The sequence below is a fragment of the Budorcas taxicolor genome, chromosome 5, assembly GCF_023091745.1.
Source record: "Budorcas taxicolor isolate Tak-1 chromosome 5, Takin1.1, whole genome shotgun sequence".
Taxonomy (NCBI): domain Eukaryota; kingdom Metazoa; phylum Chordata; class Mammalia; order Artiodactyla; family Bovidae; genus Budorcas; species Budorcas taxicolor.
The window spans coordinates 17,086,204-17,374,561 of record NC_068914.1 but is presented as its reverse complement, the minus strand read 5'-3'; the positions used below and the strand labels follow the sequence as shown (position 1 = coordinate 17,374,561).

General features: G+C 40.6%; 2 protein-coding genes, 1 non-coding gene and 1 pseudogene across 6 annotated transcripts; all 4 read right to left on the bottom strand.

Moving 5' to 3' along the window:
* Window positions 1-21,767: 21,767 nt before the first annotated feature.
* DNAJB12 (DnaJ heat shock protein family (Hsp40) member B12) lies at window positions 21,768-40,209 on the bottom strand. 3 transcript variants are annotated; one of them, XM_052639473.1, is made up of 9 exons: window positions 40,003-40,209; window positions 32,372-32,552; window positions 30,862-31,007; window positions 28,852-29,037; window positions 28,651-28,730; window positions 27,460-27,569; window positions 25,327-25,499; window positions 24,639-24,790; window positions 21,768-23,604 (listed from the first exon to the last, which is right to left on the bottom strand). In XM_052639473.1, the coding sequence occupies exons 1-8, from the start codon at window positions 40,133-40,135 to the stop codon at window positions 24,669-24,671; spliced, it is 1,131 nt and encodes a 376-aa protein (XP_052495433.1). In that variant the 5' UTR covers window positions 40,136-40,209; the 3' UTR covers window positions 21,768-23,604; window positions 24,639-24,668. The 3 variants fall into 3 exon arrangements, with proteins under 3 accessions (XP_052495433.1, XP_052495432.1, XP_052495431.1); XM_052639472.1 differs by having other exon boundaries at window positions 24,693-24,790; XM_052639471.1 differs by lacking the exon at window positions 21,768-23,604 and adding an exon at window positions 23,613-24,182 and having other exon boundaries at window positions 24,693-24,790.
* A 16,380-nt stretch (window positions 40,210-56,589) lies between these two features.
* MICU1 (mitochondrial calcium uptake 1) lies at window positions 56,590-280,426 on the bottom strand. 2 transcript variants are annotated; one of them, XM_052639466.1, is made up of 13 exons: window positions 280,311-280,421; window positions 260,701-260,868; window positions 239,979-240,140; window positions 239,366-239,540; window positions 231,052-231,214; window positions 216,187-216,230; window positions 183,505-183,619; window positions 146,990-147,072; window positions 142,183-142,380; window positions 97,982-98,119; window positions 80,423-80,531; window positions 58,530-58,619; window positions 56,590-57,575 (listed from the first exon to the last, which is right to left on the bottom strand). In XM_052639466.1, the coding sequence occupies exons 3-13, from the start codon at window positions 240,137-240,139 to the stop codon at window positions 57,415-57,417; spliced, it is 1,437 nt and encodes a 478-aa protein (XP_052495426.1). In that variant the 5' UTR covers window position 240,140; window positions 260,701-260,868; window positions 280,311-280,421; the 3' UTR covers window positions 56,590-57,414. The 2 variants fall into 2 exon arrangements, with proteins under 2 accessions (XP_052495426.1, XP_052495427.1); XM_052639467.1 differs by lacking the exon at window positions 260,701-260,868 and having other exon boundaries at window positions 280,311-280,426.
* TRNAA-CGC (transfer RNA alanine (anticodon CGC)) lies at window positions 69,556-69,628 on the bottom strand. Its single transcript has one exon. It is a non-coding gene; the product is annotated as a tRNA-Ala (tRNA).
* Window positions 211,937-212,570, bottom strand: LOC128047328 (selenoprotein H-like; annotated as a pseudogene).
* Window positions 280,427-288,358: the final 7,932 nt, after the last annotated feature.

The window sequence follows — 288,358 nt, the reverse complement described above, 5'->3', positions numbered from 1 at the left end:
GACAGACCTGCAATGACCACACAGTGTGATAAATGCTGCAGGCAGAACATGGACAGAACAATAAAGGGCTCACAAGAGAAGGGGTGCCTGAACCTGCCCAGCAAAGCCAGGGGTGACCTCTCAGAGGCCACAAGACATGTATGTAGGCCTTTGCCAGGCAGACGAGCAAAGGAAGGGAGTGCCAGGCAGAGGGAAGAGCATCTGCAAAGACCCAAGAGGCCTGCCGAACCTGGCACATCAGAGGAACTACAAGTCAAGAGGGAGACTGCAGCAGGACCTAGTCCGTGGAGTGAACATGCAGGACAAGACTGTATGCCCTGCAGTTGGGTGTTTCAATCTCTTTATGAGCCAGCAGGCACCCACATTTGCTTTGCTCCAAATGGTAGATTCGTAGACCCCTTAGAACCACTTCTGAAAATCCCACTTTGAGAAATGTTGGATTAGAAGCTAAAACCACTGTCAACTATGGCTACAGGCCAACAACATGGATGAAATTCACAGGGTGAGAGGAAGAGGTCAGGGTCAAGAAAGAGTCATCCTATATGACCCACTTATATCAAGTTCAGAGAAGTCAGGATAGTGGTTACCTCTGGGGGATGTAGAAGACCTTAAGGAGGGTGTCCAGAGGGCAGTAATAATATTGTGATTCTTGATCTGAGGGTTGATTTCACAGATGTGTTCTTTGTGAAAATTCATCCAGCTCTATACTTAAGCTTTGTATATTCTTCTGTATGTAGCTTCCGCTTAAAAAAAAAGTTAACTGCTTTCCATAAACATCAGTGCAAATGTAGACATTAAAACTTTTTGATTCCACAATCGGCTATGAGCCAGGCATCCAGATGACATAGAATATGTTTATATTCATTTTTTATATTACTCCCGAATGAAAACACAAACTCTCACAGAGAGCGCTCAAACTCCAGAGAACTCGTCTACAGAGCCCAGGCTTTGAGGAACCCCAGCTCAAGAGGAAGCATAACAGTGCTCAGTTCTAGGTTTAGGGGATGGAAGATAAATGAGGGGCCTGGAGCTTCTTCCAAAACCTCTGGAGAGGTGGGTCTCCCTGGCTTGGCTGTGAGCTCCTGAAAGGCAGGGGCCTCTTTTGCTCACTCTGTGTCCCTGGTGCTCAGAGAGGGACCTGGCACACAGTGGGTCTCAGAGGACCTTTTCTGCCAGGGCCTCTTTGACCAGCCCCACGTGGAGTGTGGAAGAGGAGATCTGTTTGGGAAGCTGTGGTTTCCCAGTCACTGGCTGAGTTCCACACCACAAGCTCGCAACCATGGGTGGGCGATGCTGCAGCAGGGATTCCAGGGTGGGGTTGGTATTGTTCAATTCTCCCCGGAGGGGAGAGCTGCATGCAGAGAGGGCTCTGAGCTCTTGGGGATCATGATTATGGGCAGGAAATCCCAACCCTGCCTGCCCACCAGCCTTGCTGGAATTGGTAACAACCCAGCTCTGGGGAAGACAAACTGTTCCAGAACCAGAGAGGGCTGTATCTGTGGGCAGGATGCTTAACAGCCGCTCAACAGGTGTCTCCTCCAGTCCCGGGGGACTTCCCTCCCTGGCTCAGCCTCTCTTGCCCACTCTGAAGAACCAACCTTCCCCTCCCACATCCCGTCTGTCTCCACTCAGCTGGCATTTTCCAAACCACCTTTACAATTTCTGCCCTAACCCTGTGCTACCCAGAGCATCGTTTACTTAATAGTTTTCTTTAAAACCATGTTCAGTTGTTGTCTTAACTTGCCCTTGTTAAATATTTGTGAAATCCTGGATTTGATGTTCCAGGTTTTTTTCTAACACACATTAAATTTTCATTTAAAATATCACCTAAAACTACCCTGTGTACCTTCACAATGGAAACGATTTTATACAATGGTTCAGCCAGGATGGTGGTTATTATTATTAATAATAATGATTATAGCCTCACGTTAGCAGCACGCTGTATGCCTCTTCCCCACATTTGCATTCAGTCTCATTCAGTCCTCCCGGTTCCTACACCATGCACACCATTGACCCCGTTTTACAGGTGAGGAAACTAAAGCTCAAACAATAGTAGCGATTTGCTTAGGGTCACACAGACAGAACTTTGGTCCTGATTCAAGGCTCTAGGGCTCCCGACCTAGGAGGAGGCAGGGAAGCAAGAGGCATTTTCCTGTCTCCAGGCAGACTCACAAGAGCCATAGGATGGCACCCCATGGCGGAGAGAGTTTGGGTTAGACATGAGGAAGGACTTCCTGGCTAGAAATGTTTAGGCACGAGAATGATTGGCCGAGGACGGAAGCTGGGAGTCCTCAAAACAAGATAAAGGCCCAACTGGGATCATGCCAGTGCTGCCTAGAGGCAGGAGAATGGACTGAATGACCTCTCCAAGCCTCATCCAAGCCCAAAGATTGGGTGCACCCTGCCATCAAGGCAGCCTTCCTTGCCGTTTCCCCAAAGTGTCTATTAGACACAGCAAGGCATGTGGAGGCTCCCACTTAAAGGAACTGGGAACCTCTCATCTTGGCCCTGCCCCATGAAGGAGTGTCAGGAACAGCAGGCCAGGGTGGCAAGGCACTATTAGCTCACCCTCTTCCCTTCCCACCACTCTGGCAGCTCCCGGAGCTCATCTCCGAGGTCTGGAGTCGAAGGCCTGGCTGCCCTCGGAACCACTGGGGCTGCTGGGCCACCCTTGGGCCACCTGAGCCAGGGAACCTGCATTTCTTCCATTCTATCCAGGGGATCCTTTTCAAAACTCCCTGATCTGAAAAGTTAGACACATACTGACTTAAGGTGTTGCCTCTCCAATAATGAATTGTCGGTTTTTTTAAAGTCAAAGTATTTATTTCTCAAAACAAAGTGGGTATTATCTTCCTTTCTAATTAGACAAATAATATATGCCCAGTGATTTGAAAACAGTATAAAAATGAATGCAAAATTACCCACATTTCTAGCATCTAGAAAACAGTGGCCTTTGCCAGGCAGAAGAGAAAGGGAAGGGAGTCCCAGGCAGAGGGCACAGGATCTGTATAGACTAAGAGGCCGGGCGAGCCTGGTACATCAGGGGAACTACAAGGCAGGAGGGAGACTGCGGCAGGACCTAGGCTGTGGCATGAATGCCCTGGAGAACAGTGCATGCCCTGCAGGTGGGTATTTCAATCCCTTTATGAACCAGCAGGCACCCCAACTGTAGCCATAAGATCCCTGAGGGCAGCTATTGGAGCTTCAGGGGTCTTCATAGCCCCTGGGTTTTGCCCAGTTCAGTGCCGCACACAGAGCAGATGGTTAGGGTCCATCCACATGGCGAGGCCTTTGTGTGAGGCCCTGACAACAGGAGAGGTCGGAGTTCTGAAGGAGGCAGCTCTAAGGCCCTCTGGGAAGTTTGGAAGGCATCCAGGAGGAGGTGAGGAATACCTAGGGTCGCGGAGATAGCACATAGTTCAGCTAATGGAGAGGGGGCAGGTGAACGGGGCATGCTGATGGGAGGACCTGCCCAGGGAGTGATGGGGTGTGGGCTGAGCCCCAGGAAGTCTTGCATGCGGTGACTCCCAGGCTGATGCTGGCAGGCTTACACCAGCATCTGCCAGGAGGTGAGGGTGAGATTCAGGTGCTCCAATTACAGTCATCACCCGGGATGGTCTTGGGGGTGACCCCTTTTCCAAGAAGCTGACTTTTGAGGAATTCGCTTGGCCATGGAAATCATGACATGTTTCCACTGGCCTCAGCTGTTGATTAAACCTCCATCCGTGCAACTACCAACCCAGGAAGAAGCCTCTCTTCCTCACAGCGTGTTCCCCGCTCCTGTTTTTCATGTTTATGGGCAGGTGGTTTGTAGAGGGATCTGCACCCAGTGAGGTCAGCTGAGAAAACAAGAGCGCCATCCTGCTGCCCCTCATTCTAGGAGCTGCAGGCTTGGGCCACCGTCACCCCCGGGCACACACCCCCTCCTCCTGCCTTCACCCGCCCCTGGTGCTTCTCCTCTGTCCTGCTTGCCCTGCAGCCTTGTGCCTGCCCAAACTGTTGTTTATCAACACAGACCAGAAAGTTCCGCTGCCAGCAGAAACACACTTGGCGATGGCGCTGCCACCCCACACCCTGCCGTCAACACACTCCCACGTGCTGCTGGCCACCGTCAAAGCTGCGCTCTCACGCTCATTCTCACCCCCTCCTGCCAACACAGCTGCTCCCCGCTGCTTGGAATCGGGCTCACACACGCATTCGCTGAGGGTTTTTCTCCTGTGTACTCAAGGCTCACACTTGTGAACAAAGCCAGCATACACTCTGCCCCCTGACCTAGGGTGTCAGTCTCGTCACTTGCAACTGTGTGACCGTGGGCAATGGACTTAACATCTCTGGGCATCTGACGCCTCATCTGTAGAATGGGGATAATAATCACCTTCTAGGTGTTTTCCAAAGGCTCAGGGGGAGCTGGGCGAGAGAGCAGGCATCCAGGAAGTGCTAGATCAGCGGGAGCTCTGATGCTGGTGCTGTCGTGTGTCCTCTTTGGAGTCTGGCCACTGGTTTTCCTTTCCCACGCCTGACTGCCGGCCTCATCTCGTGGTCACACCTTCCTGGCCCTGTGACCTCAAGTGAGGCACATCACCTATCTGCTTCTCATGTCCCCAGCTGGTGAAATGGGTTTAATAACTGCCTGGCTGGGCCCAGAGGAATGCTGTGAGGGGCACAGGAACTGGTCACTGTTGGGCTTCAGAAGCCCATTAGTCCTGGCCACAGCTGCAGGGTGTTGTGGGCGAATGGGATTGGAAGGGGGCAACAGCCACACATGGGCATTTTCAACCTCCTGCCATCTCCCACTCATCCCCTCCTCAACCCTCAAGCTGAGGCAGTGTTTCTATTTTGGCTCTGCCATGGGGCTGCAGTCCACCCAAAGAGGCCACGGTGGCCCATCTCTGCAGCACCTGGGGCCTTGCTGAGTTGCCTGCCTAACCCCCTCCCCACCCACTCCTTCCTTAAGGCACAGCGGTTCTTCCCAGCAGGATCACTGCAGCGCTGAGCCCTCCAGCGTACCCATCTCCTCCTGCTCTCTTGCTCGCCCTAAGGCCAAGGGTCCCCGGTCTTCTCCCCGAGTTCCCCTCCACCCTACCATCTTCTCCAGGACTCTGTCTTTCCTTCTCCTTGGCTAGAGAACCTGCTCTAGATTTTTCTATTCTGGGGAACAGGGGTATGCAGAGGGATAGAAAACAAATGTGATTTAAGAACTGAGATAAATCTGGGCTGAGCAGGAGGGTGTGCGTAATGGAGAAGGAGGCTCTGCAGTGGGTGGAGCGGCAATTCAGGCCAGGTGGGTGAGCTGGGCTTCTCCCCACGCGGCAGCACCATACCTTCCTGCCTCTTGATGCAAACAGGTGAACTTGCTGGAGGGCAGATCCTGGCCTGGTCCTTGCTCAAAGGTTGTGGCTTCTCCATTTGACTGTGAGAGACTCTCAAGCTCTGGCCACCACTGGGAGGCCACTGGAGATCCATTGGCTCAGGGGAACCATGGTAACCAGGCTGCCTCTGTCATTTGGGGCACTGGAAAGAACACAAATGGAAACCCATATACTACATGTATCGATATCCAACATGTGTAAGTCAAGCTAAGAAGCTGTCAAAACATTATACCTTCAGAATGACCTGGAAAGCCAAGTTTGAATTTAGATTTCCTGGATTCTTCAGAGTCCCTCCAGAACACAAGGAGGGACAGGAGAGAGCTGGGCAGGTTGGTAACCACTGTGCAAGTGGGGCTCTAGAGCAGTTGGCTGATTTGGCAAAAACATAAACTATGTTTCAATCCACTCAGTACCTTCTGTTTTTTACTTCCTCCCAGGCCACTGTGGCCAAAAGAGCTAGAAGGCAGTAGGCACAGTGGTGGTTATTACCTTCATTCAAATCCCAGGGCTGCCAAAACCGAGGCTCAATTAATCTTTTTAGTCTTTTTGAGGCTCAATTTCCCCATTTGTAAAATGGGACTAATGATACCTCCCTGATAAAGTTATTGTAATTAATAAAAGAGATAAGCCTTGTAAAGCCCTTAGGATGGTCCTGGAACATAATAATTGCTCACTAAGCTGTGAGCTATTATAATTTCTCCACATATGTGCAATGATAGTATCAGAGCAGGAAGCAGTCTGCCTGTCTCTTTATTGCGCACATGATGAAATAGGTCACTCAGCTAAGCAGAAGCAGATATGGAACTAGGGTTTCCAACTTTCCCACAGTCTTGGGTTTTTCCCTAGCTAAAAATAAAAAAATGGTGGCCCAATAACGTGAATGTCTTTAATTCAGTGCATACTTTAAAAACGGTTAATATAGCAAATTTTATGGTATGTTCATTTTGCTACTGTGTTAGTTGATTAGGGCTGCCATAACAAATAATCGCAAACTAGGTGGCCTAAACAACAGAGATGTACTGTCTCACAGTTTTGGAGGCTAGAAATCTGAAATAAACTTCTCAGTAATGCTGACACCCGAAGGCTCTGAAGAAGAATCTAGTCCCTGCTTCACTCCTAGCTTCTGATGGTTTGCAGGCAAGCTCTGGCATTCCTTGGCTTGGAGAAGCAGCCCTCCCATCTCTGCTTTATCTTGACAAGTTGTTCTCTCTGTGTATACGTGGCTCTCTTCGTGTGCCCAAATTTCCCCTTTTTATAAGGGCACCAGTCAGATTGGATCGAATCCACACTGTTGACCTCATCTTAACTAAAGACATCTGCAATGATCCTATTCTTGAATAAGTTCACATTCTGAGGTACTGAGGATGAAGACTTCAACATAGGAGTTTTGTGGGGGACAATTCAGCCCATAAAAACCACAGTGAAAAATTATGGCTACCCTGCACGCAGTATCAGACTGCAGGCAGGGGAAAAACACCTCTGGTGATGTTTCAGGGCTGTGCTCCCAGCAAGTCTTCAAAATGTGTTTCCTGATTTGTGTTAAATCTGGTGCCAATAAGCTAAAAGGGCTGAAATCTCCCATTTTCCACAATGAGTCCTCCACTGGCCATGAACTAAAAGGATTTTTAACGACCAGTACTGTTTCCAGACAAGTACTTAATAAACTTTTTAAAAATAACTGGTTCTCTTTGGTTGGCTCAACTCTGCAATCCTGGATGCCATCTTGTTTCTACTATTTCTGTCCTCAGAGAAGAGGTAAAATTCAGCTAGAGCAGGCAGAATTACACACTGTCTTGTTTTGCACGTGGATAGCTTATTTTATTTAAATTTTTTCCCTTTAAGATTTTAGGGAGAAAGTCTTCACACAAATAGAAATCCTGCAAGAATGGCACAATAGACACCTACGTACCTTCCACTTAAATGCAATGATTATTAACCTTTTGCAGGATTTGCTTTATCTGTAGCAAGTTTTTTTAGTGAACCACTTGAAAAGAAGTTGCTGGCATCATGATATTTTAGCCCCAAATATTTAGCCATGAATTTCCTAGGAATGAGGGCTTCCCTGGTAGCTCAGCTGGTATAGAATCTGCCTGCAATGCAGGAGACACCAGTTTGATTCCTGGGTTGGGAAGATCTGGGGGAGAAGGGATAGGCTACCCACTCAAGTATTCCTGGGCTTCCCTGGTGGTTCAGAGGGTAAAGAATCCACCTGCAATGTGGGTAGACCTGGGTTCAGTCCCTGGGTTGGGAGGATCCCCTGGAGAAGGGAACAGCTACCCGCTCCAGTATTCTTGCCTGGAGGATTCCATGGACAGAGGAGCCTGGCGGGCTACAGTCCATGGGGTCGCAAGCAGGACATGACTGAGCCATTTTAACTTTCCCTAGGAACAGACTGTTTTCCTATATAAGCACACTGAGAAAACCAATTGTTCCATAGTATCATCTCGTATCCAGTCCATACTCAAATTTGACAAGGCTGATTTTTCAAAAATTCTGAATCTGATGAATTTCAAATCTGTGAAGTTTAGGGTCTTGACAGTATGAGCGGTGTAATGGGAAATTTTGGAGCTCTTGAAAATTAACCTAGTATCTAGAACTCTGACCCATACCACACTGACGTTCCCTTTCTTCATTTCCTTTCTCTAGTGAGCCAGCTCTCTGAAAGCCCAAATGCACGCTTGGGGTGGGGTGCTCCTGGAATTCCTTTTATTCTAAGACTGAGATTAATTCTAAGACTTACTCTTAGCCTTAGGAGCACCTGAAAGAAGGCCTCCTGGCTTGGGGGCCTGCTACACTTGCCTGGGAGGCCCCTAGAGGGAGTCGCAAAGACTGGATTGGGGGTGCAGGGCCGCAGGCTCCACCAGACCTTGACTGAGGTGGAGACTCCCAGACTTAGCACCACCCTCTCCGAAGCTGGCCAGGTGCCAGCCCACCGTGGTTGCCAGCGCTGCCATTGTCACAGCCTCTTTCTGGGAATTTCCAGACAGCGGCCTAGAGGATCATCCTGGCCTCCAGAAAGGTGACCGCAAATTAACAGTGAAAGAAGAAAAAGAGGAAAATTCGGCAATGAACTTCTCTGAGTTTGCAGGGGACAGTCCTCTTCCCCTTATCTGCAAATCCAGGGTTCAGGATTAAACCTTTGGTTTTATTTATTTATTTATTTTATCTTTTTAAACCTTTGGTTTTAAAAACTGTTTCATAACTAGGAACAGCATTAATCAGTAGAACCGTGCAAATAAAAAGGGGGCCAACAAAGATGGAGGGTGTGGGGAATGGCTGGTTTGTGATTCAGACCCGCCTCCCCCTCCAACCCCCAGGCTTGTTTGAGCTTGGCTGCAAGTTTCAGCCAATGTATTTCTGGATGGGACAGGAGCCAGGGGTCAGATAAAGTTCCAACATATTTTGCAGCAGGCCTGACACTTTGCCCAGTGCTCTGGGCCTGTGACAGCTGCCAGGATGGTGCGTTGGGAAAGTCAGGCCAGATGGAGCTGGTTTAAATGGGTCTGAGGGAACAGGCAGTTGACTCACCAGACGACTCAGCAACACCCAGCACAATAATACCACCATTGAACGAACAGTACTTCCTGGGCCACCAGAGGTCCTGCACGCCATTCCTGGGATATCACTAGCAGCCACCATGCTAATCCCCCCAGCCCACTCCCGGCATCCCATTCCCATCTTATTATCTTTAGTAAAACAAGTAAACGCTGAACACACCAAGCACCTGACACGCATTATCTAACTTAATCCTAACAACAGCTCAGTGAAATAGGTATTGTTATTACCCCCAGACAGACAGTTTGTTTTTGTGTAAGACAGCTTACACAAATAGCAAAAGATACACCTGCAGGTATGAGGCCCATTTTAAACACTTCCCAGGCATTGCCTAATTTAGTGGGGAAACCGAGGCGCAGGAGGCAATGCCATTTGTCCCGGGTCACAGGGTTGGTAGGTGTGACCAGGAAACCACTGGGAACTAGGGCAGTCCAGATGGAGGGCCCACGCCTGCACCACCCCGTGACTGTCCAGATGGGAAACCTTTTCTAAGTAAGACAGGCAAGGGGAAGAGAGACTGGGTTGAGATCCGAAACAAAGTGAAGGCGAAGGTCTGCGCTCTTTTCCGTTTCCTGACAAGCATAATGAGCGGCACCCGTGGGAATAGAAACGCAGACATCTGACCCTGAGCCCTTGGCCGCTCTTCCTTCCTCTCCCCTGGCCCCGTTAGTCTGGACTGTGTGGTCTCAGGCCTCATGGGACAGTCACTGTGGGACAGAGGCAAGTGGGCAGGCTGCAGGGGGCCTTCTGTTTTCACCGAGCTGCATCTCACCCCTCTCAACTCTGAGGCGCCCAGTGGACAGTGAGGGGCTGCCCTGTGCACCTCCCACAGCCGAAGCTGACTGTCTCAAATCTGCAGTTGAGCCGGCTGGGTCCAGACCTGCACAGAGGCCAGGCTTCCCGTCACATTGTGGAACTCTTCTGATAGCCCAAGGCCACCTGCAGCAATGTCACCTGGCGGGTAGAGATAGTCTGCTCTTTGTCCTCAGCAGCTCTGCTTTCACCTGCACATGGACAAACTCACGCACCCAGGGGAGCTGCTGTCCCCTGTCCCAGCTGCCTGCACGCACTCAGTGGCTTCTGGATGGACTCCGAGGAAGGAACACCAAGGCCTTGCTTTGGAGCACCTGCCTACACACTCCAAGGCAGCTCCTCCAACACAAAGGCAGCATCAGAAGGGTTCTCAGAGGAGATGATGTCTAAGCAAAGTACTACATAGAAAATAAACCGTGACAATGTCTGCATCCTGCTCCTTGGGTATTTCGGTTGGTGTATGCTGTTGACTTTCTTATGTTGACAGACATATCCGTGCCTTTATCTATATACATGCTCCTGACATTTTAAAAATGTCATGCTCTGACATTTTTAATTAGAAAGGAACTGACTTCCTTTCTTTACTTCTCGAGACACCAGGAACATTTTTCCACGTGGGTTTATCTCCATCTAATGGCTGCCTAGTATCCCACCATGCCATCATTTACAACAGCAATCCCCTACTGATGGACATGTAGGTTGTTCTCAGTGTTTTTGCTAATCAATCATCCACCCTTTCTTCCTTCACACAAATATTTATTAACCCCTGACTATGTGCCAGGCATCTTGGTAAATGCTGGATATACAGAGATGAAGAAAGGGTACACGGTCTCCCAATCATAGATCTTTCAGTCCAGTGGAGAGACAAACTTCTAATCCCAAGGTGCAATAAGAGCTGAGGAGGGAAGGAGGCTCTGAAGGGACTATCAGAGCCAGAGCCCCCGCTTTCCTGGACACTGGGGAAGGCCTCTCTGGGGTGGTGACATTTCAGCGGACATCTATGCCAGGAGCCAGTCATTTGAGGAGCGTAGGGAAGAGCATTCTGGCAGAGGGGACAGCATGAACAGGACAGAATCGTATGAGCACCATGTGTGGGGTCTGTTTGGGGAAGTCTGAGACTCCCCCTAAGGCTACAGTGTAGGGGTGAGGTTGGGGGTGAGGCTAGATAGGCTGGGTGGAACTCAGGTGAGAAAGCCTTGATACCAAGCCAAGGAACTTGGACTTGATTCTCTCAACAGAGCCTCTCAACATGTCACTGAGTCTAGACAGAATACTGCCGGCTCCTGCCTAAAAGACACAGGAGAATATTAATGTTCAGGAGGAAATCTCTGCTTTAAATGGAAGGTTCGTTTTCCTGCTAGAAGTTCAAAGTCTGTCCTGAGCTTTAGGGCCAAGCACGTTACCTTATTACTGAGTTCCCCAGAAATGTGACCCAGAGAGATCAAGGATTTGCCCAAGAGAAACAGCAAACTCACCGCCAAAGGCAAAACCTAAAGCCCCAACAGCCAGCTTTCGGCTCCTGCACTAAAGCCCGCCCCCTTTCACCTGGGCATTCTTTCTGGCAGCCACTCAAAACAGGAAGCGGGTGAGGAAATGCATTTTCAGAATTTGTGGAACACCCACGAGTGTCAAGCACTGTGCCTGGCCTGGGAGGTACAGGCCTGTGAGGCCAGCCTGGAGGGTGCTCACAGCCCCGAAGACAGCATGAGTCCCCAGTCATCCTCACTCCAGAAATCCTCCCTGCCCCGCCTCCCCCCGAAAAGTTGCTGAAAAATCATGCGTAACAAAGTGGCCAGGGGTTTCCTGCTTTGGTAAGCTGGTTTACTCAATTTCCCTCATTTGTCCACCCGGCCCAGACGGAGCAAAGGGCAGCCATCAAAGGTGTCTGGGTCGAGGCTCCGGCAGCCGGGTGAATGGGCCGCTGGGGACTCAGTCTGGTCTGGGCCGGGGGCGGGGGAGGGACAAGGCCGGGGGCAGCCGGTGCCAGGGGCGTGCTGTGCGCCACGCGTGCTGGAGGGCGCGAGCCGCCGCGGTCGGATGAGGCAGTCGCGGGGAACGTGCGGCTGGGCCCGTCAGGGGCTGCGGCTGGGAAGTGGGAGGGGAGGGAGCCGGCGGGACCGCCCGCAGCAGTTCAGCCCTCTCCCCGCGCCGCTGCTCTCCCAGCCACCTGTGCTGGGCTCCAGGGCGGGCGCGTCGGCTTCTGGCTCGGCCCAGCACGGGTGGGCACGCGCAGGCGCACCGCCCGGAAAGGCTTGTCCGGATCCCCCTGGCCTCCAGGGCGCCCTGGCCCTTTATACCCCGGGCGATTGGCGTTCTGTTCTTCGCAGGTCCTTCCACGCCCCCCGCACTGTGCTGACAGACACATGAGTTCCTGTTACGAACGCGCAGACACGCCTGGGCAGCTCCACGTGGGCGTCACGCGCGCGGAGGCCCCTCTGCCTCTGTATTTGGAGAGCTGTTCTAAATCAGCCCTAGATTTGTTGTCCGGTACTTGCTGGAACAAGCGCTGTGTCTTTGGGGAGGTTGCTTAACCTCTCTGAGCCTCAGGTAAGCCATCTGTCCAATGGAGATGATGATAGTATTAATACATACCAACCTCACTGGCTTGTAGTAAGAATTAAATAAGACAGTGCCTGTAAAGTGTTAAGACCCAGTGGTCATTAGAAGTCACCCAATAAAGGATAACCCTGATGATTTTTATAGAGGAGAAAACTGGGCTACAAGCCCTACCTGGCTGGGCTCAGGGAGTCTGTAACAGGAGCAAGACTGGGTGTCTGGGTTTTGTCTGTTTTATTTCCTTTATCAGATTCATCCTTTCTGCAGTATCACTCATCTCTTCACCCAGGGCTTGCAACACAGCACACATTTCTTGATATTTGTGCCCACTCAACAGCATTAAAAACGGAAGGCGTGGCACCCCGGGTGCTGCCAGCTCCACCAGTGGCCTCCTGGCCTGGACTGCTGCCAGCTCTGGCCCCTGACACACTGGAGTTAAGTCACTTCCTGCCTCAGTCTCTCCATCTGTACTGTAGGGATAAGAGGCCTCCTCTCTCCCTTCTCCTGGGACCGGCAGAGGATGACTCAGATAACGGTGGGGAAAGCCCACAGAAACAGAAAAGAGGCTCTTTCTGGAGCTGGGGGCCCACTGAGTGATGCAAGCTTTGGGCTTTACGTGCAATCCAGCAAGAGGGAACAGGGATGATTCTGGGAAAGTGTGAAGAGCCTGAGAGAGCAGAGGCATTCCTGCCCCTTGCCCTTTAAAATCAGACAGCTGGGGTGCAGGGACAGAGCCTCAGTCTAGAAGTCTGAGGGGCCAACACTGGGCGCAGACTCTGCCTCCCCCAGGTCTGTGGCCACCAAAGGCTCATGGTCCCTTTGATCTGTCTGCCTTTTCTGTCAAGTGGGAGCTGTGATATTTCCCTCACGGGGCTGTTGTGAGGAGTATGAGAGGTAACCCCGAGAGAGGGCAGAGTACATTCTGTGTTTCTAGGTGGGAGCTCAGGGTGAGGGAGTTGAGACAGAAGGCAGCCCCTAAAGGCTTGGCACAGTCTAGTCACCCCAGGCTAGTGTCCAAGGGCCCCTTCCCCCAAAAGTCAGAGAGTCACAGACCCAACTCCAGACATAGCAGACCTCCACTTACAGCCCATGAAGTACAGGAAGTTTGGACTCAAGAGTGGGTCCAAACATGGTCTCTGCCACATACTACCTGTGTGATGTGAGGCAAGTTACTGTCTTTGGGCCTCCATTTTTCCACATGTAACATGGGGATAATAATTCCTGCTGTATGAGGCTGTTTTGAGGACAAGAGAAAATGAGGGGGACTTCCCTCATGGTCCAGTGGTTAAGAATCTGCCTTCCAATGCAGGGGACGTGGGTTCCATCTCTGGCTGGGGAACTAAGATCCCACATGCTGCGGGGCAGCTAAGGCCCCCCATCCACAACCACTGAGCCTGCGCACTCTGGAGGCCTGGAGACACAGAGACACCCGAGCGTCTGCAATGAAGACCCCATACACCGCAACTAAGACTCGACACAGCCAAACAAATCAATTTTTTTTTTTTTTTAAAGAAAATGAGGTAACTATGAAGTGTTCATACTAGTGGCTATTGCTGTTGTTGTAAAATGCAGTTTTACGCCACTGCTCATCTTAACCTGTTACAAGTAGGGCCAGGTAGATTATTATCCTCTTGGGTCTTTAAGTTACAAATGTGTACTGAAACCTGTAGTGCCTTTTTGTTTTCTTCAGTTGGTAGCCTCACACCATGAGCTTTAATGGAAACAGGTCTGTTTGCTTGGAGACTCTATAAGGCAATATTGTATTTGACATGTGAGGAAGACCTTATATGTCATCCATTATACAAATGAGAAAATTGAGACAGGGAGAGGTCAAGTAACTTGTCTCAGGTCCTGTGGGTAGAAAATGATTGGCCAGGATTTAAGCTGAGGCCTGCCTGACTCCAGATCGTCCCACCGCTCAGGGCCCTCCCTGCCTCTTGTGTTCTGCTCTGGGTATTGTGCTGCCCTTTCCTGAGGGGCCCTCTTAAAGTGTCCCCAAGGCCAAGGACAGTCATGATTACTGTTCGCTTCCTTGTTTCCCAGGGTGTGGCTCAAGCACACAGTGGGTCCTCAGTCTGTGCTGCTGACCAGGGAAATAGAGTCTCACTTAGCAGGGGGATGAGTCCTCTTAGAGGGAAGTGACTCACAGGCCAGCTGAGTGTGCAGGCTGTGTCTGTGCGTCTGCGTGTGTGTCTCTGTGTGTGGGTAGGGGTGGGGCGTGAACCGGGTTCTGCAGAGATGATGTGGAGGGAAATCCAGGCTGGTGATCCCGTCCCTGCCGTCCCTGCCGAGTCACAGACTCACCCTCCTCTTTCCGGGCCCTGTCTGCTTGAGGCCTCTGTACCGGCTCCCACTCTACCCCAATGCTACTTGTGCCTCAGCCCTCCAGATGCCTCCTCCACACCTCAGCACCCTACACTGAGCCTGGGGAGGGGTGGGGGGGCGCCCTTCTCCTCGGCCTGATGCAGGCAGCTGGCTGAGGTCACAGCTGGTGTCAGCTCTGGTGAGAAGCTGGCTCCTCCCTTGCCCAAGGAGAAGCTCTTTGGGTATCTCCAAGGCTGGGCCCTACTATTTTTAGATACTATCCCCTCCTTTCCCCTCCCAGCCTCATACCAGCTAGGGGAGGAAATGACTCACCTCAAGCCCAGACAGGTAGAAGCTGTCTCAGTGAGCCCCAGGCAGCCCTGCCTGCCTCCAGCCCTAGGGCTCCCCCACCTGGGGTCATCCGGAGTGACTTGCCTCCCAGCCTGAAGATCAAGCTGAGTTGAGATCAAGGCCCAGGATCCCACTAGGCTTTCTGTGGGCTCCCTCTGCTATTTCTCTCACAGGGCCTAGAGTAGGCTGCCCCCAGTAGGTTGTAGACTCTCTGCTCACCTTAGCAGACTCTGGGCTTTAACTCTACTCTGGGCCTGGGCTAGGCCCCAGCCGAGTCTGAGGGGGCCAGTCAGATTGAGTGGACTGACCACTCACTGGCCTCAGTGGGGATCAGGGGAATAGAAAGAAGGAAGACCCTGTTCAATGGAGAGAGGGGAGGGCATGAAGACCCTAGGTATGTGTATGCTGAGTAGGGTGACCAGTTGTCCCAGCTTGCCCAGGTATGAGGAACTTCCTGGGGACTTTAAATGCCAACCAGGAGAGTTCTGGGTAAGCTGAGATGGTTGGTTGCCCTGGCACTGAAATGTGGGCTGTATCTTAGGGAAAGGGCAGGTGTCAGGAGCTTGTTTGGATGTCCTGGCCTAGTCCCACCCAGTCATGGCTGAAGGACCAAGTTCTTGGCCCAAGCCTGCTCTGCAGTCAAGAGACCATAAACAGAAGTTCACCTCCTGGGGAGGGACTGGGCCCGGGCTGTGTGAAAGGCTGGTAGCTCTCTGTGGACTGAGACACCCGGGAAGCCCCTGGTCGGGGCAACTCTCCTTGCTAAAGCCAGTGGGGGCAAGGTTGGGCCAGTCAGCACAGGGTTAGGTGCAGTGAGAGCAGAGCCCGTGTTGTGGGGAGGAGGAAGAGCAGAGGAAACACATTGAAAAGAGCAGGAAATAGTGATGAGAGGACAGCTCTGACATCAGGGAGGCTCGGTTCCAGGCCCACTTACTGCTGGTGCCTCAGTGCACTTAACTGTAAAATGGGCAGAGGGGCGCCTGTCTGCCTGCCTCAGTTACTTGCAGTGAGGACTGTGAGACAGTGCCTGGAGAAGCGGGTGGGTGGCTGGAAAGCAGGGGCTGAGGTGGTTGATTAGTTGGAGAGGGCTTGGAGGGGGCTGACCGCCCGCAGAGCTCTCAGCTGGTCAGAGAAGCGGGCAGCGGAGGCCTTGCCCTTCTCTCCATCCCAGGTCAGCATCTGCTCAACAAGGCTCCTGGCCCTGAGGCCTCACCTCGGGGTCATGTCAAAGTTGCTGTGGCCGAGGCCCAGACCTTCATGGCAGCACCCCGCTTTGCCTTTGTCCTCCTCATCCTCGGGGTGTTGGCTCTTTTTTCGCAGACCAGTGGTGAGAAGCCTGGGCAGCAGCTCTGACCCGACTGTGATGGGCAGCCTTAGACAAACCACTTCTCTTTTCTGGGCCTCAGTTTCCTCACTGGTGAAACTGTGGGGTTAGATGAGGTCTCTGGTTTTTCAATATTCATTTTTCTAGTGGAATCTCTTTTCCAGTCAAAGTTCCAAATGCACTCACTAAACAAAAGGGAACTGTTTTGTTTAGTGGGCAATTGAAATGCCCGGTGGTCCCCTCTACCCCATCCCCTGCCCCCACAGGGGCCCAAGGGCTCAGGCAGACACAGTATGAGGCCCTTTTTTGGGGTGCCTGCCCTCTCCAACACTATTTGTGCCTTGAGGGCAAGGGTGTCCTTGTTGTCCTCCCCAGGCAGCCCGGAGTTAGACCCCAAGCCCAGCACCTGGCACCTTCTTCTAAATTCTCTAACTCCCAGTTCCTGTTGACACTGATGTCTGTCTCAGCCCTTGTTGCGGAGTTCATTGTGGCCACAGGCCCCTTGTCCTGTCTCAGGAAAGTTAAGGACCAAAACCAGCACCACAGCTAACCTTGTGGGGCACTTCCAGGCTTGTAGAGAACTTCCACGTACCTCATCTTATGTGCCCAGTCCGCAGGACAGGCCTGAGATTCCCGTGTGACAGGGATCCGGCTTCAAGATCCCCCCACCTGTGGGTCAGAGCTGGGCACCTCGCCAGGAGCCCTGGTCCTTTCCTGGAGCTGCAGTCTGGGGTACCTGGCCAGAGCCCAGGATAGGCCCGAGCTCTCCCTAGCTCATCCCGGGATGCTGGCACCTGCAGGCACCAACAACAGAGAGGAGGTAGGAATCGATGAGGAAGGCTGGAAAGAGGGGGAACTTGCTTCCTCATCTTGGGGGTCATTGTTCCCAGCTTACCAACAGGCAGGGATATTCCCGCCCCACACATCACCTTCCCCAGTGAGGGGTGGGAAGGGGGAGGGAGCATGGGAGGAGGGGGGAGGCCAGGACCTTAGAAGCTGGGCTGCACAAATGGGTACGGAGGATGCCAGAGACCAGGCAGCTGACCCAGGGTCACCCGAGGGCCCATGAGAGGCCCCCGCCGGCACTGACATCAGCAGTGCCCTGGGACGTGCGGTCCTCATGCCGGCTCCTCTGGCTCTCACGGCAGCAGGCGTGGGGAGGGCCCTGAGCGGAGTCAACAGTTCCTCGGATTGTGTCACTGCCTCTGCCTGCCAGCTCTGGAGCTAATAACACAAACACATGTAGGTCATACAACTCCATCCCGTGGCCTGGATCCTGCCCCGCTGCGTGAACCCCAGGCTCAGGTCCTGGGGTGAGGCTGGGTCTGGAAGGGGCCCGAACCCCTGGGTTGGCCTGTTTGTACAAGCCCACCCCGGTCAGGCTACATGGTTCACAGAGGTCGACATCAAGGACTTAGCCGGTGTGGTCTGTGGAATGATGATAACTGTCACAAAAATGTTTAAATGATACAAATGAAAAGTGCTTCTTTATGTATAAGTTTACAATTATAACAAAAAAATTTTAAATGATACAAATGAAATTTGATACAAATGTCCTTCACAGCTGAGGCGTGAAACCTGATCTCTGGACTTTGTGCCCAGTGCTTCAGTGCTGAGGAGGGACCAGGGGGAGACTGAGGCCCACACAGTCCCAAGAGGAGCGGCCCCAAGCCCCTTCCCCGGAATACCATGGAAACCGTTGCTGCCCATGTGGCGCCGTGGGAGGTGGTCTGACGCACGGGGTCCAGGGTGCCATCCTCAGCACCCGGGGCCCTGGGCTGGTGGCCGGCAGGTAGCAAAGCCTGCCAGCCGTGACCCTGAGGCCTGTGGCCAGGGCCGAGGCAGCCAGGGACAGAACCGGGTCTGAGTCCAGGAGTGGGTAGTGCCACCTGGCAGAGGCCTGAGCGCCAGAGAACACATCCTCTTCCACCCATTAGGGGTGGGACACTTCAGACAGCCGTCAGAGGTGCCCTTGAGCATGAGCACTGCTTATGATTCTCACTGTAGCCCCTGGCCCAGCCATCCTCCCGCAAGGACAGGAGACGCGGTGGGCATCTGAGCAGGACTCTGCTCCCCTTAGGAGGTGGGGAAAAGGGAAAGGCCTCACTCAGTGCTTATCTCATAGCAGGCTGGGTCACACATCTTATCTGTCCAGCTGGATGCTGGCCCTCCCTGGAGCCCTGTCAGCTCTGGCAGAAGTGTCCCTGGTCCTGCAAGAGGGCTTATGGCTGCAAAGCTACCTGGAGGGTCACCCTGGGCAGGGCTGGGGGGAATATCACAGAGGGACAGCTATGAGTGGCCATCAGAGAGGTGCCGTGGTGTTGGGGGTGCCCCTTTGTGCCTCGGCAGTGTTCACGGATGCCTCGCTGTGCCCAGGCCGGGGGCCGCAGCACTGAACACATGGACAGGCCCCAGACAGGCCCGTGCCTCTCCAGGCTGTGAAACCTCCTTCCGAGAACTACATGAGCTCCTCCAGTGAGACGGCAGGGCAGGCCCAGGCTGTGCAAACACGGGCAGGCCTCCTGGGGGAGGAGGATGGCGGAGGCTCAGGGAGGCTGCAGGCAGAAGGAGCAGGGTGGCGGGTCAGGGAAGGGTGGGTGGTAGGGGCTGCACCAGGGAGCAAGGTCAGAGAGGAGGTCACCTGGAGATAGGAGGAGGACCTCACTCCACTTTTCCGGCCTCCACTTCCCTGCTCTGTATCGAGCCCGTCAGCATCCTCCTGCGCTGTTTGGGTGCCTGTCTCTCGGGCCCCTTCACTGTGTCCATCAGAAAAACGGCAACCACCCATGCGGTCAGGTAGTGGGGCTGCTGACCAGAATCCTGAATTCCTTAAGCCTGACCTCTTGGCCTTACCAGTACCAGCTCCACTGTGGAACTGCGCCCCATCATCCCCAAGGAAAAGCCCAGCCAAAGACAGAGCTAAGAAAGGCAGCCAGGTTCCCCCTGGGACTTTATTTAGACTAATGTGAGGGACACAATAAACAAAGTCAGACTGCCCACTCTCCTCCAGAGCAAAGTCCTGACTCCCGGACTATCGGAGGACTACCTGGACGTGGGGGTCGTGAAGACGCCCGTCACACCCCTGGTCCTGTCTGGGCCCTGAAACTTTATTTCCTGCCCAAACAGCTGCGGGGCTGTTGGAAGTAACAGGAAGCCTGGGCTCTGTGCCTGGTGAAACATCCCTCCATGAGGGTCAGGGGTGGGGTAGGGGGTAGAGGGCAGGGATAGGGCGATGGTGTGAATGCCACAGCATAGGCTTCCAAGTTTGCCAACCTCTCTCCCAACTCCCCTGTCCCCCGTCCTGTACAACTGGCCTCACAAGGCTGCCTCCCTGAGGGCAGGGCCAGCAGCAACAAAGGCTCAGACATGCTTGGTGAATCCCTGAGTGAACGGGACAGCCAGGATTCTGGCGGTGCAGGGGCTCTTGTTCATTCATTCCTGGTGAAGGTCTTTCTCTGCCCAAGGCCCCTGGGTCTGACTGGGTGAGCTGACAGCTATAGACCGGGGACCTGGTGCATGCACTGTTCCCTCCTATACCTTCCGAGGGCTCTGCCCGCCTGTCCCCTCCAGCCAGAGTGCCTGCCCACCCGAAGCCCTGCCCACGCCCACCTCCTTCACAGATGCCGCTCTTTACTGCGAGCTGCTCACCCCGCCACACTCCCAGCTTTGTTGTCAGTCTGCTTACTGGGGTCTGCTGAATGCTGGGCTCACCCACCCGGCCGGAAGTTCTTCCAGGGCAGCCCCAGGCTTAGTCACCTTTGTGGTTTCGTGTCTGGAGTGGGATTTGACTCCAGTTGGTGCTTGGTGAATCTTCCTCGACTGACGACAGATAACACAGAGACCTTTCTGTGTACCTGTTTTGTTTTTTTTTTAATATGTATGGGATAACTTTTACTCCTCGCAGTAACCCACTGAGGTAGGTGGTTTTTTTATCTGCATTTTGAAGATGAGGCCACTGAGACAGAGGGAGGTTAAGTGACATGCCCAAGGCCACCCAACCAGTACATGCAGCTGGGCTGTGGGGTCCACACCGACACCTGACGGATCTGCTGTCTTGCCTCTGGAGTGTGGGGCCAGCTCAGGGAAGCTGCCCGCACAGCAGGTGGACACCTTTGTCGTTGCTGGGAGAGAGTAGGTGTGCACAGCTCGAGGGCAGCCTGTCCCCAGCCCTAGACCCTCAGATTAAGTCTCATTTCCCTTAGCGTGGCCTTTCCCCGTTCCCACCCTTCTGAACTCAGGGCTCCTGCCACTCTACTTGGTGTGAGTGGGTCTGACCCTTCAAGGACTGATTGTTTTGCTACATAAACCCCAAATACATGCACAGCTTCACAGACTCTTGGGGGACAAACTTCCCTGCCTCAGGGTCTCAGTTTCCCACTCTGGGAAATGGGCTGACTGGCTCAGACCACATGGTGTGACATTTGGTAAAGACTGAGCTCACATTGTGTCAACAGTCTATTCATCCAAATCTGTGCACCTCTCAACAGCCAGGTGACTCTGCCCAGGAACTCTGGGTGGGGATGAGGCTATAGTCAGGCTGGGGTGTGTGCTCCTTGCCCCTTGGGGCAAGTCTAGAACGGGGAGATAAGCCGGCTGATCCCGGGAGCTTGCACGGACTCGGGGCCCTGTTGTGCCACCTGACAGTGGGTGGGGACACTTGTCAAAGGCTCTTCTTTGTAGCAAACAGTCAGACAGAGTCTGTCCCGCCCCTTTTGGCTCACAGAACTGCACACTGAGGGCAGAGGGACTTGAGGGGGGTTGAATGGGGGCGGCTGGCAACGCCCCTGCCAACTGCAGCCAACAAGTGGTGGCTCGCAGACCGGGCGCGGGCCGGTGACCCAGGTGGGGGCAGCCAATGAGCACCCGGGCTGCCGTGGCACCACTGGGCAGCCTGCCTGTCTTTGGCTGGAGCTGCGGCAGGAGGGGCCTCAGGCCACCAGTCAGGACTGCGGGCCCTGTCTCTGGGAGGCCCCGGGCAGATCTGCCGCTCCATTCACGGAGGCTGCCACATTTTTAACTTTTCCATGGGGGAGGAGGGTGGGCTGTGGGGACGGTGTGGCAGGGATGGCTGGGAAGACTGTGCACCCAGAGATGGAAAGAAACTGCGAGAACTTTTCTCTTGTTCTGGATCCAGGGTGGGCTGGAGCTCCAGGCTGGGGAGAAGGGAGGTTTGAATCTGCTGTGTTCACCATAGGCCTGATAGTCAGAGGGGTAAGACCAAGGGGAGGCCCAGGTTGTGCACCCTGGATTAGTGCCAGGGACCCCCCCTGGGTCCTGGCCTAACTGAGCTGCTTACCCTTTGTTGCGATGGAAATCAGCCCTGGAACAACACTTGTGACTGAAGTGGCTGTCAGCTGGGGTGAGGGGACGTTCCGACTAGCCACCAAACTCCTCGTGGTCTTGGCAGGACAGTGTCAGCAGCAACAGGTGCTTGTACCCCCCTTCTACCCTCCGAGCTTGGGCCCCTTGCTCAACACAGACCCACCAATCACATAATAAACATGTATTTATAGATATACAATTTCAGAATTCTAATTCAAGAAATACAGCTTCTCAGGGGATCCATCAGGATCTATGTTCTTATTGCACATGGCTCAGCCTGTCTAGGGACATCTACCGAGACCAGAGGGTTGGGGTGGTCGGGGCAGAGCACCGGGGCCACCGCAGGCAGGGCGCTCTCATCCGCATCCAGTTCTGAGCATCTCTCTGGGCTGGGGCGGCCGCTTCATCACAGGGCAGGACCTTGTTTAAAAACCATATTTGACATCTCTTAACCAAGCTTCCTTTCCCAGCAAGAATCCTACTTGTTGGGAGACTTTTAAAAAAAGAGCCAAGAGAAGCTCTGGGAGGGTGGTGACCCCCCTCCTGGCTGGCAGCTTGGTTTGGGGTAGTAAGGCTTCGGAGGATGGCAGGCTCAATTGACACACCCACCACGAGAGGAAAATTTGGGGAAAATGGTAATTCCAAAAGGCCCCGTATACACTGTGGGAATAAATAAAACCTCCCTCCCTTCCCCTGGCAGCAAGTGCTGTTTTGAGAAAAATCCTCATTTGAAGGTGACGATAAGAAAACCTTCTGGTTCATGCTTTGTCCAAAGTGCAAGAGAAGGCCGGGTGGCATCATGTCCTTGGAGAGTAGACAGAGGTGCCCATGGTCATGGACTTTCTTCAGGATTTGGCTGCTGCCTCAGGGTCCTGGGTGCCACCTGGTTGACTCTTGGAAAAAAAGCCTTCTGAAGCCTTGGTCCATGACTTAGGAAAAACCAGTAGCAACAGTGGGGCTGTGCCTGGGGGCACCTATAAGGCAAAACTCACGTAGGGACTAAGTGGGGAGGTGGTCGGGCAGAACCTGATTCCCCTCTCCAATCCTGCTGTTCTTGGTGGTAGGGGGAAGGGGGCTCCTGGACGCCAGGACTAAGTGCCCACCTGAGCTGACCAAACTTATGGTGGGTGGGCTCATCCCCCTGGGCCACCTGGGGCCTCTACCATGACACAATACTGACCTGGCACCTGGCCCTAGGGGCACCTTCTTTTCCCCATGGCCTGTTCCCCTCCAGTTTAATCATAACGTTGGCAGCCTTCCAAATTCTCTACAGATTTATGCTATCATGATTACTGCTGCCATCAAAAACAGGCTGGGCTTGAGGGCAACGTTAGAAGCTGTGACCCAACTTTCCTTCTGCTGTCAGCTATGGCTAATGTCTAGCCTTTGAAGGACCAGGCTCCCTTCCCCAAACAGGCCTCATTTTCTAAATCAGGCAAGAAATCAACTCAACAACCTAACCAAATCCCTGCATAGTTTCAAAAAGTAGACTCTCTCTCTATATATCTTTATATGTGCTATTTACATATAAATAGATATATACATATACACGCATCTATAAATTACATTCTATGGAGAGTTCTATTTCCTCTTCCTCTTTATCCTTGGCCAACACTGATTGCTTCCACTGAGGTGACTGGTGGTGGCTCCTGGGAGGGGGGAGGAAAGGCAGTTGGGCGCCCCCTCCCCCAGCCCTTCCCACAGACATTTGCTGCAAGTTTTACATTCTACTTTCGTTGCCATGGTTTCTGTATCCTAGGAGAGAGCTGACGTGGAGGTGGAGCCCGAGCGTTTGCCAGCCCTGGGAGGAAGGGAAGCAGCCCCGTGGCAGGTTTTCCTGTCTGTCCTAAGAGCTTTCTGCATTTACTGGGTGAGAGAGAGGGCAGTTGTGCAGCGTTCGGCCTCCAATTCCATTTTAATTTTTTTTTCTTTTTTTGTCTTTCCTTAAGTGTATAGTCCGTCACCTTGGCTCAGTGCATGTCACCAAAAATTCTCCAGGGATTTCATAGTCTGGGGAGGAGAGTGGTAACAGTTAGCCCGGCAGTTATGTGTCCCGGAGCCTGGAGCTTAGCCCCCACCGACAAGCCAAGTCCTAGGCCCTGCAGTCTGTTCCTCTCTCCCAGCGGCATCAGCGAATGGCCTCAGAGCAGAGCCTGCAGCTGAGGGGACACAGGCAGAAGAGGCAGTGGGCAGAGCACCAGCTGAAAAGGAACCTTGACCAGCTCTGCCCACACTCCTCTGGGCCTGGTCCAAGCTGTCCCCTCCAGCAAATGCTGGGAACAGAGCCTGCTGTACCAGGGGGAAAGGTGGGAGGGTGGCGCGGTGGAGCCTGCTACCACCACCTGTAATTTTTCCTCCCATTCCTCTGTGCTGAGGGCTCTCTGTCCACTGGACCCTGAACTCGTGACCTTCTGTTCCCTTCCTCAGACCACAGGTGAGATGCATGGGCGGTCAGATGCCTGCAGCTGCCAGGTGAAGAGCTGCTCAGAGTGCTTCCGATCCAGCCAGACTAGCACCAGTCTGGGGGCAGGGCCTCTCCTGCCCCCAGCCTGTCGGCTCCCTCCCACGAGCACCACATTTCTTCCTGCCTGGAAGGACAGGGGAAGAGGAAGGGCTGTCCGCTCACCCATCCCCACGTGGTTCATCCTGGTGTCTGCTGGGGAATGTCGGGGGGCTACTGACTGACCAGTAATACCAGGCGGCCTAGATGCCAGGGCACAGGTAACAGTCTGTAACACTTGGGAAAGGGCCCTGGGGGACCACATGGCTGGAGTAGACCAAGTGAGCCCTGGGCACCCCTCAGTTCTGGAGCCAGGGGGCAGGGTAGCGTGGCATGGAGGCACCCTGGAGGGCTGACACAGACTTCAGTTTCCCCACTCACCCCAGGGCACTCCCAACTCTGCAGGCTGGGGTCAGGCTGAGGACAGGGAAACTGCACCGCGCGATCACTGGGCGCCCTCCCTCCCTCCTCATACCCTCCTCTGCCTCATGACCAAGACCAGAGCTGCCAGGAGTTGCCAGGCAGAGAAGGCCCTGGCTCATACTTGGACCTCGGCGGCACGGCTGGCCCAGGACTATCCATGCAGGGAGGCCTGCACCTCTGACAGTCGGCTGCAGCTTGGGGTTCCCATCTTCTGTGCTTTGTTGTACAGGTCTGTGTCACCAAAGTAGCGGGCCCGGTACAGCAAGCCTTCCTCTGCAAAGCAATGGGACAAGTTGGGGTGTGCTTCTAAGGCTGCTACGATGTCAGCGTGGTCTGTGCTGGAGGGGAAGGGCAGTTACGGGCCCAGGGACAGGGGCAGAATCCCTTTAGGGTAGACTCCCGCTGGGGAGCAGGATAGAGGCCCCTTTTGATACAGCACAGGTGAGGCCAGCCAAGGTGAGGACCTGTCATCCTCGGCAGACTGCCCCAGGGCCCCACAGATAGATCCAGATGTCCAATCAGCGAGTGGCCAGGAGATTTGCCCCAGTTTCTCTCTACATAGTTACCTATGGCAGCCAAACAACAGGCTGATTGCAGTGATTTATAGGAAGCTGGAAGAAATCCCCAGGTGGCCCCTGGCTCCTAGCCCCAGGGAAACACAGGGGTGGTAGGTGGCTTTCGGCTGGGCCATGGCTGGCGCAGGGCAGGGCCAGGCGCTCGGCCCACAGATCACGGGGGAGCAGTGCCGCCTTCTTCCAAGCTCTCAGGCTTTGTGCACCCCCCCCCAACACAAACACACACAAACTTACTTTGCTGCTTCTCCTTCCAACAGTTGTTTCGAAGATTGGCAATATAATCGTCTTCCACATTCCGTTCAACCATTTTGAGGCTGGAGCCTGTGTACTCCTCAGAGAACGTGTCTGCCACATAGTAGACGACGTTCAGGTGGTCAGTGACTCGCTTGTGGACGTGGCCCACCGACCTGGCCAGAAACAGACCAAGCGCAAAGTGGGAGTGGGTCCACAGACCCAAGGTATCGCTAGGGATGACTGGGGCCCCCAACAGAAGGTGCCACACAGGTCACGGGGTAGGGGCTAGAGCAGGAGCTCCCTGCTGCTCTAGAGAAAAGAAAGAGGCTCCCTCCTGTATGAGTGGCCCAGACCACGGCAAGGTGTGCCTCCAGCTCTCTGCTTACCACACTGCTGCCTGGGGCCTCTGGGGAGCAGCCCCTCTCTGGGAGGACCTGGTCAGGGAAGCAGGGAACCCAGGGTGAGTGCAGGTTCCACCTGTGATGAGTTGTGTGACCTGAGCTCCCCGTGCTTCCATTCCCTTGTTCATCCCCTAAGCCAATCCTTGCTGAAGGCCTGCCCTCCTATCCAGGGGCTCCCAGTCCAGAGTGGAGAGGCTTAGGAACAAAATGACAGGAAGGATTCTAAGGCGCTGTATCCTTCCACCTCTCGGAATCTTCTAGCTCCAACTGCAGGCTCTGCAGGCTCAGGGCTTCCCAGGTGGCCCTAGTGGTAAAGAATCTGCCTGCCAATGCAGGAGACATAAGAGATGCAGGTTCAATCCTTCGGTCAGAAAGATCCCCTGGACGAGGAAATGGCAACCCACTCCAGTATTCTTGCTTGGAGAATCCCATGGAGAGAGGGGCCTGGCAGGCTATAGTCCATGGGGTTACAGAGTCAGACGTGACTGAAGTGACTTAGCATACATCCGTGCAGGCTCAGGGAAGAGCCTCTTATGTGCTGATAGGAGTCAGTGGTTTGGTGAGGACAGCTTCTGTCTGCCCATTCCTGCCTCTCAGCTCTCTAGCTACAGAGAAAAAGGATGGCATCAGGCCACAGAGAGCCTGTGCTGGCTGGTGTGGGTCCAGTGGACCGACTCTGCCCCCTGCTGGCTCAGAGGGATCCTGCTAGGCTCCCAGGCTAGGCCCGGCCGCTAGGTGGGAGCACTGGGCTTCTAGCTCTATATCAGATACTTGTTCAGGTGCTAGAAATAAATGAGGGCAGCTGATGCCTTAAAAGGGCAAATAACTTGCCCAAGTTCACCATCGTGGTTGAGACCGTATATTCATTTGACAAATGTTAGCAAGCATTTCTCGGAGAAGGCAATGGCACCCCACTCCAGTACTCTTGCCTGGAAAATCCCATGGACGGCGGAGCCTGGAAGGCTGCAGTCCATGGGGTCGGTAAGGGTCGGACATGACTGAGCGACTTCACTTTCACTTTCATGCATTGGAGAAGGAAATGGCAACCCACTCCAGTGCTCTTGCCTGGAGAATCCCAGGGACAGGGGAGCCTGTGGGCTGCCGTCTCTGGGGTCACAAAGAGTCGGACACGACTGAAGCGACTTAGCAGCAGCAGCAGCAGCAGCAAGCATTTCTAACGAGCCTGGCATTTTATGTGTATAACTCATTTAATTATCACAAGCAGATATTCCCATTTTGTAGGTGAGGAAACAAAGGCTCAGAGAAGTTACATAACTAGTCCAGGGTCACAGAGCTGCTTAGTTAGTAGAGGAGCTGGGATTCAAAGTGACCCTTGCTCTGACTCTAGAGCCTCTGTTCTTCTCATGGTCTCAGGGCCCTCAAGCGGAATGGAAGAACAGAGGTTCCTGTTTCGAGGCCAGCAGTAAGATGGGGAGAGTGTCATGAAACCTGTGAAACCACACGCAAAACGGTGTGCACGCGCAGCGTTCTAGGGAAAAGAGCCGCAGGTTTCACTGCGTTTTCTTAGGGGACTATGATCCTAAAAAAGATCAAGCACCTCAGCTTAACAAGGTCTGTTTTCTTGATTCTAAGCAGCTTCTGCAATTTGATCAGGCACCTGCTGGAAGAGGATGGGAAGGAAGGCCCCTGGTCGGGGCTAAGACTCCAAAGCTCCCGCCCCACCCCACCGTGTACCCACGACCCTGGACTCACCCCAGCGGCAGGTACTCACGGTCTTAGGCTCAGACTGTAGGGTGGACTGGACACCATGAGCTGGCTGAGAGCTGACACGAGGATCAGGATGAGGATGGGCATCAGCTGGACAAACACCCCCAGCCCACCCTGGAGGGAAGAGCCAATGGTCACCCAGGCTGAACCTGGTGGGGCGAAACGCTGGCAGCAAGCGCCAGAGTGGGGCCCAGGTGGTGGGAGCCTGTGCAGACAGGCCTCGATGCCTCTCTCCCCCAGTCCCTCCCATGGGCCCCCAAATACAGAAACCCCTCTACCTGCCAGTTTCCCCAAATAAAAACAAAGCAGCAACTGGGGTTAAACACTGGGGTGGGAGGTGGGTATACGTATTTACTTGTGAGAGAATACAAAAAAAGACGAGCAGAAGTGTCTGCCTTCAGAGGAATGGGAGGCAGGGCTTGAAGGAGGCCTTCTCTATATCTGCCTTTCTGAATTCTGAACCCTATGACTGTATTACCAATTTAAAAGTTGCCAGTTGAGAAATTATAAAATAAATTTGTTCAGTGTGTGATAATTTGTGATTTTAAAAAACTTCTGTATGTTAAATACACACAAAATAAAAGTTTAAAAAATGAATAAACAAAAACAGAAGGCCACATTATCTATCAGAGCAAAAGAGAACCCTCTGCCTGGTATAATTTTAAATATTCTGCAACTGTCCACAGTATTTTAATCTTAGCTAACTGCTTTAATTTCAGTCAGCCACCTGTTCTTATAATCTGTGGCACTCAAAGGATGTTTGATGCATTGTCTTGTTACAGCTCTTGTATACATTTTTAAAGAATACTGAAGAGAAGCAAGAAGACCCACCCTTATGTTGTCATCCTTCACAATTCTCTTGTGAAGTTTAACCTTCCATTGCTTGGTAAAATATCATTTTACCTTAAGAACATATAGACCTCACGAAGGCCGTTAACACTGGAACCTGCCTGGAAGTAGGGAGGTTTCTGCATTCCATTTCCCAGCAGAGGCCATCACACCCAACTCCCGCTGTGGGTGCTGTGGAGTGTGGCTCCCTCTGGTGTCCTTTAGTGGAATGGCAATGGGGGGACCGAGTTAGCTCCCCAGCTGAGATGTGGGGTACTGCTGTCACAGGATAGCAAGGTACTCCCCACTCCAGGCCTCACCCCCTTGGGTGAGGCACTCTCCCCGTGCCCATCCCTTCCTCACTCACATCACCCTGGTTCTCCCTGCGGTCCTGCCTTTGATGGTACGTGTAGCGCATGCGGCCATTGCTGTAGACGTGGACGTTACCTGGGGGTCAGAGGGACTGAGTCAGGAGCAGGGCTGCTGGGAAGGGGAGCGAGGCTGGCATCCCATCTCCCACCATCACCACCAGGGAGGCCTGGACGTGGGGGAGAGCAGGGAAACTTACTAGATGGAAAGCCACCACCAAAAAACATGTTAAAGAGGTCTTCCGGGGAGATGTCGGCCTCAAAGCCGCGGTGGAAGTCCGCATGCCCGTGGCCGTGCCGGGCGGCCTGGCCCTTGTCATCACCGAACTGGTCATACTGCTTCCTTTTCTCTGGGTTGCTAAGTACCGCATATGCTGTGCCGATGGCTAGAAGCAAGAGAGGGGCAGAAAGGTGAGGCCCAAGGATGCTGGGGGGCAGGCCCCTGGTGGCCAAGCGCTCACTTCCTTCAGGTGTTCAAGTGGTGCTCTAGGGTGCGGAGGGTGGGGTGGGAGCAGGGGTGCTGGAACACCTCTGAATGAATCGGGGCAGCCTGGACTGGGTGGGGTCCTCACTCTCCACCACACGATGATGGCCCACTTTTTTCTATCGATCGGGTCCTTTATGGGCATTCCCCTACTTACTGCTAAGAGCTCATCTCCGTTTTACCAATGAGAAAACGGAGGCTCAGGGGGGTTAGGTGTAAGCTCACACAGGTCTGAGGCTGCAGAGCCAGGATCAAACCCAGGTGAGTCTCGCTTCAGGTCTGCTCTCTGACTTTATGAAAACCACCAAAATACCTCCTCCTCATTCCTTTCTCCTGGGGTGTCTGGTGGGATGGGGCATCCGTTCTGGAGGGTATGTAATCTTCAAGTCACCACAGCACAACACAAGGGCGAACAAACCCGAGACGGGCTATTGTAAACCGGAGAGCAGGAACTGCCAGGAGGGGCCAGGCCCCCAGGCACTAGAGACTCCACTGCTGGCGGTGTGGCCGGGGCGAGCCTTCTCTTCGCTGGGGTCCAGGTCCCAGCTGCGGTTCCTCGGACCGGCCCCCATTAGAGCTCCTGGGGGTGGGGAAGCCTGTGCCTGGAAGGCCCCAGCTCTGAGCCCTCCTAAGTCTCTCCTCCTCCTCCAGCGGCCCACACCCTCAAGGCAGCAGGTCAAAGCTGCCTCTGCTTCATGGCGTGCAACCCTTGAGAATGAGAATGCCCCTCCTCCTTCCACTGTGACAGGGCCCCGAGGCCAGGGCTGGAGAAACGTTAACCCCAGCCACCTTGCCTCCTCATTCCTTTCTCCTTCTGCCCCGGGGTTGGCGGACAGGCAGTGGGGGAAGATGCCTGCAGACTGCCCCACTGGGCACCAACCCTGAGCAGCCTGGATGGAGCACCTGGGGTGGCCCCGAGAGAGGCACACGGGGTCTTGGGGGTCTGTTCTGTGTGGGCTCCCCACCTGGCGATGGTCATAGCCCTGGTACAGCACAGCACCCTGCCTGGGCCGGAGAAGGGGGCTAGCCACCACACCCCAGAGGGAGGTGAGCCTAAGACCATGATGGTCCTGTGGAGGACAGACATGTGTGAGAGAAGAGAAGGGATGTCTGTGGAACTGCAGGCCTAGCAACTCAGCACTGGCACAGAGCCGGCCTGTGTGCCTGATGTGTTCAATGAAAATATCGATTAAAGGGCAGCTTATGTTTTCAGCCAGAACTGAAGCCCCCTCCCCAGAAATAACAGGCCCTGAGTCCAGAAAGACTGCCATGTCCCCTATTGGAGGTGAGCGCTTGTGCGTGGTGTGTGCGTGGGGGTGTGGGGGTGTGTGTGTAGAGATGGGTGGGTTGGCTGCGGCTGCTGGTCTGAGGAGGCCACCCAGCTTCTCAGAACAGGGAAACAATTTTCAAGCTCCCAGGATATGGAAGTGACACAGGTGGGTCAGGAGGCCTCCTTCAGCCCCTCAATCAGCATGGGACCTTGGCAAAGGCACTGGTTCTCAGCTCCAGCGCTGTAACTCCGGGGAGGGAGGGGGAAGGAGAGAGAGGAGCAGTGCCAACTGCACTCTGAGACTGTGGGGTGGAGGCGACCACAGGGCCTTCTTCCCAAAAGCACCTCCTGAGCTGGGAGGACTTGGGTCCAAGGCAGCTTCCAGGAAAAGCCCCTCCTTCCCTCCCAAGGATAGGAGATCAGAACACCCAAACACAGGAACCTGGGTCAGCTTACCTTTGAAAGCTTCAGTGGCGCCAGGTGCATGGTTCTTGTCGGGGTGGAATTTGAGGGCTAGTTTGCGGTAGGCCTTCTTCAGGTCCTCATCTGAGGCCCCTCTGCTCACCCCCAGGATCTCGTAGTAATCTTTACACTGCTTGACCCTGGAGGAGGAGGGAGTAGAATCTGGCGAGGGAGCTCTCGTGGGCCCAGGCTGGGAAGGGAGGTGGCTGATGAAAGAGCAGTGTGGGCGCTCAGCTCTGAACAGGCTGGGGGACCAGCAGGACAGACCCAGCGGAGACAGCAAGAATATATTTAGGATTTAAGAGGGGGCAGCTGCTGTTTCTGCTAGGCCAGGAACCATTTCCCTGAGCTAACAACAGCACCCTTGCTGCAGGCACCTAGGAAGGACTGTCAGTCAGGGGCCTCTGCCCAAGGGCAGGTATGCCCCGGGTTGGGCAGCTCTGCCATCCTGGCAATCCGAAGCTGAGGGGCAAACAGGCCAGATGTGGAAGGTGTCTGTCCACCCATCATAGGGCTCTGAAGAGACGCTGTTTCTCTGCCTCTAATTTTTACTCCTGGGGTCCCTGGAGACTCCCTGATTCTCGGCCCACAGTCGGTCTCTCTGTCTTTCTAGTGCTTATTTTTATTCGGCTGCGCTGGGTCTCAGGCACAGCATTTGAACTCCTACTTGCAGTATGTTGGGTCCAGTTCTCTGATCAGGGGTCGAACCTGGGCCCCAGTATTGGGAGCGTGGAGTCTTAGCCACAGGACCACCAGGAAAATTCCCATCACCAGTTCCTATTGCCTACAACCCATGGGCTTGTCTGGTCAAAGTCCTGTCTGGTCAGAAAGATGTCAATTCAGCAAATACTTTTATGGGAAACTATCATCACACTGGGTCACACACAGGCCTGAAGCTTGACAACATCTTCACTAGCAGCCAGGACCATGGGGGAGTGACCGCAGAGGGACTCCCAAGGCTAGCTGGTGGGGAGGCCTCTGGAGAAATGTGAGCAGGAGTATCCAATCCTGAGCAGCCGTGGCTGGGTTGTCTCGGCCTGGTGTGAGCTGCTCTGTGCTGAGCCTGCCCAAGCCTTGGAGGGATAACGCCCCCTGTCTCCACCCTACCCCGCACAGGCTCTGATCTGAAAGGGTCTTTGTTGGGGGCAGGAGTGTGGGTTGGGGGAGTATCTGGAGGGGAGAGCAGGCCTCATCTCTGACAAATGGGGCTGTGTAAGAGGCCCGGGATCTGCCGGCCTGTGGCTGAGGAGGCCGGCAGCATCAGCGGTTTCCAGCCTTTGCTGTGGGCTGCAGGGGGAGCAGGGGACAGCAGGGCCCCAAGGCCCACACTAGACTCCAGGCCCTCATGGGAAATAGGAGAGGGCCTTGTGAGCCCGGCTTCTGAGCATCCTCCAGCCTCAAGGTCCTCCCAAGTGAGGTGGACGATGGGCGGCAGGAAGCCTTCTCTAGATGTGAAAACGTCCCAAGCCCCAGGCTCTGGCCCTCCCCCTGCCCAGTCCTCTACCTTTTCACGGCTGCTACTTGCTCAGCGGTGTAGCCTTTGGTGCTCTCTCCTCCTCCCGCCTCACCGTTGGCTGAGGGCGCGTTGGCCCCAGCTGCTTTCCTGTGGGTCGCGTGAGTTGCCTCTGTGGGTTGGGGATGGTCGCCGGCAGGCTGTGGTTTCTGGTTGAGGGACTCGATCAGGGCTGTGCAAAAAGCAAGACAACTGTTCAGGGTTCCTGCTCCAGCAACGGCTGAGGGCCTGCCTGGCCCTGGGAGATCCCAGGACCCCTGCACCCCGCCCACTCTTCTTCCCAACATAGCTTGATCTTTTCCTGACTTGGGCCTGAGGGGCTAAGGGGCTAATCACTTGCTCTCTGAGGAGCCACAGTTCTGAGGGTAAACCCAGCACAGAAATAAACTATTAATCTTTTAGGTTTTTAAAATCCCAAAGTAATGTGTGTAACAGCCACCCTCTGTTGAGTGCCAAGATGGGCAAAGTGCTCTGTAAGGGGGCTCCACTTGGCAGGACCATCAGAGTCAGCAGGGACTGGGAGGAAGGCCTCCTCCCGCTCAGCTGTGGAGAGGACAGGGAGCAGTGATGCTGCCCCAGGGGGCAGGGGTGTGTGGGGCTCAGGACACACATCTGCTGTGCTCATGGCTTGCTACTGTTTACCTTCTTCAAACGGCTGGCCACGCCCAATGTCCTGCTTCAGGGTTCACAGTCTGTACAGGGCATTAGCGGTCATGCTCAGAGAGGCTCACAGATATCCAAACACAAGTCCTTGGTGCCTTTTGATTCAATGAGGAAAGGCCCATGTCTCTGGGAGGAGTCCCCTGTGCCCACTCATTACAGGCCCAAAGCCAGCTCTGAGCCCCTGAGTCATGTCTGGGGAACAGCACCCTGGGAATCCAGGCATCTGGGCCACTGCAGGGACCCAGGACCCCTCCGTGCAGAGGAGGGGCAGCAGTGCAGCCTGGCTGGTCCCCAACTTCCTTCAAATATGCCAGGTGTTTGCTGGGCTCCAGGCACTACGATGCATGTGGGCCTGGAGGAGGCCCAGAGCTGGGCTCCAGGGAGCCGAGCACTGGGGCTCGAGTGGCCCACTGTATCCTGAGCCCCAGCCACCGCTGCGCTACTTGAACACTTGCATGTTCTGAGTCAGAAGCTGGGAGATACAAACACAGAGGCTGACAGGTGAGCTGGCCCTGCATGAGGGGGTGGAGGGACTCCTGCAGCAAAGCCCAAGAGGGTGCTCGGAGGGAAGCCACAGAGGTGAGCGCTCAGCGTGAGTCAGCAGCCTGGACACGGAGCTCTGCATGTATTCGCTCATTTAATCTTTTTTTAAAAATTAATGATTTATTTTTTGGCTGCGCCGGGTCTTCGTTGCTGCACGCAAGCTTTCTCCAGTTGCAGGGGGGGGGGCTCCTCCCTAGCTGTGGTGCTCGGGCTTCTCATTGCGGTGGCTTCTCTTGTTGCGGAGCACAGGCTCTAGACACGCAGGCTGCAGTAGCTGCAGCACCGGGCTCAGGAGCCGTGGCGCGCCGGCTCTAGGGCGGGGGCTCAGCAGCTGTGGCGCCTGGGCTTAGCTGCTCTGCAGCATGTGGGATCTGCCTCAGCCAGGGATGAAACCTCTGTCCCCCGCACTGGTAGGCAGATTCCTATCTACTGCGCCACCAGGGAAGTCCTCGCCCGTTTAATCTTGACAGTGGCCTCGGAGCTGGGTCTCATCACTCTCATCCCTGTTATAAGGGGGGAGCTGTGTTTGATCACCTTGCCCATGGCTACCCAAGGTGAGTGGCAGCAATCGAGTTCCAGGATGTCCAGCTCCGGAAACCATGCTCTTGACTACTCTGCCATCCCAGACCACATGAGCCTGGCAGGAGAAGCCCCTTCCAGCCATGTTGTTCTGAGAAAGAAGTGCATTCCCAAAGACCCAGGCTTCGAATCTCAGTTCAGCCTAACACTCCGACCTCTGGCGGATTGGTGAAACTTCTCTAAATTTCGGTTTCCTCACAGTGTGTGTGTGAGCGTGTGTGCTCAGCCGCGTCCAACTCTCTTGACCACATGACCCCACCGCCAGTCTCCTCTGGCTCCTCTGCCCATGGAATTTTCCAGGCAAGAATAGTGGAGTGGGTTGGCATGTCCTCCTGCAGGGGATCTCCCCACGCAGTAGATGAGGATAAAATGAGACGTGGAACTAGCTGGCACAGACACTGACATACAGTAAAAGTTCAAAATGAGGAGCTGCTGATACTGTGACCTGGGCTGATGAGCTGGCTGGCCAGGGAGGTGAGGTGACTGAGGTGGGGGGTGGGCAGGGCACTCCACATCTTGGGGAGCCAAAGTCTCAGCACCCAGTAGGCTCTGGACTCAGCTATAACCATGAGATGTCAAGCCATCCCAGGCTCCAGTTTTATGCTGGGTACCAAGGAAATGGCAAAAGTAGAAACCAACAAAGTGATTCTGATCAAGACAGGACTGTCACTCCCAGACCCTGAATGCCAAACCCTCTCAGTGGCCCGTCCTCTCTTCTCCCAGCTGGTTTCCTAAGGCTTTTAAAGAGGTTGTTTATTTTGATTTCTCTGGAAGCCTCAGGGGTCCAGGCTGATGCCCTCAGGAAAATATGACTGGCCATTCAGTTACTGTAGATACACAGCAGCATCAGCCAGGAAGTGGGATGGACTCTCTCTGGTACCTTTCAGGGAAGATTCTGGAAGATTTTTTAGACAGTTATGTGGAATCAGCCCTTCTAATTTCCCTACACTGCACAAAGACAACGCAAAGGGGAACGAATGTGCTCTGGGTCACACAGAAGATTGCTGTTTGAGGTGGCAATTCAAGATTTCTGGGTGCTAACAATTAAGACTTTCTTGTGGCCAGGACAACCCCTCCACCAGCCCCTGGATATGACTGCCCCATGCTGTCTCACTGTTACACCCATCACAGCACAGCGCCTGGGAAGCAAAATCACAGAATAGTGGGCAACAGAATAGCTTAATGTGGTGATGGAGTTAGACAGACAGGGTTGGGTTCAAATCCCAACTCTGCCCCTTCTCAGAAAAGCTGGCAGACAGAAAGAAGGGAAACTGGAGGAAGAGGCCAAAGCTGGGTTGGGAGGAAGAGCCACTGAGGTGGAGGTGAGACCATCTGTACAGACAAAGCTACTAGAGGAGACCCCTCCTCAAACCCAGACTGGAGATCAGACTGCCTGCTTCAAACCTGGCCCTGCTGCTCGACAGCGGTGTTTCCTTGGACAAGTCAACTTAGCTTCTCCATGTGAACCTGGGTCTCCCGCAAGACAGCTGAAACAGTAAATGAATGAATGCCTCCAAAGCACTGAGCACCGCCTCCAGCAAACACTGTGTCACCGCGAACACATCCTCTCCAGGCTCTCTAGGTACCTGCAGTGCTCAAAGTAGTCAGGAGATGGAGGTCAGATTAGAGGAAGAGCCTGGGAGCGGGGCTGCACAGTCTGGATCCTTTGCTAATTAGCCACGTGGCCTTGTTAAGTTACCTAATTCCTCAGTGAAGACACAGTCCCTGCCCTCACAGGGTTGTTCAGGAGGGTAAAGAAGATTCAACAAAACAAGATAAATGGAAGGACTGAGTGCACAACGGGGTACATAAAGGCTGACCAACTTGAACAGACAGCTCCACATTCTGGACCGTGCCAGTCTTAAAACACCCCTCACTCCCAGACCCTGAATGCCAAACCCTCTCAGTGGCCTGTCCTCTCTTCTCCCAGCTAAAACAGTAAATGAGTGAGCTGGCATGTGCTGGCCTCCCTGACTGAGCCTGAACCCCAGAGCCGGCACCACCCAGAACCTTGGGCAGCCTCTGCATGGACCTGGAGTCTGGGACTTCCTGACATCTCTTGGTTACAACTCAGTCCACAGCCTGCTGAGTGTTGAGACTTTACCTTCTGAAGCCCTGGCGCCTCCCAGCCCCCGACCTTGGGTCCCCTAACCTCCCTGGCCAGCCTGCTCCCGGGGCTAGCCAGTTCATGAGCCCAGATCAGGACATTAGCGGCTATTCATTTTGAACCTCGTCAGTCTGTGCCAGGTGCTTCACAGAAGCTGAGGCAGCCGAGCTGTCCTCCATGGCTAACCTTCACTCTGGATGCTGGAAACACACAGGCCTGTAGATGTTCTTAACAGCTCCCAGGAAAACGCAGTGCCTTCCACCACTGTCGCTAAGCCCAAGGCGAAGCCACTGCTTACCAGGCTGCAGGACTGGATATAAACTCTCAGAAAGGGACCGACTGACTCTATTCCCCTGCCCTGTGACTCTTTACCTCAGGGCCCCACCCCTGCTCCAGAGCACATCAGTCCAGCCCCTGGTGCCTCCCCATCCCACCTCCTGCAGCAGAGTTTCAAGTCCTCTTGGACCCTTTCACTGTGAGGTCCTTGGACCCTTCAAGATTTCTCTGAGCCTCCTCTCACTCCTAACCTTTCCCTGTCTGTCCTTCCACGTCTCCAAGACCAATCCTCCTCTGATGCTCTTGATTCTCTGCCTTTCATTTCTTGACTTGCCCTTTTCCCATGTGGCCTCTGCAGCAACTGACAGGGCTGCTCACCAGCTCCTTGACACAGGGCTCCATGGCTACCTGGCCGCTGCTCCCTCCCGGGACTGCCTCTTCTGCTGTTGCTCCATCTCACCTCTTGCTTCCTGTCTCTCCCCATTGGCTACGGGCAGATGTGGCAATGACTGTGCCTGCAGTAACCTCTGCTACACGTTCACACTTTCCCACAGTGACCTCAGCCAGGCACGACTCCAGTGAGCTCCATCCAACTGATGACGAGACTCTCAGCTGGAACTGGGAGCTCTTTCCTGAGCTCCAACCTGACAGCTTATTTGGAACATCCCACCAGCACCTTGCACTCTGCCCATCTCTGCCCACCCATGTTCTTTAGCTTGGTTTCTTCCTGATCACATAGGGTTGGATTCTGAGTCCCCATTTCTCCTCAGTATCCTTCTTACAGAAGCCTCAGCACCTCTCCTCCAGTGAATTTATTCTGATCCATGCTGCCTTACCTTAGGCCTTTGTAACTCCTAACCCACGCCACGCAATTGCCTCCCAACTGATTTCTGCCTTGACTCTCTCTTCCCACTCAATAACCCTATATGTTGTTTTAAGATCAGTACCCTATTTTCCACCTGCTATCAAAAACTTCAGTCATTTTTCCACTAACTACAGAATAAAGTGAAAATATCCTGGTATGGCAGGAAAGGATTCCCCCAGTCTGGTCCCATCCTATTTTCAACCATAGTCCCTTCCACACTCAAATTACCACCTCCACGGCCTCCACATCTTGTTACACTCAGTCTCTTCCCCACATCTCTTACAACTTCCAGCCTCTATATCTTTCCCCCCACATGCCTTTCTCAAGCCCCTTACTCTCCTCTGAAGTGCAGTTAAAATGAGGCCTCTTATCCTACTACCTGAAGCCTTCTCTCACTGTGATCTAGCATCATTTTCACATCCCTGTCATGAGACTACTTATAATTTACTCTCCATGCTTCCTATCCCCAAGACTCCCCTCCACCTCGTGAAGGGCAGGGACTGAATTTTTCACATTCACCCAGAGGTTCTCAGCATCTAACACTGGGTTTCATTTCTGTTTAATCACAGCTCTCGTTTTACAGTTTGCAATATCATCTTTTCTGTAACTGTCTCCTTCACTAGATGTTAGCTCCTTAACGTGAATGATCACATCTTACCAATCCTTCTATAACCACTTAGCACCAAGCAGAGACTCGGCAAACAAAAACAAAGAAGTCTTTGCATTAAATGAGTATGTGGAATGAGTTCAAACTTTAAACATCGAGTGCAGACAACTACCTAGTATTTTTTAACCAAGGTTTCCCTATCTCAAGCCTAAACCACCCCTACATCCTTGTCAGCTCAGTGCAGGGCTGCAAATGGCACAAGGTAAAGTTTATAGAGAGCTGAGAGGCATCTACCCTTTCCAGAATAATATGAATGTGACACATATGCAGCAGGTCACGCCTCTGTCTGAGCAGATTCCAGTACTTGTGGCCCAGGAAGGATACCATCCAAGCACTTGAAGTGTACCAGGGGGCCCTGGTAACAGAAGAGTTCCACAGGCCATGCTGTTACCATCCATTCTTGGCTGCCTGTTTCTGAACCTCCAGAAGTACTAGAGTCAGTCTGGGAGCTGCCCTCGTTCCCCCTTATACAGAGCGCCCTCCTACAGAGTGTGATTTCACAGAAAAGTTCCTTGAGCAGGTTACCTCAGGAGCTGTGGGAAATAGAGACTGAAACTCTCTCTAAAGCAAACAGGCCAAACCTGCAGAGTCAGGAGGGAGAGAAACTCAGGCATTCTAGACTGCCTCTTCCACCACTACTCCCCTTTCTCAGTTTCATAATGTGGGCATGAAGGGTTAGAAAGCTAACTGCTGCTGTTCAGTTTCATTTTATTCCTTAGCAAACATGTAAAGCCTCACAAAACGTTCCAGTTTCTAGCTGTGTAACCTTGGACAAGTCCCTAGCCTCTGAGGTATTTGCTTATCTACAGAACAAAGATAATGATCTGGTCTGCCTCCCTGACAGGGCAGGTTCAAGAGAAAAAATGTACTGAAAGAGCTGTCTAAAGTGAAAAGCCCTTTTGGGTATGATTGTTATTCACATTATCTGTGCCAGCCCTCCAATTTTCCAGTTGAGGAAACCCAAGCTCAGAAAGATCACAGCGTAGCCGTTAGGATGAAAACTCCCGTCTTCTGAGTACCTGCTGTCGGCCAGTTTACTTAGTGGTAATTGCAGGTACAAACTCTGTATTTTTAATGAACTACCTCTTTCTCTCCTCCAGCGTGTGAAGAAAAACCCCGAAGACGTAGGTTAAAGAAAAAAAAGAAAGGCTTCCTGGATAGAGTGAGTAGTACAGACAGCCTCACTGTCCCCTCTCTGGTTTGGAAACAGTCCAGGGCTGCCTAGCAGCCTGGTGCTGTCCAGCCGCTCATACGGCCGCCCACTGACGGACTCTCGGGCGCGAGGGTAGGTGGGAGTGGTGGAGGCCATCGCTCTGAATCTCGCAAGCGGGAGAAGAGGCTCCAGGAGGGAGTGAGGGGGTGTGTGGAATGGGAAAAAGGCAGGCTCTAGTCTGGTGAGGGTGGTCCTTGACCCTAGCCCGGAGACATGCCAGGGAGTGAACATACGGAGATGACTTTTCAGGCCGTCCGAAGGTCAGAAGTCCTCTTTCTTTCTCTAGAACTTATTTCTTCCTTCAGAGGAGTTATGTTTATTTTCCTAAACTATAATATTTCCCAGGCCGGCAATGGCCCTGGGCCACCGAATGGCCCCTTGGGAAAAGTAGTTCGATTTCGCTTCCATATAAGTTCCTTTCGCCCCATCTGTCAGAGCCTCTCATTCTTGGGAACTCCAAATCTCAGAGGGTTCCGCAAGCACCTGGAAAGCTAAAGCCACCGTTGCCCCTGTCACCAAGTGTCCAGTATCCCGGAGAGGGGTGGGAGCCAAAGACTACACCTCCCGAAGGCCACCGCGCGTCTCAGTGCGCAGGCGTAGCCGCGCCTCGCCACCCCTCCCCCTCCTCCAACTGCTCCCGTCGGTCCGTTCCCGTATTCCCCCCATCAGTTCTAATGTCCCCTCAGCGTCTCCGGCATCCTACACTCACAGCGAACTCGCGGCGTCGGGTACAGCCGCTGCGCCTTCTCCAGGAAGCGGAGCGCTCGGTCCGGCTGGTTGCTCTGGATGGCCTTAAGGGCGATGCTAATACAGCGCTCGGCTTCATCCTTGTTGGATTCCATGGCGGAACCAGAGCGCGGAACCAGGGAGGGGGAGGCCGGGCGAGCGAAGGGCTGCGCCAGCAGCCGGCGCGTCTAGGGGCAGGCGGTCGCAGGGTGATGACATAAACCCTCCGCCCCTCCTTCCCTGGGGTTTGAGTGAGGGCGGAAGCGCTACCGTATGTCTTCTAAGAGCGGGAAGTCTGAGAGAGGCCCTAATGGTGTAAGCTCACGTTCCAAGCGGTCATATGCCGAGGTCTTAAAGTTGTATGGAGAAGGCAATGGCACCCCACTCCAGTACCCTTGCCTGGAAAATCCCATGGACGGAGGAGCGTGGTAGGCTACAGTCCGTGGGGTCACAAAGAGTCGGACACGACTGAGTGACTTCACTTCACTAAAGTTTTGTATGTTCGCAAGTTCTTGGTAGTAACTCTATGCATTTGAGACGAAGGTTTCTTATTTAGTCATTCGACAGATATTTGGGTACCCGCTATTTGCCAGGTTAGATATATAGTAGAAAACAAAAGTCCCTGCCCTCATGAGCCTACATTCTAGTGTGTGTAGTGGGGATGGGGAGATGTCAGATAAAGAGATAGACTCAAATAGTGACAAATGCTAAGAAGGAAAAAAAAAGATAAAGAAGTAAAGGGATTGAGAGTGGATGGTGCTATTTTAAATAACCTGATAGGAGAAAGCTTTCAGAAGCTGTAATTTTAATAGAAATCTGAATTCAGGAGAGAGAGCAGATAATTCAGATGTGACTACTGGAAGAAAGGTGGTCCAGGCAGAAGGAAGAGCAAATACAAAGACTCTGAAAGGAGAATTTTCTTGATGAATTATTACAGATCAACAAGGAGCATATAGAATTCCACTGTACTGTGGAATCCAGTTCTGTCAGATTTTCACATATCTGATCAATCCAGGGAAAGCAGTCTTACTAATGTTACTAATGACCTGCATTGGCAAATCCATCAGTCATTTCTCAGTCCTTCTATTATGTGGCCTCCCCAGCGAGATTTGGTAAGAGTCTTACCACAGATAAGGGTTAGGAGGCTACTACTATAATCCATAAATGCTGGGCTGGATGAAGCACAAGCTGGAATCAAGTTGCTGGGAGAAATATCAAATAACCTCAGATATGCAGATGATACCACCCTTGTGGCAGAAAGTGAAGAACTAAAGAGCCTCTTGATGAAAGTGAAAGAAGAGATTGAAAAAGTTGGCTTAAAGCTCAACATTTAGAAAACAAATATCATGGCATCCAGTCCCATCACTTCATGGCAAATAGATGGAGAAACAGTGGAAACAGTGGCTGACTTTATTTTCTTGGGCTCCAAAATCACTGCAGATGGTGACTGCAGCCATGAAATTAAAAGACGCTTACTCCTTGGAAGAAAAGCTATGACCAACCTAGACAGCATATTAAAAAGCAGAGACATTACTTTGCCAACAAAGGTCCATCTAGCCAAGGCTATGGTTTTTCCAGTAGTCATGTATGGATGTGAGAGTTGGACTGTGAAGAAAGCTGAGCGCCGAAGAATTGATGCTTTTGAACTGTGGTGTTGGAGAAGACTCTTGAGAGTTCCTTGGACTGCAAGGAGATGCAACCAGTCCATCCTAAAGGAAATCAGTCCTTAATGTTCATTGGAAGGACTGATGTTGAAGCTGCAACTCCAATACTTTGGTCACCTGATACAAAGAGCTGACTCATTTGGAAAGACCCTGATGCTGGGAAAGATTGGGTGAGAGGAGAAAGGGACGACAGAGGATGAGATGGTTGGATGGCATCACTGACTTGATGGACATGAGTTTGAGTAAGCTCTGGGAGTTGGTGATGGACAGGGAGGCCTGGCGTGCTGAGATTCATGGGGTGGCAAAGAGTTGGACATGACTGAGTGACTGAACTGAACTGAACTATAATCCAGGTGAGAATTAATAGTATCTTGGGATAAAGGCGGTGGTGGAGGTGGTGAGAAGCAGTCAAATTCTGGATATATTTTGAAGGCAATCAAAATTATTTTTCTAATGGACTGGATTTGGAATGTGAGAGAGAGAAAGAAGTCAAGGATGATTCCAAGATTTTGCCCTGAGTATGTGGGAGAACTGTTTCCGTTTACTGAAACTGGGAGAAGTTCATGAGAGGAGCAGTTTGGTAGGAGGAATATTAGGTGTCTGATTTAGGGTGGTTTAAGTTTGTGATGTCTTTTGGAGTCAGGTGGAGATGTAGAATAGAGATTTGTATATAGGTAGGGTTTAGGGATGAAGATGGGACTGGAAATATAGTTTTGGAAGTTATCAACGTACGTAAATTGTAACGGGGGGAAAGCAGCAGGACACAACTTTTGAAAGAATGACATAGCCCAAGGACACAACATAAACTGACTAGAATCAAATGGGACCAAAGATGGTAGACAAGACTAGACCTTGATCCTGAATCAGCAAGTGAAATGACACACCCAGAGGTGCCATGACAGTTCCAAGTCACTAAGACCAAGGAGTGGGCGGTGGCCCAAATCCAGGAAGTCTCTGCCCCATCCCCAAAATAGTTGGAATAGTCCTCCCACTCATTAGCATATGAAATTACCCAGCCTATAAAAACGAACTATGCCACGTTTCACAGCCACTGGATTCACCCTCTGTGATGGCCCAGACTCTGTGGAGTGTGCTTCTCTCTGTTTCTGAATAAATCCACTTCTTACCTATCACTTTGTCTCTCACTGAATTCTTTCTGCAATGAGACATCAAGAACCTGAGCTTCATTATGACCTGAAACCAGGTACTGTGAGTTTTGGCTGGGTTCGGGTCCCAGTCATGTGGGTTTGAGTCCCAATCTGAGGTAAATGGTTTCAAAATGACATTTAAAGTTTCAAAACTAGGTAGACAAAGACATATAAATAGTATTTAAAGCCATGGAACTATGACGACCCTGTATGCAAGACAGCAAAAAAGACACAGATGTGTATAAAATAAATAAATAAATAAATAAAGCCATGGAACTAAATGCACCTAGAAAGTGACAGTAGAGAGGGTAGAGCCCTTTACCAGGCCCGTATGCAGACGTCTGGAAGAGAAGAGAAGTAACTCATAAGGTAAAATTACTTTCTTTTAACAAAAGTTTCAAGGGGGAGGGGGATGCCAAATTCCAGCAAACCATGTAGGAGACCAATCACTGTGAGGACTGTGAAATGACCAGCGGATTTTACAAGGTGGAGGTTGAGGGTGACCTTGACCTTCCTGCTGTCAGTGGATGGTAGTGGTAAAAGGTCTGACAGGAATGAATTTAGGGAGGGAGAGTGAGGAAGAAATGGATGAAGAATGGGAATGTAAGGAAGAATATGGAGAAGTTTTGGCCATACCTTTGGCATGAAGGATCTCAGTTCCCTAGCCAGTGACTGAACTCAGGCCCCCAGCAGACTTAACCATTGGACCACTAGGGAAGTCCTGGTTTTGGTTTTTAAGATGGGATATATTATAGCATTTTGTGATAGGAATTATTTAACTGTCAAGAAATTTCGGTAAAAGGAAAGAGGAGACAACAAGAATAGACAGAGGCAGTGGACTGTGGGGCATGGCGACTGCATGGCTTTAGACAGTGACATGGATGACATTGATTTTCAGGAGGGAGGCAGTATGGTCAGGTATACTGCAGGCCAGCTGGCAGATCTGGAAGTGGGAACACAAGGAAGTTCTTTTCAGATAGCTTTTATTTTCTCAATGTAATAAGAAGCAAGGTTGTGGCCTCATTGGCTACATGTTCACCCTTGGAAATTTCTTCACATCCAACCTTCCTTTCCATTCTCATTGTTTACTTCCCCATGAAGACTCTAAGCTGGCCAGTACGGAGTATCCTGGTGGTGAAGAAATCAGCCTCTCCTTAATAATGAAACAGGAGGGAAGGGGGCAGGGCACAACATTTAAAAGAATAACATAGTTAGAATATGTGACATAAAGTGATTAGAACCAAATAGGCCCATGATGGACAAATGGACTTCCATTAGTCCTTGAGTCTCAGTATATGCTCACTGTAGCTCACCAGCAAGAGAAATGACACACCCACAGGTGCCCTGATGGTTCCAAGACCAAAAAGTGGGTGGTGGCCCAATTCCTGGAAATCTCCACCCCTTCCCCATAATAGTTGGAATAATCCTCCCACTCATTAGCCTATGAAATTACCCAGCCCATAAAGCTAACCACACCACATTTGAAGGCTGCTCTTGCCTTCTGAGATGGCCCACCCTCTAAACACAGAGTGTGTTTCTCTCTCAGTAAATCCACTTATTACCTATCACTTTGTCTCTCACTGAATTCTTTCTGTGATGAGACATCAAGAACCTGAACTTCATTAGGTCGAGAAACCAGATGTGTGATCTCAATTGCAGCACTGTGGGTTTTGGCCTGGCCACATGGGTTAGTCCCAAGCTGGGTTTTGGCTAGGTTCAAATCCTGGCACATGGGTTCAAGTCCCAATCTGAGGTGAAGGGTTTCAATAAGACAGCCCTACACTTAGAGTCCCTTGGACAGCAGGGAGATCAAACCAGTCCATCCTAAGGGAAATCAACCCTGAATATTCATTGGAAGGACTGATGCTGAAGCTACAACTCCAATACTTTGGCCACCTGATGTGAAGAGCTGACTCATTGGAAAAGATCCTGATGCTGGGAAAGATTGAGGGCAGGAGGAGAAGGAGATGACAGAGGATGAGATGATTGGATGGTACCACGAATTCAATGGACATGAGTTCGAGCAAACTCGGAGATGGTGAAGGACAGGGAAGCCTGGCGTACTGAGTTCATGGGGTCACAAAAAGTCAAACACGACTGAGCAACTCAACAACAACAACACACTTAGAGAGCAGATTCAATTCTTGGGTTAGGAAGATCTCCTGGAGGAGGGCATGGCAACCAACTCCAGTATTCTTGCCTGGAGAATTCCATGGACAGAGGAACATGGCAGGTACAGTTCACAGGGTTGAAAAGAGTCAGACACAACTTAAATGACTCAGCACGCACACATGCACACGTAGAGAAAGTGAAGGTCTCCACAAATTGTTAGGTCCTTCAAATGTGTTAAAGGATAAACACTAGGACACCTATCAAATAGCCTCTCTGAGGTTTGTTGACCCAGGACTGCTAGGTAGTCCCCTCTCCTGCTACGTATGTCTTCCATTTCCTGAGTGTTATGAGGTACCCCCTCCTTGGGCTGACAACAGGCACTTCATTTTGTGAAGAGGATGCTCGTGTGTAAAAGGTGACCTGTAATTTATTGTGTTAAGGAACTGGACTTTGATTGCTCAGCTGCTGCTGCTGCTGCTAAGTTGCTTCAGTCGTGTCCAACTCTGTGCGACCCCATAGACAGCAGCCCACCAGGCTTCACCGTCCCTGGGATTCTCCAGGTAAGAAACTGGAGTGGGTTGCCATTTCCTTCTCCAGTGCATGAAAGTGAAGTAAAAGTGAAGTCACTCGGTCATGTCCGACTCTTTGCAACCCCATGGACTGCAGCCTACCAGGCTCCTTCATCAATGTGATTTTCCAGGCAAGAGTACTGGAGTGGGGTGCCATTGCCTTCTCCGGATTGCTCAGCTATTGGCTGGTAAACCTGCCTCTTCTTTCCCACGAGGCAAATCAGTTTTGAGTTCATAGTAATAATTTGGCTTGGTTGGCAGGGTCTGGAGTAGTATGGATCTGAAGAGGTAGGCCGGGTGGGAGTCTGTGTGTGGCAGGACATTTTCCTGCCTTATTTCACAGAACTGTTTCAATTCAGAAAGGCTGTATTGTTTCAGAAGGGATTATAAATTGAGCCTGAATGCTGGTCTACCCAACCTCTATGTAATCACTGTCTCTGTTTCCTAAAAATCCCAAACCAGGTGTCATGTTTTTGTGCAGAAGCACTTTGACTTTCTACAGTTCTTTCCCAGTTCAAAGGCCAGGAAGAGAGCCACATTTTTGCTCAGTTTATGTTAAATATTATGGCCCTTGGTTTATAGATGTTGTTTAAAAATGGAACTGATATTCAGGCTGACTTGAAATTAGTTTTTCCTTGATAGTTCTTGAAATCAAGATGTCATGATGATGATCTAAGGAAAAAATTAGAAATTTTATCCTGATTAGCTGAATCATGGTATGGATGGGAGGATGAGGTCTGAAAAGAGATATAATATCCTTAATTGCCTCCACAGATATCCAGGTGAAGTCACTGCGGAAATGAATCTCCCATTGAATCTCAGCTTCTCATTTTGCTCCCAGAGCTGAAACAGCCCTTGTATTAGGTGACCACCAGCCTCCAGATTTCTTGGAGGATACCAAGAATTCAGTCTGACCTTAACATGCTTTGATCTCCCATGGTTCCCTCCTCATCTCTCTTCAGATACATCTCACCCCACCTCTATCCATCTGCTGGTCCTCCTTAAATATCTCTTGCGTGCGCATGCTAAGTTGCTTCAGTCGTGTCTCTTTGTGGCTCCATGGACGTAGCCTGCCAGGCTCCTCTGTCCATGGGATTTCCCAGGCATGAATACTGGAGTTGGTTGCCATTTCCTTCTCCAGTAGATCTTCCCGACCCAGGGGTCTAACCCACATCTCTTATGTCTCCTGCACTGGCAGAAGAGTTCTTTCTTTCTTTCTTTATTTTTAAAAAATTTTTATTTTTACTTGATTTTACTTTACAATACTGTATTGGTTTTGCCATACATTGACATGAATCCACCACGAGTGTACATGTGATCCCAAACATGAACCCCCCTCCCACCTCCCAGGAGAGTTCTTTATAACTAATGCCACCTGTCCAAATCTAACTAGTTCTTCAGGACTAAGCTTAAACTCTATCTCCTCTGTGGAGAGATAGAATTAATTTAAGTCAGATGTTTGGGATTCCCTGGTGGTCCAGTGTCTAAGACTCCGAGCCCCCAATGTAGGGGACCCGGGTTGGATCCCTGGTTGGGGAACTAGATCCCACATGCCACCACTGAGAGTTCACATGCTGCAACTAAGACCCGACGCAGTTCCCAAAACAACATCAGCAGACAGAAAGGCAGATGTTTATCCTGAAAGCCAGGCACTCTAGAGTTTCAGGGATTCAGAGATGCACTGTGAATAAAGGACACAACCCGGCATCAGGGAGGCTGCAGTCTAGTAAGGGAGGTATTGCTTGCCCAGGTGGCACAGTAGTAAAGAATCTGCCTGCCAATGCGAGAGACGTGGGTTTGATCCTGGATTGGAAAGATCCCCTGGAGAAGGAAACGGCAACCCACTCCAGGATTCTTGCCTGGAAAATTCCATGGACAGAGAAGACTGGAGGGCTACAGTCCATGGAGTTGCGAAGAGTCAGACACGGCTGAATGACTGATCTTGCACATATGCAAGGGAGGTGTTAAAAGAATTAGAGGACAGTGTGGTAAGCACGACAGTAGGGTTGGGTGTAAACTTGAAGAGGCGCAGAAGAGGGAGTTGTTACTTGTGTGTGTAGAAGGGGAAAGCTGTCCTCAGGGAGATGACATCGGAGGCCGAGGCTGAGAAAGGGCTGACTCTCCAAGAGCTCTCCTTGCGTTGAATTCCCATAACACTTAAACCTGACCCCTCCATGGAAACCTGGCTTGACTGCCTTGCACAGTTGTTGCTCTTCACTTGTGAGTCTGATTACATCCTGTCTCATACTAAAGCGGGATGGAGATCTTGCCCTCATACTCTCCATGGTCAGATCACTAGCCTGATACCAAATAGGGGCTCAATACATATTTGTTAAATGAACAGAATGACAGGTTTTTCTGTTCCCAAACACTTGATCCAGAGTTTGCCTGAGCAAGCCGGGGTAAATTCCTTCCTAAGGCTTCAGGAAGAAGTGCCAAGTCAGTGGAATGTCCCCTGTTTCCTGTCCTTTGCTCTTTTGCTCTGACTCCCCAGTGTCCCCTGCTGCCTCCAAATGTGACCCACCAAGGCCTCCCTTTCGGAGAGTTCTAGGCTCCAAAATGTCTCTGAAGAATCTCCCCTTTATTGATAAATGATGAAATGCAGCTGTGTGAATGGTTGAGCATAAGGCTTTCCAATGTATGCTTTTAAGATATGAGTTTGATTTTGGAAACGTGAATATTCACCTATTAAAAATATATAGAGGGAAACCTAAACCTTGCTTTGAAGATGATGTAAAATTCACCTGAGTGTGAATGACTGATGAATTTTCAATCTGAGCTTTAACAAACTATTTGTTGGGTGAACACAAGAAGATTTCCCTATAGCATCTCTGGATCTCCACTTCAGGCATTTGCTCTTTCTCCCTAGAGAAGGAGGAGACCTCACAACTATGGACAGCCAGAGGCTGGAGGATAAGGGCACTTGAAGCCCTTTCTACCATACATGTCTGCTTCAAGGACATCCTACCAAGCATGGGTTCTTTTGATTCAAACTCCTTTCGATGGCCTCTATTCCCAGCTTCTATTGGGCAAGAGATGGAGCTGGTTAAGACACTGATTCAGACTTCATGTGTTCGTGGTTAGTTGGTCTTGAAATTGGGAGAACCCAGGTGGTTAGCAGATTCCCTAGACTCCCTTCCTGGGTCCACACATATCTGTCTATCTACTAGGTATTTCTACTGGGATCTGTCTCAGGCATCTCATCATATCAAAAAATTGCCTCATCATTCTCCACCCAAACCTGGCTCTCTTGGCCTCCCAACCCTCCTGAAGATCACTATCACATATGCAGTTACACAAACAAATCTGGGTTTCAGGCTGAGTTATTTCCTCTCCCTCACCATCCTCTGATTTGAACACCTCATCCTCACACCTCACCTCAGGTGTGATTGAAACATCTTTCAAATCTCCAAATCTGTGAGGAACTCTCCAACTCTGCAGCCATTCCCCTAATCCAGGCTTCCAGCATCTGTTAACTGGATTATTATAGCAGTCTCCAACCTGGATCCTGCTCCAATCCATCTGTAGCCTTGTAGGCAAAGTCATCATTCCAAAATGCAAAGCTCATTATGTCATCTTCCTGCTTAAAACCCTTCAGTGGCTCCTACGTGGCATTAAGACAGAAGTCCAAACTCCTATTGCGGTCCTATAGAACTTGGTTCTATTTTTCTTTTCATCCTTATATAAAGCCATCTGGCCTTGGTATTTTTTGTTCCAAGATTTTAAACTACTGATTCAATTTACTATTGTACTGTTCAGTCACTAGAAGGTGAAGGTGAAGTTGCTCAGTTGTGTCCGACTCTTTGCGACCCCGTGGACTGTAACCTACTAGGCTTCTCTGTCCATGGGATTCTCCAGGTAAGAATACTGGAGTGGGTTGCCATTTCCTTCTCCAGGGGATCTTCCCGACCCAGGGATCGAACCCGGGTCTCCCACATTGGAGGCAGACGCTTTAACCTCAGTCGCTAAGTCGTGTTCAACTCTTTGTGATCCCACGGACTGCCGCACTCCAGGCTTCCTTGCCCTTCACTATCTCTCAGAGTTTGCTCAAATTCGTGTCCATTGAGTTGGTGATGCTATCAATTTACTATAGCTTAGTCTATTCCAAGTTTGATCTGTGGGTTGGGAAGATCCCCTGGAGAAGCAAATGGCAACCCACTCCAGTATTTTTGCCTGAAGAATTCCATGGACAGAGGAGCCTGGAGAGCTATAGTCCATGGAGTCACGAAGAGTCAGACATGACTGACTAACACTTTCACTTTCATAGTCTATTCAGATTTTTATTTTTTTATTGTGTCTAGGAAGTTATATTTCCTAGGCAACTATTCATTTCAGATTTATTGGCATAAGTTGTCCATAGTATTATTTTTAAAACTGTGATAGTATCTAGTTATATACATTTGAAAATTCTTAAAATTTATTTTATCTGTTTGTTATTTTTTTGTCTGGGTTTTAATCTGTTGTTCTTCTCCCAACTTTTTGAGGCAGATGCCTAGCTTATTAATTGTCAGCCCATCTTCTGTAAATAAGTATGGAAGTTGTTAAGATGTTTCTAACTTTCCCTTTAACTGTGTCTGACAAGTTTTCATATGTAGTATTTTCATTATCATATTCAATTCTAACTTTAAAAAAATTTCCATCATGATGTTTTCTATAACCTATTAGTTGTCTATAAGTGTGTTTCAAAATGCCCAACTATATTTCTTATCTTTTTTGTGAATGACCACCAATCTTAATCCTTGGGTCACAAAATCACTCCCAGTCTGTACTTCCTGGATACATCTTAGAACTTCCATCCCCAGAGACATGCTTTTTGGCCTTTGGACTTTTACACACTTTGTTCCCTCTGCCCAGACACTCCTCCTCCTTGCTTTATTAACTCCTTCTCAATGGTCCCAAAGAAGGGCGATGCCAAACAATCTTCAAATTACCACACAATTGCACTCATTTCACATGCTGGTAAGGTCATGCTCAAAATCCTCCAAATTAGGCTTCAAAAGTACATGAACCAAGAACTTCCAGACATACAAATTGGATTTAGAAAGGCAGAGGAACCAGAGATCAAATTGCCAACATCTCTTGGATCACATAAAAAGCAAGAGAATTCCAGATAAATATCTATTTCTGCTTCATTGACTACGCTAAAGCCTTTGACTGTGTGGATCACAACAAACTGTGGAAAATTCTTAAAGACATGGGAATACCAGATCATTACCTGCCTCCTGAGAAACCTGTATGCAGGTCATGAAGCAATAGTTAGAACCAGACACGGAACAATGGACTGGTTCAAAATTGGAAAAGGAATATGTCTAGCCTGTATATTGTCACCCTGCTTATTTAACTTCTATGCACAATACATCATGTGAAATGCTTGACCAGATGAAGCACAACCTGGAATCAAGATTGCCGGGAGAAATACCAATAATCTCAGATATACAGATGACACCACCCTTATGGCAGAAAGCAAAGAGGAACTAAAGAGCCTCTTGATGAAGGTGAAAAAGGAGAGTGAAAAAGCTGTCTTAAGACTCAACATTCAAAAAACTAAGATCATGGCATCTGGTCCCATCACTTCATGGCAAACAGATGGGGAAACAATGGAAACAGTGATGGACTTTATTTTCTTGGGCTCCAGAATCACTGTGGATGGTGCCTGTAGCCATGAAATTAAAAGACGCTTGCTCCTTGGAAGAGGAGCTATGACAAACCTAGACAGCATGTTAAAAAGGAGAGACATCATTTTGCTGACAAAGTTCTGTTTAGTCCAAGCTATGGTTTTTCCAGTGGTCATGTATGGATGTGAGTGTCAGATCATCAAGAAGGCTGAGTGCCAAACAGCTGATGCTTTTGGACTGTGGTGCTGAAGACTCTTGAGAGTCCCTTGGACTGCAAGGAGACCAAACCAGTCAATCCTAAGGGAAATCAACCCTGAGTATTCACTGGAAGGACTGACTCTGAAGCTGAAGCTCCAATACTCTGGCCCCCTGATGTGAAGAGTTGATTCATTGGAAAAGACCCTGATGCTAGAAAATATTGAAGGCAGGAGAAGAGGACAGCAGAGGACAAGATGGTTGGATGGCATCACCGACTTGATGGGCATGAATTTGAGCAAGGTCCGGGAGATAGAGAAGATCAGAGAAGCCTGGCATGCTGCAGTCCATTGGTCTGAAGAGTCAGACAGGACTGAGCAACTGAATAATAACAACAACTCAACCATCAGGTCTCATATTTTCTTTCTTTTTTTTTTTTCATATTTTCTTAATTAAAAAAAAAATTCTCTGCACATCTGACTTGAAATTCCAATCTGGATTAGATAGCCTTCTGCTTTTGTAAGTGCTATCACACAGCTTACATTTAACCTACTGCTTGTTGTTGTTGTTTTTTTTTCCCTCACTTTGAATTTCCTTCTGCAAACTCCTTGAAGACTCTGCTCAGTGCCCGGCCACATGACTCTTACCCTCTCACCTGCTGGTAATTCCTATTCTGGAGCCACAGAGAACGATACATGGCTGCTTCCCTTCTCTCAGGAGTATCATCATATCCACCGCATCTTTTTTTTATGGTTATGGTCCATCACTGGCTGTTCATCCAGCTCCAGCCCACGCCACCCAGGTCCCTGGGAGGCCTGTTCTCCAGAGCAGGACTGGGGCCAGGCTGGACTCCGGCTGATTCCCCTACCCTGCTCCAGCTCAGTGACTCCCTTGCACTGAGCCTTCTTGCCAGCAGGTGGCACCCAAAGCCTGAAAGCTGAACTACTCTGTCCCACGTTGTTTTTCTGAGCTGCTTATTGGGACACATTACCTGGCTTGGGCTGTGCTTGGGCTTGGAGAGGATGCTCTGGCCTGTGGACCTGGCTCCTGGCTCCCATGCTGCTGTCCTTTCCTCCTGATCTAGTAGCAGTCATTGCCTGGACTTCCCCTTTGCCTCATAGTCTGATTCAGTGTGTACATTCCAATCAGACGTAAAACTAGGTAGTTCAGTTCAGTTCAGTCGCTCAGTCGTCTCCGACTCTGCAACCCCATGAATCACAGCACACCAGGCCTCCCTGTCCATCACGAACTCTCGGAGTTCACCCAAACTCACGTCCATCAAGTCGGTGATGCCATCCAGCCATCTCATCCTCTGTCGTCCCCTTCTCCTCCTGCCCCCAATCCCTCCCAGCATCAGGGTCTTTTCCAATGAGTCAACTCTTCGCATGAGGTGGCCAAAGTATTGGAGTTTCAGCTTCAGCATCAGTCCTTTCAATGAACACCCATGACTGATCTCCTTTAGGATGGACTGGTTGGATCTCCTTGCAGTCCAAGGGACTCTCAAGAGTCTTCTCCAACACCACAGTTCAAAAGCATCAATTCTTTGATGCTCAGCTTTCTTCACAGTCCAACTCTCGCATCCATGCATGACCACTGGAAAAACCATAGCCTGACTAGACTGACCTTTGTTGGCAAAGTAATGTCTCTGCTTTTCAATATGCTATCTAGGTTGGTCATAACTTTCCCTTCTAAGGAGTAAGCGTCTTTTAAATTCATGGCTGCAATCACCATCTGCAGTGATTTTGGAGCCCCCAAAAATAAAGTCTGACACTGTTTCCCCTGTTTCCCCATCTATTTCCCATGAAGTGATGGGACCAGATGCCATGATCTTAGTTTTCTGAATGTTGAGATTAAGCCAACATTTTCACTCTCCTCTGTCACTTTCATCAAGAGGCTTTTTAGTTCCTCTTCACTTTCTGCCATAAGAGTGGTGTCATCTGCATACCTGAGGTTATTGATACGTCTCCCAGCAATCTTGATTCCAGCTTGTGCTTCTTCCAGCCCAGCATTTCTCATGATGTACTCTGCATATAAGTTAAATAAGCAGGGTGACAATATACAGCCTTGACGTACTCCTTTTCCTATTTGGAAACAGTCTGTTGTTCCATGTCCACTTCTAATTGTTGCTTCCTGACCTGCATAGGCACTTATGCTAATAAAATGATCATTTTTGAATATCATGTATGTTCTTATGCTCTTTCCTTACTAACCGTCTCTCCACATTCTCCCTGCTTCCTCTTAGATAATCTAGGAAACCTATCTGAGCCCATCAAGGAAGCCCAGCAGCTTGGCTCCCCTCTTAGTTTCTTTTCCTGTGTCCAAAGCCTAAGGGCTAGAACTGCAGTTATCATTTTTTCTTTTAAATATTGTAACAAAAAATTTTTTTTTGGCTGTGATGGGTGTTTGTTGCTGTGTGAAGGATTACCTCTAGCTGCAAGTGGGGCTACTCTTTGTTGTGGTGCATGGGCTTCTCACTGCAGTGGCTTCTCTTGTTGTGGAGCACAGGCTCTAGGGGCACGGGCTTCAGCAGTTGAAGCTCACAGTCTCAATAGCTGCAGCTCGTGCGCCCTAGAGCACTGGGTCAGTAATTGTGATGCTCAGGCTTAGCTGCTCTTCCTGGACCAGGATCGAATCTTCCTGGACCAGGGATCGAACCCATGTCTCCTGCACTGGCAGGTGGATTCTTACCCACTATACCACCAGGGAAATCCTATTTTTTTTTTTTTTTAAAGTAGAGAACAAAAAGTAGACAACTTTTGTTTGTATGTGTGTTTAGGAGTGTTACTGACCTGGAGAAGGAAATGGCAACCCACTCCAGTATTCTTGCCTGGAGAATCCCAGGGACAGAGGAGCCTGGTGGGCTGCCATCTATGGGGTCACATGGAGTCAGACAAGACTGAAGCGACTTAGCAGCAGTAGCAGCTGACCTGGGTCCCTGAATTCTTTAACAGAAATTGATGAGGCCAGATAAGGAATTCGGGCGAGGCTATATTGGGACTTAGACTAGCACAAAAGGGCAAGAACAGGTAACAAGTGCCCTTGCTCAGCAGCTCTCCCGTGGAGGGCAGGCTGGTTCCTTCAATGGGGTGAGAACAGGAGCAGATTCACAGCTGGGGCTGGAGGGTGGGTTCGGTGTTCTGCCCATTCCCTTGAAGGTGCCAAGGGATCGTGAGCAGTACCCTGCTTTTGCTCCTGGCACCTAAGTGGCAGTTGGTCTGTAGCTTTATATCTTATTGTCCATAACTGCACTGATTGAGGCAGGCATGCTGTTATTTTTAATCCCGTGTAGTTTCTCTGCATTCTGTTGCTCAAGGAGATGTTTGTCCAGCTGCAAGTGCAAGCACTCTGGGAAAGGGTCCCAGACTCGTCTCTCAGGAGGAATTTCCTGAGGCACTGCTAGTATCACCTCTACATTGTCTGAGAAATATTTTAAAATTAGCTTTTGGTGGTGGACAGTTCCTTTGATCACGTCACTGCTTTGGGTCTGAACTTGGTGGGTGACAATCTCACAAAAATTACATCAAATTACAGCAGTGTTTTTATAGGTGGGCAAGTGATCCTTGGGAGGTAATGGAGGGGCTACTAATCTTGTCTGGAAGAGGGTCAACAAAGGGACAGTTTGATGTGACCCTTGATGGCAGAGGGGAAGGTTATCCTGTCTAGGTAGAAAAACAATGGGAATAAAAGGAGAACCACAAATCAGCCTTCTGTATTCCCAAACTCTGCCTGTTAAAATCCCCTCAGCCTACTCATAGGCATCTTTGGTGAAAGCCTCCCTTGGGTACCAAGGAATACGTACCCCAAGAAAGCACAGACTGGAAGATACTGGCAAACTCCTTTGAGAGATAATCTGGTCTCTTCTGGGTGCCTTAGCTTGTGCCTCTCACCTGCACATTTGCCCTGCTGTGCCCACGTGTGGCTCTCCCGTCTTTTTGACCGCCGGTATCTCCTCTGCTTCCTCAGACTCTCCTAGGAGCTAATGGGAGTTCAGCTGGAATTTCAGCTACCTGTGCTCTTGACGCCGGGTCTCAAGATGTTGTGGGTGAGATCCTTACCCTGTCCTACTATGCTCTGGTTTTCAGCTTCGTGAACGCAGGCCAGTTGGCAGGTCTCTCCTTGGGAGGGAATGAATGCCCCACAAAGGCTGTGAATGGGACTCTTCTTTCAGGCTGGAGAGACAAGGACTGGGGAAGAGAGTGATTTGGGGACCATGGGACAAATTTAAGAAAAAGCTCATATTTTGCTGATCCTCAGCCCTGGGACAATGAGCAAGACAAAGGCTACACTTGGGTGCCAAGAATACTTACCCCAAGAAAGCACAGACTGGAAGACACTGGCAAATTCCTTTGAGAGATAATCTAATCTGCTCCCAGCAAAGATCTTAGGACTAGAGTTATTAAACCACTCTGGAGAAAATGCTGGGGTTGACACTGTCCACAAGTGCAGACCCACATCTCTGCTCTTCTCTTGCTGATAAACACTCCCTACCAACTTTTAGGATTCGAATGAAGCACTGGGCTTTTGGTATTGTGGTTCTATTACACTGGCAGCTAGACCCTATCCTGCCAGGGAGCATTACCTGGAGGTTCTGGAGGTTGGAGGTACTCTGGAGAAGAGCTGAGGGAGAGGTTTCTGGACATGGAAGAAACCTCTAAGCCCATTAAGCTCAACCCTATCTGTCATTTTATAGTTGAGAAAACAGATGGGAAATTGCTTGCTTGCTTAAGGTCACACTGAGTTAGTGGCAGAGCTAAATCCATAGAAAACACTGGTTGCTATGGATTTTTCTTTTCCCTGTTTTTGGGCCATGCTGCAAGGCTTGTGGGATTTTATTAATAGTTCCCTGACCATGGATTGAACTGGGGCCCTTAGCATGGGAATGTGGAGTCCTAACCCTTGGACCACCAGGGAATTCCCAGTTGCTATAGTGCTTAACACTGACATCTGCCGTAACCAGATGATGTCTCATATCCCCCCACCCCCCACCACCTGTATCTTATTTCCTTATCGTGGGGCATGAGTGATTATGGACCACCTAACGTGGTCCAGGATGAAATGCTATCCAAACCATGTTGAAAAATGCCACCACTAAGCTTCAGACCCTCACTTTTTGCTTATGCCTGAAGTGTCCCTCTCAACAGGAAGAACCAGATTCTGGTAGAAAGAAAATAGGTCTGTCGCTAGCAGGATCTCAAAGCCAGCAGAGAAGTGAAATGGAAAGGGCCCTGGAGGATCCTAAAATAAAGGACACAGGAGCCTTTGTGTGTGGGGGTTGTTTATTGCAAACTGTTGTTATTAAAGTGGTATTTTACAAGTGTTCTTAAGACAGGACAGACAGGCTCTGAGCTGGGCCTCGGCTCCAGAGGCACACACCCGGAGGGGAAATGGCACTTGCAGGGAACGTGAGCTCAACGGCTGTTCACTTCATAAGCACAGTCATGCTGGAGTCTTCTCAGGAAGCCTGAGAGGAAAAGAAGGGAGTGGGGACAGCCATGAAGCAGCTGCTTTAAATTCCTAATCTCGCTCCATCCCCACTGTGCACAGGGCCTTCTGGGGCAGGCCTCAGAGCCACCCTGGGGACTGACACAAATCCATCCTTGGGCCCAGGCTTCCTGCCAACTCGGGGGGTCTCGGTCATCCTTGTTATCACTCATCACTGATTTACTTTTTCTGTCAGAGATTTCCCAAATTTGTAGCTTAAAAACACCAGCAGGAGGAGAAGCAAGGAATGTTCTTGTTAATATAAATCCACAGCAAGATGGCTTGAGAACTGGGTGTTTCCCACGGTTGGCAGGTATGTGGACAGTTGCCTGCATTCTTTATCCATAGATGCTTGAATGCACAGTAGTTTTGAACATGCAAAGGGTCTGCACTTTTAGGACTTGCTCGTGTTTTTGGGAACCTCTAGAGAGACTCACTGGATCAGAATCAGCCTAGCAGAATGTGGGGACAGGGGAGACTTGGATCCTAAGATCATTCCCAGGAGAAAGGGAGCACTACTTCCAGAAGTAGCAGCAGGGAGGCTGTGCCAAGGCTCTGCCCAAGGGTCCAGGTGCCTGGTGTGGAGAGGTGGCTCCTTGCGCAGTTTTGGGTTACTGTTTGGGCAAAGAGAAGTCCCAGGCAGTCTCCTGTGCACATTTCCACATGGCCTGCATGAGGCGGGTGAAGCCCATGTCTTTGGGCTTCTCTAAGCCTCTCATCAGCCGTTGCTTCATGATAGAAACAAACTCCTTATTGCTCAGCTCTCCATTGCCTAGAAGAAGAGGCAAACACAACAGGGATAAGTGAAGGCCTTGGAACAAAGATGAGAAAATTTCACTGTCACATCGTGTCAGTTTCAAAGCCTAGCACTCTCTCACGGCCAAATTCAATTCTCTTGGCTAAAAGTGAACTGATTTGTGCCTTCCTTGATGTTTTCGACTGCAACTCAGTGATGATTCAGTGTAGTGTGACAGAAGTTGAATGAGACTATATTATATGTCAGGTCCTGTGCTATGCTAGGTATTGAGAATAAAGAGATAAAAATGACTTTGTCCCTTGAAATACCATCAGATCGTGGGAGAGACAAGTACATTATTTAAGTATTATGGTAGATGTCATAATGGGGTAAACAGAGGATGCTATGGGGCACAGAGGAAGAATGTCTAACTCAGGATGGGCAGGGTACAATTACAGATCAGTAAAGACTTCCTGGAGGTGACTCTTCAGTTGACTCCCAAATGATGAGCAGGAATTGGCCACACACAGGGGAGTGAGATGGGGGAGGCATTTCAGCGGTGGTGGTAGCATAAGCAAAGGCACCGGCAGGAAGCAGTCCAGCTGCTGGAGAACCACATGGGTGAGGTATTGGGGGACACACAGAGGTACAGGTGGGGCCAGGAAACCAATGAGGGAGGCAGGGAGACAGGTCCCTAAGGAGCCTGTATTCTCCTTAAAGGGTTTGTACTTTATCTTCAGGGCGGGAAAGGACTGGAAGAAGGGAGGAAGATGCAGTTAGATTTTCATCTTGGATGGATTTCTCTGGCTGGATGATGACGGTGATGGCCTGGAGGGTGGCACAGCTGGAGTATGGGAGCCAGTTCGGAAGCTGCTGTGACAGTCTAGGCTGGTACACTGGAGCTATCTGCAAGGCTCCATCAGAAACAGTGTCTACGTCAAGGGCAGTAAAGCTCAGTCTTCCTGCCGGACTCCAGAGGGCCCCACTTACCATCGCAATCAAAAAGCGCAAACACCACATCACACACGTGATCTGAGAGTTCCACTTTGGCCACCGTCCGGGCCACCTGCTGCATGGTCACTGAAAGAAGAAAGATGTTGAGTTAGCCCAGCAGAGGGACTTTTGTTTTGCTTTTTCTGAATGAAAGGATAAAAATATTCCATCACAGTAAAAAATTTTCAGATGTATTTGTGATCATTCAGTTTTTAATCCATAACCACCCTTCCTTTTCACTTCAGGTTCCATTTTTTTCTATTGCTGCCACACTTTAGGAGGTATATATAATTAAGTAAGAATGCCTGGTAACAATTCATAGGGAAAGTAGATAAGAGGTTACCAACAGCTGGGAAGTTAGTGGTTAATGGATACAGATTTATCATTTGGGGTGATGGAGAATTTTTGGAATAGTAGTGATGGTTGTATAACATTGTGAATGTAATGAATGCCACTGACATACTTAAAAAATGGCTTAAATGGCAGCTTTTGTTATATATATTTTACCATAATAAAAATTTTAAAAGTTAAAATCCACATAATATTTAAGAATGGAATTCTAAGTCTCCAGCATATAGTGGTGGCTTTTCTAATAACTTATTACCAGAAGAGTGCCTTGCAAAAAAGTAAAGAATAGCTGATATTATCATAGTTTCCATCTTGGCATTTCCCTCCCACTGGAAAGAACACAGTAACAAACAGTCAAAGAAATAATGAGGCAGCCAAAGGATGGGGAGACGAGAAACAAGGAGGCTAGTTTGACTGCACTGAGGCTTCGCCACCAGTTGCTGATGAACAGCAGAAATGCACAGCTGGGCTCCTGCCCCTCCTCCTGACAGGTTTTCCATCACCCACTTTGTTTTTTCCAACTGTGCCCCTTGAGAGAAGCAGTGGCCCCCATCTCGCTAGATCAGAATACAGTGTTTTTTTTTTTTCCCCCAGACTTCATCAGAAAATCTCCTCTCCTGCCGTTTTCCCTTTCTCTGACATTTACTGTTAAACACTAGCAATCATGTGAAAATTGGGTTCTCACGAAAAACAAGCCAGGAAGGAGATTAAGCGATTTCCCCTGCCTTCTCTGTCATTTATCCTCCTGATCTAGCTACATCTAGAAATTATGTTATTGCTTATAGACACACTCTTAAGTGAGGTAAAACTCAGAGGAAAGAAGAAGATGAATTTCTATTCATGAATCAACTAGCAACGAAGTGTTTGTATCTATAAACCTCAGTCGCTAAGTCCTGTCTGATTCTTTGTGACCCCAAGGATTGTAGCCTGCCAGGCTCCTCTGTCCACTGCCGCTTCCAGAAGCAATGTAAACTTTTTAAAGTCAGTGTGTTTTCTCTGCTTTTTTCACTCCTATAATTTCAGTTCTTTCTTGTCATTTTTTTCTTTGCATTTGATCTCTCGTTTTACCTCTATGGCCTCCATGCATTCCCCACAGTGCTCTCAAGGTCAGCTGATACAAATGCCAGAGCAAGGCAGAGGAGCAAGGTGACGCAGGAGGAAAACTGTGCTTGCAGTCATAAGACCTGCGCTCTAGTCTTGGCTCCACCAACTTGCTCGTGTGACCCTGATGGAGTTATGTGATCTCTTTGGATACAGTTTCTCATATCCAAAAGAGGAGATGCCACAAGATAACTGCTAAGGCGGCTTAGTGGTGCAAAGAGTGGCTCACTGGCGTTTTCCAGAATCTGAGGGTGACGGACAGGAGTGGAGGTACACAGAAATAGCTGAGGATCTTGTGTGGTGAAGGACAGAAGAAAGGTATAACGGCCACAAGCTGGGCTGTGTCTCAGTGTCCACAGGCTCTGGCTGGAGGGGACTAGGCTGCTCACAGGGCGTGAAGAGCCAGAATCCTCCTCTTGTGGCTTTAGGTTACCGCTCATACTGCACTTCCTCCCAGGACATGAGTCAGCATGAAAGAGGAATCAACATCCCTTGGAACTACAAGACTTAAGCAGACTCCTGTGTGGATGTTCATGAGATGTAGTTAAGTGCTGCCAGGGGAGATGGGGCCTCTACCAGACTGTGGAAGTTTTAGGGTTTAGAAACTTCTCCTGGTAAGTCTAGACACTTTATTCTCTCAGTTGGCTCAGGAAGAACCAATTCCTGCTAACTAAATGGCCTGGGGAAGGAAGAGAAAGCAGAAGGCCAATTTACAAGGAAAACAGTTAACTGTTAAGAGAACTAAAGGGATAACAGCTGGTCATTATACTTCTCAGTAGGAAAATCTACTAAGGAAACTCAATCCACCTCAGAAGTTTGCTCAGTGAAAAGAGAATAAGATCAGAAGACCCTGGGTGCTTTCAAATTGTGGTCACTTACCAGAATACCCTAGGCAGCCACAGAAATGTGTCCTGAGAAGTGGTGCAAAACCTGTTCTATATTAGATAAATACGGACACTTTATGTTAACCGTTCCTTTCTCTGCCAATGTTTGTTAACCATGCCCTTTTCACATCAATACCACACCTGTTTTAACTGATAACTACACCTCTTTTTCTCTCAGTTCCATTCTCTCAGGGCACACTGCCCATCATCAATTCTTGATGCTCCCAGTGCCCATCCTATTCCCTATGAAGAGGGATCTTATCCTCTAAATAAACCATTAAATAAATACTATTCAATGTCAGTGAGAGCTCTTGGCTTTTTCGGGTGAAAAGCTCACTGAAGTGTTATTAAGTGGTTTCAGAACAGGGACTTCTCGAATTCTACAGGTGAGAATGCCTCATTACAAAGGCCATCTCTTAACAGAACAGTTACAGAATATGTTTCACCTCATATGGAGAGGGCTCTGATGCCATCTGTACTACAGGAGGAAAACCAGGGCTGCTGAGGTATTCAAACCACTGGGATGTTACCAGCCAGCAAAGGGCCTGGCTGGGGTGCCCTTTCACTGTCTGAGATCCTCACACAGGCCCCCAGGGTGTGAATCAGAGCAGTGGAGGAAATGAACATTAAACTAGCTGGTGAGCTCCAGCCAAGAGTACTGGGGACAAGTAGGATGACAGACTACAAGCCAAGTGCTTGACAGCTGGTCCTGAGAGCTGGCTCATTCAGATTTGCTTCCACATCTCTGAACCAAAGTCATAATTAAATCACAGCAAGAACAATCCCCCACCACTTCTGCCCAGACCTCAGGTTCTCCATGCAGGCCAGTTGCTGGTACTGGAATGTGGGGCTCGCCTATTCAATGATGCTAACTGATGGATGGTTGGGATTCTAATCTGAAAAATGTCCCTATGGAGCATGAAATCCCCCTGGAGAAGGCCTAGGTTTCCAAGACCTATCTATTCCTTTGGTACAAATCTGCTCCAGCTGCCTGAACAATAGATAGGCATGAGACTGGGTGATTTCTACTAGATTGGGATGGGGAGGAATTTGCAGAAGCAGGCTCACTGGCACTCAAAAATGTGTTAACCATCTGGCTCTTTGAAAAGTCCAAGCAGAATCTGAGATGTGCCAGGTCCCCAGTTTACTCTCTGGCATAGTCCATGACTGGACAATTCAGCAGCACAAAGAAATACATACTGAGTTTGTGTGACTATGTCAGATGCTATATTATATAAAACTATCTATTCACAACAGTACTCGAACAGAGGAAAAGAGAGTTCTGAAGGGATAAGAGCCCAAATATCCATTTGGAATCAGAGAATCTTAGAACTGGAAGAGACCTCAGAGGAAAGATAAAATGCAAAGAATTTGAATGACTTGCTCAGGGCCACAAAGCTAGTTGGTAGCAGGGCTGTGTCTAGAATCTAGGTCTCCTGACTTTCAGCCCATGCTCTTTTTCCTATACACACTGGGCTCACTCCATCCCTTATACGGACAGTGGATCCCCCCATGAATCTGTCACTCTATTTTTTTGGTGGGGGGAGGGCATGCCATGCAACTTGTGGGCTCTTAGTTCCCTGGCTAGCAACTGAATCTGTGTCCTCAGCAGTGAAAGTGTGGAGTCTTAACCATGGGACCACCAGGGAATTCCCTGAAATCTCTCATTGTAAGTTAAGAGAAAGGACTCAGGTGGAAGAAAAGCCAAAATATGAATTACTCCTCGCTAGTGGGCAGGGATGAATAACTGAATAATAACTAGGGGTTGTGAGGAGCCAGCACTGTAGTCTGACCACAGATCTGATGTCCTGTGTGATGGAAGACATCAGTATTCCCTTGGAACATATACTGACAATTTTAAGGACAACTCAGAAGGTTTACTAAAATGCAACCCAATGAAAAGCGTATGAAATAAAGGTGGCCCTGGGAGTTCTGCCTGTGATGCATAAATTGAGCTCTGCACAGTGTGACCCAATTAGGAGCTGCCTGTCTCTTCCTAATGCAAAGGTGTTTGGAAAAGTGATACGCCAAGTTGGGTCGACAGTCTCTAGCTGTGTGGCCATGTGATGATGCCTGTCTTCCTGGACCGTAATAGAGAAAATCAAAAGCTGGCTTGTGACAGCCAAGGTTAAGTGAGGGAGACATTTCTGCTTCAGCTCTGAAAAGGCTTATGCTGTAGAGGTCTTAGTTTCTTAAGTCCATCCCTAAATGGCTTCGGGGAAGGTGGGGACAGGGGGAAGGATTTTCCTTTAAAGAGCACTTGTCCTTTCTTTTGCATCTTCTTCCAGAATACTTTGGCTAATACAACACACACATGTCAACCTGACTGAAAGGGGTGGGGGTGGGAAGGAAAGGACAACATTTAGGATAACAAGCAATTTCAGGAGCCAAGAGTAATGCAGTATACTAATAATGAAAATGATAACACTCTGTGTTATGCACAGAGCTTCTGTGCCACAGGCAGGTTGACCAGCTCTGTGTGCTCAGGCCGTCCACCTGTCAGAGGTGATGCTGGTGATCCTGGCTCTTAAATACTGCTATATGCCAGAAAAAAAAAAAACTGTGGCCAGGTTTTCTGAACCTCAGAGCATCATTCCAGATGACTGTTTCAATGGGCTTCCATGCTTAACCTAGTAAAACTAGTTGACAGTAAGGTTTATTGCCATTGTCCAGTATTGTATCTGGGGTCATTAAAAATGCTCATCACATTTGTCCACAAGAGGCAACCATTTCTACCAGCACCATTAGGCAGTGATTTCAGGTGCCACATTCAGAAGGCAACCACAGTTCAGTGGGGGAAACCATACATACCATTAAGATTGTGAAACATATAGGAGAATTATCAGACATATTAACAGACACACATGGGTTACAGTGGAAAAGCTTGTATTTGGTTAGAGGTACATTTTGGATCCTCATTCTAAAGGATTAAAGAGACAGACTGCTCCAGATATGGCATGTAAAGCAGTAAGTAGTAGGTGGTGGAGGAATCAGTTTGAATAAGTACTGGAAGCAGGAAAGGAAGCTAATGCCTGACTAGACAGCTTGAACAGAGGTGCAGGTGGGGATGAGAGCATTAGGCTAGATTTGCCATCAGGACAGACTGGCAAGGGGCCAGTCAAGTCTCCTTGCAGGGAAACCTTTATAACACAGCAGTCTTATCTCGAGACCAATTTACCATTTTACCAAAATTTACCATATTTGCTTTTCCCTCTTTGACTCTTTTAAATTTTCATTATTTTTTATTTTAAAAAGTTATTTTTCATTATATAATACATTTAGCTATTTGAAATTCAGATGGTACAAAAGGGTTGAAGTCTCCCTCTCAAAGTTATGTCCCATCCCCCTCCAGATGTTGTCCACAGGCAATGAACATCTCCAGTTTCCCTAGAAATATTTTATAGATATAAAATCAAATATTTATTCACTTCTTCCCACAAAATGATTTAAATATATGGTTTTGCTTGACTATTTAACAACATGTCCAAGAAATAATTCCATTCCAATACATAAACAATTCCTTTTTGACAGCTGCACAGCATTCCACCAAGAGCATGTGTCATTATTTAGATAACCACTTCTTTATATTATTCTAACATCAATTTTACCAGGGTTCAATCCCTGGTTTGGGAAGATCCCCTGGAGAAGGAAATGGCAATCCACTCCAGTACTATTGCCTGGAAAATCCCATGGACAGAGGAGCCTGGTAGGGTACAGTCCATGGGGTCACAAAGAGTCGAACACGACTGAGCGACTTCACTTTCACTTTCAACCTCAATTTTGGAAGTGGCTTTTATGTTTGCTTTGCAAATTACTTCCTTGGCTATAGTTGTTAGCCTCAAGAGAGTCTGAATCTCTGATAACTAAAGTCGAAAGCAACTGAGATATTTAAGTTCAGCTTGCTGAAATGATGCAAAAAGCTAAATACTCTTCATCTTAACACATGTCTTATCAAAATTTCAGAGGTACACCTGTGGCTGATTCATGTCAATGTATGGCAAAACCAATACAGTATTGTAAAGCAGAATAAAGTAAAAATAAAAATTAAAAAACAAAAACAAAAACTTCAGAGGTCTCTAAGGGCAGTAGCCCCTGAAGCCCTTGCAAAGAAGTGCTTGCATTAAATACTAACCTCTGTACTTCCCCAGTTCGTATAATTTCTTTCTGATCATTTTCATCACAGGATGTAATGCTGGCTGATATTCTTGTCTCTTTAAGTCGGTGTTTTGGTGGTTTATCTTACCCTCTTTCCTCTCTCCTTCAATGGTAATCATGAGTCCCTGAAGCAGCTCTCTTTCTCCTTGGGGCACTTACAAATAATTTCACTAAATCACAACATATTCAAAGCAGCAGAGTTAAGCCAGAATCAATCTTTAGAACTGCTAAGTGACTTTAAATTTTGGGGAAAATAAATTAGTTCTCTGCAGAGAGAGAAAGTGCCTCATAAAGCAAACCTTTCAGAATTTGAGCTTCTGTGCCTACAGTATGAATACTTTTGTTTTAAAAATTGATGGCTTTGTCTTAAATGAATGGAATCCTGGCAAGCACTCTCCTTCACACATAAACGTTCTTACAAAACGAAATAATGAACTGAAGCACAGGAGCCTGCCTCCCACAAACTTTAAAAGAATTTATAGGGAGTTTCCTAGAGGTCCAGTGGTTAAGACTGTGCGTCCACTGCAGGGGGCACAGGTTCAATCCTTGGTTAGGGAACTAATATCCTGCATGCTTGGCAGCATGGCCAATAAATAAATAAATAATAAAAATACAAGAATTTACAAAATAGGAGCTTTTTTCCCATAACCTCTTCTCCACACATCTTTATGACATTACCATTTCCTGCCTTTATGCTACAGCTGTCTGGGGATGCTCTCCTATACATTCTTGCTGTAAACTTTCCCCCATTTTTGTCTTCTCATAAAAGCTGTGAGTCACCTATAGAATTCTCTAGACCCTTCTAGTGGCAGTGAGTGCTGTGTACCTAACCGAACAGTGGTATGGAAGTGAATGAACTGGAATCTCTGGTCTCAGTTTTGTATCGCACAAGCTGTGATTTGAGCAAGCCATTTTCCTTCAAGCGTAATTGAAGAAGTTAAAAACAAGGTAGTGGGGGTTTAAGTAAAATGATTTCTAAGCTCCCTTTTAGCCCTAACATTTTATGACTGACATGTTAACATCTTTTTAGATAACATGGCTTAGATCAATTAAAATGTGCATATCTTCAGAAGTCCTCAAAGAATTTAACTGGTAATTTCTGGAATTACAGCCGGTATGGTGGGTAGAATTTTGAGATGGTCCCCAAGATCCCCACACCCTGTAAAACCTCCTCTCCTTGAATGTGGGCAAGACCTGTGAATAGGACGTGATACCACTCTCATGATTAGGTTACTTTATATGGACAAGGTAATGGGATAGTCATTCTCATGATTACAATTATGTAAGAACCCATCTCGCACACTGAGGAAAGAGATTCTCCTGCTGGCTTTGAAGAAGTGAGCTGCCATACTGTAAGAGGGCCACACGGCAAGGAACTGCGGTGGCCTGCTGAGAGTGATAGCCAGTATGAAAAAGGAACCTCAGTCCTACAACCAAAAGGAGCTGAATTCTGCCAAGAACCCAAATAAGCTTGGAGGACGACTGTCTGTGAACTCCAGATGAGAAAGCAGTCCTACTGATGCCTTGATTTCTATCTTGTTAAAGACTTTGAGCAGAGAACCCAGTTACACTGTGCCTGGACTCTCTGACTTATGAAAACTAGTATGATAAATAGGTGGTATTTTAAGCTGCAAACTTGTTGTAATTTGTTGTAAGCAAGAAAGTAGGGAAGGTATTTATGGTTGGGAATGTCCTTTAGAGATTCCTCAAATCATACTTTATATAAAGCTATGCTCATTCTAGGTACATTTTATGGAACTGTCACTTTTCTGCAACTACTATACCAAGCTTCATAAATTAGCTCTTATCAAGGCACTAGCCAAGATCTAATTAAATTTTAAATTTCTTAACAAGTAAATAAAACTGCCACCATTCTTTTGGGAATTCAACAGCCTTGCTCTGATTTCAAATGTATTTGATAATTATAAGTCAGTTCATTTTCACAGATTTGGATACAGCTTTAGGCTACAACATGTTTCTTAAAACATTACTACATTCAGTAAAAAGCTGATTTAGTTATAGAATTTCAAATCTGGAAGAATGCTTGGCGATATTTAGTATAACATCTAACTTGAGGTCAGAGGAATTGTGACTTGCCCATGTGTCAAGGAAATTAATGACAAGGGAAGGTGTCATACTCCTCTTGTCCTCTCCCTCACCCTAGGTTTTTATTAGAGAATTATACCATCCTTTTCAGGATCTGATCAGGTTAAGAATTAATTCACTCATTTATTCAACATTAATTAAATATCTACTGCATATAAGTAATTATTCTAGGCTCAGAGCAGGACACAAAGATGTGGAAAACATGGTTTTTGTCCTCAAGAATTTACAGTCTAGTAGACGATTACCCTTTGATTGCTACAGATACTAGAGATATTAATAGGGCACAGATAGTCCTAGAAGCAGGGCTTCCCTGGTGGCTCAGATGGTAAAGAATCTGTCTGCAATGCAGGAGACCCAGGTTTGATCCCTGGGTCCTGAAGATCCCCTGGAGAAGGGAATGGCTACCCACTCTAGTATTGTTGCCTGGAGAATTCCATGGACAGAGGAACCTATGGGTTACAGTCCATGGGGTCACAAAGAGTCAGACATGACTGAGTGACACACACACACACACACACACACACACACACACACACACACACAGAGTCCTAGGAACAGAGAAGTTAAATAATGAAAATTGGAGATACTAAGGGAACATTTTATGCAAAGATGGGCACAATAAAGGACAGAAACAGCAAGGACCTAAGAGAAGCAGAAGAGATTAAAAGGAGGTGGCAAGAATATACAAAAGGTATATTCTTCTGTGTATTCTTGACTACACAAAAAAGGTCTTAATGACCCAGATAACCATGATATAGTCACTCACCTAAAAACAGAAATCCTGGAATGTGAAGTTAAGTGGACCTGAGGAAGCATTACTATGAACAAACCTAGTGGAGGTGATAGAATTCTAGCTGAGCTATTTAAAATCCTGAAAGATGATGCAGTTAAAGTGCTGTACTCAATATGCCAGCAAATTTGCAAAACTCAGCAGCAGACCCAGGACTGGAAACGTCAGTTTTCATTCCAATCCCAAAGAATGTTTAAACTGTCGTACAATTATGCTCATTTCACATGTTAGCAAGGTAATGTTCAAAATCCTACAAGTTAGATTTCAGCAGTACGTTAACCAAGAACTTCCAGATGTACAAGCTAGATTTAGAAAAGGCAGAGGAACCAGAGATCAAACTGCCAACATCCGTTGAATCGTAGAAAAAGCAAAGGAATTTCAGAAAAACATCTACTTCTGCTTCATTGACTACGCTAAAGCCTTTGACTGTGTGGCTTACAACAAACTGGAAAATTCTTAAAGAGACAGGAATACTAAGCCACCTTACCTGTCTCCTGAGAAACCTGTATGCAGGTCAAGAAGCAACACATAGAATCGGACATGAAACAGCAGACTGGTTCCAAATTGGGAAAGGAGTATGTCAAGGGTGTATACTTCACCCTGCTTATTTAAGTTTGCAGAGTACATCATGCAAAATGCCAGGCTGGATGAATCACAAGCTTGAATCAAGATTGCCAGGAGAAATATCAACAATCTCAGATAGGCAGATGATACCACTGTAATGGAAGAGAGTGAAGAGGAACAAAGAGCCTCTTGATAAGGGTGAAAGAGAACAGTGAAAAAGCTAGCTTAAAATTCAACATTAAAAAAACTAAGATCATGGCATCTGGTCCCATCCGTTCATGGCAAAGAGATGGGGAAAAAGTGAAAACAATGACAGATTTTATTTTCTTGGGCTCCAAAGTTACTGAGAATGGTGACCACAGCCATGAAATTAAAAGACGCTTGCTCCTTGGAAGAAAAGCTGTGGCAAACCTAGACATCGGATTAAAAAGCAAAGACATCACTTTGCCAACAAAGGTGTCTATAGTCAAATCTATGGTTTTTCCAGTAGTCATGAATGGATGTGAGAGTTGGACCATAAAGAAGGCTGAGTGCTGAAGAATGACTGCTGGAGAAGACTCTTGAGAGTCCCTTGGACAGCAAGGAGATCAAACCATTCAATCCTAAAGGAAATCAGTCCTGAATATTCATTGGAAGGACAGATGCTGAAGCTGAAGCGCTAATACTTTGGCCACCTGATGTGAAGAGCTGACTCCCTGGAAAAAACTTCAATGCTGGGAAACACTGAAGGCAGGAGAAGAAGGGGACAGCAGAGGATGAGATGACTGGATGGCATCACTGACTCAATGGACATAGGTTTGAGCAAACTCTGGGAGATACTGAAGGACGGGGAAAACTGGCGTGCTGAAGTCAATGGGGTTGCAAAGAGTTGCACACGACAGTGAATAAACAGTGAAAAACAATGCCTTCTGAAAGCAATAATCCCAGGAATTTTTAGATGAATGATGAATTTTAGGAGAAACTAAAAGCTCCAATCTTCCTCATTAAAAAAAAAGCAACATACAGCTTCTTTTTTCCTTTTTTTCTTATTTTTATTTGGCTGCACTGGGTCTTAGTTGCAGTATGTGGGATCTAATTCCCTGACCAGGGGTCAAACCTGGGCCCCCTGCATTGCGAGTGCAGAGTCTTAGCCACTGGACCACCAGAGAAGTCACAACAACTTCTAAATTAATACAAATTTCAAAAAGTGGCTGAAAAAAGCAGTAGATACTACTTTCCAAGAGGACAAACAGTAAGCCATATCAGGGTCTAGGGTGATATTTTAAAAAATAACTTTGCCAAATTGCCATATCCGGAGAGGATGTTTCTAATCTATTAGCTCCTTAATGAACTGAAGATAAGATAAACAGACAGAGGAAAGTCAGTATTTTGGGGTTGAAAACAGAACAGGCGGCTGTCTATAGTCATAATTTCAATCTAGTATAATAATACAGGATTCAGTTCAGTTCAGCTCAGTTGCTCAGTCGTGTCCAACTCTTTGGGACCCCATGGACTGCAGCACGCAGGCTTTCCCGTCCATCACCAACTCCTGAAGCTTGCTCAAACTCACGTCCATGAAGTCGGTGATACTATCCAACCATCTCATCATCTGCTGTCCCCTTCTCCTCCTGCCTTCAATCTTTCCCAGCATCAGGGTCTTTTTAAATGAGTCAGTTCTTCATATCAGGTGGCCAAAATATTGGAGTTTCAGCTTCAGCATCAGTCCTTCCAGTGAATATTCAGGACTGATTTCCTTTAGGATAGACTGGTTGGATCTCCTTGCAGTCCAACGGACTCTCAAGAGTCTTCACCAACACCACAGTTCAAAAGCATCAATTCTTTGCCACTCAGCTTTCTTTATAAATGAGAGCAATTGTGTGGTAATTTGAACATTCTCTGGCATTGCCTTTCTTTGGGATTGGAATGAAAACTGATCTTTTCCAGTCCTGTGGCCACTGCTGAGTTTTCCAAATTTGCTGGCATATTGAGTGCAGCAATTTAACAGCATCATCTTTTAGAATTTGAAATAGCTCAGCTGGAATTCCATCACCTCCACCAGCTTTGTTTATAGTGATGCTTCCTAAGGTCCACTTGACTTTGCATTCCAAGATGTCTGGCTCTAGGTGAGTGATCATACCATCATGATTATCTAGGTCACAAAGATCTTTTTTGTATAGTTCTTCTGTGTATCCTTGCCACCTCTTCTTAATATCTTCAGCTTCTGTTAGGTCCATACCGTTTCTGTCCTTTATTGTGCTCATCTTAGCATGAAATGTTCCCTTGGTATCTCTAATTTTCTTGCAGAGATCTCCAGTCTTTCCCATAATATTGTTTTCCTCTACTTCTTTGCATTGATCACTGAGGAAGGTTTTCTTATCTCTCCGTGTTATTCTTTGGAACTCTGCATTCAAATAGTTTATCTTTCCTTTTCTCCTTTGCCTTTCGCTTCTCTTCTTTTCATAGCTATTTGTAAGGTCTCCTCAGACAACCATTTTGCCTTTTTTGCATTTCTTTTTCTTGGGGATGGTCTTGTTCACTGCCTCCTGTACAATGTCACGAACCTCCATCCATAGTTCTTCAGGCACTCTGTCTATCGGATCTAATCCCTTAATCTATTTCTCACTTCCACTGTATAATTGTAAGGCATTAGATTTAGGTCATACCTGAATGGTCTAGTGGTTTTCCCTACTTTCTTCAATATAGGATTATCTCACTTGATTCTCTCAATGGCATGAGGCAAGGAGTCTATATCACCATTCTACAGATTAGGAAACTGAGGTTTTGAAAGCTTCAGTGACACAAAGCTAGTGAGTTCGAAGACACAAAGCTAGTGAGTTACAGCGATTCAAAATCAGGTTTGAGTTTAAAACCAGAATTTATGCTGGCAGACAAACTTCTTGAATATATTTAACTTTCAATAAATGCTAGATGTTGGAAGTGTCTCTGAAAGTATAATAAAACATTGCCACACCCGCAAGTAGAGGTGATAAGGAACACCTGGATCGTTAGAAGTTCAGATGTCCACATCTGTATATCCTGTAATTTGATGTCCAGAAATGACAGCTTGGTATAGATATATGTATCTTCTGTTCTGTGGGAGCCTTCAAAGGGGTACCAACTTTCCTTGCTAGATGACCATATTTAAGTAATTGCAGGCTTTTGTGTATTGGTTTTTTCACCGAAGAGTAATATGGTCAGAAAAGTGAAGAACATAGATGTGTCTACTGAGATGTTCCTTTGTGGGCATAAGAAGCTACATTAGACAATTCCAAGAATCTGTGTCACTGCAGAGTATGCACTACAGATGTCAGAGTGTGTCTGAGCTGGAAAACATGGTTCTGAACAGAAGAGACAACTGTAGGGGGAGAAACGTCCTATTCCATATTTAACAGAAGGGCACTGACTCCAAAACATCAAAAGGACTCTATTCCCACCCAAGAATGGTCACCTCTTAACCAAAGGGAACTAGGAGGAAACAACCTAGTGCCTGTCCTCCCTACGCTACTGAGAACCAGAGTTCAGAATGGTGAACCTGCCTTGTCTCCTCCTGGATTACATTTCAGCAAAAAATTTTAAATCCCAGAAGTGTTTTGGGGTATAGAGACAACATGATGGTATGGAAAGAATACAGGCTTTGGGATCAGAGAGCCCTGAGGTTGAATTCTGGCTCTCCTTATTAGCTGAGTAAGCAAGGGTAAGGTGCTTCATTTTATATTTCCTTTTCCATAAAACGGGATAATACTACCTTTCAGTAAAAATACTTGGGGTTGCAGAAAGCACCTTGTAGGAGTTACGCAGCAGGTTTTACTATTTATTTTCCTGACTTGTCAGGTAATTAGGTAAAGTGTACATATAGAATGACTATACAGAATTGAGGGCAACTATGTCATAAATTATGATTTTCAATTTAAGTCGGCCTGGGCTGGAGCATGACTACTAAACGTCATGGACTGTATTTGTGCCACTGTTTCCTGTATCATAGTTCAAAGTACACAGGAGATACAACTGGACCTACAAGTTTCCCAAATCTCTAATATTCTAAGGTGTTTTATAATGGGGCTTTTCACCACCTGGAAACCTTTTATTCTCTTGGCAGAAATAAGAACACTCTAAGTCATACAGGCCATAGCTCATTCTAGAGCTCCAATTCAAATAATTTCTCACTTTTCCATCATAGGATGCCGTGGAGAAGGAGTCATGTTCAATTTTCCATTACCTTCTTCAGCAGACTAGGTAAATCATTCAGACAGCCCTTGAGAGGTTATACATCTAATTTTATGCCCAATATGTGTATGAATAAGCAATAGAACCAAATCTTCTTAAGTGCGAAACAAGAGATGACCCATAGTAGAAACATACTATTAGTTCATGTAGAAAGGTTGTTTCTCCAGATGGTCAGATTCACCAAAGACATCTCATTCTTGCCTGCCAGTTGTCTTTTCACACAGGCCAAGGGGAACTAAAGAAATAGCCTCAACAAAATTTGCCATTTTCATTCTAGAGGGATTAGATCACATTGTAATGTAAATCTGGAACTGCCACCTGCCTAGGTTCTCCAACTGTTCCGAGGAACATTAGCTCTGTGAGTTGTTAAAAGACATTTTAGGGCAAGTCAAGTTTGGGAATTTTATCACTCTCTTGGAGATTAATAATGAACATTAGCATATTAAAAAGTTGGCAGGAGTAGTGCCGCAGGAAGAATTTCTGTATAACTTGGCATTTTACAAACTTATTTGAACCATGGAACACTTTTTTGGGGTTTTGTTTTAAACCCACAGAACCATTAACATATTGCAGTATATAATGTTCTTCACAATGCTGTTTGGGAAATTCTGTGCTAAATTATGTCTAAAGACAGGTTTGCAAGCTCTAAAATAGCCAAGGAAGAGACAGTGCCAGGGCCTCTAAAAGGTGCCAATTTCTGAAGGTCCTAACCTTTTAGGAAAAAATGAAGACAGCTGAGACTGAGAATAGCAGGCAGACAAAGGTACTCATATGTCCACCCAAAGGTACTCTTCCCCCACCTCCCATAGAGGTCAGAGGCTCTAACTAGCACCTATCACAACTTGAACAACTTGTATCCTCTTCTTTCTCCCCTGATGATAGATTGTGAGCTTCTTAAGAGCAGAACCCTGTGCCAGCACAGTGCCTATGCTGCTAGCTGAATGAATCTATGAACCATGCTAAATCTGGTTATATCATCAACCTCATAATGCAAGCAGCAGGCATTTACTCAACATTCACTGCATGATAGGCACAAGGTTAAGTGTTATATGTAGATTTATCCTCAGAACAATCCTGTGAGGTGGATATAGTTGTCCTGATTTTAAAAACACAGAAACTAAATTCAGAAACTGCCCAAAGCTACTCGGCTAGTCAGGCTTCCCAGGTGGCTCAGTGGTAAAGAATACACCTGCCAATGCAGGAGATGCAGGAAATGTGGGTTCAATCCCTGGTTGGGAAGCTCCCCTGGAGGAGGAAAGGGCAACCCACTCCAGTATTCTTGCCTGGAAAGTCCCATGGACAGAGGAGCCTGGAGGGCTACAGTCCATGGGGTCACAAAAAGTTGTATGTGACTAAGCACGCACATACACTAAACTAGTCAAAGATGGAGCCAAGATTCAAATCCAGGCTTGTGCTGTTCAACACTGTATTTTTCTTCCTCTCTTCTAAGATGTATCTCAGCAGTGAAATCTCATGATTCTGTGGAAGCAGAATTGGTATAGAACTCAAATCCATGGAAAAATCACCAGTCTGACTATCAGGCTAAGGAAGGTTTAAAAGGGGAGAGTGCAAGGAGAGCCTGTAAAAGACAGGCACATCTGGCGGAGGGAAGAAACTTGGAATGGTTGCCAAGCGCATGCTAGTCTTTCCATGTGCAATGTATGTCAAGTCTAAAACACAGGGCTTACAGAAGACAGTGAATTCACGACATGAGTTTGTTCTCTGGGTCTACTGTCAAAGGTGAGGGGTTACTGGCTTGAGATCCTATGTCTTGTTCACATCTATCAAGATATTCAGTCATTCACCTATTAATTGATCAAATATTTACAGAATGTCTACTGTATCTTAGCTATTGTCCTAGGCACAGGAAACATATCCAGGAACAAGACAGATAAGCATTTTAGTAAACAGGGACAGATAATAAACACACACATAAATATACAAGAAAATACCAGGTAGTGATAAATGCTATGATACAGGCTGATGGAGCTACCTAGGAAGTGATTTATGACACCTCAGTTACAAGAGCCAAACACACTGAGGTCCCAGGAAAGAGCACTTGAGGTGAAGAACAGCCAGAACAAGGGCTTTCAGGTGGGAATGAACTTCGTATATCTAGAAAATAAAAGAAGGACATGCAGAGTGGAGAGAACTGGTAAGAAAGTGATATCTGTTACACTCGAGAGTATGTAAGAGCCACGCCACATGGAGCCCTCTAAGTCCAGGTAGAGAGACTAGAAGTAGAGTGGGCTAGATGGAGAAACAAAGTCAGATTTGGGATTTCTGGAAGTAGAGACATAGATTCACTGAAAAAACAAATATGCAGATGAATGAGTATGGAATCAAGGATAATGCTTACTTTTGTTTGTTTACTTCAGTTAAGTGTTTACTGAAAGCCTACTATCGATGTACAAAACATCACAGATAGTAATCTCTACTCTACTGATTACCTGTATTTGTGAAAATTCAAGCCCATGTCCATAATTTATGCATAGGAATTGATGATAAGAGTCAGAATATTTTAGGTTAAAAATTACAAAAGCTATAGATAATGTAGTTAGTTTTATATAACTTTTACTGAGTAGTCAGGGAAGGGGCTCTTTGAAGAAACAGAAGTTAGCCAGGGAAAGAAAGACCATAATTAGGTTTCTTTAAAAAATTCAGTTTTAGGGACTCGCCTGGTGGTCCAGTGGCTGACTCTGAGCTCTCAATGCTGAGACCCTGGGTTTGATCCCTGGTTGGGGAACTAGATTCTACATGCCACAACTAAGACCCTGAACAGCCAAATAAATTTTAAAAAATTCAGTTTTAAATAGACAATACAAATATTCTCATAGTAAATTAAATTCATTTTTTGTTTCTACTTTTGCTTTACTTTGTGGACTGCATATGAGTGATATTTAGTTCTTGGTTGCTATAGTGAGTTGAATGTTGGCCCAAGAGATATGTCTGCATCTTAGGCCCTGGAACTTATGAATGTGACTTTGTTTGGAAGAAGGGTCTTTGCAGACGTCATTAAGAATCCTGAGATGATCCAGGTGGGCCCTAAGTCCAATGACAGGTGTTCTTACAAGAGACAGACAGAAGACAGGCAAACAGGGAGAAGTGGGTAGGGAGGCCATGTGAAGAGAGAAGCATGACTGGAGTTATGGAGCCACAAGCCAAGGAGTGACTAAGCCACCAGAGGCTGGAAGAGGCAAGGGAGGACTTTTCCCTAGAGCCTTCAGAGGGAATATGGCCCTGCCAACACCTTAATTTCAAATTTGTGGCCTTCAGAGCTGTGAAATAAATTTCTGTTGTTTCAGATCACCGTGTTTGTGGTAATTTGTTATGGCAGCCCTAGGAAATGAATATGCTTGGCTTTTCCCTCTTACTTCGCATGAATCTAGGCCAGTTTCCCCTAGATATCTATCTTTTACACTCAGGGAATCCAAAGTTATACAGATGAAACAAACTAAGAAGTCAAAATAAATGCCAAACATCATCTATCTCAAAGCCAAACATATTTCTGGATATCAGATATGACTATATAATTTGTACTGCTGCCTCTGTTAGCAAGGATAATGAGGCGTGAGCTCTATGGAGAGACTAAACATTGCAGGAAATGGTCTGAAGTTATTTGAAAGAAACACTATCCTTTTTTTTAAACCACTAGGTTACACTTTCCTTTGCTATCATTACCCTGAATCATTCTGTTTTGTGCATCCTATAATTTTAACACAGATAGTGATTCATCCTATATAATTGTTCCTGAGAGCAATCTATGATCTTTAGTTAGACTTCTCAAAAAAAGGTATGCAAATATAAAGATGAGCCTATTTATTTTATTTAATAATAAGCGATGACTTCAAATCTTTTATGTTGGACTTACAGATGCTGTCAGATCTGTTCTGTGAAACAAAGCAATATAACCAAAGGTATTCTACAGAAATGACCCTGTGGTATTATACAAATACATGCATAACCTCCCGGAGAAGGCAATGGCACCCCACTCCAGTACTCTTGCCTGGAAAATCCCATAGATGGAGGAGCCTGGTGGGCTGCAGTCCATGGGGTTGCTAAGAGCCGGATACGACTGAGCGACTTCACTTTTACTTTTCACTTTCATGCATTGGAGAAGGAAATGGCAACCCACTCCAGTGTTCTTGCCTGGAGAATCCCAGGGACAGGGCAGCCTGGTGGGCTGCCGTCTATGGGATTGCACAGAGTCAGACACGACTGCAGTGACTTAGCAGCAGCATGCATAAGCTCCATGATTTAATTAATTTTTTCCAAAGGTTTTCACAAAGTTCAGAAGAGGGATTATTTTAAACAAACAAAGTTATATAAGTAAACAAGCAAGGAGATGAATATTCTTTTGAAAAGTTACGTGGATCAAGAAACTGAAATAAAAGGCATCCCTGTTGGAAAGGAAGAAGTAAAACGATTTCTATTTGCAGGCTGCATGATCTTATATTGGAAAATCTTAAGAAAACCACCAAAAAGTGTTGAATAAGCAATACTGTGTTTATAAAACCCAATCAATGCTTTGGAGAAATTTAAAAATCACAAATTGCAGTACTCAATGGTGAAATAAAAACATTGTCAGATAAATCAAAAACTAAGAGAATCACTGCCAGCATATATGTACTATAAAGAATGATAAAGGAAGTTTTTCAAACTGATAGTGACATCAGATAAAAATTTAGATATTCAGGAACAAATGAAAAACACTCAAATTGGTAAGTATGAGTAAATGTGGCTAAGTACAAAATTTTTTTGTTAATTTACTAAAAGTATAATTGTTGAAAACAAAAATCCTAACATTATATAATAATGATTATAACATCTATGGAGGAAATATAACATGGCAACAATAGCATAAAAGATACGGGGTGACAGTAAATGGAACTATATGAAAGCAAGGTTCTTACAATTAACCTGAAGTGGTACAATATTAACTTTAAGTAAAACATGAAAAATGACAATTTCTAGAGAAATCACTAAAATATACAATGCAAAAAGGTAGAGCTAAAAGGTCACCAGACCCAACTCTATGTCTAGAAGAGATGAAAGGTTTAACACAAAAAGAATAGAGGAGGACAAACCACGCAAAGAATAACTACCTAAAGATTTGTGCTGTGCTTAGTCACTCAGTTGTGTCCGACTCTTTGCGACCCCATGGACTGCAGCCTGCCAGGCTCCTCTGTCCATGGGGATTCTCCAGGCAAGAATACTAGAGAGGGTTGCCATGCCCTCCTTCAGGAAATTTTCTCACCCCAGGGATCGAACCCAGGTCTCCTGCATTGCAGGCGGATTCTTTATTGTCTGAGCTACCAGGGAAGCCCAAGAATACTGCAGTGGGTAGCCTATCCCTTCTCTCGGGGATCTTCCCGATCCGGAAATTGAACTGGGGTCTCCAGCATTGCAGGCAGATTCTTTACCAGCTGAGCTACCAGGGAAGCCCACCCAAAGAGCTAGAGTAATTAAATCAATACCAGACAAAATAGACTTCAAGAAAAGGTATATTACTAAACATAAAGGGGGAATACTTCATATTGATAAAATGGCTAATTCATCAGGAAAACACAATAATCATAATCATTAAATATGTATGTACTTAATACTAGAACTCAAAATTCATGAAATAAAGACTGACACCATTTAAAGGGAAAAACAGACAAATTCACACATCATATTTAGAGATTTTAACATTTCAGTCTTACAAAGAGCAACTAGACAAAAAAATCAGGACATATAAGATCTGAACACTATCAACCCACTTTGACCTGACATTTTTGTAACGTTACATTCAAAAGAATGCACATTCTTTTCCCATGTATATGAAACATTCATAAAAAAAAAAACTGACCAAATTCTGGGTCATAAAACAAGTTCTCAGCCCATTTTAATGAACTGAAATTTTATACAGTGTGTATTCTGACCACAATAGAATTAAATTAGAAATAAAAAACAAGAGTATATCTAGAAAAATAAAATATTTGGAAATGAAAAACAACCTATCTTGTACAGGAGACACAAGGGGCTCAGGTCTGATTTCTGGGTTGGGAAGATCCCCTGGACTAAGAAATGGCACCCTATCCAGTATTCTTGCCTGGAAAATTCCATGGGCAGAGGAGTCTGGAGGGCTACCACCCATGGGGCCGCAAAGAGTAGGACACAAATGAGCAGTCAAGCACAAAGGTTTATTAGGATGAGAAAGTAATGATCAAAAAAAATTGATAAATTAAACTTTATTAAAAAGAAGAATTTCCACTACTCAAAAGACCTCATGAAAAAGTGAACAGGCAAGCTGAGACTAGGAAACTATTCACAAAATATATATATCTGATATAGGATTTATATTAGAACATAACAAGAACTTCCACAATTCAATAAGACAAGCAACTTATAAAAATGGGCAAAAGATCTGAACAGACACTTCACCAAAGAAGGTATCTGAATGATGAGAACACAAAAAGCTGCTCAATAGCAGAGGTCATCAGGGAAGTACAAATTAAAAATACAACGAGACACTTTAATGTACATTCCAGAATCACAAAAATAAAAGATACATTGTGGAAAAGTGTCTGAAAGTTTTTTTTTTTTTAATAAAAGAAATACTCACCTTTCTCTGTACTCAGCAATATACTCCTAGGTATTTATCCGAGAAAAATGACAATATGTATCCTCAAAAAGATTAACACAAGAATGTTCATAGTGGCTTGATTCAAGATAGCCAATAACTGGCAACAGCTAAGGTGCCCAACAGAAGAAAGGATAAACAAATTTTGGAATAGTCACACAATAGATTACTATTCATAAAAAAGGAACAAAACAAACTACTGTATGCGTAACAACGTGGGTGGATCTCAAACACAGGCTGAGAGAAACTGAGTGTTCATGGTACAATTCCGTTTGTATGAAGTTCTAGAACAAACAAAATTAATCTACGGTGCAAAAATATACAGAATTAAGGTTGCCTCTTGATAACTAGGGGCAGAAATTAACTGCAAAAGGGCACAAGGGAACTGTAAACAACTACTGAACTATTCATGCTGAAGTACTTAGGAGTGACGTACACTTATGTCTCTAACGAACCATCAAAAAAAATGAGGAACTGATAAACAGACACAGATATCAGAGAAATATAGCAAAATGTTAACTGAGCTGGACATATGGATGTTCTCTGAATAATTAAACTACTGTGTATGTTTGAAGTTTTTCATAATATTGGGAAAAACTGCTTGCAATTGCTCTGCTCGCTCCCATTGCCTATACAAACTGGAACTGAAGTTGTATGAAGTAAGCCAGTGGAGGTGCTATTCTCAGACTCATGATTTTATCTTTAAAGAAAAACACAAAAACTAACATGAAAAAGAAACCAAACTATTCCTTCCTAACAAAGAATGAATTAAAATGAACAGCAACTTTAGCTTCACATTTTGTATGTCGTGACTCTGGCTCTGGTAAGAGAACTTCCAAATTCATGCATTCGTCCTCAGCTTAGATGCGTTTCTAAGACTAATCATTTAAAGATGGGCATCTGCCTTGACTATAGTGTTTAGCTCAAGAAAATGTATTTGTTGAACTTGGCCTCTCAGGGTGAAATGCAAGGCCCATTCAATGTCAACAAAACAAAGCAAATCAAAAACAATGTCAAGAAAAATTCACATATTTCTGTTAAGGAAGGGTAGTCACCTAATGGATTACAGATTCACTGTTTATAGCTTCAAAAAAACACTTTTGGGTTTCATTACCTTTATCAAGAGACGCCCCAGCCATATGGTAAAAGCTCAATGCAGTGTCTACATCATTAATATTCTTTAGGAAAGTAAAGAAGTTCTCCACTTCCTGAAATGTCAGCCCCTGAAAGAAGAAAAACAGTAAGGTAAGGCAGGAACCTGTGCAAAAAGCAGCATAAAATGCAGAAGACGAGGCAGTTACTCATGCCTATAAATCAGAAATTTATGCTATGTCTGGAACAGAGACTCAACAAATTACTCAAGAAATGTCAAATTTACAAACAACAGGGGAACAAAACGTTGGAATTTTACCCTAAGAAAGGCATGCTAGCTAATTGCTTTCCCCTCATATGTAAAATCTGACATGAAGCTGTTTAGTGATGGGTGGATATCTTTAATCAAAATATTTCTAACTATATCCTCCAATTAGCCACAGTATCTGTTGTGACACTCTCTAAATGAGCTGTAGCCACTTGATTTGTTATACATCTTAACAAGTAAGACCCATTAGGACTTTCATTTTAATAATCTACTCAATAGGGCAGTCAAGCTTTTTTGAGGCTTAAGCTAATTAAAGAATCATCAAAGTCAGTGATATACATGGGAATAGTTTCAGGATTTACCAGAACCCAAGCAACTGGGAAAGTTGTTCATTATACCAATTTAAAAGCTACTAACGAAGCAATGAAGCAATTGGCCATGTAACTTTAATTTGATGAAATTTCTGTGAATGAGGAAATTCTTTTCAAAAGCTAGTCAAAGATTTGCTGATCTTTAATTCTACCTTTTATGATGGCTCAAGAGAGTAGTTGGATAAAGAGAGATTAGAGGAAGGAAGATCTGTCCTACTTGCCTGCTTCCCATTTCTCACACATCATGCTGGGATGGAAATGAATACAATTCCAAAGAAGTGAGTAACACTGGAAAGACACTGAGGTTAATGCATTGTAATGAAGCATAAGGTCCTTAATGGACTGCAGATGTTGACAGGCTTCTAACCAGTACTGCTCCTCTTCCGATTTCCATTTCCCCAAACCACAGAGCCTGGGCTTCCCAGGTGGCACAGTGGTAAAGAATCTACTTGTCAGGAGACGTAGGAGACATGGGTTCTATCCCTGGGTTGGGAAGATCCCCTGGAGTAGGAAAAGGCAACCCGCCCTAGTATTCTTGCCTGGAAAATTCCTTGGGCAGAGGAGCCAGGTGGGCTACAGTCCATGGAGTTGCACAGAGTTGGACATGACTAAGCATGCACGCAAACTACAGAGCCTAGGAATTTATATCTGTAACTCAGTAAAAAGGAAAACTTAATATAGACTACAGTATACCAGGAAACTGGCCAATGGTATCTTTATCAATCTAACTAAGAGCTAAAATACTGTATGATTATGTCATATAATCTTCTTAGTTTTCCCCCTTCAGTTCAGTTCAGTTCAGTCGCTCAGTCGTGTCCAACTCCTTGTGACAACATGGACAGCAGCACGCCAGGCCTCCTTGTCCATCACCAACTCCCAGAGCTTGCTCAAACTCGAGTCCAAAGAGTTGGTGATGCCATCCAACCATCTCATCATCTGTCATCCCCTTCTCCTCCTGCCTTCAATATTTCCCAGCATCAGGGTCTTTACTAAGAAGTCAGTTTTTCACATCAGGTGCCCAAAGTATTGGAGCTTCAGCTTCAGCATCAATTCTTCCAATGAGCACCCGGGACTGATTTCCTTAAGGACGGACTGGTTGGATCTCCTTGCAGTCCAGCAGACTCTCAAGAGTCTTCTCCAACACCACAGTTCAAAAGCATCAATTCTTTGGCACTCGGCTTTCTTTTATGGTCCAACTCTCACATCCATACATGACTACTGGAAAAACCACAGCTTTGACTAGACAGACGTTTGTTGGCAAAGTAATGTCTCTGCTGTCTAGGTCATAGCTTTTCTTCCAAGGAGCAAGCCTTTTAATTTCATGGCTGCAGTCACCTCTTTTGGGGCCCAAGAAAATAGTCTCACTGTTTCCACTGCTTCCCTATCTATTTGCCATGAAGTAATGGGACCAGATGCCATGATCTTAGTTTTTTGAATGCTAAGTTTTAAGCCAGTTTTTTCACTCTTCTCTTTCACTTTCATCAAGAGGCTCTTTAGTTCCTTTTCGCTTTCTGCCATAAGAGTGGTGTCATCTGCATATCTGAGGTTATTGATATTCTGCTGGCAATCTTGATTCCAGTTTGTGCTTCATCCAGCCTGGCATTTTGCATGATGCCACAAGGTGATAATATACAGCTCTGATGTACTCCTTTCCCAATATGGAACCAGTCCATTGTTTCATGTCTGGTTCTAACTGTTGCTTCTTGACCTGCATACAGATTTTTCAGGAGGCAGGTAAGGTGGTCTGGTAGTTCTATTTTTTTTAAAGAATTTTCCAGTTTGTTGTGATCCACATAGTCAAAGGCTTTGGCATAGTCAGTGAAGCAGAAGTAGATGTTTTTCTGGAACTCTCTTGCTTTTTCTATGATCCAACAAATGTTGGCAATTTGATCTCTGGTTCCTCTGCTTTTTCTAAAACCAGCTTGAACATCTTAAGTTCTTGGTTCATATACTGTTGAAGCCTAGCATGGAGAATTTTGAGCATTATTTTGCTAGCGTGTGAAATGAGTGTAATTGTGCAGTAGTTTGAACATTCTTTGGCACTGCCTTTCTTTGGGATAGGAATGTAAACTGACCTTTTCCAGTCCTGTGGCCACTTCTGCGTTTTCCAAATTTGCTGGCATATTGAGTGTAGCACTTTAAAGCATCATCTTTTAGGATCTGAAATAGCTCAGTTGGGATTCATCACCTCCACTAGCTTTGTTTGTAGTGATGCTTCTAAGGCCCACTTGACTTTGCACTCCAGGATGTCTGGTTCTATGTGAGTGATCACACCATCATGGTTATCTGAGTCATGAAGATCTTTTTTGTATAGTTCTTCTGTGTATTCTTGCCACCTCTTCTTAATATTTTCAGCTTCTGTTAGGTCCATACTGTTTCTGTCCTTTATTGTGCCCATCTTTGCAAGAAATATTCCCTTGGTTTTTCCCCTTAGAATCACAGAATTTAAACATTTAAAAACTATGGAATATGAGGATCAAATAGAAAGGTGTGTAAAACATAAACATACAAATGAACAAACTCTGTAAAATGAAATTTTACACCCATAAAAACTCAATTCAGGTCAAGAAGCAGATTAGTCAGCATCCCAGGAGCCTCCCTCCCCGTCCCCAACAATGGCCCTTTACAGTCATGAGCCTCTTCTCCGTGATAAAAACCATTCTGAATTTTAGGAGATTCATTTCCTTGCCTTTCATAAAAAATAGCTTTTCTATCTATTTATGCATCCTTTAACATATGTTTAAGGAGTTTAAGTATATCTTTTGAATTTTATAGATGGAACCATGCAGCATGTATTCTATTATATATGGTTTCTGGCTTTAAAATATACATATATATTTGGCTGCACCACGTGGCATGTAGGATCCCAGTTCCCTGAGCAGGGATTGAACCTGCATTCCCTGCACTAGAAGCATGGAGGCAAGCAATGGACTGCCAGGGAAGTCTCCGGCTTCTGTCTTTAACATTTTTTAATATTTTTGTGTATGTCTGTAGTTTATTCACTTTTATTGCTGAAAGTATTCCACTGTGTGACTATTCTATTTGGGCTATTTCCAGTTTTTGGAAATTATGAACAGTGGTCTGTCTTATTTAAAAATTCATTCAAACATTTATGGAGCACCTAGTATGTACCAAGTTCCATAACTTTTGGTGGTGAACTGGAAGGCCTATATTAAATAATTTCCTCTCAACTTGAAGCCATTCTCATGGCCTTGACTTAGAGCACCCAGAGGTAAAGTTCATTCCTTGTAAAAATGCTACAATATGCTAACTAATTTAAGTACTAGGCTATAACATAATACGAGGAGAATTCCACTGGATCAGAAGCACAGGTTTTACATCATCTGCTTATGAATGGATACACTAATACCATCTTCTCTTTCCATCAAAAGACATTAATGGAAGAGTATTCAGTCTTTAAAAGGAAAAAAGTTCTGATACATGCTACAAAGACAAACTCTGAACACACTATGTCAAGGGAAATAATACAAATTACAAAAAATACAAAGGACAAATACTGTATGATTCCACTTATATTAATTACCTAGAGTAGTTAAATTCCTAGAGACAGGAAGTAGAATGGTGGTTTCCAGGAGTTGGGAGGGGGATAATGAGGAATTATTGTTTAATGGTATGGAGTTTCAGTTTGGGAAGATGAAAAAAGTTCTGGAGATGAATGATGGTTTTGGTTGCACAGCAGTATGAATGTACTTAGTACTATTAAACCATTTAAAAATGGTTAAAATGGTAAATTTTGTTCTATATTTTTAATGGTAAATTTAAAAAAAGACATGCTAAAGCTTTTCTCCTTTTTAAATTTTACATATGGATTTCCACAGGGTAGGGGAGCATTGGCGTCTGAGTTTATGAAAGGATTTTTAAGGCTAAAAGGTTAACATAAATTCCTAAAACTGAAAGGGCAACCTCTAATGTGTGTTAGTTAATTTACTGTGAAACATTAAAGATGACAGTGCTTACATTGAGAATTATTAGAGGACAGAAAAATCTAAATTGAGTGACTATTCATTTGATGACAGACAAACAGTGGAATATAAATCATATTAAGCCATTATTAAATAAAAATATGCAACATTTTTCCTTTTACTACATAAATATAATTAAAATTTTTATTGAGCACTTACTAACCACTTAGCACTCTACTAGGAACAGTGAGGAAAATAAAATTGCTTTGGATATGGGTCTTGGTCTTATAGAGCTTAAAATTTTGATAGGCCTCCTTAAAGAAAAGGTAATGCTATTCACAAAATTATTATTTCTTAGTAACTATCTCAGTAAAAAGTCCAAAGATTTATTAGAATAAAGCTAGAATAAGAGTGCAACATGAAGTTTGTGGATAGAAAGTGCAAAGACAGGCTTTTTGAAAGTTGAGTTGCTTGGACTTAGAAGGCTATAGCTTAAGTACAATCTTTTGTTGGGTGACCTGAACTGCAGATATAGTAGTCAAAAGGAAATACCCTTCTCTTAGGCTTGGCATCAAATGGATTTTTAAAAATATATACTATGGGGAAATAGAAGAAGCAGGAGTTATTTTATTCTGTGACCAGATTTTCAACAAACCAACTGAAAGAACTTACATGACTGGACTAAAAAAAAATATATAAAATTAATAGTACTCTGAGACTCTAAATAGAAGTATTTCTTTATGTTGTTTTAAAATGAATTTAACATTAGAGAAGTTGTTAAACAAGCAGACAGAATTGTCTTTCAAAACTAAAAGCAACTGATAAAATGTTCAGAAAAAAACCAGAAAATCTTTATGACCTTGGGTAAGGCAGAGTTCTTAGATATGACACCAAAAACACAATCCATAAACAGAAAAAATTTTGATATATTAGATTTTATGAAGGTTAAAAATTTTGTGCTTAAAAATACTGAGAAAGACAAATCACAGACTGGGAAAAATATTTTAAAATCATATATCTGCTAAAGCATTTATATCCAGAATTATATAAAGAACTCTTTTTTTTTAATTACAACATCATGATTTATTAAAGCACAGCATTCTGTACAACAAAGGGCCTTAACAGTTGTCTATTCTCAGTCAAACTTCTCTATAAGTTAGTTTCTCTTAATAAAAAACATGTTATACTTTAAATTAGTAATTTAACTGACGCGGAAGTTACCATAATACCTATTTTAACATTGAACAAATCTAACCTCCTATTGGACATTAATGTAAAATCCTGACATAGAATTTGATTTAAAACTTCTCAAGATAAATTCATTAAAGCAGGTTCCCTGTGAAAATATGTAAGAATGAAAGCTAGCATAATAGCAGGTGCAGTCTTTACATTTTATTAACCATAGAAGATACTTTTTATAAAGAGTCTAATAGAGACATTAACTGTGCAAAAGCTGATGAGATTTACAGTCTTAAATATAAGCACCAACACAGAAAGGATATTGTGTCAGTTCAGTTCAGTTCAGTTCAGTCGCTGTCGTGTCCGACTCTTTGCGACCCCATGAATCGCAGCACACCAGGCCTCCCTGTCCATCACCAACTCCCGGAGTTCACCCAAACTCACGTCCATTGAGTTGGTGATGCCATCCAGCCATCTCATCCTCTGTCTTCCCCTTCTCCTCCCGCCCCTAATCCCTCCCAGCATCAGAGTCTTTTCCAATGAGTCAACTCTTTGCATGAGGTGGCCAAAGTATTGGAGTTTCAGCTTTAGCATCAGTCCTTCCAAAGAACACTCAGGACTGATTTCCTTTAGAATGGACTGGTTGCATCTCCTTGCAGTCCAAGGGACTCTCAAGAGTCTTCTCCAACACCACAGTTCAAAAGCATCAATTCTTCGATGCTCAGCTTTCTTCACAGTCCAAATCTCACATCCATACATGACCACTGGGAAAACCATAGCCTTGACTAGATGGACCTTTGTTGGCAAAGTAATGTCTCTGCTTTTGAATATGCCATTTAGGTTGGTCATAATTTTCCTTCTAAGGAGTAAGCATCTTTTAATTTCATGGTTGCAATCACCATCTGCAGTGATTTTGGAGCCCAAAAAAATAAAGTCTGTTTCCACTGTTTCCCCATCTATTTCCCATGAAGTGATGGGACCAGATACCATGATCTTAGTTTTCTGAATGTTGAGCTTTAAGCCAGCTTTTTCACTCTCCTCTTTCACTTTCATCAAGAGGCTTTTTATTTCCTCTTCACTTTCTGCCATAAGGGTGGTGTCATCTGCATATCTAAAAGTCCATTAATTCTACACTTAAAAGGATCATTTCTTTATGTAAGGATAATCTCATTTATGAATTACACACGATATATAGTTTATGATCCATCTACACTATGCTTGTAACTGCATGCTGCTGCTGCTAAGTCACTTGAGTCGTGTCCGACTCTGTGCGACCCCATGGACTGCAGCCTACCAGGCTCCTCCATCCATGGGATTTTCCAGGCAAGAGTACCTGAGTGGGTTGCCATTGCCTTCTCCTCAGAATTATATAAAGAACTCTTACAACTCAATAATGAGATAATAATAACCCAATTAAAGAAAAGATCTAAACAGACATCTTCCAAACAAGATATATGAATGGCTAAAGAGTACATGAAACAATGCTTCAGACCATCATTCATTAGAGAAATGCAAACTAAAATCACAATGAGATATCACTACATATCTATTAGGATGACTAATCAAAAAGACAGATAATAACAACTTTTAGTGAGGATATGGAAAAAATGAATTCATACATTGCTGTGGAATGTAACTTTGGAAAACAGTATGGCAAACTTCTCAAAAAGGACGTTTCACAAAATTTTACTATATGACCCAGCTAGCCACTCCTAGGAATCTCCTTAAGAGATATAAAAACGTAGATGCACATCCAAGATTTGTATGTAAATGTTTCTACCAGCCTCAATTTGGAAACAATTCAAATGTTTATCAACTGGTGATGGCAGAAACAAGATATAAATATCTATACAGTGGAATATTATTTACTATTCAGTAATAAAAAGTTATAAACTATTAGTATATAGTTTATACTGAATAGTAAACAGTGTTTCTGAATAGTAAATAGTATTCCATTGTATGGACAGTAAACAGTCTTCCATTGCATAGTAAAGCAGAGACATTACTTTGCCAACAAACGTCCGTCTAGTCAAAGCTGTGACGTTTCCAGCAGTCATGTATAGATGTGAGAGTTGGACCATAAAGAAGGCTGAGTGCTGAAGAATTGATGCTTTTGAACTATGATGTTGGAGAAGACTCTTTAAAGTCCCATGGATTGCAAGGAGGTCAAACCAGTCAATCCTAAATCCTGAATATTTACTGGACGGACTGATACTGAAGCTGAAGCTCCAATACTTTGGCCACCTGATGCAAAGAGCTGACTCAATGGAAAAGACCCTGATGCTGGGGAAGACTGAAAGCAGGAGAAGGGGATGATGGAGGAAAAGATGGTTGGATGGCATCACCAACTCAATGGAGATGAGTTTGGGGAGATGGTGAAGGACAGGGAAACCTGGTGTACTGCAGCTCATAGGGTCGCAAAGAGTTGGACATGGCCGAAGAATTGATGCTTTTGAACTGTGGTATTGGAGAAGACTCTTGAGAGTCCCTTGGACTACAAGGAGATCCAACCAGTCCATTCTGCAGGAGATCAGCCCTGGGATTTCTTTGGAGGGAATGATGCTGAAGCTGAAACTCCAGTACTTTGGCCACCTCATGAGAAGAGTTGACTCACTGGAAAAAGACTCTGATGCTGGGAGGGATTGGGGGCAGGAGGAGAAGGGGACAACCCAGGATGAGATGGCTGGATGGCATCACGGACTCGATGGACGCAAGTCTGAGTGAACTCCGGGAGTTGGTGATGGACAGGGAGGCCTCGCGTGCTGCGATTCATGGGGTCGCAAAGAGTCGGACACGACTGAGCGACTGAACTGAACTGAACTGAGTGACTGAACAACAATTCCACTGTATGGACAGTAAATAGTATTCTATTGTATGTATGAATAAACCTAAAAATATTAGTAAAAGAAGCCAGACACAAGACTTCAGTATTATATGAATGCATTTATATGAAATTTCCAGAAAAGGCAAGTCTATAGAAACAAAAGGAAGATTTATGGTTGTGTGGGACTAGGGTGGAAATGGGTATTAACTATAAACTAGCATGAGGGCTCTTTTTTCGGGTGATGGAAATCTTCTAAAATTAGATATTGCAGTAATGACTGCAAATTTACTAAATTTGCTAAAAATCATTGATGGGTGTCACTTTACAAAAAATCATTCATGGATGAATTGTATACTTAATTTACATATGCTGCTAAGTCACTTCAGTTGTGTCCGACTCTGTGCAACCCCATAGACGGCAGCCCACCAGGCTCCCCCATCCCTGGGATTCTCTAGGCAAGAACAGTGGGTTGCCATTTCCTTCTCCAATGCATGAAAGTGAAAAGAAAGTGAAGTCACTCAGTTGTGTCCGACTCCTAGCGACCCCATGGACTGCAGCCAACCAGGCTCCTCCGTCCATGGGATTTTCCAGGCAAGAGTACTGGAGTGGGTGGCCATTGCCAATTACACCTCAATAAAACTTAGGGCAGTTATAGTAGAATGAGAAGAGAAGGAAGGAAAATTTGGCTTCCTCTGGAGTCAGCTGTAAATTTAGTATCTCATATTGAGAGGTCATGAGTGGTACAGACACACTGTAATGATGATTCTCTTGTGTTGTCTTTTAACTGGTCATAGTAAATCCATCTGCCAATAATCAACCCAACTGCCTGAGTTCCCTCTATGGCCCATTAAAAAAAAGGAACAGTCTCCTTCCTTCTTTCTTATATGCTATGCTTCTCACCAATCTATTATCTGCTCAATTTTTCTGCAAATTTTAAAATTTAGTTTTAAAAAACATTTACATTATTTTTATACTGGGTAATATATGTTGTACAGTACAAAGTAATTCTTCCTCTACCCTTGTCATCTAGTCTCCCACCCTCCATGTGGTCACTGTCAACAAGTGGGTACCCTTTCAGAGGTGTTACTATGCTTGTCTTGCTTCAACAAAGCATCATCTCATTGCAAAGCCCAGAGGTTTCTTCAACTGGTTGCTGCCTGGCAGTAGGGGGAAGTTACACCATTCCTATTAGTTACATTCTTTAAGAATCTAAATGTCCTGAAACATCACTTTTCTTTCTATGTTCCTTCCTACTGTTGACAAAATATCAGTGACACCCAGTGTCAACTGGAAACCCCCAAACTTCTTAGTGTAGTATACAAGGTCTTCTACAACCTGGTTTCATAATTTACCTTTCTAGCTATCTCACTAAGAGATAGGCTACAGTCTAGTAACATTGTTTTTCTTGTTTACTCCAAACTCTTCTGCTTATTCAAATCATAGAGAACAGTGACAATAAACAGATTCATTAGTAGGGCGATTATGGACTCTGGAATGAGATAGCCTGGCTCTGAATCCTAATGCCACCTCTTAAGATACTGTGTGTTCTCAGACAAATAACGAAGGTTCAGAAAAAGCATTTTTCATCTCAAAAATGGGGATCCTACCCACCAAGCAGGACGTAATAATTAGGGAGAAGACATAAATGTCTTGTACATAAAAAGTACTCAGTAAACCACTAGACCATTCAGGTATGACCTAAATCAAATCCCTTATGATTATACAGTGGAAGTGAGAGATAGATTAAGGAATCAGATCTGATAGACAGAGTGCCTGATGAACTACGGACGGAAGTTTGTGACACTGTACAGGAGACAGAAAGCAAGACCAACCCCATGGAAAAGAAATGCAAAAAAGCAAAATGGCTGTCTGAGGAGGCCTTACAAATATCTGTGAAAAGAAGAGAAGTGAAAAGCAAAGATATACCCATTTGAATGCAGAGTTTCAGAGAATAGCAAGGAGAAACAAGAAAGCCTTCCTCAGTGATCAGTGCGAAAAAACAGGAAAATAATAGAATGGGAAAGACTAGACATCTCTTCAAGAAAATCAGAAATACCAAGGGAACATTTCATGCAAAGATGGGCGCAATAAAAGACAGAAATGGTACAGACCTAACAGAAGCAGAAGATATTAAGAAGAGGTGGCAAGAATACACAGAAGAACTGTACAAAAAAGATCTTCATGAACCAGATAATCATGATGATGTGATCACTCACCTAGAGCCAGACATCTTGGAATGTGAAGTCAAGTGGGCCTTAGAAAGCATCACTATGAACAAAGCTAGTGGAGGTGATGGAATTCCAGTTGAGCTATTTCAAATCCTGAAAGATGATGCTGTGAAAGTGCTGCACTCAATATGCCAGCAAATTTGGAAAACTCAGCAGTGGCCACAGGACTGGAAAAGGTCAGTTTTCATTCCAATCCCAAAGAAAGGCAATGCCAAAGAATGCTCAAACTATTCCACAACTGTACTCATCTCACACGTTAGCAAAGTAGTGCTCAAAATTCTCCAAGCCAGACTTCAGCAATACGTAAACTGTGAACTCCCTGATGTTCAAGCTGGTTTTAGAAAAGGCAGAGGAACCAGAGATCAAATTGCCAACATCTGCTGGATCATGGAAAAAGCAAGAGAGTTTCAGAAAAACATCTATTTCTGCCTTATTGACTATGCCAAAGCCTTTGACTGTGTGGATCACAATAAACTGTGGAAAATTCTGAAAGAAGTGAGAATAACAGACCACCTGACCTGCCTCTTGAGAAATCTGTATGCAGGTCAGGAAGCAACAGTTAGAACTGGACATGGAACAACAGACTGGTTTCAAATAAGAAAAGGAGTACATCAAGGCTGTATACTGTCACCCTGCTTATTTAACTTATATGCAGAGTACATCATGAGAAATGCTGCGTCGGATAAAGCACAAGCTGGAATCAAAGTTGTTGGGAGAAATATCAATAACCTCAGATATACAGCTGACACTACCCTTATGGCAGAAAGTGAAGAAGAACTAAAGAGCCTCTTGATGAAAGCGAAAGAAGAGAGTGAAAAAGTTGGCTTAAAGCTCAACATTCAGAAAACTAAGATCATGACATCTGGTCCCATCACTTCATGGCAAACAGATGGGGAAACAGTGGAAACAGTGGCTGACCTTAATTTTTTGGGCTCCAAAATCACTGCAGATGGTGACTGCAGCCATGAAATTAAAAGACGCTTACTCCTTGGAAGGAAAGTTATGACCAACCTAGAGAGCATATTAAAAAGCAGACATTACTTTGTCAACAAAGGTCTGCCTAGTCAAGGCTATGGTTTTTCCATTAATCATGTATGGATGTGAGAGTTGCACTATAAAGAAAGCTGAGTGCCGAAGAATTGCTTTTGAACTATGGTGTTCGAGAGACTCTTGAGAGTCCCTTGGACTGCAAGGAGATCCAACCAGTCCATCCTAAAGGAAATCAGTCCTGCGTGTTCATTGGAAGGACTGATGTTGAAGCTGAAACTCCAATACTCTGGCCACCTGATTCGAAGAGCTGACTTATTTGAAAAGACCCCGATGCTGGGAAAGACTGAGGGCAGGCAGAGAAGGGGATGACAGTGAATGAGATGGTTGGATGGCATCACCGACTCAATGGACTTGAGTTTGGCTGGACTCTGGGAGCTGGTGATGGACAGGGAGGCCTGCCATGCTGCAGTCCATGGGGTCACAGAGCTGGACACGACTGAGTCACTAAACTGAACCTAACTGGAACAATAGGTCAAAGTCCAGAATAAGCTGTCAGGCTCATTCTAAAAACTAGTAGTAATGAATTTACTCAGTTATGCTCTGAAATATATTCTCTTCTCTGGTATGTATAGGGTCTTGAGGGATAGGAAGTAGGGAAAAGGCTGGCCACATCTTGAATGCTATACTACATAGTGGTTTTGGTGGACACCCAATAATTGGGGTTGCTGCTGTAGCTGCTAAGTCGCTTCAGTCGTGTCCGACTCTGTGCAACCCTATAGATGGCAGCCCACCAGGCTCCCCCTTCCCTGGGATTCTCCAGGCAAGAACACTGGAGTTGGTTGCCATTTCCCTCTCCAATGCAGGAAAGGGGAAAGTGAAAGTGAAGTTGCTCAGTTGTGTCCAACCCTCAGTGACCCCATGGACTGCAGCCCACCAGGCTCCTCTATCCATGGGATTTTCCAGGCAAGAGTACTGGAGTGGGGTGCCATTGCCTTCTCTGAGTTTCTCAAAGGTTCTGGGATCAATGTTTCTAGAATCTGACATTTTATGAAGACCACAATGTGGGTTCAACTCTCAAGTATCTGAGAGAACATGTGAACAGAAGAGACCACATGAATATTATCCACAGAAAACAAGAAAAGTAAATAACCTAATAGGTTTATTGTGTCTTTATGAGGGTACATACTATACATTCATCAATGCATCTGATAAACAACTGCCTGTGAGACATCATACAGAGGATGGCAAAGATGAGCAGGACAGTGCTTTTAAGAGGCTCAAAGTTGAGTGAGTTGTATTATAATTATTTATTATGTCTTCCTCCACTATGAGAACAGACAGCTGGTTTTGCTCATTGTTGTATTCCCAGTATTTAGAAGAGTGCCCGGTACATGGGTGCTCAATAAATATTGATATGAAATTAGATAGTTCTTTGCATAGATATATGTTTTATTAGACTGTTACAGACTACATATTTCTTGAGGATAGGTTATGGCTTTATCTTTTATCCTACAGTACCTAGTTTTGAATATAGCAATGTCTGCCACTGAACTGTAACTTTCAATTCATTCTTGAGTGGATTTGCTAAATTATTAAAGCTTGTGGCATCTGCACTCTTAACCACAGAGAATCAACACTGTGAATTACACCTATGAAGTCTCAGGAAAGTCTCTTTCCTTTAATGAGGAGAAGATGGTAATTTTAAGGATGGAAAGTTTAAAAAAATTTTAAGTTGAGTCACATTTGACCTAGAAAAAAAAGACAGTGAAGGGAATGGGGAAACTCTGATAGAGGTTAGGGACTAATCTTGAAAACAAAGCCAAAACAAAACATGTTTTCCATAAAACAAAAAAAGAAAGAAAGAAAAGAAAAATCTGCCTTTGTTAAATAAGAAACATGGTGGTTACTCAGCATGAACAGAGCCATTTTTCTGGGCATGGCAGGCTCCCCAATTCCTCCAGCTATTACTCAGGGACAGAACTAGAGACACTGATGAAGCAGACTTCCAGTCCAGTGGCTGGCAAGCTTCACTGCACATTAGAATCACCTGGGTAGATTTTTAAGCACTACTGATGCCTGGACCCACCCACTGAGCTTCTGATTTAGTTGATTTGAAGAGGGTCTCAACATTTCTGAAAAGTTCCCCCAAGTGAGCCTACTGGAAAACCAGGTCCAGAGGACTGCGTTAGAGGAAGAGTATGGTTAGGAAAAACGGAATTTTGTTAGAGAAGGGACAAGATCTGTAATAGGAAGCCTCAGATTTTAGTCCAGATTGTGGGCAGATCATTAATTTCTCTTCTTCTCTGTCTCTATAATCTCAAAGGCAAAATGAGATCTAGCAAAGCTGTTACAAACACAAAAAAGAAAAATGGCTGTGAAGCACTGCATGGTCACTAATATGCAAATATTTATTTAATACCACCACTAGGACCTTCAATCTTTTAGTTCTGGTTTGAAATTTTGTACAGAACCCCACACAGAAAGTGACTAACATGTGCCAAGTGAAAACTTACATTTTCATGTTAACAAATCCAGAGTGGAATAAAGGAAGCAATTAGGAAGCATAGTCATTCCCCTATAATGGGAAATGGTCCCAGAGAGATGGACTGGTAACCTTAGGAGGAAAAGCCCTTCATTAACTGTCATTTTAGTTAATTGCTATGTTCACAAATTATTTAACCAACATGAGAGTACAATCAATCTCCATCTCCTTGCTAAAGCAGGCTAGAAATTCTGGGCCAGAAATAATTTAGCACCCCAGATTTTTATCACCTGAAAAAATTTGTCTTTTCACTTCAGGGCTTTTCTGCAAGGTCTTTGGGTCCTAAATTAACTCCTGCCAAAGCTAGAATACTTTATTTCTTCAAGGGAGATGTCTCCAACACCCAATTTATTGCTTTAAAATATAAATTCATATCAAAACATGAATTAACCTATCATGATAGATAATGTTGTTTAGTTGCCAAGTGGTGTCCGACTGTTTTGCAACCCCATGGACTGTAGCCCACAAGGATCCTCTGGTCCATGGGATTTTTCAGGCAAGAATACTAAAGTGGATTGCCATTTCCTTCTCCAGGGGATCTTTCTGACCCAGGGACAAAACCTGTGTCTCCTGCACTGGCAGGCTGATTCTTCACCACTGAGACACTTGGGGAGTGATAGAAAATTATTTTAAGGTCAAATCAATGCCAGGACCAAAACTTTAAAAATAAGTTTGGTCGGGGATCTCCATGGTGGTTCAGTGGTTAGGACTCCATGCTTCCAATGCAGGGATGGGGGTGGGGCGTTGCAGGTTCAATCCCTGGTTGGGGTGTATGTTGTGTGGTGCAGCCAAAACATTAAAAAAGGGTCAGATCAACAAAAAGGTGCATTCCCTACAAAATTCACCTAGATATTTGTGATCAACTTTCTGAAATTATAACTTCCAATAGACATGAGCTGTGTACTAGGTAATATAGCAGTTCTCTTTAGGAGAGAAGCATTGTCCTCTGTCACTTTCTGTTAAGGAGTCTTCCTTCATAGCCAAGAGAACACCTTCAGACCGGCTGGACTGCTCAGAGAAGCTGACACTTTCTCTCAGAATCCAGCCTGCTCTCAGTTGCAGTCCACAGCCTGTTCAGAGGTCCTTTCAGCTTTTCAACACCCAAGGTACGGAGGAAAAACTCTAGCTGATAAGAACTGCTTTCCACCAAAGCAGTTGGTTGATGCTATTCAAGCAAGATTTCCTGCACAAATACTAACAAAACGGAAATAAGCCCAGGCAATTCTATGTCTTACTGAGTCTTTAAAGTTTAGAGCCTGCATAGAGGACAAGGGTCTCAGTTTATGAGGCCAGTTAAGTGATCTATCCAACGTCCACAAAAACTTCTGAGGCAGGACTTGAAGTCAAGTCTTCTACCTCCGTGTCTATTTTATCACCCTACCTTAGCAATCCCTCATGGAACATGTTTAATGTTAGGTCAATTTTCCAGGCACGGCTAAGTGGTAATTGTTGTCATGTGGAAAGGGTATTGGGCTGAAAATGAGATCTGGGGTCTAGCCCTTGCATTGCTGTGTGTGTTTGTGTATGTGTGTCTCTCTGTGTGTGTACATGATCTTTAAAAGATCTGGCCTCTTTACTAGTTTTTGGTTCAGTTTGTTCATCCCACTGCCTAGAAAACCCCAGACACTGACTCAGTTCTACCATCTGCTTCTTCCTGTACCAGGTACAGCTCTGAAGGCTCTCACAGAGCAGTGTTGACTAGTGTCACCACAAACCCATGGTCCCAATCTCAATGCTGCTCAAAAAAGACCCACTCATCTCCTCCTGAAATCTCTAATCATCGTAGTCTCAGCCTTTTGCTTCTAGGCTTGCTCCTTTCCAAACTATTCTTCATAAAGCATCCAGAGTTGTCTCTTTAAACATACACACAACCATGCTATTTCCCTGCTCACAACTCTTTAATAGCTTCTCTTTGCACTGTGAATAAAACCCAAACTCATTCCACGCCTACAAGGTCTTGCAGGTTCTTGCCCTCATCTTCCTCTCAGATCTCATCTCAGGCCATGCTCCTCTTTGTTAGTATTCATCAACCACAATAATCCCCGTTTAGCTCCCTACACATGCCAGATTTCATCTTTCCTGCTTGTTATGGACTGAATGTTTGCACCCTCTCACCCCTGAAACTTAATACACTGAAGCCTTAACCCCCACTGTGGCTGTATTAGGAGACAGGCCTCTAAAACAATAATTAAGGTTAAATGAGGTCACAATGCTGGGGCCCCAATCAGATAGGATTAGTGTCCTTATAAGAAGACACATTACAGAGCATGTTCTCTCTCTGTATAAACACTAAGGAAAGGTAATGTGAAGACAGAGCAAGAAGGTGGCTGTCTACAGGACAGGAAGAAAGCTTTCATGAGAAACCCAATTTGCTGACACATTGATAACGGACTTCTAACCTCCAGAACAGTGAGAAAACAAATTTCTGTTTTTTAAGCCACCCCGTCTATAGTATTTTGCTATAGGAGCCCAAGCAGAGTTAATATACTACTGCCTCAGAGTTTTAAACATATGCTATTTCCTTCTTTCCAGAACCTCCCTCTTCCTTCTTCCTTCCTTTTTTTCAACTTCCTCACTTCCAATTGGACCACTGTAATAAAACAACTCTCCCAAAGGCCACCATTTCACCAAAACCAATGGGTATTTATCATTTTATTTTACTGGACCCTCTCTTTCCCATGGGACACTGTAGATCCCTTAGTTTTTGAACCCTCTTCTTCCCTGGCTTTGATTTCAATACTTTCTCTAGGTACTCCTCTAACCATTACCTCAAGATTTCATTCTGGAACTGCTTAAATGTTAGTGTTCCACTTGATCTTGCCCTTGGCTCATGGTTCTATAATGTTCTTCTTGGATAACTTCATCAATCTTCATGATTTTAATTCTAATAGTGTGTTGATGATTCCCAAACCCAGCTCAGTCCTCTAAAATAGATTTGAATATTCAACTGCTGGTTAACCATCTCTACTTGGGTAGTCCACAGGCACTTTAAACTCAAGATATCTACAAGTGATCTCTATATCTCCCCATCAGTCTCTCTCTTTCAATTCACTATTTCAGTTCATGGTCACATTGTGATCTGAACAAAAAAACCTAGGGTCATTTGAGGCTATTCCTTCTTCTTCAAAACTGCTTTTTTTTTTTCCAAGTGCCAGAACTAAATTAGTCATAATTAGTCACTAGTTCACTCTCATTATGTTAGTACCTTTGCAGTAACAATATGCTCTCATGGTTTCCTCTAGGCAAAGATACCTACCTTTCCCTCTTTGAAGTGCTTCTTGAGCTGCTTCTGCATGGCAGTCAGCTTCTTGGACTGCACTCCACTGTAAGCCAGCAGCATGCCACCAAACTGCCTCTCAGTGATTCTCCCATCCACAGGATCATGGCGTTCAAACTGGAAAGTGAACAGAAAGAGTGTTCACGGGGTCAAATGGAAACTATTTTGAAATGGGATGTGGAATGATCAACTGTTGGATTCTGAGAACACCTGGTGGCTGGGATCATATTTTGAACTATAATTCTCACCAAGATTTAAAAAGATTAGAAACAGAATATTTGAGTTTATATTCCAGATCTGCCGCTAAGTTACCCAACTACTCTAGGAGTCAATCTTCTCACCAATAAAACAGCTGCTATAACATCTCCTATATCTTCTAGATCAGGAACTTCCCTGTGAGAATAAAAACAATGCCAGAACTCCATTCAAATTCATTAGTAATATTATTAGTAATAAGTGCTCTCTGGATCATCCACATCTCTGTTACTCAGAGAAAACTTAAAAGTTAATTATTATAAATTTGATCAATTGTACATACCAGTTCCTTGATCTGTACTTAGTATTGTTATACAGACCTCTAAAGACTTTAAAGAAGAGCAATGTGTTTTCCAGTTTTCCCCCAAATGGTAATCAAATGTTAGACCATCAATAGAGCTTGAAAAAAAAATGTATAGAGCATATGATGCCTCAATTAGACATGCATACTTATCACAAAGCTACAAAAAATCATTAAGCATATTTAAATATGCAGATAGAAAGGCTAAGCCCAAAAAAACTTCAAGCTAATCTAAGTAATATCAGAAAACTAAGATTGTCATTTAAAAATAGAAAGAAGTTATCTCAATACCAGCTGCAGTGTTAATGATATATATAAATGCCTAAATAATAAAATGGTTAAAATGGGCCTAGAAACCAATTAGAAAGCAACATGATTTCAACACGGTAAAATTTCCCCATGGTTTTATTGGAAAATAACAGTTACAAAGAAACTTTCACATTCCTACATGATAGGGCAAAATCTTATTCTCCTAAGAGAGTTATATATAGACATAAGACACAGCTAAGTAAGATCAAGTCAACAAACATTTCCTGAATGTCTACTAGCTATCTAGCACTGTTAGGCACTGTAGGGTACAGGGAAGAAGATTCAGTTTCTGTCCTTAGGAACTTTACCATCTAGTAACAAGATAAGGTTTACATGTAAGATATAAAATAAGGAAGTATATAGTTAAGGGTGAAAGTCTCTCTCAGTTTTTATTTCCTTGCTTAGTTTAGTAAATTGATATACACTTTGTCTCCTCATTGGTCAGACTATGTCAGTGAGCAAGACACACTAATTACATTTGAACAACAGTAATCATTTGCTGTTAGTATACTATGAACCAGGTACTTCACTCATACAGTCTTTCATTTAATTGCTGTAACAATCCTATGGAGTAGATATTATCAGCTCCATTTTACAGTTGAGAAAACTGAGGTAGATGAAGTTAGAGCTGGGAGTCATATGTGGCTCTGTCTGGAACCACAGACTGTTATCTCAATAACATACTATTTCCTCCTTCTAAACACTAGTACATATTTATCCTATAGGATAGCAATATGTTGTTTTGGATAAACTTATAAAGCAAGGGTGCTTAGTCATATTTGAGTGAGAAGCAAAACTCTTTCCACAGAAATCAGCATCATCAATACTAAGCAAAAGCCTCGGTTTTAACTCAACTACTCAGTATTTCATGTTGGCCACATCATCACTTCCACAGAGCTGATTAATTTTTGACAATACCAAAAGTTTTCAGGACTTAATTTAAGTTTGATTTATGATTCAGTTAGCCACCCTGAAACAAAAATGGAGGACTGATAAAATTTTTTTAAATGAACATACTTTCTGCAATGTTTAAATCAGATTTTCAGTGACATGTGACACCCAGGCCAAACTGGGCTTCTTCAAGGCATGTGAAACAAAGCTGCCATTCCTGTTCTCCTAGGCTTCTACTATTTAGTGCATTCATTTTATCTTTATCTGGGAGATTTCACAGTTGTAGAGAAATCCCATACATTTGAATTAGAGGAGTTAAGTTTTATCCCCCAAGATAGATTCAAGGTTGCAATGTCTCTTTTTACAGTGTTGGCAGCAGCAGCAGTGTGCTCAGGCTTATGAAAGCCTGCATTCATCTGCTCTCCACAGGGGTATAAACCTCACCTCTGCCACGTCTCAAAACAGTAAAAATAATTTCCAGTGGAGATCCCCAAGTAACAATTCCAGTGCTCAAATTAGCATTTTTACCAATGTTCTTTGAAAACACAGACTTGTCTTTTTCTATCATTATTATTATTGTTAATATTTTGATGTGGTTGGAACATGAAAGGGCGTGAAAGTGAAAGTGTCTGACTCTTTGCAACACCATGGACTGTTGCCTGCCAGGCTCCTCTATCCATGGAATTCTACAGGCCAGAAAACTGGAGTGGGTAGTTTTTCCCCTCTCCAGTTCCCAACCCAGGGATCGAACCCAGGTGTCCCACACTGCAGGCAGATTCTGTACTGTCTGAGCCACCAGGGAAGCCTAAGAACTATAAAACTCAGATCCAAGCAGTATAGCCCACTTCAAAGTTCACTACCTTCTCTATAATTAAGATTTGGAGCAGCACTAAAGACCTACTAGGCCAGAGAGCTTCAAGGGTAGTTTCTCAAGGACCTGAATTAGGGCTACATTTTCCAGGGCAATAGCTTGACATCATGTGACACCACATGAATATAATCCCCAAGGTCATGAGAGGGTCTTTGGGGAAAGATAGATTATTACAAAATTATCACAGTGTAGAAAGCTTCTAATTATACATCTGGAGGCAATTCAAATGACTGGCTTGTATTTTATTTACCAGATATCGACAAAGCCTCTTAAGTTCCACTTCAGTAGGACAATTAAGAAATTCCATTCTATTTGATCCTGTGGCACAGAATACGTATGTTCTAGGGTACCACCCACAATTTTCACTGCTCCTTCAGACTGTATTAACAAAGCTACAGTAATAGAAATAGTATGGTACTGGCATGATACCAGACATAAAGATGAGTGGAACAAAAGAGCCCAGAAATAAACTCACACACCCTGGGGTTAACTAATATGACACGGGGATAAGAAAACACCATGGAGAAAAGGCTATTCCTTCAATAAGTGGTGCTGGGAAAACTGGAAAGACGTAGAAAACAATGAGATTAGAACATTCCCTCCTATCATATATAAAACATTCCACATATAAAAACAAACTCAAGATGGTTTAAAGATCTAAACATAAAACTCCCAGAAAAAAACAGTTTGACATAAATTGTAGCAGTATTTTCTTGGATCAGTCTTCTAAGACAAGAAATAACATAAAAAGATAAACATAAAAAGAAATAACATTAAAATGAAGTAAAAAAGAAATAACCTAAAAAAATAAACAAATGGGACCTAATTAAACTTAAAAGTTTTTGCTCTGCAAAGGAACCATCGACAAAAAGACAACCTATGGGATGGAAGAAAATATTTGTAAATGATGAGAAGGGGTTAATATCCAAAATATACAAAGAGCCTATACAAATCAGTATCAAAAAAATCCAATCAGAAAATGGGCAGAAGACCTGAATAGACATTTTTCCAAAGAAGAAACACAGATGGCTAACATGCACATGAAAAGATACTCTATATCATTAATTAATAAAGAAATGTATAAATCAAAACCACAATGAGGTATCAAGTCACACCTGTCAGATTGTCTATCATCAAAAAGTTTACAAATAAATGGTGGAGAAGGTATGGAGAAAAGGGAACTCTCTTCCTATACTGCTGGTGCAAATGTACATTGGTGCAGGCTATTGAGGTCCTTTAATGGACCGGAACCCGGTGGTCCAGAGTCGAGATAAGAAAGTAAAGGAGAGAGAAAGAGGCCGACATTCCTTGGTTTATGCAGAAAACCAATAAAGCTCCTGACATGGGGCTTGCGCTGTTCATGAAGGCACCGAGTGCCTTCTCGAGAGGGTCTCAGAAGCCTGGGCAGGAAAGTGAGCACAGCAGGCTTCTGCGCTCCAGAGAAATAGCCTGAGAGAGAGAGAGAGAGAGGGGCACGGGGACCCAAGCTCTGATGGAGCAAAGGTATTTTATTCAACATGTGTGAGTATTTATACTGTCTTACAAGGTAGCTATTTTCAGCAGAGATAAAATCAAAACTTACAAGTTATCAAGGAAACATGGGGTCATCCATATTAGAGAGAGAGGGTAGTAAATAATCACTTTTACTCTATAGGTCATAAAAAAATGAAAACACTAATTCAAAAGACACATGCACCCCAATGTTCATACCAGCACTATTTACAATAACCAAGACATGGAAGGAACTCAAGTGCCATCAACAGATGATGGAATTAAGAAGATGCAGTATATATATAAATATATATATATGCAATGGGATACTACTCAGCCATAAAAAGAATGAAATACAGTCATTTACAGTAATATGGGTGAATCTAGAGAACATTATGTGTAGTGAAATAAGTCAGAGAAGGACAAATACTATTATCACTTACATGTGGAATCTAAAAATAGTACAAATGAATGTATATATACAACAGACACAGACTCAAAGATACAGAAAGTAAACTTATGATTATCAAAGGGGAGATGAAAGGAGAGACAGACAAACTAGGGGTATGGACCTAATAGACACAAACTACTATATACAAAATGTTAAGCAATAAGGATATATTGTAGAACATAAGAAATTTTATCTATTATCTTATAGTAATCTATAATGGCGTATAATCTGCAAAAATACTGAATCACTATGCTGTACACCTGTAATGAACACAATATTGTAAACTGACTATACTTCAATAAAACAAACAAAAAAATTCTAATCTGTTGGATCCTGTGGCACAGAACATGTACGATCAAGCACACTACCCACCATTTGCATGGCTTCCGAGTCTAGGAATAGAGCTGAACAGCCTAGCATTTTCTCTTCTGTGCCACTGCCACTTTGTCAAATGGATACAAGCTGTTGGCTTCCTGTTGTTCCCCAGGGGGCTGCAGGGCAGAGAAACAGGGGATGGAGAAGAGGAGCCAAAAAACTGTCTGCAAGATTTTCCATCGGTTTCTGACCACACTGTGCCTCTCACTCCCATCCTTGCCCCTTGTTGAGAGAAAGAACAGTTCTGTGGAAGGACAGATGGTATGTGTGTGTATACACACACACACACACACACACACACACACACACACACACACACACACACACACACACACATAGAGAGAGAGATGAAATGATTTAAGGAAGAAGGGAAGCTAGGAAGAAAACATGTACTATGAACAAAGGCCAAAATAAGATTAGAAAATTTTAAAAGAAAAAAGAAATCAGTATCTGCAAGTGGGTCTTGATTTATTAAAGCCTTTTGAGGTTAATATATTTCAACAAATATAAAATTATTCTCTATCACAAAATTACATTTCAGGAGACTCTGTCTACCCCTCAGAGTAAATCCTGCCCTTTTACAAGTATAGGCTTTTCCTAGCTTCTGAACTGTACAATTCAAGTAATGCATAGTAATCTCAAGCCAGTGAGCTGAATACCTCTATGTTTTCCCATCTGACAGTATTTGGATTTTGAGATGTGAATTATGTCACTGCTGCTACTACTAGGAGTCTCAGAAAAACTGTTTTGGAAAAATGATTTCAGGCCAAGTTCTCTACTGCAAACCACCCAGCGAACATGACATGTTTAAATATGAAATCTATGTTTCTACAATTGGTAAGTGACATTAGAAAGCCCCAGGTCAAATTACCTTAATCTTAAGGTATGAATTTTCTTAATCTTTAAATACAAGATGCATCTTCATTGTCAATAATTAATATGACTGTCTTTTGGCTAAGGAGGAAGGCCTATAATTTGAAGGCAACATGATTCAGTGCCCTGAGCAAGGGCCAAAACAATCCATTGGCATCTAGGGCCATGAGATTATAGATTACCAAATTTTTAACTTGCTAGACTCTTCTACTTCAAATCCAAGGATTCTTTCCATTTAAAAGTGGTTTTAAAGAAAATTCATGCTGGTGAGCAAATCAAGTGACTAAAAGACATGAGTACCAATCACACAGTTAGATCAGGAAAAGATTAACTTTATAGTCTGATAGTCAAAGTTAAGAAAATAACAAGACTAATGCATGAACTTAAAATAGGATAATAAAAATCAGGATGTATTTGACTAAAGGTGTTGGAGAAAAATATTTTAGATCTGGAACAAAGGAATTCAAGGTTTGATAAGTTTTGGTTTCATTCCATGCAAAGTAATATATTTAAATGACTAGGAATATAGATTTTAGAATCAGCTGCCTGGGTCTGAATTTCAGCTTGAACCCATACTTACTGCTGTGACTTACTTTCTCTAAGAATTTAACTTCTCACCAAAAAAAAAAAAAAAGGAGATAATATTCACAACCTCAAAGTGTTATAAGGATTAATTGGGATAATGTGTGTGGAGAAATTAGTACAGAGTTTGGTGCATAGTTTGAATTCCAATAAATGTAGCAATTAATATTCTTATCACCATATCACTTCTCAGGAAAGTGCCTCAATTGATTATTCTCTTTTTTTTAAAATATAAATTTATTTATTTTAATTGGAGGTTAATTACTTTACAATATTGTATTGGTTTTGCCATACATCAACATGAATCCACCACAGGATTATTCTCTTCTTAATAAGTGTTAACTAAGTTCAGTTTACTAGGTCTCACTTCTCTTTTCATAACTGCTTTCGCCCCGTCTCTGTTTACAGACTACTACTTTCATATTTGAAAAGCAGAAAAAGTGAATGTAACAAATATCATTTGTTATACAACATAATAGAATAATTCCTAGATTAAACTACCTAGAGGAGGCTGAAGCAGAACAGCTTAATAAGACCTGTATCCTGGCCATATATTACTAGACAGAAAACTTTCATAAAGGAGGTGCACAATAAATATTTAGTAAGTGAACAGAGGTAGAACACTAGAAAATTAATTCACAGCACAGTGTCCTACTGTTGACAGTATTTCCTATCTGAGGCAAGGATTACCTCTCCATTTCTCCCTTAACCCCTACTTCCACAATATTGATTTCTACAAGAATATGCTTGAGAATGTCATTAAATATGACTAGTCAGTAATATATTTGAGTGCTTACTAATGTTCCAGGTGCTGTCCTAAGAACTTACCTTATGTAATCCTCACAATGTTATATAACAGGTATTATTTTTATTGTTTTATTTTATAGACATGGACACACAAGCAGAGAGAAGTTAAATAACTTGCTCATACAGTTAATCTGGTGAGAAATTTCTCTTTCAGCTCAATCAAAACAGTTGATGTGCTTTCTTATCTTAAAGGCATCAACAATCATATTTCCTTTCTTACCCTGGTTACGGAAAGCTTAGTCAAGTTTGTGACTTACCTCTAACAAGAACAGGAGTTTACAACTTATGTTTTTCATATAATCTTACTCCTGGCTTTCTCTTAACCTTCTTCCATTTTTTAACTTTCATTTCTCAGCAAATTTTATTTTATTTTTGTTTCACTGAATATATTCTTTAGGGCTTTATTAAACCCTTTTTTGAACAAAGCAGGGTATAAAAAAGTGGTGTTGGGCATCTCTGCTATTTCAGTTTTTGGTTATAATAAATATCACCACTGGGATCAAGTTTTTCTGTATTTTTCATCATTATTTTTGCACTGATCTCTAGAAATCAATTATGAAATAAACATCTATAGGCTCTTTTAATTTTTGACTATGAAATATTTGATATATACAAATAATACACATGATAGACAAGTCATGAAGCATAATAATTAAAAAACTTCCATGAATTTACCACTAATCTGAGAGGAAGCATTAGCACAAATAGTTGAAGTTCATCTCTCTGCCTCCCCTAAGAGGTAACATCATTGGACTTCAGTTTTTACTGCCTTGCTATCTTTGTTTAGTTTAAAACACATTAACAATATTGTTTATTTCTTCTTTCTTCTGAACTTTATAAAATGTTATCAGAGTGGATGTATTCTTCTGTGATTTTCTTTTTTTCAATGTACCGTTGTACTTTTAGAATTCATTCATGTTGGTACATTTAAGCATGCTTCTTTCATTCTTACTCTATTGTAGATTTCTATTATTTGAAAATATCACTATCAGTTTTCCTATAAATGGACATCTGAGTTATTGTCAGCCTTTTTATAAGGCTATTATGAATATTCTTATACCAGTGTCCTGGTGAAACAGCAACAAGAGTTCCAAGGCTAGAGCATGTATGCAGAAGTGGAACTCCTGTCTTATCAAGATAATATCTAATTACTTGCCAAAAGAATCACACCAATACTTTTCATCACTATGTATAAGAGCTCTGTTTCATACTTTCACCAGTACTTGGTGTCGTCAGACTTTCTATTTTTTGCCAATCTAGTGTGTGTAAAAATAGTAAGCATAAATTTTTTAATGCTTTTGATATATGTTGCTTAGTTTCTAGAATGATGTATTGCTTTATAATCCTAATAGTATATGAGAACACCCTTGATAACATCAAGTATCATTTTTAAAAATCTCTGCTAGAGTAAAAATGGTAACCCATTTTAATTAGCATTTCTTTGATTACTAGTGAGGCTGACCATTCTTCAAATATGTGTACTGGTCATTTCTATTTCTTCCTCTGAATTTTCTACCTTCTTTGCCTATTTATTTACAGAATTGCTGATATATGTCTCATTAATTTACAAGATTAAAAATATTTGCCCTGTATTAATACAGTGCAAGTTTTTTTACCCAGTTTGCCCATCTTTCAATTTTGCTTAAGTCTGCTTTAAATCTTCATTGTGGTGAACACATGGATCTATTTGCCACTTGTTTCACTGGCTTATAGCTAGTAACTCTTTTCCTGTTAGATAAGAGGCTAATTAAGCATTGATTTATCATTTCTTGATTTAAAAAAGGAAACATAATCTAAAATATTAAAACATATTCTTCGGTGTCAATCAATGAAAGTGATTAAATCCTCAGAACAAAGGTAAGCTTTGCTTTAAAAAGTCCTCCAGATACTGGGTGAAGTAAGTCAGACAGAGAAAGACAAATATCATATGATACTGCTTATATGTGGAATCTAAAGAAAAGGTATAAATTAACTTACTTACAAAACACAGAGTTACAGATGAAGAAAACAAACTAATGGCTACCAAGGGGGGGAAAAAGGGGACAGATAAATTGGGAGGTTGGGACTAACATATACACACTACTATTTATAAAATATGTGTGCATGTGCGCGTGCGCGCGCGCATGCCTGCACGAATGCTCAGTCACTTCAGTCGTGTCTGACTCTTTGCAACCCCATGGATCATAGCCTGCCAGGCTCCTCTGTCCATGGTTCCTGGCAAGAATACTGGAGTGTGTTGCCATGCCCTTTAGGGGATCTGCCTAACCCAGGGATCAAACCCACATCTCCTGCACTGCCAGCAGGTTCTTTACTTGCTGGGCCACAGGGGATAGATAACTAATAAGAACCTACTGTACAGCACAGGGTACTCTACTCAATATTCTGTAATGATCTCTATGGGAAAATAATTTTAAAAAGAGTGGATATATGTTATGTATAACTGAGTCACTTTGCTGTATAGCAGAAACTAGGACAACATTGTAAATCAACAACTATACTCCAATAAAAATTAATTTCAACAAAATAAAATCAACTGAGAATATTAAAAAAAAACAAAAATAAAATAAAAAATCCTCTATTGCTGACTTTTTTTAAACTAGTTTTTTTTTTTTTCTCTGCCATGCCACAGAGCATGCAGGATCTTAGTTCCCCAATCAGGGATCGAACCCATGCCTCTGGAAGTGTGGGGTCCTAACCACTGGACTGCTAGGGAAGTCGCTTTAACTAGTCTTAATGTTTGGGAATTTAGACTAAAATCGGGTTATTTAAACCTAACTTAACCAGGTTCCCTTTAATTGAGGGAATAAACTCACAGAAATTCAGTCCAGTTAACTATCTTTTTTTGTTTAAAGGAATATAATCAGCTCTGGAGTGATGATAGCTCAGTTGGTAAAGAATCCGCCTGCAACGCAGGAGACCCCAGTTCAATCTCTGGGTTGGGAAGATCCGCTGGAGAAGGGATAGGCTACCCACTTCAGTATTCTGGCCTGGAGAATTCCATGGACTATATGGTCCATGGGGTCGCAAAGAGTCAGACACGACTGAGTGACTTTCACTTTCATGGAGTGATAGAAAAAGCAAAAAAAAAAAAAAAAAGTTCAGTTCTAAAGAAAAGGAGGCCTAAAAGGACTATTATACTTTCTTAGAAAAATTCCTCAGGTTGTTACAGAATAACCCATTCTCTATCATTCATAATAGCAAATATTACTGTTACAGCATTTACTATGTGCCAGATCCTGTTCTAAGTGCTTTCCATATACTAATTCACATAACATTCTGAATTACACAAAATCTGTGTGGTTGTTTTCTTCCTAAGATATGACCTTGATCAACATGAAAAAGACTCAAATTCTGGCCAAATTAACAGCTATTTAATACTCTAATCAATCTATGAAGTTAGTGTTTCCATATGGAATCACCATATCATGTTAGTCTCAAGCTATTTTTTCCTCTACAATAACTCTTTCAGAAAGCAGTAGATCTTACCATATCCAATTTCTGCTTTCAACATCATTTTATTCTAAATCACAGCAACATGAAAAATACCTTAGTTTTGGCATTATATATTCCTTTGAGATTTGAGGCCCAACATTATTCAGAGTTCAGGGACATTCTTCTTTTCATGAGATCACAAGAATTTTGGAAACAGAAAGTCCATGTATTGGAAAAAAAATATAAAAGCTCCAATTTTAGGAGATAAGAACCAAGGACTAATCATGGTAGGAAAGCAAAGTGCTATCTTTTTCTCATCTGAGTGTCAGTGTGTTTTCCTCTGACTTCATTATTTCTGTAGATAGCTCTCTGAGATCTATTGTCTAGGTGAAAATACAATATACATTTCCATGCTGCTTTAGTCCGAGCATTGCTGACAGCATATCAGCACTCTTTAATGAGTTGGACATTTAGCTTGTTCATTCCTTGACACCTAATGTCACTATAAAAGACTTGATGTGCTGATTTTACCTAAAGGAACCAGTGTGAGAAGCTGTTAAAAAGTAATGATGAAAATTAAGACATACAATTTACTTTGGGCTTGGTGTATTCATAATTGATCAGTTCCTCAACACAGTGAATTATTAAATAAAGAAAAATAAAAGCCTCAACAAATTAGCAAAGCCAATCTAGCAACATATAGAAGAGATTAAATACCATAACCAAGTGGGATATATCCCATAAATGAGAGGATAGTTTAACAACTGAAAGTCAGTTAAGGTAAGACATATCAAGAGAATAAAGGTCAAAAACTAAATGATCAAAAAAAAAATGGGGAGAGAGGCAGACATTTCTTCTTGTTACCATTTTCATATAAGAATATGGGTAATTTCTCCTACTTCCATTAAAGAGAAAACTCTCTAAGTCAGTAGACAGCAATTACTGGCAAATGATGAACAGATCAAAATTTGCCTAATAGAGACAAGAAGGATATACATTTTTAGTGGACCCCAGTGAAACAGCAGGAAAGCGACAGGGTAAAACCTTTAAAAGAATGACATACTGTTGAGGATATGACAAAGACTGGTTAGAATCAGTTAGGTCCAAGATGGCAGAAGATTTGACTTCCAATGGACCTTAAGCCTCAATATACGTTAATTGTAATATGTTAGCATGCTAAATGACAGTTTTGAGGCCGACCACAGTAGGACAAAAAGTGGGTAGTGGTCCAATTCCTGGAAATCTCTGCCCCTTTTCCCAAATAGTTGGAATAATCCTCCCACTTGTTAGCCTATGAAATTACCCAGCCCATAAAATCTAACCACCCCATATTTGGGGTCTTTTGCCTTCTGAGATGGCCCACACTCTCTGTGGAATGTGTTTCTCCCGTGGAATGTGTTTCTCCCATGGAATGTGTTCTTGGTTTTTGAGATGTACCACAATCACTGCAAATGGTGACTGTAGCCATGAAATTAAAAGACTCTTACCCCTTGGAAGGAAAGTTATGACCAACCTAGATAGCATATTAAAAAGCAGAGACATTACTTTGCCAACAAAGGTCCGTCTAGTTAAGGCTATGGTTTTCCCTGTGGTCATTATGGATGTAAGAGTTGGACTGTGAAGAAAGCTGAGCGCCGAAGAATTGATGCTTTTGAACTGTGGTGTTGGAGAAGACTCTTGAGGGTCCCTTGGACTGCAAGGAGATCCAACCAGTCCATTCTGAAGGAGATCAGTCCTGGGTGTTCTTTGGAGGGAATGATGCTAAAGCTGAAACTTCAGTACTCTGGCCATCTCATGCGAAGAGTTGACTCATTGGAAAAGACTCTGATGCTGGGAGGGATTGGGGGTGGGAGGAGAAGGCGACGGGACGACAGAGGATAAGATGGCTGGATGGCATCACCGACTCGATGGACATGAGTTTGAGTGAACTCTGGAAGTTGGTGATGGAGAGGGAAGCCTGGTGTGCTGCAATTTATGGGGTCGCAAGGAGCTGGACACGACTGAGCGACTGAACTGAACTGAACTGAACTGAACACTGGCTCAGACGGTAAAGAATTTGTCTGCAATGCGGGAGACTCAGGTTTAATCCCTGGGTCAGGAAGATCCCTTGGAAGGGATGGCAACTCACTCCAGTATTCTTGCCTGGACAATTCCATGGACAGAGGAGCTTGGTGGGCCACAGTCCATGGGGTCACAAAGAGTTGGACACGACTGAGTGATATTTTAAAAAAACCAAAACATTCTGTCTATGAAATGAGTATCTCTCTAAATAATCTACTTCTCACCTATCACTTTGTCTCTTACTGAATTCTTTTGTGATGAGACATAAAGAACCTGAGTTTCATTAAGTCTTGAGACCAGGCATGTGATCTCAATTGAACGACAGTGGGGTCAGGTCCCATTCTGAGCTTTGGTTGGGCTGAATTCCTGGCCCATGGGTTCAAGTCCCAGTCTTGTGTGTCTTCACCAGCATGATGTAAATTAGCCATCAATTCACTAAAATATGTAATATGAGCTCTCCCAAGCTGTACTGATTTGTACCTAATTTTTTCACAACAATAAATTTAAACATAAAGCCTTTCTACAGCAAGAATAATCCAATCAATTTTAGACATGCTGTATTCTTTTTTTTCATTCCCCTCCCATCCAGGCTGCCACATAACATTGAGCAGAATTCCATGTGCTATACAGTAGGTCCTTGTTGATTATCCAGTCTAAATATAGTAGTGTTAAAAGAGTCTGTATTCTAAAGGAGACTTCTTTCAGCTGTGAAAGGACTTGGAACACCTCATGGATCTAGGGAAAGTAAATTGCTTTATGCTAAGCATTCAGATTTTTCTTTATTTTCCCTCTCTGGGATATTATCCTCACTTTTTGTCTATCTGTACAACCCTGTCCTTTCTTGAACTTAACCTCTCTTCATGGCCCTACTGGTTATTCCAAAACACTTGATTTCTCTGAGTTTTCTGAGATCTTACAATAGGTTAGGTCTAGGCATCATGGAAAATTACGCTTTGCATTGTATTTTCTTTTCTTTTTGAAAGTGCACATATTGCTCTTTTAACATTATGTACTTCTTGAAGGAAGAGTCCATGTCTTATATTTTTCACTCTGTCATACCCAGAGCTGGGCCACACAGCATGTTCTCAATAAATAATTTGTGTTAATTGATTAAATTTCTGCCTCATATAAGACTCCCCTATCAGTTCTTTACTTATCATCTACTAGGAGCTTATATAGCTTTTCAGCCTATACTCTTGAATACCGAAGGTGAGACTATGCCACTTCACTAGAATTGATAATTATTCCTGGGGGTGGAAAATCCTAACACTGCCACTAGAATTTCAAGGATATGATTAGTTGCGGGCTCCACTATGAAGCTCCTTTCGCTGCTTTACCTAAGTCCAGTTATATATAAAATTTCTCAATAATATTCAGTTTGCATTTAAAAAACTGAAAGAAACAATTAAAAAATAGGTAAATCAATAAGCATACTGGAGGAGGCAGATAGGATAGGCAATGCCAGATTCTGTAGGCCAAAATAATTTGTACTCGGAGTCTGAAACTATGCTGGAATGATAAATTAGGTGAGAATGGCAGGTACAGTAATTCATCCAAGCGAAAACCACAAAAACCTATCAGTAAAGTTTCCCTTCTTCTGTCACTTGGTATTAGAAAACCACCATATCATCAATTTTCATAAAATTCAAGCCAGGGTAGATGTCATAAAATCATTATAGTCACACTGTCGTCCATTAGGAAAATGGGAATATTTTGATCAAAACACAGAGACTCACTCATCTAAATTAAAAGTCTGAATTGCAGCATCTGTACACAGCTGAAGACATGTGCAAGAGTCTTTTCATTTAGTCTTTAAAAAAATATATGTTTATTTATTTGGCTGCACCAGGTCTTAGTTTCAGCATGCATGTTCTTTATCTTTGTTGTAACACGCAGGGATCTTTAGTTGCAGCATGCAAACTCTTAGGTGCAGCATATGGGACGTAATTCCCTGACCAGGGACGGACTCTGGCCCCCACAATAGGAAGTGCAGAGTCTTAGCCACTGGAGCATCAGGGAAGGCCCTCATTTAGTCTTTACTCACTGAAATTCTAGTTTGGTAGCTTCTGGGAAATACTTTATGCAGCTCTATATAGTCTCTGCTCTGGGTCTCTTGAAGAATTAAGATATGCTTCCTGTGTCCATTTCAGAGATCTTGATTATTTGGGCTATGCAAATGAATCCAATATATTACAGTGGCAAGGATAAAGGTTTTGCAGTCAGGCTGACTTGAGTTTGTTGTTGTTGTTTTTTTTTTGTTTTGGTCTCTTACCAACTGTGAACTCCTGAGCAATCTATTTATCCTTTCTAACCCTTGTTTCCCTCATTTGTAAAATGGGTATAATAACAGTACTTTCCTTGTGAGATTATTCTGAGGGTTAAGTTAGATAATACATGTGAAACAATCACCCCATTTAATATTTTACAAAATGCATTTACTTATATTTTTTATATTTTAATATCTCTGAAATCAATATGCTTCTTATAATTGCTATTGGCTAGGTAGCAGTTGCAATGCTGTTGTCATTACCTATACAAGATGTCAAAGCTTGCAAAATGAATGTCAGTGGCTTGGAAGAAAATCCTAGGTAACAGTGGAGTATTTCTTTAAGAAATGCTGCATTACGAATGCTCTTGATGGCTCAAAGGACAATTTGGTGTAAATTAACAGACATTCATAATTCTGCATCAAAAGAGAAATTCAGAAGAGTTGGGCCCTGAACATGAGGACATTTTATACCAATTTATCTTATTTATAATTCCTTTTATGAATACATGGTATGACATAATAAAAACCTAAGCCTAAACGAGTATTTCAATAGGCATTAACTAAATATATTTAGTGCAAGGAAAGCATTTTTGTTGTGATTTACTTGACAATTTTTTCTTTTTTAGTGGTACATAAAATAATGGTACATCTCATCAATGTTTGTGTTTTAGATTCAATGAAATATGGTAATACATTGTCTAGCACATATTAAGAGCTCAGTAAATGTTAGCTGCTATTAATAAATGTTAAGTTAGCCACAAATAATAATAATAACAACAATTTTGCTTCTATTAACTTCAGTTCTGTTTAAAGAGAAACAAACTTTCTTTCCTTACAAAGATAATACAGAAAAAAAATTGAGAAAGGAGATAATAACTACAACTAAGTAATTCTCTTCTCTCTCTCCTTATTACTCTTCACATGAGCATTTTTGTTGTTTATGAGAAGAAAAGGAAAAGAGGTGGGCAAGAGTGGAACTGTGCTCAGGGCATAGAAAGTTTAATTCTAAATTGTCTTTCCTTATAAAAACTGTACTTCTGCAAAAATTTCTGGAAATAGGAGGTATAAGAATAGACTATAAGCTCTGCAGTTACTACCTATGGGACACAAATAAACAAGTGGGCTGAGAATAATAATGTACAAAATGCTTCCTTCTTTTGAGTCTCATAATCACCTTTGAAATAGGTATAATAGTGACCATCTCAATTTACATAAGAGGAACGTGAGCTCTGAAGAGTAAATGGGACAAGGCCAAAACAACAATAGTCTAGAGGGTTTTAAAATGAATGTGTATTACCGGCATGATAAAATTATGTAACTACTTTTTATGAGTGAATGATTTAAAAAGTCTATCCCTAAAGGCTGATTTAAGACCATGTAATTACACATTTGCCTAACAAATTAAAACAAAAAAAACCTAGCTAGGCAATTATAAATTAAACTGCTAGCTTATACCCAAGAGACAGCATCATTAAAAATAGTTATTACTTGATGTTTTCTATGGGAACAATGTCACAGATAAAAGATATGAAAAAATCAATTGTGGCTCAATTTGAAAAAGAGCTGTGTTCAAGGAATCCATCGTGACAACTCTCTCTATGTTTCATAAAAGCTAGACAGTTTAACTGAAAGAAACATAGGTTCATTACACTAAAACAATGGAACAGTTATGGCTGTACCTGTTTTTACATGATGAACTAAGTTGAGTATTAAGTTGTATATTCTCGAATTTCTACCTTCTTGGAAAACACTAAAATACTATAGTTTGAGAACACTATCTGTAAAATTAGCAATACATTCCATTCTGTGGTTTCTGGAGCTCAAATCTCAATTTATCTCCCTTCTTGAAATGATGATTCCTTTTTGATTGGCTTAATCTTATCACCCATTTTAAATCTGCCCATTCAGAAAGCCACTGCATAGGCAATAAGCTCATGCCTATTAGGTGCTATGGAACTGGTTACTAATTTTTAATATACTAAAAATTATGCTGGAAACTGCCAATTTTCTTAGAACATAAAATAGAGAGCTAGAGAGTGAAATAATATACAGAAATTAGAATTCAGGTTGACTGACAAGCATAAAGACAAACGTAAGAAAGACTGAGAGACTAAAGCTTAGAAATATGCAGCTCACTGAAGCTTTAGTGTAGAAAGTGGGAAGAACTTGCTTTCTGTTTGAACTGTATTTTAGGTTAACAGTAAGTTTAGCTCCCCCTGGCTGGTCAGTTACGTGTTTTAGAGGCCAAAGAGTAACCAATGAGTGAGGTTATTATATGTTAAATCCCTCAGCACTGTAAGATTTCTGGTTTGTTTTTTTTTTTAAGTCATCGAGCTAATTAAGAAGGTTTTTCTTAAATGTTAGTTTTTCATTTTTTAAAAAACCAATTTAAAAGACAAAGAAGATACTTTTCAAATATGTGGTAGCATTTCAGTTTTTAAAAAGAGATAATTAGAAAATTTTCATGCTTAATCATGTGGGTCTTCAAGATAGTAATTAGTTAAAATTATCTAAACTATCATACCCTATAATGTACCTCTAAATTATGTGAAGTTTGTTCATTTTAAGGTCATTATTTTTAGTTTTTCTAGTTGTATTAACGCTTCTCTTTGGTTGCACATAATAGAAACAAACTCAAGATAAGTTCAGCAAAAAAGAAATTTAGGAGCCTCAAGAGACAAGGGCAAGCTCATGGAAGAAAAAAGACTGAAAGCCAGGATTATAATATTGGCAGGTGTCTCGTCTCTGTGCAATTGCTTCACTCCTCATTTTCTGTTATCCTTTCTTCCTCTGCACTTCATGAGTTTACACGGTAGGCAGCAGATGGTTACCCTGGAGTTCTGGTGTTCATATCTTAAAACACCAACTATGTCCACTTCCAACTTCAAATTCCCTATGGAGAAACTAAATGGCCCGACTTGGGTTGGGCATCCACTGCCAGTTCAATTAGTTGAGATAGGGGAAGGGGAGGGTGATAGGAGGAGAAGAAGTGGGAGGTGCAAGGTATAAATACTGCAACTAGGAGCCCACAGCTGTGTTTGGTAGGTAGAATGGGACAAATCTTGGAGAAAAGGGAAGTGTTGAAACTTGAGTAGATATCCCAAAAGATGCCTAATTCAATAACATATAATGATGCCATTGAGAGAGACTGAGAGGGTGAGTGCATGTGTGTGTGCCTTTATCAAGCTTTTGACTATTTCCTGAGCATCTGATTTGCGTCAGACACTGTACCAGTCACTAAGGAAGTAATAATGAGTCCAAAACTCTAACAAAAGTTCTCAAGGAGTGTTTGGAGACAGGTATTTAAGAAATAATCAGGAGACTATATAATCAAGTCACCTGAAGAAAAAGTACAGAGTGTTATGGAAATATGCAATCTAAAATGAGGTCTAACTGGGCTGTGAGAGATAAGAAGGAGGTAACTGGGGGAAAGGAAACGAGGAAGAGAGTATTTCAGGCAAATCAACAATAGTGCAAAGGCCTATTGGTACAAGATGAACTTGGAAGAGGAGGCGACAGAGGTCAAATTATACAGAGTCCAGGGGTAAGGGTTTAAGTCTTTATTTTAAGAAGAGTGAGGAAGGCGAGAGTGGCTACAGTGGGACTTCTCTGGTGGTCCAGTGGGTAAGAATGGGCCTTGCAATGCAGGGGACACCCGTTTGATCCCTGATTGGGGAACCAAGATTCCACTTGCCATAGAGCAACTGTGCCCATGTGCCCCAACTAGAGAGCCCATGTGCTGCAATTACTGAAGCCCAAGTGCTCTGGAGCCCGCGAGCCACAACAAAAGATCCTGAACAATGCAATGAAGATCTCGTGAGAAGCAAGTAGAACCTGATGAAACAAACAAACAAAAGAGAGTAGCTAAAGTAAGACTAGTTGGGAAGTAACTAAAGTGATTCAGCCAGAAGATAACCTGTAGTGTAGACTAGAATGGTGTTGGATATGAACAGAAGTGGTAAGATGAGATGATGTTACTAAGAGGGATTGTGGGAATGGGTGTGACGAAGATATCTATGCCTAATACATTCTTTTCTGCTTCATATCTAGTTCTTTGAATGGGACTTTAGCTACTTGGAAAGCCGATGGTTGCTTGACTTTCTCACTACTAACTTGAAGGTTTTACTAAAAGAAAGATAAATTCTCATATCTGCCTGGCAGGTCTTTCTTTGCTGGTCCTAACAGAATGTTTTCATGTGTGAAATTATACTTCCTTAAATCTTTAAATTGTTTTTAACACCTTCCCTTCTGAGGGTCCCATAAGACTTGCAACATCTGATACACTCATGTGAATGGCCAATACAAGGTAATAGGGGCAGTGACAGCTATAAAGGAGGCTGCTCTTTTCATCTCGTGTCACTCTCCAAAGTAGCAGAGATCTCCTACCTTCAAACGTATTTGATCTTAAGAGCTAGTCTAACACTGAAGACAAAGATATTAGTATTGGTTGGTCATTCTCAGTTCTATCCCTTTCAGTTCAGTTCAGTTGCTCAGTCGTGTCCGACTCTTTGCGACCCCATGAATCGCAGCACGCCAGGCCTCCCTGTCCATCACCAACTCCCGGAGTTCACTCAGACTCACGTCCATCGAGTCTGTGATGCCATCCAGCCATCTCATCCTGGGTCGTCCCCTTCTCCTCCTGCCCCCAATCCCTCCCAGCATCAGAGTCTTTTCCAATGAGTCAACTCTTCGCATGAAGTGGCCAAAGTACTGGAGTTTCAGCTTTAGCATCATTCCTTCCACAGAAATCCCAGGGCTGATCTCCTTCAGAATGGACTGGTTGGATCTCCTTGCAGTCCAAGGGACTCTCAAGAGTCTTCTCCAACACCACACTTCAAAAGCATCAATTCTTCGGCGCTCAGCCTTCTTCACAGTCCAACTCTCACATTCATACATGACCACAGGAAAACCCATAGCCTTGACTAGACGGACCTTAATCGGCAAAGTAATGTCTCTGCTTTTGAATATGCTATCTGGGTTGGCCACAACTTTTCTTCCAAGGAGTAAGCGTCTTTTAATTTCATGGCTGCAATCACCATCTGCAATGATTTTGGAGCCCCCCAAAATAAAGTCTGACACTGTTTCCACTGTTTACTACAATGCAAATACTGACTTCTGTGCTTCCAGCTTTCATGGAGCTGGGAGGCAAAAATAAGCCTCAATTTAGGGAGGAACAAGCTGTCCATGGCTTTTTTAATACAGAGGAGACTGCCACATAAACACAAGGTCAAAATTATTGCACCGTTTTCAGTACAGAGGGAGAAAGGAAGTTAATTAGTATTTCAGACCAGAACCAACCAATTCAATACACTAAAATTATACCACCATGATAACATAAAAAGGAAAACTGCACATTCTTCTGTCATATATTTACCAGCACATATTGGCAGAAAGGCAGGTATTTCCAATGTTTGAAGCTATCTGGAAACCATGGTTTGAGATACACTAATTATAGCTTAGCAGCATTCATTTACTAAAACTGTGTTAACTTTTACTTCCCTCTGAGAGTAAAACTTGCCCCACGGAGCCCTCTGGCACATGGACATGATATCACTAAAAAGTCGTGCAGGGAAGGTGACTCTTTCGGGATGACTTCTGCAAAGCTAGCTGGGAAGGGCATCTAAGGTGATGCTCCATTATGCCAGTTTAAAATAAATCATGTTTCACTAAGCAGAGCAGGCTCCTGTTGACAAAGTATGTATAAAATCTGATTAGCTTTGGTGAGTTAATGACTCACACGTTCAAATAAATGGACTTCTTACTAGACTCACCGGATTAACCAGCTCCACAATTTATTATTTTTCCTTGGCAGAAATTGAATGCAAAGCCACATTAACATCACATTTGAGGTTATACATACTCACAAGTGAGTAAAATCAAAGAGATTGTTCCCCTAGCTATCATAACCCTGTCAGAGCATAAATACAGTGAACTAAAGCACTTATTTCAAATCCACAGTTAGGAAACGAATACACCACAATATTCTTTAAGATCAGTTGTGGAGATATTGTACTAAGAGAATTTTAATTAATCTTTCCTGATGGAGAAAGAGAAAATTCCTTCACAGGCTCTTTAAAATCAAAATAAGCAAATCAACAAACCAACCAGCACCATTTCCCAAGCATTAGAAAAATCCCAGCATTACTTTAGATTCAAATTTAAAAACTAGTCTCAATCAAATTTAACCTGATACTCATTTACTTAAAAATTTAGTTCAGTTTAGCATTGGAAGGACTGATGTTGAAGCTGAAACTCCAATACTTTGGCCACCTGGTGTGAAGAGCTGACTCATTTGAAAAGACCCTGATGCTGGGAAAGATTGAGGGCAGGAGGAGAAGGGGACGACAGAGGATGAGATGGTTGGATGGCATCACCGACTCAACGGACATGGGTTTGGGCGGACTCTGGGAGTTGGTGATGGACATGCTGCAGTTCATGGAGTCGCAAAAAGTCGGACATGACTGAGCGACTGAACTGAACTGAACTGAGCCTACTGGGAAAATTCCTGACAGAAAGCAGAGTTTGATCCCATTTCTTTAGTTAACATCACAGAGTAAGACGAGCTTATACCTAAGTGAATAATTGTAAATTGTGTAAAGGGATAGCCAAACAGTAGCTACTTTCTGCCTAAAAGTTCCAAGTCCGTTAGACCAAAGAAATCAACATTTTCAGACATACAGAAGGCTATCACTAAGGGATGTATTACCCAGGTGTTTTAATACATACCATCTTCTGTGTATCATGAGAACAAAATTCCTTAAATCCTGAGTAAAAAAAGGCAATCTGTTAGTTTTTAACAGGTTGGTGTTAAAAACTCATTTGGTATTACAGTGGGAATTTTCCAAGTTGATTACAAAATATTTCAGAAAAAAATCTATGCAGTATTTTCATTCTAGATAGTGATTTCAAAGAGATCTTAACAGATATATTCCTTAAATTACAAGCATGCAAACGAAAACATATCACATCATTTTAGCTGTACATTTATTTCTTCAGAATGTCCAATACTTCTGCCACTAAGGGGAGCAATATACCATGATGCATAACACAACAGAGATTAAGCTTCCCCCCTCCCCCCGGGCGGGGGGGGGAACTTGAATCCTAGAGATGAGAGGAGCCTTCCTTGTCAATTCAAAAGCTGCATGTTGCTGCTGCTGCTACTAAGTCACTTCAGTCATGTGCGACTCTGTGCGACCCCATAGGTGGCAGCCTACCAGGCTCCCGTCTCCAGGATTCTCCAGGCAAGAACACTGGAGTGGGTTGCCATTTCCTTCTCCAATGCATGAAAGTGAAAAGTGAAAGTGAAGTCGCTCAGTCGTGTCCGACCCTCAGCGACCCCATGGACTGCAGCCTTCCAGGTTCCTCTGTCCATGGGATTTTCCAGGCAAGAGTACTGGAGTGGGGTGCCATTGCCTTCTCCGCAAAAGCTGCATAGCAGGACACATTTCTTTGGAAACAGAAGGGACTGGGACAGGAATATGGCAAGCATTTGCTGAGTCTGGATTACATGAACATGCAGCTGGGTGTCTGGTGAAGCAGAGAGAAACTATGGATGTACACTGCCTGAAGACTACAAGGAAGCAAGCCTTCTGAGAAGGAAGAACATAAGGCTGCAATCCTCTGTTCACTAGATTCACAGCTAATGAAACATGTGAGGGAGAGCTGTGGTGACCCTGAGCAGTACCAGTGGTTCAGAAAGGCAATGAGGCTTCTGCGACAAATCAAGCCAGGGCAGAAAGACAAACTGGTGGGGCGGCTTCCGCGACGAGTCAATTGCTGGGAAAGGCAGAGATGGTGGTAGGGCCATGAGACAGCACTACTGGAGATGGCCTGTCACTGGAACTATTCTTGACACAGCCCACCGAAGGCTACTCTTATACCCTGGGGAAGGTGGTAAGTGTACACAGGTGGTACCTTATATAGAAATGGTCCCCAGTGTTCCCCATCTTCTAATATTCTCTCACGTGCAGTCTCCTCCCACAATGGATCATGTCAAGAGAGCCCTGTGAAGAGGTCCAGAGAAGGAGGAACTGAAAGCCTCCTGCCTGTGGCCATGTGAGTGAACTTGAAAGAGGACCCTCCAGACTAGTCAGGCTTTCAGAAGACTGCAGTTCTGGCTGACACTGTGACCACCACCAGAACCACCCAGCTAAGCTGCTCCTGGATTCCTATCCCTTAGAAACTGTGTGATACAATAAATTCTTTAAATGGCTAAGTTTGGGGATAATTGCTTATGCAATAATAGCTAACTACTGCAGAGTTATAATACTTCAATTTTTAGAAACCATCTTCCTACTTTGAAGAAACACTAGAGCTTGAGCAGAAATCTATACCAGCGGTGGTAGTAACACCAACATGAGAGCTGGAGTTGCAGCATCACACACATTACCTCGAACAAGAGCAACTGTGAAACCAACCCTATTAACATTAATTTATCCTCTATGCCAGAGAGAAACAGAGAAACAATTACTATCACAACAAAAATGACCCACCAGATAGGAAAGGTACTTTTACTACAGCAAATGAGATGCTTCTAGAGTTTCTGGGTTTGTACTCTGCCAGTCTTAATAGCACAGAAAATTCATGGAAACTACTTCTAAATAGCAAGGCGAATAATAGCATATTAATATCTTTAACAAATGATGACAGCAATAACTTTGTATTAATGGTTCTGTATATGATGTCCATTAAAGAGAAAGTGAATCAATACTATATTCAAGGAAAAACTACTTTAGTTCCTTAATTTCTGGCATCATGCTCCATAATGTATCCATCTGGAAATTTGAAAAATATTATCAAACATCTTACTGAGTGATATCTTCAAGTACAATGAATTCAATACACCTCACTTATTTTTCTAGTTGGATATTCTGGAAATCACTGATTTGGGATGAAAAATAGAATCAACATAATGACTGTGAAACTGGAAATTTTCTGGAATCTTTTCAAACATTAAAGGAGACAAAACTGCAAAGAATATCAAGATGGGCCACTGGACAGAGATGTCAAGAAGTTACTGACTCTTCCCTCACTTCCTTTTCTGCTAAAGCAAGAAGCGCAGGAGCCAACAGCAGTTTCTGGGAAGGGGCTCTGTGGAGTTGTCCAACATTCGGCACTAAAATTTCACACAGGCAGTCACAGATGAATGAATAAATGAACAAATCTTCCTAGAGTGATTGGTGGGTGCCAGGCATGCCACTGGGGCCTTTCTTATCTCAGGCAGTCTTCCTTACAAGTCTATGAGGTGGCCATTACCCTAACTGTACAAATGATGAAACACAGGCTCCCAAGGCCATAGAGATAAAACTCACATTTAGATTAACTTTCTAAAAATCCAAATGGCATAACTGTATACTGATTATTCTTTTCACAAATATTTATTGTTCACCTCTTCTGTGCATACCTCCATCATTGTACTTTTTCTTCCTGTACTGTAATAACTAATTTCCCAGACTGATCATAGTTCCTTAAATTTAGGAATCAGGGTCTACTTGGTTTCATTATCCAGTATCTAACACAATGCCTGGCACACACCTAAACACTAAATAATTTTAATTTGTTTTTAGTAAAAAAAAAAAAATGACTAAGTATTACATTTTTGGTTTTTATTTCTTCTGCTAGGTAGACACGCTATCACATTTCAAGGAAAGACTGGTAAAGAAAAGGGGCATCTCCCAAAAAGCTTTTTTGGCATTGCTTTATTTCAGGCTTTCCTGATAGCTCAGCTGGAAAAGAATCCGCCTGCAATGTGGGAGGCCTAGGTTTGATCCCTGTGTTGGAAAGATCCCCTGAAGAAGGGAAAGGCTACCCACTCCAGTATTCTGGCCTAGAGAATTCCAATGACTGTATAGTCCATGCGAATGCAAAGAGTTGGACACGACTGAGCAACTTTCACTTTATTTGAGGCTTTTTATGTTAAAAATAGTTTAAGTAGTTTATATTTCATTAGGCCAAGGAGCTTTAATATGAAAAAACATTCATGCTAATATTGCGGTAGATTGATACAAAATAAATAAGGAGAATGTGGGCAGAGAGGGAGAAAAGGCATTCTATTAAAATAAGAAATGAAAGAGACTTGACAAAAGCTGTTTTTGTGCTGTTAACTGAATTCAGAGGGTAATAACCTGATATAATTTATATGATCCTCTAAAGTGGCATTTGCTCAGAGTCTGTATTCAACAGGCTGCAATGCATTATTTATTCACAAATTACTGCAAAGCTGGCTCTGATTCCTAAGATATTGTCTAGACGTCTCAGTCTCCCCTAAGGTTATATGGCAGGCTAGAGGATAAAGCTATTTTTAAAAAAATCTCCTTTCCCTCTAAGAAAGAAAAAAATAGACTTACAAGAGTTATTTAAGGCCAAATTAGTTAGAAGAAGGGAAAAAAATTAGAGGACAAAAAGCTTCTTTCCACTCATTAGTACAGTTATCATTCTTTAAAGCTCAAATTCTTCCTTGTAAAATGTGCATAAATTCTGAGAACCATAATTCTGAAATATGGCAAAAGATGGCTAGAAGAGGGATAAAAATGAAAATACCTACTCAGATCCCTTAGGCAACACTGAGTTCCAAGTTCTTCATTCAAGGTCTGATTTAGAGGCCAAATTTGATCTTTCTACCGGTCCAGCTAGCTCCAGAAATCTGGAGAAAGCTTCTCTTCTCTTATCCAGTCCCCTGCTTTTCATATGCTTCTCAACAATCTCTGCAGACCCAGACTTGAAGGCACAGAGACTCTACCAACCTGAGAACACCTAAGACACATTAAATCTTGTTTGGGACAAACTGGGTAAGAAAGGTCATTTCCTCTGTCATCCCTCTCTTGGCTCTAGTCCCAGTGTACTCAGCGCTTCCTTGCCTCTTCTCATCTAACCAGAACAAAGAGCTGACAAAAATCCTTTCTTTAGATATAATAAATTGCAGAGTTAAAGCTGACTCAAATATTGCCATCTCTGGGAAAATTTCCCGAGTGGTCTCTTGCTCTTTTACTTCACAGGCTGATTTACATGTCCCCTATTATACTCTAATTGCACCACATAAATCTCTCCAATATTGTACTTACAACACTACGCAAGAATTTCTGGTTTATTCAGCTCACTTTTATAACTTTCTTGGGAGTAGGGACAGTATTCTGTTCATCCCTGAATCCTGAGCATTCAGCACAGCTCCTGGAAAGCTAGTGTAAGTCAGTAGTTAAGCGCAGACTCTAAAATTGGGTAGAAGGCCAAAAGAGACATTTTTCTAAAGAAGACATACAGATGGTCAACAGGTACATGAAAAGACACTAATATCACTAATTATTAAGAGAAACATAACTCAGAACCACAATGAGGTACATCACCTCACGCCAGCCAAAATGGCCATCATTAAAAAGTCTACAAATGTTGGAGGGGGTAGGGAGAAAAAGGTACCCTCCTACAGCGTTGGTGAGAATGTAAATTGTTATAGTCTATGAGGCAGGGCAAAGGCTAACAGAGTTTTGCCAAGAGAATGCACTGGTCATAGCAAACACCTTCTTCCAACAACACAAGAGAAGACTCTACACATGGACATCAACAGATGGCCAACACCAAAATCAGATTGATTATATTCTCTGCAGCCAAAGATGGAGAAGCTCTATACAGTCAGCAAAAACAAGACTGGGAGCTGACTGTGGCTCAGATCATGAACTCCTCATTGCCAAATTCAGACTTAAAAGGAAGAAAGTGGGGAAAACCACTAGACCATTCAGCTATGACCTAAATCAAATCCCTTATGATTATACAGTGGAAGTGAGAAGTAGATTTAAGGGACTAGATTTGATAGATAGAGTGCGTGATGAACTATGGACAGAGGTTCATGACACTGTACAGGAGACAGGGATCAAGACCATTCCCAAGAAAAAGAAATGCAAAAAGGCAAAATGGGTGTCTGGGGAGGCCTTACAAATAGCTGTGAAACGAAAAGTGAAAAGCAAAGGAGAAAAGCAAAGATATACCCATTTGAATGCAGAGTTCCAAAGAATAGCAAGGAGAGATAAGAAAGTCTTCCTCAGCAATCAATGTGAAGAAATAGAGGAAAACAATAAATGGGAAAGACTAGAGATCTCTTGAAGTAAATTAGAGATACCAAGGGAACATTTCATGCAAAGATGACTCAATAAAGGACAGAAAAGGTATGGACCTAACAGAAGCAGAAGATATTAAGAAGACACAGCGAGAATACATAGAAGAACTGTACAAAAAAGATCTTGATGACCCAGATAATCACGATGCTGTGATCACTCACCTATGCCAGGTATCCTTGAATGTGAAGTCAAGTGGGCCTTAGGAAGCATCACTATAAACAAAGCTAGTGGAGGTGATGGAATTCCAGTGGAGCTATTTCAAATCCTGAAAGATGATGCTGTGAGAGGGCTGCACTCAATATGCCAGCAAGTTTGGAAAACTCGGCAGTGGCCACAGGACTAGAAAAGATCAGTTTTCATTCCAATCCCAAAGAAAGGCAATGCCAAAGAATGTTCAAGCTGCTGCACAGTTGCACTCATCTCACACGCTAGCAAAGTAATGCTCAAAATTCTCCAAGCCAGGCTTCAGCAATACGTGAACCATGAACTTCCAGATGTTCAATCTGGTTTTAGAAAAGGCAGAGGAACCAGAGATCAAATTGCCAACATCCACTGGATCTTAGAAAAAGCAAGAAAGTTCCAGAAAAACATTTATTTCTGCTTTATTGACTATGCCAAAGCCTTTGACTGTGTGGATCACAATAAACTGTGGAAAATTCTGAAGGAGGTGGGAATAACAGACCATCTGACCTGCTTCTTGAGAAACCTGTATGCAGGTCAGGAAGGAACATTTAGAACTGGACATGGAACAACAGACTGGTTCCAAATAGGAAAAGGAGTACGTCAAGGCTGTATACTGTCACCCTGCTTATTTAACTTATATGCAGAGTACATCATGAGAAACGCTGGGCTGGAAGAAGCACAAACTGGAATCACGATTGCCGGGAGAAATATCAATAACCTCAGATATGCAGATGACACCACCCTTACCGCAGAAAGTGAAGAAGAACTAAAGAGCCTCTTGATGAAAATGAAAGAGGAGAGTGAAAAAGCTGGCTTAAATCTCAACATTCAGAAAACTAAGATCATGGCATCCAGTCCTATCACTTCATGGCAAACAGATGGGGAAACAGTGGAAACAGTGGCTGACTTTATTTTTTGTGGCTCCAAAATCACTGCAGATGGTGACTGCAGCCATAAAAGATGCTTACTTCTTGGAAGGAAAGTTATGATCAACCCAGAGAGCATATTAAAAAGCAGAGCCATTACTTTTGTCAACAAAGGTCCTTCTATTCAAAGCTATTTTTCCAGTGGTCATCTATGGATGTGAGAGTTGGACTATAAAGAAAGCTGAGCACCGAAGAATTGATGTTTTTGAACTATGGTGTTGGAGAAGACTCTTGAGAGTCTGTTGGACTGCAAGGAGATCCAACCAGTCCATCCTAAAGGAGATCAGTCCTGAATATTCATTGGAAGGACTGATGTTGAAGCTGAAACTCCAATACTTTGGCCACCTGATGTGAAGAGCTGACTTATTTGAAAGGACCCTGATGCTGGGAAAGGTTGAGGGCAGGAGAAGGGGATGACAGAGGATGAGATGGTTGGATGGCATCTATGACTCAATGGACATGGGTTTGTGTAGACTCTGGGAGTTGGTGATGGACAGGGAGGCCTGGTGTATTGCAGTTCATGGGGTCGCAAAGAGTTGAACATGACTGAGTGACTGAACTGAACTATGGAAATTAGTATGCAGAGTCCTTAAAAATTAAAAAGAAAGCCACCTTATGACCCTGTAATCCCACTCTTGGTTATATATCCAGAGAAAACTCTAACTCAAGAAGATACATGCACTCCTACGTTCATAGCAGCACTGTCTACAAAAGCCAGAACATCAGTTCAGTTCAGTTCAGTCGCTCAGTCATGTCTGACTCTGAGCTTCTCTGTCCATCACCAACTCCCAGAGCTTACTGAAACTCATGTCCACTGAGTCAGTGATGCCATCCAACCATCTCATCCTCTGTCAGACCCTTCTCCCTCTGGCTTCAATCTTTCCCAGGATTAGGGTCTTTTCAAATAAGTCAGTTCTTCGCATCAGGTGTCCAAAGTATTGGGGTTTCAGCTTCAATATCAGTCCTTCCAATGAATACTCAGGACTGATTTCCTTGAGGATTGACTGGTTGGATCTCCTTGCAGTCCAAGGGACTCTCAAGAGTCTTTTCCAACATCACAGTTCAAAAGCATCAATTCTTCAGTGCTCAGCTTTCTTTATAGTCCAACTCTCACATCTATACATGACTACTGGAAAAATCACAGCTTTGACTAGATGGACCACTGTTGGCAAAGTAATGTCTCTGCTTTTTAATATGCTGTCTTGGTTGGTCATAGCTTTTCTTCCAAGGAGCAAGCATCTTTTAATTTCATGGTGTAAGATTACACAGTAGAAGTGACAAACAGATTCAAGGGATTAGTTCTGATAGACAGAGTGCCTGAAGAACTATGGATTGAGGTTCATGATACTGTACAGAAGGCAGTGATCAAGACTATCCCCAAGAAAGAGAAATGCAAAAAGCAAAACGGTTGTCTGAGGAGGCCTTACAAATAGCTGAGAAAAGAAGAAAAGCTAAAGGCAAAGGAGAAAAGAAAGATATACCCATTTGCATGCAGAGTTCCAAATAACAGCAAGGAGAGATAAGAAAGCCTTCGTCAGTGATCGATGCAAAGAAATAGAGGAAAACAATAGAATGGGAAAGACCAGTGATCTCTTCAAGAAAATTAGAGATACCAAGGGGGAACATTTCATGCAAAGATGGGCACAATAAAAGACAGAAACGGTATGGATCTAACAGAAGCAGAATACATTAAGAAGAGGTGGCAACAATACACAGAAGAACTATACAAAAAAGATCTTCATGACCCAGATAACCATAATGCTGTGATTACTCACCTAGAGCCAGATATCTTAGAATGTGAAGTCAAGTGGGCCTTAAGAAGCATCACTACAAACAAAGCTAGTGGAGATGATGGAATTCTAGTTGAACTATTTCAAACCCTAACAGATGATGCTGTGAAAGTGTTGCACTCAACATGCCAGCAAATTTGGAAAACTCAGCAGTGGCCACAGGATTGGAAAAAGTCACTTTTCATTCCAATCCCAAAGAAGAGCAATGCCAAAGAATGCCCAAATACCACACAATTGCACTCATCTCACATGCTAGCAAAGTAATGCTCAAAATTCTCCAAGCCAGGTTTCAACAGTACGTGAACCATGAACTTCCAGATGTTCAAGCTGGATTTAGAAAAGGCAGAGGGACCAAATATAAAATTGCCAACATCTGCTGGATCATGGAAAAAGCAAGAGAGTTCCAGAAGAACATCTATTTCTGCTTTATTGACTACACCAAAACCTTTGACTGTGTGTATGACAACAAACTGTGGAAAATTCTTCAAGAGATGGGAATACTAGACCACCTGACCTGCCTCCTGAGATATGTGTATGAAGTCAAGAAGCAACAGTTAGAACTGGACATGGAACAACAGGCTGGTTCCAAACTGGGCAACGAGTACGTCAAGGCTGTATATTGTCACCCTGCTTATTTACCTTATATGCATAGTACATCATGAGAAACCATGGGCTGGATGAAGCACAAGGTGGAATCAAGACTGCCAGGAGAAATATCGATAACCTCAGATATGCAGATGACACTACTCTAATGGTACAAAGTGAAGAAGAACTAAAGAGCCTCTTGATGAAAGTGAAAGAGGAGAGTGAAAAAGTTGGCTTAAAATTCAACATTCAGAAAACTAAGATCATTGCATCTGGATCACTTCATGCCAAGTAGATGGGGAAACAATGGAAACAGAGAGAGACTATTTTTTTCGGGTCGAAAAATTACTGCAAATGGTGACTGCAGCCATGAAATTAAAAGACACTTGCTCCTTGGAAGAAAAGCCAGGACATGGAGCAACCTAAATGTCCACTGAAAGAGGAATGGATAAAGAAGATGTGGTATATATATACAGTATACTATTACTTAGCCACAAAAAGACTAAAATAATGATAGCAACCTAGATGGACCTAGAGATTATCATATTAAGTGAAGTCAGTAAGACAAAGAAGTATCATATGATATCACTTATATGTAAATCTAAGAAAATGATACAAATGCACTATTTCTAAGACAGAAACAGACTCATAGATATCGAAGTAAACTTATGGTTACCAAAGGGGATAGTTAGAGGCAGAGAAGGGAAGATAAATTAGGAGTTTGGGATTAACATATATACACTATTATATATAAAATAGGTAAACAACAAGGAGCTAGTGTATAGACTGGGGACTATACTCAATATCTTACAATAACATATAATGGAAAATCTGAGAAAGAATATATATATGTACGTATATATAATCGAATCACTTTTCTGTACACTTGAAACTAATAGAACATTGTAAATTAAATATACTTCAATTCAAAAAAAAAAGAGCAGACTCTAGAGGCAGACTGCCTAGAATCAAATATCAGCTCCTCCTTATCATGCTAGGGACCTTGCGTAAATTACCTAATTTCTTTGCATCTTCATTTTCTCATTTGTTAAACGTGGATAATTATAATGCCAATCAAATATCGTTGTGAAGATTAAATGAAAATAATGTAATAAGGCACCCACAATAGTGCTCAACTTCCAGTGAACTCAAGAGATATGTTGGCTAGTATTTTTATTACGTAATATGTACTCAATTTTTTGCTAAAACGTTTGATACTTCTATAACAGACTGTTGTAGCTAGGAAAGTAGCTACTGATTAAACATTCACTGTCATCTTTTATACTACTTTCCATTTTACTGTATCACGTTCAACTATATTGTATATTAAGCATTCTGCTGTGTGTAAGATTAAGAAATTATCACTGCATTCTGATTGCCAGAGTTGAGCTATGAACTTTTTAACACATTGGTACACAGCTCATTCATAAATTGAGAAGTGCCTGTGTTCTACTAAAAAAAATGGTTAATAAGACTATTTGAAGATAAGACTGAGCAAAAATTTCCACCAGAGAAAAATCAAATTTTCATGATTTATTTATGAGCCCCTTTTTTTCTTGTGTCCAGTTTAAAGTTAACTTAGAATGTAAATTAAAGATATGTGATGGCAAGAAAATCCTGGTGATTGCCAAGTATGATAAGAGGTATCATTAACATATTGACTTTGGAATCACAATGCTATCTGCATATCAAAAAAGTATTAATCTCTAAGTTTTCTGCACTTTAATGATCAATCTGAAATGTCAGATTCAGAAGTACTAATTAATATCTTTTAAAAATCATGCCTAGATCATATACATTTAAGCACCAAAGTATCACTCAAACTTTCCTTTCATTCTCCAAAAGATATGAAACAAAAAGCAGTGTTTTCTGTAATTTTTATAGAATAATTGATTAAGGTTACATTTACATCAAAGGAGCTTTGTATCACCATGGACATTCTACTATGGATAGACTTTCCAATCTGATTCTACCTACAAGCAGCAAATGACAGCAAACATGAGCTATAGGGTGTAAAGGGAATTGCAAGAAACTAAATCAGTTTGGCTTTATGTTTTACATATCTTCTTATTAAACTAACACCCTGAGAGCTAACTTGGTTTCATCAGGGCAAGACTTTGGACCTACCTGACAATATGGTGCATAGAGAAGACAGAATTAGCTTTAAAAAGTGTTGACATCAAGTCATGAGTGACTGACTTATAAAGAATTATTGTGGGCACTTAAATTTTTATTCTATCATTTTTATATATTTCTATTTTAAAAATTTTAATTGGAGGCTAATTACTTTACAATATTGTGGTGGTTTTAGCCATACATTTACATGAATCAGCCATGGGTGTACATGTGTTCCCCATCCTGACCCTCCCTCCCACCTCCTTCTCCATCCCATCAAACCCAGACTGGCAATCTATTTCACATGATAATATATATGTTTCATTGCTATTCTCTCAAATCATCCCACCCTCGCCTTCTCCCACAGAGTCCAACAGTCTGTTCTTTATATCGGTGTCTCTTTTGCTGTCTTGCATATAGGGTCATCGTTACCATCTTTCTAAATTTCATATATATGCGTTGATATATACTATATTGGTGTTTTTCTTTCTGACTTACTTCGCTCTGTATAATAGGCTCCATTTCATCCACCTCATCAGAACTGACTCAAATATATTCTTTTTAATAGCTAAGTAATATTCCATTATGTATGTGTACCACAGCTTTCTTATCCATTTGTCTGCCAATAAACATCTAGGTTGCTTCCATGGCCTGGCTATTGTAAACAGTGCTGCGATGAACCTGGGGTACACGTGTCTCTTTCAATTCTGGTTTCCTCAGTGTGTATGTCCAGCAGTGGGATTGCTGGGTCGTATGGCAGTTCTATTTCCAGTTTTTTAAGGAATCTCCACACTGTTCTCCATAGTGGCTGTACTAGTTTGCATTCCCACCAACAGTGTAAGAGGGTTCCTTTTTCTCCACACCCTCTCCAGCATTTATTTCTTGTAGACTTCTTGCGTGAGATGGTACCTCATTGTGGTTTTGATTTGCATTTCTCTGATAATGAGTGATGTTGAGCATCTTTTCATGTGTTTGTTAGCCATCTGTATATCTTCTTTGGAGAAATGTCTGTTTAGTTCTTTGGCCCATTTTTTGATTGGGTTGCTTATTTTTCTGGAATTGAGCTGCAGGAGTTGCTTGTATATTTTTGAGATGAATTGTCAGTTGCTTCATTTGCTATTATTTTCTCCCATTCTGAAGGCTGTCTTTTCACCTTGCTTATAGTTTCCTTCATTGTGCAAAAGCTTTTAAGTTTAATTAGGTCCCATTTATTTTTGCTTTTATTTCCATTACTCTGGGAGGTGGGTCATAGAGAATCCTGCTATGATTTATGTCAGAGAGTGTTTTGCCTATGTTTTCCTCTAGGAGTTTTACAGTTTCTGGTCTTACATTTAGATCTTTAATCCATTTTGAATTTATTTTTGTGTATGGTGTTACAAAGTGTTCTAGTTTCACTCTTTTAAAAGTGGTTAACCAGTTTTCCCAGCACCACTTGTTAAAGAGATTGTCTTTTCTCCATTATATATTCTTGCCTCCTTTGTCAAAGATAAGGTGTTCATAGGTGCATGGATTTATCTCTGGGCTTTCTATTTTGTTCCATTGATCTATGTTTCTGTCTTTGTGCCAATACCAAACTGTCTTGAAGACTGTTGCTTTGTAGTATAGCCTGAAGTCAGGTAGGTTGATTCCTCCAGTTCCATTTTTCTTTCTCAAGATTGCTTTGGCTATTAGAGGTTTTTTGTAACTCCATGCAAATGGTGAAATTATTTGTCCTAATTCTCTGAAAAATACCATTGGTAGCTTGATAGGGATTGCACTGAACCTATAGATTGCTTTGGGTAGTACACTCATTTTCACTATGTTGATTCTTCCGATCCATGAACATGGTACATTTCTCCATCTACTTGTGTCATCTCTGATTTCTTTCATCAGTGTTTTATAGTTTTCTATATATAGGTCTTTTGTTTCTTTAGGTAGATTTATTCTTAGGTATTTTATTCTTTTCGTTGGAATGGTGAAAGGAATTGTTTCCTTAATTTCTCTGTTTTCTCATTGTTAGTGTATAGGAATGCAAGGGATTTCTGTGTGTTAATTTTATATCCTGCAACTTTACTGTATTCATTGATTAGCTCTAGTAATTTTCTGGTGGAGTCTTTAGGGTTTTCTATGTAGAGGATCATGTCATCTGCAAACAGTACGAGTTTTACTTCTTCTTTTCCAATTTGGATTTTCCTTCTTTTTCTGCTCTGATTGCTGTGGCCAAAACTTTCAAAACTATGTTGAATAGCAGTGGTGAGAGTGGGCATCCTTGTCTTGTTCCTGACTTTAGGGGAAATGCTTTCAAATTTTCACCATTGAGGATAATGTTTGTTGTGGGTTTATCATATATGGCTTTTATTATGTTGAGGTATGTTCTTCCTATACCTGCTTTTTGGAGGGTTTTTATCATAAATGGATGTTCAATTTTGTCAAAGGCTTTCTCTGCATCTACTGAGATAATCATATGGTTTTTATCTTTTAATTTGTTAATGTGGTGTATCACATTGATTGATTTGCAAATATTGAAGAATCCTTACATCCCTGGGACAAAGCCCACTTGGTCATGATGTATGATCTTTTTAATATGTTGTTGGATTCTGTTTGCTAGAATTTTGTTAAGGATTTTTGCATCTATGTTCATCAGTGATACTGGCCTGTAGTTTTCTCTTTTTGTGGCATCTTTGTCAGGTTTTGGTATTAGGGTGATGGTGGCCTCATGGAATGAGTTTGGAAGTTTACCTTCCTCTGTAATTTTCTGGAAGAGTTTGAGTAGGATAGGTGTTAGCTCTTCTCTAAATTTTTGGTAGAATTCAGCTGTGAAGCCATCTGGTCCTGGGCTTTTGTTTGTTGGACGATTTCTGATTACGGTTTCGATTTCTGTTTGTGATGGGTCTGTAAGATTTTCTATTTCTTCCTGGTTCAGTTTTGGAAAGTAATACTCTTCTAAGAATTTGTCCATTTCTTCCAAGTTGTCCACTTTATTGGCATATAGTTGCTGATAGTAGTCTCTTACGATCCTTTGTATTTCTGTGTTGTCTGTTGTGATTTCTCTATTTTCATTTCTAATTTTGTTGATTTGATTCTTCTCCCTTTGTTTCTTGATGAGTCTGGCTAATGGTTTGTCTGTTTTATTTATCTTCTCAAAGAACCAGCTTTTAGCTTTGCTGATTTTTGCTATGGTCTCTTTTGTTTCTTTTGCATTTATTTCTGCCCTAATTTTTGTGTTTTCTTTCCTTCTACTAACCCTGGGGTTCTTCATTTCTTCCTTTCTTAGTTGTTTTAGGTGTAGAGTTGGGTTATTTATGTGATTTATTTCCTGTTTCTTGAGGTAGGCTTGTATTGCTATGGACCTTCCCCTTAGCACTGCTTTTACTGAATCCCATAGGTTTTGGGTTGTTGTGTTTTCATTTTCATTCGTTTCTATGCATATTTTGATTTCTTCTGTTATTTGTTGGTTATTCAGAAGTGAGTTGTTTAGCCTCCATATGTTTATATTTTTAATAGTTTTTTTTTCTGTAGTTGACATCTAATCTTACCGCATTGTGATTAGAAAAGATGCTTGAGATGATTTCAATTTTTTTTTGAATTTACCAAGGCTAGATTTATGGCCCAGGATGTTATCTATCCTGGATCTATATTTTAAAGTAATGATTATTTCATGTTACCTACCCAATTTGTTAATTCTTATAGGATTGGTAGGTATCTAGATATAAAAAATAAGTAAAGCAATCAAAATAAAAAGCAAGAAATAAAAGTATTTTGTATGGTGAAAGAATAGATTCCTTTTTTAAAAAAACACTTGGGAAAATAATGCTTGCTAAAGGGCTTTTCTCAAGAGTTTTATAAGCAGTTGAGCAGTTTATGCTGGCTATGTACTTCAAATTTTTTACAAAAGATAAACTGGTAAAAAATTTTATTATCATAACCAAATATAAATAGATTTTTTATAGTGGGGACTGTTATCTTAATAACAAGGTTAAAGGTTTTTTTTGTTCATTTGTTTTTTAAGACTTTAAACATATACTTTGCTCCCTAAAGTTATAAATCCCTAAAAGAAACAAGTACTCTCTAATAACTCTTTTAATGATTTTTAAGTTGAAAACATCTAAGGATGAAATAAGAAACTGAAGATTTATTACTATCTACATTCTGTTTTGTAGAGGCAAAAATAGAAGAATAAAACTAAAGAAAAGAAGAAAAAACCCAACAAACACATACCTCATTTTGTTTCTTAGATTTAGTTAAATCAAAGTTAATTCTCAATTTTAAGTTTACGTAATAAGAATCAGTTTCCCAGGAGGAAAAAAGCCCAAAATAGATTATTAAGATAAAAAGAAATTTGCTTTGCCAAGAGTGTTCTAGTTCCTAAAAGTGTTTGGTTGCCTTCTGATCTCCTTTCCAACAATCTTTTGGTCAAGAAAACAGCTGAAGTTTGTCTTTTAATATGGTCTTCCACTGAGGCAAGAAAGATTTAATTCTACTTTAGTACTTTAAACAGATGAGTACAAAGATGTCAGCTTGATGATGTAAAGGGTAGGTGATTCTGGAATTCTTTAATATTAAGTTCCTTACAATTTAAATTAAATTAACCCTCTTTTTTTTTTTTTTTGCTCTACTCTTAATGGCAGATGAGAATAATTAGCATAGATTTTTATGTCACCTTGTTATCTTTCTTTCTGACTGAACAAATCTAGTTAACATCAGTATTTTTTTTCTTGAAGACTGGGAATATGAGACAGTCATTGTTACCCTCTGAATTATACATAATTTGCCTTCAGATAACTGATACTCATTCCATTTTAAAATGTGATAATCTGGTTGGTTATGCAATAAGCAAAACTTATAAAAAAGTTTTGAACCCCAAAACTTAAAAAAAATGTTACAAATTGGAATTCTGTTAGATGATACTCTTTCAGTTTGCCTCTTGTGTATTCCGAAGTTGCCTTCTTCCTCGTATAAATTAGTTTTTACTTTTCTTTGACATAATGACAGCTCCTTTTTCTCCTCCCCCCAAATTAATCATAATCTTTCAAAGAGTTCTCTATTACCTTTCATTTTTGATTGACATCCTACTTGCTGCAATCCTCAAGAAATCAATGAATATATTAACTGAAATTAGACTTGGCACCTGTCTCCAAGGAACTCAGCTCAATAGTTCTTGGTAGACTTAGATGGAATTTTTAATAACTTCAAAGGATATATTTTAAAAAACTGTTCATTTTTGACATTAAGCCACTATGATTTATTAAAATTAATGTATATCTGGCTTTTATATGCATATGTTAAATATTTAATTAAATAGTTCATAATTTTATTCCAAGTCATTATAACTGCTTTTCCCAACAGCCTTAAACACAAAGGCATTTCACCATTACTAACTCATATTTTCTTATGAAACTGGGCATTCTAAAGTCATTGTTTTAAATCCACATTTTTTTAGGTCCCAAATAAAGACAAAGGGTATAAAAAAAATATAACCAGAGTTAAGAGCATTAAAACACAAAAAATCTAACAAGTCAATGACTGTTATGAAAAGAAACTAAGTAGGTAGTTTACATAGTATTTTATAAACACAAAGAACGGTGTATTTCTTCTCAGTCATAAGATTCAACTTGAAGGGCAAAGAAACTGGAAAAGAATGGTGTTGAAAAAGGGAAACTAAATATTCAGGAATTTTTTTTTTTCTGTTCCTAAATTTCTGAACATTTTTTCTTTAGAGCTCCAAATAAGTCATGTACAGAAACCTCATCTCAGACTAAAAGTAATAACAATCAAATGATGAACAGAATGAAAAGAGCTTAGTCTGAAAGGCTGAGTTGGAATCCTGACTGTACCATTTACTACCTCTGTAACTTTTATCATTTCAAGTTTCAGTTTCTATAGCTGTAACATGGGTATAATATCACCAAATCCAATAGGGTTGGTGATGATTAAAATAAAGAAGGCATGTATTATCTACACATTGTCTGGCTCATAGTAGGCATTCGATAGATTTTGTTCATAGACTTTTTCCCTTCCTTGACCCGTGTGGAAATTAAATTTGACAGATAAATTGTGTTCTCTTCACTCTCAAAGCTACTGTGGTGAGAAAAAGATAGAAATTAAATGGAGCTATAAATCTCCTTGATCTAAAATTTTAAAGTAGATTTAGTAAGCAATGAAATTAAACTGGTAAGATATAAATAGAATGATGGAACTTATAAAACCCATGTGAAAGTTAAGATAGTGTTAATCATTTCTATTTTCCTCTTGGCTGTGATGATATTATATTTCATATTCAGTGAGGGGAGAAATTACCTAAACTTCAAAAACTAAAAGTGTTTCATAAAAACAAAATTTGCTTCCATTTTCCAGATGTTTTATCAGAAAACTATTTCAAAATGAAAGTAAGGATTTTCGGTCATTTGTCTGGGATGATCTATTTATGTGTCTACTATGTGCTAATTGATATACTAAAGGGAGGAAGGTATATAAAAGAAGGTAGAAGGATAACTATTAAAGGCATGGTACATGCCAAGTGTTTCAGGCACACATCACTGTGTTAGTTCAGTGGGGCTGCCATAATAACAGACTACCAACTAGGTGACAAACAGCAGAAATTAATTTTTTCACAGTTCTGGAGGCTGGAAGTCCAAGATCAAGGTACAGGCCAAGCTGCTTTCCTCTAAAGCCTCTCTCCTTGGTTTGCAGTTGACTGTCCTCTTGCTGTCTCTTCACACGGTTGTCCCTCTGTGTAAGTTCACCCCTGGTGTATCTGTGTCTCTTTCCAAATTTCCATTCCTTATAATGTTACCAGTAGGACAGGATTAAGGCTTAATAGCTGTATTTTAACTTAATCATAGCTATGAATTTAGCTCAGATGACCATTATATCCACTACTGTGGGCAGGAATCCCTTAGAAGAAATGGAGTAGCCATCATGGTCAACAAAAAAGTCTGAAATGCAGTACTTGGATGCAGTCTCAAAAACGACAGAATGATCTTGTTCGTTTCCAAGGCAAACCATTCAATATCACGGTAATCCAAGTCTATGCCCCAACCAGTAACGCTGAAGAAGCTGAAGTTGAATGGTTCTATGAAGACCTACAAGAGTTTTTAGAACTAACACCCAAAAAAGATGTCCTTTTCATTATAGGGGACTGGAATGCAAAAGTAGGAAGTCAAGAAACACCTGGGGTAACAGGCAAATTTGGCCTTGGAATACAGAATGAAGCAGGGCAAAGGCTAATGGAGTTTTGCCAAGAGAATGCACCGTACATAGCAAACACCCTCTTCCAACAACGTAAGAGAAGACTACACGTGGACATCACCAGATGGTCAACACCCAAATCAGACTGATTATATTCTTTGCAGCCAAAGATGGAGAAGCTATATACAGTCAGCAAAAAGAAGACCAAGAGCTGACTGCGGCTCAGATCATGAACTCCCTATTGCCAAATTCGGACTTAAATTGAAGAAAGTAGGGAAAACCACTAGACCATTCAGCTATAACCTAAATCAAATCCCTTATGATTATACAGTGGAAGTGAGAAATAGGTTTAAGGGACTAGATCTGATAGACAGAGTACCCGATGAACTATGGATGGAGGTTCATGACATTGTACAGGAAGCAGTGATCAAGACCATCCCCATGGAAAAGAAATCCAAAAAAGCAAAATGGCTGTCGGAGGAGGCCTTGCAAATAGCTGTGAAAAGAAGAGAAGCGAAAAGCAAAGGAGAAAAGGAAAGATATAAGCATCTGAATGCAGAGTTCCAAAGAATAGCAAGGAGAGATAAGAAAGCCTTCCTCAGCGATCAATGCAAAGAAATAGAGGCAAACAACAGAATGGGAAAGACTAGAGATCTCTTCAAGAAAATTAAGAGATCCAAGGGAACATTTCATGCAGAGATGGGCTCGATAAAGGACAGAAATGGTATGGACCTAACAGAAGCAGAAGATATTAAGAAGACACAGCGAGAATACACAGAAGAACTGTACAAAAAAGATCTTCACGACCCAGATAATCATGATGATGTGATCACTAATCTAGAGCCAGACATCCTGGAATGTGAAGTCAAGTGGGCCTTGGAAAGTATCGCTACGAACAAAGCTAGTGGAGGTGATGGAATTCCAGTTGAGCTGTTTCAAATCTTGAAAGATGATGCTGCGAAAGTGCTGCACTCAATATGCCATCAAATTTGGAAAACTCAGCAGTGGCCACAGGACTGGAAAAGGTCAGTTTTCATTCCAATTCCAAAGAAAGGCAATGCCAAAGAATGCTCAAACTACCGCACAATTGCACTCATCTCACACGCTAGTAAAGTAATGCTCAAAATTCAAGCCAGGCTTCAGTAGTACGTGAACCGTGTACCTCCAGATATTCAAGCTGGTTTTAGAAAAGGCAGAGGAACCAGAGATCAAATTGCCAACATCCGCTGGACCATCGAAAAAGCAAGAGAGTTCCAGAAAAACATCTATTTCTGCTTTATTGACTATGCCAAAGCCTTTGACTGTGTGGATCACAATAAACTGTGGAAAATTCTGAAAGAGATGGGATTACCAGACCACCTAACCTGCCTCTTGAGAAACCTATATGCAGGTCAGGAAGCAACAGTTAGAACTGGACATGGAACAACAGACTGGTTCCAAATAGGAAAAGGAGTATGTCAAGGCTGTATATTGTCACCCTGCTTATTTAACTTATATGCAGAGTACATCATGAGAAACACTGGGCTGGAAGAAGCACAAGCTGGAATCAAGATTGCTGGGAGACATATCAATCACCTCAGATATGCAGATGACACCACCCTTATGGCAGAAAGTGAAGAGGAGCTAAAATGCCTCTTGATGAAAGTGAAAGAGGAGAGTGAAAAAGTTGGCTTAAAGCTCAACATTCAGAAAATGAAGATCATGGCATCTGGTCCAATCACTTCATGGCAGATAGATGGGGAAACAGTGGAAACAGTGTCAGACTTTATTTTTTTGGGCTCCAAAATCACTGCAGATGGTGACTGCAGCCATGAGACTAAAAGATGTTTACTCCTTGAAAGGAAAGTTATGACCAACCTAGATAGCATATTGAAAAGCAGAGACATTACTTTGCCAACAAAGGTCCGTCTAGTCAAGGCTATGGTTTTTCCTGTGATCATGTATGGATGTGAGAGTTGGACTGTGAAGAAAGCTGAGCACCGAAGAATTGATGCTTGTGAACTGTGGTGTTGGAGAAGACTCTTGAGAGTCCCTTGGACTGCAAGGAGATCCAACCAGTCCATCCTAAAGGAGATCAGTCCTGGTTGTTCATTGGAAAGACTGATGCTGAAGCTGAAACTCCAATACTTTGGCCACCTCATGCGAAGAGTTGACTCACTGGAAAAGACCCTGATGCTGGGAGGCATTGTGGGCAGGAGAAGGGGACGACCCAGGATGAGATGGCTGGATGGCATCACCGACTTGAGGGACATGAGTTTGAGTGAACTCTCGGAGTTGGTGATGTCAGGGAGGCCTGGGGTCGCAAAGAGTCTGACATGACTGAGCGACTGAACTAAACTGAACTGACTCCCTAATCTGCTTTATAACATTCTACTGCATTGGCTATCTACATGGTATGTCAGTGGGCTTTAAGCTCTCTAGCATCTCAGGGTAAAAGACAGAGGTCCATGCTCTGTCTCTTGAGACTCTGTCATGTGTCCAAGAATGAGTGTCAGGCTAGAATGTGGTAAAGCTGGCATCTGCTCCATATTCTGATGACGCCGTACTGTTGTTTAAAGTTTGTCAAAACTGCCATTCTGACTTGTGCTTTATCTTCTAACTACATTTTATACGCCATGCTAAGTTATAACTATATAATTAATATGTTAAATAATTTCACATTCCCAAATTATGTTATAATGTTTCCAAAGAAGACCGTTTCAGGTATGCATACAAGGGGTCAGGAACTCTTAACACAAAAACAGCTGGACTCCTGAAAGCAGAATGTAAAACTCCCATGTGAAAGATGTCCTCCTTATACCGGCAGGAAAGAAACAAAGAAAGGCAACTGTGGACAAGTAACTAAAACATATGGGGGACCAAAGAAAGATAAGAATTATTTTAACAAAATCTGTTTGTATAGATAACTCTTGACTTTGACTCTCTTTTTCTGGTGATAAGAATGCGAACTTCATAAAGCTAAGTTGCTTCTCTCTGCTCAATTTAGTATATAAACACTTAGCCTGAGCCACTTCTTTGGGTCTTCATTTTTTTACGGGGATTCCCATGTATGTGTAAAAATCTGTATACTTCTCTCTTGTTAATCTGCCTTACATTAATTTAAGACTCGGGCCCAGGTGCAGACCCCAGGAGGATAGAGGTAAAGTTTTGTGCCCCCTGCACTATATATAAAATAAATAAATACTTACCAAGTATTACAGGGGGTACAAGAGTCTCTTGAAGGAGGCTGAATATGGAGAACCATTACTTTGTTATTTTAAGGTACATTCCTTAAATATTAATTATACTATTTCCAAAAAAAAAAGTGTGAAAGCAGATTCTAAAGTTAGATCTGATTTTAGTATGATCTATTCTTCTGCTTCTCTTCTAGAGAATGAATATTAAGCACTGTTCTGATCAATAATGGGAATTCAGTTAGGACTTTTCAAACTGTCTCAACTGAGGTAAGTGGGTGGAAGAGGTGGGAGTAGTATATTAGAATCTCTGGGGAAAGATGGGAGAGCAGATAGAGAAGTAATATTCAGAGTTTAAAAACAAAGCAGCACTTTTCTCCAATAGTTTTATGTATTTTTAGTCACAGTATTTAATGTTTTAAAATTTCAAATAACATTAAAAGCAGGGCATATGTTAACCCATAAAAGGGGGTGGAGAAACAACAGCATAAGGGAATTTTTTAAAATCTGAGGAAATCAGAGACTTCATTTTTTTTGTCCTCAAACAAAAATGCATACAAAAGGCATTTAATGCATGTTTTGAACCGAACAGACTCAGTAGGCAACTAATCCAAAAGCACTTAATTCAACAAATACAGGCACAGAAAAAGGTAATAATACTCTTACAGAGTTGTGTCCAGGAACTGAATACCATGACAGTCTAAACTTTAAGTGGAAAAGTAAATCCTCAAACCCAGTATGACACCTTTGTAACTCTGAGTACACATATCTTTATTTCTGACCTTTTGTGTTTCCAGCTGTTATTACCTTTGTAAACTTTCATAGAAAGAGCTCCTTATTATCCTCCCTGCCTTCATCCCCTGGTGACTTTTACACAATAAGCATACATGCTCAGGTTGAAAACTGCTCTGACTCCTGAATTTCTTTCTCCTCAAGCTGAGCATCCAGAGACAACTAAGATTTTCAATTTAGACTTCTGGGCTTTCAGTCCTAGAATCATATTATTTCCTACTTGCTGTCAGGCTGCAGATCACTGATAAGGTTCAAACCAATCAGTTCTCATGGCTGGAGGTAGATAAAAAGAATACCTATGGTGCAGGCCCCTCCCAGCCCAGAGGCTCTTCGTGGGTACATGATGGACAGTGTCCTGAAGTCCAAGAAATACCTACCTCCAGCTTCAGAACATCATGCTGCAGTTTACGCTGAAATTCAAGGAAGTTTTTGATTGTCAGCTTCCCCTTGAGATCAGCTCCAAAAAAGTAGGTTGTGAGGGCTGAACACAAGCCGGACTTGAGGGTGTTACCAGTTGTAGGACGATCTCTGTGACGCATTCCCATGCTGGTTTGGGAGCGAATAATGCTCTGAACCTAATGGAGAAGCAAACCCCAGTCCAGAAAAACATTATAAGGTAGAAAATGTAGAAAACTAAGAGTAATAACAGTCAGCTAGTTACTATCTGCCTACACTGTGCTACAACTCTCTCTTTTAATGCTCACAACAATCCTATGAGGTAAGTCCAATGATCATCCTCATTTTACAGACGAGGAGTTTGAGGTATGCTGTTAAGTAACTTCCCTGGTGGCTCAGACGGTAAAGTGTCGGTCTACAATGCGGGAGACCAGGGTTCAATCCCTGGTTTGGGAAGATCCTGTGGAGAAGGAAATGGCAATCCACTCCAGTACTATTGCCTGGAAAATCCCATGGACAGAGGAGCCTGGTAGGGTACAGTCCATGGGGTAGCAAAGAGTCGGACACGACTGAGCGACTTCACTTCACTAACCTGCTTGGAGTCAAGTAGCCAGCAAGTAACAGAACCGGTAACACACATGCCTGACACGTTTATAATGGGGATGCTCTTAAAAATCTCTCTTGAGAAAAAAGTATGCATTTGTTTTAGGCTCGAAACCTCACACACAACACTAAAATAATCATCAGCCTCACAGTAATACCTTCCATATCTCAAGAGACTTTTAAAAATTTCACACTTCTACTACTGACTCTCCAGTTGTGACGAGAGGCAGTACAGCTATAGGCAAATACTTGATATCTAAGAGAGGCAACACATTAATCAGAATGATAATGCAAAATATAAAGTTGGTACGGAGCAATTCTCCAAGAGAAGATGGGAAATTGGTTTAATCTTTGAGAAATTTTAAATGAGATTCTGAAAAAGAACAATTTTGGGGGCTAGCAACCATGGCCTAACTATTGATATACAAAATGAGCTTTTTGATGCAAGTCTATGACTGCTATAGCATATTTTCCCCCTACTGGTTCCTGCAGTCTTTTCTACCTCTTTACAACCTAATAAAAACAACTATTTAGAATAAAATTATAATATGTAAAGACAGATAAAGTTATATTATAATAGATAAATAATATATATAGCCTTGTGAATAATGATTTTTAAATTGCTAAATTAGAAAAGTATAATATTTAAAAACTTAAGATTTGTAACAATGGATTTACTTATTTAAATGTCTTTTATTCATTTTATTTATTACCTATGACCATACAAGAGACTTACTTAACACAACTGAATAGTCCCTGGCTCTAAAAGGTAACAGTAGTATAATGGAAAGACATGAGATGAGGAATCAGGAAACATGATGTCTAATTATGTTGCTCTGTAGTACAAGCACAATTTATATAGGTCATTTAACTTCTTTGGGCCTTAGTTTTCTCACTGGGAAAGTTCATGGTTAGAGGACACTGTCTCTAAGTTTCCTTATAAGTTAATATCATAAATGCTTCTGATTATGCTTTTTTTCTGGGTTCATGTTTTATCAACTGAATAAGACTGTTTGACGTTTGTTTTTCATGCACATGGAGGTTTGAAAGATGGATTTTTAAATTATTTAAGTTGAAGATTTTTAGACTTCAAATTGAAATACAGGATAATCAGTGCAGTGCTGCTTATATTTGAAGGCAATACACAATTCATTTTCTCTGCCTAACTGTGAGAACTGAAGAATTTTTTAGTAGCAGTGAATCAATATTGCGTACCACTGTCAGGACCTGTCATGATTTAAATTTTGCCTGTGCTGTAATATTGTAGCGTATACACTTTCAATGGTGGAAACTGTATGTTAGCTTCAAAAGTGTGGTGCTGAAGGGTTTGTGTGAAAATTTCATCCCCTTTCTCTGTCTCACAGCTGACAGGTATTACTTCTCATACTTTAATACTGAAGAAATTTCTGTCATGGCCTGGGTGAATGCAGCCGTGACAGTTACGAGTTTTTAAAAAAAAAATCTTTTGGCTAGGTTAGTTCTATTTTATGATCTGCTATGAAATGGGTTAAAGAAAGGGATACATGTGGAAGAAAGATCGGAGAAAGCTCACACTTTATTTAGAGTTGAGGAATACTTTTTATTTTCTTTTTTATTATTTATTTATTTTGGCTGCACCACACAGCATGTGGGATCTTCTCTGACCCCTTAGGACCAGGGAGTGAACCCATTCCTTCTGTGGTGCGACTGCAGAGTTCTAACCACTGGACTACCAGGGATGTCTGAGTAATGCTTTTTAGTAATTTATGTTTATGCATGATGAAAGTGATTTTTGAAAACAATGAATGAAAGAGTAACATCAGGTATTAGTTTGCCTCATGTCACTTTCACTTGGAAGACACATAATGATGAAATGTGTGTGTCTTCATATTGGTCTGTTTAACTTTTTAAAATAAGCTTAACAAACAAACTGTCAAGAAAATACCTATTTAGCTAGAAATTAAAGGAAAGTTTGAATGATTGAAAACTTAGTGCATTTTCAACCTAATTATTATTATTATATTGCCCCAAAATGTAAAACACAGAAAGATGAAGCTGAGAAACTTCTAATAAGAGCTATTCATCCCTGAGTCACCTTATAATTATTTTTCTTTTTCTAAAGAGTTTTTACATCAAAATTTCTTGTGATCAATATTACAAGTTGCATCAGTTTAACACATCCAGTTATCAGGGGATCATATTAGATGAAATTTATATTCCCTTCTCTGTCAGGTGAACAGAATGGTGAAGCGATTGCTACAAGTCATTCAGCCTACCAACAGCAATGCCAAAAATATTGGTGAGGATATGGAGAAAAGGGAACTCTCATGCACTACTGGTGGGAATGTAAACTGGTGTAGCCACTATGGAAAACAGCATGAAAGTTTCTCAAAACATTAAGACCGGAACTACCATATTCAGCAATTCCACTTCTGAGTATCCAAGAGAAATCAAATTACTGTGTCCAACAGATATCTTCAGCTCCCCACCATATTCACTGCATTATTATTTACAATAGCCAGGACATGGAAACCACCTAAGTGTCCCACTGGCAGATGAAGGATACAGAAAATATCACACACATGGGAATGTTATTCAGACATAATTTAAGAAGGAAATTTCGACATTTGTGACAACATGGATAAACACTGAGCACATTATGCTACATAAAATGTCAGACAGAGAAAGGCTAATATTATATGATCTCACTTATATGTGGAATCCAAAAAACAGCTGAACTCATAGAGGACAGATCGTTGGTTGCCAGAAGCGAGGGGTTGGGGGTGGGCAAAAGAAATGAAGGTGGTCTAAAGGTATAAACTTCTAGTTATAAGATAAACAAGCCTTGGGGATGTAAGCATGGAGACTATAGTTAACAAACAAAATTGTGTACTTGAAAGTTGCTAAGAGAATAGATCTTAAAAGTTCTCATCACAATAAAAAAAATTGTAACTGTGTGATGATGAATATTAACTAAACTTATTGTGGTAACATTGCTATATATATATTGCAATGGTCAAATCATTATATATATATGTATATATATATGTGTGTGTGTGTGTGTCAAATCATTACATCACACACCTAAAACTAATACAATAAGTTAACTATATCTCAATAAAAAGAAAATAGTTCTGTATAAAGTAAAATAGTTCTGTATAAAATAAAATTTAAAATACCAAAATAAGTTCTATTTACAATCATTTGAGGCCACCCAGTAATATCAGTAAAGTGCAGAATTACAGAAAACTGAAGGTATTAGATGGACATAGCTTGCAAATTGAATAAATATCTATAGGGATTTTGAAATCTTTGTGTATTTTTTACTTAAAGATACACTATACCTGATACTTTTTCCTACTTCCTTTTTGCCCCTTTACTCATTTTGAATACAAAAGTACTTTCTTGCACATATATATTTTTTCCTGTTTTGAAAATACTTCTATTAATCATAATAATTATACTTGGAGAGGTACCACGACCCTCCAAGGATAGAACTTTGATGGAAATACAATCTCTTCCTAGAATTCAGAAGAAACTATATACATTTATGGCCTTCCCTGGTGGCTCTGATGGTAAAGAATCTGCCTGCAATGCAGGAGATCCGAGTTCAATCCCTGGGTCAGGAAGATATCGCCTGGAAAAGGGAATGGCTACCCACTCCAGTATTCTTGCCTGGGGAATCCCATGAAAAGAAAAGCCTGGTGGGCTACAGTCCATGGTGTTGCAAAGAATCAGACACAACTGAGCGACTAAGCATAGCACATACATTTATGGCCAGAACCTGCTACAGTAAAAGGTATGGTATCATTTTTCCTTCCCTCATAGAAATCCTTTCAGAACATATGTCATACATCCTTGTATTCTGGAACTTCCTGGCACAACGAAGCTATTTAATAAATACTGACTGAATATATGATTGAAGAGCCATAACTTCGCCTCTCAACATTAGACTCTGATTCATGTCGGGGAATTAGAGCAAACTTGACCTGAATCATATGCTGAAATAATTTCTTACATTTAGAGTAAAAACAAACAAAAAAACCTTCATCTATCATAAGTGGAGCTAATTCTGAAAAATGATCCTTTAGGTACTTCAAAAATTGGATAGCATCAGAATATACTATCAAGGCCAAAGTAACTCCAAGGCACATGGAAATGTGTTGAACATTAATGTATTTAAAGGAAATTTCCAGGAAAACTTGCCTGTTCAAACTCTTCCATGTCTACTTCTCCATCTCCATTCAAGTCAAACATCTTGAAGGCAATTTCAAAATTTCTCTGAGGAGCTGTAAGTTAGGAAGGAAGGAAGGGCAGGAGGGAAGGAGGAAGCAAAGAGATAAATATTTAGAAGGTAATGACCAAAAATAAAAAATCATTGCTTTTTAAGAAAAAAGGATGGTTAAACATTAAAATGTAACTTCAAGTCAAAGAATGCCACCACATTTATCTTGATTAACCTTTTAGCAACAGTTCTTAAAACCAAGAGAATTTTACCATGGCCAGTAAAGATAGTACTTATCTATCTTTGTGTTCCAACACTCTCTTAAATACTTTACTTTCTTAGAAACCATCTTCTCTTAACTGAATAACATTACTGTTGTTCTGTTACTTAAATACAGTGTTATTTATCTGGGCATGAAAGTCTGTTTGGGGTGAGATATACTGCTGCAAAGAAAGAAGCTGAAACTATCTTTGTCTTGCCTTTTTAAAACAAGCTAGCTTTCTACCCTGTTCTTTCTAGTCTCTCCATTGTAAGTACAATCAGGAGTTCAGTGGATATCACTCTGCCAACAGGTTATTATCAACACATTATCTATACCATTCTCCTCAATGTCACTATAGCTCTGTGGTAAGGCAGAAAAGCACACGGTCAGCTACCCAGCCCCCTATTTTAATTGTGTCAGCTTGATACATAGATTACTGAGTAAAGTATGCGTAAATGTTTAAAAATCAAAATGAAAAATAAAAAGCTTGAGAAGACAGTATATTTTTTTCCCTTAAATGAATGGTGAAAGTGTTTCAGGACTTCTTTAATGTCCCCAGATCAATCAAAATACAATTATTATATTTGTACATTAGGATAAAATATAAATTCAACAGCCCTCCTCTCCTTCCTTACCATGCTAAATATTCTAGTAAAGAAAACTAGGGACTTCCCTGGTGGCACCCAGGCTCAATCCCCGGTTGGGGAACTAAGATCTCACAAGCTGTGTGGCATGGCCAAAAAAAGAAAACTAAGTCACTTACTTCCTTCGGTGCTTCAAATTTATATAGCTATAGAAAATAAAATTTCCTATATATATCCTAATACTATCGAATTAAATTTTTAGTTAATATCACTTTTAGTTTAAAAAATTAAAGATAATACGTGGACAAAAAAGTAAACAAGGGCTTAGTATATTATGCATTACTGTACACAGTTCATATCCTGTCTTGCTCATTAATTTGTCAGTATCAACACTTTCTAAGCTTAAATTCCATTTTCAGCTTAGCCTACTAGGTGGGTAAGCTCCTGGTTTTTAGTTGCCTGGGTGAATCATATGCTTCTCAGTTTCCAACTGCCTGTTTCGCTTGATACTGGCTTCCAACAGGTTTGCTTTTCTTAGGCCACCAGTATGATTGCTGAGAAGGATGCAGGGCAGGAGGGCGGGGATTCGATTTTTGTATATTTATTGTCACTTCTTAAATTATTCCCATTTGTCTGGATGCTATCTTTTACTGAAGAGTTACTATGTGCCAAGCACTGAACTGGATAATTTTAAGCTGTTTTCTAATTTTGTACTCTCAATCCTGAAATTATTTCTTTCTTAATTTTTTTTTAAATAGAGTAGGATGTTGGGGCTCCAAGCCACTAAATGACTCGCTCAAAATCACACAGCTAATAGGGAACAAACAGAACTGGTAAGTGACTGAGGTCAACAATGACTATTCATTATGTTCCACAGCCTCCAATATGAAAATTGTGGTTCTTATAATAATAAACACACTCTTCATTCTGGTATGCTCTAACTTAGAAACAAAACAACAAAACATGATTCACTGGTTATGTCAGTCTCTGAAATAGCTTAGAGTTTCAAGTTTCATCTAACGGACATTCCAGATATCAAAGAAACATTGCCTGCACAATGCTCAGTAGTTTAAGCTTAGTTGCAATCATAGGCATAGGCAACATCAGATTCTGTAATGGGTTTGTCATATGTTTTAAAAATCCTGAATATAAATTCTGTTCTTCCCTATTGTCTCACAAACTTAGGTCACTTCACTCACATACATTATTTACCTAACCCTTGTAGCTACTTGAAATTTTAACAACCGCAGACAATATGAGGCCACTGAAAGTTTTAAGCAGGGGAGTGCCACAATCACACAGGCATTTAAAAAGAACTTCTCTGGCTACAGTATGAAGAACGTACTGGAAAACAAAATTCAGTCTCAGAGAACATCATTATAGCTCCTGAAACTTGAAAATGTGAACTGAGTTGATGGCAGTGGTCATGGAGAGAAGAAAACAAATTTGAAATAAGGAGGCAGAAAAGTATATAACTTAATGATTAATTAGCTGTGATGAACTGAGAGTAAAAACGGCTGACAGCATGACTGGCTTAGGCTACCAGGTAGCTTCAGTTCAGTTCAGTTCAGCTCAGTTCAGTCACTCAGTCGTGTCTGACCCTTTGTGACCCCATGAATCGCAGCACGCCAGGCCTCCCTGTCCATCACCAACTCCCGGAGTTCACTCAGACTCGCGTCCATCGAGTCCGTGATGCCATCCAGCCATCTCATCCTGGGTTGTCCCCTTCTCCTCCTGCCCCCAATCCCTCCCAGCATCAGGGTCTTTTCCAATGAGTCAACTCTTCGCATGAGGTGGCCAAAGTACTGGAGTTTCAGCTCTACCATCATTCCTTCCAAAGAAATCCCAGGGTTGATCTCCTTCAGAATGGACTGGTTGGATCTCCTTGCAGTCCAAGGGACTCTCTCAAGAGTCTTCTCCAACACCACAGTTCACAAGCATCAATTCTTCGGCGCTCAGCCTTCTTAAGAGTCCAACTCTCATATCCATACATGACTACTGGAAAAACCATAGCCTTGACTAGACAGACCTTAGTCGGCAAAGTAATGTCTCTGCTTTTCAATATGCTATCTAGGTTGGACATAACTTTTCTTCCAAGGAGTAAGCGTCTTTTAATTTCATGGCTGCAGTCACCATCTGCAGTGATTTTGGAGCCCCAAAAAATAAAGTCTGACACTGTTTCCACTGTTTCTTCATCTATTTCCCATGGAGTGATGGGACCAGATGCCATGATCTTCATTTTCTGAATGTTGAGCTTTAAGCCAACTTTTTCACTCTCCTCTTTTACTTTCATCAAGAGGCTCTTCAGTTCCTCTTCACTTTCTGCCATAAGGGTGGTGTCATCTGCATATCTGAGGTAGCTTAAATATCATTAAAGAGAAAAAGATAATGTAAAAGATTTGAGGAAAAAATGATTTCAGATAAGATCTGCTGAATTCAAGGAGTCCACAGCATATTCTGATGAAAATGTTCAGGAGATAGCTGGAAATATGGGTCTAAAGCTTAGAAGAGAGAGCTTAAAGTTAGTAGTCATATTAGCATAAATAGATACACACCTACATATGCATTGGAGAAGGAAATGGCAACCCACTCCAGTATTCTTGCCTGGAGAATCCCATGGACAGAGGAACCTTGCGGGCTACAGTCCATGGGGTCGCAAGAGTTGGACACGACTGAGTGACTCTGACTTGACTTGACTTGACTACATATGCATGCTCAGTCGTGTCTGACTCTTTGTGATCCTATGGACTGTAGCCCACCAGGCTCCTCCATCCATGGGATAATCCTGGCAAGAGTACTGGAGTGGGTCGCCATGCCCTCCTCCAGGGATCTTCCCAATCCAAGGACCGAACACACACCTCCTGCATTGCAGGCAGATTCTATACCACTGAGCCACCCAGTTAGCTTCAAAGACCTGAAATGAAGATGTCCAAGGAGAACTGAAGATTGAGGAGAAGTGTACAGAAAGGACAGAAAGAAGGTGAAAGCTAATATTTAAGGTGAAAGTAAAAAGAGAGGAAGCAGGGACAAAGTGGTATCACACCACCAAGAGAAATGTGGTTCAAGACAAATAGGAATAGGGGAAGATTTGGCCAGAGGCACTCAAAGGGCTGCTATTCATGAATCACAGCAGCATTCTCATTTCCTGTCTTCACTGATTAGAGACAACGCAGAGTTGTTAAATTTTTAGGTTTATTGTGGTCTTCTGTTCCTACTGTCTTACAAGTTCTGTGATGGCATACGCACAGGCATTTAAATGACTGAATGAGGTTTTCTGGCAACTCATGCTTAATATGATCTCCTACAACTAAGGTTAGATTCACTTTACCAAACAAAGAACATCCTGTACTGCTTCAGGTTTCTTTATCTTTTTAATCCTGGCTTACTCTCAAACACAGTATTTGCTTTACGTGGAATGACTTTAAGAGTGTTTATTCAAGAATATGCATTGACACTCTCAGGCTGAGCTCTTGCGCCCTGGTCACTGATACAGCATTTCAGGACAGCAGCCATGCGCGTTCTGATTGCATTTAGGCCTTAGCAGTCTATCACGCAAGCTCCTTCCACAGTAGTTCTCTCAGGTCATTCAATCTTCATTTGCTGATCATATCAAAGCACTAGAGACAAACAAGCAAAAAACCAGCTCGCCTTAAGTGAAACATGCTACACAGGAATAAGCTGCTAGGCAACTTTCTTGTACCCTCTTGTCTCCCTTTGAGAGTAGACTTCAGAGTAATTTTTAAATCTAGCTGCTCTGGAAAGCTAAAAGTATCTTGAGTTTACATTAATTCACAACCTATTGCCATAGAAAGGTAGAGAGAGGGGAATTCTTTTGAATTTCAGGCTACTTGTACAATGAACAGTGAAGCTTCGCCCCACTCGTCCTTGTGTTAATGGTTCAATCTATTTTCTGCACAGCAATATCTAAAACAATCATATGTTGGGACTGATTAAAACAATGAGATTCTATACAAAGTTCATCTCTCTACATCTTTTACCTATAATTCCGTGACAGTTTTTACTACAAGTAAATGGAGATACATTAGATCTTGTTCTAGTGTAGAATAAAACATTTTTATGTTATTCTATTATCGACAATAATGACAAGAGCAATAACAACTCTAGATTTGTTCAAAGCACAGCAGATTTTCCTATATTGTTTTAGTAATAAGTAAAAAACCACGTTTTTCTATGTATGTAAGTCAAATAATCAGGTAGCAACAATATTAGCTGTCTCAAGATTTTCATGACTGTTTCACTTACTTTTTTTTTTAACAGATAATGCAAAAGCCTTGGGCTCTAATTCTGACTTTTCCAATCTAACGAGTTATTATGCCTTAAATTCTTTTTTGGTAGTACTGACGGGATGAACAAAAAAAACTAAATAGGTTAGATTCTAAACAAGTTTCTTATTTTCTGTTAGCTTGGTTCTCCTACCACAAAATTCCCACCTTACTATTCCTGTTGTAAACTGATGCATAGGACAAATAAGGTAATTAATATGCAATATCAGAGAACTCTGAGTGAGGAGAAAAAACTGTATATAGTATGATGAACCTCCATTCAGTGATAAACCTGCCTACTGAATTTGTAAGGATGATCATATAGCCTCTGATTATTTCTGAGGGAGGTCACCACTTGCAATGTCTAACCATTGCTGGCCAGCAATGGCCATATTAATTGAACTTTTTTTCTCATGCAGAATGGGCTTCCCAGGTGGTTCAGTGATAAAGAATTCCCCTGTCAATGCAAGGAGACACAGGAGATATGGGTTTGATCCCTGAGTCAAGAAGATACCCTGGAGGAGGAAATGGCAACCCACTCCAGTATTCTTGCCGGAAAATCCAATGGACATAGGAGCTTAGCAGGCTCCTGTCCACAGAGTTGCTAAGAGATGGATACAACTGAGCGCACACCCACCACCACCTTCTCAAGTAGAGCTCAAATCTAATTCTTTGTAGCTCTTACAAACTGTCCTAATTTAATTTTTGAGAGAAATACAAAATAGAACTGTTTCTCACCTTTATGATGTCCCTCTGAATATGTAAGAACATAGCATCATGTCTCTACTAAAGGTTTCTCAGAACCTCTTTCCAGAATGTCAAGGTTATTTTGTAATAGCCTTCTCTGGGGTACTTTAGATGACCAATGGCTCCCATAAATACAATATTCTAAAATGGTTAATTCTGGAATGACTTATCCTTTCTAATAACAGTAGGACTTCTCTGCAGACTAACATATTAACATTTTTCTTATATGAGGGCATAATGTTTTGCTTTTCCACCTTAGGCTAGAGCAAAGGAGTAGAAAAACCTACAAGATTATATTTCAAAAAAGTTGTCCTCTCTCAATTCTCCTGAATTATTCAAGGTATGATGGCTAGGTGCAATCTGGAAGAATCTTTCTGCCTTTTTTTTTTTAACACAGACTGGAAGTATTGTAGTTGTATTATAGTATTCCCCTAGGATAATTTAGCTTCCAAAGGACACTACATAAAGTGAAAATATCCTAAGAATTTTTAAAAAACATACTTAAGCAAGAGCAGATCAATTTTCTTTTCAATGACATACTTGCTTTCTAAGTCAGATCTGATTTCTGTTAGTAACTATTTTACAGGTACTCTTTGATAATCTATTAGCCTCTTCAGCATTTTCTAATATTAGGTTTCATGCTATGTGCCAGGCTAACACTATAGCTAGCAAATGGACTGCAAATATTTGAAAAACAAAAGACTTAAAGAATCATAAAAGATAAAGTCAAGAAATATTTATTATAAAGCTATACATTTTATATTTTATTTTTAAATATAGTTAACTTTGTATTCAATATCACAGTTATCCAAGTCTATGCCCCAACCAGTAATGCTGAAGAAGCTGAAGTTGAACGGTTTTATGAAGACCTATAAGATCTTTTAGAACTAGCACCCAAAAAAGATGTCCTTTTCATTATAGGGGACTGGAATGCAAAAGTAGGAAGTCAAGAAACACCTGGAGTAACAGGCAAATTTGGCCTTGGAATACAGAATGAAGCAGGGCAAAGGCTAATGGAGTTTTGCCAAGAAAATGCACTGGTCATAGCAAACACTCTCTTCCAACAACACAAGAGAAGACCCTACACGTGGACATCACCAGATGGTCAACATCGAAATCAGATTGATTATATTCTATGCAGCCAAAGATGGAGAAGCTCTATACAGTCAACAAAAACAAGACCGGGAGCTTGTGGCTCAGATCATGAACTCCTTATTGCCAAATTCAGACTTAAATTGAAGAAAGTAGGGAAAACTGCTAGACCATTCAGGTATGACCTAATCAAACCCCTTATGATTATACAGTGGAAGTGAGAAATAGATTAAAGGGTCTAGATCTGATAGATAGAGTGCCTGATGAACTATGGATGGAGGTTTGTGACACTGTACAGGAGACAGGGATCAAGAACATCCCCATGGAAAAGAAATGCAATAACACAAAATGGCTGTCTGGGGAGGCCTTACAAATAGCTGTGAAAAGAAGAGAGGCAAAAAACAAAGGAGAAAAGGAAAGATATAAGCATCTGAATGCAGAGTTCCAAAGAAAAGCACGAAGAGATAAGAAAGCCTTCTTCAGAGATCAATGCAAAGAAATAGAGGCAAACAACAGAATGGGAAAGACTAGAGATCTCTTCAAGAAAATTAGAGATACCAAGGGAACATTTCATGCAAAGATGGGCTTGATAAAGGACAGAAATGGTCTGGACTTAACAGAAGCAGAAGATATTAAGAAGAGGTGGCAAGAATACACGGAAGAACTGCACAAAAAAGATCTTTAGGACCCAGATAATCATGATGATGTGATCACTAATCTAGAGCCAGACATCTTGGAATGTGAAGTCAAGTGGGCCTTAGAAAGCATCACTACAAACAAAGCTAGTGGAGGTGATGGAATTCCAGTTGAGCTATTTCAAATCCTGAAAGATGATGCTGTGAGAGTGCTGCACTCAATATGCCAGCAAGTTTGGAAAACTCAGCAGTGGCCACAGGACTGGAAAAGGTCAGTTTTCATTCCAATTCCAAAGAAAGGCAATGCCAAAGAATGCTCAAACTACCGCACAATTGCACTCATCTCACATGCTAGTCAAGTAATGCTCAAAATTCTCCAAGCCAGACTTCAGCAATACGTAAACTGTGAACTCCCTGATGTTCAAGCTGGTTTTAGAAAAGGCAGAGGAACCAGAGATCAAATTGCCAACATCCGCTGGATCATGGAAAAAGCAAGAGAGTTCCAGAAAAACATCTATTTCTGCTTTATTGACTATGCCAAAGCCTTTGACTGTGTGGATCACAATAAACTGTGGAAAATTCTGAAAGATATGGAAATACCAGACCACCTAACCTGCCTCTTGTGAAATCTGTATGCAGGTCAGGAAGCAACAGTTAGAACTGGACATGGAACAACAGACTGGTTCCAAATAGGAAAAGGAGTACGTCAAGGCTGTATATTGTCACCCTGCTTATTTAACTTCTATGCAGAGTACATCATGAGAAATGCTGGACTGGAAGAAACACAAGCTGGAATCACGATTGCCAGGAGAAATATCAATAACCTCAGATATGCAGATGACACCACCCTTATGGCAGAAAGTGAAGAGGAGCTAAAATTCCTCTTGATGAAAGTGAAAGAGGAGAGTGAAAAAGTTGGCTTAAAGCTCAACATTCAGAAAACGAAGATCATGGCATCTGGTCCCATCACTTCATGGCAAACAGATGGGGAAACAGTAGAAACAGTGTCAGACTTTATTTTTTTGGCCTCCAAAATCACTGCAGATGGTGACTGAAGCCATGAAATTAAAAGACGCTTACTCCTTGGAAGGGAAAGTTATGACCAACCTAGATGGTATTTTCAAAAGCAGAGACATTACTTTGCCGATTAAGGTCCATCTAGTCAAGGCTATTGTTTTTCCTGTGGTCATGTATGGATGTAAGAGTTGGACTGTGAAGAAGGCTGAGCACCGAAGAATTGATGCGTTTGAACTGTGGTGTTGGAGAAGACTCTTGAGAGTCCCTTGGACTGCAAGGAGATCCAACCAGTCCATTCTGAAGGAGATCAACCCTGGGATTTCTTTGGAAGGAATGATGCTAAAGCTGAAACTCCAATACTTTGGCCACCTCATGCGAAGAGTTGACTCACTGGAAAAGACTCTGATGCTGGGAGGGATTGGGGGCGGGAGGAGAAGGGGACGACCCAGGATGAGATGGCTGGATGGCATCACGGACTCGATGGACGTGAGTCTGAGTGAACTCCGGGAGATGGTGATGGACAGGGAGGCCTGGCGTGCTGCGATTCATGGGGTCGCAAAGAGTCGGACACGACTGAGCGACTGAACTGAACTAACTTTGTATAGAGGCATATTTATGTGGTGGCTTCCCAGGTGGTGCTAGTAGTAAAGAATCCACCTGCCAATGCAGGAGACACAAGAGACACAGGCAGGTTCAATCTCTGGGTTGAAAAGGTCCCCTGGAGTAGGAAATAGCAACCCATTTCAGTATTCTTGCGTTGAAAATTTCATGGACAGAGAAACCTGGCAGGTTACAGTCCATGGGGCTGCAAAGAATCAGACATGACTAAGAGATTGAGCACTCCATGTTTATGTGATGCAAGGCATGTGTGTGGGGGCGTGCTCAGGCCTGTCCCACTCTGCAACCCCACATACTGTAGCCCACCACGCTTCTCTGTCCATGGAATTTTCCAGGCAAGAATATTGGAGTGGGTTGCCATTTCCTGCTCCAGGGTATTTTCCCAACGTAGAGATAGAACCCACATCTCTTGTGTCTCCTGCAGTGGCAGGGGATTCTTTACCACTGCTCTACCTGGGAAGCAAGACATAGCATGAACAGTATCAGTGGCTCAAAAACTTAACAGTTACACACTTTTTGCTTCAACTCAGAAGTCCCATAGACAGGTCTGCCCTCATCTTTGTCTTGTAGAATAATCTATTGACTAAAATATCCACTATTAATTGTGCAATCCATCTGAAGTCACTGGAGATGATGAAAATAACTATAATATTTTGCTCTGGAATCCAGAAATGATTATTCTTAAAATGCAAGATGTGAAACAGCAAATAAAAAAATCCACATCTACTATAATTGGTTACAGAAGACACTGTACTGTGAAATCAAGATTTTCTCTGTTGGTTGTATTAGAATTACAATTTAAAACACTGTAATAACTTTTAGAATATACTAACAAAATTTAGTTAATAACCATTTAGTGACTCAAATATGCTCAAACAAGGGTAAGTTAATTAGACTGTTTCCTCAATATGTTTTCTGTAGTTGTACAGCTGTATGTTCCCATTAAGTTGAAATACAGGGGAATCAAACTATGTAATATAAAACAATGAACATTTTACCACTTAAAATATCTAGTTTCTCCCATGATGAGCAATTTGAAATGATAAAATGGTACGACATTTTTATTGGTAACTTCTGGAATTCAATATCAAGAAAATTTCCTTAGTGGAGGAAAAAAGACAGTAAGGTGATCTGAAATAGCCAAAGTTAATGGTATGTAGATATATCAATCTAGTTCTTCTTCTTACGTTTGCTCTTTTAACATGGTGGAGCAGGAACCCTCCATGACTGAAATGACAAAAATGCCAAAGATAAAGAGAAAGAGGCCCCAATTATCCAGGAGGAAAACAAGTTATAAAGAAAAAAGTACTGAGTTGTAACATAATTCTCCACAACACTTGAATACTGCAGAGCAAGTTCTATAGAATCTTGAGGGAAAGCAATTTTAAGGGTTACATACAAGTCAACTCATCATTTATCTACATTAGCAACAGAAGCCAGTCTCAGACATTCAAGGACTTAGAAATTGTATAATCCACAAAACTTTCCTAACGAAATTCCACAAAAACACAGTAACAAAATTCATAAGCGGGGACTGGTAAACTATGATGTGCTGGCTGTTTGTGTATTGCTCATGGCTGCTTACAACTGAGTAGCTGTGACACAGAATGTGGCCAGCAAGCTTAAAATATTTATCTTGCCCTTTAAGAAAAAGTTTGCCAACCCTTGGTTGAGGAAATTCTTCAGCCAACGATGACAAAAAAAAATCAATCAAAATAAAGACTGGGAAGATAAGATCAATTAAGAAGTGAGCAGTAAGTTAAGTGAGCAATAAAATCAGTAGAGGAGTTAAGCTTAAATAACGGTTATTAATAAAACAATCATGGCATGTGGCATTTATTAAATGTATCAGGCACTTTATACAAATTATTTAATCCTCCCAATCATTCTGTACTGTACTAATAGTGACACTGTACTAATATACCCATCCCCTGTTAAAAAAGAGGGAACTAAGGTATTGGGTGTCCAGAATCAAAAAGCCGAGATTCAAATCTAGACATTCTACTAGAGTATGCACCACTCTTAGTCATTATACAAAAGTGGTTATAAAAATAATAAAGTATTAGATAGTCCTTGAAAGAGAAAACATATAAATGTAAAAGTACTTTTTTTTATTTTTATTTTTTATTTTTATTTTTTTGCAGTGAGAAGGATACATTTATTTATTTATTTATTTTAAAAGTACTTTTTAAAAATGACTTGGAATAAGAAATACCAGATTAAAACTGTATTAAATGAACTAAACTGCTCTATTAGAAGACATAGAGCATGTCAGACTGCATTTATTATTTATAAGAAATATACTGAAAACAGAATGTAGAGAAGAAAGTGAAAGGAAGATTAATTTCTTGATTTCCAATAGAAGACATCAAAAGAAATAGATGATTCTGTCCTAGATACAAAAAGCCATGTCACCCTTGAACTCCCACAGATACGTACACACATCCTGATCCAGGGATCAAACCTGGGTCTCCTGCACTGCAGGCATATTCTTTAATGTCTGAGCCACCAGGGAAGCCCAGGTAAATCATGGCTTCTCCGAACCCCCATAAATACATATACACATACACATTTAAATTAATTCAAAGGTTACCACAAATAGGAGAGCATTAACATTATTTGGGAGAAAAACTCAATGAACAAAGCAAAAGCTTGAAAGAAAAAATTGGAAAGAAAGCATAGAAAACAAGATATAAGGTGACAGAAGAACAAATAAATCACAAAAAAGTTACATGAACTAAACTGCTCTATTAGAAGACATAGAGCATATCAGACTGCATTTGTTATTTATAAGAAATATATTGAAAACAAAATATTAAAAAAATAAAGAGTAAGAGGAAATTCAGGAAAACAAAACAGAAAGAAAGCAGAGGTGGTATTATTAATATGAGACAGAAACGAACCAAGAGCAGAAGAAGGATTAAGAACAAACACCATTTCCATATTACTCGTAACTACCATCCATAAAGAATATCAATTATATATCCTTATGTACAGGATAATATCACATAAAAATATATAACAAAATATTAGGTATAAAGAAGAAATTACAAAAATTACTGTAATATCTAAGTCTCTGACATATTTTACACAAAACTTAATGAGGTCATGGAGACTTTATATAATACAAACAACAAGTTCAATTTGATATTGTCAATGTTAGTGTGTTAGTTGCTCGGTCATGTTCAACTCCTTGCAACCCTATAGACTGTAGCCCACCAGGCTCCTCTGTCCATGGAATTCTCTAGGCAAGAATACTGGAGTAGGTTGCCATTTCTTTTTCCTGGGGATCTTTCCAAAATGGCAACCCACGCCAGAACTATTGCCTGGAAAACCCCATGAATGGAGGAGCGTGGTAGGCAATAGTCCATGGGGTCACAAAGAGTTGGACACGACTGAGTGACTTCACTTTCTTTTCTTTTCCAACCCAGGGATTGAACCTGGGTCTCTTGCATTGCAGGGATTCTTTAATATCTGAGCCACAGAGTCTGCATGTATTTTTTAAATCTTCAAAGGAAATTTAGAAAGACATTAGATATTAGTCGACATACAAACAGACATACACACACAACACAAACACAAGTAAAATAAGAAATGGTAAATGCAGAATTTTTACAACTATAATACAATAAAACTATGTCATAGGAATAAAGCCACTGATCACCAGGTTAAGATGCTGAAAGAGCACAGGACAAAATTTTAAGCTTTCCTAATAAACTTTTTTCCCCTGAGAAAGAGAGATAGGAGGAACTTATTCAATATGGTAAAGTTTATATGACAGGAAGATTCACAATATACTTAACTGAAAAATGCCAAAAACATTTATTTTAATATAATAAAATGGGGATGCTCATTATTAGTGACAATATTTTGAAAGTTATAGCCAAACCAAATATATAATGAAATAAAGCACACATGCTAGAAAAGAAAAAACAATTATCATTATTTGAAAAGAAAAGGTGGCAAGAAAACATAGAAGAACTATACAAAAAAGATCTTCATGACCCAGATAACCATGATGGTGTGAACATTCACATAGAACCTGACAACCTGGAGTGCGAAGTCAACTGGGCCTTAGGAAGCATCACTGCAAACAAAGCTAGTGGAGGTGATGGAATTTCAGTTGAACTATTTCAAATCCTGAAAGATGATGCTGTGATAGTGCTGCACTCACTATGCCGACAAATTTGGAAAACTCAGCAGTGGCCACAGGACTGGAAAAGCTCAGTTTTCATTCTAATCCCAAAGAGGAGCAATGCCAAAAAATGTTCAAACTATTGCCCAATTGCACTCGTCTCACATGCTAACAACATAATGCTCAAGATTCCCTAACCCAGGCTTCAACAGTACATGAACCAAGAACTTCCAGATGTTCAAGCTGGATTTAGAAAAGGCAGAGGAACCAGACATCAAATTGCCAACATCCACTGCTAAGTCACTTCAGTCGTGTCTGACTCTGTGCAACCCCATAGATGGCAGCCCACCAGACTCCACCATCCCTAGGATTCTCCAGGCAAGAACACTGGAGTGGGTTGCCAGTTCCTTTTCCAATGCATGAAAATGAAAAGTGAAAGTGAAGTCGCTTAGTCGTGTCTGACTCTTGGCAACCCCATGGACTGCAGCCTCTCAGGCTCCTCCATCCATGGGATTTTCCAGGCAAGAGTACTGGAGTGGGGTGCCATTGCCTTCTCCACTGGACTATCAAAAAAGGAAGAGCATGCCAGAAAAACATCTACTTCTGCTTTATTGATTATGCTAAAACCTTTTGACTGTGTGGATGACAACAAATTGTGGAAAATTCTTCATGAGATGTGGATACCAGATCACCTTACCTGCCTTCTGAGAAATCTGTACGTAGGCCAAGAAGCAACAGGTAGAACCGGACATGGAACAGACTGGTTCCAAATTATGAAAGGAGTACATCAAGGCTGTATACTGTCACCCTGCTTATTTAACTTATATGCAGAGTACCTCATGCAAAATGCTGGGCTGGATGAAGCACAAGGAGGAATCAAGACTGCTGGGAAAAATATCAACAATCTCAGATACGCAGATGACACCACCCTTATGACAAGTGAAGAGGAACTAAAAAGCCTCCTGATGAAAGTGAAAGAGGAGAGTGAAAAAGCTGGCTTAAAACTCATCATTCAAAAAACGAAGATCACAGCATCTGGTCCCATCACTTCATGGCAAATAGATGGGGAAAGAAAGGAAATTGACAGACTTTATTTTTGGGGGCTCCAAAATCACTGCAGATGGTGACTGCAGCCATGAAATTAAAAGATGTTTGCTCCTTGGAAGAAAAGCTATGACCCACCTAGACAGCATATTAAAAAGCAGAGACATCACTTTGGCAACAAATGTCCATCTAGTTAAAGCTATGGTTTTTCCAGTAGTCACGTACGGATGTGAAAGTTGGACCATTAAAAAAGCTGAGTGCCGAAGAATTGATGCTTTTGAACTGTGGTGCTGGAGAAGACTCTTGAGAGTCCCTTGGACTGCAAGGAGATCCAGTCAATCCTAATGAAATCAGTCCTGAATACTCGTTGGAAGGAATGATGCTGAAATTGAAGCTCCAATATTTTGGACACCTGATGTGCAGAACTGACTCATTGGAAACAACCCTGATGCTGGGAAAGATTGAAGGCAGGAGGAGAAGGGGACGGCAGAGGATGAGATGGTTGGATAGCATCACCGACTTGATGGATATGAGTTTGAGTAAGCTCAGGGACTTGGTGATGGACAGGGAAGCCTGGCATGCTGCATTCCACAGGTCGCAAAGAGTTGGACGTGACTGAGTGACTGAACTGAACTTTTGGTTTCATTTTTGACTCACTGGTTGGTTCATGATTGTGCTGTTTCATTTCCATATATTTGTGAATTCCTCAAATTTCTTCTTGTTATTGAGTTCTGATTTCTTACTATTGAGGCCAGAAAGATTACTTGATATGATTTCAATCTTTTAAAATTTGCTGACACTTGTTTTGTGACCTAACATATCATCTATTCTGGAGAATGTCCATGTGCACTTGAGATGAATGCATATTGTACTCTTGGATGGAATGTTTGTAAATGTCTGTTAGGCTCATTTGGTTTCAAGAACAGTTCAATGTTTCCCTATTGATTTTCTGTCTGGATGATCTATTATTGAACATTAGATATTGAAACTCCCTACTATCATTGTTCTCCTGTTGATTACTCCCTTCAGATATGTTTCTATTTGTTTTGCTTAGTATACTTAGGTACTCTTGGGTATTTAAATTGTCATATTCTCTTAATGTATTAAACCCTTTATCATTACAGAGTGATCGTCTTTATCTTTTACTACAGATTTTGACTTAAAGTCTATTTTGTCCAAGTACAGCTATACGTGCCCTCTTTTGGTTTTCATTTGCATGGAGTATCTTTTTGCATCCCTGCACTTTGAGCTTAGGTATTCCTTTTAGCTGAAGTATTTTGCAGGAAGCCTAGAATCGGGTTTTATGTTTTTGTTTTTTTTTTCTCATCCATTCAGCAACTCTGCACCTTTTGATTAGAGAATTTAATCCATTTATTGGTAAGGATTTAGTATTCCTAGCTTGTTAATTTTTTTCCTTTTTGGTTCCTTTGTTCTTTCTCTCCCTCTTGTATTCTTTTGTGAATTTATGACTTTCTGGAGTGAAATACTTTGATTCCCTTCTTTTTATCTCATGTGTATCTACTAGAGGTTTTTATTTTGTGGTTACCAATGAGGCTTACTCAAAATATCTCGTAGCTATAAAAGTCTATTTTAAGCTAATAATTTTGATTGCATACAAAAATTCTACCCTTTTCTCATCATTTTGTTGGTTTCACAATACATGTACACTGTATATTAACAAATTACTGTAGCTATAGCTAATTTGAACACTTTGTCCTTTAACATCTATATTAAGAGTTAAGTGGTTAACATGTCACCATATTGCAATATTAGAGTATTCTGAATCTGACTATCTATGTAACTTTACTGGTGTTTCATATATTTTCATATGTTTTATGTTACTAATATCCTTTATCTTGACAAACTCCTTTCAGCATTTCTTGTAAGGCAGATCTAGTGGTAATGAAGTACCTCAGCTTTTATTAGGGAAAGTATTTGTCTTGCCTTCATTTGAAGGACAAATGTTTTAGGTAAAGTATTCTTGCTTGGCAGATTTCCTCTTTCAGCACTTGGAATATATCATTCTGCTCTCTCCTGACCTGCAAGGTTTCTGTCAAGAATTCAGCTGATAGCTTTATTAGGGTTCACTTGTATAAGAGATTTTTTTTTCTCCTGCTGCTTTAAAAATTCTGTCTTTGTCTTTGATTGTGGTCAGTTTCATTAAAATGTCTCTTTGAGAAGTTTATTTTCGGACTGAAATTTGGGACCTGCCCGATTAGCTTCATGAACTTAGATGTCCTACTTTCTCCCAAGGTTCAAAAAGGTCCCAGTTATTATTTCTTTAAATAAGCTTTTTACACCTTTCTCTCTGGCAGTCAGCATGCGCTCCAGCGGCTTCAGGATCTTGCATTGGTGCATATCTAGCGATGCGAGCTGATGGCATGCAAGGGCACAGACTGATTATCCCTGAGCTTGTGCACAGTGGTGGGGGTCAGCTGTAAGAGTCTAGACTGGGGAATTGCATTTGTGTAACCTCAAAAGCTTGAACTTGCTGCTGTTGTGGGTCCCAGGTTCCAGTGGAGAGGGCGCTGTGGAGAGACTTTGGTGCTGATGTCAGTAAGTGCAAATATGCAAATACTTTTGGGATAAAAACCTGTGAAATCTGCAGAAGTCTCTGACAGCTGTGCTGGCCATTGGTTTTTTTAGTGGGGAAACGTGCTGGAGTCTTCTACAGAGCATGTGTCTGTCAAGCTGGTCACTCCCTCTGCATGGCTTATATTAGTATCCTTGCAATTCTTTCTTATTCCTAGCCATCTCTACAATGTTTCAGTTTTGCTGGTTTCTGGCAAGGATGAAACTGAAGCAAGTCCTTTGTGTGACTGAGAAGATGCAGTTAAGTGGAGCTGTTTTCCCTTCCTTTTTATGTGGATATTCTCAAATTATCTGTTCTACTGTCTTCATGAAGTTTCTTAAGTTGACTCCAGAGCTCTCCCAGATCTGTTTTTGTTTGTAGATAGTTGACTGTTGGTCTTTGTGGAAGGATGGAGGCTGGGGTCTCCTTTTCCATCATCTTTGTGACATCATCAAGTGGCACCCTCATTCCAGTGAATTCACTTCTGGGTCTCCATTTATCTTTAAAGAAATTTCTGAGATTTCACACCAGGTTATATCCCTATTGAAAGGTCGAGCAAGGTCGGGCGCGTTGAGGCATGCCTGGGCATGCCCGGGCATGTCAGGACATGTCCCGGCAGAGTGCCACAGACAAGCCCCGGAGGCGGGCCGACAACCAAGCCGTCCAATCAGGTGCCGACACAGAGCCCTTGGACACCAATCACCGCTGAGCCCGTGCTTTCTTCCTTATATGGGAGCCCGGCCCCGGCTATAAAACCCTGCCCCACCCCTCATACCTCGCAGACTCCCTTTGCTTCGCAGACCCCCTTTGCTTCCTTGCTTACCCGCCCCCGGGAATTCTGCCCGAGAGCGACCGCCCAATAAAGGCCCTGATCAACGGTCCATAGGGGTGGCTCCTTCTTCCCGCGGCGTTTCTTACACCTATTTTCAAAGAGTTTATTACTACCACCATGTCCAGTGCATGGACTTCATCATTTAGGGAATATAATAGTTTTGTAAGCATCTTCTTGAAAATATTTCTAGAACTATTATAGGAATTTATAGGTCATTTATAATTAGTGTGAATTCACTGAATCTGAAGATTCAAATTTTTTTTTGACCTAAATTTGTTGAGAAAGGAAACTTTGTTTTTTGAAAGGAAGGGTGAAAAGAGACAGAGATATTCCTTTCGTGGCTTAGCAAAGAGCTGGCTTTGTAGATCTGAGTTAGCTCAATGAAAGAAAGGCTAATGCTACCTGTGGAATGGAACATCCCTCTTTCTAACAAGACCACTTTGTCAACCAGCATGCTCCTGTTATCACACAGCTCCTGGATGTTCTCTGCCTCCCATCCCAATTATTATAGAGAGAATTGGGGCAGGGGGGTGGAGGAAGGGAGGCAGCCATCTTTCCTTAGAGCCCACTCCCTGATGTGCTTCAGCTGTGTCTGATCCAACTAAGAACTTTCTTCTGCTAAACAGCATGTGGATGGGGACTGGGTAATTTTGCTGCTTTTCTGCCTGTGAGTTTCCCCACTAGACCTTATCTTAGATTATGTTTAGCTACACAGTACTAGCAATATGTGTGTTAGTGTTCCCTGTGCACAACAAAGGGGAAAAAGTAATTTTTTTGGACGAAGAAATACATTTTACCTTGACATTTCACCAAAGACCAATATTTTCCTCTCAATTTGTCTTGGTACAGATCTAAGGGCTTCCATCTGTGGAACAAACCCAGGGAAGAAAGAAGCCCTATGTAGCCAACTAATGTTCACTGCTGGAAAGCCCATGGAGCCAAGCACAAAACAGAAGGATGAGCTGGGTTAGTTTATAAAAGGGCAGGGAAGATTTCCTGATAAATTCAGCATAAACTTTAAGACAGGTAAGTCTGGCAATGGACCCAATTGGGGTTTTAAAATCAGACCTACTCCAACTCTGGCAGGTTTCTTGACCCAGTTCAGAAAAAGAAATGTGGAAAATCTGGACACTCATAAAGCAAAACTGCAGAGCCAGGATCCAAGAGGGCCTCACCCACCACCTACAGAGCCAGTGAGCTCAAAGGGCTCAATAGCTGACAGTCATTACTGTGATCTGTGGCAATTTTCTCTACATTTTCTCTTTTTCTCAGTCTCTTGTTTTCTTGAGATCAAGAATTGGAAAGGGAACTTCAGAGACCTGGATTCTCAGCCTCAGGAAAGCAGCTGCTCAGGAACTGTCCCGGAGAGAGACTGCATCTATTGCATCGCATCTAGAGACAGATGCTTCTTTATGATATACAGTACCACTCTGAGCCTCCTGTCTGACCCTCTCTTTCTTTTTGAATCTCTCCTCCTCATAAACACCTATAAGTATTAGAGTAAAAGCACCCCATTTTTGCCCCTGCATTCATGGTTGCCTTTTTATCTCTGCTTTCTATCCAACATGAAATAGTTTTATGAAAATGAATAGATTAGTGCTGCCATTATGACATAAAAGGGGCTTTTCTGATGGCTCAGAAGGTAAAGAATCTGCCTGCAATGCAGCAGATCCAGGTTTGATTCCTGGGTTGGGAAGATACCCTGGAGAAGGGAATGGGTACCCACTCCAGTATTCTTGCGTGGAGAATTCCATGGAGGGCTACAGTTCATGGGGCTGCAAAGAATCTGATACGACTGAATGCCTAACACTTCCAGTTTTGGTAATATAAACAGGAATCACTGTATTATTTCATATACTGAAATGAATCCACTTTTAAACAGTGTTACTGATGGTGCATAGGCCAATCAGATGAGCCCAAAGGAAAGCACTATTTACAGTCTGCCTAAACTACCAGGATATAATTTGCTCTAATTTCAGATAAAAATCTTTACTACTTCTGCTGTTTTTCTAGGAATTAAAAATAAATTTCTTGAAGTTTTAGGAATAAATATAAGACAATATATGGTTTATACTGCTAATATACAGTAGGTGAACCCAAATAGATTTCTTTTTAAAATTGTAGGCAACTTAAGTTTTGCTCTGAAGGCTGTTAGAACTCTCTATTTTGGAAAACAGATTTTCCTTTATTCAAACAGCCATACTTCTATACACAGAGTATGACATCTTCTCATAACTTTTATTCTTATTTAGGTACATCCTATATCATACACACAAAGGATGTATATAAATATCTACAGATATATACCCTAAAATGAATGTGACATACAATATCACATATGTGTATCTGTATATATACATATTTCCTGATCAATTCCAATATAGTTGCTTTATAAAATATGTTTCTCCCTGGTTACAATTAAATGTAAACATATAAAAGATACACCTTCTGGTTACAATTCATTTTCTTTTCAGATCAGCAGAGATAATTGCTTTAAAATTATAAATTATAGGTTTCATTTGATTCTCAGCAAATTTATACATCCACTTCTGTTAAAACTCTTATTTTTGCATACCAAACTTCTTGTCACACAGTGAAGTCAAGATTTTTTTAATTCAACTCCTTTTTTATGACTTAGAATTTTCATTAAAAAAATCTTATTTAAAAGCATATAGCCTTTCTGATTGAACAGGGAAAGTGATGAGGAAATTCTGAACCTTGCATACTTTCCCTTCTTCTCACCAAGGAAATCCATAAATGGACTCTGCAGACCTCCTAATGTTTTGTGGATTGTGATTTGTAAGTAGAGTAGTATATATTTAAACTTAAAAATTATCTGTTGTTTATTTGAAATTAAAATTCAATTTGTGTGCTGTATATTTACTTGCTAAATTTGGCAACCCTACTTACAAACTATTATCTTAGTGAAAAGAGCTCTCAGTTCCATAATAGAGAGGATTTTCCCAAGCAGTATTTGTAAATATGTTGAACACATGACAACTTCTCTGATTTCAGTTCTCCAACTAACACAATGAGAATAATAATTAAGGCCCTAACTACCTCACTGCAGTTATTCTAAGAAAGAATTAGGCTTTAGGGAATTCCCTGGCAGTCCAGTGATTAATTAGGACTTTGCGCTCCCACTGCTAAGGATTTAGGTTCTACCCTTGGTTGGGAAACTAATACCCCACAAGCTGCATCACATAGCCAAAAAAAAAGTAATACACTCTAGCCAAAGGTTCAATATGCAGTTATCACTGATGTTGGTTTTTAAAAATTCTATTAAAAAGTGCTAAGTACTAACTGCATATCAAGGGTCATTTATAAAATGCTTATTAAACATTCAAAACTCTGTTTTCTTCAAGTTGTATTGTAGTTTGAATGGAAATAATTTAATTAATATTTTAAATAGAAAAAAAGAAAACAGGTGACTCCATCTGTGAGAATAACAGTGTTAGGATAAAACTGCTTTGAATATTTTCACCTCTGGTTGGTGAAACAAGTTGAATTATGCACTATTTTGCAACAAGTCCCAACATATGATTTATTATTGTTATTCAAAGTCTATGAAACAATTTCTTCTCATTACCATCAAACAGTTATATATTACTTTACATTAAGACTATACTTGAAAAGAAACTATTGAAGGAAATATTAACAGTGACTTCTTCTCTGGAGAAAATAATTATGGTTTAACTTATCTGTTTCATAAGGCGAGATTTTGCATCATTGTTTTTCTTAACATGAGGCATTTAATACCCTCTTTATCTTAAAGATTCATATTCCCTTAGCTTACCAGCAACTCTGTGACAGACAAATGACACAGAAAGACTGTAGCTAATTATATAATTGTCTAGGAGCTTCACAGAGTTAATGTATCTAATTTGGTCCTAAATAACAGATTAGATATCCAACGTATTTGACCCATGGATGAATTCCAGGTACATAAGTACATTTAACTGTACTCTATGTTTTTTCACTAAAAGAATCTAACATCTTTTCTTTTTTTATTTCTGTACACTAAGGTACCAGTAAAATAAACTTTGGAATTCTATAGTACCAGTCAACCTAGACATGTGAAAGACAAGCTTTCAATACAAAACAATTAATTTTAAGAGATGTTTTAAAAAAGGAAAAATTTTAGAATCATTGCTGCTGCTAAGTCGCTTCAGTCGTGTCCGACTCTGTGCGACCCCAGAGACGGCAGCCCACCAGGCTCCCCCGTCCCTGGGGATTCTCCAGGCAAGAACACTGGAGTGGGTTGCCATTTCCTTCTCCAATGCATGAAAGTAAAAAGTGAAAGTGAAGTTGCTCAGTCATGTCTGACTCATAGCGACCCCATGGACTGCAGCCTACCAAGGCTCCTCCATCCATGGGATTTTCTAGGCAAGAGTACTGGAGTGGGGTGCCATTGCCTTCATTAGAGAAGATTAATAAACTATGCCTATCATCCCAAACATCCTTAATTGTTATTTATTAGTAATAATTAGAGTAGTTATATATTTCTCCAGGGCTTCCCAGGTGGCGCTAATGGCCCTAATAGCTATCCTTTTTTCCACAGAGTCTAAAAGAAAAAGTAAAACGGCTAAAAGAACAAAAAAAAGGGAAAAGGGAGAAAAAGTATAGAGAATTCTGCTGCTGCCGCTAAGTCGCTTCAGTTGTGACCGACTCTGCGCGACCCCATAGGTGGCAACCCACCAGGCTCCCCCGTCCCTGGGATTCTCTAGGCAAGAATACTGGAGTGGGTTGAATTCTAGTGCCCACTAATATCTGTGTTTTCCTTGAAAGGGATGGTGGTGGCGAGGGCACATAGGACCTTGTAGGCCACTGTAAAGACTTTGGCTTTTACTTTGAGATTAAAATCTGAGAGAGACTGGAAGCCTCTGGGGAATTTAAAGCAGAGGAATGATGTGATTTTATGGTGGGATTCTGGATTATTTCAAAGTAGATATGACAGGATTTACTGACATCAGAAATGAAAATATTCAGAATATTTTAAAAAATACACACACAAACTCAAAACACAAACACACACACACTTTTTCCAAAATGGAATAATGAAGTATGTATGTTCTGACTCATCAGTATATTGTGAACAGTTTTCTATGCTAATAAATCTCTGCGTTACATATGCAAAGTGCTGTATTGAATTTTATTGCATAGATTTATTGTAATTTGTTCAGCCATCTGTTTGATATTTGAATTCTTCCCAATTTATTTTCTGACGATCAGTATCATTACACATGTCATTTTATTAACCTAAACTTGAAGAAATGCAACTGCTGGGCCAGAGGGTAAGCACTTATGAAAATGTCTGAGAAACACTGCCAAGATTCTAAAAAGGCATGTTAATATTTTATATTTTCACTAACACTATCTAGTCAATTAAATTTAAGTGTTATTCCAATAGTTAATTCTGACGCACAAATAGCTTCGTGTACAGTACGGATTTGTTAGTCTATGAGAGGAGGAACAACTAGTAGCCCCTTCATAAGAGGTAATCAGCATTAATCTTTATCCCAGTTTCTTGGATTTCTTTAGATTTTTGAGAGTGATCTTAGTTTAGGAAAGACTTCATTCACCTCATGTAGTTTGGAGGACTAAGCCGAAGTCTAAGCTAGTTTAACTGTAGCATAGATCGGGTGGTAAAGCTGCCCGGTATGCAAGGTACAGCTTTGATGCCTACAGTTTGTCTACCTCCTAAACAAACCCATAACCTTTGATTTACAGGTCTATAATCAGCCACAGGAGCCCAAGAACATGCGGTAGGAGGAAGGGAATTATGATGCTCTTTTTAGCAGCACTAATTGGAAAACCTTGGTTTCTACTTTAACAGATTCTGACCACAAGGAAAATGAACACTTAGAAATTTAATGTATAGTCTTAGATCAAACTTAAACTTCATATTGCTTTTATGTGAAAATCCTTAAATAATGAAAGAAACTACAAGAGATGTTACTATGAGCTTACCACCTTTACACATAGACTCTGCAATGGCTACAAAGAGAGTTCTTTATTGTGTCTCAGTGTGATTTATTTTATGTCAAGTGGCAAGGTTTCCTAAATAATATGAAACACTACCTGTCAAAAACCTGAGATTAAAAACTTCATAAGACTGTGAAATGTTTCTGAATTTGTTCAGCAAGGCTTTAGCTGTGCAGACACTTCTTCCATCTAACTATTGCTCTTCTTCCATTTACATCTTTTCTAGAAAATACATTTCAGCCCCGATTCTATCTATCTATCTAGATTATCTATCTATCTATATAACTTTCTAAATAAAATTTCACACCTGAAGAAAAGAAATAGCAAATGTTCCTACTTCAAGGTATATAACCTGTTTTTACACTATATCTCTACCTCAGTTGCTAGATGACCTTCACAGGGCTGCCAGAAAGTCTTGCATTTAAATAGATCTTCCTTAACACTGTTATTTGACAGTTGTGCTATATGAAGAGTATTAAATGCCAGAGATGTCAAAAATCTTTGATTCCCCAAGAGTTTCTGGGAAGTAGATTCCAAGGCATGCCTGTGCTTTACCTTTTTATTAAGGTCACATCCTTCTTCAGAAATATATTTTCTTCAAATGCATGTTGCTATTTTTGTGGCCAAATTACATAGGTGATAGATTCCCTACCCCTACCTTCTGAGATCTAAAAAAATATAATCATCTGCTTGACATTCATTTCATTCTATGTGGTTTCATGCCATTCCTTGTGCTCAACAGCCAAAGTGACAATTTATGCCAAGATACAACTTAATGCATATGTGCTTATAATTAGCTGCTTTAATAAAGAGATTGGATATTTGATACTTAATTTATGCTCATTATGAAGGATCCTCTTTACATGTGACTTAGTTTTGTGTCACATAAAAAGCTATTTTTTTGGCTTAGTGTCCAAATAGAAAAAAATTTGCTATTCTAATTAATTTTCTAGCTTTCACTGTGTATAGAGAATAACTATTATTTTAAACCAGTTTTAAATACTAGGCAGGAGGCTAAGGCTACTTGGAGCAATATAAAATTTTAGTATGTATACTAAAGTAATTATCAGAAAACTTCTTAGATACTTAGCCAACAAATATACATGGAATACTTGTTATGAGCCAGATACTGGGCTGGACACCTTCTCCAGAAGGGATACTGATTAGGCAAATCAGTCCATGACAACCACTATTTCTTGCCTTGATTTCATTTTTGCACCCTCAAATTCTTCAGCAAAACAAATGAGCATTTTCCAAAGCTGTTCCAGAAATAAGTAAGCAACACATCATGAAGCCTAAGCATAACCAAACACTATTAAGTTGTGGGTTTTATGGAAAAGTCAGATATATAGGAAGGACAGACACATTTGATTCCAGTCCAGCTTCTAAGAGGCAAACAATGTGAAAAAGTGGGGCTCACAGGCCATAGTAAATATTTTACACAACATAAATTACTGACGGCTGAATTCTACAGAGCCACCCCAATCATCAACAGAACAAAAACAAGATACAGCAGAGGTGGAAGAAGACAGAACAGAAGGTATGTGAGGTACAAGAGGGGAAGTTTCTATAATCTGTTCTTGGGAAATGATGGAAAGACTCTGGCAGGATGGTAAACTGAGGTCTATTTGACACTGTAATCAAAGGTATAGAGATGGATAGGTGGTTTTGTCTCCTTTCTACCTAGAAGAAACCCAGAGAAGTCACATCCCAAATATTCTTTCATTGAAATATTTTTGGAATGACTACTATTAGTAGGATACTGTGTTAGGTACTTTGGGGATACAAAGCCACATAGCAGAGTTCCTAATTTCAAGATATTATTTAGTGATACCATAACCACTGTCTAAACTTTATCATTAATTAGAGAGTTTTTCAAACTAACAAATACTTCTGGAGCTGTTACAAGGTATCATAATTCATTCACAATTCAATGTAAAAAGTTTTTTTAAATTCTGATTTTTAAAACAAGTAGAATTTTAGCTGAGACATAGGAGAAAGTTCTGATTTGAAGAGTGAAGGGAGAAGAAGAAATAATGTGACAGGTTAGGGTACTTTCTAGAAGGCATAGAATTTAGCTATATTGGAATTTTACTTTTCTTGCTCCAGGAATTTTCTCCCATTGATAAATGAGATCTAAAACAGAAGGAAACCTTCCCTCGTTAGGCCTTCGCTCCCAAGGCCCTAAGGAGCAGAGACGGAAAAACAAGGGCAGACCTCTTTCTTTTCTCTCTTTCAGAGCTCCTATATATGAATCTCATATCATAAGAAGCGGCTCCACGGAAAAGTGGCAGAAAGCTTTACAGGCCAACATAACCCATTCAAGAGAGAATACAGTGTATGCAAACATAATAATTTTAGTGGTGGCACCAGCTCATAGAGCATACAGAAAATACTCCTGATTACCTCACTCAACATTCTTTTTAGAAAACAGGCCCATTTGACTATCTGTACTGAAAGGGTAGAGCTCTAGGAATCCTGCGATCTCAATCAGATATCCATAAGATTTTAAGATAATATTAGAATTTTATTAGAATTTTTAGAATATAATTTTCAGAACAGAATTTTCAAAACATGAAAATGGATCAATTTAAATAAAACACAAATATGAAAAGGCTAATAATAACTGATTTCCTCATGGGTATAAAATTATAAAATCTTTCTCAAGATACAGTCAAAACACATTTAGATCTTATCTTTATTGTAAGTCACAATTTGCTACTTTAGTCTCTGTTCTCCCCTTGGCCTTATGAACCCTCAGAACAAATCTCAGGCATTGTTCTCAAGGGATAAACTTTACTTTTGCAAATGAAAAAATTTAATCTTCTAGTACAGTCACAAGGAGACTTGTGAGAGCTAAATACAAACACCAGTTATTTCTTGCTAATGTGAACTAAAATTATTTTGTGGTTGTTGATACAAAGATGTAAATGCTTCAACTTTCTGTAATAACAGGGTCTACTGAAATGACATTATATTTTCAAGTACATCTGGCTCAAAATGAACTTAACATCATAAATATTTGATATATTTAAATGCATTATTTTATTGTTTTGACAGAAGCTGTATTATTATAAAATCAATGAATTAACCATAAGAAAGGCTATGCTAGAGAAAGAAGTTACTGGTAAATAACATAGTGAGACACTTTTGGCCTAACAGCATGCTAATGAGTATTTCTGAAGTTCTAAGCACTTTTTATAGGGTAAAACAACAATGAATAAGATCAACCATTTTCTTCTTTGTTTTACCCTTCATAAGGACAATTAGGCAACAGCAGAAAATCCTGAGACATAAAAATTACATGTGCTCGTGCCCAGATGCTGTCATGTCCGACTCTTTTGTTCACCAGGTACATCAGATTTTCCAGGCAAGAATACTGGAATGGGTTACCATCTCCTTCTCCAGGGGATCTTCCTGATCCAGGGATTGAACCCGTGTCACCTGCACTGGCACGCGGATTCTTCACCACTGAGCCACCTGAGAAGCATCAGTTAGTTCAGTTTAGTTGTCAGTCGTGTGTGACTCTTTGTGACCCTGGGGACTACATCACGCCAGGCTTGTCTGTCCATCACCAACTCCTGGAGCTTGCTCAAACTCATGTCCATCAAGTCAGTGATGCCATCCAACCATCTCACCCTCTGTCGTCCCCTTCTCCTCCCGCCTTCAATCTTTCCCAGCATCAGGGTCATTCCCAATGAGTCAGTTCTTCACATCAGGTGGCCAAAGTATTGGAGTTTCAGTTTCAGCATCAGTCTTTCCAATGAATATTCAGGACTGAGTTCCTTTAGAATTTGACTGGCTGGATCTCCTTGCAGTCCAAGGAATTCTCAAGAGTCTTCTCCAACAACACAGTTCAAAAGCATCAATTATTAGGCACTCAGCTTTCTTTATAGTTCAACTCTCACATCCATACAAGACTACTGCAAAAACCATAGCTTTGACTAGATGGACCTTTGTTGGCAAAGTAATGTCTCCGCTTTTCAATATGCTGTCTAGGTTGGTCACAGCTTTTCTTCCAAGGAACAAGCATCTATTAATTTCATGGCTACAGTCACCATTTGCTGTTATTCTGGAGCTCAACAAAATAAAGTCTGTCACAATTTCCATTGTTTTACCATCTATTTGCCATAAAGCGATGGGATCAGATGCCATGAACTTAACTTTTTGAACGTTGAGTTTTAAGCCAACTTTTTCACTCTTCTCTTTCACTTTCATCAAGAGGCTCTTTAGTTCATTTTCACTTTCTGCCATAAGGGTGGTGTTATCTGCATATCTGAGGTTATTGATATTTCTCCCAGCAATCTTGATTCCAGCTTTGCGCTTCATCCAGCTTGGCATTTCACATGATGTACTCTGCATATAAGTTAAAATAAGCAGGGTGACAATATACAGCCTTGACGTACTCCTTTCCCAATGTGGAACCAGTCCGTTGTTCCATGACCAGTTCTAACTGTTACTTCTTGACCTGTATACAAATTTCTCAGAAGACAAGTAAGGTGGTCTGGTATTCCCATCTCTTTCAGAATTTTCCAGTTTGTTGTGATCTACACAAAGGCTTTGGCATAATCAATAAAGCAGAAGTAGACATTTTTCTGGAACTCTCTTGCTTTTTCTAGGATCCAACAAATGTTGGCAATTTCATCACTGGTTCCTCTGCCTTTTCTAAATCCAGGTTGAACATCTCAAGTTCACAGTTCATGTACTGTTGAAGTCTGGCTTGAAGAACTTTGAGCATTACTTTGTGGGCATGTGAGATAAGTGTAATTGTGTGGTAGTTTGAACATTCTTTGGCATTGCCCTTCTTTGGGACTGGAATGAAAACACCTTTCCCAGTCCTGTGGCCACTGCTGAGTTTTCCAAAATTGGTGGCATACTGAGGGCAGTACTTTCACAGCGTCATCTTTTAGGATTTGAAATAGCTCAACTGGAATTCCATCACCTCCACTAACTTTGTTTACAGTGATGCTTCCTAAGGCCCACTTGACTTTGGATTCCAGGATGTCTGGCTCTAGGTGAGTGATCACACCATCGTGGTTATCTGGGTCATGAAGATCTTTTTTGTATAGTTCTTCCGTGTATTCTTGACACCTCTTCTTAATATCTTTAGCTTTTGTTAGGTCCATACCATTTCTGTCCTATATTGTGCCCATCTTTGCATGAAATGTTCCCTGGTATCTCGAATTTTCTTGAAGAGATCTCTGTGAAGCTGTGAAGCTCACTCAGTCGTGTCTGACTCTTTGCGACCCCATGGACTGTAGCCTACCATGCTCCTCTGTCCGTGGGATTCTCCAGGCAAGAATATTGGAGTGGGTTGCCATTTCCTTCTCCAGGAGATCTTCCCAACCCAGGGATCAAACCCGGGTCTCCCACATTGTAGGCAGACGCTTTACCATCTGAGCCACCAGGGAAGATCTCTAGGCTTTCCCATTCTATTTTTTTCCTCTATTTCTTTGCACTGATCACTGAGGAAGGCTTTCTTTATCTCTCCTTGCTATTCTTTGGAACTTTGCATTCAAATGAGTACATCTTTCCTTTTCTCCTTTGCCTTTAGCTTCTCTTCTTTTCATAGCTATTTGTAAGGCCTCCTCAGACAACCATTTTGCCTTTTTCCATTTCTTTTTCTTGGGGATGGTCTTGATCACTGCCTCCCGTACAATGTCACAAACCTCTGCCCATATTTCTTCAGGTACTCTGTCTTTCAGATATAATCCCACATTGTACCAGTTCTTGCTTTTGATTTTTCTGGTGGCTTTTCAAAGATTAATAGTACATAGTAAGATTGCTTACAAATAATCCACTTTTTGATCATTTTATTATTGTCTCCACAAGCTATCTAAAACTTTGGTCTATAACAGGGTCAATAACTTTATTTAGAAAATATATGAAGACAAAGAACATACATAAATATTTCAACCTGTCAATAGCCAAGATCCAGATTCTAAATTATGTTATGATAACATAGTGAATCTTAGTATTAGCTATGAATCATCCAAATCAATAAATAATATATAGCATTCTAGATAAATCTAGATGACTTTTCTTTATATCAAGTTATAAGTCTCTGACTTCAATTACAAGATTTAAGACCACCAGCTAATGTTGTAGTTGGTGAGTCCAGAGTGCTAAGCCATTAATAAACCATGCTTCAGCATTTTCATTCAATTTCAATTAACCTAGTTTAAGGATCAAAGCCTCTTTGGAAATTATTTAATAATAATAATTATTAACAGTCTTTATTGTGCGTGGAATGAATCTAAATTTATTTTATCAGTGAGCAGTTATTTAGTAAATACTTAGTATTCTACTTAATATAGATGCTATGGCTCATGCTTGACAATTGTTCAAGTTAATCCATCAAACCTCATCAGACAGATAAAGTATGAAACAATAAAATCTATGAATTAGGGTAAGAGGGGGATATAAGTAATTTAATTCTGAATTATAAGAAACCTTATAAATTTCTCATAACCTACTTCATTTAGAAGTAGGTTAGCTTAAAAACATATTTTCCTCACTCCACTGGTACTGGATGTGGACTGAGGACATCAACAGCTAAAAGAACTATTCTCAACTCAGGATATAAACAGCAGAGTCTTCTGTTTTATAAACTTCATTTCGGAGAAAACTGAAAAAAAAACAATCCTTGCTTTGTTACTTTGCCACAATGCTTTATATATAGTAGATAAGTTCGTAATTAATATCACTATAAATCTGTAACAAATAATCATTACAAACCTATGCTCACTGTCAGGCAGTTACATTCTAGGTAGGAAGATGGAGAATAAAGAAGATATATCAATTATCCACTTCTGGGTATTTATCTGGAGAACACAAAAATACTAATTTTAAAAGATAAAGGCATCCCTATGTTCAATGCAGCACTATATACAATGGCCATGCCACAGAAACAACCTACGTGTCCACTGACGAATGAATGGATAAAGAAGATGTGGTATACACTCATGCATGTGCACACACACATATATATAAAATGGCACATAACTCAGTCATAAAGGAAGGTAAAATCTTGCCACTTGTGACAACCTTGGACCTTGAGGGTATTATGCTAAGTGAAGTAATTCAGATGGAGAAAGACAAATACCAAATGATTTCATTCACATGTGGAATCTAAAAAAAAACAAACAAATAAACAACATAAAGCAAAACCAAACTCAGAGAGAACATACTAGAGGTTACCAGAGGGGAAGGGGGTTGAAGGGTAGCTGAAATGGGTAAAGGAGGTTAATTATATATGATGACAGATGGCAACTAGACTTGTAATCGTGATCACTTTGTAGTGTATATAAGATGTTGAATTATAATGTTGAACACCTGAAACTCATAATTTTTTAGGAAAGAAAAGAAATCAATTATATAGAATGTGAAATTAAAAGACACTTGCTCCTTAGAAGAAAAGCTATGACCAACCTAAACAGCATATTAAAAAGCAGAGACATTACTTTGCCAACAAAGGTCTGTCTAGTCAAAGCTATGGTTTTTCCAGTAGTCATGTATGGATGTGAGAGTTGGACTATAAAGAAAGCTGAGCATCTAAGAACTGATTCTTTTGAACTGTGGTGTTGGAGAAGACTCTTGAGAATGTCTTGTACTGCAAGGAGACTCCCTTGGACTGCAAGGAGATCTAACCAGTCAGTCCTAAAGGAAATCAGTCCTGAATATTCATTGGAAGGACTGATGCTGAAGCTGAAAATCCAATACTCTGGCACCTGATGAGAAGAACTGACTCATTGGAAAAGACCTTGATGCTGGCAAAGATTGAAGGCAGGAGGAGAAGGGGACAACAGAGGATGAGATGGTTGGATGGCATTGTTGACTCAATGGACATGAGTTTGAGTAAGCTTTGGGAGTTCGTGATGGACAGAGAAGCCTGGCGTGCTGCAGTGCATGGGGTCACAAAGAGTTGGACATGACTGAGTGACTGAACAGAACTGAACTGATATAGAATGTGAAGTCATGATAAATGCCGAGGAGAAAAAAGAGAGCAAAAGAGGGATTTAGGAGATGTGTATGTGTAAGTGTGTGTGTATGACAGGATGAAGTGAAGTGAAGTGAGGCTGCTCAGTCGTGTCCAACTCTTTGCAACCCCATTGACATCAGGCTCCTCCATCCATGGGATTTTCTAGGCAAGAGTACTGGAGTGGGTTGCCATTTTCTTCTCCAGGGAATCTTCCCGACCCAGGGATCGAACCCATGTCTCCCACACTGTAGACAGACGCTTTACCGTCTGAGCCACCAAGGAAGTTCTGTATGACAGGGTAAAAGGTATTTAAATTTTAGGCTGGCCAGAGAAGGCACCCATTATCCAAAGTACATACAGAGAAGAGCGAGAAATTTATGTCACTGCTTATTATAAGCACAAGATATTGCTGCCAAATTGGTTGTTATTCTGGGTGTGAGTCAAAAAAATTCTTGTTTAGCTAAAAACTGAAACTTCTAAAACTGATGGTAAATTCTTGAACACCACTGATTCTATTAATTTTGAAAAAAAAACCCAGATAATTAGAAATACAACAGTCTTGTATCATATGGGTTATGCTCTTCACATTGCTCTAGCTGGTTTTCCATTAGAAATCTGAAGAATGGTCCATGTTGTTCATCAGAGTAACAGACGAATAAATATGCTAATGTACTCTCCGAGGCCCAAGCCACTCCCTAGCAAAGCTTTTGGTGTTTAAAGGACTACATTTCTTCTTGCCTGACGACCTGGCAAGAAGTGTGTTTAGATGTAATGAGTCCTTGTTATTCACAAAAAGGTGGATTCACTGAATGCCTCACTTATCATTCTAGCGGCTATTAGGATGTGGGAAATAACTGATCTCAATGTCATTTCTGTGGCATATTTCCCTCCATGATTTGTTAAATAAAGTAAACAATGCAGTGCACAACATGCAGATTGTAAGACTGCTTGAACTGCCCATTATCTACAGCAGAGTTTACGAACAGCCTTTCCACAGCTCAGTTTTAGAGAAAGAAGAGGCACTATGGTAAGCTGTGGCTTATCACTGCTGAAAATGTGACCACAGCGGGAAAGCCAAGTGACAGAAGCCCATGTGCTGGAGTGGCCTGGGTTCAAGCCCTAAATCATCTACTTACTGTGGGACTTGAGGCAAGTTTTTTATTTAATATAAATTTATATATTTTAATTGAAGGCTAATTATTTTACAATATTGTATTGGTTTTGCCATACATTGACATGAATCCACCATGGGTGTACACGTGCTTCCCATCCTGAACCCCTCTCCCACCTCCCTCCTCATCCCATCCCTCTGCATCATCCCAGTGCACCAGCCCCAAGCATCCTGTATCATGCATCGAACCTGGACTGGCGATTTGTTTCACATATGATATTATACATGTTTCAATGCCATTCTCCCAAATCATCCTACCTTCTCCCTCTCCCACAGAGTCTGAAAGACTGTTCTATACATCTGTGTCTCTTTTGCTGTCTCGCATACAGGGTTATCATTACCATCTTCCTATATTCCATATATATGTGTTAGTATACTGTACTTTGGCCACCTCATGCAAAGAGTTGACTCAGCGGAAAAGACTCTGATGCTGGGAGGGATTGGGGGCGGGAGGAGAAGGGGACAACAGAGGATGAGATGGCTGGAGTGAACTACGGGAGTTGGTGATGGACAGGGAGGCCTGGCGTGCTGCGATTCATGGGGTCGCAAAGAGTCGGACACAACTGAGCGACTGAACTGAACTGAACTGATACTGTATTGGTGTTTTTCTTTCTGGCTTATTTCACTCTGTATAGTAGGCTCCAGTTTCATACACCTCATTAGAACGGATTCAAATGTATTCTTTTTAATGGCTGAGTAATATTCCATTGTGTATATGTACCACAGCTTTCTTATCCATTCGTCTGCTGATGGACATCTAGGTTGCTTCCATGTCCTGGATATTATAAACAGTGCTGCGATGAACATTGGGGTACATGTGTCTCTTTCAGTTCTGGTTTCCTTGGTGTGTATGCCCAGCATTGGGATTGCTGGGTCATATGGCAGTTCTATTTCCAGTTTTTAAAGGAATCTCCACACTGTTCTCCATAGTGGCTGTACTAGTTTGCATTCCCACCAACAGTGTAAGAGGGTTCCCTTTTCTCCATACCCTCTCCAGCATTTATTGCAAGTTTTTAATTGTTTGTGTGCCTCAATTTCCTCATCTGTAAAATGAAGATAGTAAACTACAAACATTACATGGTTGATATAAGGAAAATGTAGGTGCAATTGAAGTCCTCAAAGAAAAGTATTTGGTGAAATAAGAGCTGAAATTTTTCCAAATTTTATGAAAACTATAAACCCACAGACCCCAAAACTCAAAGAATCCCAAGACAAGAAACACAAGAACACTATACAGAGATACACAATGAAACGAAAATCAAACAACCCTGTAAAAACTACATCAGTGGTTCTCAACCAGGGATTATTCCTCCCCATTCCTACTCCTCTGGGGACATTTGACAAAGATATTTTTGTTTGCAACAACTGGGTGAGGGAAAGTGTGCATGACTGGCATCTAATGTGCAGAGGCCAGGAACGCTGCTAAACATCTTATAATGGAAAGGACAGCCCTCACAAAAATCAGTTACCCTGCCTAAAACATCAGCAGTTCTAAGGCTGAGAAATATGGGGCTTCCCTGGTGGCTCGGATGGTAAAGAATCTGCCTGCAATGAGGGAAGAGAAATACTAAAAGCATATAGTAATCAAAATGCTTAAAACTAGTGAAAAGAGAAAATCTTAAAAATCATATCCTTATCATATTTTCTCATCCTGACAAATACAGAAAGTATATGAGATTGCAATAGTAAGCATTTTTTGTAAATCACATACCAAGGTTAAGCCAGGAGCTGAGTACCAAGAAGTAAAGGTGCCCAGACCTGTAGAGCTACTTAGAGGGATTCCCAGTACTCACAAGTCAATGTGACTTTTTAAAAAAATATCTGAATTTAGGGAGCTACACAATGTGCAGTTTCTATCTTCAGCAAAAACTGAAGATTCTGCTCTGTGGTCTTCCTGACACTTAATCATAGGTAAGAAGTGGTGGGGCCAGGGTTTGAACTGAAGTCTGTTTCAAAAATGCATCAAAATAATATTAATAATACAAAATATAAGATCATAAATGTGCTTTCAGTTTACTATTTTGGGTCTTCATAACAAGTTAATATATATCTATTCTGCTAGAGCACTGGTCCACTACAAATTTATTCAATTACTTTGGTAGTCAGGGACAGCTGTGGTAAAGCATATCAGTCTATATTTCTTCATTTTTTTCTGTCAATTAGAGGAAAGAAGAGTAACAGTGGTCACAGCTATGGCAGGAACTGTGTATATCATTTACTGAAAATTGTTTATAGTTTAAAAAATTTTTTATGGAGTACAGTTGATATACAATGTTGTGTTAGTTTCTGCTATACAGTGAAGTATATCAGTTACACATATATTCACTCTTTTCTAGATATTTTTTCCCATATAGGTCATTATAGAGTATTGAGAAGAGTTCCCTGTGCTATACAGTAGGTCCTTATTAATTATCTATTTTATATACAGTTGGAGGAGGAAATGGAAAACCACCCCAGTATCCTTGCTTGGAGAATTCCATGGACAGAGGAGCCTGGCGGGCTATAGTCCATGGGTCGCAAAGAGTCGGACACGATTGAGCGACTAACACGCTTATATACAGTAGTATATATGTCAATCCCAATCTCCCAATTTATCCCTCCTCATCCCTTCCCCACTGGAAACCATAAGTTTGGAAAACTGTTTACAGTTTTATCTTTATAGATGCCTACTCTGGAGAAGAGTAGGAAGAGGTGCTTATTTTTATTTGGTTCTGTCCTCCATGGGGAAAAAATTGAGAATCACTTCTTTCAAGTATCAGATCTCCTTGGTCAAGCTAGGTAGATTTCAATCGATGCACACAGAGAGCTAGAGACATACACTCTTTTTTCTGAATGGTTAAAACAAAGTCATACTAAAGGGAAATAATGCTAAGAACACTTACAGTAGCATACTAATCAACAAAACAGTTTAGCCTAGAATACTCAGAAATTCATCAGTGCTCTAAAGGAGTAAAAGCTGAGTTTTGTGTCTTAAGAAGTTATCTTCCAAGGTTCAAAAATGAATATTCAACACAATTAGAACAACCGAGCCAATCATCTTTAGTAAAGGAAATAATAGATTAATATGTGTTTTACTGAGGAAGTAGAAACATTAATTGGAGAAGGAAATGGCAACCCACTCCAGTGTTCTTGCTTGGAGAATCCCAGGGACGGAGGCGCCTGGTGGGCTGCCGTCTCTGGGGTCACACAGAGTCGGACACGACTGAAGCCTGAAGCGACTTAGCAGCAGTAGCAGCCTAAACATTAATGAGGGCTAAAGGAGCAGGCAATGTATAAATTATCCTGAGCTTCAAACAGTTATAAGGTAACTTCACAGGGGCTTTTTTGTTTTCTTCTAACTTTACCTGGATACTTTATTTCCCTTCCTCTTTTTCAGGTGGTTCTATATACAAGTTATAGAGAATCCAAAACAACTGAAATTTGATGTAACTTATCATTCATTAACTTTGCAAACATGTTTTGTTTCCTCCTCCAATCAACTTAACTCTTTTTATAATCCTGTATGCTACCTGTAAGTGAATAAAAAGTTCATACTTACTCGAAAGAACAGTCGTAAGGAAAATGTAGTCTGAAAAGGATATGAGTCCACATTCTCCAAGGGTGTAAAATATACTGCCTTCATCAGCAAATTTTTCTCGTTCCTGGGCAATTTTCTATTGAATGTATGGGTCCAACCAAAAGATAAAAAGAAGATATAACAGAATGAGAATATAAATAGTTAGAGATGAATGACCATTTATCTGACAGTTTTATGCTATTTATCATAAGCATTTCTCTGATAGCCATTCCAAATTAATGGATCCTTTACAGTTTTTAAGATGATTAAAATTATAAGCAAAAGATGATTTTGTCTATTTGCTCCAACATGGCTTTATGTGAGTAATGAAAAGTTTTCAGTTTTATGAACTCCTGCCACTTAAGAGGCCCACTTCAGGTCTGAATTTGTTTCTGAGTTTGAAAAACAATCCACCTTCTTCTATAGAGGTATATAAGGTAGAGAAGAAAAAAAAATCAGTTCTAAATACCCAAGAAAAACAACTAGTGATTAGAACTAGTGATCAGAAATGAAGAAGTTAGCAACTATTGTCAACACCCACCCAAATGTTCAGAAAATTAACTTCTGAAATATTAATTTTAACTTTTACCTTATGAACCCCAAGAATCTTTTTTGAAATGTAGAACAGTTTACAGATTAAATAGCATCTCTGAAATATGTCAAATCAGACATACACATCAAGCTTTAGGCATGATATAATTGTTATATTTACTGTTACTTTGGTGGAGGCGCCTAAATTTTAGCTACTTGAAGAAACTCTCCTATAACTTAGTTTTAATTCTAAGTACATATTTATTTTCTTTAATCTATAAGCTCACAAACAGAGTTAATTCTCAGGTTCAGAAATGGTCTATCTGGGAAGCAGTCTATTCCTGGGTGTTTAAGGGAAACCTACCCTTTTTTTTCCTGATTCCCTACCAGACCAGAAACTTAAGAGGTGACATTGATGATACTTTCAAAAACTGAAAAGGATCCATGAAAGAGTTAGACTTGAAACTCATTTTTGTAAGTTTGACTCATTTTGGACCAACCAAAGAAATTTCAGGAATTATTCTAGGTACCAAAAAAGGGAGAGGAGGTTTTAAAAACCCAAACCGAACAAAGCGCAGTCAAAGTAATAATATCATGCAAGCACAAAGTAAGCAGCAGCACTGCAAGCATAACCGTGGGAGGAGCATCATGGAAACTAAACCAACAAGCACCACCACACCATCATCCAGATACACAGCCATCCAACAGGTTACCTCTGTCTAGTGAAGATCCCATCATACACACAAAGGAAAGAAAACTGGTTAACCAATGGAAGACACGAGGACCGAATGAATCATCATGATCTTCTTAGTAAACCCACTCAAAATAGCCTCCCTGGATATTTGCTTACAATATGAAACAGAAACGATGGAAAAGGCAAAAATCCACAGCTGAATTCCAACGAAGCAGTAAGAGGTTTTGATAGCAGTTTCTACTTAGGAAAGGGCTTCTCTGATTCATTTGTGATGGGCAGAAAGCCTGGTCTGGCCTAACAGCATTTAGAGATTACTTGCTTGAGCCAAAAGCAAAAATGAGCCCACAGTCCAATTAAGGTTAGACCGCATACCACACTTGATCTTCTACCAACAGATTAAACACCAATTTCAGACCAAAAAAAGGCTACTGGATGAAAAGAGAAGCAAAGTTGTTCACTGGGAAGTTAATATTTTAATTTCTCAAAAGAAAATTGTACATTTTTTAACATTATCCAAGATACTGCAAAGGAAAAGCATGTGAACAAGAAAAAAATATACAAAATGAGAACAGGCTGTCAAAGGCATACAATCTTATTTGCTAGAATAAATTTGAATAGAAGCTGAGTAACCCATATTAATTATGTAATGATCTTACAGAGAGACTGCTATAATAAAAGAAAATAAATAGTGTATTAGGATCTAGAAGTTGAGAAACAGACAAAAATCTAAGGAGAAACTGAAAGGAGGAAACCAGGCCAAAAAAGCATATCCAATATTATTTTTCTAAGAATCATCGGACCCTGCTGCTGCTCAGAAAATAAAAAGACAAATCTTAAGTTTGTAGCTTTTAATTTTGATGTAATTTCAAACTCAGAAAAGTGGAGAGAACTGTATAAGGAATTCCCATATGCTTTTTATTCAGATTCACCAACAGTTTACATATCTCCTTATTTGCTTTATTATTTTACATATCTTCTTTTATATCAAAACTTGGAGACATGCCCCTTTAGACTTCAATACTTCAATAAATATTTCCTATGAACAAACACATTCTCTCATATAATACAGTAAAAATTTGATAAAATTTGATAAAATCAGGATATTTAACACTGATACATATTATTACTTGTAATCTACAGTCTATTATCAAATTTAGCGAACTATCTCAGTAATTTACTTTTTAGCTATAATACTTTCCCTCTATGGACTTAACAGAAGCAGAAGATATTAAGGAGAGGTGGCAAGAATACACAGAACTATACAAAAAAGATCTTCACGACCCAGATAATCACAATAGTGTGATCACTCACCTAGAGCCAGACATCCTGGAATGTGAAGTAAAGTGGACCTTAGGAAGCATCACTATGAACAAAGTTAGTGGAGGTGATGGAACTCCAGTTGAGGTATTCCAAATCTTAAAAGATGATGCTGTGAAAGTGCTGCACTCAATATGCCATCAAATTTGGAAAACCCAGCAGTAGCCACAGGACTGGCAAAGGTCAGTTTTCATTCCAATCCCAAAGAAAGACAATGCCAAAGAATGCTCAAACTACCACACAATTGCACTCATCTAACATGCTAGTAAAGTAATGCTCAAAATTCTCCAAGCCAGGCTTTAACAACAGGTGAACTGTGAACTTCCAGATGTTTAAGCTGGTTTTAGAAAAGGCAGAGAAACCAAATATAAAATTGCCAACATCGGCTGGCATTGAAAAAGCAAGAGCGTTCCTGAAAAACACCTATTTCTGCTTTATTGACTAGGCCAAAGCCTCTGACTGTGTGGATCATCACACACTATGGAAAATTCTTCAAGAGATGGAAATACCAGACCACCTGACCTGCCTCCTGAGAAATCTGTATGCAGGTCAGGAAGCAACAGTTAGAACTGGACATGGAACAACAGATTGGTTCCAAACAGGAAAAGGAGTACGTCAAGGCTGTATTTTGTCACCCTGCTTATTCAACTTATATGCAGAATACATCATGAGAAACACTGGGCTGGATGAAGCACAAGCTGGAATCAAGATTGCTGGGAGAAATATCAATAACCTCAAATATGCAGATGACACCACCCTTATGGAAGAAAGCAAAGAAGAGCTAAAGCGCCTCTTGACGAAAGTGAGAGGAGAGTGAAAAAGTTGGCTTAAAGCTCAACATTCAGAAAACTAAGATCACAGCATCTGATCCCATCACTTCATGGCAAATAGATGGGGAAACAGTGGGAACAGTGGCTGACTTTATTTTGGGGGGGCTCCAAAATCACTGCAGATGGTGGCTGCAGCCATGAAATTAAAAGATGCTTACTCCTTGGAAGAAAACTTATGACCAACCTAGACAGCATGTTAAAAAGCAGAGGCATTACTTTGCCAACAAAAGGTCAAAGCTGCGGTTTTTCCAGTAGTCTTGTATAGATGTGAGAGCTGGACTATAAAGAAAGCTGGGTGCCAAAGAATTGATCCTTTTGAACTGTGGTGTTGGAGAAGATGCTTGAAGAGTCCCTTGGACTGCAACAAGATCCAACCAGTCCATCCTAAAGGAAATCAGTCCTGAATATTCATTGGAAGGACTGATATTGAAGCTGAAACTCCAATACTTTGGCCACCTGATGCAAAGAACAGACTCATTTGAAAAGACCCTGATGCTGGGAAAAACTGAAGGCAGAAGGGGATGACAGAGGATGAGATGGTTGGATGGCATCACCGACTCAATGGACTGAGTTTCTGAGTAGACTCTGGGAGTTGGTGATGGACAGGGAGGCCTGGCATGTTGCAGTCTATGGGGCTGCAAAGAGTCAGACACAACTGAACTGAACTGAACTTTCCCTCTAGTCCAGGATGTAGTCCACAAACATAAATGGCCTTTAGTTGTCATGTCTTTTTAATCTCCATTAATCCAAAAGAGATTTCTTTGCCCATCTTTGTTTTTCCCTTTGGAGGTTTATTATTATTTTCCATTGTGGTAAAATTCACGACATAAAATTCAGCATTCTAACCATTTAACCATAAAATGTGTGGGCTTTTTGAATTTGGTTTCTTTCACAGATCATGGTTTTTGATGGTCCATCTGTGTTGTAGCAGCAATCAGTATTTCATTCCTTTTTATTGCCAAATAATATTCTATTGTATATATACCATAAATTGTTTATCCATTCATCCATTAAAGGATATTTGTTTCCAACTTTTGGCTGTTGTGAATAGTGCTACTATGTACATTCACGTACAACTATTTGAGTATCTGCTTTCAATTCTCTTGGGTATACATCTGGGAATGGAACTGCTGAGTCATATCACACATTTATGTTTATGTTTTTGCAGAATGGCCAAACTGTTTTCCACAGCAGCTATACCATTTTGCATTACTACCAGCAATGTAAAATGGTTCCAATTTCTCCACATTCTGAGTTTTTTTATTTTTAAAATTATATCCATCTGAGTGCAAACTTGTTTCTTACTGTGGTTTGATTTACATTTCCTTAGTGTCTAATGATGTTGAGCATCTTTTCACGTGTCTGTTACCCATTTGTATTATCTTCTTTGGAGAAATATCTATTCAAATCCTTTGCCCATTTTTTTGAACTGGGTTATTTGTTTTCTGTTGTTGAGTTGTAAGGTTCTCTATATATTCTGTATACTAAACACGTATCTGATATAGGGTTTGCAAATAAATTCTTTCATTCTGCTCATTGCCTTTCACTCTCTTGATTATGTTCTTTGGTGCATAGAAATTTTAAATATTGATGAAGCTCAACTTGTCTATTTTTTTCTCTTATTGCTTGTGTTTTAATGTCGTATCTAAGACTTCATCACAAAATCCAAGATCATGAAGATGTACCTGTTTCTCTAACAGTTCTGTAGTGTTAGCTTTTATATTTAGGTCACTAATCTATTTTGAGTTAACTCTGTATTAATGAGAGGTAGGGACTAAATTCATTCTTTTGTATGTGATATCCAGTTGAGCCCATACCATTTATTGAAATGATTATTCTTGTACCATCTGGTACTCTTGTTGAAAACAAACTGACCATATATATGTGAGTTTATTTCTGGATTCCTAATTTCACTCCACCTATGTGTCTATTTTTATGCCAGTACCATGCTGCTTATTTTTTTTCATCATTTTTTAAACCTGTGGTAAATGTACTTATCATAAAATTTACCATGTTAACCATTTAAAAATGTACAATTTGGTGGTATTAAGTACAATAAAAACATTATATAACCACCACCACTACTTGGTTCCAGAATGTTCTCATCACCCCATGTGGAAACCCTGTATCCATTTAGTCACATTCCACTGCTCCTGCCTCTAGTCCCTGGAAACCACTAATGTACTTTCTGTCTTTATGGATTTACTTTTTCTGGATATTTCGTGTAAATGGAACCATACCTAGTTATTTTCTTAGTGGCCACTCTGTGGATTACAATTAACATCTTAAATTTACAGCAATCTAGTTTGAATAAATACCAACTTAACTTGAACAGTATTTTAAAAAATTCTGCTCTTGTAGCATTCCATTTTCCTTTATAGTATTTTCACAAATTACATTTTTATACAGTGTGCCCATTAACATAGATTTTTAAATTACTGTCTTATGCATTTGTCTTTTAAATCACAGAGGGATGAATAGGAGTTATAAACTACAAATAAAATACTGCCTTTTTAATTTACCTATGTTGTTATCTTTGCTAGTGTTATTTCTTACTATAGCTTCAAGTTATTATCTAGTGTCCTTTCATTTCAGCCTTATTCATTTTAGCATTTGGGGGCAGAGTAGAGCTACTACCAACAAACTCCCTCCGTTTTTCTTAATCTGGGAATCGTTTAGTATCTATTTCCTTCATTTTTGAAGAATAATTTTGTAGGTATAGAATTCTTGGTTGACAATTTTTTCTTTCAGTACTCTAAATATGTCAGCCCTCTGGCCTTCACAGTATCTGAAGAGAAACTGGTTGTTAATCTTATTGTGTATAGGTTGTATGTTGTAAGTGAAGCGAAGTCGTTTAGTCATGTCCAACTCTTTGTGACCCCATGGACTGTAGCCTATCAGGCTCCTCCGTCCATGGGATTTTCCAGACAAGAGTGCTGGAGTGGATTGCCATTTCCTTCTCCAGGGGATCTTCCCGACCCAGGAATCGAACCCGGGTCTCCCACATTGCAGGCAGACGCTTTACCATCTGAGCCACCAGGGAAGCCTTGTATGTTGTAAGTTGCTTCTTTCTTGCTGTTTTCAAGATTCAGCAACTTCAGCTTTTGACAGTAATTATGTGTCTTAGTGTGGGTCTCTGATTTTTGCCTGTTGGGAGTTATTCAGCTTCCTGGATGTGTAGATTCATATATTTCATTGAATTTGGAACGTTTTCAGCCATTATATCTTCAAATATTCTTTCTGCCCCTTTCCTTCTCTCCTTGCCCTTTGAAATTCCTATTATACATATGTTGGTATACTTGGTAGTATCACATAGTCTCTTAAGCTCTGTTCATTTCTCTTCTCTTTTTTTTTTTTTTCTGTTTTTTTCAGACTGGATAGTATTAATGACCTACCTTCATGTTCACTGAAGATTTTTCCTGTGTATTCAAATCTGCTGTTGAACCCCTTCACTAAAATTTTCCTTTCAGCTATAGGAAATGTTTAGTTCCAGAATTTCTATCTAATACCTTTTTTATTTTGTTTTTACAATTTTTATCTCTTTATTGCTATTACTTCATACCTCATTCTCCTTGTTTCCCTTAAGTTCATTAGCGTACTTTCCTTTAGCTCTTTGAGGATACTTAGGACAGTTGATTTAAAGTCTCTTTATAGTAGGTTCAATATCTGAGCTTTCTCAATGATAGTACCTATTCCTTTCTTTTCCTGAGTCATACTTTGTTTCTTTTCGAGCATAATTTCTCACTGAAAATTGAACATTTTATTTATTATAATGTGGTAATTCTGGAAATAGGGTTCTCCCACCTCCTCAGGGTTTGTTGTTGGTGCTGGTGTGGGTTGTAGTCATTTCTTTAATAATTTTTCTAAATTCTTTTGTAAACACTTTGTCAAGCATAGTCATTCAAATCTCTGTTTCATTACCAGCTGATGATCTGACAGAGATTTCCTTAAGTTCCTGGATCCAAAGCGTGGGAAAGACAAACTCTCCAGACGCTTGCAGATTGGTTCTGTGGTGGGCATTCTTTCAAGGCTTAGCCATTGTTTACCACTCTACCTTTGACTTCTTGCTTTCATGGAAGCTAAACATCAGCCAGAGGTGAAAGTTTAGGATCTGTTGAGGTTTTCCTCTTAGTAGTCATTCAGCCCTAGCATGTATATTCCCTTGCAGATTCATGACTATATTTGGTTTCTTTAGTTTTTGACCTTGAACAATTTAAAAAGTACAGGTGAGTTATATTGCAAAATATGCCTCAATCTGAATTAGGCTGGTATTTCCTCATGATTACAATCATATCTATTTATCTATTATAAACTATGAATTCATAATATCTCTAACTCCATTCTAATGTCACAGAGTACAATTTAGTCTTGCCCTTTATACATGTTACTCCCTTCTCCAAAGGGGAGAAAACTGATTCCCATTATCTGCCAATACATTTACTCATTTGCTCAGGCTTAGAATACAAGAAAGATAGTTTCACAGTTGTTAATTATCTCTGCAAAAAACAAATGTAGAGTTCAATATTTGTTACAGTTTTAAGTAAAATCCACTTATGGTGAAATGCACAAATCCAATATATAATTCAATGAGTTCCATAAATACATATCTGACTAACCCAGGTACATCCTATATTTGGGTTGTAGGACATTTCCACCACCCCTGATGTTTCCTTTATGCCCCTTTATAGTTAATTCCCACCATATTTTTGCACCATGGATTAGTTTTGCCTATTCTAGAACTGCCTACAAATGGTATCATCAACATATATGCCTCAGTGTGCAGCTTCTATGGCTCAGCATAGTGCTGGGGAGATTCATCCACACTCTTATTAACCAGCAACTCATTAATTTTGATTGCAGAGTAGTATAATAACTTGACAAAATAAAAATAATTTATGCAATTTGTTTTGTGTATTAATTATATTGTGCATCTAATATTAATGCATACAGTAATATCAAAACTTATTCATTCCTTTATTGATTAAACACTTAGGCATGTTTCAGATTTTGGCTATTTTGACTTTCCTACAAGTTGTAACTTTTTTACTTGCTATTTTACTTGCAAGTAAAGTTGAGTATAAGTTCTAGTTACAACACATCTTTGTCAACATTTATGTTGCCACTTTCTTTAATTTAGCCATTTTAGTGGTTCTCTCATCATGGTTTTATTGAGCATTTCTCTGATGACTAAATATTTTATGCACTTTATATACTCCGTTTATTGGCAATTAATATATCTTTCTTTAGGACCTATCTGTTCAAGTCTTCTGCCCATTTTTAATTGGGTTGTCTTTTTATTACTGATCATGAGTGAAGTCGCTCAGTTGTGTCCGACTCTTTGCAACTCCATGGACTACATGTAGCCTACCAGGCTCCTTTGTCCATGGGATTTTCCAGGCAACAGTACTGGAGTGGATTGCCATTTCCTTCTCCAGGGGATCTTCCTGATCCAGGGATTGACCCCGGGTCTCCCACACTGTAGACAGACGCTTAACCATCTGAGGCACCAGGGAAGTCCATTACTGATCATAGTTATGTTCTAGACATGAGACTCTTTTCAGTGTCTCCAAAATGACCCCATTGTTTCTTGCCTTCTGGTATCCATGTCCTTATGCAGATCTAGTCTCTTCCCACATTGAATTAGAGCTGGTCTGTGTAACTAATAGAATACAGTTCAAGTGATAATGTATGACTTCTGATGCTAATGCATAAAAGGCACCTTGCTCTGCTGGAGGGAAGCCAGCTGTCATCAGAACAGAACAGTCAAGAAGCAGGCATTTGGAGAGCCTACAGAGAGAGGATGTGAGGCCTCTCAGTAACAGTGCTATCTTATCAACCATTTGAGTGAGCTACATTAGAAATGAATCTTATACCCTTGGTCAAGCTAGATGACTAAGGTCCTAGCCAACACCTTATTGCAACTTAATGGAAAAGACTGAGCCAAAATCATGTAGGCAAATTGCTCCCCAATTTCTTATTCACAGAAAGCATGAGAGATAAGAAATAATAATTGTCTTAAGCCATTAAGGTTTGGATTTGTTACTGGGTAACAGATAACAAATACAATCAAATCTGTACTTAAAGTACATTCTATTAGTCTGTGGCTTATAATTTCTATATCAATAATCAGAAGTTTTAAACCTTCATGAAATCTAATTTCTCAATTTTCCCCTTATAGTTATTGCTTTCTGTATGCTATCTAATAAATTTCTGCCTATCTCCATTTCATAAATATATCCTCTTTTTTTTTTTAGAAGTCCTATAGTTTTAGATTTTATACTTAGGCCTATGATCCACTTCAAAAGAATTTTGTGTACAATGAAGTAAGGTGGTAAGGTTTATTTTTTAAAATAAGGATATATAGTTGTTTCTAAGCCATTTGCTGAAAACATCTTCCTTTCTCCATTTAATTATTTTGGTACCTTTGTTAAAAATCAATTTACATGTAAGTGTGCATCCACTCTTCTTTAATAGCTTCTGACTTGAGTAGCCTATTTTCTTTTGAAGGTCTTTTGATTACTAGCAAAGCATATGATTGTTTTCCAAAATATAAATAATGTAGATTGAGAGAGACTGCATGAGATGCATTTAGGGTTATAGTTTAGGTCTAATCACCTCCACCACTAGGGCAATTATAAAATTTGCAGAGATAATAAAGATGTCACTGAACAGACCTGAAATTGTATACTGATTGAGAATTACTATCAGACCATATCTCAATAGGGGTTACTTTACATTGACACTTTACAGTGCTAGTTTAGTTAGTATGATTTTCTCCTAGAGAAAAGCCCTCTAAATGAGAAAATATTTCTGTTTGCAGGGCTATATAGAAGACCTCTGCTGTACTGAGTACAGCTATAGAGACCAGGAGAGGCCAAAAGAAGGTCAAATTGCTCTACATAAGAAAAAGTTGAAGAAGACATCTGGGAGAAAAAATATAAAAGGAAAAAGGACTCTTGAAAGGTGAGCCAAAAAGGATAAGGAGATGTGACCAGAGAGGAAGAGAAAGTATCAAAGCTGGGAAAACGGAGAAAAGAAGGCAGGTGAGCACATATGGGAACATGTGTGTGTGTGAGGAAGGACAGAGAACACGTATTTTGCAGTAGCTCTTTAAAAACAAGAAACAAAGATGTTTAAAGAGGACTTTTAAATTAGTCATGCTTTGTGATGTGCCCTGTGCAACAGTCTTCTGTCTCTTTAGTAAAGGTCTACACTATTTTTCCATACTTCTGGAGTTGGGATGGGGGCAGAAGGAGAGAAGGAGAGAAGTTACATTGTGTTTTCTGAGGCATCCACACACCAGAGTAGTTCAGGTATATTTATGATTATACAACTATCCATTAACTCTTAAGAACTTACAAGTGGGTTTTCAAGTTTCCAAGACGCAGACAATTCTTATAAAATTCGTAATATATATTAATCACAAACACAAAAACTACCATAATACCATCATAACTGATCTATCAAATTAGTTAGGAGGAGAATCAAATATATATGTCAAGATTTGGAAAGAAGAAAATCAATTTTTAGACTATTTTGTGTTGCATGAATGTTTCTTAGCTGATCTTCTCAAATCAAAGGCCCGATTCTACCATAAAATGATATCCTCAAGTCAAACAACAAAGCCAGAGGAGAATCTGTGAAAATAGATATATTTGAGTTTAATAACGAATAAATCTTTAAAAGCACCAAAGTATGGTGAAAATGGAAAATCAAGATTTAAAGCACAGTGGAAGGAAGGTTTTTGGTTATTTTTTCTTATTTCTAAAGTCTTCTCAATGTTTCATTTTGCAAATTGAGAATGTCAAGTAAACTGTTCCTTCACTTAATCTTTTAGATAAAGCTTTATCTTTGACTAAATTTTAACTCACTTTTGTTCTAAGCAAATACCATTTATACACTTCAGGAGGCATAGAGCAAGTAAAACATAGTCTTCCTTAGCAGACTGATGGTAATGCTCATTTTCTCTCACTGTCTCAGAGGTGGTTGTTTATATTTTTTGTTACTAATGAACACTTAGCATTAATATGCATTTTTACTAGGAAAACCTATCATAATGATTTATACTTAATTCAATATGTTATAAATTCAATATACATATGAACATAACAAGAGAAACTAAAAGGAAGATATATATATAAAAGTTAAAAGAAATAGAATATATTCCAATTCTATTGTAAGACCATACAATATGAGATTAAGCAACATATTAACATATCATTCCGTAAAAAATTTATAGAAACTTTTTTCATATTAAAGTTCCTCAGGTTAAGATTCTAGCAACTACTTCAGTGTATATGTTGACAATTAAACAGAATTGGGTATTTTAAAAAGAAGCAGTACTTGCAGATACCTTACAGAGCACTATACTATTTTATATATCTTAGAAGCTGCATATCAAACACTACTCCAATCACCTGAATCTCTGAAAGAATGCAGATAAACTGATCACAACAGAATTTCTATTCAAGTTACTGACAAATGTTATTCCCCTTCTGGAGAACAAAACTATGCAAAATATTTCAAAGCAGTGGGCTCACTGACTTAAAATGAAATTTAATTGTTTTACCATTCATTTACATGACCTAGTCTTAGATCTTATATGTTTTAAAATTTAAAACATAGCAATAGATTCAATATCACTAGAACATTCAAATTACTGACCTCAAGTACAAAGAAATTAATAACCTCATAGGAGTCCTGGCATTGATCTCAACTGCACCATATCTAAATCTTTTAATTTTTTAGATAAGCTGAAAGACTTGAGTAAACTTAGAACAAATCAGCAATTACATGTGTAATACACTTCTCGGTTAGTCTAAAACCTCAAATTGTTTCACCAGGATGGCTTTATGCTGACAGATTCACACTCTGGTTTCTTACCCATCACAAAAACTTATAAAATATCTGGTTAAAATTGCAGGAGACCATCAGGAGACCTGGGACTGGGATTTCCAGACACGATTCAAACAAACTTATTAATACTCACTGTGCTCAAACACAGTGAATATTACAATAGGTTTGAAGAAAATAAGGCCAACAATTTTGCCTTCTAGGACTCAACTAGATAAAGCCAAAGAAAAAAAAATCGTATCTAGGAGCTTAAACTCAATTACTTATTCTAGTTAAGATCTACTTTTCAAGTTCTATAAACTTTTTTCTGTTGAATAGAAGTTGATGGACTATGCCAGCAAAATAGATGCTAACACATCATCTAGAACTTCAAAACATCTCTGGTATATAGAAAATCTGATAAAGAACACAGCTTTACTATTTAAATTAAGATGTCATCTTTTATGAGATGGAAATAATTGGATTGTTTCAATACTAACATTTCTCTATGTTGCTGAAATACATTTCAAAGCCTGCCCAAATCCCTCAAGAAGTACTTGAGGTTGTATTTCAGAAACAATGATGATAATATGCTTCTTCCAAAAGATGCAATGTTTGCATATCATTTCCAAATGATAGTAGTATTTCTACCTAAGGCTGGGTTAAGGCCAGGAAAGAAGGATGTTAGAAAGAAAGAGAAAATTCAGCAATTTCCTCATGCAATTAATGCTCACTCTTCATTGTTTAGTTGGTGCATAGATAGGTGCCAAAGCCTTGTAAGATATCAATCTTAAACAATCACACTATTCTCAATCAAACAGAAAATGTTGCACAGTTAAAGTATGTGTTATTCTTCTTTTATCTCATACCTGAACTTGCAGAAAGAAAGAATTTGGGGGATATATCAGATGAAAATTAAATTGAGATGTTTCTAATTTATATAGTTCATGATTTCTTCTATTCCTAACTCAGTTTCCAAATTTTTTAAAGGTATTATTGAATTTGAGGCAACAAACACAAATTTCTGTGCAACAAACTACAGAACGTGAATGCTTAAGATCCTGGAAACTTCACTCTTGCAGAAAGCCGTTCTCTTTTCAGTCCCATTTCTAGCCACTTTAGCTCTAAGAACAACTCCAAACTCCTAGAAGACAAATGCTTTCCTACTTCATTAACTAGATGGCTAGAGAGAATAAGGATAATAAATGAGGATGCTTTAAAAAAAAAAAGTGGCAGAAGATTTGATTAATGCAATGATAAACATTCAAAAAAGTGTAATGCAACAGAATTCATTTCAAAGAAATGATATAACTTTACTGAAATGATCTATTTCAGTTCTTAGTATCTGATGAAGTGTTATCAAAACCCTAGATGTGGAAAATCATCAAACGTGTTAAGTTTCTACCACATTATGCCTGCAAAGTTGCTTCAAGGCAGCTCTGGGTTGGAGAATCTATATTTTGTCATTATTGATTATCTGCTATCCAAATCTAAGAATTTAATTTTGAATGTTGGCCACTCAAATCAATCAGTGCTGAAAAGAACTGTCCTGAGCTCAGCAGCAATACTGGTTTCAGTCACATGGGTTAGAAAAGGCTTCCTTATCACTCTGTGGGAAAACAATCTCACATACAAATTTTGAAAAATAAGTCAATAGTGTTGTACCTTCTCCTATTTGGAAAATCACTTTCAAGAAAAAATACACCATAGGAAAAAAGGAAAAGAGCTTCATTCTGAGGATCACTGTTCATACCCTTGATTTACACTGTTCTAGAAACTACCATTTCCTAGGAAACCCTTTGGATGAAGAACTTTTAAATCACTTCAAAGTCAAACAGCAATGATTAAAGACATATTAAGAATTATAGTTTGCATGTTCTCTGCGTGCATGCTTAGTCACTCAGTCGTATCTGACTCTTTGCGATGCCATGGACTGTAGCCCACCAGGCTCCTCTGTCCGTGGAATTCTCCAGACAACAATAATGGAGTACGTTGCCATTTTCTTCTCCAGGGAATCTTCCCAACACAGGGATCAAACCTGTGTCTCCTGCATAGCAGGCAGATTCTTTACCCTCCGAGTCATTGGGGAAGTCCATTCTATGCTAGGTACTGTGTTAAACACTTCTATTATCTCTTTTAAGTTCTTACTGCAATTCTATGAGATAGGTGATACTATTACCTGCACTTAACAGATATAAAACTGAGGGTTAGAGAAGTAAGAAGCTTACTTTTAATGCTATAAGCTTACTTTTAATGCTATAAAAGAAGCTTACTTTTAATGCTATAAGCTTACTTTTAATGCTATAAAGCTTACTTTTAATGCTATAGAAGCTTACTTTTAATGCTATAAAGTGGCAGGACAGGTCATGATCTGACTCCAAAACCCATGCACGAACCATTGTATGTTGTATTATATCAAATGCACAAAAATACATCAGGTGTCTATATGGTGGTTTAGTTGTTAAGTCATGTCCGACTCTTGCAACCCCATGGACTGTAGTCTGCTAGGCTCCTCTGTCCATGGGATTCTCCAGACAAGAATACTGGAGTGGGTTGCCATTTCCTTCTCTAGGGGGATCTACCTGACTCAGGGATTGAAGCCGGGTCTCTTGCACTGCATGCAGATTCTTTACCAACTGAGCTATGAGGGAAGCCCAACTATTTGCAATTTCTAAAACTGATAATGCAGGTCAAACACTGTTGGAACAAAACAGTTAGTTATTGTAAAATACTAATCTTGAGGTTTAGCTTGTATTAGCTTATTTATCTTGAAGATGAAAATCTAGTTAATGATGTAGGTGCACATCATATTTTTATGCCTTGATTTGTTCAAACACGTATTTTCATAATTTGCAAAATAAGTATCACTAAAAGAATGTAATGATTCTCTATAATCTTCTTAACTAGTAGATGTTAGGTTGATTTATAATTGGAGAAGTTTTTTCTTTTTTTACTTTACAATATTGTATTGGTTTTGCCATACATCAACATGAATCCACCACGGATTGGAGAAGCTTTTTAAGTTTAGAATTTTTTTTAAAAAGTGCACCATGGCAGAGATAAATATGCAAACCAAGAACTGTCCTCTGCAATCAAAGGTCATCAACACATAGGAGTTGAGAAATCATTTTTAGCCATCCTTAGAAGAAATAAAATGTTTTGAGTGACTTTCGCAGAAATCTACTTGTGTAACTTTCAAACATGCTAGCGTGTTTGTGCTAAAATGATTTTTTAAACGAAGTTAGTTTGGAACAAAGTCCTTTCAGATTGAAGTGAATTTCAAATTTTGTTTCATGATGGAAATGCTAAACAGAAAGGCACTGGAAATGTAATGGTTAGTCATGTTTATGCTTTCAAATCAACAATGATAAATCAAATGGGTTCACAGTTGATCCCAAATTCAAACACAACAAAATCTAAAATAAAAATGTATTTAAAGACATCTTAATAGAAGTCTTAATATTTGGGGTAACCATGTAAACTATACCCTCCTTGGGAGCACTTAATGATTATATTATTGTTTCTTTGTTCAAGATGAATAATCAAGGACATGGATCAAATCAACAGACTTTAGCAGTGGTGGAACTCAGGGACTGGAAAGAGACATTACAGTCACTCCCTATAGAAATATAATAAGTACTGACACCATTCATTAGCTGCAACTGAAGAATAACACTCATATTGTACTACCAGGAAAAAAAACAACAAAATGATTCCAGCCTTTCCACAGGCAACAGGAACTTAGCATGCAAAGGACAAATCCCTGTAAGGAAGCAAGCAAGAAAGCCCTCTCCTAAAAAGTAACTGCTCATTGACCTTTGGAAGCTTAAACAATTTTACTAGTGTCACCAAAATGAGTGATGTTTATAGAACCCAACGTAAGTAAACAATCCCCCCACTACCTATTCTAAGAAAAAGAGCTTATTATTTTTAATACAAAAGGCTTATTAATAAGAATTTTTAGCTGCTTCCTACAAACTGTCCTGCCATAAATAAGAGAACTGGAAGCGGCTTTCCTCAGTCGCAGGTGTTAACATCTCATTTGATTTACGCTCCTTAATACTTCGCATGATGGTTGAGCCATAGCTATTCTAAAACAAAATCTCTGGACTTAAGCAACATTGATAATGAGGTTATCAATCAATTATTTTGATATCGTAATTTAAGTATTTGTTGATTTGTTTCAGAATGTAGTTGAAGGAAAATTAAGATAATCTACAGAACCACTAACAGGATGAATGGTTTGGAGGGTTGGTAAGGAAACTACTACAAATATATATACCATTTTAAGAACAAGGAAGCACAGGGAAAATGTTGTATAAAAATAAAGAACACCCTATAATCTTCACTAATTGATTATTTTAAGCCAAAAGATGTTTTAATAAAGTTTTACATTTTATTAAGAAATGCAAGAGTAATGTTTTTAGTAGATATTTTTGAATACATTTTAATAGCTTATAAACTATAAGTCTAAACCTTCAAAGATCAATTTGAAAAGTACTTCTTATGTGTGTCCTTGAAATTCTCCTTTGTCAGCCTACAAATCTATATATTCTTTTCCATCATTTTCTCCATGTATTTGCTGCTTTTCTAAGTTAAAGCTGTTGTTTAGCTCAAAAAAGCAAAATAATGAAGTGTTTCTAAATGCTTCATCTGTTTACTCTTAAGTCATTTTACTGAGTTAAGTACAACTAAGTAACTGCTTTACCTGTATTTATTACTTAAGAAATTTCAAAAGAAAAAAAAAAAGGACTAATTTTTCACTTGGAGTTACTGTTGTCTCACCATCACTGTTACAGTTCAGCCAGGAACATGGTTTCCCTACTAAGGCAATTTAAATGACCCAACTGAGTATCTACTATACAATGTTTAAAACAGTTTCTTTAACTTTTGTGTGACACATAATGTTAAAACTTCCTTTTAAATTATGCTAGGTTCTATATTCTCAAGGACTTGTGAAGTGTTTGACCTGTCATATTAGAGATAAAGTACATTAATTTAAAGTGACAGGAACTGAATCATTCTAAAGGGAGCAGGGAAAGGACATAAGCATGCACTGAACCTTTATCCCTGCAGCATTACTATGGGTTTTGAAACATTAATTAATTTAAGCACATGCTGCTGAGTCGGTACCTGCCAGAAATCCTGATCAGAAGATGAGAAAAAGAAAAAAATTGACATTGTTTGATTATATGAACAAAAACTCCTAAATTAAATATACATGTATCACAAACTATTATAACATATAAAGGACCAAATGAGATTTGTAATAAAAGGACTGAAAATCTGTAAACAGGAAATGAGAAATACATAGAAATATTTTATATATTATCTAGTAGGTACAGTAGGACAAAACAAAACAAAAACCCAAGTAATTCATTTCTTAACCTTCCCCTAAAAAACATACAATTTCAGAAAAACTTCACAACACTATAAAAAGAGAATACATGAATAATTAATGTATTAAAGGGAAAGCAAATATTTAACTTTTTTTCATAGGTAGTCAAGCCATTATCATTTCATGACATATTTTTTAACTTCATGGCAACTTTGTTGCTTTACTAACCATATTTACCATATAGACAAGCAACTCAGATGAGTTCAGAGGATTAGTAACTACTCTAAGGAAGAGTTCAGTAAAGAAGAGTTTCAGACCTTAGAAACAGGTCTCTTGCAAATTATATTGCCAAAATAAAGGACTATTCACATGAGCAACAAAAAGCTAATCATGAAGTCCTAGAATGAAGGCCAGCATTGATGAAAGCAGTTAAAGTTAGCTGGGTATCACTCCAAAATATCTTCAAATATCAATGGCTTTAAAGATTCTTTTTTTTTTTAACAAATAAACTTCACTGGCTATTAAATAGAAGTTGACCTGAACTTATTATACTTCTCAAACCAAGCTTAGTTCCTAACTAAAAAATATATGCTATCAGCAGTTTAGAAGCCTAAGGCTAAGACTGATGTGACAGAGGCCCAAAGGCCTTACAGTACTGGGGGAGATGAGTCACTGTGACCACAGAACAGCCCAGATACGAGAAATCAAACCAGAGGTCTCTCTCCAGTTTATGGATCAGCCATTTAATCGCTGACAGCTGCTCATTACAGAGACGGCACAGGGAGATTTTTATAGGATTTAAATGGGAAGAAAAGAACAATGGAGAGAGCAATTATGAAGAGAGTATGCTTCTCTCTACCATTTCATGCAAATGAAGAAAGAAGATAACACACACAACAGCAGCTAACTCCTTCCATAAACTGAGTAAAGGGCTCCAAGTAATGCAAAATAGCTATAATCTGTAGAGCCAGATACTTTGCCTTTTGTCCTGTTTTTATAGTTACAGAAGATAACTGATACTCAGAGATTAAGTAGTCTCTTGCCCAAAGTTGTATGTGGCAGAATTCATATATGAATACAGGATTGTCTATACCCCAAACCACATTAATCTCATCCTGTGCTTTTACACACTAATAAATATAATAATCCAGAATTCTGTATTTTTCAAATTCAGTTCAGCATACCTACAATATCTACCAATCATTTACATGTAGCTATCAAATACTGAGATGCTCAAATTGTACATCTCTTGTAAAATATTTTAGACACCAAAACCAGATTTTCTGAGGGCTGTGGTGTGTACAAAGAACTAAAATTGCTAATTTGTAAGAAGAGAGAAAAGTTAGAAAATACTTTTTAAAATTATTTAAAGAACTTCAGATGAGAAAGAAGATGAAAAAATTTGAGACTAAAAATAAAACAGAAAAGTACAACAGGTGTAAAAGGATTTTCTGAAATGCTGAACCAGTACTTGATTTCATTTTGGTTATGTAATTACAGTGTAAACTTTTGCTTATCTAAGGCTATAGGGTAGCTCGAATCAGATGATGCAACATTTAACACAAAACCAATCAATATTTGAAAGACTAAATAGTTCAGTTTCTAACAGGAATATTATTTTCTCAATAGAAAGTAATCTTCATTTTAATGAGCCAAGATCCAATTTTCAAATATAGATAACAGTCTTCACTTTAAGAGTGATGGTTTTGATTAAAAAAGAAAAAGGAAAAAAAGACACAGCATTTTTCAAAATGCCAACTGATATTCATGGCATTTGAGAAAACAATGGAGGAAATGACAGTCAAGTTGAAATTCTTCTAAATTCAGGTATTGAAATTTGTGTATTTCTTGTTTACTTTCTTTAAAATTTAACACTGTGGTTTTTCAGGTTAACATAGGCTTCTAATCTAAGAAGAAAAAATTAACACTCTTCAACAAAGTGAAACACCAAGTTCCTTTTTGCACAAATAACATTGTTAATAAAATAAAAGAAATATTTGACAAGAGAAATTTCTATTTACAAATAGATCATATACACAAACAGCTTAGATACATGAAAGGAGATAGATAATAGCATAGTGATGATGCTAAAGCTGAAACTCCAGTACTTTGGCCACCTCATGGGAAAAGTTGACTCATTGGAAAAGACTCTGATGCTGGGAGGGATTGGGGGCGGGAGGAAAAGGGGACGACAGAGGATGAGATGGCTGGATGGCATCACCGACTCGATGGACGTGAGTTTGAGTGAACTCCAGGAGATGGTGATGGACAGGGAGGCCTGGCATGCTGCGACTCATGGGGTTGCAGAGTCGGACACGACTGAGCGACTGAACTGACTGACTGACTGACTGACTGACTGACTAAGACAGTGGATCAGCTAAGAGTCCAGTTTGGACTCTTGGCTCCACCAATTACCAACTGTATGATCTCAGGTTAAAAAAAAAGGCTAATTTACTTAACTTATATGTATTTTAGTATCTTATTTATAAAATGATGAAAACAGTAAGCTATCTGAAAGAGTGGTTGTGTGCATTAGAATTATTATGTATAAACACTTGGAACAGTTCAGTTCAGTTCAGTCGCTCAGTCGTGTCTGACTCTTTGCAACCCCATGAATCGCAGCACGCCAGGCCTCCCTGTCCATCACCAGCTTCTGAAGTTCACTCAAACTCATGTCCATTGAGTCAGTGATGCCATCCAGCCATCTCATCCTCTGTCGTCCCCTTCTCCTCCTGCCCCCAATCCCTACCAGCATCAGGGTCTTTTCCAATGAGTCAACTCTTCGCGTGAGGTGGCCAAAATATTGGAGTTTCAGCTTCAGCATCAGTCCTTCCAATGAACACCCACAACTGATCTCCTTTAGAATGGACTGGTTGGATCCAAGGGACTCTCAAGAGTCTTCTCTAACACCACACTTCAAAAGCATCAATTCTTCAGCACTCAGCTTTCTTCACAGTCCAACTCACATCCATACATGACCACTGGAAAAATCATGGCCTTGACTAGACAGACCTTTGTTGGCAAAGTAATATCTCTGCTTTTCAATATGCTATCTACGTTGGTCATAACTTTCCTTCCAAGGAGTAAGCATCTTTTAATTTCATGGCTGCAATCACCATCTGCAGTGATTTTGGAGACCCCAAAAATAAAGTCTGACACTGTTTCCACTGTTTCCCCATCCATTTCCCATGACGTGATGGGACCAGATGCCATGATCTTCGTTTTCTCAATGTTGAGCTTTAAGCCAACTTTCACTCTCCTCTTTCACTTTCATCAAGAGGCTTTTTAGTTCTTCTTCACTTTCTGCCATAAGGGTGGTATCATCTGCATATCTGAGGTTATTGATATTTTTCCCAGCAATCTTGATTCCAGCTTGTGCTTCATTCGGCCCAGCATTTCTCCTGATGTACTCTGCATATAAGTTAACTAAGCAGGGGGACAATATACAGCCTTGATGTACTCTTTCCCTATTTGGAACCAGTCTGTTGTTCCATGTCCAGTTCTAACTGTTGCTTCCTGACCTGCATATAGGTTTCTCAAGAAGCAGGTCAGGTGGTCTGGTATTCCCATCTCTTTCAGAATTTTCCACAGTTTATTGTGATCCACACAGTCAAATTCTTCAGTTCAGTTCAGTTCAGTTCAGTTGCTCAGTCGTGTCCAGCTCTTTACAACCCCATGGACTATAGCACATCAGGCTTCCCTATCCATCACCAACTACCAGAGCCTGCTCAAACTCATGTTCATTGAGTCAGTAATGCCACCCAGCCATCTCATCCTCTCTTGGCCCCTTCCTCCCACCTTCAATCTTTCCCAGCATCAGGGTCTTTTCAAATGTCAGTTCTTCGCATCAGATGGACAAAGTATTGGAGTTTCAGCTTCAGCATCAGTCCTTCCAATGAAGATTCAGGACTGATCTCCTTTAGGATGGACTGGTTGCAAATCTGTGCAGTTCAAGGGATGCTCAAGAGTCTTCTCCAACACCACAGTTCAAAAGCATGAATTCTTCAGTGCTCAACTTTCTTTATAGTCCAACTCTCACATCCATAAATGACTAGTGGAAAAACCATAGCTTTGACTAGAGGGACCTTAGTTCACAAAGTAATGTCTCTGCTTTTTAATATGCTGTCTAGATTAATCATAGCTTTCCTTCCAAGGAGCAAGTATCTTTTAATTTCATGGCTGGAGTCACCACCTGAAGTGATTTGGGAACCCAAATAAATAGTCTCTCACTGTTTCCATTGTTTCCCCATCTATTTGCCATGAAGTGATAGGACTCGATACCATGATCTTAGTTTTCTGAATGTTGAGCTTTAAGCCAACTTTTTCACTCTCCTCTTTCACTTTCATCAAGAGGCTTTTTAGTTCCTCTTCACTTTCTGCCATAAGGGTGGTGTCATCTGCATGTCTAAAATTATTGATATTTCTCCCAGCAATCTTGATTCCACCTTGTGCTTCATTCACCCCACCATTTTGTATGATATACTCTGCATATAAGTTAAATAAGTAGGGTGACAATATGTAGCCTTGACGTACTCCTTTCCTGATTTGAAACCAGTCTGTTGTTCAATATCCAGTTTTAACTGTTGCTTCTTGACCTGCAGACAGGTTTCTCAGGAGGCTGGTCAGGTGGTATGGTATTCCCATCTCTTTCAGAATTTTCCACAGTTTATCATGATTCACACAGACAAGGGCTTAGGCATAGTCAATGAAGCAGATTCAGTTCAGTTCAGTAGCCCAGCCGTGTCCGACTCTTTGCAACCCCATGGACTGCAACATGACAGGCCTCTCTGTCTATTGCTAACTCCCAGAGTTTACTCAAACTTATGTCCATTGAGTCAATGATGCCATCCAGCTATCTCATTTTCTGTCGTCCCCTTCTCCTCCTGCCTTCAATCTTTTCCAGCATCAGGGTCTTTTCAAATGTGTCAGTTCTTTGCATCAGGTGGACAAAGTATTGGAGTTTCAGCTTCAGCATCAGTCCTTCCAATGAATATTCAAGGCTGATTTCCTTTAGGATGGACTGGTTGGCTCTCCTTGCAGTCCAAGGGACTCTTCAAGCGTCTTCTCTAACACCAGAGTTCAAAAGCATCAATTATTTGGCACTCATCTTTCTTTATAGTCCAACTCTCACATCCATACACGACTACTGGAAAAACCATAGCTTTGACTAGAGGGACCTTTGTTGGCAAAGTAATGTCTCTGCTTTTTAGTATGCTGAAGCGAGATGTTTTTCTGGAACTCTCTTGCTTTTTCGATGATCCAGCAGATGTTGGCAACTTGATCTCTGGTTCCTCTGCCTTTTCTAAATCCAGCTTGAACATCTGGAAGTTCACAGTTCACATACTATTGAAACCTGCCTTGGAGAATTTTAAGCATTACTTTACTAGTGTGTGAGATGAGTGCAACTGTGTGGTAGTTTGAGCATTCTTTGGCATTGCCTTTCTTTGGGATTGGAATGAAAACTGACGTTTTCCAGTCCTGTGGCCACTGCTGAGTTTTCCAAATTTGCTGACATATTGAGTGCAACACTTTCACAGCATCATCTTTTAGGCTTTGAAATAGCTCAACTGGAATTCCATCATCTCCACTAGCTTTGTTCGTAGTGATGCTTCCTAAGGCCCACTTGACTTTGGATTCCAGGATGTTTGGCTCCAGGTGAGTGATCACACCATCGTGGTTATCAGGGTCATGAAGATCTTTTCTGTATAGTTCTTCTGTGTATTCTTGCCATCTCTTCATAATGTCTTCAGCTTCCATACCATTTCTGTCCTTTATCAAGCCCATCTTTGCATGAAATGTTCCCTTAGTATCTCTAATTTTCTTGAAGAGATCTCTAGTCTTTCCCATTCTATTGTTTTCCTCTATGTCTTTGCATTGATCACTGAGGAAGGCTTTCTTATCTCTCCTTGCTATCTTTGGAACTCTGCATTCAAATGGGTGTATCTTTCCTTTTCTCCTTTGCCTTTCGCTTCTCTTCTTTTCATAGCTATTTGTAAGGCCTCCTCAGACAACCATTTTGCCTTTTTGGATTTCTTTTTCTTGTGGACGGTCTTGATCACTGCCTCCCGTACAATGTTATGAACTACATTCCATAGTTCTTGAGGCACTCTATCAGATCTAATCCCTTGAATCTGTTTGTCACTTCCACTGTATATTCATAAGGGATTTGATTTAGGTCAAACCTGAATGGTCTGGTATTTTTCCCCACTTTCTTCAATTTAAGTCTGAATTTGGCAATAAGGAGTTCATGATCTGAGCTACAGTCAGCTCCTGGTCTTGTTTTTGCTGACTCTCGAGAGCTTCTCCATCTTTGGCTTCAAAGAATATAATCAATCTGATTTAGGTATTGATCATATGGTGATGTCCGTGTATAGAATCTTCCCTTGTGTTGTTGGAAGAGGGTGTTTGTTATGACCAGTGCATTCTCTTGGCAAAACTCTGTTAGTCTTTGCCCTGCTTTGTTTTGTACTCCAAGGCCAAATTTGCCTGGTACTCCAGGTATCTCTTGACTTTCTACTTGCATTCCAGTCCCCTATAATGAAAAGGACATCTTTTTTGTGTGTTAGTTCTAGAAGGTCTTGTAGGTCTTCATAGAACCATTCAACTTTAAGTTTTTCAGCATTACTGGTCAAGGCATAGACTTGGATTACTGTGACAATGAATGGTTTGCCTTGGAAACAAACAGAGATCATTCTGTCGTTTTTGAGATTGCATCCGAGAACTGCATTTCAGACTCTTTTATTGACTATGATGGCTACTCCATTTCTTCTAAGGGATTCTTGCCCACAGTAGTAGATATAATGGTCATCTGAATTAAGTTCACCCATTCCAGTCCATTTTAGTTCACTGATTCCTAAAATATTGATGTTTACTCTTGCCATCTCCTGTTTGACCACTTCCAATTTGCCTTGATTCATGGACCTAACACTCCAGGTTCCTGTGCAACACTGATCTTTACAGCATTGTAGCTGACCTCCATCACCAGTCCCATCCACAACTGGGTGTTGTTTCTGCTTTGGCTCCATCTCTTCATTCTTTCTGGAGTTATTTCTCCACCGATCTTCAGTAGCATATTGGGAACCTACCGACCTGGAGAGCTCATCTTTCAGTGTCCTATCTTTTTGCCTTTTCATACTGTTCATGGGGTTCTCAAGAGAATACTGAAGTGGTTTGCCAATTCCTTCTCCAGGGGACCACCAAATTCTATACCATAAGAATTTCAGTCCCCCTGCTAACATCTTCTAACTAACATCTTTGATCTGCAATACAATTTACTCTTAAAAGACAGGAAATCGCTTACATAACTTACTATATGTATCAAGGAGTAATACTGTACTTGACCTTATTGGCAGACTCATTTTATCTGTGATATGAATAATCACAACTCAAAGCATTCAGACCATTACAGTACAGGAAAAAAATGTGCCCCTACTCCACTTGGGGAAACAAGACTTTTCCCTAAAAGGAATGGAATTGTAAACTTTACTGATATTTTTTTAAAAAAACTTTTACCTAAGTAAGTAATTAAAAGCATTTGGTTATATTAAAGCTTTGACTTCTAACTACAGCTCTCTTTTTTATTCTTGCATATCATCTTTTTATTATAAACACTATAACCGGTATTTTCTTTTCTAGACTTTGACTGTACTTTCCTTTCTTTCACCTCAATGTGGACAATGTTTCAATTTGATTTAAAATATTTTCCTTTTCCATGTATACAAATATTCTTGTCAGCATCATAAAGGAGATGGAAATAAAACACATGTTAATTCTTTCTCCAAATTAGGAGAGATTCTAAGGGGGCTGTAATTACAAATAATGAAAAGACTCATTCCAGAGGCATGATTTTTGAAAAGTTCAGGGAGAGGTTAGGGGAAAAGGGAACCTGTTGGAAAGGAAATAGTAAAAAATCTATTTTCCAGAAAAGAAATATATTTTGGAATGATAATAACGGATGACTAGTTTCAACGGGCAATTCATCATTATCTAAAAAAAGAGTATTAACTACTTCAAAGACAGCATGAACTTTGACTACTTCAATGCTCTGGAATACTGGTATTCTGTGAAGAAACAATTTTACCTAGACAATGCAGTTTTCTACTGTAACTTGAAAAAAAAACAACTCATGGTAGGTAGGGCTTGAAACAGAGAAAATTGACTATTACAGACAATAAGAACAGAAAATATAAAACATAATTTTTAACTTGTGGTATGCTAAGGAAAAAACGAAAAGTAAGAGAAACAGGAAAATGAAGGGTTTCAGGACAGCAATTACATGAACAAATATTTGACAACTATGTAAAATAAAGGTTCTATTTAGGAGGGTGCTTTGTCTTATAGAACAATTATTGGGTGATAAAAAGTTAAACTCAGGAAAAAGTACAGCTTTCATTAAAGAAACAATTCATGAAATAATGGCATTAACAAATCATAATGAGAATGTATAGATAGTATGGGGAAAGAATGCATTTTTTAAAAAATCTGATATACTACACTAAAAGAAAAGCCAGACAATATTCTGTGTTACCATCTGTATGCTAGTGCCAACACTCTAATTATAATGATTTTCAAATATCCTCAAATAGAAAATCTGAACTCTTTTTTAAGTGTTGAGGTTTTTAAACTAGTCTGAATATTTTCTAAAATATCATTTACCTAAAAAATATAATCTCTTTAAAAATTATTTATTCATTCCTTTTTTTCTTTGCTGTGCTGGGTGTTTGTCGCTTTGTGCAGGCTTTCTCTAGCTGCAATGAGCAGGGGCTGCTCTCTAGTCGTGGTGTGCCTGCCTCTTGTTGTGGTGGCTTGTCTTATTGTGGAGCACCCGCCTAGTTGCTCCAAGGCATATGGGATCCTCCCGGAACCTGTGTCCCCTGAACTGGCAGGTGGATTCTTTTCCACCAGGGAAGACCCTACAAAATATATTCTTAAAAGGCCACTGACTGTAGTTTCTTTATACAAGGCCTGTGTTAGCAGATAGTTTTGAACTGCATAAATGCTGCAAGTTTCAATAATTGCATGACTTTTCTACAAAGGAAATTGCTAAGCATCCTTAGAGTAAGGGTATGCTAAGTATCCTTAGCGTACATTAACATATGGTAGTGATGAGCTCTGGAAAAAAGATCTTCCCCCCGCAAAATCAAAAGCTGCTTAATCAAATTCAATTTCATGAACTATCAGTTGAAACAGCAATGTTTCATTTACTTCTTGAAAATTCTCTGGTCAAAAAGAAGAAAACATGAAAAGTAAGGAATAACTGCAACTATTTGTCAATATCATTGGGCCATTCTTTTCTACTTTGCTGGAGTTTGTATGAAATTCAAGTATAAATGAGAAAACACTCCAGAAAAATGATACTACTTCTACATTTCTTCTTGCTCTTATTGACCAAAAACACTAAAGTACAATTCAACAAGAAGGCAATAAAATAAGACAATTTCTTAGTGGTCAAATGACAGACTTAATTAAATGGTATGCTGAATGTTAAAACAATGGAGAAATAAACAGGATGAAAACAAATATTTCTCTAAGCAATTTATAACTAGTTCATCTTTCAAGTTAAAAAAAGGAGAGAGGGAGAAAGAAAATTATCTGTTTAAACATCAAAATAAGTTTGAGAGGAAACTCAATTGTTTTCTTAGTAGTAATTTCTACCAAGTTTCTAACCATCATGCATGAAATTTACTATAATTATCACATACATCTGTTTTTTTCAACGGAAATTATCTTAGGAGTTATGTACTCTGGAAATTGCTATTCAACAACTGAGATTTTCTGACTCTTGGGAGAATAAGAGTCATGAAGATCCAAAGGAAAGAATTAAGATCAACACTTGAATTGAAGGAGGAAACAGACAGAACAGGCTCCATCTTGAAAGCAGGACTCCATCTTGGGCCGGACTATGGACTTTGAGCTATACGCCCAGTATCTATGGAAATGACATACCAACTGGAAAACCAGGCCCTCTGGATGGAACCCCAGGGCTTGTACCTAGACTCTCTGTTGCCTAAAAGAATACCCTAATTATCTGTGTAACCGAATAGAATCATAAATTCTATTTTGCTTATTGGGGTATGACCACAGGCCTATTGATAATTGTCCAGTTAACTACCTAGGCTTAAGGCATATGAATCACGGGTTAACTTTGATTGTATCTTTCTTTTCCTTTTTTCAGACTAGTTTCAGGGAATTTGGGGAGGTGGGTTTGGGCATGTGCACTTAGGGTATATAAGGTTTTCAGAAAAACTGGTCAGGGTCCTTGGCTAAGAGGAGACTCTGCCTTGGGCCCACTGGTGTAATGAACTGCACTCCACTATCTGCATTGTTCTTCTGAGTGAGTTTGTTTCCCAGAACGCTGGCTACAACAGAATAAGCATTGAGTCTTATAATTATTGAGGGAAAAACTTGATACACTGCAAAAATCCCTGAAAAAACTACTAATTAAGTACTGAATGAAATTTGCACTCTTCATTATTTGAGATTTAAAAACAGTAAAGAAACTACTTTCTTTGGCTTCATATGAAATAAAGACAATTCATAAAGACATAAACTAGATGTGAACTAAGTTTAAGTACCCCATTTAGGAAGCATAACCTTCACTCCTTAAAATAAAACCTTAATGATATATTTGATAGAGTACAGGACTTAAATGAAGAAACTAGCAAAGGAATTAAACATGCATATCATTATGCGGATGAAATGGGAATTTGTGCACTTTTTCTGAGGAACAGGCTAGCTGGCTCAGGGTCACTGGCTCAGTTTTATATCTCCTTATGTAAGTGTCCCATTCTTTTACTCTCTTTCAGAATCTGTTCCCCTGGATGAAGTCAACTTTTACATGCCTGAGTTTCATATAAATCGTACTTTTTTTTTTTATGTCAACTCAGATCCTTTAATTTTTATTAAACCAAACCCAAGAACTTTTCAATGTCTTACTAGAGGACTGCCTCACAACTGAACCATCGTTTCTGGAGGGGAGGAAACCACAGCTTCAGGGACATGACTGAAGTTTGGCCACGTCCCGTCGTAAACGCTCCAATATCACCAGGGACAGAGGCTCAGCGAGACGCCTTCTGCCCCACCTCCCTACGAAAGGTACTTCTTCAGCTCCTCCAGCACCACGTGAGGCTCCGGAAACTTGAGTTTGCGTGGGGGCCCCTTCTTAAGACCCGTCCAGAGCTCCGCGCTGCTGCTGTCGGCGCGCAGCAGCGTCACCTCGAAGCTGCCCCTCCGCGGCCTGGCAGGGTTTACCTTCACCGCCAGCTCGGGGGCCTGCAGGCGCAGCGCCTGGCTCAGGGCCGCAGCGTTGCGCCCGTAGACTCGTCAGCTCGTGCAGTGCTCGATGACGACGCTCGGCCCCTCCACTTCCCCCTCCTGGCCGCCGGCCGGCTTCTCCCGCTTCTCGGCCGCAGCGGCCAGCGCCGCCTGGGCCTTCCGCTTCCTCCCGCGGGACGCCATGGCGCCTGGGGCCCGGCTGGGGACAGGGCACAGGCGCGGCCACCGGGCACAGACCAGCCGGGCTCCGAGCGCTGAATTGCAGCCCAGGAACTAAATCGTACTTTCAAACATTATAACATTGATATCCTTAAATCTTGCCTTTCCTACTCTGATTTCAGATTTTGTGCTTCAGTGCATAAACATTTGCAACTATAACCTGTTAAGACTGCCTTCCAAACATAGAAGCACTGCCATTTTTGTCTCCATAGCAAGAGAAGTACACAAATACTTTAAATTATTTTTAAAATTTATTTGCCTTTTATTGAACGATAATTGCTTTATAGAATTTTGCTGTTTTCTGTCAAACCTCAACATGAACCTGCTGTATGGCTCAGGAAACTCAAATACTTTATATTTTTATTGCATTTTACTCTTGCTATTTTATAAAGATGAGTGGAAATTGAAAAAAAATGCAAACAACACAAATGATAAGAAATGTAGAGGTCATAGATTTAAATCAATTGAAACAAAAGTGGAGCTCATCAGTCAATCCAAAAGTTGCAAATTTCTAGCATCAAGTTGACAAGTACTGGCCAAAACAGGAGAAAATAAAGAGCACATATAAAACATGAGTTACTGCCGGGAGCCAGCACGAGGAGTCCCGCCCGTGGCAAAGGTCATGAGGTTAAGGGGTCGAACAGGCAAAGGCGAGTCTGGCCTTAAGGGAGCCTCACTGGATTTTCTCAAGCATCTACCCCCAAAACCAGAGTCTGCCTGCAGTACTGCATTATGCTTTTTGCTTACGCTTCTGACATTAACAGGGGCTGTCCCACCACCACCTTTTTCTAAGTGAAGTGAAGTCGCTCAGTCATGTCCGACTCTTTGCGACCCCGTGGACTGTAGCCCACCAGGCTCCTCTGTCCATGGGATTCTCCAGGCAAGAATACTGGAGTGGGTTGCCATTTCCTTCTCCAGGGGATCTTCCCAACCCAGGGATCAAACCCGGGTCTCCTGCATTGCAGGCAGATGCTTTATCCTCTGAGCCACCAGGACAGGCTCTGGAAAAAGTTAATTTAGAGCTTTTAGATAATAAGTCTCCTGGGCATAATAAGAGTGTTTCAATCCAAAAACCCCTCTGATGGCTTTCTAGCCTGCCTATAGGACTCTTACAGCTGCACGTGATTGTTCGTGGCCTCCCGACCTGGAGAGGCACAGGAAGCTCAAAACATCCTAGGAATGTAGGGGCTTCCCAGGAGTCAAAATCATTAGAATAGGACTGATTAAGGGTTTCATTTGTTGGGCCAATACTTGCTGCCAAATTTTCATATCTTTTATTTGTTGATATAGTTGGTATATAGAAAAAGCAAGTAGCAACATAGATCTTTGAGTTAAGTACCTTCTTTGTTATAACCCACTGCACCTTTGTTCTATAGGGATATAACTTTAGTGCTTTGAGGGTGATGCAGATTAAAGAAAAACACTTCAGGGGAAATGAGATTAACATTCATTAAGGAAGAGAGCCATAAAGTGTTAACAGGCCTCTTGGCCAGAAGATAATGTAAATCACCTGAGATCTTTTGTATACAAAAAGATACACAGAAAGGGTCAGGACTGCTGCCCCTGCATGACTCTGTATTTTCCATTATGTAAAACTTAGGGTATATAAACACCTTTTAAAAATAAAGTTATGGGGTTTTTGCACAAGCTTGGCCTCCCCCGTGTCAACTCTCTCTCTCTCTTTCTCCCTCTCCCTCCCTCTCCTTTTCAGGCTGATCCCTTGGAGCGGAGGCTCTCCATGTCTACTTATTTGCCCGGGCTTCTAAGACCCACGCGAGAGGGAGCCCAAGGCAGGGCACCCTCCGCTATTCAAGCGGACACCTGTGGCCTAACGTAGATGGTGCAAGTTTCTTGTCTTGAAACTTTATTAGCTTTCCGTGTAAACCAAGGAATATCAGTCTCTTTTCTCCACTAATTTTCCTACTACACTATTTTTTCCTAATCTCTCTTTATATTTCTAATTGAATAATTATTTCCTAAGACGCCAACTCCGTCCCCTGTTCTAATTACCCTGGAACCACTGGGGTTGGACCCTGGCAAGTTACTATTAGGGCTTCTATATTTGGGAGTTCTCTAGGAATGGAAATTCCCCTTTTAACATGTAAAGTTGCTGTTCGACTTGCACATCTTTATCCAACTTCTTTACATGTTTTCAGGTTTACAAAAAAGGACTGAATTCTCACGTTATGCTGGATTCCTTCAGTAGCCAAAAAAAAAAAAAAGTGATCTATAAAATTGATTTTGTTGTACGATATTAGTGACATCATGAGTCATACCTCCAAGGAATATGCAATTGACTAGTTGATTTTTCCCAATAGGTCAGTCAAACATTTTATTGGTTACCTCCTTCCTAGGTGCCAAGCATACTCTGGACTCTGAGTGACATAAAGATAGATAAGACAGGGGCCTAACCGGTGCCAGAGACTCTGAAATAAGACCCTGACACCAGTGTCTGCAGTAACCCTTTATATGGATAGTAGAGACACCAAGGATCAGAGAGAAGATGGGGTTGTCCCAAAGCAAAGCTAGAACTCTGAACCTGGGTCTCCTAGCTTCTAAATGCCCTTTCTTTTTGATCATTCTTTCTTTTAGAACATGTGATTTTAAAAAGAAGATATCCACAGATGGAGGCATTGTGCCACCTGAATAGAAAAAGTAAATTTTAGGCTGGAAGCCTTGGCTTCCAAGATCTCTCAGGTCTCTCAGCTTTTAAAGCAGCCACTCATTCTTTCCACTTGTGCAAGAATCTGGGCACTTATATCTTCACCTTACCAATACATGTAGTTTTATATAAGGATGCAAGATTGACACATTCCTGCAACATCAGCTTCTATTAACCCTGACTTCTACCCATCTAGAGCCTAGTTTGTAATCCTGCCTTTTCCAGCCACTTCATGATTTTCCTTCTGATTTCCTTCTTGTTAAGCTTTGTAAAGCCATCCCTGGCTCGATCTTCTTCCTGCTGTGCTTTCTTCCTCTGCTTTAAAATAGAACTATTACTTTTCTCTCTGACTCTGTGTAATATTTTCTTTTTCTTTTTGGAGAATTCAGTCTGAAAGGGAAAAACATGTTTAACTGACTGTTTTGAGATAATAAAATTAAAAGTTTCATTTTCTATACTTAATGATTTAATTATATGATTTATTCAGGCATAAAATAAATTGAAAGTAAGTATAATGTAAAATTTATATGTATATTGGGGTGCTCTTCATAATTGTTTTAAAACTACTAGTAAGGACTTCTCCAATTTTCTTGTTAGGGTTATGACTATAAACTATCAAAGTCTAAGGAAAGTCAAATCAGATAGGTGTTTTTATAAGAAATATAATATTGGGGAGTTGTTAACCTTTATAATGGCTTCTAAATTAAATTCAAATGTCAAAACACACTCAATTAGCCCTCATTATATATAGCAGACAACCCAACAGTATTACTTTATATGCAAAAACACAGAAGAACCTTCTGCTTGATTTTTTCTGTAGAACCATTTGAAGGCACTTTCAGGCCTCCCAATGTAAGCACCAAGCTTTTTCAGTAAGATAAACAAGTATTCAGAAATTTCTCACAAATAACTTTAGAGGAACTTTAATAAACAACAGGATATACATGTTGTGTCGTAGTTCACTCACCTTTCCATCAAAGCGTTTTATTGTATATTGATCCAGACCCAAGTCTGTAAAACAGAAAAAAATAATGCTTAGTCACTGATTATAACTCGGGTGAAATACATGAAATGCTAGCTCTCAGTTTTGTTTCCAATCCCATTGAGATGGTTTAGCTACAACATTATTTGAACAGAAATGAAAATTCTGTCCCACTTTCAGACTTAGAGTGTTGGTACTAAAAAATACCAATCCTTTATTTTATATATGAGAATGTGAAACTCTTAAGAGATAAAAAGAGTCCATTTGCAGACCTATTCATGTACAAACCTATTCAACAGTAAAGCCAAACTAGAACCCTGGACTCTTCCCAGGATGATACTTTTTCATTACATCAAAATGATATATTACCTCTAAATAAGGTGAGGGGATATTAGTTTTACCTGAAAGCATAATCATTTTTTGTATAAAGAGATATGAGTTTAATACCAGGAGACATTGTGCAACACACCTAAACAAATTCAAATCGGCCATCTTAATATGACCTTTTAAAGGTGGGCTAAATAATAACTTTAGCCTTGGGAATTCCTAGCATTGTGAAATACTAAGCACCATGAAAGATAAAAGGAAATATATTAAGTGTTCTTGAGGGCTGGGATTTTCTGTTTTTGATGACTGCTTTATCCCAGTATTTGGAATAGTGCTTGGTCACTAAATACTTAAAAAAAAACCCACAAAACTGAATGAGTAAGATACAATCCTTGCCTTGAAGAGTAACAGTTTTGTAAGAAAGACATATGCAATAATATTGCAAGGGGAGATACAATGAGTTCAATAAGAGGATGCTGTGGGACTTTTTAGAGTGGAGAAATCAGTTCCCAATTAGACTTATTTTTCTTGCATAACTACTTAGTTGTTTTCTTTCAGTTCTCACTTTCTTCATGCCAGTTCAGGCCCTTATTTCATTATGCTTACAGTAATACAATGATCGGAATATCATTGCTCCCAAAGGAAGCTTTTTGCATTTCTGCTTCTACACATTTGGTTATACATGCTCATCTAAAATGTGCTTCACCTTCTAGAAGTCTATCTGGAATAAAATGAACCACTGACTGCAAAAGAAGAAGAAAAGTCAGAAAAAAAGAAAATTTAAAAACAAATCTAATTTGAAACTTCACATGTACTCAAAATATCAGTTTTAAAGGCAGAACATGCCTCTATGATTAAAAAAAAATAGAGAACAAGAAAGACTTGTAGACAATTAAAACTAGCAAGGGGAGATAAGAAAGATTTCCTAAGTGAACAGTGCAAAGAAATAGAGGGAAACAATAGAATGGGAAAGAATAGAGATCTCCTCAAGAAAATTAGAGATACCAAGGGAACATTTCATGAAGAGATGGGCACAATAAAGGACAGAAACAGTATGAACCGAACAGAAGCCAAAAAAATTAAGAAGAGGTGGCAAGAATACACAGAAGAACTATACAAAAAAGATCTTAATGACTCGGATAACCACAATGGTGTGATCACTCACCTAGAGCCAGACATCCTAGAGTGAGGAGTCAAGTGGGCCTTAATAGCATTACTACAAACAAAGCTAGTGGAGAATTCCATTGAATTCTAGCTGAACTATTTCAAAGCCTAAGAGATGATGCTTTTAAAGTGCTGCATTCAATATTCCAGCAAATTTGGAAAACTCAGCAGTGACCACAGGACTGGAAAAGATCAGTTTTCATTCCAATTCCAAAAAAAGGCAATGCCAAACAATATATTCAAACTACCACTGCATTCATTTCACATGTTAGCAAGGTCATGCTCAAAATCCTTCAAGCTAGGCTTCAACAGTATGTGAACTGAGAATTTCCAGATGTACAAGCTGGATTTAGAAAAGGCAGAGGAACCAGAGATCAAATTGCCAACATCCGCTGGATCATCAGAAAAGCAAGAGGATTCAGAAAAATATCTACTCCTGCTTCGTCGACTATGCTAAAGCCTTTGACTGTGTGGATCACAACAACCTGAAGAAAATTCTTCAAGAAATAGGAATACCAGACCACCTTACTTGCCTCCTGAGAAACCTGTATGCAGCACAAGAAGCAACAGTTAGAATGGGACATGGAACAACGGACTGATTCAAAACTGGGAAAGGAGTACATCAAGGCTATATATTGTCACCTTGAGTATTTAACTTTTATGCAGAGAACAGAACATCATGTGAAATGGTTGGGGGAATGAAGCACAAGCTGGAATCAAGATTGCTGGGAGAAATACCAATAACCTCAGATATGCAGATGACACCACTCTTGTGGCAGAAAACAAAGGGGAACTAGAGTTTCTTGATGAAGGTGAAAGAGGAAAGTTAAAAAGCTGGCTTAAGAATATTAAAAAATCTAAGATCATGGCATCTGGTCCCATCACTTCATGGCAAACAGATGAGGAAACAATGGAAACAGTGACAGAGCTCATTTTCTTGGGCTCCAAAATCACTGAGAATGGTGACTGCAGCCATGAAATTAAAAGACGCTTACTCCTTGGAAGAAAAGCTATGACAAACCTAGACAGCATAATAAAAAGCAGAGATATCACTTTGCCAATAAAGGTCCATATATCAAAGCAATAGTTTTTCCAGTAGTCATGTATGGATATGAGAATTGGATCATAAAGAAGGCTGAACACCAAAGAAATGATGCTTTCAAACTGTGGTGCTGGAGAAGACTCTTGAGAGTCCCTTGGGACTGCAAGGAGATCAAGTCAGTCCATCCTAAAGGAAGTTAGTCCTGAATATTCATTGGAAGGACTGATACTGAAGCTGAAGCTCCAATACTTTGTCCACCTGTTGCGAAGAGTTGACTCATTGGAAAAGACCCTGATGCTGGGAGAGATTGGGGGCGGGAGGAGAAGGGGACAACAGACGATGAGATGGCTGGATGGCTGCACTGGCTCAATGGACATGAATGTGAGCAAACTCTGGGTGATGGTAAAGAACGGGGAAGACTGTGATGCTGCATTCTATGGGGCTGCAAGAGCTGACACAACTTAGCGACTGAACAACAACAAAACTGATTGTTCATTTCCTCATATTTCTTAATATACTGTCAGGAAATTACAAAAAGTTATCTCCCTGGACCACTGCCAAAAAGACAACAGAATGGAAAAGAGAAAATAGAAGAGTGAATTACAGAAAAGCAGAGACTCAATACAAGGTCTTCTGTTATACAAGATCTTCTGTCATACAAGATCTTTTCTCATTCAGAAATACAGATGACATAATTCAGAAAGTATTAGCAGAACATTTCTCATTTAAGTAAAATGAACAAAACTTACTTGTAACCCACTCCAGTGTTCTTGCCTGGAGAATCCCAGGGACAGGGAAGCCTGGTGGGCTGCCATCTATGGAGTCACACAGAGTCGGGCACGACTGAAGTGACTTAGCAGTAGCAGCAGCATGATTTCAACATATAATCAATATGAAACTTATTGATATATTTTACATTGTATTTATACTGAGTTTTTTAAATCTAGTGTGTATTTTACAATTATAGCACATCTCAATTTAGACTAGCTACATTTCACATTATTACCATAATATCCAAAAGAATTCAAAAGTTAACTTGAACGGATTGATGTTTTTCATTGAATGCTCTTTACTATAGTTGGGAACATATTTTACCATGGGCATCTACCCCAAAAAAGGAAGGGGCATGTAAGGACAGCCTGGCATGTACTGGGAATTCCTGTCATTTAAAAGCAAATACAGACATAAAGTACTTAGTTGAAATACATGATTGGTTCATCCTGTTATATTTAGATTTCTTTACCTGTCAAATGAAGGGGATGGTTGGATTAGATCAGTTCTTAACATGGTTGGGGGGTGAAATATGGGAAATGTGGATGGACTACTTCATTCTATCCTTACTCCCTACTTCTCTTAAAATTCTAATAGGCTCAATTACAGTGGGGAAGGGAGAGTATGCTGAAAGGTGAAAACACAGCATGTATTATTTGAAAATGTAATCAGATGACTCCCCTTCCATTTCTCCACCCTCATTCTTTGGGTCTTAACTTAGAAACACGGGATGTTATGCTGCTATGCCTAGGGTGTTTTCTATGGTTCTCAAACTTCTCTTCAAAGAACTCCCACAGTCATTTAATGTTAACAGAGTGACCTAAACATGATCTCCTCCTTTTCATTAATGAGAAAGATGACCCTCAAAAGGATTAAATGATTGTTTTCGATTTTAAGTCTAACAATCTTTTTAAATTATGGCAGTTGCCCATCTTGAATCCACACTAAAAATAATGTAAATGTGCATATAAGAATAGTCTCAGTTGAAGCTCTTGAGTGAACATTTAACAGGTTTGTTTTAAAGATGATAGCTACTCATTTTGTCAAAAGACGTAAATGAAACTGAATCATATATATAATTTTGATATAATCACATATAAAATCTAAAAATTAGAGCTTAAGTAAATGGAAACCATATAATTTTACATAAGAAGTCCCAGCTTCAATATTTAGAGATTCATTTTTCAGTTTAAAGAATTTACTCTAAAAAATGGATGCAGAAAATTATCCTAAAATTTTATATAAATGATTGTGTTTTCAGCTTATGTCAGTCAACAAAACAAAGTATAGTTCAAGTTCATCAGATACAAGAGATAAACTTTTGCTTAAAATCTAACTGCTAAAAATCAAAGGCAAAGAAAAAAAATCTTTAAAACAGGCAGTTTAAAGTGCTGAAAGAGAAGAGTTTCAATCCAGATTTCTTTATTTAGTGAAAATATTTTTCAAGAATGAAGACAGGGCTTCCCTAGTGATCCAGTGATTAAAAATCTGCCTTGCAATAATGCAAAGGACATAGGTTCAATCCCTGGTCCAGGAAGATCTTACATGCCTGGGGGCAACTGAGCCCATGCATAACAATTCCTCAGCCTGCTTGCCCACAACTAGAGAAAGACTGTGGGCAACAAAGATCCAGCACAGTCATAAATAAATAAATAAATATTTGGGGAAAAAAAAAAAAAACCTTAAAAAAAGAGAATGAAGACAAGATAAAAATGTTCTCAAATGAAGGAAAACCAAGAGAATTCATCACCAGCAGAACTGCTTTAAAAATGTTATCCTTCAAGTGTGAAGAAAGTGATACCAGAAGAAAATATGGAACTTAGGAATAAATAAAGAACAACAGAAATACCTAATACTTATTACAGATAAATTTAACAGACTATTTTGGCAGTCGAAATAAAACCTTAAAACAGTATCTGGAAGAGTTTTCAACTTATGTAGCTCTAATACATATGATGTGTGCTTAGTTGCTCAGTTGTGTCCAACTCCTGCATGGACTATATAGTCTGCCAGGCTCCTCTGTCCGTGGGGATTCTCCAGGAAAGAATACTGGAGTGGGTTGCCATGGCCTCCTCCAGGGGATCTTCCCAACCCAGAGATCTAAGCCAGATCTCCCGCATTGTAGGTGGATTCTTTATCGTCTGAGCCAGCAGGAGAGCCCAGGAATACTGGTATGGGTAGCCTATCCCTTCTCCAGGAAGGGAGTCCCAACCCAGGAATCGAACTGGGGTCTCCCGCATTGCAGGCAGATTCTTTTACCAGCTGAGCTACCAGGAAAGCCTAATACATATGATACTATACCATAAACTGGGGAGAATACTCCACTTGAAGCAGTAAACTATAAATTCTTGGTAAAGTGTGAAAAATTAACTATGTATTGATATATTATAATCCCAGTAGCAACCATTAAAGATACACAACAAAATATACTTAAATTCCTCTACCAAAATCAATTAAAATGAAATATGAAAAAATCTTCAGAGATTCCCTGGTGGCTCAGCGATGAAGAATCTACCTAAATGAAGGAGACACAGGTTCGATCTGTGATCCAGGAGGATCTCCCATATTCTGAGCAACTGAGTCCACATGCCACAACTACTAAGCCTGTGCTCTAGAGCCTGGGAACTGCAACTGTGCAGCCCACATGCCACTACTGAGCCTGTGCACCCCAGAGCCTGTGCTCCTCAATGGGGGAGGCCACTGGAATAATAAGTCCATGCACCTCAACTAGTGAGCAACCCCGCTCGCTGCAACTAGAGAAAAGCCTGTGCAGCAAGGAGGACTCAGTTCAGTTTAGTCGCTCAGTCATGTCCGACTCTTTGCGACCCCATGAATCGCAACATGCCAGGCCTCCCTGTCCATCACCAACTCCCGGAGTTCACTCAGACTCAAGTCCATCGAGTCCGTGATGCCATCCAGCCATCTCATCCTCTGTCGTCCCCTTCTCCTCCTGCCCCCAATCCCTCCCAGCATCAGAGTCTTTTCCAATGAGTTAACTCTGCATGAGGTGGCCAAAGTACTGGAGTTTCAGCTTTAGCATCAGTCCTTCCAAAGAATACCCAGGGCTGATCTCCTTTAGAATGGACTGGTTGGATCTCCTTGCAGTCCAAGGGACTCTCAAGAATCTTCTCCAACACCACACTTCAAAAGTATCAATTCTTCGGTGCTCAGCTTTCTTCACAGTCCAACTCTTGCATCCATACATGACCACTGGAAAAACCACAGCCTTGACTAAACGGACCTTGTTGGCAAAGTAATGTCTCTGCTTTTCAATATGCTATCTAGGTTGGTCATAACTTTTCTTCCAAGGAGGACTCAGCACAGCCAAAAATAAATAAGTAAACAAAATTTTTTAAAAAATCTCCAAATAATCTGAAAAGAATGCAGGAAAGAGGTAAAAGAGTAACATAAAAGGGGAAAACAAACAATTAAATGGTAGACCTTAATCTAAACATATCAAAAATTACATTACATATAAATCATCTAAATATATTAATTAAGAGGTAGAAACTGTCATATTGGATAAAAAACAAGATCCAACTACATGTGGTCCATAAAAAACCTATTTTAAATACAATCGTATAGGTAAGTTAAAAGTAAAATGATGGAAAAAGATGTATCATGAAAAGTGAATCAAATAAAGACAGAGTAGCTACATAAATATCAGACTATGTATATTAGCAAGGATAAAGAGGGTCAATTATATAATGAAAGAGGGTCAATTCACCAGGAAGACAGAATAATCCTAAGCGTGCATGTACTTAGTAAGAGAGTTTCAAAACATCTGAAGCAAAAGCTGATAGAACTGAAAAGATACAGACAAATTCACAAATAAAAGTCAGAGATCAACTCCCTTCTCTCAATAATTGACAGAGACAGGAATAGATAACCAGTTAGGATATGGAAGATGGAAAGATCAGTGGTTGCTTGGGACTTGCCAGGGAAAAAGTGGGAAGGCAGGATTACAAATGGGCACAAAGACATCCTAGGGGGTGATGAATATATTCATTATTTTGATTATGCTGGTGGTTTCACCACTGTATGAAGTGAAGTGAAGTGAAGTGAAGTGACTCAGTCGTGTCCGACTCTTTGCAACCCCATGGACTGTAGCCTTCCAGGCTCCTCTGTCCATGGGATTTTCCAGGCAATATACTGGAGTGGATTGCCATTTCCTTCTCCAGGGGATCTTCCCAACCCAGGGACTGAAGCTAGGTCTCTCACACTGTAGACAGACACTTTACCATCTGAGCCACCAGGGAATACGTCCAATTAGTATATCTGTACTGCTTGTTTTGTTTTTGTTTGTTGTTCAGTCGCTCAACTGGGCACTAAGCCTTGACGTGATAGACAATTAAGAATTGCTACTTCGTTTGCTACCACAAGCCCCACTGGTCACCAGAGTCAAGCTATTAAGGATGTGCCCTCCCAGTGGCAGTCACAAAAGCTGGAAAGTCAGACATATACACAAGCTCCCTGTTCAGAGATACCAGCAATCTGGGACAGGGTACAGGGAGAGCACAAAAATGATGCCCACTGGCCTGCCCAGTCTCTGAAGAAGTTTATAGTCAGACCATAGATGTGTGTTTAATTAGAAGCCTCCCCTCAGGCCACAGCCATGAAGATAAGTTAGTAAGCCTCTTTACACAAAGACTGGGGTGTATTTCATGCTGGTTATCTGTGCCGTGCCCTGGCATGGGCTAGTCAGTTAACAACTGTTTCTCCATTTGTTACAGCCCTATGGGACCTGAGAATGTAAGCTCCAGTGGCCACTAGAGGCAAGTGATCAAAGGATGTGTCCTGGGTGCCAGCTGCAAAACCAGGATGCTAGACATGCACACAAATCCCCCTCTGGGAGACACCAGTGACCTAGGGCAAGGCAGAAAGGTATGCAAAGATGGCTCCTACTGGCCTCTACAATCTTTAGACAGTATTTCAGCATGTCTCTGGATGTGTATTAAACCAGAAGCCTTCTCCACAAGCCAAAGTTCCAAGATAAGCAAAGGTACCTGTTTCACAGAAATACTGGCGGTGTTTCAATTTGCTACATCCGTGCTGTGCCCTGAGGGTGGTAGCCAGTTAAGAATGGTTTCTGTATTTGTTACAGTCCTATGGAACCTGTGAACATAAACCCTGCTGACCACCAGAGGCAGGTGAACAAGGGGTGTCTCTTGGGCAGCTGCTGCAAAGAACAGGGCACTGGATATGCACAAGCACTTCTCAAGGAGAGACTGGAGACCTGGAACAAGGCAGAGGGAGAGTGCAAGCCTCTGTCTTTGGAGAATATTTCAGTAGGCTCCTAGATATGTGTTAAATTAGATGTCTACCTCTCAGGCCAGTGCTGTAAGATAAGCAAATAGGCCTCTTACACAGAAAGACTGGGCACTTTTCACTCAACTACCTTTGCACTGGTCCCTGCAGGGTAGCCAGGCATGAGCACTTAAAGAACTGCTCTTTAGTTCTCTATAGGCTTGTTGGCTTTCAAATCTGGATATTCTGGGGCTTACCTTGCAGGTGTAGGTCTCAAAAGCTGGGGTGCCAGATGCGAGATTTAAACCTCCTACTCCTCAGTTAGAAGCTCAGATCTGTGAGTTCCCTCCCGACCACTGGTTACTGTGCCAGGAGTGGAGTTTATGGCGAGATTGTGTCTCAGCCTTTTCTACCCATTTCGGTGTGGGTTTTCTCTCATTTGTCTGATGTGTAGGAGTATAGGAGTGGCTCATCTAGTTTTGGAGTTTCTTATTCTTCTTTATACAGTTGTAGATTTGGAGTGTCCATGGGAGGAGGTGAGGTCAGGATCCTCCTACATAACCAACTTGACCCAAAACCACTGAATATAATCGAGGGTAAAATTATGTGTCTTAGACGAAAAGTGCTCTGTTGCTGCTGCTGCTGCTAAGGCGCTTCAGCTGTGTCCGACTCTGTGCGACCCCACAGATGGCAGCCCACCAGGCTCCTCCGCCCATGGGATTTTCCAGGCAAGAGTACTGGAGTGGGGTGCCATCACCTTCTCCAAAAAGTGCTCTAGGTAAGATAAAAAATGGCTCTCTAGTAAGAGTATCACTAAGGGCATGACTCTTATTCTAAGGAGAATATGGAGTCCTGAACAAGTTAATTCATAGTATGATCTCTCCCTTCTCTTTTCACATCCCTTTTGTCTTCCATGTAGATAAAATCAGATCAAGATAAAATCAGATCAAGATGAATAGGTCAGCCAGTGGGACGCGGTGGAAAGGAAACAGAGATCCTCTTTGCTCTGATCAAAGCTCAAGTTCTTCTACAAAGCACTTTAAAAACTCTATCCATGCTGCTGCTTCTCCAAGTCATTGGCTAGCTATGCAAAATTGGTTACTACAAGCAGCAAGCAACTGTCTTATCCACTGTACACAGAGATGCTGATGATATTAAGGCTGCACAGAAAGGAGATGAGACATATTCAAGTCATACACTACATATTTTTAGTCCTTTTAATGTCCTTCCTGCTTACCTATGGTTACCCTAAACTTTCTTGGTATTGAGTACAAAAATATTCTTAATCAGCTTGCTACTGAAATTCATTAGCACTCTACGCACTTAAAAACTGCTTAATTTTAGGGCTGTGTATGCTTTGTGATTATTTTTGAACTATTCTAAAACTAAAACTTACAAGTTTAGATCTGTTAGGTATCCTGGGATACAGTATGTGTGAAAGCCATGACAAAACAAAGCTGAAATATGAGCTACTGGCTAGAGTCCAACCATCTGATGACAAATTCAACTACAAAAAAACAGCCTCATTCTTTTCTTTGTTTCAACCCACACTGGAATAATATATATTTTACTTCTGCTACATCAACATTTGTGGAAATTTGTGTTCATGAGCAAACAAAAATGAAGCCAAATTTTCTCCTGAATCTCGTTTTTATATATTACAATTTTCCCTCATGATTACTATTTTAAAAGAAAAGCAATTATTCATTATTCTGACTTTTTATCAAAATCAGAAATATGCTTGGCATACGAGACATTTAGTAACCATTCTGTCCATATAACAGGTCTTTCAATAATTAAAAAACAAAACTACAAAGTTAAATGCCAAAATGTATGTAAGCAATCAGAATATATAATGTTTTCCAAAGGGGGAGAAATTCCTTAAATGACCAGATAATTTTTACTAACCTACCTAAAGTGTTGCTTCATTTTCCCTGTCACACTGGAAGCAAAGTACAGTTTTATTTAAAGTTACACATATTAGATTTCATGTGGGTATTAGAAATAATTTAACAGTACAAAATATTTTGCCATCATAAGACCCAGGAATATATCTCACAATCCTTTTTCTGTCTTACACACGTCATCTTTAATCTCTCCTTCCACATGTCACAAAATAAGGTGTTAAAACTAATTCAAAAGATTGAAAAGCTAAAAAGTCGGTGCAATCAATGGAAACTGTCTGGTTTAGCAGCATTTAGTACACTCATAGTGTTATATAACTACCACCTCTATCTATCTAATTTCAAATATTTTCATCACTCCAAAACAAAAATAAACAAAAAACACCTTGTGCCCATTAAGCAGTCAGTTCGCATTCCCCCAACCCAGCTGCTGGCAAATGACAACCTGCTTTCTATCTCTAGATTTACCTAGATATGTTATACAAATGAAATAATATCCCAATATAAAATAAAAATTAAAAAAAGCAATCATATAATAAGTGGCCTTTTGTGTCTGGTTGGTTGATGATTTTTATTTTTTAATTTATTAAGATTTGTTTTGTAGCCTAACACATGGTCTATCTGGTCTATTCTGGAGAATGTTTGATGTACGCTTGAGAAAAAATGTATCCTGATACTCTTGAGTGAAGTGTTCTATATATGTCTATTAGATTTAGTTGGTTCATAGAGAGTTAAGTCCTCTGTTTCTTTAATGACCTTCTGTCTAGATGTTCTTTTCACCACTGAAACAGGGTTATGAAGTCTCTAACCATTATTGTAGAACGATTTCTCCCTTCAATTCTGTCAATCTTTCTCTCACATATTTTGGAGTCTGTTATTTGGTGGGTGTATACACATATATTTATCACTGTTATATCTGCTTGATGAACTAACCCTTTTATATATAAAAATGATTTTTTATATAATGTCCTATGGTAAAGAATCAGCCTGCCAATGCAGGAGATGCAAGATACATGTGTTCGATACGTGGGTTGGGAAGCTGCCCTGGAGTATGAATTGGCAACCCACTCCAGTATTCTTGCCTGGAAAATTCCAAGGACAGAAGAGCCTGGTGGGCTACAGTCAATGGGTTGCAAAGAGTCAGACACAACTGAGGGACTGAGCAGGCAAGCAATACTCTTCTAAAGTGAGTTTCCTGTGGACAATATATAGGTAGATCATATTTTTTAATCTCCTGTCAGTCTCTGTCTTTTAACTGGTGAGTTTGTTTTAGATTTAAATTGATTATTAATATGGAAGGACTTGCTTCTTCCATCTTGTTATTTGTATGCTATATGTCATGTCTTTTTTATCCCTTCATTTCTCTGATCTTGCCTTCTTTTGTGTTTGATTTTTTTTTCTAGTGTACTATTTTAATTCACTCCTCATTGCCTTTTCTGTATATTTTTTAGTGATTTTCTTAGTGGTTAACCTGAGGATTACAATTAACATCTTAAATTAGTAATCTACTTTGAATCAACATTAACATATCTGTAATTGTTGTTTCACAAATTTCTTTTAAATCATACAGAAAACAAAATAGGAGTTAAAACTCCAAAAACAATACTGACTTTTCTATTTTCCTATATACCTTTACAGGTCTTTATCATTAAAAAATTTTCTTTGTATGATTTTGGTTACTATTCAATATACTTTGATTTCAGCCTAAAGGATTCCAGTTAGCAACAAACTTCCTCTGCTTTTACTATCTAGAAATTGTCTTAATTTCTCCTTCTGGGACTCCTATTATGCATATGTTGGTATTCTTGCTTTTGTCCCACAAGTACCTTAGGCTCTATTCATTTGTATTCATTCTTCTTGCTCTGCTCCTCAGACTGGACATCAACTGACCTATCGCCAAGATTCTGATTATTTAATCTAGCTGCTCAAATCTATATTGAACTCTTTCAGTAAATTTTTTATTTTATCTACTTTTCAGTGCAATAATTTTTAAAATTTTGTAATTATATTTGGCTGCACTGGGTCTTTGCTGCTGAGCACATGCTTTCTCTAGTTGCAGCAAGCAAGGGCTACTCTTAGTTAAGGTACAGTGCACAGGCCTCTCCACTGCAGGGGCTTCTCCTGTTGTGGAGCACAGGCTCTAGGTGTGCAGGCTCAGTAGTTGTGACGCAAGGGCTTAGTTGCCCCATGGTATGTGGGATCTTCCCAGATCAGGGACTGAACTTGTGGCCCCTGAATTGGCAGGTGGATTCTTAACCACTTCACCATCAGAGAAGCCCTCAGTTCAATAATTCCTACTCAATTACTTTTCATAATTTTAATTCTTTATGAATATTCTCTATTTATTAATACATAATACTCCCTATTTCCTATAGCCCCTTGCCTATGGTTTCCTTTAGCTCTTTGAGCATATTTAGGATAGTTGATTTAAAGTCTTTGTCTAGTAAGCGCAATGTCTGAATTTCCTTGGGGATGGTTTCTATTTCTTTTTTCCCCTCCTATTCTGATAATTGTTGATAAACCATGAAATTCTTCAAACTGAAAATTAGACATTTTTAATATTGCAATGTCGTAATTCTGGAAATCAGATTCTCTCTTTTTCCCAGAGTCTGACATTGTAACTTGCTGAGGACTACAGTCATCACTTTGTTTAGTGATTTTTCCAAACTATTCTTGCAAAGACTATTCTTCCTCATGTGTCATCAGTGAAGTTTCTGCTCTATTATTTAAGCAGTCATCAAGTGCTCTCACAGAAATTTCCTTAAATGTTAGATGCAAAAAATAACAAACCAACAAACAAAACACATCCCAGCTATTTTAGTGTTTGTAGATTGGCCCTGAGCTAGGGTGCTCTTTTGATGTTTAGCTGCTGCTGCTGCTAAGTTGCTTCAGTCGTGTCCGACTCTGTGCGACCCCACAGACGGCAGCCCACCAGGCTCCGCTGCCCCTGGGATTCTCCCAGCAAGAACACTGGAGTGGGTTGCCATTTCCTTCTCCAATGCATGAAAGTGAAAAGTGAAAGTTAAGTCGCTCAGTCGTGTCCGACTCCTAGCGACCCCATGCACTGCAGCCTACCAGGCTCCTCTGTCCATGGGATTTGCCAGGCAAGAGTACTGGAGTGGGGTGCCACTGCCTTCTCTGTGATGTTTAGCTAGACTCTCCTATAACTCCGCCTTAACTTACCTCCACTTCCATGGAGCACAACTATCAACAAGAAATACAAGGCCACTCAAGTCTTTTCCAAGTATGCATCAGGCCCTGAGCATCACTTTGGATTCCCTAGGCAGTAGCCTTTCAAAGCTCTTATTCCCTGAAATGTCTTTATTCTCATCCTCCTCCTTCCTAAGCTTTTTAGTCTGTCTGCTGCTGGTCCTATCTGCCGTCTCTTGGCCTGATGGGTTATAGGTGGTATACATGTCTTTAAATTTTTAAAATAGATGACATTTTGAGGTGGGTGAAACAAAAGGCAAATCTTTGTGCTGGTAGCTCAGTAAACTATCAGGTGAGTTAAAAGGCACACCCACTTTTTAAAAAACAAAACTGTATACGTTGCCCTTTACTGAATTCCCCATCACTAGCAAGCCACAAAAGGAATGTAGGCTGCCATTCCCATGACTGCTGCTAAGCAGGGAAGTAGGGCATGGTAGGCAGGTAACCAAAAGGTCACAACACTTTCTTTCCAAAATGTATTGGCTTCATTAAACATTACCCTGGTTGCTATAACAGTTTTTTATTAGATTTCAGTGATCCAAAAAGTTGATTTTGTCCATTTTGGGCAGCATAATGATTTGCTTCAGTGAAAGAACTGATTTTTTTACTGAAGAAAATGACAGAGTCATTTTTCCCACCATGTCTCCCAAAAGCATTTGTAAATTATTACCTTTAGCTTATAATATTAAGCCCTTTATTTTCTTTCCTCACATCTCATTTCTTCAGGCTGGTTCATCTAGATGAGACATCCTTTCCTCTGTTCTTCAAAACTTTTATTCAAACTTAAAAGTATTCTCTAGAAACCATTCTCTAAACTTCCAGGTTGAGTTAAGTGCCCCTTACTTACACTGCCATAGCACCTGTTCTTTAACAAATCATCACATTCCTGAAACTACCTGTTACTATCTCTGTCTATCCCACCAAAGAGCAACATCTGTAATGCACTGCCTTCAGGAATAGTTTTATAACAAGCAATGAATCTCAACCAGAGGGGTATAATCTCAACATTTTAGATTACAGGCTCCTCTTTTCTACTCCTAAAGCCTAGCATAATGCCTAACATCCAGCAGCTACACAGTGAATATAATTATTGCATGGACTTACATAGTTTAGGTGATACAGAGAAACAAAGCAGCATATAATGAAATAAATACCACAATCTTATTTTTCACTGTAGCAACTTACGTTCTGGTTGTTTTTCATTGGGTGTTATGGATCGCACAAAATCTTCTGGTGTCATAAACACTTCAGATTCACCATGCTCACTGATTACTTTCAAGGTGGCAAAATAGCGGAAGATTTTATCTGGTGTGGAATATGCACGAATCCTATTCTCATATTCCATCACCTAAAATTAGAAATTCAGAAAGTGTTACTGTATTAAGCAATTCTCATTTTCATGTATTTTCTCTTACTTGGGAGAAATTTTATACCATTTTTCCTATAGCTGTTTTTTTTTAATATTAGAAATTACTTGTGCCTCAAAAACCTATGATACTATTCATACTTCAGTTGAAGCAATGATTGTATAAGTTTTGTTTAGAATGTTTTTTAAGGTTTTTTTTAGTTGGAGGATGATTGCTTTACAATGTTGGTTGGTTTCTGCTGTACAGCATTACAAATCAGTCATAACTCTCTCCATATATATATATGTATATATATATACATAAATCTCCATATTTACATATATATATATATATGTAAATCCCCTCCCTTTTTAAACAACTTTATTTTATTTAAATTTTGGCTGTACTGGGTCTTCATCACTGCATGAGAGCTTTCTCTGTTTGCTGCCAGTGAAGGTAATCTCAACTCTAGGGTGTGCAGGCTCAGTAGTTGTAAGCCCACAGGCTTAGTTGCCCTAAGGCATGTGGAATATTCCTGGACCAGGGATTGACCAGTGTCCCCTGCAATCCAAGGTGGATTCTTAACCACTGGGCCACCAGGGAAGCCTTAGAAGTTTTTGAATAGTTTCCTAATTTCCTAAATCATTGAAAGCAAGCAAAAGAAAAATGTCATACAAGAATTCAAAAAGTCTCAGTCAAAGGCTCCATACACATGAGAGCCTATCATTTTTTAAATACCAAGTTTTCTAGAAGGGACTAATTTTACAGTTTTACTTTCATGCAATTTCCTGAATTCTAAAACAAAGCAGACATGGGACTTTCACAGATCTGAACAACTCTTTTAAATACAAATTACATTAAACAACAGCATAAAAAATAAAATTACATATCACAGAAACTCAATTATTAACACGTCTGAAGCAAATACTTTTACTTTGGACTGAAACATTAGACTTCTAGAGAACATTTAAATATAGCATATTTAGAAAAGAGTAGATGTGGGAAGAACACAAGAAAATATTTGAATAGGAACAAAATTATATATGGCATACATTTAACTAAAAGAGTATAACACTAACATAAAAGCTAATATAAAAGTTAATATAATGTTAATATAAAAGTCCATTTCTTTATCTAGCCCCCAAGACCCCATCTGTACATGAAACATACAAAAATACTGTTATCTTTTGCGTAATATTCTTGTACAACCTATATAGTACTTTGGTGAAAAGATTTCTCTCATACCTGAATTTTATATGTTGAGATAACCAATAATAAATAGTATCTTAGAAATAACTGGCCAGAAAATATGTCAAGGCAATATGATCAATTATTGGATTATTATTTAGATCCATACAATATGGATCTAAATCCATATTGTAAGGCAATTATCCTTCAAATAAAAATTTAAAAAATCTATCAGTGAATTCAATGTCTATAAGAAACATTATTCAATGTCTATATTTAAAAAAATTATTAATGTTTTAATTTGCTTTATTAATACAGCTATTACTCTAACTGTCATTTCTGGCTAGATGGTCACTTTGAGGTCACCGAGAGCAGCTGGTTAACAATGGACTCAATTCCATTACCAGATGTGCTTTCAGTCACCAAGAAAGGAATGCTAATTTGTAACTATACATGACAGGAATCTTTCTAAAGCTAACTTGCATTAAAGTCTGAATACTGATTTCAGAAAATTTTTCAATAGATTTGGCACATGGCAGACACACTAAGCATTCTCTTAGCAGCCTTTCAACCCCTTAGCAGCCTTGAAACTTAGCTACAAGTCTTAAACCAAAGGCATTTTATATTTTACTACATCTGCTGGGTCATACCAGCTACAAAACAAAAATAATCAGTTTGTAATATTTAGGATATAAGCTACAGCTACTGTCAAAGATGGCTTTGTCAACTAACATGTTAAGTCAATCATATGTAAGATAAAGGTAGAAAAAGAACAACTTAAAAGTCAATGACTTACAGACTGAAAATCAGATTCTTGATTGTTACCCAAAAAATACACTGCTGAGTATTACTGATTAGTTTTAGTTTGAAACAATAGGTAAAGTAACAGACTTCTTGCATTTCTGCATTTTTAGAGTTTAATATAGATATATGGTATAGTATATTTTTGGTTTTTTTCACTTAGCAATCTAGCTTTTTTTAAAGTTTTTATTGAATTTGTTACAATATTGTCTCTTCTCCAAAAGGCATGTGAAAAGATGCTCAACACCACTAAGTATCAGAGAAATACAAGCTAAAACTATCATGAGCGGCTGACACCAGTCAAAATGGTCATCATCAAAAAGTCCACAAACAATAAATGCTGGAGAGGGTGTGGTAAAAAGGGAATCCTCCCACACTGTTGATGGGAATGTAAACTGATACAGCTACTACAGAGAACAATATGGAGGCCCCTTAAAAAACTAAAAATAGAGCTACCACATGATCCAGCAATCCCACTCCTGAGCATGTATCTGGAGAAAAACATTGTTTGAAAAAAATCCATGTATCCCAGTGTTCAATGCAGTACTGTTTACAATAGCCAAGAGACGGAAGCAAGCTAAATATCTATTGACAGATGAATGGATAAAGAAGACGTGGTACATATACTCAAGGGAATATTACTCAGCCATTAAAAAGAATGAAATAATGCCATTTATAGCAACACAGATGGACCTTGAGTTTATCATATGAAGTAAAGTAAGTCAGAAGGACAAACAGCATATGATACTGGCTTATGTATGAATCTAAGTAAACGATACAAATGAACTTATTTGCAAAATAGAAATAGACTCATAGACTTAAGAGAACAAACTCATGATGAGGGGAGGAATAGACTCAGAGTTTGAGACTGACATGTATACACTGCTATATTTAAAACAGATAATGAACAAGGAATACTGTAAAGCATGGGGAATTCTGCTCAATATTCTATAATAACCTAAATAGAAAAAGAATTTGAAATAGATATTTGCGTGTGTAAACTGAATCACAGTGCTGTACACCTGAAATTAACATAATATTGCTAATCAACTATACTCCAATGTAAAATAAAAAGTTTGTTGTTGTCTTTTTTAAAAGAAGACAGATAACAAGTATTGGTGAGGGTATTGAGAAAAGCGGACACTTCTGCACTGCTGGTGGAAATGTTAAATTGATTCAGTCACTATGGAAAACAGTATGGAGGTTCTTCAATAAATTAAAAATAGAACTACCATATGACCCAATAATCCAGCTTTTGGGTATATAGCCAAAGGAAATGAAATCAGCATCTCAAAGCGGTGTCTGAACTCCATGTTCACTGCAGCTTTGTTCACAATAGCCAAGGTATAGAAAAAAATCTATGTGTCCATCATGGAATCTCAAGGGACTCCAAAGAACCAATATAATTTTGAAAGAAGAATAAAGCTGGAGGACTCTAACTTTCTGATTTCAAAACTTATTACAGTCATAAGAAGAATGTGGTATTGGCATAACGATAGGCATATACACCAAACAAACAGAAAAGAAAGCCCAGAAATAAACCCTCATATATATCATCAAATGATTTTTGACAAGGGTGCCAAAATCATTCAGTGGAGAAAGCAAAGTCTTTTTGACAAATCATGTTGGGAAAACAAGATATCCACATACAAAACAAAAAACATACAAAAAAATGAAGTTGGGGGCGTCCCTGGTGGTCCAACGGTTAAGACTTCCAATTCCACTGCAGTGGGCACGGGTTTGATCCCTAGTCAGGGAAGTTCTGTATGCTGTGAGATGCAGCCAAAAAAGAAAAAAACAAGAAAACTTTTAAAAAAGATGAAGTTGCACCCTTATCTAACTCCATATTCAAAAATTAACACACAGTGAATCAAAGACCAAAATGAAAGATCTAAAACTAGAACACTCTTAGAAGAAAACGTAGAACAAAGCTTCAAGACACTAGATTTAGCAGTGCTTTCCTGGATGTGATGCCAAAAGCATATGCAATGATAGAAAAAAAAGAAAGACTTCCTGGGTGTACCTATGGCTGATTATTGTTGTTTGGCAGAAAACCACAAAATTCTGTAAAGCAATTATCCTTCAATTAAAAAAATTAAGTGGCAAAAAAAAAAAGGTACCTTATGTAAGTTAAAAAACATTTGCTGTACATCAAACAGTAATATCAATAGGTAAAAAGATAATCCGCAGAAATTAGCAATCAGATCATATAGAAAACTACTAAAACTCCATTAAAGAAAATTTTAAAATGGGCAACGGATGTGAACAGACATTTCTCCAAAGAAGATATACAAATGGCCAAAAAGCACTTGAAAAAATGCTCAACATCACTGATCATCAGGGAAATGCAAATGAAAACTACACCAAGATACTACCTCAGATCCATTAGGATAGCTAATATCAAAAAAACAAAAATAACAAGTGTTAGCAAAGATGTGGTAAAAGAGGAACCCTTGCTGGTGGGAACGTCAAATGGTGCAGCACTGCCAAAAACAGTGCTTTCATAAAAACAAGCACTTCCATTAAAAAAAAACAACACACAACTGAAAATAGAACTACCATATGATAATGCAATTTCACTTCTGGGTATATACCCCAAAGAATGAAAAGCAAGGTCTCAAAGAGATATGTGTATACCCATGTTCAGAGCATCATTATTTACGATAACTTAAATGTGGAAGCAACCTAAATATCCATAAACAGATGAATGGATAAGCAAAACGTGGTATATACATACAGTGGAATACTACTCAGCCCTAAGAAATTCTGACATATGCTACACCATGATAACCCTTGAGAACTAGGTGCAATAAGCCAATTACAAAAATACAAATACTATACGAATCCACTTGCATGAGGTTTTTCTTTCTTAGGTATTCAAAAATCTGAAAGTGGAATGGTGGTTGCTAGGGGGATCGGGGAGAGAGGATAGTAGGGAGTTATGTTTAACAGGTATAGATTTTCAGTGTTACAAGATGAAACATTTATGAAGATGGATGATGGTGATGGTTGCACAATATTATGAATGTTTTTATTACCACTAAACCATACACTCAAAATTGGTTAAGATGGTAAATGTTACGGTATATGTGTTTACCACAAAAATATTGGAAGAAAAAGAAAAGAGACCTTGGGGTCTCAGAGTACTGGAAGAACTAACAAGAAAAAAACATGAAAAATATTTTAAAGATATACAGGATGCACAGTAAGGATTCAAAAGAAAAGAAAGGACATTTAAAAAGAATTCCAAAAGAAAAGAAATGACAGTGAATCAGTACTGAAGCAATGTGTAAGAATTTTTCAGAATTGAGAACTTGAGGTTTCAAACGGGATAGTAAAATTAAAACTAAAAAAATAAAACAAAGCTAAATAAAATAAAAGAGAGAAGCATGCACAAACTAACAACAATAGTATGCCATGAACTAAGTGATATGACTGTCCTAGATCTTTGTACTTGAGAATTTTTTTAAATTAAAATAAAATAAAACACACAAGACAACCAGGCCATGCACAGGAATAAAAACAAATTCAGGACACTTGTTTACATCTGAAGAGGAAGACAGAAAAATGAGGTTAGAGTATACAACAATGTATTTTTTATATTCACTGTTTCTTCTTACAAAAAAAGGAAAACACAAAAAACTGAAGCAAATATAGCCAAATGTTAAAACCTGATAAGAATGAGTGTGGGTACATGTATATTTATTATAGTAGTCTCTATTTTTCTCATTGGATATTTAAAATATTACAGAAAAATCAAGAGAACATAAAAGAACAAAAGCAAAAAGTTTACATGAAAATGATGGCTCAGAGGTAAAGAACTGGCCTGCAGTGAAGGAGACACGAGAGGTGGGAAGATCCCCAGAAGAGGAAATGGCAATCTACTCCAGTATTCTTGCCTAGAAAATCCCATGGACAGAGGAGCTTGGTGGGCTACAGGCCATGGGGTCACAAAGACTGAGCCACGGACACGACTGAGTACTGAGCATGCAGGCATGGCGATATCAAAGGCAGCATGTAAAGACGGTAGCAGTTTGGTAGTCCAGGGTAAAAATCTGAATAGGACAGTATTTAGAAAAAAGTGCACGATCAAAAATGAAGCTTATTATTAATTGAAAGATAACTGCTTTACAATATTATGTCAGTTTCTGCCATATATCAACATGAATCAGCCACAGGTATACCTATGTCCTCTTCCTCTTGAACCTCCATCCCACCTCCCACCCCATCCCACCTTGATGAAAGGTTGTCACAGAGCCCTGGTCTGAGTTCCCTGAGTAATACAGCAACTTCCCACTGGCTACCTATTTTACAGATGGTAATGTATATGTTTCCATGCTACTCTCTCCATTCGTCCCCCTCTCTACGTTCCCTCTCCCTGTATCCACAGTCTGTTCTCTATGTGTGTGTCTCCATTGAAAGGGAAAGTGTTAGTCATTCAGTCATGTCTAATTCTTTGCAACCCCATGGACTGTAGCCCTCCAGGCTTCTCTGTCCATGGAATTTTTCAGGTGAGAATACTGGAGTGGGTTGCCGTTCTCTTCCCCAGGGGATCTTCCCTACCCAGGGATTGAACCTAGGTCTCCCACAATGTGGGTAGATTCTTTACCATCTGAGCCGCCAGGGAAGCCACCAACGGAAGTCTTCATCGCTGCCCTGCAAATATGTTCATCAGTACCACTGTTCTAGATTCCAAATATATGCATTAATATATGATCTCTGTTTTTTTCTGACTTAATTCATTCTATATAATAGGTTTTAGGTTCATCCATCTTATTAGAACTGACTCAAATGCATTCCTTTTTATGGCTGAGTAATATTCCATTGTATATATGTACTACAACTAAAACTGAAGCTTATAATTTAATTAATGAGAGAAGAGTCTTCAACATGTCTATATATAGACTGTGTAAAAGAATGAATAACAAAGAGTAACTAAAAAAAAGGATAGAGAAAGAATAAGTGTTTAAATAGGTTTGCGGGGACAAAATGACAAATGGGATGATTGCCTATTCACTGAGACTTTAGTGAAAGAAAGACTATATTTCAGATTTAGATTAAAAAGGGTTTATAGCTTTGGGAGTTACCAATTAAGTAAACTACACTGATAGCTTTTATTTTTTCTGTGAAGTATAGGATATAGTCAACTCAACTGCTAAGTAGAAAGTAGAAGCAGAAAATGGAAGATTCAAAAACAAATGTTTATTTGGGTCATTTTAGCCCTACATTATAAAATGTAACATTTGACTACAAATGAAACTGCTGGTGGCAAGATAAATTTGAACTTTCCTTAAGTTCACTCAGGGCAAAAGATTAAATAGATGTATCATTTTGGAAACATGGCATGATGGATAATTAACTTGTAATGCATAAATTCTGTTCAAATTCACTTTAACCAGAAGTGTTTTGGGGAATGACATATTTAAGAGCTTCCTCCAAGTAAACAGAAGATCCGAATTCTCAAAGGAACTATTCTTGTTTGCAATTATACATGCTCCCCAGCACACATAAAGTAACTCAAATTATCTTGTGTTGATTAGTTACATTTTTTAGCAAGTAAAGGTAATTTTCTGAATTTCAATGTGAACATGCAAAATGTCTAAGAAATTCAGCCTTTTGACTTTTCATCATGTGTCTGCTGAATTCAAACACCCACCATCACAGGGATTACTAGAGAGGAGCTAAAACTTTTCACAGGTAAAGCTATATACAACAATATACTCTGTTAAAGATTTTAAATGCTAGAGTTATGTAAAGTTTATGCTGTCCTCAAAAAGTAGTTGATTTGTAGACTTCCAAAGAGATCTTCTGCCTTTATAATTTGGCATTATAGATCAGTGTATCACAGACTCAGCTTCACATATATGAGAACATTCAGCAATGAGAAAGATCCAAAAAGCAATGATCACCTTACATAGTTGAATTGAAGAACAAAGAAAAGATATATTAATCTTGATTACAAATCCTATATTCTTCTCACTACCCCAATTAACTTCACATTAAAAGAATACATTTGCCTTAGAACATGATGGAAAATTGCAAAGAAATGAATCACTTCAAAGAGAATATAAATCATTTGAAATATCTGATAAAAGACTCAACAGTATTATTCTAAAATATAATTAACTATAGTTCTAATTAATTTATAAGATTGTGTTCCATACTTTTCTATCTCTGAATCCAGAACGTTTCTTCTTTTTCTCTTCTGGATAAGGCTCAAGACAAACACCTGCAGCCTTTTTTTCAGCATTACAATCTTCCCCTTCCTCTTTACTCTTCCCTTTATCACCAAGTTCACTCTTGATGTTGTTTGCAGATGGTGGAGATTCTGCAAGGGCCCTGGATATGCAAAAAATAAAAATTAAAAAATCTATCAGTCAAGAAGGTCCGTCATATTAAACAAATAAAGATTCTCAGGTAGAGCTTAGCAGGAGTGACAGCAATGAAATTCATTAAAAGTTCTACAAGAAAAGGTTGCTCAAAAAATTAAAAATAGAACTAACATAAAACCCAGCAATTCCACTTATGATTATATATCCAAAAGAATTGAAAGCGGGGTCATGAGGAGATTTTTGCACTCATGTTAATAGCAGCATTACTCATAATAGCTAAAACATGGAAACAACTCAAATATATACTGATAGATAAAATGGATAAAAGAAATATGGTATACCCATATAATAGAATATTAAGCCAGAAATCAACGCCTTTTCCATAAAAGAGACAACTGGAAGGACAGAAGTACATGCAGGAATAGGATGGTCAGTTAACACTCACCTTTTCCACAAAAGACCGGTACTTGCAGTTACTGCAGATGCTCCAAGAAAAGCCACCATCATTAGCCGTCGCCTGGTCTGGGTGGGCTGTGATCCTCCATGGTACCATCGAGAGCCCACTGCCAGCTCTGCCAATGCAGAAAGTGAGTTAAGACGAAACATCCTATGGACAAAAAGTAGAAATATTATTCCTAGCAAATGGCAGTGACAGTGATGATCATGATAATAACAGTATTAAAGCCAATAAACACTAGATATTTAATGGCAGACAGTATTCTAAACACTTGACAATACCATGTATTATCCCATTAAATCCTCAGAACAATCAAATGAGACAAATACTACAACCCATAAACCTGATATATCAGTCAAGGTACAATTAGAAGAAACCACATGGTAATTTGAACAGGGAAAGTTTAATATAAAGCATTATTAATTACAACAGGCAAAAAAGTACTAAGGGGTAAAGACTTCAGATATAGGGAGCAGTCACTACTTAACAGGGCTATTTCAGAGCAACAAAAAAGAAATGTATCTGTAAAGCGCCACTCCCAATTGGGCTGAGATCAGACAGTGGTGAGCATGCAGCTATGGATGTCTGAGAAAGCTGCTAAGTGCTATACCAAAAGAACTCACTGTAAAGCCATCCACAAGTGACTGAAGGAGAAACAGGCATTTCTTCTAGATTACATGACTTTTTGTAGTGGCAATTCATTTAAATCACAAAAAGTAACCATGCTTCTCCTTTTTGATTTTCTCAAAGCATAGTTTACTTCTTCCTGATTTAAATTATCTTGTACTTTGTACATATACTCACATATTCACATATTTGTAACTTACGTAAGTTTGCCCCACCTTCAACATACACACTTGGTTCTGAGTTTCCTTTAAGGTCAAAATTACTCTTTACCTTTCTGAAAACAGTGTAACACAGTGGTTGTTACATTATAGCTGCTTAAAATATTTAACAATTTTACTTTAATGTGAAAAATGTCAAGTTACAAATCACACAGGTACTGGCTCTGTACATTTAAGTACATTTTTCAGCCCCAAAATACTGTCTTTTGTTGTTTGGGTCCAAGTCAAGTTAGACTATTTAGCTGTCTCCCTGAGCTGGTTACTGACTCTTCTCTGAGATCAATACCTATAATCTCAAGTATATCTTTCTCCTAGCCTCCTTCATTCAACCTAGCTCCAACATCAAAGTTGGAGCTAAATCTTGCCCTTACAGATAAAGTGGGAAATAATTAGTTTTTTCTATGTCATATAACCTAAGCTTCAGCAACACAATTCTTACATCCCTTCCTATCCTAGAAGTCACCTCATTTTATTGCACATAATCTAGCAAATTCCAGCACCAAGGAGATTGTCCTTTTGTTTTCTTCCTGTCAGTCAACTTCCAATTCATTTTTAAATTAACATTTTCCAAACCCACAAGTGCATTCACACACAGCATTGCTTTTGTCTATAACAAAAACAAGCATAACTAAAATACTCATATCTGGTGAAAACATTATTCATCACTGACAACAGTAAGAAAAGGGCACTTGAAAGTTTTCAATGTGAAAGACAAATAACAACCAATTCAAAAGCTGGACCAGAGATTTCCCTGGCAGTCCGGTGGTTGATTCTGTGCTCTCACTTCTGAAGGCCTGGGTTCAATCTCTGATTGGGGAACTAAGGTCATGCAAGCTGTGTAGCATGGCCCCCCAAAAATCTAACTGCATAGGAGATGTGGAAGACAAACAGGAAAAAAACTAAAATAATAACGACAACATTAAGTAATATAGGAATCCAGTGACTCAAGATCTAGTCTCAACTCTACTGCTAAACAGCTGTGCACAAAGTAAGCTCATCTCCTCCCCAAAGAAGAGTTTATCTACTGATGAGACAACTACCTACAGGAGTTTTAGGGTTTGTATTCTCTCTTTAATGTTCTCATACCTCTGGTGAAAAAAGATAATGCAAATTTTAATCTATTTCAGTTAGGGGGAGAGACTAAAACAGTATATACATGGTTCAAAACTTACTAGCTTTGAGAACCCATTTCTGTATGCTATGGCTTCAGAGGATTTTAAACATTGGAGGTCCTGAGTTATAGGAACATTCCACTTACATTTGGCATTGTAATTCAAATGTTACTGTCTACACCTCATTTCACCGCTGATTTTAATCTTTTTCTCCAAAGTACACATCAAAATATATATCTATCCATCTTTTCTAGTGTAATTTCCAAAGATGCCAAGTAAACTTGAGGGAAAAAATTATCTCACTGAGAACAGACTATTATAATTTAATTCCCAGCTTTGTACTGAAGAAATGGTGTAACTAGGTGAATGTGCTAATTTTTGATAAGAGACCATTTAAACAGATTTAAGGAGATCCACTTTCTGGAAAATTGAATAGGCCAACTGGCCGCAGTTATGCAGTAATAAGACTAACATGTACATTTATGACATGGATTAAATAAAATCAAAACCAGTGCATTTTTCTCTGCCCTTAGAGTCCTCATCCTTCTCCAAAAAGAACCATGCCTCTAAAAAATAGCTTTTATGTGAACTGAAAAAAGATGAAGAGGTATTTCTAATTAAGAAATGTCAGGGGAAGCAAGTAAAAGACAATTCTGTTACGAAGAAAAGCATTATCCATGCAACAAGAAACAGAACAAGTTAGTTAAAAACAAACAACAAAAATCTGTAACAGTATAACATTGCTGTGTTTCCGTATCTATTATTTTTAAACTATTATGCTTAAAGTATCGCTTTTGGTAAATTTCAAAGGGGCACAGAACCAGAAAAATCACTTAATTAAACATCCCTATTTTACAGGTGAAGGAACAAAGATCCAGATAAGTTATGCAGTTTACTCATAGCTAATTAGTACCAAAACCTACAGTAGATCCTAAAATTCTTGATTCCCAAATAAGCAACCCAAGGAAGGGGAATCATTTTAATTAACTGTTCACAGCAAAACAAATATAACAGCCACACTTCAAAAGGAGATCAAGTGTCCAACCATAGAAAGATAAACAATTTTATAACAGACTACAATGTAATACAAATATTAAAATTATAACCCTTGCTGCTGCTGCTGCTAAATCGCTTCAGTCGTGTCTGACTCTGTGCGACCCCATAGACAGCAGCCCACTAGGCTCCCCCATCCCTGGGATTCTCCAGGAAAGAACACTGGAGTGGGCTGCCATTTCCTTCTCCAATGCATCAAAGCGAAAAGTGAAAGTGAAGTCTCTCAGTGGTGTCCGACTCTTTGCGACCCCATGGACTGCAGCCTACCAGGCTCCTCCGCCCATGGGATTTTCCAGGCAAGAATACTGGATTGGGGTGCCATTGCCTTCTTCTTAATTAACTGTTCACAGCAAAATAAAATAAATATAACAGCCACACTTGAAAAGGAGATCAAGTATCCAACTATAGAAAGATAAACAATTTTATAATAATAGACTACAATGTAATACAAACATTAAAATTATAACCATTAGAAAGTATTAAATATTATTTCACAAGCCAACAGAAAGCTGTGCTAAAGATATAAAAAGACAGTTGGAAAAAGAAATAAACATGGCTCTGTAAGCTATGAAAAGATACTTAATATCACGCATAATAAAAGAATGCAATTAAAAATATACTGAGGGCTTCCCTGGTGGTCTAGTGGTTTAGAATCCATCTGCCAATGCAGGGGACATGGGTTCTACCCCTAGTCCAGGAAGATCCCACATGCCATGGAGCAATTAAGCCAGTGTTTCACAAACTAAGCCCATGCATTGCAACTACTTGAGCCTGAGTGCCTAGAGCCTGTGCTTCACAACAAGAGAAGCCATCTCAATAAGAAGCCCATCCATCACAACAAAGAGTGACCCTCATCTGCAACTAGAGAAAGCCTGCATGCAGCAACGATGAACCAGCACGGCCAAAAATAAATAAGTCCTTAAAAAAAAAAAAAAACTATACTGACATTCACTCATTATGCTGGCAAAACCCAGAAGTTTGAAAATATACTTGTTAGCAGTGCTGTAGAAATGGCACTGCTGAGGAATGTGTAAATTGGTACAATCTATGGAGGGCAATTTGGTAATATCCATCAAAATCACCCAAATAAGTTGCATACAATGACACAGCAATTCCACTTCTGATTTAATACACCACTGATACTCTTGCACACCTCTGAAATTACACATGTAGACAGTTATTCACTGCATCATAACTTTAACAAACCCGCCTCTTTGTGACCTCATGGACTGTAGCCTGCCAGGCTCCTCTGTCCAAGGAACTCCCCAGGCAAGAATACTGGAGTAGGGAACCACTTCCTTCTCCAGGGGATCTTTCCAACTCAGCGATCGAACCTGTGTCTCCTGCATTGCAGGCAGATTCTTTAGCATCTGATCCACCAGAGAAGCCCACGAAACAAACAGCAAAAGACTAAAAATCACCCCAAAGAGAAGCAAGAGAGAACTGCTTAAACTATGATAATATACACAAGGCAATAAAACATAGAGATTAAAAGAAAAAGAAAAAAACTATGTATATATTTGAAAAGATTTTCAAAACATACTGTTATCTTACTAAAGCAAGGTGTGGGATAGCATATGTGGTACACTACCCTTTATGGAAAAAGAGGGGAAATAAGAATGCATATTTGTATATTCTTATTAACTCTGGAAGGACACACCAATAGTGTGTGTCCTATACCAATATGAATAAAAGTAAGTAATACCAATAGTGTTGTCAGGATTGGGAAATGGGTAAGATATCAGATGGAGATTTTATGACATAGCATTTCATTTTTAAAACTATGCTTATGTATTGATCTAGACAAAGACTATTTCAAACAAGCATCTTCACTGAAGTTTAAAGACAGAATACAAGGTAATATGTGCATGTCAATTAAATAATGTAAAATATATGTGCAGCTTTTTAATTTAGGAAAAATTTTTAGATGATGCAAATAAAACTTAATGATTACTCTGGGGAAAGAGTTTACTTAAACTTCCTCATTCAGAGAAAAATAAAGGCAGGCCCAGGTTGATATTTTGTCATTTACCAGCCCTATGAACGGGCTGAGGCCCAATAATGCCTCAGAAAACAACCTAGTAAGTGAGGTCTGCTCAGTCATGTCTGACTCTTAATGACCCCATGGACTTAAGCCTGCCACACTCCCATAGGATTTCTCAGGCAAGAATACTGGAATGGTTGCCATTTCCTTCTCCAGGGGATCACCCAACCCCGGGTAGGGATCACACCCAAGTCTCCCACATTGCAGGCAGAACACCTTTAAGGTTTAAAGGGCCCCTAAGCTTATTTAACTTATATGCAGAGTACATCATGAGAAACGCTGGGCTGGAAGAAGCACAAGCTGGTATCAAGATGGCCAGGAGAAATATCAATAACCTCAGATATGCAGATGATACCACCCTTATGGCAGAAAGTGAAGAGGAACTAAAAAGCCTCTTGATGAAAGTGAAAGAGGAGAGTGAAAAAGTTGGCTTAAAGCTCAACATTCAGAAAATGAAGATCATGGCATTTGGTCCCATCACTTCATGGGAAATAGATCTGGAAACAGTGGAAACACTGTCAAGACTTTATTTTTTTGGGCTCCAAAATCACTGCAGATGGTGACTGCAGCCATGAAATTAAAAGATGCTTACTCCTTGGAAGGAAAGTTATGATCAACCTAGATAGCATACTAAAAAGCCAGAGATATTACTTTGCCAAAAAAGGTCCACCTAGTCAAGGCCATGGTTTTTCCAGTGGTCATGTATGGATGTGAGAGGTGGAATGTGAAGAAAGCTGACTGCCAAAGAATTGATGCTTTTGAAGTGTGGTGCTGGAGAAGACTCTTGAGAGCCCCTTGGACTGCAAGGAGATCTAACCAGTTCATCCTAAAGGAGACCAGTCCTGAGTGTTCATTGGAAGGACTGATGCTGAGGCTGAAACTCCAATACTTTGACTCACTGGAAAAGACCCTGATGCTGGGAGGGACTAGGGGAAGGAGGTGAAGGGGACGACAGAGGATAAGATGGCTGGATGGCATCAGGGACTCGATGGACGTGAGTCTGAGTGAACTCCGGGAGTTGGTGATGGACAGGGAGGCCTGGCGTGCTGCGACTCATGGGGTCGCAAAGAGTCGGACACGACTGAGCGACTGAACTGAACTGAACTGAAGCTTTAACTCCCTGTATTGACTCCCTACATTATGGCAAATTTCCCCAGTACGGTAAGACTTACTTAAATCAAAGTCACATCCCAATACTCTTATTACTGGCACATCCTGATTCAACTTATCAAACTATTAGGATTCCAGACTTTATCCTGAGCCTGACTTAAAATATCTGCTTACACTCTATGTTATGTCCCTGGTATTTATGACCTCTGACAACTGCTCATTTAAAGAACAACTGCTTGGCTCTTGCACTCCAGACACTGGCCTACATAAACCTCTTTTGTACTATTTCTGTTTGTTACTCAGCACTACTGTTAAAAGCAATATCTGATAATACTAAGGCCAAGATATATTTCTAAGATCCATCTATATTTGGCAATCAGTAAAACTCAGACCTCAACTATAACCTCAGCTTTCAAAGTGTTTAGTTTACATGAACTAAGATTCTGAGAAAACAAGGACTAAGTGTTCTTTATATCTGTATTTCTAGACTTTTAATACAGTATCTGTCACAGCTAGTTTATACAGGTGATGGTCCAACGAACTCCATGAACCTGGAAATATAGCTGCTCTCTGAGAACTACATTGTAAAATCAGCAATATCTTGAGTACTCACAACTTTATAGTCATCTGAATGGCAGCTGTATACTAACCACAGCATTGGATTCAATAGGCCATCAGAGCCTCAATCATTCAGTATCTTAATTATACACTTAACTCTCCTTTATTCTATTTCTATGCTCACTTAAATTGAAGAAAGTAGGGAAAACCACTAGACCATTCAGGTATGACCTAAATCAAATTCCTTACAATTATACAGTGGAAGTGACAAATAGATTCAAGGGAACAGACCTGATAGATAGTGCCTGAAGAACTATGGACGGAGGTTCGTGACACTGTACAGGAGGCAGTGATCAAACCATCTCCAAGAAAAAGAAATGCAAAGAGGCAAAATGGTTGTTTGAGGAGGCCTTACAAATAACTATGAAAAGAAGAGAACCGAAAGGCAGAGAAAAGAAAAGATATACCCATTTGAATGCAGAGTTCCAAAGAATAGCAAGGAGAGTTACCTTTCTCAGTGATCAATGCAAAGAAATAGAGAAAAACAACAGAATGAAAAAGACTATAGATCTCTTCAAGAAAATTAGATATACCAAGGGAACATTTCATGCAAAGATGGGCACAATAAAGGACAGAAATGGTATGGACCTAACAGAAGCAGAAGATATTAAGAAGAGGTGGCAACAATACACAGAAGAACTATACAAAAAAGATCTTCATGACCCAGATAATCACAATGGTGTGATCACTCACCTAGAGCCAGACATCCTGGAACGTGAAGTCAAGTGGGCCTTAGGAAGCATCACTACGAACAAAGCTAGTGGAGGTGATGGAATTCAGTTGAGCTATTTCAAATCCTAAAAGATAATGTTGTGAAAGTGCTGCACTCAATATGCCAGCAAATGTGGAAAACTCAGCAGTGGCCACAGGACTGGAAAAGGTCAGTTTTCATTATAATCCCAAAGAAAGGCAATGCCAAAGAATGCTCAAACTACTACACAATTGCACTCATCTCACATGCTAGAAAAGTAATGCTCAAAATTCTCCAAGCCACGCTTGAACAGTACACGAACTGTGAACTTCCAGATGTTCAACCTGGATTTAGAAAAGGCAGAGGAACCAGAGATCAAATTGCCAACATCCACTGGATCATCGAAAAAGCAAGAGAGTTCCAGAAAAACATCTATTTCTCCTTCACTGACTATGCTAAAGCCTTTGACTATGTGGATCACAACAAACTGAGGAAAATTATTCAAGAGATGGGAATACCAGACAACTTGACCTGCCTCGAGAAATCTGTATGCAGGTAAGAAGCCAACAGCTAGAAATGGACATGAGACTGGTTCCAAATTAGGAAAGGAGTACTCAAGGCTGTATATTGTCACCCTGCTTATTTATCTTATATGCAGAGTACATCATGAGAAATGCTGGACTGGATGAAGCACAAGCTGGAACCAAGATTGCCGAGAGAAATATCAATAACCTCAGATATGCAGATGACACCACCCTTCTGGCAGAAAGTGAAGAAGAATTAAAGAACCTCTTGATGAAAGTGAAGGGGACAACAGAGGATGAGATGGTTGGATGGCATCACCGACTCAATGGATATGAGTTTGAGTAAACTCCTGGAGCTGGTGATAGACAGGGAGGCCTGGCATGCTGCAGTCCATGGGGTCGCAGAGAGTCAGACACGACTGAGCAATTGAACTGAACTGAACCGATGCTCACTTAGTAATTGTGATCATAATTCTGCTTCCTGTTTAGACTGCCTTCAAAGAGAGAGCATGTTGATCAGAAGATGGGCATTTCTAGTTCTCATGGTAAATTAATAAACTGGCAATCTGCAATCTGGTTTATAGTTTTAATCTCCCATAATAGTCTAATGAAGCTTCACCAAAGCAGATAAATTACATGGCAATAATAAGATTCAGTTTGAGGCCTTGGTCCATGGTAATATCTTGCCCCCTGACTTGCCATTTCATTCAAACTTATACCCCAGAGAGAATTTCCCAAAAGTTTTGCATGGCCAGTCACTGAACCTAGGGAACCACATTTACTTTTCCTTCTGCCCAGGGTGTAACTGAATAAGTGGAAGGCAATGAATGAAGAGTCTAAAGAAAGGGAAATGATGGGAATATTGTTTTGCTGGACATGATACAGATTGTTGTATGAAATAAGCAAGACTACTTGAACTTTTTCTACAATAGTAATATAGGAATACATTTTTGTTGAAAATGTTGTAGAGAAATATATAAAGAAACTATGCATACATGCACATATATATATTCTTCACTCTTTTCCATTATGGTTTGTCACAGGATATTGAATATAGTTCCCTGTGCTATATAGTAGGACCTTGTTGTTTATCCATCCTATATATAACAATTTGCCTCTGTTAACCTTAAACTCCCATCCTCCCCTTCTCTAGCCCCATTTTTAACTTTGATACTGACAAATTATCCTTCAATACTAACATTTCAATTTACATACCCACCAGGAGTGTATGGGGGTATTCCTTCTCCTGTATTTGCTAGTCTCAGTCTTTTCCATTTACATTAATATGATAGGTAAAATGATGGTGTGATCACTCACCTAGAGCCAGACATCCTGGAATGTGAAGTCAAGTAGGCCTTAGAAAGCATCACTACGACCAAAGCAATGATGCTGTGAAAGTGCTGCACTCAATATGCCAGCAAATCTGGAAAACTCAGCCACAGGATTGGAAAAGGTCAGTTTTCATTCCAATCCCAAAGAAAGGTGATGCCAAAGAATGCTCAAACTACTACACAATTGCACTCATCTCACATGGTAGTAAAGTAATGCTCAAAATTCTCCAAGCCAGTCTTCAGCAATACATGAACCGTGAACTTCCAGATGTTCAAGCTGATTTTCGAAAAGGCAGAGGAACCAGAGATCAAATTGCCAACATCCACTGGATCATCGAAAAAGCAAGAGAGTTCCAGAAAAACATCTATTTCTGCTTTATTGACTATGCCAAAGCCTTCGACTGTGTGGATCACAATAAAATGGAAAATTCTTCAAGAGATGGGAATACCAGACCACCTGACCTGCTTCTTGAGAAACCTATATGCAGGTCAGGAAGCAACAGTTAGAACTGGACATGGAACAATGGACTGGTTCCAAATAGGAAAAGGAGTACACCAAGGCTGTATATTGTCATCCTGCTTATTTAACTTATATGCAGAGTACATCATGAGAAACGTTGGGCTGGAAGAAGCACAAGCTGGAATCAAGATTGCCGGGAGAAATATCAATAACCTCAGATATGCAGATGACACCACCCTTATGGCAGGAAGTGAAGAGGAACTAAAAAGCCTCTTGATGAAAGTGGAAGAGGAGAGTGAAAAAGTTGACTTAAAGCTCAACATTCAGAAAACGAAGATCATGGCATCCGGTCCCATCACTTCATGGGAAATAGATGGGGAAACAGTGGAAACAGTGTCAGTCTTTATTTTTGGGGGCTCCAAAATCAGTGCAGATGGTGACTGCAGCCATGAAATTAAAAGACACTTACTCCTTGGAAGAAAAGTTATGACCAACCTAGATAGCACATTAAAAAGCAGAGACATTACTTTGCCGACTAAGGTCCGTCTAGTCAAGGCTATGGTTTTTCCAGTGGTCATGTATGGATGTGAGAGTTGGACTGTGAGGAAAGCTGAGCGCCAAAGAATTGATGCTTTTGAAGTGTGGTGTTGGAGAAGACTCTTGAGAGTCCCTTGGACTGCAAGGAGATCCAACCAGTCCATTCTGAAGGAGATCAGCCCTGGGATTTCTTTGGAGGGAATGATGCTGAAGCTGAAACTCCAGTACTTTGGCCACCTCACGTGAAGAGTTGACTCACTGGAAAAGACTCTGATGCTGGGAGGGATTGGGGGCAGGAGGAGAAGGGGACGACCCAGGATGAGATGGCTGGATGGCATCACTGACTCGATGGACGTTGAGTCTGAGTGAACTCCGGGAGTTGGTGATGGACAGGGAAACCTGGCATGCTGCGATTCATGGGGTCGCAAAGAGTTGGACACGACTGAGCGACTGAACTGAACTGAACTGAACTCATAGGTAAAAAATCTAATTTAATTCATATATACCCTATAGGTATATAGGACTATAGGTAAATAGGGCGATAAAGCAAGCTGAGAGCTGAAGGATTGATGCTTTTGAACTGAGAGTCCCTTGGACTGCAAGGAGATCAAACCAGTCAATCCTAAATGAATTCAGTCCTGAATATTCATTGGAAGAACTGATGCTGAAGCTCCAATACTTTGGCCACCTGATGCAAAGAACTGACTCACTGGAAAAGATCCTAGTATTGGGAAAGGTTGAAGGCAGGAGGAGACGTGGACGACATGAGTCTGAGTAAGCTCCGGGAGCTGGTGATAGACAGGGAGGTGTGGCGTGCTGTAGTCCATGGGGTCACAAAGAGTCAGACATGTCCCGAGTGACTGAACTGAACTGATACCCTATAGTTAATGAGTTTGACAGTATTTATTTTTCTAGAGTTCATTGCTGGTTTTCTGAGGACTATTAGAATATCAAGCTGCATTTATTTTCTTTTGTTCCATATTCCCAATCTGTGTGCTTTATCTTTTCTTACTTGCAAAAAAGGGGCATTTGTTTCACCTAGATTTTTTTTAGGTATAAAATAATATATTTAGGTTAGATGTAATATTAATCCTTTCATTCAATGTTATTTTTAAGTTGAATGTTATTTTTATTAAACAACAACAAAAGGTTACAACTTCCTTAATCTGAACCATTTCAATACTTTTCTAATTCAATCCAACTGAGCTCCACCAGAGCTGCCTGGGAAGATTTGTTCTACCTAGTGTTATGCTTTCTAATGACTGGTTATACTTTCAAAATACTTGAATTGATTAGTCATTCATCACATTACTGAAAAGAAAAGATGATTTAATCTAAACAGCAATGAAGTTCTCAAAAATACCCCTCAAGTGTTTCATCTTCACACTAGCTAAAATTTACACTTCACACATACTAAAAATTACAGTGCACTCAATTCATCTGCAGTACAGGGAGGGACACAGCTACTTCAGTGTTTCACAACACAGATGGATACAATTTTTAAAATTTATTTTACTAAAGCTACAACCTAGAACACTCATTAAATACACACTAGGCAGTAGTACAAACATCAACAAGTATATTGATTTCACTGATATTTGCGACACTTATTCTTTGCCAAGGGTGTGTGTTATCCCCAAAGCACAGGCAATCTATGAAAGCGACAGTTGCCATGAACATAGGAGAATAAACAATAGGGAAAAATGAGCATTGCTATTGCTATATTTAAGATTAATTGACTTCTGAGAGCAGATTTAAGCAGATTTCAGATTACCGGGAAAATATTCCTTGGGCAAACTTTAAGAATTATTGTAATTAATATTTTCATAATTGATTTCATATCCACAGTTTATATGCCCATAGAGTTCACTATATGACCATCACTTCATGGCAAATAGATGGGGAAACAGTGGAAACAGTGGCTGACTTTATTTTTTGGGGCTCCAAAATCACTGTAGATGGTGATCACAGCCATGAAATTAAAAGACGCTTACTCCTTGGAAGAAAAGTTATGACCAACCTAGACAGCATATTAACAAGCAGAGACATTACTTTGCCAACAAAGGTCCATCTAGCCAAGGCTATGGTTTTTCCAGTGGTCATGTATGGATGTGAGAGTTGAACTATAAAGAAAGCTGAGCACTGAAGAATTGATGCTTTGGTTTTGTTTTTTTTTTCTTTACTTTTTTTTTAAATATAAATTTATTTTGATTGGAGGTTAATTACTTTACAATATTGTATTGGTTTTGCCATACATCAACATGAATCCGCCACAGGTATACACGTGTTCCCCATCCTGAACCCCCTTCCCTCCTCCCTCCATGTACCATCCCTCTGGGTCGTCTCAGTGCACCAGCCCCAAGCATCCAGTATCCTGCATCGGACCTGGACTGGCAACTCGTTTCATATATGATGTTATACATGTTTCAATGCCATTCTCCCAATCATCCCACCCTCTCCCTCTCCCTCTCCCACAGAGTCCAAAAGACTGTTCTATACATCTGTGTCTCTTTTGCTGTCTCGCATACAGGGTTATCGTTACCATCTTTCTAAATTCCATATATATGCGTTAGTATAGTGTATTGGTGTTTTTCTTTCTGGCTTACTTCACTCTGTATAATTGGCTCCAGTTCATCCACCTCATCAGAACTGATTCAAATGTATTCTTTTTAATGGCTGAGTAATACTCCATTGTGTATATGTACCACAGCTTTCTTATCCATTCATCTGCAGATGGACATCTAGGTTGCTTCCATGTCCTGGCTATTATAAACAGTGCTGCGATGAACACTGGGGTACACGTGTCTCTTTCAATTCTGGTTTCCTTGGTGTGTATGCCCACAAGTGGGATTGCTGGGTCATAAGGCAGTTCTATTTCCAGTTTTTTAAGGACTCTCCACACTGTTCTCCATAGTGACTGTACTAGTTTGCATTCCCACAAACAGAGTAAGAAGGTTCCCTTTTCTCCACACCCTCTCCAGCATTTATTGCTTGTAGACATTTAGATCGCAGTCATCTGACTGGCGTGAAATGGTACCTCATTGAGGTTTTGATTTGCATTTCTCTGATAATGAGTGATGTTGAGCATCTTTTCATGTGTTTGTTAGCCATCTGTATGTCTTCTTTGGAGAAATGTCTATTTCGTCCTTTGGCCCATTTTTTGATTGGGTCGTTTATTTTTCTGGAATTGAGCTGTAGGAGTTGCTTGTATATTTTTGAGATTAGTTGTTTGTCAGTTGCTTCATTTGCTATTATTTTCTCCCATTCTGAAGGCTGTCTTTTCACCTTGCTTATAGTTTCCTTTGCTGTTCAGAAGCTTTTAAGTTTAATTAGGTCCCATTTGTTTATTTTTGCTTTTATTTCTAATATTCTGGGAGATGGGTCATAGAGGATCCTGCTGTGATGTATGTCGGAAAGTGTTTTGCCTATGTTCTCCTCTAGGAGTTTTATAGTTTCTGGTCTTACATTTAGCTCTTTAATCCACTTTTAATTTATTTTTGTGTATGGTGTTAGAAAGTGTTCTAGTTTCATTCTTTTACAAGTGGTTGACCAGTTTTCCCAGCACAACTTGTTAAAGAGATTGTCTTTAATCCATTGTATATGCTTGCCTCCTTTGTCAAAGAAAAGGTGTCCATAGGTGTGTGGATTTATCTCTGGGCTTTCTATTTTGTTCCATTGATCTATATTTGTGCCAGTACCATACTGTCTTGATGATTGTGGCTTTGTAGCAGAGCCTGAAGTCAGGCAGGTTGATTCCTCCAGTTCCATTCTTCTTTCTCAAGATTGCTTTGGCTATTCAAGGTTTTTTGTATTTCCATACAAATTGTGAAATTATTTGTTCTAGCTCTGTGAAAAATACCATTGGTACCTTGATAGGGATTGCACTGAACCTAGAAATTGCTTTGGGTAGTATACTCATTTTCACTATATTGATTCTTCCAATCCATGAACACGGTATATTTCTCCATCTATTAGTGTCCTCTTTGATTTCTTTCACCAGTGTTTTATAGTTTTCTATATATAGATCTTTAGTTTCTTTAGGTAGATATATGCTTTTGAACTGTGGTGTTGGAGAAGACTCTTGACAGTCCCTTGGACTGCAAGGAGATCCAACCAGTCCATCCTATAGGAGATCAGTCCTGGGTGTTCATTGGAAGGACTGATGTTGAATTGCAACTCCAATACTTTGGCCACCTGATGTGAAGAGCTGACTCACTGGAAAAGACCCTGATGCTGGGAAAGACTGAGGGCAGGAGAAGGGAAAGACAGAGGATGAGATGGTTGGATGGCATCACCAACTCAATGGACATGTGTTTGGGTGGATTCTGGGAGTTGGTGAGGGACAGGGAGGCTTGGAGTGCTGTGGTTCATGGGGCGGCAAAGAGTTGGACTCGAATGAGCAACTGAATTGAACTGAACTGAACTGAAAGTTCACTAACCTGGGCTTATGTGTCTTCATGAAGGCAGAAACAAAGGACTGCAACTAATACAAATATAAAGCCTAATATAATACTTTGGGCTTAGACACATTCAAATGTTTGTTGATTTAAACAGAAATACAGTATTTTGAATAATGCCAAATACTTATAAAAATACTGACTTGATAGGCTATTGGACTGAAAGTGAGAAGAATCAAGTTTCTAGGTTGGTTGTTTCTAAATGCCTTAACATGACAAACTATTTCTGTACTATTCCTCTGACCAGTATTTCTTTAGACCCAAAATGAAATCCCACCTCATCCAAGTGGGATTTATTTGCATAACTTATAAAAGTTGTGTAAAATAATCATTATTACTCTCGATTCCTTCCTCTGAATTCCTATAGAATTAACAGTTTGTACCACTATTACCATACCTTGTTTATTAAATCATTTTAATGTATGCCTGCAAGCTTGCCAAAGAGACTACAAATCTAAAGATATGAAGTATATTTTAGCTTCTAAGTATCCTAAGCGCCAGTTAATGAATCTGAAGTTATTACTAACAGTAATAACAAGTGTTAATGTTCAATTACACTCGAGTACATACAGAAAACTTAGGGTCTCTTTCTACCTCTACTACCACCCTGCTATGTGACCAGTAAAAGCCTTATCCTGTCTAATAATGCAGGGAGATGCACAGCACAGGTGGTTATTTCTAAGCCCTTTCTGGCTTTAAGAGTTTTTTCAGAAAAACAAAATGTAAAGGTATTTTGTACTTTACAAAAGTACAAAGGAAGGAGAAAGTCATCCTGATTGGCTATTAATGACATAACAAACTACATTAGCTTCATTGGCTTAAGAAAATTTCATATAATCTAAAATGTCCAATTGCCATTATTTCATTTAAGTCTTTAGTTATTTATTGAACAAGGTACTGTGAAGACACTGCAGGAGACACAAAGATGAGCAAGACATAGTGTGCCCACAAACAACTCATCATTTGGTAGTGAACATAAAACAACTATTCAAATAACCATAATGCAAAGCAGGGAAAAAGGTGTTACTACAACACAGCAACAGAGTCAGAGAAAGAAAAAATTACATTAGGTGGAAAAGCGGAAAGGGCTCAAGAAAGAATTCAAGGAAGAATTCTTTACAAAAGATCTTGGCTGAATACACTGTCTTAGAAGCCTTCGTCATTTTATCTGAGGAATGGGATAAGCTACCAGAAATATAATCTTTGCTGTACAACTATGACACTTCTAAAGATGCAGTAATATGTCAGATTTTAATTATGCCAAATACTTTTTTAAAACATCTGCATACATTTCCTTTAGATGAAATGAATCAGATTGAAATTTCCACAATGAAGACACCAGGATGACTGCCAAAACACAGTAGAGATTAACAGTCATGTCTAGAAAAGATGCATTTTCGTACCTCAAAGTGACATTACTGACAGTATAACTAAGGAAACCTCACACTTCAGCTCATTCTGTTCTGAGAAGTGAGTATTTTTCAATAGCAGAGAAAGAACTATTTTAATGATGTGGGAATGTAAAGTTAATTTAAGTCACAGAAGTCACTAATAGTAAAAAAAAAAAAAACTATGCACAAGAATCATGTCACAGAAATGTTAGGTTTTACACAGAACTTTTGTTATATACTTGCTAAATGAAGATGCTACAGAAAAACAAGTCAATATCTCATAGTATGCAACTCTCTGAAACTCTATGAAACATTCCTTCAATCATCTAAGAAGCTTCAAAGTTCACTTTCTCAAAACACACATACATACCTGCACTATACACACAGTTTTTTTTACTGCAATTATAAAATCTGAAACTCACATCTGGTGAGGCAGGGAAGAAATGAAGAGTAGCAATTTCCCTTCCTTGAACAACTGCACAAAAGAACAGAAGTCTATTTAAAACAAAAAAACACCATCCAGGAAACCACACAAATAATGGTAATCAATACAAATTTTCTAAAACCACTAGTATGTGCTAATGTATTGAGATGAATAAGCTTCTTCCAATACTTAAAATTTCCATAAAAGAATGTCTCCAACTTTTGATTCACATCTTGGAAATTAGGTACCTATAGATATAATGGTAAATAAACAATTTTAATGTACTGAAGAACCATTATAGAAAACTATCAAATGAAAAAAAAATCACTTATCAGTAAGGAAAGCTAAGCACTGCTCTAAAAGAAATTAGTTCCAAGAAAGTACTGACTTCTACAAGCAAAGGCCAGGGTCTGTAGAAGTGAAGAGGAAGAGAAGTAGTCTAGAAGATGCACTGTGGAGAACCATTTTTAACTCTCCACCTCCTCTAAACATCTTTGGTTTATCCAAAATTAAGGCACATTTCAATTTCAAGCCCTAAGCCTCAAAAATTTTATGGTGACTTAGCTATATTTTTGGCAACACCAGCAGTCACAAAATCCTCATATATAACAAAAAATTTCACTTAAAATATTTCTGTTTAAACAATTCATATTATAGGATAATCCAATAATATGCTGTTAACCAATATTTGATTATTCACTTGGAATTTTCTGTCAACTCTCAGAATATAAAATGTAATCTTTATCAACAAACCAAAGTATAAAGTGTGAGGTTAAGGTTTGCATATATACGATTTTAAGATAACAAACAGGAGTTGCTGAAGTCATTAGAGACTGCCTACATTTCTGTCTCCCAATATTTTCCCTAAAAGCAATGCAGAACAACAAGAAGGGGGAAATAGTCACATGAAAACCATGAAAAATATGCATAAGGGCAGAGGGTATATGGGAAATCTCTGCACCTTCTTCTGGATTTTGCTTTAAACACAAAAGAGCTCTTAAAAAAAAAAAAGTAAACTTTTTAAAAAATTCATGTAGAATTTCAAGGGACCCCAAACAGCCTAAATAGTCTTGGAAAACAGGATGAACAAAGTTGGTGAACCCTTACTTCCTGATTTCAAAACCTACTACAAAGCTATAGCTATCAAAACAGTATGATATGGCATAAAGACAGACATATATTCCAATGGCATAAAATAGCCCAATAATAAACCTTCACATATATGGTCAACTGATTTTCAGCAAGGGTGCCAAGACCATTCAACAAAGACAGGACCTCTTTTCAACAAACAGTGTGGAAAAACTACATGTCCACATGCCAAAGAATGAAGATAAACTCTTAGCTTACACCATACGCAGAAATTAAAATTCACCATAGATTTAAGCATAAGAGCTAAAGCTATAAAACCCTTAGAAGAAAACACAGGGAAAAAAATCTTTACAACACTGAGTTTGGCAATGGCTTCTTGGACTGAACATCAAGAGCACAGGTAACAAAAGAAAAAATATATTGATTTCATCAAAATAAAAACTTTTGTGCATGAAATTAGAATACCAAGAGAATGAAAACACAACCCACACAGAGGGAGAAAATATTTGCAAGTAAGGATTAATATCCAGAATATATAAAGAACTCCTATATCTGAACAACAAAAAAAGAGTAATCCAACTCAAAAATGGGAAAAGAACTTGAACAGACATTTTTCCAAAGAAGACACACAGATGGCCAATAAGTACATGAAAAGATGCTCAACATCATTAGTCATTAGGAAAATGTAAATCAACACCACAATGATATAGTATTTCACACCTATTACGATGGCTATTGTCAAATTTTAAAATGTATTTCTCAAACCTTTAAGATTTTTAAACTAGAACTGAAATATGTAATGTACTGGCATGATAACAATACATTACAGGAATAATATCTTTGTCATATATAGTCCTAATGCTTCTAACTGTTAATTTCCAAAACACCTTAAAATAATTACTCTGAACCAAAAATTTAAAGCTGAAAAAAAAAAAGCTATTTTCAATGTCCTGAAACACAATATATTAGACTCGAATAACACAACTACACATGATTACGTTACAAAAAGGCTTGTGCAGGATAAGAAAAAACACATCAGAAGGAATATTTTTAAAACCAGTATGGACATAAAATATTTTTATCAACATGATCAACAACTTAATGTAATGAACACATAACAGAATACTGAACAGTTTCATATTACACATTCTTTTCAAATACACAAAAATATTATAGAAATTAACCACATGAAAAACATCTGAGTTTTACATTTAAAAGTCAAGTGACAGTGGAAGTGCAAGGTTACACATGAAGGACTGACCAAATGTTGATAAATAACGAAGCTGGGTAATGGATGCATAGGGGTTCTGTATATTAAGACAATCAAAATATTGTATAGGTTTCAAAATTTTCATAACAAAAAGTGTTTAAAACTTGATTATAGAAGTTCTGGCTCCAATTAATATGAAGTGGGCACACTCATTCCTTCCTATCTGTCTCACTGAACACAACTAAAAGCCCTGAAGGAGTATCTATCTGAGGACTCTGAAAAGTAAATGCTAACAGGCAGAATGGAAAAGGAAATAGATCCTAAGGTAATGCTGAAATGGCAATGAGTTTCCCAATTTTTTCCTCTGGTCTCTCCATGCAAGAATTCCAACTTAGCCTGACATCAAACATGTGCACTTGATGCAGACAGAAAGGTCTCCAAGAGCCATTTATTTCTGGTTTGATGAGTAGGAAAAGTAACTTCTATGAGTAAGAAAGAGTGGGAGAAATTCCCTGGGTTTGCATATGTGTGTGTGTTTGCCTTTGTTTGTTTTCTCCCACCCAAGCAATAAAGCATTCCTACAGTAGTGCCGAGGAACCAGCAGTTGGTAAGTCATCTAAAATCAGAAAAAAGGAAACAAATTTTCTAACCAAAGAAACAGTGCCCCAAGAGCTCTGGGGCATCTCTTCTACTTTTCTGTCCTCTGGTCATTAGACCCAGGAGGCTGATACAGTTGAATTATATAACAGGGTAAAGTGAAAGTGAAAGTGAAGTCGCTCAGTCATGTCTGACTCTTTGCAACCGCATGGACTATAGCCCACCAGGCTCCTCCGTCCGTGGGGTTCTCCAGGCACTAATACTGGAGTGGGTTGCCATTTCCTTCTCCAGGGGATCTTCCCAACCCAGGGATCGAACCCAAGTCTTCCGCATTGCAAGCAGACGCTTTAACCTCTGAGCCACCAGGGAAAGGAAAATTCTAGGCTTGAATTAAAAGAAAAGCAGTCCTTGGGAGCAATTAATCGTTGGGGATATCACAGAAAGGGGGAGCTCAATAAAGTGAACCCATAGGTTCCATATGATCTCCTGAGCTCACCTCCAAGGTACACATGTTGATTTTATCTTAAGCAGCACAGCAAAGGATCTATGAACTAAGGTATAAGGCAGACCTTATTCTATAAGGTAGAGTATAAATGATTAGACTTCATCTATATAAAGTTCAAAATCAGACAAAACTAAGTGTTTAAGGATACACATAATCATGATTATCATCAAAATTCTGGAGGATAGTTTATCTCCTGAAGAGATAAATTGCTTTAGCAACTAAGGTTCAAGACTGGCCTCTGTGTTGGGCACACAAGGGACAAATATGGATAGCACTGCAAAGGCTAAAAAAACTGATGTGACATTGTAGCTCCAACCCATAAAAGGTGAGGTGGAATGTGCAGCCTGAACCTAAGAGGCCAACTGCTCGCTAAAGGAAAAAACCCAACATTCTTTACAGGATTTAAATAAGATTTGCAGAGTCAAAATATGATATTCTAGGAGAATTCTATGCCCACAGACCTGCTCTAAAAAACTACATAAAGTTCTTTAAATAGAAAAACTATATAATATTGGAGAGAAACCTGAAAATTCAGGAGTGAAGGAAAAACAACACAAATTGTCTTTCATTGTTCCTGAGAAGTAACTTTTACCTTTGTTCCTTTGTATGTAATGTGTCATTTTCCCTCTGAGTTCTTGTTACTTGGTATATATTAGCCTGGTAGCAACGGGTTTTCCGTTGTCCCAGGATAACTACAATTTTCAGCAGTTACCTTGTGCCACGGGATCTTGTGCATAGGGCTTTCTCAGTGACCCTGTCTCTTCTTCCTCAGATGTAGACTTCTCAAGATCTCAGCTTCTGACAGTTTCCTGCCCCTCTCCCAGCAGTTGAGATTTTTTTCTTCTTCTCTCCTCTAGACTCAATGGATTTTACCTATGTTCTGAGGTGAGATATAAAATAAGTCCAACAACATGAAGCTTTGCATGCTAAAGCGCTTCAACTGTGTGTGACCCCATGGACTGTAGCCTGCCAGGTTCCTCTATCCATGGGATTCTCCAGGCAAGAACACTGGAGTTGGTTGCCACACCCTTCTCCAGGGGATCTCCCTGGCCCAGGGACTGAACCTGTGTCTCCTCCATCTCCTGCATTGGCAGGGAGGTTCTTTACCACTAGCGTCCCTTGGGAAGATGTGGAGCAATAGGAACTTTCACACTTGATGTTGGAACTGTACATTGGCTTAATCACTTTAGAAAACTGTGACATTAGCTTGATAAATAGAAAACATGAACACCTTTAACCCTGCAATTTTTTTTTTTTTTTTTTTTTGCTATGCTGAGTCTTTGTTGCAGTCTGTGGGCTCTCTTTAGTTGTAGCACTTTGAGCTTCTCTAGTTGCGGCACACAGGCATGGTTGCCCTGCAGCATGTGGGTTTTTAGTTCCCTGACCAGCACTTGAACCCATGTCCCCTGCACTGGAAAGCAGATTCTTAATCACTGGACCACCAGGGAAGTTCCTAACCCTGAAATTTTACTATAGAAAAGTTCAAACATATTCTGAGATTCGAAGAAGAATGTTCACAGCAATCGTGTTTATAATAATCAAAACTAGCAACAACCCAAATGTTCATCAACAGTTAAAGGGGTAATAAACATGTCCTAATTCCTAATGCAGATAAAAGAATAAACAGGGATTCATGTCATGGTCATTTATGTGTACCTTAATTTTTTATACACTTTTACTTCAAAATAAATCATTTTTTAAAAGGAATTACTAAATTAACTTTGGAAAATTTACATCCCCCTCAAAATGCTTTACAAGTAATACACGATAAGCCTCATAAATATAATGTTCATTGGAGAAGCATATCATAAAAGAATATAAATGGTTAGACTTCATCTATATAAAGTTCAAAACCAGACAAAACTAAGTGTTTAAGGATACACATAATCATGATTATCATCAAAATTCTGCAGGATAATTTATCTCCTGAAGAGATAAATTGTTTTTAGCAAATTATGTTCAGAGACTGAGACTGTCTTTGCCAATAACTTACTTAACCCAGGTTCACTGCAGGAATTACATGATAATATGTCACAAGCCAACAGCATACAGGATAGTCTCTTTATAAGTAAATAAAGAAATAACATACTCCAAATCAACGGTAGACTGCTTTGGATAGTTGATTCAAATGATTACACTATTTTTCCAGACAAAGAGGAGATGAAAAAATGAAAGTCCAAATTTAGCCGAGGGAAACCTTTTTAGGAGTTGGTTTTCAGAAGAGTCAGCTTAGCCAACCAACAGCTGCCAGTGCAAACTGAAATCCCTTGTTGCTAGAGCTGGATGTTAGTGGAAGGAAGGCACCAGTGTGGGCGGACAAGACGATCTCCTTCACAGGATGACTGCACAGTTTTCATCACTGCTGGCAAAGAGCAGCCTCGCTACAGCACGTCTTTGGAGAGCTATTTTAGATCAGTAAAGAGTAGCCTTGCCCAGATTGAACATTCTCAGTAAGTCCTCTCAAGTTCTTGGTATTTAAAATTTAAATGTTCATTACGACATAGTCACTCCTCCATATATTCACATCAACAAGCACTCAGCAGCACAAAAATTTTGATGCTATCATCTTGACACAGCCTCCCCAATGTAAACATATACACCCTTAGATCAAAACAATTTCATTTAAGCTATAAACAAGTAAATGAAATCATAACAAGCCAACACACAACAGGCTGTGTGATCAAGGAAGGGCATATCGGGGACTTCTGGGGTGATGGAAATGTTCTTTTGGCCTGAGTGATGCTACCTACAGGATTCACTTTTAAAAATTATTATTTAAAGTGTACATATCTGTTTCATGTACTTTTCTTTATATATGCTATATGCCATAGCTTTATATGAAATATACAATATAAAATTTTCTTAATGATACTCAACCATTCAAAAGCTAATATTAGACTGAGTTAATCTACTCATACAACGGAACAAACCTAAATGGCCTATATAAACCTACAACCATAACCTCATTCACAATTTGCTAATCATTGAATTCATTCATTGTTAAGTCTGTTTGGTTTGCCCATGAAGTGTAACATGGGGATGTATAGCAAAAATAGTAGTTGACTAAATCTAACTTCAGAAAACGCTGAGATTGATTCCACAAAGTGTACATTTTTTAAGGAAAACATAAGTTTTCGATCAACAACAATATATACCATAGAAAAAAGAATATTTTATGGGTTTCCCAGTGGCTCAAACAGTATAAGAGCCCACAATCCAGGAGACCCAGGCTTCATCCCTGGGTTGGGAAGGTCCTCTGGAAAAGGGAATGGAAACCCACTCCAGCATTCTTGCCTGGAGAATTCCATGGACAGAGGAGCTTGATGGGCTATAGCTCACAGGGTTGCTGTGAACTGTAGAGACAGATGGGGCTGAGCAACCAACACTTTCACTTCCACTATTAAATTAAAAGCTCTAAATCCTACTGTGATGTAGAAATGATATCTGAAGACAGAATGAAGGAATCAATATTTTAAAAGAATATCACCTTGCATTTTCAGAGAACTTTATATTTTAAAATGCTCCAATGAATACTCTCCCATTTGCATTATACTCAATTTCCAGAAATGGAAAATGGGGTACATGATTAAAATGTCATAATAATTCCATGTCAGAACTCAACTGTGAGTCCATGACGTTTCTCAGAATCTCATTCAACAGCAAAGGACTGGTCACCAGTACAGGCCAATCTGTAAGAATAAGATATATTTCTGCCAAAGGAAGTCTCTTTCTACATAAATAACAATTTCAGTGGAATTTTTTAGCATTCACAGCAACAGACATCTTTATTGATACTCTTTTATAAGAATCTGTCTATATTTATGTTCTCTCTAGAAACAAACCTGTTATGCTGACAGTAATATTAGATATTTCACAGGCTGCTTTTCTTTTCTTTTTTTGTAACCTTTACTTCAATTTCTATCTACCCAGGTACTCCTTTTTTTTAAGACTTTCACTTATTTACTTGAAGATGTTGTTTTACACTTTGGGATTTCATTAAAACAAAACTATTGCTGTTGTTCAGTCAGGTCCCACTCTTTGCGACCTTAGGGACTGCAGCACGCCAGGCTTCCCTGTCCTTTACTATCTCCTTGAGTTTGCTCAAACTCATGTCCATTGAGTCAATGATACTATCCAACCATCTTATCCTCTCTCACCCTCTTCTCCTCCTGTCCTCAATCTTTCCCAGCATGATGAGTCTTAACCAATGAGCTGGTTCTTTGAATTAGGTGGCCAAAGTATTGGAGCTTCAGCTTCAGCATCAGTCCCTCCAATGAAAATTCAGGGATGATTACCTTTAGGACTGACTGGTTTGATCTCCTTGCTGTTCAAGGGATTCTCAGGTGTCTTCTCCAGTATTACAGTTTGAAAGCATCAATTCTATGGTACTCAGCTTTCTTTGGAGAAGGCAATGGCACCTCACTCCAGTACTCTTGCCTGGAAAATCCCATGGACGGAGGAGCCTGGTGGGCTGCAGTCCATGGGGTCGTGAAGAGTCTGACATGACTGAGCGACTTTCCTTTCACTTCTCACTTTCACGTATTGGAGAAGGAAATGGCAGCCCACCCCAGTGTTCTTGCTTGGAGAATCCCAGGGACGGGGGAGCCTGGTGGGCTGCCGTCTATGACCCGCACAGAGTCGGACACGACTGAAGTGACTTAGCAGCAGCAGCAGCAGCTTTCTTTGTGGTCCAACTCTCACATCTGTACCTAACTACTGGAAAAACCATAGCCTTGACTATACCTTTGTCAGCAAAGTGATGACCCTGCTTTTTAATATCCTGCTGTCTAGGTTTGTCATAGCTTTTTTCCCAAGGAGCAAGCATCTTTTAATTTCTTGGCTACAGTCACCGTCTGCAGTGATTTTGGACTTTCACTTATTTACTTGAAAATGTTGTTTTAAACTTAAGAATTTAATTAAAGCAAAATTAGAACATCACAAAGTTCTACTAAACATGTATATAAATTTGTATTATATATTTTGTTTTGTTCTGCTTTGTTTTAATAAACTGAGGCCCAGACAGTTGTGTCTAACTCAGGGTTATCTAGTTAGTTAATTAATTTTAGATACCAGACCTTACTAACTCAACCTCTTACTGGTCATTAATTTTGAAGTCAGTAAGACCTGTATTTCTGACTTTGGCAACTTTGTGCTTCCATAAAACAGGGATAGTAAAACTTACTGCAAAGAACTTTAAGGAGAATTACATGAGAAAATGCTTATAAAATGCAGAGCACAATAACTAACATGCAGTGAGTGATGAAAAAATGTTTGTTTGGAAGGTAACAGAATGCTGCTGACAGTGATAATTAAAATAAAAACTCTATTTTGCAACATATATTTCACTAAAATGTTACATAAACACATAACACCTAAATATATTCCCTTTAAAGAAAACATTTATGCAAAGTATCACTACGAACAAAGCTAGTGGAGGTGATGGAATTCCAGTTGAGCTGTTTCAAATCCTGAAAGATGATGCTGTGAAAGTGTTGCACTCAATATGCCAGCAAATTTGGAAAACTCAGCAGTGGCCACAAGACTGGAAAAGGTCAGTTTTCATTCCAATTCCAAAGAAAGGCAATGCCAAAGAATGCTCAAACTACCGCACAACTGCACTCATCTCACATGCTAGTAAAGTAATGCTCAAAATTCTCCAAGCCAGGCTTCAGCAATACGTGAACCGTGAACTTCCAAATGTTCAAGCTGGGTTTAGAAAAGGCAGAGGAACCAGAGATCAAATTGCCAACATCCACTGGATCATGGAAAAAGCAAGAGAGTTCCAGAAAAACATCTATTTCTGCTTTATTGACTATGCCAAAGTCTTTGACTGTGTAGATCACAATAAACTGTGGAAAATTCTGAAAGAGATGGGAATACCAGACCACCTAACCTGCCTCTTGAGAAATCTGTATGCAGGTCAGGAGGCAAGTTAGAACTGGACATGGAACAACAGATTGGTTCCAAAAAGGAAAAGGAGTATGTCAAGGCTGTATATTGTCACCCTGCTTATTTAATTTCTATGCAGAGTACATCATGAGAAACGCTGGACTGGAAGAAACACAAGCTGGAATCAAGATTGCCAGGAGAAATATCAATAACCTCAGATATGCAGATGACACCACCCTTATGGCAGAAAGTGAAGAGGAACTAAAAAGCCTCTTGATGAAAGTGAAAGAGGAGAGTGAAAAAGTTGGCTTAAAGCTCAACATTCAGAAAACAAAGATCATGGCATCCAGTGCCATCACTTCTTGGGAAATAGATGGGGAAACAGTGGAAACAGTGTCAGACTTTATTTTGGGGGGGCTCCAAAATCACTGCAGATGGTGATTGCAGCCATGAAATTAAAAGACACTTACTCCTTGGAAGAAAAGTTATGACCAACCTAGATAGCATATTCAAAAGCAGAGATATTACTTTGCTGACTAAGGTCCATCTAGTCAAGGCTATGGTTTTTCCTGTGGTCATGTATGGATGTGAGAGTTGGACTGTGAAGAAGGCTGAGCGCCGAAGAATTGATGCTTTTGAACTATGGTGTTGGAGAAGACTCTTGAGAGTCCCTTGGACTGCAAGGAGATCCAACCAGTCCATTCTGAAGGAGATCAGCCCTGGGATTTCTTTGGAAGGAATGATACTAAAGCTGAGAGTTGACTCATTGGAAAAGACTCTGATGCTGGGAGGGATTGGGGACGGGAGGAGAAGGGGACAACCCAGGATGAGATGGCTGGATGGCATCACGGACTCGATGGACGTGAGTCTGAGTGAACTCCAGGAGTTGGTGATGGACACAGAGGCCTGGCGTGCTGCGATTCATGGGGTCGCAAAGAGTCGGACACGACTGAGCCACTGAACTGACCTGAAGACTCCAATCATAAATTTATCTATTATCTGTTCTTGCTATCTAATCAAGGAAAAGGATACTTGTTTTCTTCTAGTCTAAAAACCATTTCAAATAAATGGAATCACTTCACCATTTCTAAGAAATCTTGTATTTTGACTCAAAACTATCTACTACAAGAAAAAAAATGAACTCAATTAAAAAACGGACAAAGGATTTCAACAGATATGTCTCCAAGAAGATATACAAATGGTCAACAAGCACATGAAAAGATGCTCAACATTATTAGTCATTAGGGAAATGGATATTACCAAAAAAAAACAAAAGCAAACAAACAAAAAGCAGAAAATGACAAGTGCTGGAGAAAATATGAAGAAATTGGACCCTTGTACACATTTGGTACAAATGTAAAATAGTGTGCCACTATGGAAAAGTCAAATGTAGAATTACCATGTAATCTAACAGCTGCAACCCTAAGCTTATATCTAAAAGAATACATAGCAGCACTATTTACAATAGCCAAAAGGTGGCAAGAGCCCAGATGTCCATCAACAGAAAACCAAAGTATGTTGTGTACATATAATGGATTATTTGGCCTTAAACAGAAATGAAATTCTGATACATATTATAACACAGTAGTCAGATTCTATTTTTAGCTTTGGGTCCTTTGAATTCCCCTGTATCCCTTCTGGCAGCATGTCATAAATAAATAGCAGCTATAAACAAACTTCATCAATGTACTTTATGGAGCTGCCTGCTTTGTTTTTGGTCTCAAAGTTTCTTCTTAGTCCAGAAGATACTATTCAGTATCTCTGCCTTCTAACATGGGTCAGCAGTAGGCTTCTAGTAATTAACTTTGGGGGGATTCAATAGTTATATGTGGATTTTCAACTGTTTAGAGTTGGGTGGGTATTGGTGTCCCTAACCTCACACTGTTCAAGAGCCAATCATAATTACCAACCTACAAAGAGGGCACCAAAAAACGTATATACCCAGACTCATTCTCCACCCTCTGTCATTAGCCAAACCCTACTGGATACCAGAGCGAATGGAGCATAGTGTGTAGTCCATAAAGGTCAGCTTCCTGGAGCACAAAGTAGGATGGAGAAGGGTAAAGTAATAGTGGGGCAAACAAAGACTATCTTGTACAACATAACCCACTACTTTACTGCACATGTCTATTTTACTATACAAAAGGAAGAATCAAAATAAATGTATTTTTCAGTATAAACAAGTTCCTGTTGCCATAAAAAGTAGGGCAATCGATGGGTTAAAAAGACAAAGGCTTTTGTTGTTATTTAAAAACAAAGGAAACTCACATATTTTGACAAAAAGATTCAGTACACAGGCTGCCACAATCAAGAGCTTTCAGTACACAGTCTGCCACAGTACCCTTGCAAACACTGAGATGAAATATGAAGAAAGAAAAAAAGATCAATATAACAAAATATTAAGCACTAAAAGAGACATCAGAAATTTTCAAATTTTCAGTATGAGAGGACAAGCCAGAGAGGATGATACTTCAAGCAAGTTCATCAAGATGACAAAGATACTTAGTAGCAAAGTTGGAAACAAACCAGTCCTGTAACTCCTTGTCTCATTCTCTTCCCACCATAGACTATAGAAATAAAGCTGGAAATGCTTCATATTCGGGAAACTGACTAGTAAACAAATTAAATAATCACCACCCAGATGCACAGGTTAGAATGTTTCTTACAGTAGAACCCTATGTTTCCCACAGTAACAATATTCTGCCCTCTATCCTCTTAACCAAAAAATTACACTTCATGAATCCTAACACACATAGTACACACAGAACCTAGAAGCTGAACAGAGACCTTAACCTGAGCTTAAAGAAAATATGCAGTTAGGAAAGAAATTATCAGTGAATTAACAGCCATTTTCCTATAAAGCATGAAATTAAAACCTCTGGGTTAATCCAGAGGAGTCATCCAATGCTTTGACAGTTGAATTGCTCCTTCAAAATCTGGGGTATACATGAAGAATGCATATTCCATTAGTCTGGATGAACACAAAAATCACTTCTTAAGATGCACACTAATTGCATACTTAGGAAAATAACAAAATAAGAATGCAGTATCTGGAAGACAAAGCCCATAAAATCAATTATAAAGAAAAACTAATTTAAAAAAAGGAGAGAGAAAATAAAAGTATTAAGGATTAAAGTAAATTACTTATAAAAGTAAAAGCAAATTTAAAGTGGCTTCTTTTCCAGAAAATAACAATGTAACATCAAACCTTTGCAGCTCATTTAAAAACTTTCAAACACTCAAGAATACTATTATGAACATCATACCTAAACTGAACAATTAACATTTCATCTATTTTCTTCATCTATCTATCTATGTCTATCAAGTTAATTTTTAAACTCACCACTTCAAAGTTACAGATATTAAAACTCTATCCCTAAATATTTCAATAATATCTTCCTATATAGCTACAGTACCATTGTCATACTTGCTGCTGCTAAGTCGCTTCAGTTGTGTCCGACTCTGTGCAATCCAACCAGGCTCCCCCGTCCCTAGGATTCTCCAGGCAAGAACACTGGAGTGGGTTGCCATTTCCTTCTCCAATGCATCAAAGTGAGAAGTGAAAGGGAAGTCGCTCAGTCATGTCAGACTCTTCACGACCCCATGGACTGCAGCCTACCAGGCTTCTCCGTCCATGGGATTTTCCAGGCAAGAGTACTGGAGTGGGGTGCCATTGCCTTCTCCAATTGTCATACTTACTCAACAGCAATTTCCTAATATCTTCCAATACTATTAATAGTACATATTCAAACTTTCATAAAACATACAGCTGATTTTTTCAAACAAGGATCCACACAAAAATGATATATCTTTGGTATTTTCTGAAGTCTCTCTAAAATAGTTTCTTCACACATGACCTTTTTCTCCCCTCACAACCCTAATCTTATTAGCTATACATAACATAAAATTTGGAGAAGGCAATGGCACCCCACCCTAGCACTCTTGCCTGGGAAATCCCACAGATGGAGGAGCCTGGTAGGCTGCAGTCCATGGGGTCGCTAAGTCGGACACGACTGAGTGACTTCACTTTCACTTTTCACTTTCATGCATTGGAGAAGGAAATGGCAACCCACTCCAGTATTCTTGCCTGGAGAATCCCAGGGACGGGGGAGCCTGGTGGGCTGACATCTCTGGGGTCACACAGAGTCGGACACGACTGAAGTGACTTAGTAACAACATAAAATTTATCCACATCCAGTAGAGTGTCCTTTATGTATTATCCTTGTGCACTACTAATGGGAATGTAAGATGGTGCAGCCACTACAAAAAATAGTACAGCAATTCTTCAAAAAATTAAACAGAATACTATATGATTCAGCAATCTCACTCTGGTGTACATATCCAAAATAACTGAAAACAGGGACTTGAATAAGTCTTTGTACATTCATGCTCATAGCAGCATTTTTCACAACAGCCAAAAGGCAGAAACAACCCAAGTGCTCATGAACATGAATAGGTAAACAAAATGTGGTGTATAAGTACAATGGAATATTCAGTTCAGTTCAGTTCAGTCGCTCAGTCGTGTCCGACTCTTTGCAACCCCACGAATCACAGCACGCCAGGCCTCCCTGTCCATCACCAACTCCCGGAGTTCACTCAGACTCACGGTCATCGAGTCCGTGATGCCATCCAGCCATCTCATCCTCGATCGTCCCCTTCTCCTCCTGCCCCCAATCCCTCCCAACATCAGAGTCTTTTCCAATGAGTCAACTCTTCTCATGAGGTGGCCAAAGTACTGGAGTTTCAGCTTTAGCATCATTCCTTCCAAAGAAATCCCAGGGCTGATCTCCTTCAGAATGGACTGGTTGGATCTCCTTGCAGTCCAAGGGACTCTCAAGAGTGTTCTCGAACACCATAGTTCAAACGCATCAATTCTTCGGTGCTCAGCCTTCTTCACAGTCCAACTCTTACATCCATACATGACCACAGGAAAAACCATAGCCTTGACTAGACAGACCTTTGTTGGCAAAGTAATGTCTCTGCTTTTGAATATGCTATCTAGGTTGGCCATAACTTTTCTTCCAAGGAGTAAGTGTCTTTTAATTTCATGGCTGCAATCACCATCTGCAGTGATTTTAGAGCCGAAAAAAATAAAGTCTGACACTGTTTCCACTGTTTCCCCATCTATTTCCCAAGAAGTGATGGCACTGGATGCCATGATCTTCGTTTTCTGAATGTTGAGCTTTAAGCCAACTTTTTCACTCTCCTCTTTCACTTTCATCAAGAGGCTTTTTAGCTTCTCTTCACTTTCTGCCATAAGGGTGGTGTCATCTGCATATCTGAGGTTATTGATATTTCTCCTGGCAATCTTGATTCCAGTTTGTGCTTCTTCCAGCCCAACGTTTCTCATGATGTACTCTGCATAGAAGTTAAATAAGCAGGGTGACAATATACAGCCTTGATGTACTCCTTTTCTTATTTGGAACCAGTCTGTTGTTTCATGTCCGGTTCTAACTGTTGCTTCCTGACCTGCACAACCTTTAAGTCTTACATTAAGTGAAACACATCAATCACAAAAAGGCAAATACTGTATGATTCCACATACATGATGAACCTACAGCAGAAACAGAAAATAATAAGCTGAGGCCAGAGATTAGTGGGGAGAAGGAAGTAGAGTTATTTTTTAATGAGTATAAAAGTTTTCTGTTTGATAAGAAGAAAAAAGTTCCAGAAAAGAATGGTGGTGTTAATTGCACAACAGTGCAGATACACCTTATGCCTCTCAACTGTATACTTTTAAATGGTAAATTTTTAAAAACAGTGGTAAAATAGACATAAAATTTACCATTTTAAGGTTATATTAAATATATTCACCACATTATGCAATCATAGCACAATCCTAATTTTTTTAACAGGACACCTGAATTGTATTTCTCAAACTCTGGATTTATATAATGGCTGCCTTGTAGCATGGTTTAAATATTTCTCTAGTCCTTTTATTTCCTGTAAACTAGAAGTTACACCTAAAAGTTCGATCAGAGTAAAATTAAGTACTTTTAGCAAGAACTCTTCATAGATAATTTTGTATATTCATAAGCCTTGGCTTAAGTTTTCTTCTTCCAGGTCTAACCTGCCATTAATAACGTTAAGTCTGTCTTTCATCTCAGCCACCGTAGTTTCCACCTATAGCTTTGCTTCTGTTGTTGTTCAGTTGCTAAGTCGTGTCTGACTGTGACCCCATGGCCTGAAGCATGCCAGGTTCCTCTACCCTCCATCATCTCTTGGAGTTTGCTCAAATTCACATCCATTAAGTTGGTGATGTTATCTGTATCTTCCATGTTCCTAATTAACACATTCAATCTTTCTGCTATTTTTTTAAGCATATGGAATACAGTTATAAAAAACTGTTTTACCCCCCCCTTTCCACTAATTCTATCACCCATGTCACTTCTGTTTCAGTTTTTTTCTTTTTCATTATGAGTCATATTTTCCTGCTCCTTTGCATGTCTAGTAATTTCTGATTGGATGCCAGACACTGTGAATTTTACATTTTTGGGTGCTAGATATTTTTGTATTCCTGAACCTATTCTTGAGCTTGGTTCTGGGACACGAATAAATTACTTGGAAAGAGTTTGACTGTTTCAAGTCTTGCTTTTAAATTTTTAGGCTAGGCCAGAGCAGTATTTAGTTTAAAGCTAGCTTAAAGCTACTGAGGCAAAACTGTTCAGAGTACACAAGTCCCCATTTACTTGCAGTTTGGCTCTTTGTGGTTTCAGTTACCCATGGTCAACACTGATCCAAGAATATTAAATGCAAAATTCCAGAAATAAACAATTCAAAAGTTTTAAATTGTGTGCTCTTCTGAGTAGCCTGATTAAAAATCTCACTGTCGTGTTCCATGCCCCATTCACTGTCCTGCCAGCTCCCCATGTGAATTATCCTTTTGATTGCCTTATTTGATCCTCAATAACTCAGGTTTCTCTGATCCCAAAGCCATTGTTCTTAACCATTATGCTTCCTTACCATTTCAGGAATTATTAGGATAGGAAGTCAAATGATATCAACCTTAAGTTGAAAATCAAATTATGAAACTACTTAATTCAAATGCTATCATAAATTAAAGGCCTGAGAAAGATAGTAATGCTGCTTTATTTGAAACAGATTACAACAGAATCTACTTAATCATTTTTAAAAACACAATTTTCAAATCTAAATGAAAGTTTTATTTGAACAAGCACATGATTGAAATGAAAATGAACTATCATCTGAAACTAGAAAATGTAGATTTAAGTGTATTTATAGTATTCACAACAGTTCTGTCAAATAGAATGTCAGGATGAAAGAAATGTTTCATATCTGCACTGTTCAATACAGTAGCCACTAGTTATTTTGGCTACTAAGCATATGAAACATCTCTAGTAAAACTAATAAACTGATTTTTAATTTTAATTATCATAAAATTTAATTATAAGTCATCTGTTTGTCTCCACCACTAGACTGTGAGCTCCTTAATGAGTGGAATATGTTTTATTTCTCTCTTTCTAGTGCTTAGGCACATATTAGGAAGAGAAAATAACTGATGTGTGGCAGAACGTGTGGACAGAATTTTCTAGGAATGTCCAAGTAAATTCTCTAAATGCATCAGTCTGATAAAGGTTACAGAGTGCAGGCTTAATCTATTAAATTATATCCTACTTCTACTCTGATTTTTAAAGCAGATAAAATATCGTAACTACTCATTTATTCACCAAACGTGTTCTGAGCTTGTATATAAGACAGGTACTCTGTTGAGTGTTCAGGAGACGATGGCAAATAAGCCTTGTTTATGGCATCAAGAATCACTCATTCTCTAGGAAAATACATACAACTGCTCCACAAAATAAGGAGAGTATTTTTTAAAAAATAAATATTATGGGAACCACCAAGGCAAATAACCACCTGAGAGTGGAGGGAAATACACAAATTGAAGAACAACTCATTAATCTCATCTGAAGAGGAATAATAACTCACCAGTTGGAAGATGGTAGGATGGTGAAGCGGCATTCTAAGTACAACAAACAGCCCAAGTAAAGACATAATGACACAAAAAGGCACAGATCATATGGGAACAAAAAGTAGTTCACTATGACTAGAACATAGGAGAAGGAACAGGAAGAGAAGGTAGAGAGATAAAGTTATATTACAGCTAGATTCTAATGCCCTTCATGTGCCATGTTACAGAATGCTCACTTAATCCTACTAGGATAGTGGACAAATTTCACATGTTTAGTTTTTAAAAAGGTAAACTTTAGCTTGCTGGTTTAAATCCAATAACTTCAATGTACAAACTTTAAAATGAAAAATCTGACCTGTAAGTAGAGCTTATAAATAGACATCAATAACTGTCTGACTCTGAACAAGCAAGATTATTAAGATAGGCATTTTAAGTTTTAAACGACCAATTTAAAACTTAAAATCATTTTGAAGGAAAATGCAAACCTTACTTGTATGCCTCACATGAATGATAAGGATTTCTCTCTTAAAGATTTCCATGAAGTTTCCTTTTTCTCATACTCAGTATCCTTATCTTAAATTTATTATTGTTGGCGACGAATCTTTACAATTTGCAAAAAACAAAACTGATTACTCTGTTAGTTTAGCGGGGAAAAGTTAATCCAGTTCTAGCTGATTATTTTCTCATTAATAGGGCCAACACCTCTCTGCCCAATACAGCAGTATTTAAACTCCCAACCCCAGATCACTAATGATATTTGATGTCAATCACTTATCACAGTTGTTCAGTTCCACAGTTGCCTCTTCTGGTTTTTCAAGTAACATTCTAAACTGCTATCTCTTCCACCTGCAGGTGTCCAGTATATCATGTTCTCAAAGTATTACTTTTTTGCAGGAGTATTATCCCGAACTTATCCTTTAAAATAAAAACAAATCCATTTTTATCATTTGAACCTATTATTTAAAGTAACCATAAATTCTGCTCTGAACTTCCAAAGGTGCTCAACGCCTAGCTCCCCTTCTATAGTGAAGGAACAAGCTATCTTCCTCTTAATGACCTTTACTGAGCTCAGAGTTTGTGTAAAATTTACTCAATACATTCCCCCATCCTGACACTTACACTTGAAGTAAGCAATTTTTATTTTTGTGTGTTTTTTTAAGTATAGTTGATTTACAATGTTGGGTTAGGTTCAAGTGTACAGCAAAGTGATTCAGCTATACATAAATATATTTTTTAAGATTCTTTCCCACTATAGGTTATTACAAGATACTGAATATAGGTCCTTGATATTTATCTATTTTATATTTTAGTATGTATCTGTTAATCCCAAACTCCTAATTTATCTTCCCCCACCACCTCACTATCCCCTTTGGTAACTCTAAGTTTGTTATCTATGTCTGTGAGTCTATTTCTGTTTGTAAATAAGTTCATCTGTATCATTTTTTTTAGATTTCACATACAAATGGTATCATATGATACTTGTCTTTCCCTGTCCTACTTTACTTAATACAATAAACTCTAGGCCCATCCATGTTGCTGCAAATGGCATTATTTCATTCTTTTTTATGGCTTAGAAATACTCCACAATACACACACATCCCACATCTTCCTATCCATTCATCTATCATCATCTATCAGTGAACATTTAGGTTGCTTCCATGTCTTGGCTATTATAAACAGTGCTGCTATGAACACTGGGGTGCATGCATCTTTTTGAATTGAGAGTTTTCTCCAGATGTGCATTCAGGAGTGGGACTGCTGAATCATATGGTAGTTCTACTTTGTTATTTAAGGAAACTCCATGTTGTTCTCTTCAGTGGCTGTTATCAATTTACATCCCCAACGATAATGTAGGAGGGTTCCCTTTTCTCCATACCCTCTCCAGCATTTATTATTTGTAGATTTTTTATTTTTTGGCCATGCCCTACAGTTTGCAGGATCTTAGTTCCCCAACCAGGGATTGAACTTGGGCCCATAACAGTAAAAGGGCTGAGTCCTAATCACTGGACCACCAGGTAATTCCCTAAACTTTTTAATGATGGCCATTCTGACCGGTGTGAGGTGATACCTCATTGTAGCTTTGATTTGTATTTCTCTAATAGTTTGTGACATTGAGCATTTTTTCATGTGCCTGTTGGCTATCTGTGCATCTTCTTCAGAGAAATGTCTATTTAAGTATGCTCATTTTTCAACTGGGTTGTTTTTGGATTTTTTTGATATGAAGCTGTGTAAACCTAAGCAATCTTTACAAATTGGGCAGTCTGCTAATAATTGTGTAGCTTAAACGAAGTTTTCTAGTTTATTGCTATATATGCAACATGGAATTTAAAACCCGCTAAAATCTAGACAAACTGAATGAAGAACTTCATTAATTCCTCCAACATCTATATAAACTCTCTGGGCTAAACAGTCTCAAGTTGGGAAAATAAATTCTTTTCAGACATTATTTTTTGTTATTGTCACTGTTAACAATCACATTTAGGGACTTCCCTGGTGGTTCAGCAGCCTAGATTCTGTGATCCCGATGCAGGGGGCCTGGGTTTGGTCCCTGATCAGGGAACTGGTTCCCACATGATGCAACTAAAATTCCATGTGCCACAACTAAAAAAGGTCCCGTGTGCCACAGCTGAGACCTGGCGCAGCCAAATAAATAAATAATTTAAAAACAACACAACAATCACATTTATGAGAATCTGCTAAATCCCAGGCACTTGGCATATATTAATCCTCAAAAAATCCCTATGATATATTACTATTTTCATTTGCAAATAAACTCAAATTCTGAGAGATTAAGTAATTTGCTCAACATCAAGAAGGGAGGGAGTTGAGTTTTAGAATAGACACCTGCCTGCCTCAACTAAAGCCTGTGCCACCAGTGTTAGCAAGTAAAGCTCAAATGACCACTGAATTGAGCTACTAACATCTTCTAAATGAAAACAAGAAAGTGGAGTAAACAAGACGTTGCATCAATTATATTTTCTCTTAAAATATAATGAATCATCAGAATAATCCATAAAGATACAAAACAAGACACTAATATTAACTATAGTTTTAAAGCTGACACTCAGTAACAGCAATTAGTGACAATTATTATTTATTTTTTAAACAATGCTCAAAATTGAATAGTTTCTATACAGAGTTTTGAACATGAATTAAAGAATCAAGTATGTAAGCATATTTACTGCATATACTTAAATATTTAAAACATTTATTTACTATTTATAAACTGCAGTTTATATAATCAAGTTCACACACAACAAAAAATACTTACCAATATTCAATTTTAAAAAATTGGCCAAATATACAATATATTTAAAGTTGGAAAATCTGAGTACTCCAGAGCATGGGTACTTCTACATGTAATAACAATACAAATAGGTGCACTCAAAAGAGTTCAAATTTCAAGTTCTATAAATTAATAGTAGACATTTTAAAAAGGAAAAATCAACATGCAAACTGTAAAAAATAATTTATATCGGGAAAGGAAAGCAGTTGATTTTTTTAAATACATGTAAAATTATTTTTGGAGAAGGCAATGGCACCCTACTCCAATACTCTTGCCTAGAAAATCCCATGGACGGAGGAGCCTGGTGGGCTGCTGTCTGTGGGGTCGCACAGAGTTGGACACAACTGAGCAACTTCACTTTCACTTTTCACTTTCATGCACTGGAGAAGGAAATGGCAACCCACTCCAGTGTTCTTGCCTGGAGAATCCCAGGGATGGGAGAGCCTGGTGGGCTGCCGTCTATGGGGTCGCACAGAGTCAGACACGACTGAAGCAACTTAGCAGCAGCAAAATTATTTTAGTGAACATCTGCTATTACTACCTGCCCAGCAATCTTTCTCCCTTTTCCAGGAAATGACGCTTCAATTTTCCTTTGGGAACTATATGTCACCTACCCTTAATTCATGTGCTTTTGAACTGTATCTCCCTCCATCCTACTCCACAGTAGGAAGAAGATCCAATTCTGACCACCCACGGCATTCCATCTGTCTGGTCACAGAGATTGTCTCTAGGATGGGCAATGACCCAAGTAAGGCCACAGAGTAGTTTGCTATTGTAACAGAATTCTATTATAATAGAATCAGAAAAAGGGAAGTTTTCTCTCTTCTGGAGTTTCTGAGGTTGTAGGATGTAAGCCCAGTGCTATCAATGCCATCTTTCCCAGGGAGTCTGACCCCAAACTCAACTTTTCCACACTGATGCCCAACCCAAAGCAAGAGGAAGTAGTGGTTACCTGTTGGCATGGGAAAAGATAAATTAGGATTTCAAGTTTCAGTGTTATATTTCTTATTATGTTTCTATTTTTCAAAAATAAACATATATTACTTTTATAATAGGAAATATAAAATATTTAAAAATACTACCCCTGTACTTTCTTCTCAATTATTCTGAGGTAGCAATATTGTCTTAAAAAGCATTAGTAATTTTCTCAGAATTTACTTAAGTGAGTAAAAATCTACTTAAAAAGAATCAACTTTTTCCCTTAGCATAAAATCAAGCAATTTTCCTTTCTGGTGGGGGGAAAAAAAAGTTGTGAGTAAACTTTTTTAAAAGTTAGTTCTCTTTTAAAGGAAATATTTTAAAAAATTAAAAAGTGGAAGTCCAGTGGTTAAGACTCCATGCTTTCAATGTAAGGGGTGCGGTTCCATCCCTGGCTGGGGACCTAAGATCCCACGTGCCACACAATATGGCCAAACAAAAAACTCTACTCCATGTGGAAAAAAACTGGTAAACATTTAGCAAGTGTTGCAGTCATTGTAAAAATTGGTCAAGAGGGAAAAAGTGGCCAAATTAGGTGTAATAACTTTGTCAATTACTCAGTCCTGTATTTCTGAATAATATAAAATCTGAAGGGTCAATTAAGTCTTTCAGTTATTATTTTACATAATACTCCATTACAGGATAAATTACACACCATTGTTAAACACAGGAAAGTCAGTCTCAAGAGTCACCTCTTGGGAACGCAAAGTCTATGCAACATAGTAAATGTTCTCTATTATAAACGAAGATAGCAAAACACTCTTTTGTTCTCTTGCTCATATTAGTTTCTGTCATTTTCCTTTTCTCCCCAGGAACACAACCAATCCCTGAATCTTTACTTTTTGTTAGCATTACTTTGTGTCATAACCTTCAGTAAGGTCACTGAGGGCTTCCTATGTGGTTCAGAGGTAAAGAATCCGGCAGCAATCCAGGAGACACAGGTTAGATACCTGGGTCTGGAAGATCCCCTGGAGAAGGAAATGGCAACTCCCTCCAGTAATCTTGCCTGGAAAATCCTATGGACATAAGAGCCTCGTGAGCTACAGTCCATTGGGTCTCAAAGAGTCCCACACTGAGCTACTAAAAGGACACTGAGAGCAGCTGAAAGCCACAGCCACGTTTTCACAAACAAGGGAGTGAGTTCTAAAAAGGTTTTAGGATGAGACAATATTTAAGAAGCTCAATACCTTAGGCAACGCCAAGAGGATAATGGGACCGTCAACCTGGACAACACCTAAGTCTCAAGATGCTGACATTTTATTAATTTGTCATATCGTTTAATGAAACCTAAACTCTCCAACAAACTGTTTCATTCCTTTCTCCTGCTAGATAGATCACATTCACCTGTGACTCAAAGGAATATTTTACCATAAACAAAGGTATACCTGAGAAACTGCCTCCAAATTCACAGACATATCTACTTATAAAACAGAAAGTAAATATGTCTTTCCAAGTACCACAAAGAGAATAAAGTATTTTACTCTAGTCCTAACTATAAACTGGTTATTCTACATATACTTGCAAATATCTACAATACTTTTTAGGCATCTGAAAGAGAAGATAAAGAAACCATAATACTACACAGGGAGGACCTCATAAAATACGGTTTAAGCTCTTCTTCCAACATTTTTACACTGAGTCAATAACGCCCGGCTCATTCTCAAAACATCGTATTGTGGGCCAGGATAGGATAGTGAGAAGGAAACTTGAGAATGGGTAAGACACTGGGAAAGATAAAAACTGAACGGTTCAGGAAACCTGCACTTTGTTTTGTCCCTTCAGGTCCCCCATTTATTTTTCCACTTTTGTCATTTCAGTGATTAAAACTTCCCCTCACGAGAGACCTAACTATAAACTCCCCACCCACTTCCAACCACATCCCCCGATGCTAAGGATGGTCCCTGGTCGCCTGAGGGAGGAGGGACGTCGGAGCTCAACTGAACCCTGCCGCTGGGAACTCGGAAGTAGAAGTTCTCCCGGGACAGGCAGAAGGGACTGGGTGAAGTGAAGGAAAGCTGAGGAAGCGAAGCAGGCAAGACTAAGGACTGGTCTCAAGCCCCAGTCTGGACACATCAGGGAGAGACAGCTGTCCCGCTAGACCAGAGAAGTCGCCTGACCCCAGAGCAGACAAACGGCTGGCCCCAGAGGTCTGGTCTCTAAAGCTGTTTCGCATCCCCCTTCCTTTCGTCTTCCCTAAAAGGCTGTCTCCTCAAACCTTCACTGTCCCAGGACTCACCCGTCCACGCCTGAGCTGCAGTTGCTTCTCCGTCAAAGCCGCCCACCTCTGAAAACCATAGAGACGAAGAAACAGCTAAGACAAGCCTCCACTTCCACCACCCACCCTCACGTGACTCTCCTAGTCGCTGGGCCTTTCGGGATCGTGGTGAAATACGTGTGGGAGGAGCACGGAGGAAAAGGGGTGGGAAGAGGCCCGGAAGCAACCCGCCCCGCCCGGACCCCGCCCCGGCCTCGGCTCCGCCCCGGCCTCGGCTCCGCCCGCTTCAGTATTTAGGAGCGAAGGTAAGCTGTCACCGAGACGCTCTCTGGTTTTTTCTCTGCGCATTCTACCTCTATCGCCCTCACTCACCGACACACAAGGCATATAGGAATCTGTTAAAAAAGAGATGTATTGTGCTTGTTGCCACCTCATTGATACCTTTTTCGTGTTGGCTAAGCAAAAAGGAGTCAGTGAAAAGAGAATTGGACCACAGTGAGTTGGAAATTATTTTCGAGCTGCATTTAGATTTAGGCATCTGATAAAATTTGCCTATTTCCTGATTTTGAAGTGTTTTTTTCAACTTAAGAAACCTCCTCACCGCTTCTTTTAGTGTTTTTTTTTTTAAAGTGTTCTCTTTGCAAACTAATGTTATTGAAGAGTTTCGTCACTAATCTACTAGTAGCATGTTTTTCTCTGATGTTCCTATCAGAACTGAGGATGGAGAGGGGTCCCCTCTTCTGCTGTGGAAACAGAATGACAGTATTTTGATGATGTGAGAGAAGTTTTAAAGAAAAGTTTCTTCAAAAATTTCCTTAAAGCTATAGAAAAAGCTACAACAAATAGAACTATTAATATCATTGGATTCGGTGAAGTAAGTAGAACAACTATTTTCTGCATTTCTTCTCAGAGGACTGTCCCGCCGCTCTACCCTAAGAACGACACATTATTGTGTTCACGGCACTGCGCTCGCGCTTTACAAGCAACCCAATGTTTGTTTACAACCATCCTGCAGATGAAAACTTTTTATTCAGTTGCAGGCTAAGACCCCGAGGTAATGAGCAAATGGAAGAGCTGACACAGACCTAATCTAAAGATCACCAAGGACGTCTTAAGCAGTTTTCTTCAATCTGCTGTCCTCTGGATCCGTTTGCCTCAGGAGTTAGGAATCTTGGCTGATTTGCTTCTTAGCTATCAAAATGTGCCTATTTCTATTTAGAGCCTGTAATCTGTTAAATGAAAAATCTTATAAAGACATCCTTCCCCGTTTACTAGAAGGCACTTAGCATGGTATCCTTCTCAGGCAGCCCATCCATTCATGCTGATTATGGGCATTTCAAGTTGTGTCATAGGTTAGTATCAAAAAACACTGTGGAGGCTCATGGAATCTTAACTGGTAGCTCGGTCAAGTGTTTCTCAGAATAAGAAAAAGAAAGTTATCAATACATAAATTTTGGACAAAGATCAGTTATTAAGAATTGGTAAAATTCAATCCTGGTTTTAGTCAAAATTTGTCTAGGGACTTCCGTGGCTGTCCAGTGGTTAAGACTCACAGCTTCCAGTCTTCCTGCAGGAGCAAGGGTTGATCCCTAGTGGGGGCCATGTGCCATGTGGCCCAGCCAGATTTAAAAAAAAAAAGTCTAAATTTGTCTATATAAAACTAAATGACCTGTTCAGGTAATTATTAAATGTCATGTAAAAACATAAGTCACTGATCTTAAACTTTGTAGTTTCAGGACCCCTTTACACTCTTAAAAATTATTGAGAACTCCAACAACTTTTATGTGTTACAACTATCAATACTTGTCATGTTTTAGAAATTAAAACTTGAAAATTTTAATTTTTTAGTCATTGAAAAGAGCACATTGTATGTTGACATAAATAGATATTTTAGAATAATAACTATATATTTTTCATGCATCATGGTTTTACTTTTCTGTTGATTTTTTAATGTGAGGTTTGTAGAAATAAGATGATTCTCATTCTTTTCTTCTTTAATCTGTTTCCATGAGTGTGTCTGTGCACGCTTAGTCAATCATTCGTGTCTGACTCTTTGTAACCCCATGGGCTGTAGCCTGCCAGACTCCTCTGTCCATGGGGATTCTCCAGACAAGAATACTGGAGTGGGTTGCCATGCCCTCTTCCAGGGGATCTTCCCAACCCAGGAATTGAACCCGAGTCTCCCGCATTGCAGGCGGATTTTTTACCAGCTGAGCTACCAGGAAAGCCTAATTTGTTTCCATATCAGTCATCAAATAGCCACTGGAAAGCTCCACTGTACTCTCAGAGAATGAAAGTGATAAAGGCAAATTACAGCTTATTGTTATTAGGAAAAAAGTCTTGCCCTAACAGATCACCAGAAAGGACTCAGGAAACCCCCAGGAGTCCATGAACCATACTTTGAGAAGTCTGTTTTAAACCATACAAATGTCAGCTACTTTAAAAAACAAACAAACAAAATCTATCATCAAGCAGAACGTTTAGGGGAAAGAGGGATAATACAGAAGAGACAATATAGACAATTTACAAACTAGACCAGCCTTGTAAATGTGAGTACTCTTTCTCCATTTTCAGGAGCATAGATTAAGTTATCAAAATTCAGGGTCATAACTGAACACAACTGTATTTTGCATTAGAAACCGGTACACCAATCCAATATTGTCTTTCTACCTGCCTGCTATCCAAGGTGGTTCCTGTCACATGATATATAATACCACTAAAGTAGGTCTATATTCCCTGCAGAAATTAAGACTCAAGTAAAGTTTGTAGTTAAAATTCTTTTCGTAAACATATATTGGATGTCTACAACATGCAAGGTTCCTAATAGGTGCTGGGCTTATAAAATTTTATAAGCACAGTTCCTGCCCTTGGACAACTTATGTATATATAATAAGACTTAAACCCTGGTATAAATGTATTTTTGCCACATTCAGTGGTTCCCAAATGAGTTTGATGATCAACTGTCTCAGAATTATCTGGGGAAATTTTAAAAATACATATTCCTGGCTTAAGAGATATGATGTTAAAGTGAATCAGGATGGTGCTCAACAATTTGGATTTTTTTAAGTGACCCAAGTGTTTCCATATAATAATGGGTCTGGAAATGAATACAAAGTACATGCAATGAAAAATGAACTTGGTCTTTGTCCCTAGTACTGTGCTCAGTCGTTTTCTACTCTTTTGCAACCCCCTGGACTGTAGCCTGCCAGGCTCCTCTGTCCACAGGATTTTCCAGGCAAGAATACTGGAGCGGGTTGCCAGGCCCTCCTCCAGGGGATTTTCCCTATCCAAGGATACAACCTGTGTTTCTTATGTCTCCTGCCTTGGCAGGTGGATTCTTTACCACTGGATTCTAGCCACCTGGAAAGCTTGTCACCAGTAGTGTGACACGTAAAATATGATCTGTTTATTTCATCTTCAATATTTCAAAAGTGTATTATTGTTTGAAGACCTTGTTATCAAGAGACAGAGTAAATATTTAATTTCATTCAGTTAAAATAGAAATTGACATACTTATTTCAAACATTGTATAGTTCATCTGCCTTTATCACATAAAAATAATGTGAGATATTACCATAGCAGTTTGCATCACATGACACCACTGTAAGAAGCAAAACATCTTTTGCAACAAGAATCTGATGACAAAATGTTGTTTTATAGAGCTTTGATTAAATTCTTTTAAAATGAATTCAATGAAATGCCCCATGTTCCATTACGCTTATCTTTAGGATTCCACAGATTATAGTATTTCAAAACTTATACAGTTTTTCTTCATAGTTTTCTTTTGAGGATATGTTATGTTTAAGGAGCTATTGAGAGACTTATGATCCATAGTTTCTGTTGCAGTCAGTGTTCTTTGTCAATATTGTAGCCAGAATTATATTCAAGTAAATAAGACAAAATTTTAAAACACAAGCTTAATATTTCCTTCTTTCTTACCACAAAGAGGGGAAAAAAAGAAATAGCTAACTCAGCCATAAATATGATTAATAAAAGTTGATATATATATATTTCTCTTAATCTTATTGATAATAACTTCAAAATTAAAGACTCCCTACACAGATCTTGATTTCTAAATATTTTCCCCCGTGAAAAGGAATCAAAGCTTCTTGAACAAATGACTGATTTCAGGACTAGCACAGGAAGGTACAAGACGATCTGGAACATCCTGTTGTGTCAGAAATAAGTGCTCAAAAAATAAAATGGGGGTATGTCAATAGCAGCCTGGTTGAAGGGCCTCTCATCGGGCAAATGTGGGATAACTAGAATATCAAAATTAGAACAGTAATGAATTATGATCCATTGAATAAAATAAGAATTTATTCATGTATTCTAATGAGAGAGAGAGATGGGGAAAAGGAAAAGCTGTTCTCTATAGAGCTTGCCCACTGATAGATGCAGAGAGTGGTGCAGTTGGAAAATCACCATTTTGCAACTATCAAAGAAAAGATTGGTTTGGAAAGCATCATCGATGGATTCTAAACCTAGGGGGAAAGTTTGATGAGAAGCAGTATTTTTTTCAAATCTTCAAAGTATCTCTTCATGGATCTTCTATTTTTTTAGAAGTATAATAGAGTGGGGCAGGCCCAGCCCTTAGCATATGGCCATTGCTGAGCACCATTACCACACAACCCATTACCAGGCAATGGTTCAAAACCGCTAACACAGGATGCTTAGAGTGGTAGTTAGAGGTCCTATTCAATCATTGGTCGGCACCACAGGGGACCGCTCCCTCAAGCAAGCAACTGTCAATGAGCAACTGTTAGTAGTCCTGCTCAGCCATTGGTTGCCACTACAGTGAGCCCCTCCCCCAAGGACCAACTGTCAGTAAGTGACCATTAGTGGTCCATTCAGCTAATGGTCAGTGGAATGGTGGTCATCAGGCAAAGAATGAAGTAAGAGCGGATCCTGGCTTTCTCACTGGGACTCTCAGGCTCACCTGGCCTCGGGCCAGTGGGTAAGCTGCAGGGCCCAGGGAACAGGCTAGGGGCATGTGTCCTGCAGAGCTCCACAAACTTTGCCAAGGCTGCCCACTGGGCTGGGCCCAGGCCTTGAGACAGCAGTGAACCTCTCCCCAATCCTGCCTCTGTGAAGTAATGACATCGTCTGTCTGCCTGGGGTGTAGTCTGTGGGTTCTGCCTCTGCCGTGTGGGCAGCCTGTCGAGGCTTAGGGCCAGCTGAGTCCTAGATGCCTGGCTCCCCCAGTGATAACAGCCACCAGCTTCGAGCCGCCCTTTCTTAGCCAGGACCTGACCTCAAAGGGTGACAGTTTGTGTCTTGGAATCTGGCCCTTGTTAGAACAGAGAATAACATTTGTTTGGTGATGCATGCTAAGTCGCTTCATAATTTAGAAAATTAATTTTTCTACTTCCTATAAGCATCATCAAGTTTCCTCTAAATAATTGTTAAGTTGGAGGGTTTTTTCCTTTTTTTCTAATTTTAATTTGTCTCATAATTCTTAAACATTACTTTCTAATTACAAATGTATGCATGCCCTTAAATTCAAACAGTTGAAAAGTGTATGAGATAAAATGCATGCCATACACTTCTCAATTGTTTGAATTGTTCTCAATTTGAAAGTGTTCTCAATTCAATTGTTTGAATTGAGAAGTGGGTTCTCAATACACAGTGGGTTCTCTCTAATGTTACCCCCAAAGATAACGATTTTTATGATTTTATATCCTTCTAGACTTTTTTCTTTGCTTCTGTCAATGTATCTATCTGTATGTGTATACAGTGTTTTAAGAAATGCTAATCATTTTGCACAGTTCCTTTATTTCTTATTTAACACATAAATCTTTTTTAACCTTAATTTTTAGGGCTTTCCCTGGCAGTCTGGTGGTTAAGACTCCACACTTCCTCTTCAGAGAGTGCAGGTTCAATCCCTAGTCAGGGTATTAGGATTCCATATGCTAAACGTCAGAGCTACAAAAGTTTTTTTAATTTAATTGTTTATCAAAGCTATGCATGTATAGTTTTTTTACAAGTAGTTCAGTTCAGTTCAGTTCAGTCGCTCAGTTGTATCCGACTCTGCAACCCCATGAATTGTAGCATGCCACGCCTCCCTGTTCATCACCATCTGCTGGAGTTCACTCAGACTCACGTCCATCGAGTCTGTGATGCCATCCAGCCATCTCATCCTCCTCCCCTTCTCCTCCTGCCCCCAATCCCTCCCAGCATCAGAGTCTTTTCCAATGAGTCAATTCTTCTCATGAGGTGGCCAAAGTTTCAGCTTTAGCATCATTCCTTCCAAAGAAATCCCAGGGCTGATCTCCTTCAGAATGGACTGGTTGGATCTCCTTGCAGTCCAAGGGACTCTCAAGAGTCTTCTCCAACACCACAGTTCAAAAGCGAGTCCAAGGCCAGGGGCGGCAGCTGGGAGGAGCCACCCACACCCGAGGCCAGGGCTGGCGGCCGGGAGGAGCATCCCAAGGAGCAGTGGCTGCACAGGCGCAGGAGGGCCTAAAGGAGCTATCCCACGTTGAAGGTCAGGAACGGCGGCAGTAAGGAGATACCCCTCGTCCAAGGTAAGGAGCAGCGGCTGTGCTTTGCTGGAGCAGCCGTGAAGAGATACCCCACGCCCAAGGTAAGAGAAACCCAAGTAAGATGGTAGGTGTTGCAAGAGGGCATCAGAGGGCAGACACACTGAAACCATACTCACAGAAAACTAGTCAATCTAATCACACTAGGACCACAGCCTTGTCTAACTCAATGAAACCAAGCCATGCCTGCGGGGCAACCCAAGACAGGCAGGTCATGGTGGAGAGGTCTGACAGAGCGTGGTCCACTGGAGAAGGGAATGGCAAGCCGCTTCAGTATTATTGCCTTGAGAACCCCATGAACAGTATGAAAAGGCAAAATGATAGGATACCGAAAGAGGAACTCCCCAGGTCATTAGGTGCCCAACATGCTACTGGAGATCAATGGAGAAATAACTCCAGAAAGAATGAAGGGATGGAGCCACAGCAAAAGCAATACCCACTTGTGGATGTGACTGGTGATAGAAGCAAGATCCGATGCTGTAAAGAGCAATATTGCATAGGAACCTGGAATGTCAGGTCCATGAATCAAGGCCAATTGGAAGTGGTCAAACAAGAGATGGCAAGGGTGAACGTCGACATTCTAGGAATCAGCGAACTAAAATGGACTGGAATGGGTGAATTTAACTCAGATGACCATTGTATCTACTACTGCGGGCAGGAATCCCTCAGCAGAAATGGAGTAGCCATCATGGTCAACAAAAGAGTCCGAAATGCAGTACTTGGATGCAGTCTCAAAAACGACAGAATGATCTCTGTTCGTCTCCAAGGCAAACCATTCAATATCACAGTTATCCAAGACTATGCCCCAACCAGTAACGCTGAAGAAGCTGAAGTTGAATGGTTTTATGAAGACCTACAAGACCTTTTAGAACTAACACCCAAAAAAGATGTCCTTTTCATTATAGGGGACTGGAATGCAAAAGTAGGAAGTCAAGAAACACCTGGAGTAACAGGCAAATTTGGCCTTGGAATGCAGAATGAAGCAGGGCAAAGACTAATAGAGTTTTGCCAAGAAAATGCACTGGTCATAGCAAACACCCTCTTCCAACAACACAAGAGAAGACTCTACACATGGACATCACCAGATGGTCAACACTGAAATCAGATTGATTATATTCTATGCAGCCAAAGATGGAGAAGCTCTATACAGTCAACAAAAACAAGACCAGGAGCTGACTGTGGCTCAGATCATGAACTCCTTATTGCCAAATTCAGACTTAAATTGAAGAAAGTAGGGAAAACCGCTAGACCATACAGGTATGACCTAAATCAAATCCCTTATGATTATACAGTGGAAGTGAGAAATAGATTTAAGGGCCTAGATCTATAGATAGAGTGCCTGATGAACTATGGATGGAGGTTCATGACATTGTACAGGAGACAGGGATCAAGACCATCCCCATGAAAAAGAAATGCAAAAAAGCAAAATGGCTGTCTGGGCAGTCCTTACATATAGCTGTGAACAGAAGAGAGGTGAAAAGCAAAGGAGAAAAGGAAAGATACAAGCATCTGAATGCAGAGTTCCAA

What these genes read in the sequence shown, in the direction of transcription:
- DNAJB12 (XM_052639471.1), bottom strand. Translation starts at nt 40,135, where the DNA reads ATGGAATCCAACAAGGATGAAGCCGAGCGCTGTATTAGCATCGCCCTT. An exon ending in CCCGACGCCGCGAGTTCGCT is followed by an intron (nt 32,553 to 40,002) that starts GTGAGTGTAGGA and finishes CTTTTTGCACAG; the next exon opens with CCCTGATCGAGTCCCTCAAC. An exon ending in GCTGCAGCCGACTGTCAGAG is followed by an intron (nt 24,183 to 24,692) that starts GTGCAGGCCTCC and finishes CTGTCCTTCCAG; the next exon opens with GCAGGAAGAAATGTGGTGCT.
- MICU1 (XM_052639467.1), bottom strand. Translation starts at nt 240,139, where the DNA reads ATGTTTCGTCTTAACTCACTTTCTGCATTGGCAGAGCTGGCAGTGGGC. An exon ending in ACCGGTCTTTTGTGGAAAAG is followed by an intron (nt 239,541 to 239,978) that starts GTGAGTGTTAAC and finishes TTGCATATCCAG; the next exon opens with GGCCCTTGCAGAATCTCCAC. An exon ending in CCTTACGACTGTTCTTTCGA is followed by an intron (nt 147,073 to 183,504) that starts GTAAGTATGAAC and finishes CCTAACTTACAG; the next exon opens with CTCCTCAGAGAAATTTTGAA.